Source organism: Aptenodytes patagonicus, chromosome 2, assembly GCF_965638725.1.
Source record: "Aptenodytes patagonicus chromosome 2, bAptPat1.pri.cur, whole genome shotgun sequence".
NCBI lineage: Eukaryota > Metazoa > Chordata > Aves > Sphenisciformes > Spheniscidae > Aptenodytes > Aptenodytes patagonicus.
The window spans coordinates 130,795,462-131,083,819 of NC_134950.1; the positions used below are offsets into that span (position 1 = coordinate 130,795,462).

General features: G+C 37.2%; 1 protein-coding gene across 1 annotated transcript; it reads right to left on the reverse strand.

The window, feature by feature from the left end:
• Positions 1-4,309: 4,309 nt before the first annotated feature.
• On the reverse strand, positions 4,310-208,648 carry KCNH8 (potassium voltage-gated channel subfamily H member 8). Its single transcript, XM_076332319.1, has 16 exons — positions 208,573-208,648; positions 146,742-146,975; positions 129,436-129,567; positions 114,739-114,866; positions 111,758-111,998; positions 90,823-90,980; positions 85,133-85,340; positions 53,993-54,190; positions 49,232-49,431; positions 46,969-47,218; positions 42,191-42,405; positions 26,630-26,668; positions 24,540-24,895; positions 20,437-20,543; positions 19,305-19,381; positions 4,310-5,020 (listed from the first exon to the last, which is right to left on the reverse strand). The coding sequence occupies exons 1-16, from the start codon at positions 208,646-208,648 to the stop codon at positions 4,310-4,312; spliced, it is 3,330 nt and encodes a 1,109-aa protein (XP_076188434.1).
• Between the last annotated feature and the right edge of the window lie 79,710 nt (positions 208,649-288,358).

Here is a 288,358-nt window from a genome sequence, read left to right on the forward strand (position 1 = left end):
TCTGGTTTCATCTGGGATAGAGTTAATTTTCTCCCTAGTAGCTGGTATACTGCTGTGTTTTGGATTTAGGATGAGAATAATGTTGACAAGACACTGATGTTTTAGTTGTTGCTAAGTAGAGCTTACACTAGTGAAGGACTTTTCAGCTTCTCATGCCCTGCCCGCGAGAAGCCGGGAGGGGGCACAGCCAGGACAGCTGACCCAAACTGGCCAAAGGGACATTCCATACCGTGTGATGTCATGCTCAGTACATAAATTGGGGGGAGCTGGCCTGGGGCAGGTGGCCGCTGCTCGGGGACTGGCTGGGCATCAGTGGGCGGGTGGTGAGCAATTGCATTGTGCATCACTTACTTTGTATATTCTTTTATCATTATTATTATTATTTTCCCTTCCTTTTCTGTCCTATTAAACTGTCTTTATCTCAACCCATGAATTTTACTTTTTTTCCCTGATTCTCTCCCCCATCCCACTGGGCAGGGGGGGAGTGAGCGAACGGCTGTGTGGTGTTCAGCTGCCTGCTGGGTTAAACCACAACAAATGCCTTTTTTCCCATTGTCAATGAAGGCAACTGCAGCATTGTGAGATGGTAATAGTGCATGAGATATTGGTTAGAGACTGATGGTTTACCACCTGAATCTTGACACGGATCAAATCTGCTGTCCTACTGTATGACCAAGTTCAGTAACCACTTAGTTCATTAGTGGCAGGCTAGGATGGTTCTTCATAGGGAAATAACCTGGAAATGAGGAAATAAATGGTTGACTTTGATGGTGTTATAAAGGGGATAGAAACGTGAATGGGTAAGAAAAAGAGAGGGGAAAATAAATAAATAAATAGAACAAGAGAACAGTTACTGTACAGAAGAAGAAACTAGCAGTGATGGAAAATGCAAGAAAGGAAGAAAATGCAGCAAATTTAGGAAGTAAATTGATGCAGAATTAGATGGGAAGAACAATCAGACAAAAATGAATTCTATTTTTTATTTTTGTAAAACTTTGTGCAAAAAGGAATACAGTAAATTGAGCTGGGCTGCTGGATATTAGGGTGTGGGATGCTCGCACTGATGTTCATAATGAGCACCTTTTGAGGGTAACACTTGAATATTACAGTGGTTGTTGCTTTAAAACCAGAAATCCTCCATGGCCACGCTGTGTATAGAACTTTTCTGCTCATGGTAATCCTGTTTGGAAATTATTGTTCCATTCCAAGACGCATGTGCCTTCCCTTTTGTCCCTATGAATTGTTATTTTGCCTTAAAGACGGAAATTTGTTGCATTGGCTGCCAGGTATTTTCCAACAAAAGCTGCTTGGGGGATTCTTTTCCTGAGGCTTTCATAATATAATGGTGTCAGGGAGTTTAAAATAGACCCACTCTTCAAATCGAGATTTCTGGTTTGCTGACCTTCCTCTTTCCTTACTTGGTTTTGGCCTGGAATGAACTCTTGTCCTGTCCCAAGTCCCCGGAGCTTTCCCCTGGGAGGCAGTACGCTCATCTGTGTGATGTCCATTTTACAGACTGCAATCCAGGTAATGGCTATATATGTTCTTTGAAACTACAGCCAATACAAATGGCATAGTGTTTGCCAACTTTGTGTAGGATATATTTGAGACTTGCAGAAACAAGGGACTATTAGGACAGATATCCTGGTGCTATTTGTTCTCAATTACCGCACATGCATTTTTTTATTCGAGAATTAAATGTACAACAGTAAAGCTATGGCTATTTATGCAAAGTGGCTTTTTGTTTCCACTGACCTTTGTACACTTTTGTATAAAACTAGCACAAAAACTCCAGAATAAAACATCCAGTTTTAATCTCATGACACCAGCGTTTATACTGGAAAAGAAAAAACAATGCCAAAACTTTAAAGCATATACATAATGGTTTATATATTGCTTATAAAATGAGAAAGCAGACACTGCTCCCAATTTATATATGTAATGGAAATTATTAAGTGATATTGGGAACTAAGTATGGTAAACAAATAATATGCTTGTGTAGCCCCAGTCAATGGCTGGGATACGGTGAGCTTAGATTAGCCTGTGTATTTCATTAATGCAATATTTTGAGGACAGGTTACCTTGTGTGGCATGAAGAAAGTGGCAGGGAAGAATCAAGATTTGCGGACAGCTGTGCTGCATGTGCCCGTGCATCCCAAGGAACCAGCATCTGTGCTCTATGATGACAACAGGAGAGGGGCACGTCTATACAGTGTGCTGGCCGGCTGCTGAGGCGAGGCAGTGCCGTATCGCCACCGAGCTTCTCTGCTGGGACCTCGTCCCTGCTGCCCCACGGTATGCAGCTCCTGACTTCTGGCAAGTGGGGATCTGCCAGCGTGCGTTGGGGGCAGGCAGCCTCCCCCAGCCCCATCCTCCCGCCCTGAGCTGTGGCAGGGTGGACGATGGCAGGTTGCTAAAGATGAGCCAGGATTGTTGCAGAAATACCGTAGAGCTGTATTTGCTATTCATTTTTTTAATTTCTGGGATATGCCTTATTTAATCAGCACTTCTCTGTTTAACCTTAAACTAAGTGAAAGCTGGAATAGAGGGGAAATAAGAAACCTTACACATAAACACTCATGTTGAAGTGTAGACACGCTGACAAATTTCAGGCAGCTCAAAATGAGAGATGATATTTTGTCCTTAATTTGTACCAGTGGGAAAAAGGATGTGAAAGGATGTAAGTTGGGCACAGAGTATCAGTTGGGATTTGTGTTCCCGCGCACATCCAAATGTTAACAATAAACTTAGTCTTTGAAGTTTTCAGAAAAAAAACTCTTAAGGAAGTTAAGCTCAAATCTGTGCTCTGTAAAAATTTTAATTTTGACAGTCACCAGTTTGCACTAATAATTAAATGTAAGTTAATTTACTTCTCCATTTTAGAACATTTATTTTGGGTTGTAAACATGTTTTTTTAGAAAGCTTGCTAAAGAACATGCAAATATAATGCATGCTGTGCATCTTTAAATATATAAATCAAAATTCCAATGCAAAGCAGTAGCTCTGGTTGCACTGTAGCAATATAAGTTCCTAATACATTAAATACTGAAAAAAACCTTCAAATTTTCTTTGGGCATTAAATTCTGGATAATAAACATTCTGGATTAAAAAATTTGCAAACCTATAGTCTCTTTTCTTTTTGGCCAAAGGTCAAAGCTAGTTTTTATGTATGTAAGTAAAAATCATCAAATAAATAACGATTTTAAACTTTTTCCTTTGTCTCCGATTGAACCATTGTAATTTTCTCCTTTAATATTCCTCAATTTACTCAACGGTTTTCATCCCTCTTAATTTTCTTGTCCAGATATAAAATCCCAAAACAGGGACGTGTAGTAAAATGTTGACTTGCTCTTATCAATAATACTGCAATACTAAGACACAAACCAAGCATACTTAATGTTACCAGTATGACAATTCACATTTTAAGTAGTGATAGCTGATTTAGTATAGGATACAACATTCCAGCTGTTTTATTTTTTTAAATAAAATAATACCTTAATTTATTTGTATTCCACTAGCATGAATACATTCATTGCAAATTGCATGCACATAAAAGGGAATCCATTTGTAAACTACATAATATCTTAACAATAAATAGTATTTGATCCTAATACATGATGGTAGTGCATTTCTTGTTAAAACTGCAAGCCTTTACCAAAATGAAAACAAACTCTTACTCTCCTTATAAATATTTTAAATAATTTTTAAGTACGTTTCATACCAATTATATAAAAATAGTATTTTTAGATAAATTAAGAGGTTTCATTTACATGACAAATAACGTGCAACAACTAACCACTCTCTACTGGCTCTATTTGGTTGATTGTCTAGATGACATGCAGCGATAATTGTCCCTTTGCCTTCACAGAACTGACAAACAGACCAGCAGGACCCACAATCACCTGAAGCAAACAGTGCCATAGATATTGTTTGGGAACAACAGTCAGACATTCAGGGAAAACCTTTGCTTCGATGAACAAAAGCCACTCATGACAGTTCTTTTGTCCTAGACTTCCAGCTGCTCTGACCCTCAGGGTCTTTGGACTATCACAGAAGTCTGCCAAACAGACCAGTAAGTTATATCTGTATACAAAATGCTTTTCAACATGCTTCTAGAATCTAGAAATCTTTTTTTCCTATAGTATGAACCAGCAATACCTTTCCTTATTTTCTATAAATCTGAATTTTCATGTTTGTAAGTCTCCATGATCGCCAGAGAAAAGGTCAAATGAAGCAGTCATGCAGTACTTTCTAAATTTAAAACTGGCAGCTGTGGAACATGCTTCGAGTACCACTTCACTGTTTCTCATTATACATCTATGGCTTGGTAATCTTTATCTTTAGCATCCCTTGTGCTTGTCACAATGTCTATCGGGAAATCTGGGGTCTGTGCAGAAACCGCTTTGGCTGTTCCTTCCAGGTCCCATGATCCCGGCAGGTTCTCAAGGCTTAGCGAGCTGATTGCACCTTGGCTAAAGCTACCTTCCTCAGATCTGCTGGGGAGCACGAGGTGTAACGATGTCTCCGATGAAGAGCATACTGAAGAAGAAAGAGTTGCTGAAATAGACTGAAGAGGAGTCAAGGTAGTGTCTGAATGGGGAGAGGTGCATCTTAAAAATTGCAAATTGTCTTTCTGAATTACCTGATACTGGGAGGGGGAATTGTGAAGGCCCAGTGTATAATAAAATTCACTGTCCATAGAATTTTGCAGGGTGGGTTCAGTTCTTTGGGGACTGCTGCCTACAGAGGACAGATCTGTATTCCAAATGTCACATAACGTGTTGCTGTGGCAAAGTTGTGCTTTGGTGCAAGTAAAGTTCCCAGCTTGCATGTGCGTGCAAGGTTGATGCGTAGTCCAAGCCATTCGAGACCGCATACTTTCCAGGGTAGGACTTCGAGATATGCCGTGCATAGCACGGAACCCTGGAGGCTTCTGGGATGTGAGCAGGTTCTCCAGAAGGTGCATCATGTTCTTTGTATCCTTACTTAATTGTGAGACTTCTTGAGTTAAAGTTGTCACCTGTTATGGCAGGACAAAATATCACAGCATTTATTTATGCAGTCATGCCTGAAATACACACATACATACCTTTTTTCCTTCCTTCTAACAATATCAGCTTTGATCTGTGGCACAGTGTCTTTACTTTAAAGAAATATACTCTACTAATCTATATGTGGAAAATAGTCCATCCCTCTACCTTACCACAGCTACATGTTACACTCCCTGTGGCATATTGAAATAATTAAAGAAACTCAATAAAAATGTATGATGGAAACACCTTAGGCATAACTTACCTGATTTTAAATGATACTCTGTAAATAAAGAATGGCCTTAGGATCAGAACTGAGATGATTTCCAGTGACAATATGACATCAATAGCTTCTTGATCAATCATTAAATATTTTAATGCATAAACCTTTTTTATTAACCAATTTTATACTGATGAATGATATAAAAGTGAGGTTTTGTGAAATCTTGTTCAGAAATAAACATGCGAAATATACTGCTGTCTTCGTAGTAAAATAAAAGGAACCAACACCCGAAGTTGTCGGATACAAGTAGTAGTTACATGAAAATCTGGTGGACTTACTACTAAAAACAAAACAAAGAAGAAGAAAAGAAACTGGAAACTCTAAAACCCGCTTGCTACCTCTAAACATTTAAACCATATAAAAGCCTGTGAAAGTTTGCTTCCATGTAGTTATGTTTATGCTTGAAAGGTGTTGCATATAGCACTTCAGAGAGAGAGTAATCCATAGCATAGATTATTCTGGTGTGTGTGCAAAAGGAAGTATCATATTTTGTATTAGACCTTTTTTGTTTTTTTAATGCTGAAACCACTGATAGCATCCAATGAATTACATGAAGTCTTTAATCTCCCAAAAATTGCTGGTTTGAATGGGGATCAGATTGACAGGTTCTAAATTTTTATTTTAAAGTAAATTGATGTATGAACATTAACGGGGACATTAGTTAGGACATTATAAGAACATTTTGGGAAATGAAAAGCCTAACTCAAACATAAAAGTGACCCGTTCACCATTTCAAATGTGTTTGTCTTTCCTTTTTCCTTCTTAAGGAAAAGTTTGTAGGAAGTAAAAATCAGTCAATTATTTTTAATAAAGAGAAATGAATCTATCAAGAGGTAGAAATGAACTTTGTCTCTATGGTAGCTAATCAATCTATTTTAGGTCAGACCACTATCATTACTGTTAAAATAGTGTTTCTCATACTGATGCTAGTGAAAATATTCTGTTGGAAAAAAAGACATGACTGCATTTATCTTCAGAAGGATAAACCACCTGTCAAAAAGAAAGAAGGCTAATTCAGGGGGCCTTTCTTTGCTCTGAAGTAAAGACACCGCTGATTAGGTGCCCTACACAGATTAATTTTCATGTAATCAGAAATACAAATACAATTTTCATTTTTCTGACAGGATAGTTCCAAACAAATCTGCTGAAAAGACATTTCAGGCTGAGTCTGACTGCGTTATTACTGACACAATAATTATAAAGAAATTCTGAGTTAGAAGGAAAGTAGGAAGCTCCAGTACAGCTCCTATACATCTCTTTGTTTCTCTCCGAGCTAAGAGTTGAAACCCATCATATTGTTTAATAGTCTTGTAATGATCACACTACCCCGGAGGGAAAATGCTTAAAGGGAGGAGGCTCTTGAGTGGCACATTACAGGATCTCTCTCTCCACCTCTCTTTCTGCATTTGTTACCTAATTAAGTCACGCTAGATAGAAAATAACTATGAGATCTCCTTCTGCCAGCTGAGATTAAGCTTTGAATGCCTGTGAGCTCATTTGAACTTCAGTTAAGTGAGGGATTAAAATATGTTAGGAAAGTGATTTGTGAACAGGCTTCCTGTGGGGTCAGAAGAGCCAGAGCAGGTTCTTGGTACTGTTTGACTGTAAGGAAACACACTGTGAGATTTCTGGACAAATCAACCATGCACGAACTTCTGTGCTCCACTATGAAACGGGAGATGGCGTTGCAAAACCTCCAAAAGCTTCTTTGGGAAGAAAGGGGGAAGAAGGACAACCAAACCCATGGCTACCTAGATTCAGTGGTCATCAGTTCATTTTGAGGATCATCACTGGCCTCTACTCTTAGCAGATAAAGCAACTTTATTTTCTGTGCCCAGTTTCCTAACTTGCATCCATTTTACAGGACTTTCTGCATTCGTGCAGATAGGAAGATTGATACTACCTTATGATTATGCATAATGCTGTGTGAAAATATCTGCAACTTTAAAATATCTTGTTTGGTTTGGTCCATGTTTTTCTTTTCCATTTCTGATTACTTAAAGGCTTTTCGAAAGTTTAATTTTTCTTTAACATGTTTCTTTTCCCAGTTCGTTGAGACAATACAGCAAAAATCAATCCCAGCATCAGTACTTGTGGCAGTCCTGAATTTCTGTTAATTACAACTTTCTCTAGTGCCCAGATACTATTTTTGATATATCAGCTAGCTCTTAGAGTGCTATCTTCTCACAAGCTTGCTCTTGCACAGTCATAGGAATTGACCTGATAAACTAGGCTTTGATGTATGCTTTAATAATTTCCAGTAGTATGATAGTTTAAGATCCAAAGTTTTTATGCCAAACTTCATTAGAAATTGACCACCATTTAGTGAGATCTATTTGGACCAATACTGTTCGACACATAGGGAAAGCAAGTAGGTAATTTTCTGGATCATTTAAAAGCTTTTCTGGATTTTACAAACTGTTAATCTTACCAGATTAAATCTCCAGTATCTGTATTACTGTTAATTACCATCTCTCTATATATTATTATACTTATATACTTACATAGTATACTATTACTGTTACTATCAGTACAATACTGTTTATGCTATCCTTTTTACACTCTGCAGAGATTCTTGAACAGATGCAAATAAGCAGGTGTAACAGGGAACAATTTTATCAATGATGTTAGTAATTTCACAGTGCTCCAGAAAGTGCAAAAGAACACAAATTAAAAGCAAAAGAAATTTTAAGTTTATGAAACAGAAATTGAAAGCAGTACAGTTTCCTCCTGAGTGAAAGGACTAATTCCTTGCATGGTGGTAAGGCTATTCTCTTTTCAGGAATTCAGTGATTATTGCTAGGCAATACAGCTAGTTGTACAAATGGTTCCCATTGTGCTAGGCAGACAGCTTTAAAACGATCTGTGAAATCCCAAATATACTTGAAATGCTGCCTTAACAGTTTCTACAACTTGAAAAAGATCTGCAATGTTTTCCTGATGTAGAAACTGGGATTTATACAGGTTTAGCTTGAATTAGCAAGCGGTGCTTCTCAGGCTGGTCAAAAGCAATGTGCTGGTACTTTTTTAGCAGACTCTGTTATAAAGAAAGACTATCTGTCAAAACAGAGGTTAAAAAAACAGATTTTTTTTAATATATGGACTTGAATAATAATACTTTCTGATGCCTTGACCAATATAAGTTTTAATAGTTGTATTTTGCATTTTCAAATTACTTCGACAGTTTCAGTAGAAAGAGTATTTTTTCTTTACTACTAGTATGAAACTGTTGTGCAGTTTGAATACTTTGTTCCATGTAGTTAAGTGGGAATGGAGGTGACTGTATTTAAACCTTTCCATAAAAGTGATGAAAAGCTCTATATAATGTAAGATGACAGTGGTGATTATTGCTTTGTTTAAATGGCGTTGGCTAAACAGGTTTCTTTGTTTTTCCATTATATATTCCAGCTTTTAATTTTTATTTTTTTTAATGTTTAATTTTCTACTAGATTGCCTCTCTCATATCACTGTTCCTGGAGAAATCTGGAATAAGCCTTTTTTTTCCTGATTAGAAGCCTAATAGAATACACTGCTATTTTTTTTCTCTGTGGCTTACTCCCTTTTCCAATTCAAACTTCACCTAGACGTCTTTCTACCATGATTCTTTCTGAACACCCAAAGAAGAGAAGAAGAAAATTTGCTTCTTAAGAAATGGAAGTTGCATTTTGGCAATGCAGAGAAGCTACGTGGCTTGCACTGCATATGGCAGCTTCTCTATTCCCTTGCTTGGTGTTTCATGGCTACTTCTATTCTGGTGCTTCATAAAGTCAAGGAGACTTTCAGCCAGAATGATTTGTCTTTTGAGGCTCAGGTTAATTAGCTGCTGATACTCTGTTTCCCAATAAGTGCATTGCTGAATGAATGAAATGAGAACTGAGCTGAGACAGACTTTTCACTGATCATCAGCATCTCTGTGGCCATTGGTGTTATGGTGACAGACATTTCTGATTTAATGGCGCTTTAGGAATAAAGCTAGTTGCAGAAGAAAAAAAAAATCCAGTGCAGCTAATCTGAGTTCATATTAAGTATATGGGATTTGTGCAATGATATGATGGTTCAGTTTCAGCAAAATAAATCCAGAAATCTGGATATAAGAAAGACATTGAGGTGCTGGAGCACATCCAAAGAAGAGCAACAAAGCTGGTGAAGGGTTTAGGGCACAAGTCTGATGAGAAGCGGCTGAGGGAACTGGGGTTGCTTAGCCTGGAGAAAAGGAGGCTGAGGGGAGACCTTACCGCTCTCTACAACTACCTGAAAGGAGGTTGTGGGGAGGTGGGTGTCGGTCTCTTCTCCCAAGTTACAAGTGATAGGATGAGAGGAAACAGCCCTAAGTTGTGCTAGGGGAAGTTTAGATTGGATATTAGGAAAAAATTCTTCACTGAAAGGCTTGTCAAGCATTGGACCAAGCTGCCCAGGGAAGTGGTTGAGTCACCATCCCTGGAGGTATTTAAAAGACATGTAGATGTGGTGCTTAGGGACATGGTTTAGTGGTGGACTTGGCAGTGTTAGGTTAATGGTTGGACTTGATGATCTTAAAGGACTTTTCTGACCTAAATGATTCTATGATTCTGTGCAGGAGTAGAAGAAAATTTGCTGGTTTCTCTGCTGACTCGCTAGCCAGCTCTTGGGCAACCAGTCTGTCTGGATAAATTAGAACACTAAGATTATTGCTATTGCTATTAAACAAGTAAGGACAAAACAGGAAAATATAAAGGACTAGATAATTTAAGTGTATTCAAATCAACAGGGGCCCCCATGAAATTCAGTCTAGAGAAAGGGTTCCCAAACTGCAGTTCTAATAATAATTTGTGGCTCTTCGTAGTTGGATATGGATGCTGCCTTCAGGTTGGCATAGAATCAGGACAGTGTCAATGATGGTGGCAATAAGAAAACCAGGTTTGGAAATTACTGCTTCAAGGAGTTCAGAAAGTATCAGGGACAAACTCTGACCAACTAGCTACTGACTTTGAGAGCAAATGGAGGATCATGGAAATCCCAGGTGGCTGGGAGAAGAGAAGCTGTTAATGTGTACTGTTGAATGAAAGCCTGAGGTGGTAATATATGACATTGGGCAAAAATATTAAGCAAACAATTTCTATAAGTGCCTAAAGAAATAGTTAAAAAAGAACATAAATTAATTAGTTAAAAGAGAACAACATAAATTTCTTAAGAATAAACCATGGCGAAACAATCTAATTCTCTTCTTTAACTGAATAACTGGTTTAATAGATAAGAAGAAACTGTAGGTGTAACATATATCTTGTCGGAAGACTACTCAGATGTTACTGTCCACACGACATTCTTCTAAACCAACTAAGAAAATGTGACAAGATGTAATCACCGTGAGTTGGATTCACACATGATTGGAATGGTTTATGATCAGCGGTTTGCTGTCCTCCTGGAAGGACATGTCAAGCCATTCTTTTTAGAAGCCTATCCTGATCTGTTTTTATTTAATGTTTATTTTTAGTGGCTAAATCAAATTCATGTTCACTTTTAAATATCAGTAATATGAAATTCAACAAAGATAAATGTTAAACATTACATTTGAAAAGAAAATGTCAGAGCCTATGCAGAGTATTATAGAAAAATATCTGAAGATTTTCACTGAATCACACATTAATCATGCTCCCAGGATATATCAACAGTAATTTTTTTTTATTTTTTTTTTTTAATTGGACACAGGAAGGGGGTTCTCTTCACTAGGATGACTTAGGCTTGTGCAGCTTGAGTTCGTGTACTTTGTTGGTGACTTAAAAGATCTAACCAAAGGCAATCCAGAAGAAAATGAAGAGTTTTAGAAAATGTGATGGGCAAAGAAAGATTAATTTGGTTTGTTGAGATCTGCTGGAATAGTGTGTTTCCAGTATAAATTGGTTTTAGAAAGAGAACGGCAATCAGCTTTTTCTTATATCTTCTAGGCATAAGAGAAAAAGCAGTGAACTTGCATACCAACAGAGATTTACATATAGATGTTGGGAAAATAGATCTTTTCAGTACAGGAAGGTTTTGAAATGCCTGTTAGAGAGTTAACTGGATAATCGCCATCATCTGTCATGGTAGTAATACTTTTTAGTCAAATCTGAAGTCAGCTTTTGGTGCCCAGTTGATTTTTACACTGCATTGCTTCCTCTCTTGATTCATTTCTGTGTCTCAGGTGTGTTTCCATGAAGGAAAAGTGCAAGAGAGACACGACAGCATATAGGACCTATGCCCTGTATGCACCGTATGTCCTGCTTAAAAAAGAAATTAACCTAAGCTTTAGAGCATCAGACATTTTTGTTACCTTTATCTGCCAACAGCTAGTAAGCTAACATTAAAAGAAAGGAAAAAATAGCTGGAAAGACTACTCTACAATCATCAGAGTACAAGAGCAGATAGAAACAGACAAAACAACAACAAGGTAGGAGTTCTTTGGAAATACAAATGTCAGTGCTAAAAGGAAAATATATTTTTGCAAATCTCAGTAGACAAAAAATGTATTTACTTGGTGGTTATGGTTTAGAAAGCTTTTATTTCTTAACACAAATAATACTAGGTTTTATGTCTTGACTTTTATGCTAAATTTACACAGTTAAAATCCAAAATGGGATAGATTAGTCATAATTAGTTTTCATCATCAATAAATGTTATTAGTTTGCTTTTTGCCACATTTGTCTTGATTGAAGGATATTTTCCAAAGTGAATTATTGGGATAGCCTTGCTGCAAAATAATTTCTCTCATGTGATAATATAGTTATGAACTTGTTATAAAGAACATGTTATTAATTACTGTAAGTCAGAAGAGTTCTTTTTATGAGTTCTCAAGCTGCAAATTGGACTTCAACAGTACATCCCCTATGTAAAACTGAAGGCCTGATCAACTCCGCTTTACCAAATATTCTTTGCTGGCACTGATTATAAAATGTCTGTTTCATCATGTGCATACATTTTTAGTATTAAGGAATATTTTTTACTTAAAAAAAAAGAATTCTTTTTTTTTCCTGTCCTGAGAGGGCAGAGATTGATTTTTGTCAGCTGGATGTGACATATGTTTTAAAATAGTCTATTTATAAAACTTCTTTAGGTAATCTGGAAAATAAGCATATTGATTTAAGATTGTTTCTTTTGTTAAATGAAAGTGAAATATCCTTGTGAATGCATTTTCTCTGTTCTGAATAAGTGCCAAATGCTTAGAGTATTTTAAGCACTTGCATCTAAAAAACCCTAAAATTAAAAATAGCTGAATTTCCACTAAGTGCTCCAACATGCTGCTAAACAGAAGGCAATTTTCTAGTACAAAACCTGACCCTATTCATATTTCCTCATGTTTGTTTTTTTCAGTTGAATGGGAGAAATGCGAGTACCCTGTTCATTATACTGTTTTAGTACTGTAATTGTGGGGTCTACTGATGTAGTAAAGTATGAAGTCAGCCCCCAAATTCTGAAGCTGAAGGAGGCTGCACTGGAGCTGAGTCGCACATGGCAAGAACAGGGGACGTGATAAAGAAATCTGAGTTTGTCTGCATGCACTGCGCAAGCTGTCCTGTACTTCTGAGCATGAATTCGTGTACCTGTGTATTTGAATGGACAATATGTACATGTGCACTCTGCAAATTACGGGAGAAAAATTATGACTAAAATTTGGGTATTTTCTCATTTTTAACTCGTCTATGTTTTAAATAATTCAGATTTGGGTTTTGCACGTTGAATCAAAGTAGAAGTATTTCCATGCTCTTTTCATATAGTTGCATTCAAATAATAGAGAGCCAAAAGCATAGTAGGTAGGGTACAGACGACGAGACAGTGATAGGCAGGCGCTTTAATCTAGACTTACGGCCATCTGTATATCTCAGAAAATCTGCTTGGTGGTTTCCTATTTTTACTTCTGGGCTCCTTAGTAGTTATGTATGATTGCACCAGGTAAATGGTGCCTCTGAAAAAATGCTGAATGTTTAGATACATTCATCTGATCAGTCTTTGCAGACACATGCGTTGAAAAGACCAGGTTGGGTGTACAGATCTCTGCAAAGGAAGGATGCATAACTGTAAGGCAGAAGACCTATTCCTAAATTCTCGCTCGGCCTAATTTGGAGCAGATCTTTGAATCAAGCTTTTCCCAGCTCAGAAAATGTGCCATGCTGTTGGGTATCGAGTCACTTAATCTTGAAACTATTGCTTAAATAATTGCATTTTTACAGGAGCAAGAACCTGAACCTTAACCTTAACTCTCTTGCCTGCACATACTGAACATACTGAACTATAATGAAAATCATGCCTTTTTTTTATCCAGTGATTATTTAGACTAAGTGGAATGGGAAAATAGGGTAGGAGATTAAGTAGTCCTATTTCACTCCACCTTGCAATACTGAACCAGAGGGAAATACCCTTTTATCAGCTTGGATCTCATTCAGGCTTAAAATGAGAAGTGAGGTTCGGTGAGAGAATGAAGGAGCTGGGTAACCAGCTGAGCAGCCAAACCATGGAGCTATACAATAGGAATCTGGGGTGTGTTCAAGTTTCTCTCACGTTGCCTAATAAAGTGGCAGTGCTGACTTTGGAGCCTACCCTCTTTAGAGGAAGTCTGTGCTTCCATTAATCCTAAAGTTAATACATAACAAACTCTGAGAAGAGAAATCAAGGCTCTGTCTTCTGTTAGTCCCATTCCTTAGGTAAATGAACTTTCCTTTGGATTATGTAGTAAGTGTCATATGCCTAAAATACTGCCAAGAGCTCCACTGGATATCTAAGCTGGATATAGCTGGTTTTGTGTATTTATCTCTGGGATAACCCTTTTTTGCTTTGCTTTGCTAGCAACAGACTGTATTGAATGTCTGAATGGGAAGATGCATGTCTTTGTTCCCCCAAAGAACAGCTGAAACGTTTTTAAGCAAGTAGTGAACTGTTCTAATACAATTGCCTTTCATGAAAGCAGTTATTTTTGCATTTGTTGATTGACTTCTGATCTCCACTGGAAAATGTATTAATGATAGTGTTTGCTGCTGTTGGCTACTTGTGACCTGTTTTCTCATATTTTCTTTTTCAGGAGGAGGCTGCATGTCTTAATAGAGAAGTTTGTTTCTAACTTTGACAGTATTTTAACTACTGCTAGCAGTCTGCTGCAGCGTCAGTCATAATCTTCCATTAATGGTCATCATCGAGTGATGGAATGATGAAAGCACTGGGTCTACAAGTGTTGTTCAATACTTAATGTAACAACAAAAAACCCAAGGAACAGTTAGTGTTTTCCAGCAAGGCTGCTTATAGGCTTATTTGGGTAAGTACCAAGTCAGTACTGTCTGTTCAGAAACTCCAGATGGGGCATGTTTGAATACATGTAGAATATGCAATTAAGCAGCCTTACAGTCATGCAGTTTTTTCAATGTAAATTTTGATCCATGGGAGGACTTGGAGGATACCCATCTGTCTCTGTGATTTGAGCCCAGAATGTTACCTATGAATTCTAAATCTACACCAGTTTAAAATGGCTCCTTGTGCTTTTTTTTTATGTCCCAATCCAATATTTGTCCATATTGTATGCCCATGCACTGTCACATTGAATTGAGAATTCTCACATATATAAATGTTTCTGTGTTTAAGACTCTTGCTTGATCAGAGTGCAGAATGCTGTCTTCTTTGCTAGGGGACATATTAGAAAACAAAATATGAGCTTGGAAAGTAGAGAATACTCCTTCCCAGTGCTGCAAGGCACCAACAACAATCTTCATCTTAAGCACATCTACACTAGTGTAGATGTACTCAATATAATGTACTCTATAAAGCATGGAGTAAATTAATCTTAGAGATACTGCAAAGTTGAATATAAATGTTCCCTTAGGTTCCTAGACTAAGTCTGGTGTGTTTTCCAAAGTGTAGGGTTTTCTATAATCGTTCGTGTAGCCTCATGTAGCTCTATAATCTTCTATAAGTTCTGTGAGGTTGTGTAATCAGAGAAAGGTATCTTTCTCTGCTGTGACTAAACAGTAAGTACAAGTATTTTCAGAATTTTTTCAACATTATTGTGTTATTTGTATCTTCTGGTTGTGTTATTATTAATGTCATTTTATCACTAACCAGGCTAGATGTAAATCAACTCAGGTGTTGCCAAAAGATGACTGAACCTACCAAAACCTTGTTTGGTTTCCAGTTTTAGTACTTAGCACTCTGTGTTGATGCAGGCCCCAGTCAGTTACACTACGTGAAAACAAATTCTGTCTCACACACCACGCTAGCAAGACTCCAGAAGTTGGTGGTACTCTTTTTAAATCTCCAAAGAGTCTCTTCCTTTTACTTACAGGACTCCTAATACCTGCTCAACAGACAGAGACTAAAGATGAACCCACTTCTGTCGCACTCCTGTGGAAAGAGGAGAAGGACCTGCTGGTGATGACTTCTCTTTGTCTGACAACCTAATGGTTGACTTGTTTAATCAAGAATTAGTGGTTCAAATCCGTCTATTCCAGGAGAGGTTGCAGAAGTCTTGGAAGGTAAGCACTTCTTATTTCAAGTGAAGTCTCACAGGTAGCGTACTATGTGAAAAAATGGATTGATCCCCCCTCCTCAATTTTAAAATAAAGGAGTGAACCATATTCAGAACAGTGAAATGTTTGTCTCTGGTCTTTGGATTCTGTTTCCCTGTGTGGAAATTTTAGAGTTTTACTGCATGTGATCATATTTCCTTTTTTATTTTAGGGTGAGCAAGGAAGTTGTGTAACATTTTGTTCAGATAGTGTTGGCAGGAAAAAATGAAGATTGTGCATGGAGGGAAATAACCTTCATCATGGTTTTTTTTTTCTTCTTTTGTTTAACATAGTGCCCTGTTGCAAGATTTATTTATTGCTTTCACTAGAAAAGCAATGACAAGCCCAGAACTATTGCAGTTGAAATATTTGGTTAATCTACAAGATGCCTGCCTTAGCACATCTGCCGCCATGATGTATTTTCCAATTGCCTCTTGTGGATAACCATGTAATACATCTTCGTATTTTAAAAATACCTGTCCTCTTCAAAGTCAAAAGGGATGAATCAACATGACTTGTCTGTTTCAAAAGTATTATACAAGAAATATAATTTTCTATCATAGTAGTGTTGTCAATGAAGACCTTGGAGATATTTTTGAGTTCTTTGACCAAGCCTTATAAAAATCTGTAGTCAATGGGACATGAGACTTTTGTCTGAACTCTACAGTTTGACATACAAATGAGGTGATGCATTCATAGTGACTAACTAACCATGCATGCACTCTTAGTTTAGGACGTTTAATTATCCAAACAAGTTAACATGAGCCAGGATGAAAAAGGTTTACAAGCCCAATACTTCATATATGGAAATAAAGAATAATTAGATTAAATGTACACAATATAGAAGGAAAAATAAAATAAAACTTGACATTTCTGGTAACCAAAGAGATTAGGAAAAAAAAAGTGAAACTGGTTGTGGAACTTATTTAAATATTTCCTCATGTGGAATCATAAAAAATTGTCTCTAATCTCTTCATACTGAAAGACAGAGTACGCTGGGAACAGATTTTAGTCTTGAGTATAACTGTGAAGTTAAACTCTGATGCTTTTATCTTGTTAGCCAAAGTACTGCAGTGACTGGAGGTATGAAACGGTTTAGCCAGAACGTCTCCTCTTTAGTATCGGATTGATAGTCAATTACAGGTTTAAAGTTATTAGAAGGGAAGAATAGAAGGCACCACTGAACAATATTGGCCCTGCCTTCGTCAGGTCATATTGCTTGAGCAGGAATGGATGACCTTCTGTTTCATTCTGAATAGGCACAGGTAAAGTGATTTGAAACATTTGATGTGAATTTGAACATGACTGGCTTTGCATTTCTTTCAAGGAAATTCTCCAAAAGCATAGCATTCACCAAAACAAGAAAAGTTGGAAGAAGGGGTTTGGGGAAAGAATGAGAGGAAAGAGAGAAACAGAAGCACATACAGAAGAGGATAAATCCTAAGAAAATTAGATACACTAACTATGCTAAACTCACTTTGTTTTTAGCTCTAGCACATGACAGAAACTTTTATATAGCTTTCATGTAGAAAATTAATCTGGGAAAGAGTTAAAAGCCCCAAACTGCCCTACATGTAGGAACCCCATTATTGTGGCCTGAATGAAGTTGTGCTGCCGCTGAGTGCTGCCGTGACGGACATGCTAGAACTTCAATACGAACTGGAGTCAAAGGCAGCCAAGCGGTATGCCACAACGGGTATCACTAATGCATTTTTCTCAATCCCTTTGGCAGCAGAGTGCAGGCCACAGTTTGCTTTCACTTGGAGGGGCGTCCAGTACACCTGGAACCGACTGCCCCAGGGGTGGAAACACAGCCCCACCATTCACCATGGACTGATCCAGACTGCACTGGAACAGGGTGAGGCACCAGAACACCTGCAATACATTGATGACATCATCGTGTGGGGCAACACAGCAGAAGTTTTTGGGAAAGGGAAGAAAATAGCCCAAATCCTTCTGAAGGCCGGTTTTGCCATAAAACAAAGTAAGGTCAAGGGACCTGCACAGGAGATCCAGTTTTTCAGGAATAAAATGGCAAGAGGGACGTTGTCAGATCCCAATGGATGGGACCAACAAAATAACAGCCATGTCTCCACCAACTAGCAAAAAGGAAACACAAGCTTTCTTAGGCGTTGTGGGGTTTTGGAGAATGCATATTCCAAATTACAGTCTAATTGTAAACCCTCTCTGTCAAGTGACCTGGAAGAAGAACAATTTCAAATGGGGCCCTGAGCAATGACAAGCCTTTGAACAAATCAAAGAGGAGATAGTTCATGCAGTAGCCCTGGGGCCAGTCCGGGCAGGGCAAGATGTGAAAAATGTGCTCTACACCGCAGCCGGGGAGAACGGCCCTACCTGGAGCCTCTGGCAGAAAGCACCAGGGGAGACTCGAGGTCAACCCCTAGGGTTTTGGAGTCGGGGATACAGAGGATCTGAGGCCTGCTATACTCCAAGTGAAAAAGAGATATCGACAGCATATGAAGGGGTTCGAGCTGCTTCGGAAGTGATTGGCACTGAAGCACAGCTCCTCCTGGCACCCCGACTGTCGGTGCTGGGCTGGATGTTCAAAGGGAGGATCCCCTATACACATAACGCAACTGATGCTACATGGAGTAAGTGGGTCGCACTGATCACACAACGGGCTCGAATAGGAAACCCCAGTCGCCCAGGAATCCTGGAAGTGACCATGGGCTGGCCAGAAGGCAAAGATTTCAGAATATCGCCAGAGGAGGAGGTGATGTGTGCTGAAGAGGCCCCACATTGGGTGCCAAAAAGGACTATCGTGGTTTAACCCCAGCCGGCCACTAAGCACCACACAGCCACTTGCTCACTGCCCTCTGGTGGGATGGGAGAGAGAATCGGAAGAGTAAAAGTGAGAAAACTCATGGGTTGAGATAAAGACAGGTTAATAGGGAAAGCAAAAGCTGCACACACAAACAAAGTAAAACAAGGAATTCATTCACTACTTCCCGTCAGCAGGCAGGTGTTCAGCCATCTCCAGGAAAGCAGGGCTCCATCACACATAACAGTTACTTGGGAAGGCAAAATGCCATCACACTGAATGTCCCCCCCTTCCTTCTTCTTCCCCCAGCTTTATATGCTGAGCATGATGTCATATGGTATGGAATGTCCCTTTGGTCGGTTTGGGTCAGCTGTCCCAGCTGTGTCCCCTCCCAGCTTCTTGTGCACCCCCAGCCTGCTCGCTGGTTGGGGTGGTGTGAGAAGCAGAAGAGGCCTTGACTCTGTGTAAGCACTGCTCAGCAGTAACTAAAACGTCCCTGTACTCTCAACACTGTTTCCAGCAGAAATCCAAAACATAACCCCATACTAGCTACTAGGAAGGAAATTATCTCTATCCCAGCCAAAACCAGCACACCCATCCAGTTTTGCAAACTCGTTTATCACACATTTATCATGTTGCCAAGTTATCTGAGTTTTCTCCAGCACTCGAATTATTGTTAATATCCTCCAACCCCCACAAAAGCTCATTACCTCGTTATTAAGCCTGGTGATCTGCTGTTTGGTCTCTTCTGCTTTGATAACAAGCACAGCAGCACCAATTTCGGCCTCTGAAAATAATTCAAATGCATGTAAATGTGAGAAGTATAATAACTTGGAAACAGCAATGCTATTCTTACACTTATCCAATACTTTAAATTTAAACCTAGTTTGCACTTGCATCGATGAAAATAAAATCTTGTGTTTAACGTTCAGTGTATAATGTGTAAGAAAAGTGTGACGAATAAAGTTCGCACTGCTCTCTTCAGTCTGAACCTGAAAGGACTGAAGATGACAACCCTGGTGCCAACAGTGTGACACGTCAACTGTTTTTAAAAATCAGAGATACAATTAAGCTTCTATTATTATTTTTCTGTTTGGCTTTAAGAGAAACAAAAAGTGTCTTAATAACCTCCATGCAAAAGGTACATAGCTATGTGAGGACTGTTTACTCATAAAAGAGGGGATGTTGGAAACAGTTTGAGCTGCACTAGTTGTGTCACTTCAGCATTAGTCCACTGGTCTCCCCCTCTGTCTCTTTCCTTCCCCTCCCATGTTGATGTGCTCTATTCCTCTGTGGTGCTATTTTATCAATCTTTTCAGAGTGTAGGTCATTTAAGGCTTCCTAAAACCTCTTGCTATTCAAGGTTTTCACTCTTTTACTTCTAAAAATCTTGGTACATCCATGCTCCTTCACTTCTGTAAATATCTTTAACAAAAATTGAGAGCCAATTTTGCATATGGCTCTTCATGAGTTGTTTTTTTTAATCTGGTATTAGAATGTTTTTGTGTTGAATTTTGTCCTTGTGTTTAGTACCTTCCATGCCCAAAGGTTTGGGAGCATGATCCTACAATACTGCTGGTAAAATATAGCGCATGAATATACAGAACTCTTTGCAAGCTGTTTTATCATGACTGTCCGTTAGCAGGAAAACAACAAATGGCCTTCGGGACCCTGTTGTATTTTTCTACAGTACCAGTTGTGGTACTCAAATGGTACTGAAAGTATATGGATATATGTTAAATCAATTTATGCTACTTCTGAGAATCGAAGAAACAAAGGGGAACAAAAAGCAGTTATGAAAACTGTTTTCTCTAAAGAGTGATTTTCCCAGGCAAAACTCACCTCCAATTGTAGGAGTTAACCTGGACTCCTGCCTGAGCTGATCAGAGCTGAAGTCAAAGGTTTGGCTTTCCTCATTATGGTTTCCATCTTCAATCCCATCAACAATTCTGTTGAGAAAAATCGGAGTGATGGAGCAGTTTCATAAACAGTTTCATAAACATCACATTCATAATTATGTTGTCAAAATGACTCCTAAAGGGCACATTTTTAAGCAACTGTAAATTTTGCTCAACATTAAGTTTAGAGAAAAGTAAAAACTATTATATTGGGTATAACTTCTTGTGAGTCACTAAAGATCAAACTTACTGTTAGAGGAAGGAATGTGAGGCCAAACATAATTAACTGAAGTTTCAAAATTTTCATGACTCCTACAGTACATTCTGGGTCTTAAAAAAACCTGTATTGAATATAGTTTGCTTTTCATATCTGAAGTAATCTGTTGCCATTCTTTCTTCTACACAAACTAAAGATGCTTCACTATGCTCTTGTAAAGTTTAAATCTCCCTGCACGTAACAGTCAGACTCTTTTATATTAGGCTTACTTAGGCAGAGCCTAAGCCTGAACATAATATATTTATGAAAGCATTTCTGTAAACCACACTCAAAAGTAGTGTTGCCATGCAAATAGCTATTCTCAAATTCGGTTAAAACTAACTAGCTCAGGCAGGGCAATCTTGTTTGCAAATTGGGTATAGGAAGATGTGTAGACCAACCTGCAATATCCCAGTTACATTAGTATTGGTATTGGATCTAACTACTAGAAAAGGTATTTTTGTCAGTTATTTCTACTCATGCAATGCAGTTGACCTCCAATTTGCAGTGTCAAGAAATCCAAAGGAAAAAACAAAGCATTTTATACAATAATCAAGTGCTGCATACAAAGAATAGAAAATTGGCATCAGATGGAGGAGTCAATACACATTATTAAAAATATATAATTATTAATATTTTCTGTTCTCATTTATAATAAATTGTGCTATAAAGAGAACTGTTTTAAAGTCAATGAAAGTAACTCAGAAAACTGCCAACTGACAGATGTGGAGCATCAATTTCTTGTTTTGTCCAGGCACAAGATTCAGAATTTGTCTTACAGTAGGCAGATGAGTTAAATACTAATCTGGAAGGGCTAAAGCAGACAGTTCTTGGCCTCTCAGTCAACGGTGATAACTTTGTGATGATGGAAATTAGACTTTCCATCTAATAAGGATGTTGTCAAGCAAACCTCTTGACTGGAAATGTTTGGAGAAAGGAAGAACAGACAACACAGAGGTATCTGTGATGTATTTGGCTCGAAAGACCCATGTAACTTAGATCTGTAAGCTCTAAGAATATAAATACCATATATTCTTGTCCTCAGCTCTTCATGGGGATTTAGGGCTCTGTGTCATGTCTGAGTGTTCATGATGCCAGTTGGATATTATTAGATTTCAGTCTAATCTTAACCATCCTCTGTGAGGAGATGAGACTCAATTGTGGTGCTTGAGCTGCTCTGGCCTATACTGTTATCTGCAGCTGAAAACCTGAATGATTATTTTGTTTGAAATTTGTTATAAAACCTATTTAATGTCATCTGACCTCACTGCTTCAAAAAGAAAATTTTAAATACCTATATCCCTTTTATAGAGATTTCTAATTATATAAAATGCTAACATTTTAACTGCCTTTAAAGCACACAGGGGAAAACCTGCTCAGATGTGACTTAGAATTTATAGACACTATATCCTTTAAAGTGTTTAAAGATTCAGACTAAAAAGAAACCATATTAGTAAAAATAGCTAATTCTGGAGAGCCAAAAGACAGGCTTCTATGTGGGAAATATGTAATGGGCAAGATGCTTATTCATATACAAGGAACTGGCTGTGGAGCAACATAATCTAGTGAGTTGAAAACATGAGGGGACAAAAGTAATTGGTAAGTCTCACCCCTTTCTGAATTAGCTATTGTACAGCTCTGAATTTTCTCCTGAAGACAGACACCTCCACCCCTAGAAGCCAAAAAGTCAGAAAAGATTAACATGTGACCTCTTCTATCCAGCCGATCAGGGCTAGAGTGCACTCGTCCAGGTGGGTCTGAGGAGATTCAAATGCATAAATGCCTCCTCCCAGGACTGCCTTTATTATCACTTACACTTTCTTCCTTTTTCTTCCTTTTGATGCTGTTCTACTTCATAGGCAAAATACCCAAAAAGTGATTGGGAAAACTATGACTGTATCCAAGAAGTTAGAATGCTGGCTTCTATTCCTTGTGCCAAGAACTATTTAAATAATTTACCCAGTCTCTGTGCTTTATTGCCTTCACTGTGGTGTACAAAGAAAGAACCTGAAGCACCAGTGAAGAGTTCTGGTTGGCTTACTCGAGGGAACATCCACAGTAGAACAAGTTTCTTAAGCAGACAAGGTATATTTTCTTGACAAAGTATGGTTATATACCTCACAACTGCACTGACTGGACATTTCAACCAGAGTCTTGCCTTCCACTTACGCTGCTGTCCAACAGCAAACGAAAGCAAGGATCTCAATTAAAGTCTTATTTTCTCCTTAATGGTTACTAAGAAACATTTAAGGCACTTTTTAAAGTGGTTTTAACTTGTCAGTTTAAATGTTCTGGTAATATAAACTCATTTTGGGAAATAATATGAAAGTATTTTGGCTGGAAAACAAAGTCTGAAAAACACGTGTCTTTGGCCAATTTTCCAGCCTATTAACAGGATTATTCTGCAGTTACAAAATTATGAATGGAAATAGGAAATAATAATATATGTAACAATACTTGCTTCACATTTGCTCTTGCAGCCTTGGGTGCCCACGTCTGACTGCATATGTTCAGAATGATAATCAGCAAGATTACATTTCAGCAGAAAATATGAAAGGTAGCTTTTCCCTGAATTGCCACCTGTTATGCAAATGATAATGACCTTTACTCATAGCTGACCTGAACCAAATTCATATGAGATCTACAAAAGAAATGAGAAAATATCCACTATGCATTTCAATTTTGCTAGCGTAGAAGCTGGTTTTCCACACATTATTTTCCCTTATATTGACAAAATTAAAATCAGTTTGTATCCTGCTCCTATTTGAAATGTAACTGTACTGATCAAACATATGATGAGAGGGAAAGATTTCTATATAGTCTTCCATGTCCTTTTTATGATTGCATTCTTAGGGACAGATGCCTTGACAGAGCTAAACAAATATTGGTCAAGCTGTGGCTATTTCATGTTTGCTAAGGCAAGTTGCTGAAACTACCACTCTGCCTCTAGTGAATAAAGGAAGTTCTTGAATAGGTAAAATACTTCAAATTATAAAAACCAAAACTCGAACTGGAAGATCAACTGCTGCAGCTCCTTGTATGTGAAAAAGTGACTGTATTTTCTGTAAAGAATTGATCCCAAACCTGTTGGTTAATAGTTAATTATTACGGTGCAGCAATTTAGAAGTAAGATAGATAGATCAGCTTACAAGTAAAAAAATTAAAATATTTAAAATTATACACTGATAATACCACAGTAAACTATTATGACTCTTGTTTGTGTCAAAAGTCACAACAAAACAGATTTTCTCAACTCCATATTTACTCTCTACGTAACTTGCATTATCAGATTTCCTTTCTTTAATGTAAAAAAACTCTAAATATTTTCTAAAATTTCTAAATATTGCTAGGCCATACTTTTCCATTATAGTTCTCTACTCCAGCAATTTTTGTATTTGCACAGCTATGCTGTGTTATCATCTACTTGCTTTCTAAATTGCTGTCTCTCTGATGGACTTAGAATGTTTCACAGTGCTATTGTGGGAATGCATATTATTACAGATGGATAAAATGATACTATAGAGCCAGACTATTCAAATAGTAATTTTTGTAATTGCTCGATACTTTCCCTTTTTACTGGTAGAAATATTTTATTTTGCAATAAAGTCCTAAAGTCATAACCTTCTTCATAGTGTGTAATAGTTCCTACAATAAGAGGACTTTTCCTTCTCTGTGGGATGAACAAAAGTATCAACTATTAAAGAAAAAGAAATATTTTATAGTGTTCCGATCATTATGTTTTTAATAGAATTTATGTGATAGAGAAGAAAATAACTGTTCATAACTATTACCTTGGGCTCAGGTCAGGTGGACCACTGGTGGTCAGTGCTGAAAGGTGTAACTTAAGGTTTTTCTCCTTCCTTCTGGAGTAGTAATGGAGCTCTGTCTCATGTTTGGTTCTTGAGGGGTTTGAACTGCAAGCACGGATGGGTGAATGAAAGGGCACCGTTCCTGAGGCCAACTGCTTCAAGTTTCTCCCTAGGTGTCCTTTATTGCTTCCAGCCTTCTTCTGCTGAGAACAATTTGTGCTTCTTGTATGGATTGGTGAAAGGGTGCTGCTCTCTTCTTCTCCTTCCTCATCCTCATCTTCATCTTCCACAATTGAAGGGAGTCTCTTCTTTATATTTCCATTTCCCTTGAGCTCTCTCTAAAATAGCAGATAATGCATACTAGCATAAAATTCAGAGCCTGATGTTGCAGAAACACAATTTCTGCTGGTGTTCGCCCTGGAACAAACCCAGATCTAGCACAGCTTTCAGTTCTCATTAGAGAACGCTCTTTTGGAACTCTTCCATAGCTTCCCTCTTCAACTATGGCTATATGTGCATACGTGAGAAAAATACAAACAAATTAAAAAAGGTCACTAGCAACATAGCTAGTGAACTCACTGCAATATTTTTTGTTACCAGGAAAGATTACATGACTAGTTCTTACAAGCCATGTGCTATATGTACACTTTGAGTAGATTAATCTTGCTTTACTGAGGTATTATTTCTTTTGAATGTTACACTCTCAGACTCCTGGTGGACCAAGGGAAAGAACGGAGGCTGATAATTCATACAATTCTACATTTTCATTCAGAACCATTTGTAATGTATAAATAGCATTTACACCAGTTCAGGTCAAGCCTGAATGTTCTCTGCATCCTTCTTAGTTGTAACTGAAACCACTGCTGGAATAGTAGGCAGATTTTTCAGTTTATACAAAGTCCTGTTAATGCACCAGTAGTGTGACAGTGTCAGCTTCAGAACTGAGTCATCGAAAAGCAGAGCTACATTCGTTTTTTTTTAAAAAAAGCAATTTGAATGCTCAATATTGGAACCAATGCAATTTAGAGGCAACATAGACCTGGGTTCTGTACTTTATGTACTAATTAAAGCATAGTGTAAGAGAGCAATGTATTGTTTGTTATTGTTTCATGGTAACAAAATACACTGGTTATACATGCTGAGATATGCCAACTGAGCTCATGTCAGGATCAGGCTATAACTCAAAAATAGTTCCATTTATTCCCATGGTACAACTTACTGTATTTATTGGTGGTAGGTGAATGGACTAAGGCAGAATCAGGTTCCAGGTCAAATTAACAAACTCCACACATCTCAGTGAAGAGTACAGCCAAATGCAACTTCATGGTTTCAGAAAAGGTTGCTATTCATTTTTTTTCAGGCTACTTTTCTTAAGCTTGATTAAGGGACTGTTAACTTTAGATAGAAAAGCTCAGATGAGCTTGTACAGTCAAATTTCCCGCATTCAGGCCAAGTAAGATTGGCTGGGTGAAAATGCAGATTTGGGGAATTTATCCAAACGTTCTAAACCCCTATTAGTATTTGTCTAAATGTTTTGCAGCATGGGTTTAATTTTGCTATATGTTACAACACACTTCCATTGAGTGAATGCTTTTCTCTTAGTCTACATTGACAGATTTAGTGAACTAGGTCCTTTCCATCTGAGATGTATGAAAAAGTAGGAATTTAAAACAGAGGCAAAAGACCTGTCTATATAAAATATAATAGTCTTGTTGTGGACTATAGGAGTCATCTGAAGGCTGTCATGATGATCAAATTGTACAAGACCTAGCGCTGATGCAGCCTATACTCTACAGAGAATGAGCATTACCCGTATTCAAAACTTTGGTTTGGGTAACCATGTATTTAAAATGCAGGTGCTGTAGTAGGATATCCAAATCCAGCACCTGGAAGAAAAGATCATAAGCTGTTACTCATAAAATGGACAGTGGCAGAACTGTCTGCAGGATGCTATTTAAAGTCTCATTCTGAAACCATGGAAGTTAGTTGGAGTTTTTCCAGCTTTGCTCTGGCCATAACTGTGTGCATGTTTCAAAGTCAAGCTTGGTGTATTTAAAATGTGACCAACATACCTGAGATAGCATAGACTTGTTTGATAATTTTGATATTACCTGAAAAAAACAAAACAAAAAAGTAACAAATATGTGCATCTGCACAGTATTGGCTTCCAAGAGCATACAAACATCTAAACCAAAACATTTATGTTGATACAGGAGAAGAATTTCATGATAAAACAGCTGTATTAAATTAAATGGTGACATAGCACTGAACTAAGGATGCTCCTTGGAAACAGATGGTGTGGGGAAAAAAAAAATGTTTTATTTTTATTAAAAAGATAGTTCCTGCAAAAATAACATTTTACTTCAATAAAAAGTTGGGTCAAGGTTCCAAACCTGTGAATGAATATAGATGGGTGAATGTATGCCTGGTTGGTTTCGGTGCTGGTTTGATGGAATCCCATGCAGGAACAGTGCTCTGCTTTGGCCCTATCTCTTTGTAGCTTTAGCTCGTGTGCCAGCCTAGTCCTTACATATAGATGATCTAACTAACTGTAGCATCTTTGGGCAATTTTCAAAGGCAGTGATGGGACTGAAGCAAGTAGGACCAATATAATCCTGAGGGAGATAAGTGCCTAACAGCTATTCATAGACCATGATATTTTCCCTTCTTGGATTAAACAGAAAGCAAAAGAAAAGGAAGAAGAAAAAATCATGCAAAGTTTAATGTGTAGCTACTATACTAAAATCCACTGGAACTGCTAAATAATGTGTTATAAACATTCTGTTGTTTATTTGAATGTCCACACCTCGACCACGGGCAAGTCTCTGACAGCCTACATGCTGTATTTATAGGAAAATTTTTGTCTGCCAGGTAGAATTTTCAGAAGTGATTTTCAGCTTTCCTAAACCCACATGTCAACATAAAAAGTGCTTAACACCCATCAGTTTTAAATTCATAGCATCAGTTTATTTTTCTCCAAACTCAGGTAGAAGAAGTTAAGCCTGTCTGGACGTCATTGGGACTTCCCAGTTTGTTTGATAACAGTCTTCAGAACTCCTAAATACACAAATTTTAGGCACAGATTTGGAAAAAATAGTTGTGTGGGTTTTTTTTTTTCTTTTTTTTCCTTCTTCACAAGTCTTTCAGGTTAACCTGAAAACTGCTTTGTAGTTGCTCATAAAAATGAGGGTACTAGTAGTGGTATAATATACAAATACACAATATTTAAGTTTGTGTAAGCAGAAATCCTACTCTACAACAGCCAAGCCAGTAGCAGGTGTTTCAATAAATTTAGCAATAACACTCTAATAACTGCCAAACAGAACAACTGCAATAATTAGGCTATGTAAATAAAATAACTGCTGTGTTCTTCCTGAGTGAGAAAAATTACTAGATGATGTTAGCAGAGGATGAGATCTCAGATACTGAAATCTCCCAGCTTGCACTGTAATCTATGCCAATTGAAGAAACACCATCTCCTTCAAGATTCAGGAGAACAGGAAACTGGAAATGTACTAAAATATTAAAGTCAGAATTAGGAAGTACTAATGGCCCACTTTGCACATATGTTTAAGAAGAATAATTTACAATAGTGCCCAGAATTTTGGGGCATCTGTTTGCTTGGCTTCTAGGCACAGGTTCAGTATGAATGTTAAAGATCTTAGAAAGTATGAATTTGCCTGCTGAAGGCTTTAAAAGTGACTTGTCATTTGTAGTTTGTAATGCGGATGAAGATTTCACCTCACTTTTGTTTTTTTTTCTTCTTCTGAGCACATATGTTAACCCTGACTGTGCATCTTGAAAACAGAGACAAAGAAATCATTATATGGGTGTCTCCCAGATGTCCTGGTGGTGTTTCCCACAGCTCTGCTGGAGTCTTTCAGCTGGGCTGGGCTTTCAGCTCCGTGACCAGTTGGGAGCACTGTTCCCCGGCTGCCAGGACCGCTCACTCCTCTGCTCACCAACACAGCAGCCACAGCTGCCCATCGGTCCTCCTCTGCTCTCAGGGTTAATCCTTGCTGGTCACTGCAGCAGGGAGAAACTGGCTGCAGAGGAGATGACGGTAGTGGCAGCAGTTTCTTGCCTTCTGGCCTTACCAGCAGAAAGGTAAAGGGATTTTTAAAGGCAGGTTGGTTTTTGCAGGGAGGGGAAGGAGTGTCCTCGGGAGGAAGGCTGGCAGAAAAGGCAGATAGGTATGAACAGGGAGCAGGTGATGTGAAAAACTACTCATCAGACTTCTTTCATTTCCCCAAACTGACCCCTTTAGCCCACTGGGGACAGTTTCAGTCTGGATAAATTGATACTTTTACATAAACTCTGAACCTATAAACTATTTTGTCCATAGCACAGAAACCACAGTAGAGAGTGTTGTAATTGCGTCTGTATTAATACACTGCAGTCATGTTTATTGCTTGTAACTTTGAACATCGTATCTTGCACACATAAAACAGGGGCCTGGACTTTATGGCTTGGTAGTTGAAAGTTGGTAAAAGAAACTATAATTAATCTGTGACCAGAGAGAATTCTCAAAAGTTTGGCTTTTAAACCTTCTCCAGCAACTCCCTTCTCTCTCTCTCCCTGCAAAAATACCATTCTCAAAGAGAAAAAGGAAATAAAAACACAAGAACAAGGATAAAGCCAGTCAAAGGGCAGTAAATTTAAAGATCTTGCCATGCACATAGCTTTATTTCTGTAAAAATGTAGTATCAGAGTAAATAATTATGAGGTGCTGTCCTAGTTTCTGATCTGCTAAGACCTTTTATTTAGGGCAACACACTAGCGTAACCTTCTATAACATGCTTTTTTTCCTTATGCAAAAAGAAAGAAAATACAAAATAGCTCACATTCTAGTCTTTTAAAATGGAGTACAGCTCTTAAAGGATAAAGGCTGCTGAAAGAAAAACATGGGTATTTCCCCTGCTGTGTATTAGGAAAAAACCAAAAAGACTGATGTTAGCCCGAGTTGTGTAAGATACTGTCAAGGAATCTAATTCAATTTTTAATTTCAGTCGTGGTGTCTCTTTATGTCTTGTGAAACCAGCTATGAAATTTAATTTCACAAGATAAAACAATAATAGATCATGTACCAAAAGCAGACTCATATTGAATTCTTCCATGTATGTAATCTCAAATCTATAATCTTGTAATTGTTTAATATGTTAATATATAGAGCTTAAAAATTCAGTAATCTTTATCATTGCTTATTATAAGCACAAAAAGAACGTTTCCCCATTTGAAAACACTGGTGGTTTGCTGTCGAAAGCCAGGGATCTGAAGATTTTTCCAGGGTCAAGAGACAGTAGTCTTTAATAGAAGAATCTCCACCAGGAATTGCAGCCAAACCAGGTAATTAGCTGTACAATAATTCAAGATGAATTCCAATTATAAAACTCTAAAAAGTGAAATATAGAGATGCAGCTAAATTTGGGGTTAATACATTAAATGTCCAGGTATCTAAATTTGCATGTTTGGGCTCAAAAGAATGTTATCAGCTTTTACTGGCCTGATTCCTGTTGCCTTCATGAGAAGTAGGAACAAAAATAGAAACATAATTTTGCTGATTTGCTTGTAACTCTTGGGTCCTAAAATATATGAATAATTCTTTGTATCTGAGGAGTCAAAAGGATAACGTATACTTTCAGGAAAGGATTTGAAATCAAACTAGAATTTTAATGTTCTTAGCATTTGGAAACAGGAAAAACCCATTTAGGAACATTGGCAGTGTGGGGGAAAAAAAACCAAGAATGCATGCCATATGTTCTATTCTTTGCAAATTTACTGTATGGTAATGGAAAAGATACAAATACATAACAAGGGATTATTGTACTGCTGAAAAGCTTAATGCCTCAGTTTTCCATAATCAGGAAAATTTTCAGTGAAATATCACAAATCCTTTAAATCACAAAGGAGTCAATCACTCGCAAAAAGTTTGTCAGGTTAAATATAATTGTTTTATAGCTACATTTTCTAAGCAATTTACCCCTTATTCTCTTTCTTTTCTTTTTTTTTCTTTTTTTTTTTTTTTTCTTTTTAAGACTTTCTATAGTTCATTGGCTTGTTCCTATATTTTCTCAGGTTTATTCTTATCTCTTTTCCTTGCTTAATGGAGAGATAAAGAAAACGTATTTTGTGGAAGCAGATGCTTTCAGCATTCTCTGATCCTACTTACAGTATAGAGTATATTGAATTAGCAGCAAAAGTTGAACAGCAGATCTGTCACCAGTATTTTATCCTCGGTGACCAATAACTGTGAATTGCCATGAGCTCTGCAATCTTCTGTTAAGTCATTATCCTGCATCATTCTTGTCTTTTGAATAAATGATTGTAGCCTGTGAAGTTAGGACAAGTGTTCAATAACTGGCTGGTTGTGGTTAGCTTTGGATAATGTTTTTTTGCAAATTAATACTTTCTTGGATTCAAATTTCTCACATGAGCTTTTATATTTAGTATTAAAAGTTTACTTTTCACATATTTCTTTAAAACCTGGATGTTAAGTTCACTGCATTCATTAAAAAAATTTTTTAATTATACTTTGATTGTTTTATTAACAACAGAGGATCTATTACATTTCATGTTAAAAAGATAAATCATGTCACAGAAACAAAAACTAACCTCTCTGTCACTTGCTCCAAATCAAGAATCAAATAAATGGTAAGTGTGGCTGGTATAACTTGTCATTTTTACTTCTATATTCTTACTTCCCTCTTCCCCACCCCAAAACAGGAGAAAAAAATAGTGTCTGAAAAAATAATAGAGTATATTGAATTAGCAGCAAAAGCTGAACAGCAGATCTGTCACCAGTAATTTATCCTAGGTGACCAATAACTGAGAATTGCCATGAGCTCTGCAATCGTCTGTTAAGTCATTATCCTATGTCTGATAGAGATGTAGGATGTTTTTCTCAGAACCTGAGAAAAAAAAAAAAAGTGCTCTGAACAGATATCTTTTATAGCAAACCTGTGCCAATAAAAATAAATAAAAAAAAAAAATTAAGGAAGATACTGTCAATAAGGTCAAAAGAAGGCAAAAGGAGGAATTGTTAAAATAGACAATAGACCTGGCACTGACTGTACGTTGCTCTGGCAGATAGCATTTTTGGAAAAGCTTGCAGATTACTGCAGACAAAAGATATACTTTTTAATATTCCTACAGTTTGATTGCAGTCATGTAAAGGTTTACATAATAGAAGTTACAATGAACGCTAACAGCTTTCAAAGCAATAAAACTCAAAATTCTTTCCCTTCCTGAAAATACTCAGGTATATGCTCAAGTTCATGCAACTCTGAGATTTCACACAGGCTTATAAATATTTGCAGGACTGGCCCTGTGGATTGATATCCAATTAGACTCCTCAATTCGAGGCTGTAGGCACTGTGGAAGAGTTGCTTTTAAGTTTGTATTGTCAGCTTTATCTTTAAATGAAACTTCATACTACTTTTTCTGTAAATATGTGTATCTAACTTCAGAGAGGCTCTTGAAAAGAAAAGAGGAAGACAATGAAGTGGATCTTGAAAAATATTCTCCCAGAGAATTTTATTACCTGCCAATTGCCCATTTCCAAGCATCCCCAACGTTGCCCAGCTGTTTTGCTAGCACTCAGAGGCCAAATCAGTGGGACAAGTGTGAAGTGACTCACTGAGGACAGCAACATATCTGTGGAGAATTTTAAAGGAAGTCCAGCTTTGTCTGGCTTTCAGGGTAAACCTTACAAAGAAGGCGGCTGGGACAGGCATAATCTGTTTCCTTAATTTAAAATCTAGGTTGTTTTTTGTTTGTTTGTTTGTCATCCGTGTCCCCCCACCCCACCCCACCCCCCCGAAACATTTCTTCTAAATAATGAATATTTTGCTTTTTGGGTGGCAACTTGATCAGTAGATTAACCTCTAGTCAGTTCTACCAGAAAGGAAAAAAAGTGCAAATTGAGCACACATCTGGCCCCTAGACATATTCAGAGTTAAAACTTTGGGGAAGACAGCAGACTTACAGTACCTGTGAAAACGATTCACATGATTTCACCTCAGGGCAAGAAGTCATGTCCTGGCATGTAAAGATATCAGCAGAAGTCTAAGTATATAACTTTGTTAAGTAGGAGAACCATCATAATTTCCTTCCCCTGAGATGCAATTTGTGTTTTCTATTTATGCATAATACAGAAAAGCTGAGCACGTAGCTTTTGGGAGCTCTTGGCAGCTTTGTTACTCAAAAAGTTCTGTGTAGGTTAGAAACTAAGACAACATAGACACTCAATAAGTGAATAAAATTGCTTCAGTTTTTGAAGTGCCATGATGTAAAACCAAACCCAGTGTCAGAGAAATCCAATATCAATTTTGCTGAAGGAATGAACATAGTGTGATTATCAGTGGAGCCTGTCCCTGAATACTTACTATATATGCAGTACTCTACTGTATATACAGTGTATATGTATATACTGTATATTTGTTAGTACAATCATGTTATTTATCACAGCACTGAAAAAGTGATCTCTATGTCTTCGGTAGGAACTAAACTTTCATCAGAACCCTAGTTACTCTTGGTAGGTAGCTTCTGTAGCTCTGGTTTTACTGAGTGAAGGTACAGATGATTCAAGAGAAAAATAGGCTGATATAGTTGTTTTTATATCAGTAAAGTCTTAGAGCGCATTTGTACATAAATGATTTTTTGTTTTCATTTTTATATGCTTTCATATCTTTGAACAGAGGGGTGGGTCTAGATGATCTTCAGAGGTCCCTTCCAACCTCAGATATTCTACTATTCTATGATGTTTAAAAAAATGCACTAAAAATGCTGCCAGATCAATAAAATTGAGAATGGATACTTGTATCCATGTAGAATGCCTACTTGATACACAAGTTGCACTGATCATAGACAGTTACGTTTCAGCATGTATCCTGAGGTTATAATGACCCTGCAAGTGATACAGGAACTTTACCATATAAGGCAGTCTGACATGCTCATTACATCTCACGGTAGTCTGTGCCTTCAGAACCAATGTTCTTATAGAAGAAATTGTGGTAAGTATTATCATTTCCTTCGCAAATTAGTCTTACTTTACACAGAATAATAAAAGGATAGGTTACTGTAAGAATGCTTCTAAATTTAAGGCCACTATCTGGTCGTTGTTATATCAATGCAAAATAAAAGCAATTATGGGAAAAAAAAAATCCACCCTCTAAATTCATACCATTTTGAGGTTAAGATACATTAGGATTAACTTTATTTTCCATTTTTTTCCAATGTAGAGGCAAAGATATAATACTAATATTGTAAGAGTTACATGATCATGTTTCCTAAGGCACAGTGAAGCATACTGGAAAAAGTTATCATCTAGTATCCCTGTGTAATTAAAATAGAAATATGGTTAGATTCCAAGGCAATACTCTCTGAAAGCCAGGAGCTTTTTCTGGCTAAAATTCTGTTTGACACAGTGTTTTATATCCTTCTCACACCACACTCTAAAAACATCAATAAGCTGCTTTGCTAGCCTGGATTTTTTTTCAACATGTAACCCCCTGCTTAAGCTTTATAATTCGATGCAGAATGCAATAATCCCAGGAAGTGACATGAATGAGAATGGAGAGCATTCAAAATGTCTCAAAAGCTATAATTAGAATTAAAATTTTGTTACTGATTTAAACATTTTAATTCTAGTTACAGTGAAAATTGTTTGTATTTGTCAAGAAAGTGCTAAGGTCCAATTGTGAAAATCCTAATTACATACATGCTTTGAATAGTCTCATTATAAATAATGTATAATTAATGTTCATAAGTCCTGTCTCTTAACCCATTCACAGAAGTAAAAGGGTGACCACAGGGGTGGGAATTTTGGGATGGGTCACATATGTGTAATATATTCCCAGACAAAACTAAATGTGTTATTTTCCTCTCCTCCCCTTTGGCCTCTTCCACATCTTGTGGGATTCATCCTTACGGCAAATCACCTATTTGGTTTAGGTGTAAAATGGAAGAGACTTGTAAAAACACTAGAATTAATGAAAAAAAAAAAAATGACATAATTGCATCAATAAGTTGTGGTGGGATGAATCTTCTAACTGGAAAATGACCACAAATCAGAAGAATAAACTATTAGAGAGACAAAACCAGACAGCATTGGTGGCTGTGTGTTGTTATTTTCAAAAACATTAGAATGACTGAAGGCTACAGAAATGAGACAGGAGCATACCAACAAAAATAAATTCTTCAGGTAAAGATACTAGGAAAGAAAATGAAAAGGCCACCAAGCCTGCAAGAGAAAAGGCATACCAGGCTGTCCTTTTTGAATTACATTTTTCCTTATTCCATTACTTCTCAGCAGTGTACCATATTGAAGGATATGTTAGAAACATGATAGTGAGATTATTATCTTGAGGGGTACTGGGTGAACTGATAGCTCAGAGGCACCACACATCATGCTCGCCCATGACTGCAAGTAAACAAGCTTTATGAGTTAGCAGACAACAAAAGGGAGTGAAACCTGGCTCACACTATAGTTCCAGGTCAGCCCCACTCCCATGCTGAGTGAAGCAGGTAATTGCCAGGTTGAGGGAGTGGAGGAAGGACTGACTATAACACTGCACAGGGAGGAGGGTATTGCAGCAGAATCTGTTGTCTGAAACCAGCATCCGCCTTAGCCAAAGATCAATCAAAACATGCTTAGTGTCATGAATACAGGTAGGAGACCCGTGAAATATCTTGCAGAGAGTTAGATGGCAAAGCTTATTCTCAAAATCCTTCTCATTCATTTGAAATTTGAAAGGAAGTGTAAAACAGGTGAAGGAACTGCTCTGTTTTTTTTGTCAATGGTCGTGCCCTTCTATAGCTGCACAATTCTGTTACTTGTTCCATAGAAATATAGAAGTTGAGCTGCGTAAGTGAAGTTGTATGACTACTGCCTTGTTCAGCAATAAGGTAATTTATTTTGGGAAGATGGAGAGGGGGAGAGAGAGGGAAGAAGGAAAAAAAAAAATTCCAGGTGGTCCCAGAAGCATGAACGAAAAATCTGAGTAGCTTGTAAAAAGTGAAAGGACACTGAGGAATATTTCACAGCAGCACTGATTGCAGAGTAGTCCATGCACAGAGGCAGGTAAGAGACCTACTCCAGTGAACACATCAGGAATCATGTCTCAACGTTAATTAGACATTCACAATTTTAAAATTATTTTAGTTTTTGATAGTATGAGGAGCACCTTCATTCCTATACTGTAATCACTGAGAAGATGAGAAGTTTGCAGACTCCATCTCATATCAAAAGAGGTATAAAAGAGAAATGAAAATATGGTGGCTGACAGGCAGGAAGCAGTGGATGCACAGCCATCAGTCACTTAGGATCTCTAATAGAACAACGTGAATTTGTTCTGTCTGGCTGCCAAGTGCACATGGACTAAAGAGAAAGATAATAAACAGGAATCTAAGGAATCTAAGTTGCCCCCCCCCCCCCCCAGTATTAGACTTCTGTTGCTTTAGGTGATTTATTCACTTCTGTATTCCACCTGCTCTAATAGTGCTTGTATAGAAACACAAAAATTGCCATTGACCGGTCTCCTGTTTTGCAGAATTTATACCGACTATGTGCCACAGACAATAAACACCAGTGAGTTACACCTGCAGTAATAGTACACGATCTTCTGCCAGGTGAGCTATTGACAAAGGTGGGTGCTTAACTGCATGTAAGTTTGTTTAAAAGTGACAAGTTTTCCTCAAAGTTGTTCAACCCTACTCTAAATGTCAAAGTAGGGCTTTTTAACTTTTCTAAGGTAAGCCACTTCTTTCTACGCAGCTGCTGGGTAACGTAGCAAACCCCTCTTCTCTATTAAAAACGTGGTTGGGATTATTTGGGAAATCTTCTATGGAAGTTATTTATGATGAAAAATATTTTGCAACCTGTGATTATCCTGCAGTGTACAGGATGAGCTATGATCTAAGCTAGGGTGGGGGAATTATGACTAAGTGTAGCAGTGTAGTAAGAGTTGGTTTGGAAATTAATTTTTTCAATGCATAGGTTTTATTATAAACACATAGGTAATACCCAAGAAATAGGACTTTTTTTGGCCCTGAAAGTTAAACACATCAATAAGTAATTACGTGACTGAAGTTTCTATCGGGTGTTCTTATCTTACAACACTTGCCAAAATTAAAAGCAACTATTTCCAACAAAACATGCTTATTTTTTCCTTAGTATCAATAGAATTGCAAATAGGATAACTTTGATTTTTTTCTTTAAAGCAAAATACTATTTATTATGCAGACAATAAAGAAGCATTAAAAAAATCAGAAATGTCATGCTGTTTCCATTGCTGATTCATAATAGATAATCAAATAAGTAAGAGAGAGAATTCCTTCTGAGTTATTACTATATTGGAAAGCAGCATCCATAAATTCAACAAACCTATATTAGAATATCTAGAAAAAGCATGACTAAAGAGGCAAGAATGAGTGTATGTCAAATACATAATCTACTAGCTGAAAAACAGACAGTGGCTAGGCAGACTTTCAGCTGAATTTTGTGTTTGCATTCAAAATATTTTTTGCTATCCTTTTTTCTGCCTACAGGAGCTATACTACCAGTTGGCACAAAGATAAAAGTCTAGAAATAAATCAATTAAAAAGGAATAAGATGGAATTACATATATGATCTTAAAATACTTGTTTGATGTTTAGCTGGAATGATTCAGAAAATTTAGCATGTTTTAGATTAGAATTTGTAGGTATTTTTTCTTCCCAATCTGTGCCCTCTGTTGTGTGCTCCAGAGCTTAGAGCTGTTTTCACCTTTAAGAACAATTGGTTTGGCCAGTTGTCAGGTTTCCTAGTAGAAAATGAGGAACATCCCCTGTAGTTTGTTTGGTATTGCTAATAGCAACCTGAGCTTTATTATATTAAAAATGCTCACAACTCAATCATTAAAATTTAATAAATTCTAAACATCAGCCTCTCCAAAGGGCAAGAATTAAGCCCTGTTTTGTCGGACAATGTCTTTCTGGGGGGAGAAAAAAAAAAAAATTCTTTGTTTTTATTACTTCTTGGTTGCCTTTTAAAATTTATTTGTCTATTTATTTATTTTATTACCAAGGAACCCGGCTAAGCTGCAGTAAGACTCAATGTTCCCAACTGAAGGAAGAATCTATCACTTTTTTTCGTGCCATCTTTGTCATTATGTTTCATTCACGCTGCGGATGCACTGAAGGAAACAGTCCTTCCCCTTGCTTCAGAGACTGAGTATTTTCATTTTAAAGAGAGTAGCTTCTCCTCCTTTGGGGGGAGGGGGAAGGGAAGCTCTTGTAAGAGGCAGAACACTACTTTTAAGGCTACAAAAGAAAAGTAGATTCTTATTAATTATGAGTCCTGTCTGCAAAGACAGATTTTTGAATCTTCAGGAATATCATCTTTTCTTTTTGAAAATGACACATATTGATAGTGTTCCAGTGAGTCAAACATTGTGCCTGCATGGGTCTTATCTTCCTTTGGGACTTCATTACAGCTTGAGGGATGGCATAGGTGTCAAGGAGGTCTCTTGTTCTTTCTATCAGTCTGGCTATAACCAGCATTTGGGGTTTTTTTTGATGAATAATGATGTCTACACTGTAGACACTTCCGCATAGACACAAGAAATAACCAGAAACAATAAACTGTTACCAAGCCCAGAAAGATATTGTGCAAATGTTTACCTATTCTGAGTTTCTCACAGGGTTAGTCAGAGTTATGAACATCTGCTACTGCTCTCTAAATATATAAAATAGTACATGTTTTCCAGGGCTGGTGGATAGCAAAATAATTTCCAGTTTATTTTATGTAATTGTACTATACGTTGTAAGAACCTTCTTACGAGTGTGTATCTTTATCAAATCAGATATCTGACTCACTGCCTGCTATATATGCAATCTATACTATATAATGCAAAATTATATGGGTGGGGTGAGGTGGGGTGTCAAAATCTGTGTCACTTAGCAAACTATTTCATGACTCTGACATCATAGTCACAGACCTAGAAAAATTGGTTGAAACACCTGAATGGCTGAATTGTTTTAATGTCACAACTCCAGCTACCAAACAGATTAGCTTTTCCTAACTGTCCTGAAATCATTTAGTACATTTGCAAAAACAGTTACGAGTTTCTTGAGAAAAATTCAGCAAAGAAAGGACAGAATATATATAATCAGCATAAAGACTTTTTCCTAATTCGCCTCTTGCTGTGATGAGAATATATAAAAAGATGGCATAATAGCACTGCCAGTGTGATTGCACACACATTAATGGTTATAATCATAAATCGCTTAATGATTGCCAGTTTTAGAGCTACCATGAGGAACCACTGAAACTTTATCTCCCTGTTTTTGTGTCTTCTGTTTCTCTGTCTGTTACTCATTAGAGGCTGAAATAGGTACATGATTGCCAGCTCCTGTAGTTAAAATCTCCTGAGCTTTTTTTCCAAGATTGCTTAAACAACACTTTCAATCTTTCTATAACCAGACAGCTACAGTTCTACTTGTGACTGGGAAATCTGGTTACAGCTCCTCCTTGTTTTACTGAAAAGTGACATGGCTATGGAAGTCCTGGAGCCTTTTCCACCATTACACCTTACTTGGATTTTAACGAAGATGGAGCACATTATTATATGCACTCTTAGACTTGCAAATGAACCAAGAAAACAGATTTAAAAAGTTTTCCTAGAGATTTCTGTGTGGGTAGGGTAGTTACATGATCTAGTGCTAAGTATCCAACTTTGACACTCCAGGATCAGGAAACACCGAACGAAGGGAATAATGGATCACCAGGACTGCATCTTTCTGCAGCCTCACCTTTTTAATGCTGGCTTAAAGTGTTAGGAAATCTACAGTCGAAGGCACTTTTGGTGGACTGTGGCTGAAAATGCAATAACGTTTTAGGTCAGGGCTGAAAGGCACTTGGCAAGTCATAGGGGGGAAATTAATGCTATTTCACCCTGCAGTTCACCTGACCCTAAATACTGTTACTGATCCATTTTCAAAAGTATTAAATTCACGTTCAGTTGCAAATTTGCAGTAATTTAAAACATCCAAGGAAAAAGAGAGTGAGAAACTGACTTATTCAAATGAATCAATCTACTGTTTAATTGTGGAAAAGCTCTCCAAACCCAAAATTTCCATAAAGCTGCAGAAGTCATAAACACACGCAAAAGTAAAATCTCACTTAGGGAGAGAGAGAGGGAGCAAGAGACAGTGTCACAGCTGCCAAACTCTCCCATAGCAACATTCCCAAGAAATAATGCTATATTAAAAAAAAAAAGTCATATTTTCATACCCACAAATTTTACTTCCAAAAACCTTCTTCTTACTATTCTGTGAGAGTAAACTGCCAGATAACTAATTTCTGAATGCAAGTTATATTCATGAAGACATGGTATTTTCTAGGTGAAGCAGAGCAAGCGAGTGGTTGACCAGGCACGCTTGCTACTGCCATAGGTATCGTCCCTCATTTGGTGAGCCCTCTTTTTGTGGTGGTACAATTTTTGGCCACCTTATTCTTGCTCTTTATCCTTATTGATAAGTAAAATGGTTGGATCAGAAATGAGATGCACATGACCGAGGATAGTTCTGCTGCAAAAGAAATACTAGTGGGGGGGCATAGTTAACCCGAGGATGTAGGAGAAAGTGACGCAATGATAAGCTGTCTTGGGTTCTCTATATGGGCTTGTGACACTGGATGCTACTCAGTGTCGGGATTTTTTTTTTCTTCCCTTTAATTTTAAGATAATGGTTTGTACCGTGAAAATACAGTGTGTATTCACAAATTCTGCAAATATTTTCCTTTTTAAAGCAGAAAAGGTCCTTTGATATGTCCTGCACTGCTTCAAATCCCATCTTCCACAGTGAGTGAGGAGGTTCTTTTCCTGTCTGCTCAGTCACCTTCGAGGCTGGTGTAGGCTTGGTCTCAGCAGAGTCTGTACATCACCCACCCGACTCTAACTGGGTAGAGTTGTCCCTGATTTTATAAAAGCTGAACGTGTATGCAACTGACACAGTGATCCCCAGATTTGTCAGCATACAGAAAAGCAGGAAGCAACATGCTGTGGGGGTTCACCAAGGTCCATGACAAAACTGGAGAAGAGAATGCAATCAACCAGCTTCAAACCCTATCTTCACATGGAGTTATACTCCTTTTCAGATTAAGCATTCCTCCCCAAGGAAAATGTGTTGGTTATACAAACTGAACTTCGAGCTCTCAGAACAGATGTGTACTCTCTCAGCTGCTCTCTTCAGCAGCAGGAAGTTTGGGGCTCTTTCAAGAGACAAACAAATGAAATGCCCTGATTATTTTCCTCTCTACAAGTTTGCATTTATATGTTAACACATTTCCCCTCCAATTGTTTAAAAAGCATTGCTGTGGAAACACTTGTGCCAAAGTACACCTAGTAAGAAACTTACATAGAAAAATCAACAAACATAGCGCGTTAATTGAGTGTTTGAGCTGAAAAAGGGTTTTGGCCCACTGTTCTTGCATGCATTAGAGAATGTTCTGTCAGCCTAGAGGTTCCTCAGGCCAGCAACACTCCCCCTGGGTGACAACTGCAGTGCAGAACTCACCGTGACCTTCTGCACAGAAAGATGTGTGAGTGGGCATGCGCAGGGAAGCTGTAGTGCTGGAGTGGCATGCACGTGGGGCATCCATTGACACTTTTCTTCACAAACCAGCCAAGCAACAGGCCACTCTTCATAACAGTGAGTGTCTGCCTATGCTACACGGAGGATAACAGCCACACAGGGTGTGGAACTTTAAGCTCTGCAGCTCTTTGTGGTGTCTGCCCAAACAGATAACTTTTTGTGCCCTTTACGCTTCTTGGCATTACATTCGTCCCCTGTCTTGATAGTATCCTTGTCCCCAGTCATGTGCTTTCAATGTTACTTCTTTCTGTGTATAAGGAGAAGCACAATACAAAGACAAATACCTGAACAGTTAAATACCAAACTGAAAGTTTGGCTACCACTAAGATCGTATGCTCACATGGTTAAGTCAGAAAAGGAGAGCTGTCATAAAATCTTTTCACTATTAAAGTCTGAATATAAATATTTGCTACATAATATCAGTGAAGTACTTTGGTAGGTCTATACTGAAGTCCTTCAGCAGTGCTTTATCTGGAATTCCTTGTTGTTATTTCACATTAAATTGCTCATTTAAATGGAAAAACACATTTTAGTTGCAGTGTGATGAGAAACAACTATTTCTCATTTTGAATGTGTGTGATGACATTCTTAACTAAGAAGTGATAATCAATGATCCATGAAATGAATGCTCTTTAGGCTGGCACTTGAGCTTCTAGAAAAGGTATAGTTAAATACCTTTATTTGGACACGTTTTACATAAATATGAATTATTTTTAAACATAAGTAAAAAATGACAGAATAATAAAGAAGAATGTTCTCTCATAGATGATGTTTTCAATGGAAAAATTAGAAGCAGAGAACACGTTTGCTGTTTATGATCTGATCAATTGATAAACGATTCATGTAGGTAATGACTGAATTATCAAACAAATGGAATGAGCGGTTCTTTTAATGTAATCTGTGTATTATTTCTTTACTGTGACAAAATTATGAGAACTGGCTGAAGAATGAGAAACATCTTAAAGGTAACAATAGCTGCAGAGACCTTTAAAGATACTTACATCACTTTCATGGCCTTCTCTTAGATTGTACGTGAGATCATGCTGTATGTCTTCAACAAACTTATGAGCATACTCTGGGTAAAGGTCGAGTACTTCAAAGAGACCTTTGAGGATAATGCACTGGAGGTCACAGTACGTTAGAGCTTTAACATCTGCATTTGTTTTAATAACTTGATCCCTAATGGATAGGTTTGCTCCAATTAAATCTCCTTTACCTAAAAGAAAATATTAAATTAATAATCTTCAAAGCATGAATTCTTTACTTCATTTTTGAATCATAAATCTGTTTAACATAATTGCTAAATCTTAAATCCCATTGTTACTACCACATTGTTTAATTAATAACATTCTAAAGGATCTTTGTCTAAAAGCTGTCTTTTTTTTTTTTTGCAGGTGCAATCTTATATGCAATTAATTGGAGGTACAAAGACTAATTTCCAGACATGTAACTACCTGATTTAAGGGAGCAATCAAGTAAGTATGTATAAAGTTAAGATTTATATTGGTAATTAACAGCAGGTGCGATTTTGTATTTCAAAAAGTGAACATTATGTTTCTAGCTTGGGGTTTTTTGTTAGAACAGACAGGTGTTAAGATAACATTTTAACAATGACATGATTAAACATAGCTCATCAGTTCAAATGACCCTTTTACTTAGCATTTGGATTGCAAAACATTTGCAATCTATGATCGTTATGGCTGCATAGCTACACTTCATGATGTATGTTAGTTGTATAGGCTATTAATAGATGTATAGCACGATAGCACTTCTGTCAAAAAAACTAGAATGAATTCTTAAGCCTTTATATTGTCATTTATGGGCAAGACTGCCTTAGAATAAAGGATGCATTAAAAACCACAACTGACCATATATTAAAGAGCACAAAAATTTTATAATGAAAAGCTTCCATAAACATCTGATCTGAGGTATAAAGTCCAAAGAGCAATCATTGAACCAGAGGTCTTCCTCAAAAGTTAATGCAGATTGTCCTTATTAAAGACTTGGACAGTGTGATAGAGTGCATTCTTGGCAAGTTTATGGGCAATACCAAATTGGGGGGAGTGGTTGATATGCTGAAGGGCAAAGGTGTTATTCAGGGGAAGCTCAATGAATGAGAAAAGGGCTGATAGGAACCTCATGAAGTTAAAAAAAAAAAAAAAACAACCACCAAATCCTGCACCCAGGATGGAAAACCTCTCTGCAGCAGTATGGGCTGGGGACCAGCCAGCTGGAAAGCAGCTCTGCAGGAGAGGACCCGGGGATCCTTGTGGACAACAAGTTGAACATGAGCCAACAATGTACCCTTGCAGCAAAGAAGGCCAAGAACATCCTGGGCAACATTAGCAAGAGTGCAGCCAGCAAGTCGCAGGAAGTGACTCTTCCCCCCTATATGTCACTTGTCAGACCACATCTGGAGTACTGTGTCCAGTTTTGGGCTTCCCAGACAGAATATTGAAATACTAGACTGAGTGCAGAAGAGGCTGCCAAGATGGTCAAGGACTGGAGAACATAACGTACAAGGAGAGGCTGAAAAAACTGGGTATTGTTCTGACTTAAGAAGAAAAGGCGTTATTGCCGTCTTCAACTTCCACGAACTAATGGAAAAGTGTAGAGAAGACAGAGCTAAAGTCCTCTTCAGAGTGCACAGTGCAACAAGATGTACTGGGCACAAGTTGTAACAAAAGAAATTGCGATTAGAAGTCAGGAAATGAAAGTCACCATGAGACTGGTCAAACAGTGGGACAGGCTGGCTCAGAGAGGCTGTGGAATCGCCATCTTTGGAGATGTTCAAAACTTGCCTGGACATCGCCCTGAGCAAGCTGAGCTAATTTGGCCCTGCTTTAAGTAGGCTTAGGTTGGGTGGCTTCCAGAGGTCCCTTCCAATCCTACATTATTCTGTGATTAATAAGTGAAGACTGTAAAATCTGAAAATCCACCCAGCATGTGATTCCAACTGGGTATTACACAGGAAATGGTGTACTCGAAGAGTAAGTTAAACTAAGCAGCCAACCATCCTTGAAGCTGCTTAAATAAGATAATTTTATACTTTAAAATACTACTGGTAATTTTTTCTCTTTACATGGGGCTTGTACAACTTTCTCAAAAGTGCTTATCATAAACCCAGCGTAGGGAGGGATTTTCTTTTATGCTAGGAGTATACATACATTAATGCTACTTTGGGGTCTCTTAAAAATTGCAATTAGTATAAATGAGAGCTAGTACAAGCTTAGGTCAGTCTGGGAAAGGTAAATCTGATAGATGACAATAACATTTGTCATTGCTCATCACATGATGTAGTGCTTACATAACAAAATATAGTGTAAAGCTAAGCAATAATTCACTTTTACTTTTTACTGTAAATATCAACAATTCTTTAGATTTCTTTGATTATACTAAGCAGAGGGCTGACAATGTTAATCTACTGCTGGCTGTGTAAATACGGACAAGGGAAAAAACATTTCAGATATACCAAAACTGTCTTTAAACATCTTAATTAAAAACTTTTTAGGCATACAAACAGTATTAGTATCAATAATGCGTAAAAATTGGAAAAAAAGTTAGAGTTGTATTTGATTGTAGTTACTGTGTTTGATGAAGTAATGTCAGCCTGAAAGACACTACAATTGATCTGGTAATGCTAATGTATGTTTGTTTTCAAATGAAAATCATGTAGCAAAGGTTGTAGGTAGTAGGCTGAATTTTCATGTAGAATTACTGCAGCAGTGAAATGATTGTACCTTGAATATCAACATTTGTTACATAAACAGAATCATGTAAGTTATTCTTCATAGCTCTTTATTTCTTTCTTTTTCATTGGAGAACAAACTTCTTTATAAATGTTTATGCAGACACATCTGTTTGTTAATATATCTGGAACATGCAGTCAAAGTTATAAATGTCTTCTCTTTAGGGATACCTTTTAAATCACTTATGGTTAATATTTTTTTAACAAATCCAAGTTGTATGCTTAAACAGTACATAACTGTTATATTAAAAAATATTTCCCTATAAAAAATATCCTAACCATCATTATAAGATAACAAGTAATAGTCTCAAGAGGAACCAAACAGCTGTATTTAATCAGAGCATTTCATTGCATTGTTGCTGTATTGCTTGTTAGTGAGAATGGTTCAGTAAACAAAAACTAATCCACTAGAATTAGAATCATAACAGAATTATAAAATAGTGGTCTGGGAACTGTAAGTAACCTAGCATTGCCAGGGAAAAAACTGCTCTCTTGGATTTACATCACATCAGTAATACAGTTTCTCAGAGGGACCTACAGGTTTGATGCGTTCACCTTCTGCTGGTGTTAATTAGGTTTAAATGATGAAGCTCCCATTCAATGTAACAAAACATTATTTCATTGTATTATGTTTATGTTTTTGCATTACAATTTCATTAACTTCTCTCAGAAATCCACTAATCTCTTCTTTATTTTTTTCATTGTCATCATTACACAATGACGCTTTCATTAACATTTTCAGAAGTGCCTAAAAATAGAATCATTAATGAAATCATAGTTCCAATGGGGGAAGCTCTTAACCTTTTGCTGTATTTAAGCTTATGTTTTTTCTAAGCCATATTTTATAGCTTTGATCTATGTGATCCAATAAAATGGAGGCATTCTAAAACTTCCTAATTACAAATGAGTGATGGAGTGATGTGGACTGTCAACCTAATGGAATGAAAGAGTTATGAAAAAAATAAGACACGTATCACATTTATATTCTAAAAAAGACCAATCAAATACATGTTAGTAAAATAAAGGAAATTCAATTACAGGAGACCAAAAGCTTGCATTATCAACAATCTAGTGCAATCCCACAAAACAGGAAGGAAAGCAAAAAAGGAAATGTTCTTTTTAACTGTGCTCTATAAGAATATTAAAAGTTATTAGAAAGAATACATTTAAGTCTAAAGAGGTATTAAAATCATAATAAAATAATTCTTTACATTTAGAGTAGAATTTTATATTTTATTTTATCAAAACACTTTATAAACATTCACTCAGACAAGTCTAATCATCCTTTAGCTGAAGATAAAGGGACTCTCTTTAGTAGGCATGTGATGCCAATCACTGAAATTTACAGATAGAGATGCTTAAACCTAGATAAGTCAAAGCAGTCATCTAGCAAACAACAACTAAACAAAATTTATTAGAACAGAACCTCTGGCCTTTCTCTGTTCTAATATACTCAGATGACTGCTGGCTGCATCAATTAGCTTGAAGAAGTAATTTTTTTGGGAGCATAGCCAACAATGCTTGTTTTTCATCACATAGCTGTCCTGCAAGAGGTGTTTATATGCATTCATCAAAGAATGAGAGTAGGCTCACATTGCTTTCTTTCATTTGGGTGCATTAGTGGGAGCACTGCCTGGCCACTAATTTTCATGAAAGATTTAGGAACTGATAACCAATGTCCTTTGAGGTGACAATACTATCATCAAATTTAGTTGAAAGCAGCAAATTGTATCAAAAGCTAGCAAGTACCTCCTTACATGCAAAGGAGAGAGAATAAGTACAAGAAAATCAAGATACAAGTGATATATTGCACAGCTAACACTCTAGCAATTGAAAGCTCCTTTGGGCAAAAAATAAGTAAGTTTAAACTAAAAAAAAATGTGGATGTCCATAGGTATGAATAGCAGATTAAAATCAAATGAATTCTTTCTCATCAGACTACTAGGACATGCTAAGCCATCAGTTAGTAGTGAAGGTCCTCCTACATTGGAGGACCATTCTTTCTCTTTGAAGCTATGATTATGAGCGTACCGAGAATCGCCAGCACCGTGCTGTCCTTCAGGACTTCCATGGAACCTGAGCACACAAAGTAGATCGCTTGCAGGGCATCTCCCTGCCGGAGGAGGTATTCCCCAGGAGCACAGAAGGAGGTTTTGATATGCAGAGACAGAGACCTGAGGCAACCACGGCTGGCACACTCGAAAAGGGAGAGCTGCAAAATCTCCTTGTTCAAGTGCATGGTGATGTCTGAACGCAGCTCGTCCGGGAAGTCTTTTAAAAGCTGTCAAAAAAACAGAAGAAGGGGCAAAAAAGAAGAAAAAGTGTAAAATAATTTATTTCCTCTTTTGCAGAGGTGATTTGATTTAGTAGTGCTCCACATGTTGTACTGATGCAAAGATTTCCGTTTGATTTTTCTTATCCCCTTGATAAGACGTGTGCTATGTCTTAATAAAGCTTTATGTTGATAAACACTGATAAATTCCAGAAAAAAACATGAATAAAAATATGCCTTTATAAAAAAAACAAGGAAAAAGAAAGTCAACGCCACTGTGTGTAGGAATTCCCCCTAATGCACAATTTAACCTTGTCCAAATTCTTCTCAGCTGTTAGAACACAGTAGGCTCTTCAGGTATATACCACTGTATACAGTGGCATATACACTGAAAACAGAGCAAAAATGAACTTAGTGTAGATTTTCTTTAAAATGCTTGTATAAAATTCATCAATAGGCTATATTGCTTCTTCTATGGTAAAACCACTGGAAGAGGAATAACTCAAAAAACCTCTATGTAGTAAACATCTGAGGGGTTTTTTGTTGGTGTTTTTTTTTGTTCTTTTTTTTTTAATGATGCAATTGTATGCTGAAGGAGAGTTGGGAAAGGAATGGAGACAAGCTGCATGCTCAGTGGAAGAACCTATGGAAACTAAAAGACCATAAGGTCCTCCTATTTTTCCCTGGCCTTAATTTTAGGCAAATTCCCAAAGTAGCCTGGCCAACACTTAAAGATATCTATATATGTTTTACAGAAGATCTGCTGCAGGATGGCAAAATTTGAGAGAAACATCTTTCTGCTCAGAGACAGACTTCTGAGAAAGACATATAACTGCTCAAATCATCAAAATTTCAGGTGGAGCTTTTAAAAAAGTGTCTAAGTGTCTGTCCCATTGATGCAAAGTATACTGCCTGCCTATAGGCAGAGCTCTTGACCATGCAAGCTGCAAGCCCACAAGCATAGTTTTCTCTGTAGTTTGAGGGGATCTGGCATCTGAGCAATGCAATCAGCCAACACTTGACCAAGTGGGCTTAGACAAAGCAGTTTGTGGATAGGAGGCAAATCATGAAATATTGATGATCTCTCTAGAGGCTGCTGTTGTAATACAGCAGTCACTCACTTTCAGCGTGACTAAAGGTACAGAAGCTGAAGGTGATCCTTAACCAAATCTAGGGAAGATTTGACATGTAAGTGGTTTTTGTACCTTTGTAAATCTTACTAGGCTCCTTCGGTTTCTAGGATGCTGTTGAAAATCCCATTCTTTGTGCTGTGCACACCACAAAAAAAAAAAATATCAGGAAAAGAATGTTCTCAAACCCAAATCTTTCTGCTTATTCCACATTATCTTTAGGGGCCACTGAGTTTTATAATGACATACATAACAAGAACTCTGAAGGGAATGGTTCATTCAAATAACACTCCAGCAGAGAGAAGCCATTATTCCTCCTGGAGTATAGTAATACATAACCTGGATAAGTCATGTAAAACAAGCAAACAAAGACATGACCAGAAATCTGTCTTTTGATTGCACTCTCATGTTACATTCTGCAATATTTAAAAATATATGGAAATGAATAACATAAAAATTCAGGCCAAACCACTTGTTCACAGTATTGCAAAAAATAAAAGAAGGTGAAGGAGGGAGGAAAGGGCAGTACAGAAGTCCCTCCTTTAAAAAACACCTAAAAGCCCAGTAGATTTTTTGTTCGGTGAAAGGCAAAACTGTTCACTGGGGTCTTTCTGCTGGCATCATCCAAAAGGTTTCTGATGAATCCCTCTTCAGCATTACAGAATTATGGAGGACTTTGAATTTTTAATATATGATATGATGTTCTAAACCAGATTTTTCAATAGCATACCCTCTTCCTGGGATAACCCAGCTTTATTTTTAGGCATGTTATTTTTTCATATGTAACTTCACACAAAACACAACATCACAAATGGAAAATTACCCCCCCCCCCCCCCGACTCTAAGTCCATGGTCAAAACCATCAAACACACAATATCTCTTATTTGGTTACCTCATTGGAATCAATTCCATTATTGACAGACCACGTGGTTTGGAAATATTCAAGCATCCTTTGCTTTAGCTGCTGTGGCAGGTGATGGACCCGTATAAAGTCCTTCAGATCCTTGGTTCTTGTGTGATAAAGGGACCATCTGGAGTACATCCTCTGAATTATGGCAGTCACATTGCCAAACACCAAGGCATGCATCAGAGCTAGGGAGGACAGAAATTATGTGCAATGTGGAGTGACTTGTTGATCATTAAAATGTAACACAGAAAATAAACAGGATCTTCACAGAAAACCACTTTCCTGCTTGATAGGTATAGTAAAGCTTTTGAATACAAGACTCCATGAGTAATTTACAATAGTATTCATATGATTATTCATTTCCATTTTTTGTGTCACTGGCAGTCACAGCCATGGGACAGGGTACAACCACATCTGATGCTATCTAATCAGGGTACCATCTATCTATTAAGTTTATAGTCTAAGAAAAAAGGAAATAGATGAACACATGTAGGCAGGCATGCTCAGGAAATAATGAGAAACTATTAATCAGTATGAAAAACTAGACTCAAATGATCAGTTAGCAACTACATAGAATGTAATAGATTTCAGAGACCTCATGTAAATAAAAGCAATTACTAATGTGGACCATGTGCAGTGGAATGAGATGGCAAACAACATTTAGAGATGTATCATATTCTGGGGAATAAGATGTTAAAAAAAAAAAAGACAGAAAAAACCCATTGTAAAGCAAAAATTCAGGTTAAAAAAAGAGATACATTCAAACTGACAGTCTGATTTCTTATGTTGCTTGAGAAGTTCAAATATGGTGTGAAATTGTTTATTAGGAAGTTTGAACATCCTGGAGTTTGTCTGCAATTAAAGCCTGGCTTGGGAATAAAAAGACCAGAAGCAAAATTGAAGAAATGTTTACAGATACAGGTCATCTGGGTTTGTTTGTGCAGAAATTGCTTGCTGTTTATCAGTGGGAGAAATCACTGCTAGATTGTCTGTCATGTGGTATTGATCTGAGGTATATAATATACACATTTACAAATTGTTTATTGAAAAAACTATTAAAGAGCTTGATTATTACTCTTAAGGGACATCTATCTTTATAGTGCTTGAAAGAAAGCAGACAGATTCCTCAGAGTGGCAAAGGAATTCATTTATAAACAAGACAAACAAGATGTTGACCTTGTATGGCAATTTACAGAAGTCCAGCATGAGTGAGGAGAGACAAGGGGGAACAGGAGGAGGAAAGGATGCATTTTGGTGGTTAATAACGCTTTTACATGGTAGAAACAGGCAGAAAATTCTTTAGTTTGGAGTGTTGAAAATTTTTACAGGCTGAGTAAAAAACAAAGGCGCTAGTAACAATATCTATGTCTTCATTGTGAAGGGAGTGCAGAAAAACAGATAAAGCACTGCAGTGTGATGTAGTTTCACAATACAGTATGCATTCTTGTAGAGGTGATCCAATGATATGATTAGGTCAATACAAGTCCGTTAGTAAAAGAAGATAAATGAAAAGCAGGGCAGTAAGAAAAGGATCAGATATGAATATTAGAAAGAAAAGTAAGCATAATTGGAAATTTATTTCTAAGACTAATCAGCTGGATCAACTAAGTGTTGTTCCTGATCGTGCAATGAATTGCTAAGTCACTAATGTCAGAAGCTTGGGCAACAAAATGTGAGGGACTGGTGTAATGCTAGATACAGGATATTATACTAAAAATATGGCAGCTAGGCCTGAAACAATTCAGCCAGACATAGCTAAATAGGCTAAAGAGATGGTGTAGCCTCTTTAAGGATGTGATAATCAGTTTAAAAATGGGTGGAGGGATAAAACATTAGGTGGTGTATGGATGCATACATAAAAATCACATGTGATACAAGTTTCCCAAAAGGCTCCAAGGTTAGGAGCTGGACAGTGTAGCGATCTCCATGATGTTATTATAGGCACAAATATAATCAAGAGTTTTATTATCATGGGATAATCTGTCTTTGTGTATGTACATTGGAAGACAACTGCTACTGATGATGACAAGCTATTGCTGGCTATGATAGGCATTAGATTTCTTTATCAAATAATCACAGACCCACCCTGCTTTCTGTAAGAAATCTATTAATCCATTCTTTAAAACCAAGTAGGACAAGTTAAAAACTTCTAGGAACCGTATTTCATAAAGTAGCCTTGATTTTAATGGATATTCTAAATTACATTTTTGTTGCTTAGGGAACAGAGGAACACCTCTGATCCCAGAAAGGACTGGAGCTACTAGAATGGGCCTCCAGTCTCATAAATACAAAACTGCACATTCCTTGCTCAAAGAACATAGAGAATACAAGACAGCACATGGTATGGTCATCTGCAGGGGGACACATCTGATTAATATTTTAAGATGCTGGGTATCCTAGGAATTCAGGTCAAATTTTAATAAGTAACTTCTCTTTCCAACTTTAAGAAGAAATACTGTATAGAATAAGATGTTTTATCTTCACAGTATTACTTGTCTTAAATTGTAATTTCAAATTAATGCAAACCAAAAATTAATACCAGGAGGCAGGTAAAAATCAAACAAGAATATTATAAGTTATATATCTGTTAAATTAACACTTGATTATTTTTTTTTCTGGCTTCAAGTTTCTCCAAGGTTGCAATAAATTCACTTCGTTCTTTCAATTTGCAGTGACACACATTAAAGAGGTACAGACAAACTACTGATAAACTAAATCACACTATCCATTACACCTGAAATGTCATAAACTAGTGACTTGGTCTAAAAACTGTAAAAAACTTACATCAATTTTTCTCAAGACATCACTTTCCACTAGGGAATTTTAAAATTAAATATCAGCCAAAACTATACATCAAAACATGTTTTAAGAAATAAAAACGTATTATGCCCTAAAGTATACAGACTAATACTTTATTCCTAATAGTGTTCTGAGGCGTGCTCACCAGTCTGCACTGTATGATGCCTATGCCTTTTTCAAGTTTCCTTGCTCTGTTTTTTTCTTAAATAGCGTCTAAAATAAAATTCCTCAAGAAACTACCTGCAAAACAGCCTGCTGTGCTTTCTTATCTGGATATATCTTGTTCACTGGACCCTCCCAGATGTAAAGTCATTCTTCTACCTGCTTGTCTATGAGTAGCTTTGCCTTTCAGTTTTCAGTTCCTTCTTACTACATGCAGTCAACTAGTTCTTCACAATTTTTTCAGTGCACAAGCATATTAGTTCTACCGCTTAATGATATAAGAAATGAAAAAGAAATTGCTATAACCAGACTAAATGAAAGTATAGGATACTTTTATATTCTACTCTATTAAGTTTGTGAAAGCTCTGCCGTATCAAAGTGAATTAAATATACATCATCGCCTTACACAGGATACCTCTTGATTTCTTGATAGAAATGAAAACCCTTTCCTTCATTGCAACAGATTTTGCGTAGTGAAAGACACAAAGCACAGAGACCACACTGTATTTTAAAACTATAACTTTATGCTACCAGCAAAAGCAATTAATGAGCTGCTTGTGTTTTTGTGCCATTGTCAAAATCAAAATGATATCATTCTTGGATGATTCATTATATTATTGCCACTCCTTTTCAGGACTGGGAAAAATGACAATAATTCATTGAGTACTTTTTATACCACTTGATGCTGCAAATACATAGTTTACAGGTCATTCATCGTGTCCCCTGGCTTTCAAGTGTCAAGTTGCCAATTTATTTTTGCCCAGGACAATTTATGCTGCAAAGCTGACGACCACTGCCTTACTGAGTAGCCCTGGAGAAATACCTACCAGTATTTTCAGAACAATTAGGCAAGCAGAAAAAAAAATGAGGGGGCAATACTCTAGTAGAGATTTGCTTTTACCCTTCACACCCACTGCGACATCTTTGAGTTGTATGATGTACACACTATGAAATAGCACAGCTAATTTTGGGGGGGAGGAAGATGAAGGTAAAGAGGGAGCTGCAGGTACTTTCTCCAGTGACCTTGGCTTACTGAGCTCTGCAGATGCCACCAGCTTACTGGTTGTGCCCAGGTGCCTCAGCAGAAAGAAGGTGACCATAAATGAGCACATGGCTTTCCCCAACAGTATGACCAGGTAATTAACATAAATATAATTACTACTAAGAACTCCAAATATGACAAAAACATTGCATTTTGATTCTAATCTGAAGCAGTGATGTGATAAAATTTATGTAGTGACAATTAAACCGCTTTTTGTTTATGATAGTCACCTATGGCTCACCAAACAGTCCTCCTGGCTCTGTCCTGTCTCCATTGCCTTCTCTCTGGGCTGGTCCTTCAGATGCAGATACGTACCAGCTCAGAGCCAGATATACCGGTGGGCTGCCCACCTCCCCTTGCCATCATCCCCAGGGATGCTGTGGGGACTGAATTTGAGCTGAACATGCACCTATTACTTGGCTGACTGGAAAAGTGCCTGGCACATAACCAAAATGCTCCCCTGGCACATGGCTGGGCCACACTCACTGACAATAATGTGAGTTTGCATTTTATTGGGTGACAATTGTCTTTTGTCACCATAAGTGATCAAAAGGTTAGAAATATGTCTGCTTAAGAGAGTTTATCTAGTGTAAAACCAACAAAGTTATTTCCTTCTTTTGCCGTTTTAAATTAAACTTTCTGTTGTGTTTTCTTTTTTAAAGAAACAGCAAAATTTCAGCTCTTATTTTACTTGTCCCTACCCCCCCAAAACTTTTTACATGATGCTTATCATTTGTACCTACCCCCAATCAGCATTGTGCAAATAGAGAAGATCTTTTCAGCATCGGTATTGGCTGAAACATTTCCAAACCCAACACTGGTGAGGCTGCTGAGGGTGAAATATAGGGCAGCTATATAGGCACTTCTGATTGATGGGCCTCCTAGTGTATTATTCTCATAGTAAGGAGACTCAATACGTTTTCCTAGCTCATGAAGCCAACCTGAAAAACAAAGCATAAAAAGAACTATTAAGGAATACTGATACCATGAAAACTACATATTCTGTAAAACAATATAATTCTAAAAAAAAATTATTTAGAAGACACTGCATTCTTCACACAATTCCAAGAAAAAGAAGAACATTAAACTGTGGGAATTTATACAGCATGTAAAGGATTGTGTCTCTGGAGTATTTATCTTTATGCATGATTATTTTTGATACGAACTGTATTTCTATATGGAAATCAAGTGGGTTTGAATTGCATATTACAGGTCTAATTAGATAATTCACAAAATCCATTAAGGCAGTGAAAAGAAAAAAATCATCACCTAATAACATTGCAGCAAGAATGTAACACTGATTTGATTCTTTCCATTAATTAATGCTTGGAAAGATTTTTGAGATTCTAAGACTAAATTGTTGTTATAATAATAATTACATATTTAGAGCTTTTTACATGTTTCTTTTTACAGTAGAAAAGATTTAAACAACTAAACATAACTTACAAACCAGAATTAATTTTCAAGAGATGTTTCAGTAAGTATTTTCTAAATTGTTCATTTAATCTTTCCTTCCATTTTGCTAAACAAGTCTACGTGTGTGTTGTAGTTTAACCTCAGCCCGCAACTGAGCACCACACAGCCACTCGCTCACTCCCACCACCCCTAGTGGGATGGGCGAGAGAACTGGAAGAGTAAAAGTGAGAAAACTCATGGGTTGAGATAAGAACAGTTTAATAATTGAAATGAAATAAAATAGTAATAATAATAATAATAATAATAATAATAATAATAATAATAAAAAAGAATATACAAAGCAAGTGATGCACAATGCAATTGTTCACCACCCATCCACTGATGCCCAGACAGTGTCTGAGCAGTGGCCCCCCCGGACAGCTTTCCCCCAACTTATATACTGAACATGACGTCACATGGTATGGAATGTCCCTTTGGCCAGTCTGGGTCAGCTGTCCTGGCTGTGCCCCCTCCCAGCTTCTTGTGCACCTCCAGCCTTCTCAGTCCGTAGAGCATGGGAAGCTGAAAAGTCCTTGACTAGTGTAAGCACTGCTCAGCAACAACTAAAACATCGGTGTGTTATCAACATTATTCTCATCCTAAACCCAAAACACAGCACTGTACCAGCTACTAGGAAGGAAATTAACTCTATCCCAGCCAAAACCAGGACAGTATTCAGCCTTTATTCTATACCATCTACATCATGCCCAGGTCCCACACTTTCCAACACATTCCCATTAATCACCACCCCTTTTCCTGTCTTTTGATATATACACACAGATGTCATTCCCTTAGTCTATGAGCTGTCCCTATAAAATGTTCATTGTGTTCATTTAGTCTATGACTTTGGGCTCCATTTGTCATAATAATCTTTCAGGGCAGGAAAGATGGTATGCAGTGTTGGATTCTTTCATGTTGAAGTCAGTTCTGGTTCCATCATCACTGCGCTTTGCTTGGTTTCATCAACGTTCATTCTTCATGAATCTGTGTGATTCTTATTGTAATACCATTGATATAGCATATAATATTATGTAGCAATTAACATCATACAGTTCAAATCATTGGCTATTCTCACCCAAAATCAAATCCCCCTGAGGTACACATCGGACTTCCCCATCTTCCCGCATCACCCACCAAGTGCACCCAGGTCCTTGAGCAAAAGCAATCCCACAAATGGGTTTGCCTTTGCACGAGGCAGGAATAACCCAGACTGTCTTCCCCAGCATATTTTTTATGTGCACTACAGGGACTTTATTCCTATCTACAGTACGTAAAAGTTCTGACTGGGCAGGGCCAGCTCACTTGGCAGATCCCCTAGTGTTGACTAACCAGGTGGCTTTTGCTAAATGTGTGTCCCAATGTTTGAACATCCCACCACCCATTGCTCTCAGCGTAGTCTTTAACAGTCCATTGCATTGTTCAATTTTCCTGGAGGCTGGTGCATGATAGGGGATGTGATACACCCACTCAATGCCGTGCTCTTTGGCCCAGGTGTCTATGAGGTTGTTTTGGAAATGAGTCCCGTTGTCTGACTCAATTCTTTCTGGGGTGCCATGTCACCGTAAGACTTGCTTTTCAAGGCCCAGGATAGTGTTCCAGGCGGTGGCATGGGGCACGGGATATGTTTCCAGCCATCCGGTGGTTGCCTCCACCATTGTAAGCACGTGGCGCTTGCCATGGCAGGTTTGTGGGAGTGTGATATAATCGATCTGCCAGGCCTCCCCATATTCATATTTCAGCCATCGTCCTCTATACCAGAGAGGCTTTAACCGCTTGGCTGGCTTGATTGCAGCGCATGTTTCACATTCATGGATAACCTGCGCAATAGTGTCCATGGTCAAGTCCACCCCTCGATCACAAGCCCATCTGTATGTTGCATCTCTTCCTTGGTGACCTGAGGTGTCACGGGCCCACCGAGCTAGAAATAACTCACCCTTATGTTGCCAGTCCAGATCCACCTGAGCCACTTCAGTCTTAGCAGCCTGATCCACCTGCTGGGTGTTTTGATGTTCTTCAGTGGCCCGACTCTTGGGTATGTGAGCATCTACGTGACGGACTTTTACAACCAGGTTCTCCACCCGGGCAGCAATATCTTGCCACAATGCGGCAGCCCAGATGGGTTTGCCTCTGCGCTGCCAGTTGGTCTGCTTCCATTGCTGCAACCACCCCCACAGGGCATTTGCCACCATCCATGAGTCAGTACAGAGATAGAGCACTGGCCACTTTTCTTGGTCAGCAATGTCTAAAGCCAGCCGGATGGCCTTTATTTCTGCACATTGGCTCGATTCACCTTCTCCTTCAGCAGTTTCTACAACTTGTCACATAGGACTCCATACAGCAGCTTTCCACCTTCGATGATGAAAAGTCCTTGACTAGTGTAAGCACTACTTAGCAACAACTAAAACATTGGTGTGTTATCAACATTATTCTCATCCTAAATCCAAAACACAGCACTATTCCAGCTACTAGGAAGAAAATTAACTCTACCCCAGCCAAAACCAGGACAGTGTGCTAAAGAAAGTAGAATTAGCTACTGCCTCATAGAAATTTCAGAAAGAACAACAAACCAACAAAAAAACCCCACAGCAACAAAGCTGGAAAAGAGATGCAGTTCTTCTTTTGGAAAAGGAAAACAAGCAACCTGAATGAGTTGCATAAACACAATGCTTCACAAAAATCAAGACAGGAAAAAAAAGATAAAAATCAATTTGTGTGCCCAGTTTTGCGTGTTATGCAGTTTGCTTGGGAGAGTGGGAATCTTTCCTGGATAGTCAAGGAGAACCACCAAAACAAAATATTCCTGGCAGGCAGAGTTTTATTTTAGAAAAATTGGTTGGGGGTCTGCCTGTTGTAAGCTGAGACCTGACAGACTGAATCACCTCCTGAAGCTTATTCTCTCTTCACTTCAGCCAGCATCCATTTCTTCATTTTGGATGAATCCAAGTATGAACTAGGGGAAATCCCCTTGTACAGAATATCTGCAAAAGTAAGGGGCAGATTTAAAGTATCTGTCCCAGCACTTCCAATTAAGTTGGGGGAAAAAGTCTGTAAGAATTTACCACCTACAGCAAACTTGTTGAGCCATGGCTCCTACCATCCTCAGCTCCATACTCTTACACACTCTCCTACATAGAAAACCAAGCCAGAAAAGCTGGGTAATGACAGCGTAAAGTCTAGCTATAATCCTGCTGACCCACTCTATGCAGGCCAGTGAATTTAATCAAAAGCATAAATGAAAGCGTTCTGCATTGTCATAAGATGGAAGTACCGTGTGGGCTGGTTTACCTTGCCAACAGATAAGAAAGCATATGAAAATCTCGATTTTGCCTTGATAGGAAGTATTAATCACATGAGGCTATTTTATATTTGTGGCTCTCAATTATTTAAAATGAAAGAAAACCAAAACTAAAAAAAAAAAAAAGCCTAACTGAACCAATACCAGTCCTCTCTCTGTGCACTACTGTTTTCCTGAGATTACACTACATTTCCCCAACAATAATATGGCCTTTTGTAAAGCGGATTTCATTCCTATGCTCATGTTAGGGAATGTAATCCCACACATTAAAGAATAAAGAATAAAAACCTAAGAAAATCCCTGGCAGAGAGTAGACAGAGTTAAAAAAAGTATCTAAACCTACTGTAAAGAAATACAATCATAAAGTTCAACATCAGGTTTTGAAAGCATTCTAGTCATATGAAGAACTGTAAAACTGAAACAAATTAAATAAGTTATTTTAAATAACCATAACTTATGCGTGAAGACTGAAATAATGCCTCTTAGGAGAAAAATCCCTTTCCTGGGAGTGTTCTAAAAGCCACTGATTCTTGGCCTCTGTATTCCCTTTTTTCTGCCTTTTGTTATCTGAATGAATTTCACGTTCATTGCTCCTGGTGGTCATATTGCATCTGATTGCAAGTTTCTCCACCTCAGTTTCAGCTATCAAACAAAAAAAAAAAATTGAGTTTACCTATTGTAACTTTATATGAAACACTATGGGCCTCACTTTCAGACTAATACATTTTCAATGCTATCCAGAAAAGGTGGATGACTCTATTCTTTAATTGATAGATATGTATAAACTGGTTTCTCCTTTACAGCACACTTTATGTTCAAGGTTATCAAGTAAAACACCCAACCCTGCTGAAACATCATTGTTCCTAAAGGATGCCTTACTGCTAGTAAAGGTAAGGTACAAAAATAAATGCCTACATTGTATCAAACAGTAGAAATTCCTATAATATTTCTAATATAATTCTACTACCAAAGTACCAAACACAATATTAACATTTTACAGTTGCTAACAAGCACTTCTGGCCAGGACACCAGTATTTGAAATGAGTTCAGCACTCTGTGCCGAGTTCTGTGGCAAAACTGAGGGTCAGACAAATGATCTTAATCAGCAAGATGAATGGCTTATCACTGAGCTACAATAGTAGCAGTTAGCAATTATTAGCAATTGTTAACAATTGCTAAAAAAATGCCCACTATATAAAGAAAAGCTATTAGGTAACTTTCTTTAGAGATGTACCATGAGATTTGGAACAGAAAATGTATATCTGAAAGTGAAAACCCAATAAATATATTCCTCCGATTTGTAGATAAGGACATATTTATAGCTTCTTGTTTCTATTTTGGCTGTTAGAGATGATCCTAATCAGGAACTTTTGAAGAAATTATATAGGATGAGATTTCTGCCAAAGTATATAAAATGTTGCAAGATCTTCCAGATCAACTATACTTCTTAGATTTTTGTTGATAGCACTACATTATTTTTCCATTTGGGGGTAGAGCCAAGATACTGTTGGCTGTAAATACTTTCATTGGCCAATGGAAATAGTCGTGAGATAGCATGACTGACTGATGCCTTTTACTTTTTTGGTTCCTGTAGGTAACAGCTCTCAGCAGATTCTCTGGCAAACTCGAGTAATTAATTTCTGCCCTCAGGGAAGAAGAGAAAAATAAATACACCTTGCAGTCAGAGGGAGCTTCCTAGAATTTAGCATTATGAATCTTGTCTGGTTCTGAATTAGCATTATATAGATATAGCTCTGTGACTTTGAAAACATTTTTAAGCACCAATTAGCATAATTAAGAGGAAGATTTTTCAAAGGGAAAAAGAGCACTTAAGTAATCAAGTCCCATCGGAAAAATAGTAGGACTTGGATATCTAGCTCCATTAGGCTACTTTGAAAATTGCTGGAAGAATCTGTATTGAGTTTCATTTACCTGTATCTGGGAAGTGCTCAAGTACCAGCAGGAACATAAACAAGCGTTTAAGCATCCGTAGATGACATGCTTTATAACAGGGTGTAAAACACTGTCTCATTTACTGGTGTCCTGGTTTTGGCTGGGATAGAGTTAATTTTCTTCCCAGTAGCTGGTACAGTGCTGTGTTTTGGACAGCCAGAAACTTAGTCTTCCCTCAGTTTGTAGCTTGCACTGCATTGAGCAGGTATATCACTCCCTATAATTTGCAGATTCATTTTATACTACTAAGATTTTCCTTATATGCCAGACACTTAACATAACAAAATCCTGTCTGGTGCTTAATTTCAATGATTTAGAAAATAGTTAAATTTTCTAATGCATTAATTACCTACAGCATTTATTCTATAAAACAGACATACTTTTTTTCCAGTTAAAAAGTAGACCAAAACTCTCTGGTTTATTTGGGACTACTGTGTCAGGAAGTGCAAAGAGGAATGGATAAGGAGTATCTCTTAGAGCATCCCTGAATGCCTGAAAGCAGGAACGGTTCCCCAGTAGACCAGTGATGATGATATTAGAAGAGAAAGGGGGGAACAAAGGCCCACCTTCTCTCAGCTGTGGTTCCATATCAAATTCAGGGACTTCAAGTATTCCTAGGGGAAATGCTAAGGTAGAAAAGCCTATCTGCTCCCACATCATTACAGTTTTATGTTTAAACAGTATTTGAACCTCATTTAGGGCCAGACCATACTTGGCTCTTTCACGCTAGTGAGGAGAGTAATCAATGTTATGCTGATAGTAGGGAAAGAGAATATGTAATGAGTAATGCTGGGGTAAACTAAAGGACACTGTCAAGTTTGGGTTATCTTTAAAGGCTATGTTTCAGACTGAGTTATATTTTTCTGGCTCAACTTAAAAACTCTGGAGCTCTAAATGAAAACACAAAATATGGCAATGGCTTTATTAGATGCCACATCTTCTTCATACTTCTCCAAAACCTAGAACTGTACCTTATGAAATAGCAGGTGATACAAAACAATCCAAAACCAAACAAAACCTAGAAATACTGGAGAACAAAAGATAAAAAGTATAAGTAAGTCACCAAACAGTGAAAAATAATAATAAAAAAATGTCCTGAACTGGAGCACATACAGCCTTCTGATATAAATGGATTATAATTTTTAACATAGAAGTCTGTATGTTTTATGCCTACTAATGTGTGTTGCAGTGAACAGTTTAGGGTCATTAAGGAAAAGCTAAAAGCTATACAAAAGAAATTAGATCCTTCATCACTGGAATGCATTTTAAAATGAAAATCATCATGTGCGGTAAGAGCTATGTTAGCTCCCACTGCAGCAGTCCCTGGTCACTGCTGATAGCTCCTCATTTCAGATCTAGAGCCAGGCAGAAGCTGTAGGGTTGCACGGGAAATCAGACCACCCCTTCATTACATACCTGCACACTCTGATCTCCAAATGATCATCTCAGATTTCAAGTTTAAATGGGGGAAAACTGTTGCAAAGATCCCACTGCTCTCAGTGAAGCCAGGATTTTAGCTTATATCTCTCTACTCTGTTTCCTTGAAATATTAACCTCCAAAAAAAAAATCTTAGGGCAAAACAGTTGCTAAGATAGAACAAGTAAGCAAATGCCCTTCTTTTTAGGTAAAAGCACTTGTGATTACAGTTTCTGTGAGATAGATTTTACATGTCCCAATCACTTCCATCAACTGTCCATGTTGCTTCTTCAGAATATGCCATAGTTAAAGAGCATTTGAGGAGGTGAGACCAGAGCTAATATTGTGTTTGAGATAAGACATTAACATCATTTTGTATAACAGTATAATGAATATATTCTACCTTATCAAACCCTAATTATCATTCATTAGACATTAAAACATTAGCTTTGCTTTTAAGATTGCTTCCAAAGAATTTTGCACAGTTACTCTCTAGTTGTTTTTGGCTGATACAATGCATTAAAAATTTAGAGGTATATAAGAAGGCCAAATTATTTTACTTCTAGTGTGCATGACTCTACATTATTGAATAATCATTGTCTCTATTCTAATTACTCATTTAAATGGTAAATGGTATTTAAAGGTATCCAAGTTCTTCTCAAGATCCTCAAAGCCTTTTTTATCCCTGTCCAGCCAAAATGTTTTTGACATCTGCAATTTTTTCCTGCTAAAACCTTTGCATTTTTTCCCCAGACTATTAATACACTAAACAGCACCATTCCTACTACTTAATCCTGTGGAACGTTGCTGTTACCCTTTCACTGTCACAAAACCTGATCATTTGTTTACAGGTTTGATCTATGATGGAATTTTGCCTGTCATGTTATGAGAGGCTTCCAGGTACCAGAGCAGTTGGTTTAAGGATTAAAGACCCCCAGAGATGACAGGAGCAATCATACTTTCAATCACTGCTTCTGGAGAACTCTAAATATAGCAGGTCTTATTGCATCAAGTCACAAGGAAAACATGAACCAGGCTTTTCTTTCACACAGATTAGAATACTAAAAATAGAAAAACCCACAATGCTGAAGGTGTCATACAGCTGCAGGTTCTAAGACTCTGAAAATGCAGCTCCATCATGTGTGCCCAAATGGCATAATTGTGCAATAGTAAAATACAGGGCATGAGTTTATGCTCTTTTCAAAATGAAGATAATAAATAAATGTTATATGTGTAAAAGGAAACCTGAGGTGCATCTATATGGCGTGTCAACAAATACAGGCTACAAAGGAACATCTCTAGCCTAAAGGGTGTATTTGAAGAAGAGAATTAGCTGGCATTCAAAGTAAGTAAAAGTTAAGTGGCAGTGCATGAAATTTAGACTAGCAAGACTTCAATATTAGTACAACAGACACAAGCATAATGGCTGCATGACAGTAAGGAACAGTTAGCATTAATCTACTCCTCTTGGTCTTTATTTTGCTAGCACACTTTCCTGCAAAGAGTAGACACCTAAAATGGGAAAGAAAACAGATATGATAAAGGAAAGACATTAACATTTTTCTCAAGGACTGAAACTTTGCTTAAAAATATTAAAGTAATTCCCTAAATAATTTATTCTAAAAATATGTTTTCTTATTTCTGCATTGTAAGATATCGTCCTTAATGGAGTATATTCTTTATTATGATGGATTTAATTATAAAGTTTTTCTTAAACTAGAAAGACACATAACAGGGCTATGAATGAGACTGATAGTGTGACAGAACTAGAGGAACATCTACTGCAGTCAAATCCACATATAGTCAAATTTTGTGGAGGGAAATTCTTGACATGACATAGAAAACAAATAGATTTAACTTGGACTACATGAAACAGTTTCATCTTAACTGCCTATGGCTGGAGTCCTTGTGGTAGGGGCATACAAAGCCACTCAAGGCTGCCCTCTGTGACCTTGGGACCAGAGCCCAGGCATGAGCCATGGTGCCTGGGAACTGCTACGCATGCAGCAAGTATGGGGATTAGTGCTTCAGACCAATGCATGGCAGAGGTATCTACCCTCCACTGTTCATAGCATCACCTTGCTCTTTCCTTCATACCACACTAACTGTATATTTGTAAATCTAATCTATGTCTATTTTAATATTTTCCTGCATTTTTCTTTGTCTGGATCATAATCCTTGGTACCATTCTGGTGCATTCATTGCACCAATTTATTCAGATAATTAAGAGTTAACTATGTTAACATTGTACAAGAAGATTATACTTATCCTCTGGGCTCAGTGGACTTTTAAGTGCCAACAGAAGTGAGGCACGTGGATATTACCATGATGGAAACTACAAAACATTTTCTACAGATATATACAAAAGTTTATATACTTTTGCTTCATGAACGCCCATATTATAGACAATAAAACCCACAAAAAAAAATCCTTTAATATGTAATCAAAGAGGAAAAAAATTACCACTTTTCTATCAAAAACTCTATGCCTCTTTCTATTAAGTAGATAAAATCTTTAGAGGGGAGAGTACAAATTTTATAAGAAGATTTCATGCTTCAGATCTGAGATGTTCATCTCTTTAAAGCCCAATGCCTAAACCAAAATAAAGCCTTCATTCATGTATGTGCTATACATATCATTTACAGCTCTATGTGAAATCATTAACATCATATTTTGGGGAGCTCGCAAACAATGGCAATGAGGAGAAATGTAATATTTTAAAATGAAAAGAAAAACAGTTGAGAGTTTCAAAACCATGCCCTTCTCAGAAACAAAGCTTGATGAGATGACATCTTCTCTCCAAAATTATACATGAGGATTCATGAGCAGTAAATTTTAGATCTTCCCAAATTAACAAATGAAGTAAGAGATGGGCATGATCCAAAATCCAAGACACAAACATGCTGAGATCTGGGCCCTATCTTTGCATCTAGTTAATGTCTTTATTATGGATCAAATAAAAAAAATCAGGATTTGAACATATGTCAGATGTAATTGTAATCCTCTGCCAGATTTTCAGAATTCTACCACTGATTTTTGAGCATCTGTAACATCATCCAGAGAAAGTTTGAACTTGGACATAGTGCAGTCAGAAAAGAAAAATGAAGGTAAAAATTGAAGGTCCATGTATGCCCCACTGCTCCATGATGCTTGCACACTCAAGATACACCAAATTCTGTAGTCAAAGGCATGTAAGTGAAATGGTTACCATCATATCTGGATCCTTTCTAATGCTTGCCTTAAATGATGGAGTACGCTCTGCAGATACATTGACTGTTCTTCTTGGGCACTGGTCTAGAGGAAACTATATATTTCCCTAGATCCTTAAGGAAAGTTTTTAACTATATAGAGGCATACGGTGAGGCAGATGTTTTAAAGACTTTTAAAACCCATGGAGTTTTCCAAACTAAATGCATACTCCCTTTGGTTAGAGCATTTTTAGATAGAAACTTAACCTTCGCCAGGTCTACCAAAAATAATTTAGTTTGAAAAGTGACATCCTATGTAATTCTTTTGTAAGGCTGACTAATACCCTTTGTAAATAAATTGGCTGTTGTATTTCTAATTGAATATATGCTTAGAAGCTATCATAAAAATAATTACATTTTGTAGAGCTTTAACTCATGTAACTCGACAAAGTCATAACACGATATTGACCTATTGTGTTCACTGAAAATGAAGTTTTCATAACACAATAAATATTCAATGAACTTAGTTTCAGGAAGAAGAGGTGCTCAATCAAGGGATTAAAAAAAAGAAAAACATCTAAGATCTAATTGTAATGTTGCTGATAACAACAAAAACACAGCTGAGCCCACAGAAGTGCTGAAAACCTGACAAATAAGCTTTAATCATCTGACAAAACTCAACTCTAAATTGCAAGTATCGCTGCTTAGAATAAGAAAGTAAAATTTCTGTATTCTCATGGTAAAATTGATGCCCCCTTGGAGATACTGACAAAATTGCTTTGCAGGGTATTTAATTTCTTGTCAGCAGCAAGGTGTGGCCAGTTAAATAATTTATATTTTCATTTTGGAAGGCCAGAAGTGCAAAAAGAGATACTTATCCTACGGGAAGCTTGTACTGCACCCCAATGAAGGCACTATAGGTGCATGGATTATAATGCAATTTCCAAAGTTGCTGGTTGATCACTCCTTGGCACGTTCATGGCTTGTAAGTGGTAGAGCAATAGGCCTGATATGAAATACTTGTAATGCTAGCATTTTATTAGAAAACAATGTTGGAAAGATATCTTTTAACAAATATTTAGTTGGGCACAAGTAAGAACAGGGTGTAGTTCTGCAGCTCTTCCACCTAATGCAAAATGCTACATAAGCACTCCATAAAACACAGTGTACATGAATTACCAACAGCTGCACACATTTCAAGCCCCAGTTTGTAGTCAGAACCTAACTATGCTCATGCATTAGACAACAACATTTCTAGATGAAGTCTTATCTTCTTTTGTCCGCAAAGTAAGGTTTTGCTCTTTTACTTTTTCTTCTACTGGGCTGGACAAATCTCTGAGGACCAGCCCAGACACAGTTCCACAGTCAGAGCCCCAGATATTTCTTAAGACGGTAGATAGTTCATGTGAATTAGCTACTTACATTTCTCCTCCCCCATGTGGCAAAAACCTCTCTTTCCAGAGAAGTTATTTCATGTCTACAGCTACAGTGTATTCTGGTGAGAAAGGAAAGAAGGGAGTGGTATGGAGGGAGACATGTCCCTTTGAGTGGAGCTACAAGACAGTCTCCAAAAAGCTAGCTGGCGCTCTGCATGACCGTAGAGGGTATTACTGGAGGACTTTTCCTCCGGGACCATTTGCCATGTGGAATGGGAACTGTATGGCTGAACTTGTCCTGTTTGGTGGGCCAGCTGTGCAGGCTGACTGGGCAGGCTTTGGGTGGCTTGTCCCTCTCACCCCTATGCTGCGTTACTACCTTGGTGCCACATAAGGCTGCAGATTGCATCTCTGGGACATGCAACTGGTATTCTGTAGATGTCTAAACAAATCAGAGAGCTGCACAGCTCTTTTGTTCATATTCATGAGGAAGCCTCCAATATACCTTCGCAACAGTCTCATAGTATAACACAATAAAGATTTCCCTTCCAGTAGAGTTACGTTTATTCTAAGGTAGAGACCTGACTATATGACATATAAAAGCTATGTATAAGAATTTTAAGAGCTAACTCAGCAGATCTGCAAGGAGCACATTCCTTTTGATATTTTATGATAATTCTCTATTTTGTGATATTCTCTAAACATTTATACTTACTGTTGCATAGAAGCTCCAGTGTACATGGTAAGTGCACCTGCATTCCTGCAGAACTAGGTCATAAATTCCTTCAGTCTCATTTATCAAGGAGTAGGTAAATTTAGAAAAGAAATGTACTGGAAACTCTTCTTCTCTGTGGTAAGCATGTACAGCTCTTCTCAACAGTAATTTGTCAGATGACTATATTTGGATATGTGGGAGATTTAAATCCTTCTTGCTTTTGCAAGTCAGCAGTTTTTTTTCTCTTCGCCACTTCATTGAAAGGACGAGATGGGGATATTTTCAATATCAACTTTTCATGACTGTGGCAGTCAATACATACAAAGCACTATATATAGCTAATTATTTTAGTTAAACTTTTTCTTTTTACTAGGAATAGTTTATACCAGCTCTAGTGCCATCAATATATTTGTAGTGAAGACAAATGTCTTCTATTTTTTTTTAAATTATCCTGGTTTGTCTCCCAAAAAAACCCAAGATTTTTTTCAGGGTTCTTAAACTAAAAGAAATTAGTAACATAAGTAAATTAACTGCTTTTTTGTGATATCGTATAAAGTTCATTTAATTTTTAGATTACAGGTAAAACATACAAGTTTAAACACATAGCTAATTTAAGAAATAAAATTGCAAGCATATCATTAGAAGTATATAAATCATTTGCAAATCATCTCCTTTAAGGACATGGTCACACTGTCACTTCACAGAGGGTCTCAACATTCAACGTTACTGCTCCCTAAGCAAACTGGCTGTTACTGTCCTTTTCCAGGCTATCAAATGCCTTGCAGCTAAGCTTGGAATTAGAAATGTTAGTGCTTCTAGTCCATTCAGTGCAAAGAGCATGTCTATCTATGCCCTCTTTGCTTCTCTGTGCTCCATCAGTCTGTACACATCTGTTAGAGCTTTTCTTATCTTATATTTAGAGTGTAATACCCTTTTGGGCAAGAGCAGCCTTTTTACCCTGTGTTAATTCAGCAATGCAGACAAGAGGGTCTTGACCTATAACTAGGATCCCAGGTGCTGTTGCGATAAAATTAATGGTAATGGCTTTTTTTTTTTGCTGTCAGCTAAAGTGTTAGAAACCTGATTTGCAGTTTTATGTGTTCAGAGTCCAAATCATGACAAAAAAGGTTTGAGCTACTACAGGTGATGCATTCCTGTCTTTTTTAAGAAATAAGTACCCTCCTCCATACAGCAATACATGTTACATTAAAATTAAACCTTTATTATCAAAATATGCAAAAAACCGCACAAAACAAAACCTTGAAGAATGTCAGTTATAAGGTTGCTAGCAGAATTTTGGGCCTGCATGTATGCAGCATGGCACAATCTGATTACCTAACTCCTATCATAGTTGGTAAATTAATCTCACCTCTGTCCTGATGTTCTCACCTGCTCAGGTCTCACCTTCAGAGAAACTCAGGCTAAAGTCTTTCAGTACTTTATTTACATGGCAGTTTCTCGGTCCTAACAGTGAGTGTATTAACAGTCCTGACTCAGAATCTCGAAATAGATTCTCCTGGGGGCAATGACAGTGGTAATCAATACCTTAAAATCTCTGTAAATGAACATATTACTTATTTGCAACAGCAAGATATCAAGAGGACTATATTTTTTATAAAAGCAGTGAAATATGCTGTACGTATTTTCATACTGCCTGTTTAACCACCAGCGATCTGCAAGAGTGGGGCTGTTTACTTCTGGACTCCTCTGTAAGAGTCCTCTCTGCTTCTCAAAGCTGAGTAATGCAATAGGTGGTCCCTGACAGTCGATACTTTCCCCTCGCCTGCTGTCTCCCCCACTCCAGCAGTCAAGAAAATTTTTGTCAGCTTCTACCTGTTCAAATGCAACCTCCCAACTTGTTAAAACAGGGGCAGATGCCTCAGCATAGAAGCTATTTCCTTTAGTAGGTCTAATTACAAATGAAAGGGTAATTGCAGAATTGCAACAAAAACATGCTAGTTTTCATCTGACTAGCCTGCATAATCACACAGGGGATGATATGACAGTATGGAGTTCAGTTCAGGTCAGTATAGACTGTTGCAGTCTACATGACATCCATTTCTCCTTGTCTTCTACACTAATAGCATCCATACTAGTTAGATAACAGGTAAGTATACTAACCCTCACTACAATCCTCTCCTTGCTTGCTCCACAGATTTCTCAATATCGTCTAAGTCTTTTCCTCTGCATTCTTACCTAAGAAGCCACTGTGTTGCTTTCTGGACCAGGATGCTGCCCCAACCAGGCAGCCATACGATAAACAATGTACGATGTATTAACACTTTATTTGTCCTTGCCTTGTCTTAATTTTCTAATCCTTGAATCTACAACCTAAGTAACATTTTTCAATATGATTTTTTCTATGTGTCATTTGAATCAAGGAAGTTGAGATCCAAATGTGGATCTATGTGGTTGTTTCGGAAATGAGTCCCGTTGTCTGACTCAATTCTTTCTGGGGTGCCATGTCGCCATAGGACTTGCTTTTCAAGGCCCAGGATAGTGTTCCGGGCAGTGGCATGGGGCACGGGATATGTTCCCAGCCATCCGGTGGTTGCCTCCACCATTGTAAGCATGTGGCGCTTGCCTTGGCGGGTTTGTGGGAATGTGATATAATCGATCTGCCAGGCCTCCCCACGTCTGTATTTCAGCCATTGTCCTCCATACCAAAGAGGCTTTAACCGCTTGGCTGGCTTGATTGCAGTGCATGTTTCACATTCATGGATAACCTGTGCAATAGTGTCCATGGTCAAGTCCACCCCTCGATCACAAGCCCATCTGTATGTTGCATCTCTTCCGTGGTGACCTGAGGTGTCACGGGCCCACCGAGCTATAAATAACTCACCCTTATGTTGCTAGTCCAGATCCACCTGAGCCACTTCAGTCTTAGCAGCCTGATCCACCTGCTGGGTGTTTTGATGTTCTTCAGTGGCCCGACTCTTGGGTATGTGAGCATCTACGTGACGGACTTTTACAACCAGGTTCTCCACCCGGGCAGCAATATCTTGCTACAATGCGGCAGCCCAGATGGGTTTGCCTCTGCGCTGCCAGTTGGTCTGCTTCCATTGCTGCAACCACCCCCACAGGGCATTTGCCACCATCCATGAGTCAGTATAGAGATAGAGCACTGGCCACTTTTCTCGGTCAGCAGTGTCTAAAGCCAGCTGGATGGCCTTTACTTCTGCAAATTGGCTCGATTCACCTTCTCCTTCAGCAGTTTCTACAACTTGTCGCATAGGACTCCATACAGCAGCTTTCCACCTCCGATGCTTTCCCACAAGATGACAGGACCCATCAGTGAACAGGGCATATTGCTTCTCATTTTCTGGTAGTTCATTATACATTGGGGCCTCCTCAGCACGCGTTACCTCCTCCTCTGGCGATATTCCAAAATCTTTGCCTTCTGGCCAGTCCACGATCACTTCCAAGATTCCTGGGCGACTGGGGTTTCCTATTCGAGCCTGTTGTGTGATCAGTGCGACCCACTTACTCCATGTAGCATCAGTTGCATGATGTGTACAGGAGATCCTCCCTTTGAACATCCAGCCCAGCACCGACAGTCAGGGTGCCAGGAGGAGCTGTGCTTCAGTGCCGATCACTTCTGAAGCAGCTTGAACCCCTTCATATGCTGCTAATACCTCTTTTTCAGTTGGAGTATAGCGGGCCTTGGATCCTCTGTATCCCCAACTCCAAAACCCTAGGGGTTGACCTCGAGTCTCCCCTGGTGCTTTCTGCCAGAGGCTCCAGGTAGGGCCGTTCTCCCCGGCTGCGGTGTAGAGCACATTTTTTACATCTTGCCCTGCCCGGACTGGCCCCAGGGCTACTGCATGAACTATCTCCTGTTTAATTTGTTCAAAAGCTTGTCGTTGCTCAGGGCCCCATTTGAAATCGTTCTTCTTTCGGGTCACTTGATAGAGAGGGTTTACAATCAGACTGTAATTTGGAATATGCATTCTCCAAAACCCCACAACGCCTAAGAAAGCTTGTGTTTCCTTTTTGCTAGTTGGTGGAGACATGGGTGTTATTTTGTTGATCACATCCATTGGGATCTGACGACGTCCATCTTGCCATTTTATTCCTAAAAATTGGATCTCCTGTGCAGGTCCCTTGACCTTACTTTGTTTTATGGCAAAACCGGCCTTCAGAAGGATTTGGGCTATTTCCTTCCCTTTTTCAAAAACTTTTCCTGCTGTGTTGCCCCACACAATGACATCATCAATGTATTGCAGGTGTTCTGGAGCCTCACCCTGTTCCAGTGCAGTCTGGATTAGTCCATGGCAAATGGTAGGGCTGTGTTTCCACCCCTGGGGCAGTCGGTTCCAGGTGTACTGAATGCCCCTCCAAGTGAAAGCAAACTGTGGCCTGCACTCTGCTGCCAAAGGGATTGAGAAAAACGCATTAGCAATATCAACTGTGGCATACCACTTGGCTGCCTTTGATTCCAGTTCGTACTGAAGTTCTAGCATGTCTGGCACAGCAGCACTCAGCGGTGGCGTGACTTCATTTAGGCCATGATAGTCTACTGTTAGTCTCCACTCTCCATTAGACTTCCGCACTGGCCATATGGGACTGTTAAACGGCGAACGAGTCTTGCTGATCACTCTTTGGCTCTCCAGTCGACGAATCAGCTCATGAATGGGAATCAAGGAGTCTCGGTTGGTGCGATATTGCCGCCGGTGCACCGTGGTGGTAGCGATTGGCACTTGTTGGTCTTCGACCTTCAGCAATCCCACAACAGAGGGGTCCTCCGAGAGACCAGGCAAGGTGGACAGCTGTTTAATTTCCTCCATCTCCAAGGCAGCTATACCAAAAGCCCACCGGTACCCTTTTGGGTCCTTAAAATACCCTCTCCTGAGGTAGTCTATGCCAAGGATGCACGGAGCATCTGGGCCAGTCACAATGGGGTGCTTCTGCCACCCATTCCCAGTTAGACTCACTTCGGCTTCCAATACAGTTAGCTGTTGGGATCCCCCCATCACCCCAGAAATACAGATGGGTTCTGCCCCTATATAGCTTGATGGCATTAGGGTACACTGTGCACCGGTGTCTACCAGAGCCTTATACTTCTGTGGGTCTGATGTGCCAGGCCACCAAATCCACACAGTCCAGTAAACCCGGTTGTCCCTTTCCTCCCCCTGGCTGGAGGCAGGGCCCCTCTAATCCTCATCACAGTACTCATTTCTTATTTCTTGTACGTACGAGTCAGAAGTTTCTTCATTAAGATCAGGAGTAAGATCAGCCCTTCTACTCTGTCTGGGGAACTGCCCGCTGGAAACTGGAGCAGCAATTTTCCTGGAAGAACCTCTTTCTGTGATTGTTTTCTCTTGCAATTCACGTACCCGTGCCCCTAGGGCTGCAGTAGGTTTCCCATCCCACTTCCTCATGTCCTCTCCATGGTCACGCAGATAAAACCATAGGGTGCCCCGTGGTGTGTACCCTTTATATTCTCTCTCTTGAGCAAAAGAATGCTTACTTCTAATAGCCGAGATACTGGTCCGTACAGGTGAGGAGTAGGACCTATCCTCCCTGAGTTGCTGGATCTCCCGGGACAGTTTTTCGGACAGTTTCTCCACAGCCAAGACGAGGGAGGAAGAAAGACTTTCCTCATATTGCCAGAGTTGACTAGCCAATTCATCCACTGTTTGTTTCTCTCCATCTTTCCAGGTCATTGCAAAATTTACATACTACACTAACGTCAAGGTCAATGTTCTAAAAACAAACCTCACAAGCGAGACATCACTATTCACTGCAGACCACAGCAAACTGCAAAAACCAACACCAATCTTTAACATGTACAGCAGGAAAAAGAGCATGATGCAGATTATACAAATCAATATCGAGAACAGAGAAACCAACATTGTGACCCACAACTATTAACAGATATAAGTTCCTTAATACACTCCGGTTAATCTGTTATTATCTCAAACCCTTCGAGCCCCACATTGGGCGCCAAAAAGGACTGTCGTGGTTTAATCTCAGTTGGCAACTGAGCACCACGCAGCCGCTCGCTCACTCCCTCCCACCCGGTGGGATGGGGGAGAGAATTGGAAGAGCACAAGTTAGAAAAACTCGTGGGTTGAGATACAAACAGTTTAATAATTGAAATAAAATGATAATAATAATAATAATATGATAATAATAATAATACACAAAGCAAGTGATGCACAGTACAATTGCTCACCACCCGCCGACCAATACCCAGCCAGTCCCCGAGCAGCGGCCCCCCCGGCCAGCTTTCCCCCAGTTTATGTACTGAGCATGACATCACATGGTATGGAATATCCCTTTGGCCAGTTGGCTGTGCCCCCTCCCAGCTTCTTGTGCACCTCCAGCCTTCTCAGTTGGTAGAGCATGGGAAGCTGAAAAGTCCTTGGCTAGTGTAAGCATTACCTAGCAACAACTAAAACATCGGTGTGTTATCAATGTTGTTCTCATCCTAAATCCAAAACACAGCACTGTACCAGCTACTAGGAAGGAAATTAACTCTATCCCAGCCGAAACCAGGACAATATGGATTGGCCAGAAGGCAAAGATTTTGGAATATCGCCAGAGGAGGAGGTAACGCGTGCTGAGGAGGCCCCAATGTATAATGAACTACCAGAAAATGAGAAGCAATATGCCCTGTTCACTGATGGGTCCTGTCATCTTGTGGGAAAGCATCGGAGGTGGAAAGCTGCTGTATGGAGTCCCATGTGACAAGTTGTAGAAACTGCTGAAGAAGGTGAACACATATTTGGCTTTTGTGAGGGGAAAATCAACAACAGGATATTTTACTCCAGATTATATCATAACATAATAGCAAAACAAGAATTTGCAATGTAATGAAGGCTTGATGTAAAAAAGGAATAAAAAGTAAAGAAGAAAGGTAGTGTCTTAATGGGAAAGCACACTACATGTTTAAAGTTACAGCAGTTCTGAAATAAAACATCGGTGTCTGCAGATCTGACAGGTCTTTTTGAAGTGCGTGACATAAGGAAAACCTAAAAGTTATCATTTTTATCTATAGCTATCTTAGATCTGACAATGAAAAATGATTTAGAATAATTAGGTATAAATATTTTTACAGAATCTGGCTTGTATAAAACTTTATAGACTGTAGAATACTATGAGATACTCTCAAAACTCCACATCGGTTTCTTTTGTTGAAAGTAGTTACTAGTTAACTTTAGGCAGTGTCACCTAAAAGTGCGAAGGAAGCACGAATATTTTCCAGGGTATGTGAAAATGGAAGAAAATCTGGAAAGAAGAGAGTCTTGAATAATTTCTTCATTTTTATATGGAAATTATTTTCTATTCTGGTAGCAGGAAAATCCTTCTTTTATCAAGCACCTGCTCTGTTAAAAGGCAGGAAAAAGGATAAATAAATAGAAAATAGGAATAGGCACAAAGGACATTTCTAGGTTAAAAAAAATGTGAGGCATGCTTGTGCTATAGAAGAAAAGAAAAGCAATTTTAGTCGTTATGGGATGTCTGTGGAATGCAATATAGCATTCTAACACTCTAGGATCTCTACCTATGTGATGGGGCTGAAAGAGGCAGTCCAATCAAATATTGAAGCAGCTGCTGAAAAGATTTCAAAATATATAGTAAAGGCTTTGCAGGTTTAAACTGGATTGAGACATTGTAATTTGAACAGCCAAGCCGTGAGCTTTGAAACCAGAAATAGTAAATTCTGAGAAATCCTAACAAAACATTTTATTACACCAATGTGTAATAGACACTAATGTTTTAGCAAACTGGTACAAAGCTCTCCAAGGAGAGTAGTGTAACCTTAGAACAAGCTACCCAAAGTAGATGGAGGCCTCTCCAGGACTTGGATGGCGCAAGTCGTGTCTGACCCAATTTAGTGCTGGTGAAAGCCTTGCTTCAGCTAGCTGCCTGGACTAAATAAACCCCAGAGGTTCTCTCCAGTCAATGTTTCTACCATTCAAAGTACAGCAGTTAAGAGTTAAAGAGTCTGATGTAATTTCTAATTGGCTGAGCAGGGCTTTTATGCACAATATTTGCAACTTTCAATAAATTATACTCTATGGTATTTCTGTTACAGAAGCCATGTGGAAAGATCACGGTGTTATATTACCTCTTGGGACTATTCCCTCTTACAGGGTGTACACTGAGCAGATTTTCCCCCTACATGTGGCACTGAGAATTTCTATTATGCTTGCAGAAATTGGTCCAGATACAGCTTTTCCTCTGAGATAAAAACTGCTTTGTGGAATTAATGAACAATATGTAGGCAATATGTGGTTAGACACAGCAGGACGCTTTCAACTTTGTCAAATCTCAGGGGCTTCATCCACACACCAGATTTTTACTTTTCACTTAAAAATTGTCCAAAATTTTTGTCCTAGGTATAAAACCTTGGAAATGTATTAATAACTACATAAAACCCTCACGCTCCCTATAATAAAGTTCTTTCATCCCTATTTTTTTCTGGGCTGCAAATCCAATGGGTTATCTCAGTCCTGGGGTGTTTTGTGATTGCTAAAATGGTTCAATCAGAAGGCAAAGTATGCTGCATAAAGGAAAATATAGTTTAATCAAGGAACTGAGCCTGTAGAAAAGAACAGCAGGGAAGAATGACAGAATAAAACCTACTAAGGCCCAAAGCAGCTGAGATACAAATTAATGTTAAACTAAATGGAAATGTTTCAGTTCATTTCAACAAACGACACTGGTTTGGCACAGCTCCATCACAAAAATAGTGGTTTGGGTTTTCAAATGCAAAATTGAATGATTTCCACAAAATTAATTTCTATGGATATTTTAAAATTTAAATTTATATTTTAAATCCTGACAAGGTCTGGTATACACAGGTCTGAAATGAGGGACGTTAGTAAAGAAAACTTTTCCTAGAAAGTAAGTTTTACATATAAAGCAGGCAGAAAAGTAGGGCCAGGTTTTCAGATAAGCCTTTACGAGACCTTCATTTGTAAGTGTAGGTCTTTACTGTGTGCAGATGGGTTTCCACACACACTTCCAGCACATGTCCAGGTGATTACAGCTGTGAATGTAAAACCTCCTTGTAGCAGTTAAATTTCTCTGTGTCTATTCTAACAGAATGACAAACAAGTGAAAAACTATGTGCCTCTGCTCGTATTGTACTAAAAATTGTGCATAACTATGATTATCTGCAAATAGGATTTCCTCTTCAAAAACTAGATGAACTTTCCTTCCCCAATTATACTTACTCAAAAGTGTAACTCAATCAGGTAAAAGAAAAAGTTTTCTTTCATAAATATTTCACACTATAATTTTCTCCAATTTGGGCCTCATATATAGTATTCTACACCAGAATTGTTTTAACGATTCAGGTAAGGTATCCAGCAGACTTTAAGAAATATTTCCTAGTTGTTTTGAAATAAATAAGTACATTTATTCATTACAATTTCTTCATGATTTTAATAAATTTATCTATTTTAGTTCTTATAAGACTGGAAATCAAGTACCTCAAACATTAATTCATGGAAAACGTACACATTGTGCGTACAATAAAAACATTACTTTTACTGAGAGGTAAAACTCAAGAGGATTCAAAAACACTGAAAATATTGAAAAGCATTCTAGTGTAAGGCATTCTCCTTGGATTTAAAATTTCTGTTTCAACTGCCTTAGAATACTTCATCACTGTGAAATGCTTCAGTACTGTGGTACCTCCTTGTCTTTTTCAAAGGATGTACAATGTAACAAGTGCAGTTTGTAATTATTTGTGAGATGGGTGCTTTGAGAAGTTTCATAGCTTCAAAGTAATTGTCTTGTTTTGGTCATTCAGTTTATTCCTATTTATTATTCATGTATGACAGTCCAGGGGCTATTTCTTTCATGTAAATGCTGCAAGAAATAACCCAAACTAGTTGGCTGAGTCTTTAAGATACTGATGCCCCTAAATCCTTCACAGGAGTGGTAACCATAAACCATTTCCTTCATGTATTAATTGGAAATGATTTTTCAGCCAGATTATTTCACTTCTGCCCTCCCAGATATCCGAAATAGACAGGTGAGTATATGGGTGTGTATGTTCCACACAACAATGGACCTTCAGTACAGACACCCCAGGTCAACAGAGCATTATATTTCATTTTAATAAATTGAAGGTGTCAGCACTCATGCATGATGCAACTGTATTTTTTAAATTCTTTTTCTTAAAGTTGTCTCTTAAAAATCAGAAAGGACCATAGTTCCAAAGTAACTGGTTTTGTTATTATAAATTACAAAAATTTAAGAAAAAACTGGTAATCAAAAAGATAACAAAACAGACTGAAAGAGAGATTAAAATCAAACATTCAGGTACAGAGATGACAGACTGAAGTGAACAACCGATCATGGCTAGTGAATGATGTCCTGTGCAATTTACTCAGCATGAAGTTCTTTCCTCCCCTGCAAGGATTCATAAATCTACACATGCCAATTCTAACCTGATGGATGTGTGTGTTTGGAGCAGTGAAACTAGACCAATATTTTATAGTAGAATACAGTTTTCTTGGCCAAAAGCCTTGGAAATTTACCAACACTCTTTCTGGCAGTGAAGAGGATCCACTTAGTTCTATCAGTGCAACAAAACAAACTGAACTGCTGTTCCCACCCTTGACAGAGGTGAGCAAAATGGATCAGGGAGTTCTGGGAACCTGGGCTGAACCTTGCTGCCTGCCTGGCAGTGCGAGAGTAGATGCCAGATGCAGTCTTTCCCAAGAATCCAGTTGTAGTTCATTACTATTAGCTCTTATTAAGCTGAACACTTGTTCAAATTACTAGAAGCTGTTTTGTCACAGGTCCAGGCTCAAACTCCAGAAGGTAGGTCTGGAATCCAGAAGTAGGTAAATGTACCTGCACACACTGACCACTTACATGACCTGGGTCCAAAACCTGATCGTTCCTTAGCGCTATAATTTTACCCCGTGTCTTTTGTTAGCTGATCTACCTGATGGCCCCAGTACCTGGAGATCTGTGATCACGCAAAATCTCAGCTTTCATAAGTTTTAAAAATTAAGTTCCTGGTTGCCAGTGTTGCTAAAAATATGTTGAAAATAAGAATCTCAGAGGGTTCAAAAACAGACTGACAATTACGCATTTTAAAAATTTCATTTTCTTTTTACTTCTTTTTGTTCTGTTTTCTGAATGCTTGGATTTGGTAAAAACTGCTCATGTCACATTCAAAAACAAATTTATTAATTCTCTAACAGAAGGAAACGTTGTACAGAGACAGAGCTGGAATGATCTGGGATCCTTAATAGTTAAGACAATTCATATATAAAAAAGAAAAATAAAAACTAAGCCTCTATCTCAACTTTGATACCAACCCTTTTGTCACATCTAGCCATTTAAGACATTAAACTGCTTTGCAAAAAATTCATGATACATTAATATTTACCTGCTTCTACAATACATTATGACAATTAATATAATATGAAAATACTAAGAGTCAAGAGTTAACTAATTATTGCTTTAACAAATTATATATTATATTGACCAAGAATGAGAGTAATGACACCGATTTTTCCAATATGATTTCTACTGTTACTTACTCCCTGATTATGCTGGGTCCAAGAGCACCAGAAACTTGTATTAGTTCACTAACATACATTATTTGAGGAAGAACTAGCAGATACACCTACCTAAAAATAACCATTCTTCTGAAAAGAGGACAGCCTGAGTTTTAACCTGGATAAATGTACCAATGCCACAAGTATCTATTGTCAAGGATATGCTTAAATCTGCAACTTCAGAATTCCTGGCAAAATTGCTCAGGACCTTAAGAAAACTAACGAAGACTGCCTCAGGTTTCTTAGCATAAACTTGGAAAAAGCTTCCCGGCACTGAAAACTTCCCAAGCTGTTGAAACTCAAGAGTTACAGGGCAATGGCTCTCTTAATGGATAATCCAGCTTGATGCTGACTAATGAAATTCTGACAAGACTGAAGCTACCACAGGGCCACAAAGGACTTGGACAGAATTTAAGAACCCAAGCTCAAAAGTCTAACCTAAAGCTTGCATCTAAGACATTAGACACCTACATTTTGGTTAGTCTGTATCAGCCAACTTCTGCATCAGGCCAGAAATGTCACCATCTTTGCATGATTAAGACACTCAGAGCATCTCTCCTATCTGCACCCAGTGGGGATCCTTCAGCCACCTTGCCCTGCATCTACATCCCCTGAAGGACTCAATGGGAAAGGTAGTTGTGAACTCTTGTTCTTCCTCTCTCACTCATCACTGCATAGCTCTAGCAAATTTAATTGCAGAAGAGTATGTGGATTGTCATTTCATCTAATACCTCACTGGTAAAAAGAAACATGAAAGACTTCAGATCTCTGTTCTTCTCAGCTTTGGAGAGTCCAAGCCTGCACCTCTAGCTTCACCTGGACACTGGAGACTCTGGGTAGAGACTCAAGCATTGGCCATTCCTCTGTTGAAATCACATCAGTTTGGGAAGGAAAAGAACAATCAGGACTCAAGGAAGAGAGCTGCCCAGGAAGAATGCTGAGTGAAGTAACCCATCCATCAGGATATGGTGCTTTCTTAAAGAGATTTGCCTTGTACCTGTGTCTTCCATACCTTAGACACAAGTTCCAGTGCCCGAACCTCATGCTGAAGAAAAATGAAATTCAGTAACAATGCCTCTCCCTCCTTCTGTGGTCAAAAGAAATCAGTGGCCTCTTATTTTGTTTTTCACCAGAACAACCTACTTCACATCTGTGCTCTAGATGGAGACAACCCCAAGCTACTTGTGCAGACTCAGAGGAGTGTATGAACTGCTGTAGAAAAGGGCAATCCTTACTAGCACAGCTGGAACATTGCACAAACACAGGTAAACTTTCAGAAAACTCAACACTGCTAGATTTACCAGTTTGGGGCAACACTATTTGAGGGATTTCTATGTTAAATTCCATTACATGAAACACACATGTCTTCAGAACTTGTGAAAAGAGCTTATAACTTCCCTGCAGCCCAATGTGAGGCATATAAACCTAGAGTGAAAGGGCCTGAAGACAAAACCCTATTTTCAACATTTCCTACTGGTTCCACTCAGGTGCTATGCACCTCATTCTGCACCTAAATCTGCCATCCATTGCCCTGAGACTTAATTCAGGGTATAAATCCTTCACTGGGAGTCAGGCACCCAAGTCCCTTTAAAGGCTCTGACTGCAAGTGTGTGATAAACTGTGGGGGAGAAGTTTTATATTGCAGAGTATGTGAAAGTACAGTGGTTCAGTAATGATTGAGTTCTTGTTTTCAGAAGTGCTGTAAATTACAAAACAAATAGAAAATGAGTAAAAACCTGAGATGAGAGTGGAGGTATTTTATTGAAATGAAGATTTAAATAGCTGAAGAATACCCTTTACAGACCTGACTTTAAAGCTTCTCCCAAAGTAAACACATACAATTTATTTTCTATAAAAGCACACATTCTTTATTTTATTTTTTTTTTAAATTTTGCTTTGATAACAACTCGTCCATAGTCAGAATGTTGTAAGTGTTACTCTGAGTGCACTAATAAAAAGTTGCAGCTGAATTTCTGGTGGACAGGAAGGAATTTTTTTTGAGACAATTACACAAATTATACCTGACAGCTCTGACTATCTAAGGGAACCAGCATCCTGACTCTTGGCCTTCTAATCTCCTCACTACACTCAAGACAGCTGAGTTTCAACAGCTCATATGGTTCTCACAGAATGAATGCCTTTAGCAACATGAAACATTTTCAATATTATGTTTCCCATAGAGACAGATCGAAAAGTCATTTCTCATATTTGATAAGAACTTGAAGGGGAATAGCTTGGTATATACTAATTCAAAACAGCAGACAGCAAATAAAGAACCTATGCCTAAATCTGATACCAGTTAAACCTATAGAAATGAGAGCCAATGTATTGAAGTCAACGGAATTAGAGTGGTAGGATCATCCACGAACCTCAACACAGTCTAGTCTCTACTCTGTGTCAGCTAATGGAAAGTTAATCTTATTTTTACAGGTTGCTGAAAATCATGCCATGTCTCAGGGAAACATCTGTTTCACCAATAAGAACAAAGGAAGGGAACAAGGTGGAATGTAACAGAGAGGGATCTGAAAAAGCTAGAAGGGAAAAGCATGACAAGGAGTGTACCACTGTCTCAGGCAGGTGGGAATGACTAGTCCAGGAGTAACGTTTTTATCAGATGTTAGAGTCAAGCTGCTGCACAGGGAACAACTGTTTCCTGAGATGGGAGAATTTGCTGAGGTAAAGGTTTCCAGCACCTGAAAACAGTGCCCAGATTGCATATCTTCCAAATACCTCATGTAATCAGTTAAAATAGCAATACTAGAGCTAAGCAAGAGATCCAGATTTTAACATTATACTACACTGGTATATGTCCCAATGCCACCATGTCATGACAGTTCATGAATAATATTCCCAGACACTACATCTTTCTCATTGTGCAACCACATGGCTAAATTTGTGAATGTAACCATGTTTTTAAATTATTTGCAATGAGAATGTTGCCAGAATAAGGACAAAAAAACAAAATAAAGGCTTACAATTAGGCTCAGCAAGAACAAAGCAAATACACTTTTTGGTTCTGGGTATTTTCATAGGGACAACTTTATCACTCCCATTGCCCCAATCCAAATGCAAATTAAGCACCTCATTTGTTTAAATTAGCCAGAGAAATAGAAACACAGAAGCAAATGCTACTCCTACTAAAGTCAATGTTGTGAGATCTGGGCTATGGTGCATATCTGATGGCACAGCAAGGTCCAAAGTATTGTGTTAACAGTACTGCAGCTTTAAAATGTTTGCTTTAAGTGTTAGCAAAACCTCAGTCTTGAAATCTGTGCCGCAGGCTTTCTGAGAAAGCACTAAATGGAGTAAGGAGGTTGCTAAAAGCTTTTTTCTCGCTCTGCCTCTCCCCTCAAAAATAGAAGCAAACATAAAAAGCAAAGAGATCTTTTCATTTCAGGCATGGTTTTCCTTAGAACAAACCCATCCCTATATTTCAGCTGTTGTATGCATTGCAACATCCATATCTGGGGTACCATTTTTTCAGGTGGACACAACCTGAGACACGCCAGTGAAGAATAAAAATCATACTTTCCAAGGGGGAGATGTATTCCTTTTAATAAAAAATATAGGAATTCTGTTTTTTTACATTGTATTTTTTAATGCTGCCAATTAGAAAGCCTCCTAATGCCTGGAATGAACTTTGTATAAAATCTATTGATAGAAACTTGAGTCTTCAGTTTTGGTATTAATGTAATAAAATTAAAAGGTTAAAAATTAAAACCTGTAAATACAAGATTAAGGATCATATCCTACTGCTTTCCCTGCAGTAAGAAATCTCTTTTACATACTCTCCAAAACTGCACAAAAATTTCCAGTTGAGGCCTTCATACAGGAGAACAGAATATCCTCAGTGTCTTAGAATAACACTACCTTTACTATATCCCAAGCAAGATTTCTCCTGTGTGCATTATTTGTTTGTGATTTTTTATGATCTCCAGTTCTCATTTTACTTTGTTTAATCACTCATACACTAAATCGCATCTAATGTTCTCCCCTCAATATACCGCCTACATGGATGCTGTGAGGTGTAGTGGACTGGTTATTTGAAGTTTTCTTAAGGTGAAAAGAAAGGCTAGCTACATAAAATCAGCTGTGTATCACCGGAGTAGCAAAAATTATAGCACACAGAGGGCCAAGACTTAACTTCATTGTGTTTCACCAGCAAGTAAATCTGCATGTGGAGAGCAATAGAATTTGCACTGATCGAAGAAATTACATAATCTTATTTTTCTGCTCATATATATGACACATAAGCTTAAACAGAAATTTTATCAGTGCTGAACTGGTCTTTGCAAAATAATGGCTTCATGCCAGGTATCTGGAGTTTTCTGAGCTCTTTTTTTTAAAAATAATTTCTAATAGTTTAACATTTTAAAACTGTTTCCCTTAGAAATACAAACAAACCCCCCCCAACAAATCCCCAAAGCCATAAAATATTTAACTTAGTGCTAGAGAGAACTTTAGAAATAACCATTCTGACAGATACAGAACCAATATCTGTAGGAGCTTCGCAGGAGTCATTGCAGTGTAATTTTTATTATACATTTATAGCATCTAAATATTTTAGAGACTATCCATGAAGGTGATAGAAGAGCTTTCCAGAAAAAATACAAAACCACACTTTTGGAAAAAAACTAAAATAAAATCGGGCTGTAAGCTCAACAGTGAAACCCTTTTGCCAGGTAGGAGGCTAAATCCTGAGTACACACCACTAAGAAGTGCCTTGGCCCATCCAACGGGGAGGTGTGTTGCCTGTAGCTGTCCAGGGAAGGTCACTGAGTCTCATGTTGAGACAAGCCAGCGGTGAGAGGCAGTTAAGGAGCAGTTCCTGCCTGTGAAGCTGGCTAGAAAATGATCAGTGTGTTATAACCCAGATACAACAATCTTCACTGAGATGCAAATGGGACTTCTGTGAAATGGCTCTGTTCCAGTTAAACTGGGATTGGTTCTAGTGAGGTTGTTGGGACATTTGTTTATTACTGCCACTGCCGAAGAGAGGACAAAACTGAGGGGTGAAAGTTAATGTTTTTGTAGCAATAAATGCCAAGAGCCCCAGGGGATATGAGGAGAATTTCCTGAATGTGGCCTCAGCTGAGGGAAAAGGGAGAGGGACAGGCTGCATGGGGAGCACTGCCAGCAGCCCCACCGGGAGAGCAAGGATGCAGCCCATCCTCATCATTGGGACTGCAATGAATGCTTTGAAATCAGCTATCATTTGTGGCCTATATAAGCTGACAATGTGTCTCCATAGCTACTTCCTACCAGAGAGACTCTTCTTTTTATTATTATTATTATTATTATCTGGATTTGTTTTTCTGTTAGCAGTATTTGACCAATTTGTGCACAGTGGGCTTTCTTTGTATATTCTCCCCTACAGCTGCAGCCTTTTCTTTGAGAGGTTTGCACTCTATAAGGAGTTCAGCAGCAGGTCACAGACCTGGTTTACAAAGGGAAGGAGAAATAAACAACCAACTAGAAGAATAAAAAGACTCCACAAAGCTTTCAGTAACCTATGGACAAACTGGAGAGATGTATTTATTGGACTTTCTTCTTTTCCTCTTCCTGATCCAGCATCCTCACCTCATCTGAGGTCAGGCACCTTTAACATACTTGTCATTTTTCTTTCAGACATCGTTATTAGATGATATTTAATGGGGTTAAGAGAGAAGAAAGAAATTAAAGGAGATAAAAATAGGGCATACTGCAGTTTGAATGCATGTCATTGAGCCTTTTGTCACAGGTGTTTGCATCATTTCCCCCACCAAATACTTTTCCTGTTGGGAAACTCTGTCTCACCATCAGATACTCTTTGTTTATGAAAGATACACATGTGCATTCTTTTCCTCTCACAGATAACTTACATATTCTAAATTACTCATATGCTTTTTAATCATGTCTTTAGTATCTAACAGCATAAAGAAAACTAGCAGGGCTTCCTCCTTCCAGTTAATTTTATCACTGTCCTTGTTTCCTCTTCTGATTCAATGAACACAGTAGATTTAGGCTAAAGGTAAATACAAATAGCATTAAAAAGATAGAACACAAGGAATCAGAAAGAAAAGGGAGAAAAAGGGATGCTTAGTATTGATATGGCATCTGAGAAAGACAGCAAAAGAAATGCACCTCTACAGTAAAGCCAGAATGACCCACGTGGGAAGATGTGGAGTATCAGCTGTTGCACTAGCAGATAACACACCTTCAACAGCATACAAGTACCTGATGATGCCAGGCTTCTATACAAGGTATATTGTTTCCCCACTGTACCATCACACATGGGTACAATCCTTAGAAATAATAAACAACCTTAAACAAAAAAGGAAAAGCTTAAAATCTAAAGAGTCAATCTGGAACACTCAATTAAATCAGAATGAAGGCTGGGGCAGAAACTGCATATTGGATCAAAATTGAGTGTTCCAAAACCATCTCTCCACTGATAAACACCTCGTCTGCTGTGCAAAACAGCAAAGCCTGCAAACCAGGTAAACAATATTTCCGAAGGGAGTTTTAACTTGAAGGCATTTCAGGGCCTATCTGTTACAATGCATAGTAAGGAATAATCAGCACACTTGAGGGAATGTCTCTGTTGAAGAATTTGCCTAATTTGCAAAAATGGATGAACTTTCTCATCTACTTTTCTACACAGTCTGTCTATCCCTTTCCTATCCAGATCCTCAATTTCCCAAACATTGAATCACTCTTAAAAATCTCATTGTTTTTTACTTTTCCCATTGCCTTTTCATTTTAACCCTCTTTTTTCAGACTGACCTGAAATTCAGAGCACCAACCTCTCTTCCTTTTCTCTACAAACAGCACTAAGTGATTGTATAAGATTAAACAGAAAAGGAAATACTGAGTGACTTAGACATGTGTTTTTATATATTTACATATATATATGCATATATACACACGTGTACATATATATGTATATGATGGAAAGAAGAACTTACCTATGTCCCAGGTAAGGGGGTTATTCTGTTCCATCTCCCTTTTCCCTATGACATACCAAATGCAGGCCATCCAATGAGCAAGCAAGGCAAACATGGACATGAGAAGCGTGAGAACGATTGTGCTGTGCTGGGAGTAACGATCCAACTTCTGAAGGAGACGCAAGAGGCGTAGCAACCGCACTGTCTTTAGGAGGTGGACAAGGGAAACCTAGGAGAACAGGGAGAGAAAGCAACTTGTCAGCAGTTGACTTCTATCAGACAGTTCTCTCGTTTCAATGAAAGGAAACTCTATCTTCTAAAGCTCTAGGAATTTTTGCCCACTCTTCATTCAGTTACATAGCTGCATATTATGCTTAGACTAAATCTTAAGACAGCAGAGAATAGCAAAGAAGATGGTTAAAAAAAAAGTGTTCACTTTTGCTGTGTACATACATATTTACTATTTTGATGTAAACCAAACAAACCTGAAATACTGGGAGATCTTTTGTTTTGTCTTTTTTTCATGTAAAATCATCTTTTGGATTTAACTTAAAAATTTGTGTTTGTGCAAAAATGTATCCTTCCCTGCTCTAGAAGAGAAACATAATTGTCAAACTGACCAATGTTCATTTGATTCCAATATGAAGCACAAAATAAACCTCTTCAAGGACACGATTTTCAGTTTCTGCTAACAGCCAAACAGTAAGCCTTACTCAGCTAAGTATGAGATGAAACCAGCTTAATAATTAAGCCTGGAAGAGGCAATAACATACAGCAGATATTTTGCAGAACAAGGAAGCAGAGAAGTCTGTGGGACTCAGATTTGTTCTTTGGATTTAAACTTGTTTTCAGGGGCCTGGGCACATTTTACTGCTCTGTACTAAAAAAAGCTTGTATTAAAAATTCTAATATTACTTCTTAAATTCCTTACCTAATATATTATTGCCTTTCAAGTGTATGTGGCAAAAGTAGCACCTAATCTGCTCAGCACCCTAAATGTACATCAATTTAGGAAGTATATAGGCTCTGGCCCCAGAGGAGATGCAGCAACGCATAAAGCGAGCAGTCTCTGGATGACCCCATCCCATCCAGAACATCCTTCAACCTACATCCACACCAGAGTGTGCACAGCTCCCAGTTTTGCATGGAATATACTTGGCTCATGTTTCAGCTGTTGGGTAGAGTTAGCAAACAATATGCAGATTAGGATCCCAAATACTTTTAATTTAATTTTTTGAAGATTAAATAGGCATAATTTTTATTAACAGTAAGCTTTTTTTTCCTCCTTCATTAATAAGACATTAGGATTAATGCCTACTGTGTACCTGGCTGATACAGGATACATGCATCAGTTAGAAAATTTAACATCAAACTTGACATGTCTTCCCACAGCCTTCCCAGAGCACAGTAATGAGCTCTCTGAAAAGAAAGTCTAAAAGCACAGTTTGATCAACATCCTTTTGCTTTTGCTAATCCAGAATAACCTGAAACTAAGCCTTTCTTTTACCAAAACTAGTAATCTGAAATCTTAATTTTATAGGTGTGCATTCACTAACAGCTAGGTCCAGGTTGACTGATAAATTCTGTAACTTGAGGTATTTTAGATTTATTCATGAAGACTTAACAATTCATTGATTTTATTCCAGTCTCAGGAATTAAGTTGGTTGGAAACCTGTAAAAAAGAAAATAATAAATCTACAAACATTCTTTTTTTTTTTTTTGCTACTACAGTTTTGATAGTGCATAAGTAATTCTCCCACGAGCTTCTTCATGTAGTATTTACGGCCCATTATTTAATTTTTTTTTCCTCAAGAACCTTTACATTTTTTCTCATGTACATAGCAGGGGAAAAAAGAAAATCAACAAAAACATGAGACTTATTTAAAATATTTTGAAGTTCATTGCTGTCAGGAATAAGATCTGACATTAGAGTACACAAACAATTACAGGGTCTTCTTGCATTTCTTTTAACCATCTTATGTCATCTACAATAAGTCAGTGAAATTAGTTATGTCTGTGGCCTTAAGCACAAGAGTATCTGCAAGTCTGGGGCAGGTGGCTCCAAAATATTTGAAGGAATTGTCATGTTTGTATTAATACAATCATATAACTGTTAAAATACAATTATTCTAATTGAATGCCATGCCACTATACCAACTGCCTCTTTTTCTGTGGTAATTCATTTCCCAAAGTCTCCTTTTCTTCTCTCTCATTGGCTTGTTTGAACCAATCATGGTTCTGTTGCACCCTTAACATGAAGGGGTCCCTATTCACGACTGAGTCTTCAAGGTGGTGTAGGAATATATAAACATATGATTTTATATATAATGATTGTATATGTCTTATGGCCTTCACATTGGAGCTTTCATCTTTACATGAATGCCTATGTTCTACCACATCACAACCAAATAATGATAACTTAGGTTAAATTATTTTTTTATTAGATTCTTACAAATAAGAAATTTCAAAAGGGTTGTTACAATAAGAAGTGTGCCCTGCCAGTTATCACTTGTGACTAAATTCTGACTGTTTATATTAAGTTACAGAACACTGATAGATATAAAACCAGCGAATCACATATTATATATCATAATATTCTTTTTAACGTGGAGACATGTTTCATTTTCAGGCCTAAAGACCACCTCATTTCAAAATAATTTCTGCATAAATTTGAACATAGATGTAACTAATCATACGTAATTGCACTGAATTTTCTGATTAGTCATGCTAAACACTCGTATTGTATCCAAACTGTCATTGGAAGACCTGAAATGCCATCAAGCATCTTTCTTTTCTATGTCACAAAATTAGAAAGACAAAATGGGGAGTCAGCACTCATACTTGTGCCTGCATAGATTTTGCTTTGCCCACAGGTATAAAACCGTCTAAATTTTCAATTTGGTTAATTGTTTTAGACTAGCTGGGTTAACCTTTTTCTGTCAAAATGACAGAGACAGAATTTTATCTAAAACAAACACAAACTCAATCATAGCATAGTGCTGAGAAGCATTGAGAAATAAAGTTGCTACAAACTAGTGATGAAATTCTCTGCTTGGAAGAATCACCTCCTACAGCAAAAAGGAATTAATAAGGAAACATGATACATTTTAAGAAATGACTAGTGGCAGGGATTTTTAATCCTTTTTGTCTGCTTGGTTAGTCGGTTTTCCTCAAAAAAAGATACTCTTGCTCTATAACCACCAATAGTTACTCGGAGAGGAGCAAATTCAATTATTATAACTAGTGCTTAATGGCCTGTTTTATACTTTGGCAGCATTTCACACCACATTTCCACAGATTAAGGGATCCTTTATGTCAGATGAATTCAAGGATGGAAGGAGCTGGGGTCTCAGCAGGCACTGAGGTTAGGCAGGAATGTGCCTGAGGTCTCAGGCCTCCAAAGGGTCACCCATTTAGTGGTAGGGCAGAATCCCTGTAAGGTGTAAAGGCAGTAGAGCCAACTCATACAGTTTCACTTTTTTTCTTTTGAAATAGCTCCAAGGATGGCGAGAGACTCCACAGCTTTTTCATGCACTCTAACTCCACAAACCTCCAACTGGAGGATGACATTTATGTGCCCTACATACATAGGCATGTATGGCACTATACCTATCGCTTGCAGAATTTAGAGCATCCCTAAAGGTTTGGCCTTTGTGCCAGGGCCTGAACAGCAAAGGAGTGAGATGATGCTCCCTGATGCCCCTTCTCACCGTTCTGTTGAGGCAACATCTGAGAGTCGATGGAGTGAAAATCTGAGAACAGACATGAGGAAATGGCTTATTAAATCATAAAGTCTGAAAACAGTGGAACGATATTAACACCTCCCCCCGCTCTTGAAACAGTTGATAGTCATTGTTATCTTGGGGATTATATTAACTGTTGCCAAGTGTTGCCACGATAGGAAATATGATATAGTTATGCACTGTGTTCCCATCGAGGAATCATACAGAGAACAAAATAACTGAGTTTGCTGTTGTGAACATAGGCTGCAGACTCCCAGATTCTTGACTTGCTCTCGGTTACCAGAGAGAAGAGAGGGTTGGCCCTTGACTCTCTACTATGTAGTAGTCTTTACCATATAGCAGCTAGCTACCAAAGTCGGGCCAAAGTAAATGAAGGAAGCAGATTGGACCTTGCAAAAACTTTTAACAAACCATTTAACTCTTGCAGCATGCAGGGACCTATGCCTGTCAGTCAGTGTTAATTATGAGATCAACATGGCTATATATTGTTTACTACTTGGGGCTTAGTGTTAGGACTTAATCTATCATTAACTATCTCATTAAGGATCCACTACTAACAGAGGGACATTTGAATGTCCCTGGATATTCTTAGTCACCATTTTAGTGATCTTATTAGGGAAAAAAATTTTAAAAGTACAACAGACAGGAGACGTGTGTTAATCACAATATAGTAGCATTTTTAATATTGTGACATTTTAACTGTAAAAATAATTATTGGATAACACTTTCTTTTCCAGAATTCAGTATGGAAAGCATATCAGTCTTCCCAATAAAAAAAACAGTGATTGAAGAATGTGGAACTATTAACTGTCTGGTTTTAAAAGCTACAGCACTAGCATCAGATTGACGGTTCTTAATGTAACAAATGGAGTGAAAAGGGAGATCATTGAAGGAAATGGAAATAAATGGTAAAACCAGAGAGGATACCTTACATGGGAGGCTTCCTGACTAGTGTTTTTCTATGTTTTTTTCTGATATGTGTCCATCTTATCATCTATGTACTTGTCTGTAACTCACATTTAATGAAAATGAGATTGAGTGCATCTGTTCACAAAAGATCAAAATTCTGAGAATTAGAAAGTGGACAGCTTAAAAGCCTAAGTCTCTTATGTGAAAAATCCACAAAATTGAGAAACCCCTGCAAACATTTTCTTACAAAATTAAACTTTCTGATTTGGAGGGGGTGTTTGGGGGTTTTGGGGGTTGGTTTGTTTGTTTGTTGGTTGGTTTTTTGGCTTAAATCTAATAGGGCTATCAGAAGAAAAATCTTTGTCTTAGCATAAGTAAACCAATACAAATATAACCCATCATGATTGTGACATCACTAAACATTAGACCCACACATTTTTCGAAGTGGCTTAAGCATTTTGTCATCATATTCCTGAAAAAGGTGAGTTGAAACCAAAACCAAAATTAATGATAATTGTAAGTAATAGATATTAGAACACACAAAAATTGGTGATCACGCTGTAATTTTTGCACTAGAATAAAGAGGTAAAGAGAAAGAAGATTCCCAGCTGAGTGAAGAATGCTGACCTTACTGACCATAGCAATGATTTACTTTACCACAGTAACAATTTATGAGTCTTGAAAAATTGATTGAACTTACGCAGCATAAGGGAACAAAAGCCATAGGGACACGTATTTGAGTACAGTAAGTAAAAATGAAGCTAACATAGGTGCGACTGTTTACAAAGTAAGGATAGTTGAATTTAAAAAAGATGGTACATATGTGTCTTTCATGATAATGAATGGCCACTTTGACACCCAATCTTGTAATTCTGTTAATCAGCATGTACAATTACATTGCATTCCTTCCTTCAGCATCCAGTGTGAAAATACACTACAAAGCTTAAAAAGACACCAAGTATTTTAGTTCATTCAGTTTTAGCCTCTAGATCTGGGAAAAAAAACCCAACAAACCCCTCTTGAAAAAAGAACAGTTAAAAAAGATGGGTTAGTACTTACCACAGTGACGTTGAAAGCATAAAGAAGATCAAAAGGAAGTGCAGCAATTAAATCAATGATAAACCAGGTAGTCACGTAGTGGATACAAATAGATCTTGCCTCAAATATAACTTGGCCAGACTTGCTGACATATGTTGTTCGGAAATTTAAAATAATATCTGCTTGACAAGAATGAACAGAATCAGAGACAGTGATTTCTTGATTCCTGGGGATAACACCAGGAATCCACCATAACGTTGATTGTTTTTCTTATGCATGGCAAAAAACAGATGAAGAATCTAATATAGAAACAAATAAAATATAGTGGTAAGAGATCCACATACATAGATTTAAACCAATTGATGCACAAAGTTGTTCTTTGTAAGGAGTAAAAAGAATGTTTAAAACATTTAAAACTCACTGATTTCAAAGGGAGCTTGAATTAAAAAAAAAAAACCAACCCACAGTGCTCTTTAAACAGTACCAAATATTGATACAGTATTTTTCTTAATGAAAAATGAGGGTATGATTGTTGTGCATAAAACCTATTTATGTTTCTTTTGAGATAAAACATCATTAATTACTTTATTTAAAAGGTGTAATCAAAACTTTCTTTTAGTGGTACCTGTCCAGCACAGAGAACAAATGTCATTCTCAAGGATAACCACTTGTTTATCAACAGAAAAGCACTGAACTCACTTGAAAAAAATGGCTTTTGGGCTATGGTGGGGATATGAATTGCTTGGTGGCTTGTGCATTTTGCATGTTCCTATCTAACATTCCAGGATGAGTGTCTTTCAATATGAGATATAGTTTTGACATGTATTGCCAAAACACATTAACACTGAAAGAAAAGCTCAGGTCTTGACAACAGAGTCTCAATTATTTTCATGTCCTACAAGATAAAGACTATAATCTGTCCTTGAGCTATGCACCCAGTTTCTACCAACATTAGTGAGAACTACTCGTATAACTTTTACAATGTCAGAAAAGAGTGCAGCCAACCATCAAGGCTGGTGTTTTACAGCAAGATAATTAGCCTGCTGCCTTGCAAATTCTAATGCCTCATGTTGAATACCATCTCATAAAAGAGAAGGAAGTGATCCCAAGTGTTAGGAAGACATTCAGAGTGTGATTGACTTTTTTCTCATTAAAAAACAACTGCAGGGTGATGGTCTTGGCAGCCTGAAAGCCAGTGGACTTTTTTTAATGTCCAAGTTATGAGAGGCAGCTTTCTAGATGCTAGTCCAGTGTGTAATAGACTTGCCAACTGTGTTATTTGTGATCTGGATAGCCTATTATTAAGTGTTACAAGGAGGGAACTGCATTCCCTGTGCCCTTTGCCTCTGTCTGTGGCAGCAATGGCAGCACTGGCTCCTTCCTATCTGCTAGATGATGCAGAAGAAGATACACCTTCAGCTGCCTCTTCCACACACTGCTCTTGTAGGGAGGTGTCAGCAGCAGCAGCTGGGGGCTGGCTCCGTACCATATACAGCATGGAGCGTGCAGATGCTTGGGAAGTGTTTGCTGCTCAAACAGATGTTTCTTACAGCCTCTGGGGAAGGGGAGGTAGAAATGCCAAATGGAAGCACCTACAAGTGAAATTCAGCCTCTTGCCCACCAGAAGGGTGAAGGAAGATGATGTCTGCCTTGCAAATGGAAATAAACACATAAGTATTTCATAGCTTCAATCTATTAAAGGGATTTGGTTTCTCTTTGGATGCAGATATTTCATTTCCTCACAGCTAGTTTCTTGTGTGCTATGTAAACCTGCTCCAATTCAGCATGTTCCCAGAAAAAAAAACAACCTATGATGTCCTAAAAATTAAGCGTACCTCAACTTTTGTCTCTTCATAATTAAAACATAATGAACATTACAGTACTAGTATTGTAACTTGGTTTTAATGCAAATCAAGTTAAAACTAAAAAGTGGGTAGTAGTAGGATTACTAGTAGGGGTAGTAGATTCGTCTACTCTTGGTTTTGTAGGCAGTTTCAGGGGCCTGAGAACCTTTCTTCCTGCTATACACACGTGAGAATGAATGCCTAATTTCTGATATACATTTTATCCTGCATTTTTCATTCAGTATATAAGAAATGTCTGCAAAGACTAGCATGTATGAACAAACAGACTCCCCTCAGAAAGCAAAATGGAAGGACAGATTTTCCAGAATATGACACATAAAACATTGCTACCACTACAGCCATAAAAAGAGTAGCAGGTGAGCTTTGTCCCATTTGCAGGCTTTTGCACAACCTAGACAGCAAAATGCAAAAATGAGCATTAAAACATTTTTCCCCCATGATTTATTTGAAAATCAAAAATTTTAAAATCAAAACATTATGCTGATATAGAACATGTACCCTGAAAATGGAATAAGTAAACATTTATGCAGCTCTCTTTAAATGAGCCAGATTTTATTAGGTTCTGGTTGTTAGGTATTTTTTGCCTTTCCTGAATTTTCCCATTTATCAAGGACAGTTTTTCACCTTTTCCAATGCTTTCTCTCTTTTTTATTGTAGTTTTTTCTTCTGTGCCATTACTTCTGAATTAAGACAGCTTTGGAAATGACATTTTTCAACAATGTTGTTAGTATAATGAGGACAGCCAACACATAGACTTACAGTAAAGGAGAGCACTGTAAAGCAGAGCAAGAGAAAAAGTATCTGACCCGGTTCATCTTAACTGAGTAAATCAACTTGATATAAAACAATCTGACATGTTATAAAAGCTCAATGGAAAATGCTGCCTCACTGAAAGGGCATGGATTGCCACTAGTCTATATTAAAGCAATTTTTCATTTCCAGAATTTTATTTTAGAATCTTTTGGTACTAAAAGAACATTAAAAATGGAAATCGTTTGGCTCTCACTATACCAGGATAGCATTGGAAAATGGTACCTACAGGACTCAAATGCTTAGGGTTAGCATTGCCTATGTTTGGACCAGGCAGATCTAGTATTTTATAACAACTTCTTTTTCATGCCTTATGAACGCAGATACTCAATTAGAACAGCCACACCATCCATGCAGAAATTACTGTTGAAGTCCTACAACAGAGTTCACACTATTGTTCCGGCAAAGGAGTTTGAAAATTAAATCCATCCACCTGCTAGTTTTACCCAGTTGCTTACACTTCATTTTAAATATAATGGCATAGCCGACACTCAGATGAATTACTAACTCTTATCCAGGTTTGAGCAGGAGATCTGTTGTGGTCACTCAGTATCCATGACAGCATTTCCATGTTAAGAACAGCCATAGCAAACTTTCTTTCCTTAAGTGTACTTGTGGGGATGCTTTCCTCCATGTTTGCTGTGATGTGCTGCTTGCACATTGTGATGATGGAAGCTATGAAGAATTGGAGCTAAAGTTCCCTACATTTCTGGGGCACAAGGTATAAGAATGTTTGCCTAAAGCACTGCCAAACATTGGTATAATGTTTTACAAAAGTGTCAATTTTACCATCTTGTTTAATTCTACTCAGATTTGCATTGAGATACCCATTTTGTGAATTTATATTATGTTAGATGATGCTCTGAACCACAAAAGGATCTGATGAATTTCATAGCTGCTATAAAACAGTCATGTTCCATTATATACACTTGATTTTTTTTTTTCCTCTTAATTGAAAAAAAACCAACCAGGTTTCAAAGTTTCATCTTCCTAGAGTTTTTCTCAAAATTTTTGTAACATAGTCAGAGAAGCACTTCTACGGTAAATCAGCTTCTATAAAATATGAATTAGACTTTCATTTAACATGTAGTAAGACAAATGCATATTTAATATCATTGTGATATGCATATTTTTCATATACATATTTCTCACTCTTAAAGAAAGGATAATTCTGTTGTATATTTTTACAATTTTATAACAAATATATGTTAATAGCATCCAGTTCTCCTTTGGCAGTGAAACAGGAACAAACAATGAATGTATGCTTTTTTGCAAGGAAAACTTATGTCCACAAAAAGAGAGGCAGTTACTGAAAAATATCATCTATTCATACTATGTAGGATGATAAACACAGCCTCATAGGTGCCTTCAGTTTCAGATACATACTGATTGTTCTATAAGCTTAGTAATAAAAACTCCTAACAGTTCCTAAAAAATAATAACTACCTCACATGGGATTAGACGTTCTGTGGCAATTTGGGATAAATTAGTGTTGCAATCTATTTTAATGGGGGGAAAAAATGTTATTTTTGACTAAAAATCAGTTACTGTTTGGATCTGGAAAACATGACCTTATCATACATTGACACTGTGAAAATATGACACAATCTAAGATGTGCACTTGGAAGTGTAAAAGAAACTTTTCTGAAGACCCCAAGTGCTTTATCAACATATATGTTTGGAACAAATTTTAAGCATGAATTAACATTCAGGACATTAAGGAAAAACAATAAGCCTTCCTAGTTAAAAAAAACCCCAAAACAAACAAACAAAAAACCCCACAAAATGGTAAGATACAGAATAACCCAGAAAATGTAACTGAAATGCAGAAAAGATCAGTGACCATCAAAATTACACGTTTGAAAGTGAGAACAAAAAGTAATTAATTTTAAATGACTAACACAACTGAAGACATGTATAGAAAATTAGAGTCCACTTGTCTCTTATTTTCTAAAAAGAAAAAAAATAAAACTCTGGTTTTGGAATGAAGTAGGAAGATTTATCACTCTAAATGATGCTTTAGATGGTACAGAAGCTTATCATATAACAAAGGCGGCATTAGACATTTCAAGGAGATTTCTGAAGTCAAAGTTCCACCTAATATTCTAAGTGGAACTTGCTGAGAGCCACTTTCTGAATCACCAGTATTAACTTCTAATAAAATCTCAGAAAGTTGGAGAAATGCCAAGGAAATGGAATTTGCCAAGATAATTTTAATAATTTAGGTGGGGGGGAACCACAAAAAGTGATGATCCAGGAAACAATAGATTTGCTAATCACAAGAAAAGCAGATCATTCTGGCATATATGTTAAATGTGTAGTAATAACAATACATGTTAAAGTATAACTAATGCCATAAGTTCATGGAGGGTGTGAAATTAACACACTGTCTTTTGCTAAGAAAATTATGTCTTTTTGATACAGCTATCAAACTAGTTGATTGCTGCAGGATACTTAGATGTGTTCAAGTTATTTCATCCTGTATCATCGTGATTTGAAGGTCTGCATTAACCAGAATGAGAGACACATAAACCAAAAGCTGAACATGGCATTCTGCTCAGTTTCAAAATGTTGTTACTATGGGTTTGTTTATAAATAAAACTGTTTCTGTAAGATTCATCTTGGTTGATTAAGTTCACAGTGATACGGTAGTTTTTGACAAAGAAGATGGATGACTGTGGCCAATCCAAATCCAAACACAAAATGTGTCAAATGTCTCCATATAATAGGCAAAACGCATCTAAGACCCAAGAAGGAAAAAGGTATCTGTAGAAGGGGAGATTCTGGCTTGGAAAACAATGACACCAAAAGAGATTTCTAATAGCTAAGCATGTCAGTATGGGCTTAGTACAAAGCTGTGGCAAAACCAAGAATGTCGCCTGTGAATAGAAAACTATTCGTGCCTTTGGTGAAACAACTACAGCCATACAACTCTAGCACCCACACCTCAAGACAAATTAAAAGACTAAGAGAAGAATTACAAAAAACTGCCTGGACTTCACTTTACATGATGTTATAAATTCAACTTTCTTGGTTTACTCAGCTCCAGAACACTAACAGGAGAACTGACTTTTACTTGTTTTCATCCACTGATAGGCTACTTAGGCAAAACAGGATACACTGGGCAGACATTGACTTAAGGTAAATTCATTTTGGAAATCAAATGTGGCTTAGCAAATGAGGTCATGAACTTACATCATTTGGATTCATGTTAAACACTCATGCTGTATAACACAATGTTGTACTAAAGATATCTAAGTTACGTTCAAGCACACAACACATACACGTGGACTCATGTAACTTATGTACGAGGTGAATATATATATGTAGAAGTGTTAGGGCGAAGGAAGGCAGGTTTGACTGTCATGATCATCCTTTCAGCATTGAGTTACTCTGTTTTTCCCTTCATTTCATAGCTTTAGGGGGAAAAAAGATTGATTTGTATTTCTTCCTACGTGTTCTTTATGTAGGCTACACTAAGAATGGGTAAAGTAAGATCTTATCTTCAAGCCTGTTAACCATTATGCCCAAGGAGCCAGGAAGCAATTTTTCCCCCCACTGATACACTACTGAGGGCAAAGAGAAGAGGCAGAGAGAGAGTCAGCACAGAGAGAGGATCATGTTGGATCATTCCTTTGAGGTATCGGAAAAAATTTCTTTAGGATGCGCTTTGATCAAATGCCCAGTTCTAATGCCAGATCTGGGTCTGGAAAAGAATTACTTCCCAGGTTTCACTGGCAGAAACGTTTTATGCTGTCTTCTGCAGTTTGAAGGTAGACAGTCTGCTATGATCATTTGACATATACTAGTTAACCTATACACTGCTAGTAGTGGATCTATGGTATTTCTGAGTTTGATCTCTGCCATTCCGTCCCTTTTACCAATTAGAGTTGAGTCTCCTAAATTAATGAAATCTTTGGGGGAGTTCTCATTGTTTTGGCACAGTGTTGATCCTTCAAATTTTTCAAGATTTAGTGCAAAGCCTTAAAACAAAGTGACCTAGACACATATCTGAGGCTATCTGGTTCCATGGACTGAGGTCTTGCAGGTTATAATTGGTTCATGCTTTAAGAACTACTGTTTTCATTCAACAAAATCCTCAGGCTGAACAGAACATATAAGTAAAATCGGAGATATAAAAATTTTAGATTGGATCACCATGTAGTCTCAGCTGGCCCTGCATTCTTAAAGCTACAAAAACATTCTGAAATTTTCAGTAATACAATTAAGATGTGAAATTAGCATGATTTCATAAGGTTCATAATGAGCAAGGGGGTCAGTTCAGCTCCACAGGTGCTTAGTAGAGTTAGTTGGTTACTATTCACATTTACAGATCAGTATGATAGCACCAGCTACATACATAACTACTTCATGCAGATTTGCTTGATATAGGTAAGAAAGAAAGATAAGGATATTTACTCACTAGTATTTTGAAACTTCTCATTCTCATTTGTCTCAGAAACCTCCAGTGTGTAGTTATCAAAGTTAGAAAAAGTATTTGCTCACTTACAGATGCACATTAGCATTTGTGAAACAACTAAAGCTTTAACAGAAAAGGAGATAAATGCTTGCTTTAAATTTCCCTAAGCCATCCAGTACACCAAAGGCATGTCAATGTGCATATGGAATTCACTGTTCAAGATTGAAGAGATTAGAGGTTTTTCTGCACAGCACCCCTTTCTGCCTTCTTATCAAAGCAATTTAGGACAACAGCCCCAGATAACATTTATATATATAAAATTGAATAGGAAATGATAAGTGCTTCTTTCTGCATCCAACTCATTAGATAAAAATCCAGAGGGAGGTAGGTGAGTGTGATCCATCTTTTATTTCTTGACAGCTTTCTGAGCTATACTTGGGTGTAAACAGTTTCTTCATCTGGGCAACCTTATTTACAGCTTAACTGTGCTAAAGTACTTCTTGAGAAAGCTGTAAAGGAAAAAAAAAACAAACCTAAAACAGAACTCCTGAGGCAAGAAACTTCTAAAAACACAACAAAATCTTTAATGCAAATTGAGAAATGACCATTTCTCCTGAGAGAGTTTATTATTTTTAGGAATTACATGTTCCACAGTCTTTTTGGGATCGCTGTTTAAAAAGTGGAAGATTAACTTTTTTTTCTTTTTTAAAATGTTTTCTTATCATTAAGACTTTGAGAAAATAGAATGGTAAGCAAATTGAGGCAAACATCCAAAAACTGTACAATAATCTGTTCTGAAAGTACTCATGGAATATTTATTATGTTATAAATTGCTTGTGAATCTTACTTACTGTGCACTAGCTTCTACTTACCAATGACACTAACTTACCAAAAAACCATTTGAAAATTCAACACAAGCATCAATATTGTAAATCTTTGGAGATTCCAGACAAGGGAGGGCAAAAATTTTACTGATTACAGCTGCAAAACAGGCAAGAGGGATATTTAATCTCTGAGCTGATTGTTAAAGCATACATGAAGTGACTTTAATATCTTTGGACAATCAGTAGGTCGAAAGTTTTCTGAGAGGTATGTTTGAATATATTATCTTTAAGTATGCTCTAACAACAAACTTCAGCCTGTGCAAGCTTCATACTTAAAGCTGTATTTGATATGTTTGTTTCAGTATGGGACAAGAACTACAATCTCTTTTCTGTTTCAGCAGCTCTCATAACACAAATCATTAATAATAAGCGTTATTACTACAGAAAAAAAATTCTGAAGTTACCTCACTGCAATTTTTTTCCATGTAGGCTGGAAAAGCATCATTTAAAATGATCTTGCAAGCTACATACATCACACCACGTGCTCAGAAAAGCAGAATAGGGGCTGTAAATATCTCTGACGTGAGCAATGTCATTAAAAAGTTACCTGAAACTAAAGCAGGAGTAACAGCAGATAATATCAAATTGCTTCACTCACTACATTCTGTGCTGAAACACAGCACACACATATCTAAAATATCACCTTTATACTTGATGTAGAGAGGGAGGGAAGGGTGAAGCCTCTGTATTCTTGTCTTCACTATGAAAAAAGCTGGGTTCTTATTTCAAGTTAGATAATTCAATTTCAGTTAAAATTAGACAGCAAAAAGTCAGAGTTCAAGTGAATTAAAGATCAAGATAAAGTCTAGACTACTCTGTTGACTTTAAGAAGGGCCTTTAAGTCATGTATAAACTACAAGGTGCCTTATTTTCCACAGATTTTTGCCGTGTTTTAGTGTAGATACACTTGTTTTGTTAACAAACACCCATGCATTTTGAGCCAGCCCTGACCTGTGTTGCAGACTTTTGCTCCTTCCCCACTTACTGCTGTGCAGGTGAGCTTGTGAGCTTAACAGAAGCAAAGTGCGTCAGTCCGCAAAGCAGGAAGTAATTTTGCTGCTGTCAAACACAAAGGTGAACTTGACCTGGCAGCACTCAATAGGGAGAACCCAAGATCTCCAATTTCAACAAGTTTGGAACAAGCTATTGTATCACCTATGCATCGCACCCCCTCACCTCCAAAGATTTAAATAGAGCATTTTTTTCAGTTATTTCAGCTCTGATTTCCACACCCAGGTCATGCAGAATCACTTCATATTAAGAAAAATTCAATGGCAAATCAATGGCCAATCTCCCTCAGAAAGACTGCTCTGCCTAGTCTCCCCAGGCAAATCTCTTACCTCCCTACCCCCTCACCTTCTCTTTTACATGCCTGCTGCTTTCACCCCACATCCTCCAGCACTGTTATGCTGTCGTGTCTGAACACGAGCTTCTGCTCCTCACACCCTCTGACCACGTGTGCCTGTTGATGCAGTTCCTTTCTGCTTTTCCAGTGCTGCTCCTCCTTCACTCTGGCCTGCAACTGATCACCTTCCCCTACCAACCCCACACAAGGTAAACCAGGAGCCCTGTTAGGCACTAAGTCCCTAAGATGCATGCAGAGAAAATAAACAGTGACTGACAAATCTCATAAAACCATTTGGTACAATCAACCTCAAACTTAAACCTTGACTCTGATTTGTCTTCTGGTTGGATCCCATGGCTAACTAGCTCAATCTGCATGGATTCTCTCAGCCTATTATTTCCACTACTGATAAGATATGGGCACACATCCCTTTTAAAAAAAAAATAAATTCTTGTAAGAAATGTGATATCTCTAAAACTCTTATGAAGTTACACTGAAAGATTAAAGAAAATGAATTTGTACAAAAATAAAACCCAGTTGTTTCGGCTATGAAAGAGTCTAAATTAAAAAATGTTAATCTACATGCAGTTACAGTTCCTAATTTATTTATCTATTTTGCTCCAATTAAGCTCTTACACAGTATCCACAGCAGCAAACATCAGAAGTCTGGGACCAACATTATCCTAATGTCTTCCAAGTTTGCAGTTACCATGGCTACATGTTTTTGTGATATTTTCATTCAAAATTTCTAAAGCCAATACCATGATCTAATGGAAAAGCTCTAACTTATTCCTTTCCTTATTTGAGTGATCTAATGGTTTTTACTCACCCATTGGTGACCCTTTTCCTTTTCACAAACTTCCAGCGTGAAAATCCATGCCCTAGCTATGCTCAGCTCATACGAAAAGGCAACTTATTTCATAGTTGGGCATAAATGAGCTGGGAAGCTTGAGCAAGTCTGTAGGGTTTTGGAACGGTTTGGTGACCTCTCTTGAATTAAAGCTCTGTAGGACATGTCACAACCTTTACCAAGCCATCCCTTTCTAGATATCTGCCATGCTCACATTCACACACAGACACATCCACTCAGTGAGTGGTATGAAAATACCAAGTTAAACCGGTGCTCAACAAAGGCAAAAAAAAGATTACATTAAAAAATGGAGGTTCTACTTAGTGCATAATGCAGGTTGCAATTCTAAATGATATAAAAAGAGTGAAAACCATAAACTGGTAGTCACCAAACTATCCTATTAATCTGTAAGATATTTTTCAGAATAATACTCCTTTTCCAATTTTGAAAGTACAACACGTGTTTTGTATAATCTCAATTTCTAATCACTGTTAAAAAAAAAAAAAAAAAGAAAAAGAAAAAAAAAGAGACAATCCAGAAGTAAAAATTTATCTGGTAGCCAGCTGAACCTCTTTACCCATAAACAGGATTATTTTACCTGAAGCAGTTGATTTTCCTGTGCCAACATTTTTTTTTCTCTTTAGGCTTGATTTTTTAAAAATAAATCCTGCTGGGATTAGACATATGATCAAGATACAGCAGAATAACAATTTAGGATTAGTCAGATGATTCAATAACTGCCCATGGCACACTTTTAGATTGCAGCAAATACTAGGTAATATAATTCAGTTTACCTCTCTTTTACTGTGAACCAAATGAAATTGAAAAATCCTGCACCTTAAAGGCAAGTAGTATACATATAAGCAGCAACCAGGGGATTGGGTGATGCATGATTTCTTATTAGACTACAGTAATTCAATCCTGTGCTTGAGACCTAGATGATTTAGGTATATTAACCCCATTGATTTTCAGAGCAGACGTTTCCTATGCCACTTCCCTCTTCTAGATGGTATGACTGCCTCTTCTCTGGTTTCTTTTATTTTTTTCATCTTCCTTTATGTGATTTTACATTGATTGTCTTTAGCTAGCAATACTTTCCCCAAAGTCCAAGCTCTTTGATCTATCTGATTATTTGAGCCAATGTTATTTAATTATATACGGATAATGGTATTAGAATCTGGCCAGAGAGCTTTTAGGAAAGATTCCAGGAAATATTAGTGCTATATTGCTTGAAGAACAATTTATCTGTCCCTATATAAACTCATATTTTTTCTATTCTATTGCTGCTATAAACCTAGACGTTGCTAGTAAATCTCCCAGGAACAATTTATTCAAATGGAAGTGTGATTTTTCAACTCAGCATATCCCCTCAGAATGTCTGTTACCACAATCAGCTTGATGACTTTCTTTTAGATACTGCCATGATAAGGTGAGGGATATGACCCTGGTTTTATATAGGACAGGAAAGTAATGCTAATTTTACACCTGTTGCTTAGGTATCTGGGTTACTATGAAGTCAAATAAAGTGTACAAGAAAAAAACCAACAGAGATTAAGTAACAAAATCCCTAAATGTAGGGGGTTTATATAATAAATACATAATATATAGTAAAATATATAATATAGAAATAATAATATATAACAAAATAATAAGTCTTTTTAACAGCCTGTTACAGCTGCTGAGGGAAAAGCATTTTTTTTTTCTTTTTAAGAAGGAGACAACAAATGGTGAACAGATACTAAGTAACAATCAATATAAACTACAGAAAATTTGATGTGAAAATCTAGACCTGTTTGGGAAAGAGAAAGAAATCACTGGTAGCCAGGATGAAGAAAAATTACAGTTTTAGATGTATTAGGAAAGAAACACTCATCTGCAACTTTAGTTCCTTTGTACTAGTGGCATCCCATTATGAGAGAAGCTATTAATAATCTTGTAGAAAAAACAGATATTATTCAATAAATACTTCTTATCTAATTTTGGAATGGAGCAGCAAGACATGGTTGTATCATATCAGATGCTAAATTACAATCCCGTGTATCCTAACTAAGAATCAGCAGGTAGTAACGTTTTAAAACAGTAGTACTAAACACTTAACAAGACGTCACTTCTGCAGGTTGATGAAAAAAAAACCCAGAAAAGAAAAATGTCATTTACAAGCCATAGTTGAGTAACGTTGTGGATTCTCCTTTCTCTGAGGTCTTTGAAGAAGAGCCGATGTCCTTCAGGAAAACATGCTTTAGCCAAACACAGTTTATTGGAATTAATATTAATACATGGATTAAATATAATGTCTTATATTTAGGATTGAACTAGATGGCCATAATTTTTCTTTCTTATCAGAATCTTTATGAACTGAAAGGTCATATAAAACTACATATAAATGAAATCTCAGATGTACTGTGTTGACATAGGTAACAGTGAGACGGAAGAAGCCAGCCCAAATTTTATACTGCTAGAAATTAAAGAAATGAAGTATCCCAAGATACAAAGTGGAGGTCCCAATGGACTTGAAATCTAAAAAGGAATATCAAAAGCCACCATTGTACCACCAGGATGGCATTTTGTTAAGTAGAAAAATTTGTTCTCTTCCACAGCTTAAACAGTGAAAAAAATCTTATTGAGGAGTATGATCATTAAAGAAAATTATGTAAAAGGATTAGAATTAGTCCTTAAGCAACAGTACATTTAAAATGGTAAAATTTGGCTACCAAGTATACCTCTGCCTCCTATTTTTCCTTGGGTGCAACCCCCAGTAATGTTTTCTCCTGGCCATTAGCACTCCAGAATATTGTGGAAACAACCCCGTTTGGTTTGTGTGGGCAGTCACAGAGGTTGGGAACCTCATTTCAGAGTCACGTTACACCTCCATTCAAAGAAGCTCTTTCTTAGAAGTCTTGTGGCTTTAGCTGGATGACTAGCATTCAGGTGAACAATGGAAACATAGTTTAAAGCTACAAGGATATCGCATTAACGTAATATGATGGACCTTGAAAAAAAAGCTTCTGCTAATGTGGAATGAATATAATTCATAGGCTTTGTTCTGTTAAAGTCACCATTGAATACTCTAAGCTGTTTTACTAGTCAAATTTCTCCAGTGAAAAGAGTTTATTTATGATTGGACACCAAGATGTTTGTCACTGTACAGCACATGAGGAGTGGCACGGTCCCTGTGCTAAGGCAGTGCTATGACGTATGTTCTCAGCCTTGCTCCATTACAGTTTGACAAATCGACAACATTTTTAGTGATTTTGATGGAGCAAGATCTCTTCTCAGGTATGACAGATCATAGTGGAACTGATTCCCAAAATTCATCTGTAACTGACAGACTGATTTGCTCTTCCTTACTATTTGTCCTTACAGTGGAATGTAATGGGATATTGAAGTCATACCCAAGTGGAAATACTGTTTTACTTGGGTAAATTATCCATTAATATAAAAACCTGAAAGCTAAAGGCATTATTGGTTTGAATGGCTGTTGTGATAGCAAAAGTGACTCCCTCCAGGAGTATAGTGTGGTCAGGTTTAATGCACTAGCATGGTATGCTCTACCAAACACCACACTTAGGCTGCTGTACCCATTATTGTGGGCATGCTGGGACACACAGAATGACAAGCACACCAACGTTAAAACAGGAGTTTTAACTGCAACTCTTTACTGTGCTGAGAGCCCATGAATTCAAATCCCAATATCATGAAACCGAACAAAAGACCACAAACTTAAAAAGTCACATTCTTTTATCTGCTTCCTTGATTTTCAGCCTTTTGGGTTCACCTTTTCAAGTTGCTCTCCTTAACTATGAGGGTGTTAAACAGGGGTTAGATAATCTCAATCCATGAACATATTGAGTAACTAAAATATATTATATTGACTTTTCTACAAAGGAAGATACAGACTTTGGAGTCTTGAAAGAAAAGCAAAGAACTAAAAATATTTCTGAAAAATGAACCGCTAGCTCTGCTTTTAAAAGAAGCTAGTATTTGCGACTGCAGAAGTGTGAATGTTTCTACATGGGTAATTTTCTTACTAGAACCTGCAGAAATATGGCAGAAAGAAGCAATTCTAAAGAGTGAAGAAACATCAGTCATATGACTTAACTTTTCACTAAATTCAATGTGCGTGAAGCAAATGTAGTTGTTAGGTATTTCATGAACACAGTTCACTTTACACAAATGCTGGAGACAACAATGAAAAGATCAAACAAGTAAAACATTCAGTGGGCGATGGGGCAACTGCTTCGTGCATTTAGAATTTTTTGACCAATTCCAAGGGAAAAACCTGAAATATTTTTCTCAGAAATTACCTCATGCAGCTTGACAACAAATTACATACATAGGACATTATCTATAAATCATAAAAAAACCCCGAAAAAGACAAGATGCAAGCTCACTAAAAACACGGTAAACTATTAAGCATCTAAGCATTTCCTTGGAAATTACCTAGATGGTTAATTAAAAGACTTTAATCATATTGAAAAATATCGTGTTGTTTTACCATTGTGTTATAGGATAGTAAACCTAAATCCAAACTTTGCCTGATTGTAGCTATAATGCAAGTCAGTCATACTCTGTATAGCAGGGTAGTTTTAACTTTGTATACCTTTTGAAAGGAAACATAGCAGAGTGAAAATTACATACAAAACTATTACTACAGCATTTCCCAATGTGTGGACTGATTATAGGTGAAACAAACGATTTGTCACACTGCTTTTTTTTTTTTTTTTACAGTAGCACCACAGCTTAGCCAAAAAAGATGAAGAGTCAGTTCTCAAGTGCTCTTAGCACTCTTAAGTGTTCAGAAGCCTGTCACTCCAGTGTTACAAGTCTCATTGTGAAATAGGAAGTAGGAAAGAAAAATAATCGGTCTGAAGAGATTAATTTAGGACAGCTGAGAAGTGGAACAGTGAATATATTTGCCAGAAGCACAGATGCAGAGTATCTTTACCCAGCTATAAGCTGCCTACAGAGCTCTCCCCAGAATAGCAAGGAATTACATATGGTAAATGCTGCATGTTTCAGCCTATACTCGAGGTTCCCATCATCTTACATGTGTTTTTTAAAAGGTCTTTGTCCTGCATAATCCACTTGTTTTGTTTTAGGCATTCCTTCACAAAATCAGATTTCAGAATGGAGCCTCTTTGGTACTTCTTTAACTACTTGTTTCTTGGATTTTATCTTTAACTTTGATGGTACATGGCACAATACATAAGATCCCTTCTTTTAATCAGTTCACCAGTAGTTTAAACTAATGTGGCTCATTTTGGTCTCAGAAAAAGCACGAATGCTCAGATGAGCAGTTTTCTTGTCTTAACTGTAAGGGAACTCCCAACTTCAGGAGTAGTGAACAACATTTTGGGGCAGTGATTTCTTAAAACTTTGGTTAGATCTACAAGCATACATTTTTTTCATTCCATGAGAAGCTGGCTAACGATGTATAACAATGACATCACACCTCTGCAAATGAAGAGAAGGAGTCAGCAGAGCCAATGCAAGTCAAATTTTCAGGGTGCCTCCATTATCATAACATTTATCTGCATCTACCTGAAGATACAGAAATATTTCCATGGAAATGATAACTTCTAAATTATCGTGGCTTATGCTTGTCTCCTTTATGTCCAGGTGGATGTTTTTGTGCTTGGAAACAGCATCTTGCATGCAGACTAGCATCTGTCCTCCTTACAAGGGTACGTAAGGAAGGCTATTGGAAAAATTTCTAACAATATAGTGGTCTTTCCAACTTCAGTTTGACTCTTTGAGTGAGAATCTTTAGGAAATTTATTACTGCTTTTCAACATAAACATTTTGTACCGTTTATTCACATTACTAGGTAATCCATAGTCCATGAACAATTTATTATGACCTTCCCTCCCTAATACTAGATGTATCAACAATGTCACTCTATCTGGTTTCATGTTTTGTTCATATCAATCTCATCTCACAGATGAGACCATTTGATGCTCAGAGATAAATTCCCAGAGATAAAATTCAAACCACTCCCTTGGTGTCTACCTGAATTTCAGCATATTAGGGTCTGAACACACACTTTCTAAAATATGCTTCAAAACACTGCCATTTCCTTTCAAAATGCACAAGTTCTCTTAGATGTGAGGTCCCCTAGACACAGATATTGTTTTACATGACCTTCTGTGCACTTGCAAAGATATGAGATGATAATCATTATAATAATGAAAAAGAACATGAGAGAAGAAAGAAAACAAATCTTCTAATTTAAAGCAACCTAATAAAATCTACAGCATTTAATACTATCTCATGTTATTCAAACAAATTTTGTTTAACATATATTATTTTCAATACAATAATATGCACACTTGAATGACTGTGTAAGTCATGAATGATGACATGAATTTCTACTGGGTTTGTACCATACTTTTAAACCTCTACATATTAGACATCCAAGAATCAAGGGCTTCATATGATTTAAGACAGTTTTGGAAGGATTTTGAGTCATTTACATTTGTGATAGACATTAATGGGCCAAAAAGTCTCTTTAATCTACAGTATCATGCAACACAAATCACAGCTTTAGGGCTTCTAAACATGCTGCTTTTAAAAACTGAAACTGCTGACAAAACACTTTGTTAAATAATATTTAACAAGAGAAAGAGAGATACACATACAAAGAGAAGTGATCTTAGTAACCATGATTAATTTTCTCTCTTGAAAGTGCAAGTCATAGATAAAATCTTCAGATGAGCATGTGTGTGGGGAGAGTGGGGGAAGGGATGGGTATGGGTTTTTTTTTTCCCACAGGTAGGCAAAGGAGTAAGCTGCGGAAAATCACTTAAAAGTACTGTTGCCAGTATGTTTATAAAACATATAATTTTATAGCTATAATTAGTATCCAGGATCCTCCATCTTCCATTAGAAACTGGACGACCCACAAATAGAAAACTAAAACTAAAAGTTAAAGGTCACTTATTTTTATAGCTCTTCTCTCTATAGTTGTTCCTGGCCACCTTAGGAGACAAAATACTCAGACACCTTTGATCTTATCCAGCAAATAATGTATTACCATTATGCTGAAAGCCTATATGTATTTTCTCTGAACCATTGCATTGATTTCAACTCCTGTTGAAGACATCCTATTCAAACAGACCTGTGAGTGAGTCTGAGCATTTAGCAATAAAGTGTTGATAGTTTTTTCGGTAACGTTACCTTCTTTAATGAAGATGTTTAATAATGTTTTAAAAATGCAAAAAAAAGAAAGACAATATCTGAAAACTAGAATGAAACAGTTACAAAAAGAAAAGCACTACACTGGATAGTTATGGAAGAGCAGAAGTTATGCAATCAGGAGGTTATTACTAATAAAATGGAATGAACTGCCAGCTTTTCTCTCTAAAAGAGAGAAATCTTTACTTTACAAATATTACTGAAAAGTAACCAAGATTCATTATGCTTCTTAGAAATATTGAAATTTTAGCCACCCAGACATACCTATCTACAAACGAAGGACCCAACTACTGCCTATGCAAATTAAAGGGCATAAACTTTGAAGTAAATAGTGCAATAAAGCAGGTCATCTCAGTCACCAGATGAAATGCTAAGATAACTTTTTTATGTGTTTGCATAAATACATTAATGTCAAAAAGTTTTTCTCTCCACCTCTTTATGATTTTAAGATACATATAACAGTAAAAAAATTCTGAAACTAAACTAGTTTTAAACTATCATTGGATAGAGGAAGCAAAAGTTTTTTTACAGGAGAACGTTAGAGAAAGTTTGCAGACATTATAGAGGACAAGATCTGACAGTACACTCAAACATCGCATCACACAAGTTATCAAAGCACTAGCATATACAGCAAACATCGAGTGAAAAATAATTTTAACTTAATTTGAGAAGCCTTAATTATGTTCCCTCTCCAACCTCTTCCCCAAAGACATCACAAAATGGGTTATTAATATTGTTTATCTTCTGTTTATATTTTAGAGAACTTTAAAGGCTAAAGCAGTTAAACCTCTAGCTAGATGTGCTCTTTTCTCATAAGTAATTTAATTCAGATCAACACTCCTACTTATAAGCACCCCAAGTCAGGAGAACACTTCCATATGTATTTTGATCGTGCTTAAGCATGTACTGAATCACAAATTGGATAAGCCTAACAGATTTTTTTTAGCCACTAGAATTATTCAAACTCTTCTGCTTAAAGGAAATCCTTAGCCTCTACCCTATTATTTCCCTTCAACAGATGAGCAGACTTCTCTCCCTTTTATTGTCATGTCTCTGCTCCCTTTGATAACACAGCTAAAAATGAAGACCTTGTTAAGCCCAAATAAGAGTTTATGCAAGTTATGTGCATAAAAGGAATATTATTCTATGTTCTGAGAAAACTGATTAAAATCAAAGCAGATAGACTCTTTTTCTCCAATCCATGATTAGAGACTTGTAATACCTCAATCCGTGATTACGGAGCTGTAATACAGCTGAAGCCCCCATCTCAGACAGATCTCCCCACTGACTTTCTAAGGCAGCAGCATCGTAAAAAGAATTTTACTCAACGCTTCTCATTGACTTTTCTCAAAGCATGTAGATCATCCATCAAAGATGTGCTTGTCAGAGCCACAGTGCAACAATGCCCTGAAACTTATGCTTACATTTATGTATTCTGTCAATTTTACACATGTTCTGAGACATATTCATTCGATATTTTAATGGACAAGGGACCATTGAGAGGTGACTATAAACACACTATTTTCTTTAAACTCACTGCAGAGATTTAAATGCAGTATGAGAATGTCCTGAAAATATTCCAGAAACATTTCCCCAGAGCCACAAATTTAAAAACAGATAATAACTTTAGAAATAATTATTTTGGGGGAAATGGAGCCATTATTGAAACTGGGGGAGGAATATTGGTATGCTACAGTACAGTGTTTGTGGTTACCAGTAACATAACCATGCAAAGAAGTCTTTTCTAGTACTTTATACACTTTTCTTTGAATGTTTTTAGTCACAACCATAGTTTGATTTCCTGGATGATAGACCTAAAAGTCTAACCAGAAAATATGAAATAAAATTTAAAGAAAATCTTCTTCCTTTTATTTTTCTTACCCAGCTACTCTATTGATCATAGAGGTACCATTGCTTTTGACTTACTGATATAAGAATTCTATATTTCCAGCAAACGATATAAGCAGAAAAGTAGCACTGAACAGTACACCATCTGTCTTGCTTCAAATGAATACTACAGCACATAAATCAGTTCGATACAGATTATACTCTCTTGTGCTCAGATTCTAATAAACACATCCATAACACAAACCAGTTATCTGCACCGGTGTGGGGTGAAGGATACAACCATTATAAAAATCTTAACCTTGAGTCTACTGTTTTTATAAAGATGCCCAGGTAGATCAAGTTGAATTATTTCATTTTATATTCCTTAAAATGGGATGTGGAGTCATTTATGACTGACTAGAGTTGTAGCCTTGCTCTTTTTACACAAGACAAAAGATGATCCTCCATGATCTGCATTGCAGAACGTAGGTTTCTTACTGCAGTGCTTGAGTATCATTCAATGTGGATTGCTTGCATTTACATGAAAGAGTCCACCAAGATCTAATAGTCAGCATAAAAGGGGAAAATTAGACCTTAAACCTAATGACAATGTCCAAAGGAGGAAATACAAATATTTATCCATCATGACATCTGATTCTTCCATCAGCTACATCACCTACTAGTCTCATTATCTACAGTAAAGCTGCCAGAGAAATTGAATAAACTTTTCAAAATTTTTGTAAGAAAAACTTACGAACTGTTAAACTAAAGACATTCTGAGTTGTTGCCTAGTGTTTAAGAAGTTGCAGTCGTCTTTAGTTCTCCTACAGAAGATCATAACATTGCTTTTAATGTATGAGTTAAGCTACATTCTTTTCAGGGAAAAAATAGAGAAAAGTAAAGTAGAAAAAGAAGTTTCAAATCTGAGGACGATTTTATTCTTTTGTTCATTTTCTTTCTCTCTTAGAACCCATCCTAAGCCTTTTCGTATTCAAGACAGACATACTCAGCTTTGCTTATTTCGTCAAAATAATAAAGTCTCCACCTGCATATTATCAACAGATCTGAGCTATGGTTTGTCGGTGTGACAGCACTGAGTGGTATTATAACAACAAAAACTTGGGGAAAAAGCTGTGTGACTCTAGTCAGGGATTCTTTTCTATATTCACAAAGAAATGAAAAAAAGATAATACAAAAAAGAAATTCCTTTGTTACAAGGCCACTATTAGACATGACCTTGTCTTCTTTTTAATTCTTTAAAAGTATATGAATTAAATGGATCATTGAAATAAAAAGTTTAGAGAACAGACCAGATGAGAAGCTGCAACCTCTCTCTCTTAAATTCTATCCCAGTTGTCAGTATAGCATATTGATATTGTACATTTGCATTATTGCAATATGAGTTTTAATCTTCTGTCATTAGTTTTTAAAATCTAGTGATTTTCAACTTGTGGTCCATGGGTCTTCTAAGTGTTTGTGAAAGGTAATAAAAAAAAAAAAAAGTACATTATGAACAACACTATAGTAATTTCAGGGCACACCCCTACATTGGGGTGCCCTGAATCAATTTAAAATAAAAAAGAAAAAAAAAAAAGAAAAAAAAGGTGATCTAAAGTTCAGATAAAATCTCAAACTATACAGGAAAATTGATTTTCTTCAAAATCATAAAAGTGATCATTATTTCCTCTTCTATATTATAAATTCTGTGAAAACCTTAAATGTCAAGAAAGAGATCCCAAACAAATCCCAAACATATCTTACCGATGATAAAAAGAATTTCCACTGCAATGTCACTGACAGTTGTGCTTCGAGTTGTAGACAGCTCATCATGGCCAATAAAGCAAACATTGTAAGGTACAGTCACAGCAACATAAAACGTTGCCAGTAAAATAAGCCAGTCCCAGCCAGCTTTAAAAGTGCTAAAATGCAACAATATGAATTTGGATTTTTTTGCATCTGAAACTTTGTATTCTGGAAATGCTGGTTTATCTACAAAAACATTCTGAAAAAGAGAGAAAAAAAATGAAATGAGACAAAACAATAATTTGATCATACAGACACATTTCTTCCAATGCAGCCATTTGTTTTTTTAAAAAGCATAAAGAAATATGACATACTCATATGCAGGCAAGAACTAATTCTAATTTTTTTTCTAATGTAGTCCTCACATTTATTTAGACAGATGGTTCTGTTGATGGAATAACTTTTGTGAATGTTGGGGTGGGAAGAGGATTAATAAGGAACAGATTAAGTAGAATGAGGAGGGGACTGAATCTGGCAAACTATTTCTTCCTCTGTTGGGTGAATTCTAACTGAAGAGCAACGTTTTTCTGCTGGACATATAGGCTAAAGCTTTGTATACATGAGGACGTAGTACTGCAAATAGAAATAAACATATAGAAAGGAATAGATGGTGCTGAAGACAAAACATCCTTCCTATACATATTTTATAGCTGTGAGGAGGTTGTTTCAGACTAACTCTAGCCTAGTCCTGTGGACTGAACAGCTATAAGTAGTTGGAGCACCTCTCCTGGTTTAGTTTCATCTGAGGGAATCCAGTCTGTGTACCCAAGACTGCTATGAACTAAAGCACAATTAGTATGAATAACTTTTTGATCCTCTTTAAAATTGCACTCCTGATCTAAACCAAAATACTAATGTAGACCCAGCATAATACAGCTCCAGAACCGACTGCCTTCACTGTTAGACTATACCTAGCTTTGTCATGTGTCTCGAGTCTTTGTCATCTAACCAGCAAAGGTCTTTGCAGCAAAGACTTCAGTCTCACGCACCAGTTTTATAAATTCCTGGCTTTCATCCTTCAGAGTTTTAACAAAAATACCTGCCCTCCTGAAAAGCAGCATGTGCTACATGAACTGTCTTGTATTATTTACTAACAAAATTCTTGCTCACTGTCATTGTGCCCCTGGTTAATGCTGTACCAGTAATGAAGACCCTTACAAAACAATACTGTGTATTCAGCAAGCTAAGATTACTTGTGCTCTTGAAGTTATTCACTATCAATATAAAAAGACAACAACTGTGTGACCGCAGACTTAATCACATTTGCCTTGCCTGTCACAGCCTTTCTCTTTGTCTGTTTCTTTTGAAATACTGATGTCCTTGTCTTCTCCATTCTTGTTCTCATTCATGAATGTTAGGGGCTGAATTCTTTCTGTTGTTAGGGTCAGCCCATTTTTAATCACAGAGAAGAAAATGTTCCTCTTATGACTTCCAATTCATAGCTCTAAAAATCTATGCACTAAAGGTAGTAAATTAGTCTGACAACAAATGTTTTAAACCAGTATAGTATCATCTGCACTAGGATTTTGACAGTACAAGCAAGTCATCAAAAGCTATTTAAAAGTCATGTTCCTAAAAAATATTACTGTGCTATGAAAATATCACTGAAAGACCTGGTCATATTTTGCAGATTATTTTTTTTTATTTTTACACTTTTTCAACATTTAATATTTTTTAACATTTTTAGCTTTTTACCCTTTTTTTTAACATTTAACATTTTTTAACATTTAACAATTACATTCGATAGAAGTGACTGTATGCTTTTTGAGGCATATACCAGCTGTGTATTTTCATGTTCTTAATCTATACCAAGTTTTTTCTGATTTTAATTTCTAACGTAATAATGTCTAAGAGGATGTATCTGCACTGCTGCTTAATTTTGGTAACCAATAAAAGGAACATGCCCAGTGGCAGATCATCTTTTCAGGGTGTTCATGATCTATATCCTTTGGCTACTTTTTCCATCGTCTGTCTTCCATCCTCCCCCTAATCATTAAAACAAACAAACAAAAGAGACCATTTTCTTCTTGTGGCTCCATCAAAGATTTTAGCTTTTTGATGCTAATGATATACAAACAAGAAACTAAATACCGTTCTGAGATTTTAAGAAAAACTGTTTCTTTTTACTACCCCTGCTTCTAATACCTATAGGCTCTCACTGTTGGAACAGGTTCTTAGATATTATTCTAAGATATTTTTATATGTACACACTGATTTCATATGCATCTCTAATTTTCCTCTGCATTAACTTTTCTTCTCAGACATAGTTCCATAGAGCAGGAGAGTTATTCTTTCTCCTGAACATATTTCCTTAGAATTCTTTCTGTTGCTATATTTTTGGTTTTGTCTATTGTTTGATTTGGTTTTTGCAACATTCACAGGGTAATTATGAACTTACTTATTAGTTATAGTTACTAGGGGAACACAGAAGTAATTTAAAGAAAGAAACATTACTACTTCAATTAGGAAATGAAAAGATAAATTTACTCTGTACAAAGTTGGAGACATTCAAATGAAAAGTTGCCTAAATGAAGTGTGACCTTCTAGAGTTTAGACAGCTTAGAGATTTTCAGCTAGAGCAATACCTTGAGTTTCTTCTTTTTTTTTTTGGCAAATAGTAATTATTGAAATGAAATACTTGGGATGGTAATGTAAATTGGAATCTAAAATTAAGTTCTGAGAAATTTTGATGTGGCTTTCCTGAAGGTAAATAAATGCCTATTTATAGTATGGCTAAATGCACTGTCTTGCAATATGAAGTGTAATGAATACCATAGTAAGCAGAACTGCACTTAAGTGAACTACACTTTACTCCTTTTGTTACCGTAAAATTATGATTAGGACATTTCTCAGGTACCCACTGACCTTTTACAGCACTTTTTTTAAAAAAATGACAGTACAAAGAGTACATTTTTGAAAAAGAGAAGAATTACACCTACATTATTAATTTTTAATTTGTTCTTCTCTCTTCTTTGTAGATGTCCAGAGATATGATAAAGGACAGCTCTACTCCGTCTTCGCGCTGACTCAAAGTGTGACCCCGCTCTTCCTCTTCCTTTCCATTTTTCTGCAGAACAGAAGTGAGAGTCCCTTAAACATCAGGAAACGGCATTTTAACCTTTGGGAGGTGAACTACTGACATTTTAGACTTTGGTAGAAATAGGGCTAGATGTAAAGATTATACACACCTTTTCTTAGTTTTACTTAATCTTTCACAGTTAAGAAAAAAAAAATCCCTCTCCTGAAGGGCAAATAAAAATCACTGTAAAGTTTTAATTGTCAAGTGCCTTCATGCAACTTAGAAGCAATTAATTGTAACATATGATTTCATAGATAAGAAAAATGTACTCTTTACTGTTTCAGAAATTGAAATAGTGATTACTGACCAGAGGTAAGCATGGCTAGGAGTAACCACTTAAAATGTCCTTAAGGTGTTCCTACTTTCTCTTTTATTTCATGGAAAGAAAAAAAAATATCTCTTGTGGTGTAATTTTTAAAAACAAAGAATCTGACTTGTACTAGGCTTCCATTATGTCAGAAGAGGCTAATTTGCAAGCTGGCTCATTAGGAATATCCAATTCTTATATTCACGCGTTTAGATTTCTTTTCCCACCACATAGTCACTGGCATAATCACTTGACACATTCCTTAGTGACATGAAATCCATTAAAAGTAAAGACTGAATGCTGTTTTGGAAAGGTTTGTGGTTTTTCTCTCCATTCAGATGTCTGTAATTGTCAATCATAGGATCAAATTTTGTTCTTGCTTATACAGCAGTAAATTCAAAGTAACTCCAGTAGCTTTGATGGAATTACAATGAATTGATGCCAGGGTAAATGAAAGCAGACATTTTGTGATGTGTCAGGATTAAGAAAAAAGGAATTATGGGTATAAAGGAAGAAGCTGACTGTCAAACAGGTTTAATTAAATTCAATTCAATGCATATAAATTAAGGGGGAAAAAAACCAAAAAAACCAATTAGTACAGCCAGAAATTAACAACAAGCAAAATAGCTACATCTTGAAACCTGCCTAGAAAAGCAAGAAAGATTTGAATTATAGAAGACTAATGTATTTTTGGCTCTACAACACAAAACCATACATAACAAAAAAGTGTAGGAAGCTAAACTTTCCAAACTTCTCAATGAAGAATATTTCATGTAATTAATGCAAAAGCCCTCTCCATTTGAGGATGTTTTACAGATCAGTAAGGAGGAGAATGGAAAAAAAAAAGAAACGAAAAAAAAAAGAAAAGAAGGAAAAAACATTGCACTGCAAAACCAAATAGCTACTGGAAAGCTGGGGGAGGCAGATTGAGAAGCCCCATACTTCCCCATCTCCAACTTGGGTACCGCAGGTGGTTTAAAGAGCTACAACACATATAGGTGCCAGCTGCAACAAAGAAAGGTAAAACAGAAGGGACTATTTCAGAAAATACCCAACTAAATGAACATGTGTTTTTTAAACTTTCACCTCTCAATCGTCAAACCATTTAAAACTCAAACTATATATTAAAAGTGTACTTAAATTCTGGGTGAGAGCAGAGCGTTTATCTCCTTCTCAGTAAAAACGAATTTAAGGCTATTGAATCGGGTCTCCACTGTAGTACTGGATAGCTGTAGTATTCTGTTTTTATCATATGACTTTGAAATTCTCTTTACAACTATTTGCAGGGCTCTCTTTCTTCCCTTTCTAAACCTTGACTGCCATGTTGGATGAGGCCATTCAGTTTTCTCTATTGCTTCCCAAAGTAGTCAATAAAATATGCTTCAGACCTGCTATGAAGCAGGCTGAGAAAGTGGGTAAATACCCACAAAAGTCTCTGGCCAGCAACACTTTTAAGACTCTAGCTAAAGGCTTCATCCTCAAAATGTCCAGTATCTAATACCTCTCCATGTCCTTAGCCTACAAAGCACAAGATAGCCCATCCTAGTAGGTGGTAGGTATAACAGCCTAGGTGATGTGTTGTGAGACCACACTGAACCACGTTGCAGAAGGCAGGTATGTTGCCTCATACTATTCTTTCAGTCATGAAGTCCAGGTGGTAACAAGTAAAAGATAATCACAAGTCCTTTCTGAGGCAGAGCCAGACCTGGAGGAGGGCTGTTCAACACATGGTCAAGGGAGCCCATTGCAGCCTGCCGGCTCCCAAGGACCTTCCTTCTCAGGACAGCTGAGAGGGTGACAGGAACCGGCTCATGGCCCAGGAACTCTTCCACAGGCACGAGCAGGCTGCACCCTGTTCTCGTTCTAGGTCTCCAGCCCTGTGCTTGGCTGTAATTGCACAGGTATAGGAGCTTCCTTGGAAAGTAAATCCATCACATACAAGCAGAACCACCATAATCTTCTTGTGCGGTGGACTCAAGCTGTCTACACTGAGTAACTCTGATGTGACCCAGAAGCATTATGCTCACTCCATAGCAGACAAGCTGTGGCATGAGAGAGACCATGAAATGCATCTGTTTCGAAATACTGAAATAAGCTAACCTGCTCTGGCCAGAAAGATTGTACATTATTGACAAAATATGTTTCAGCCTTGGAATTTTTCCTCATTTTTCACAGCATTAATTTGTATCCCTTCAAAAGAACTGCCTTTGCTTTTCCCTCAGGTTATGCATTATCGCAACAGAATATGCATTAATTAATACCACTACCTAGATTTCCCTCTGGTGTGATTAAATGACCAACATGCTCTTGTACAGAATCATCTCCCAGTCTGATTATGGATCATAACCACAGAAAGTTTTCTATACAAGTGTGCATGGACATGAAAGAGAAAATTAATATCTAGCATTTATATTACAAAGGAAAATCCAAGAGATTTATCTGGTTTTACCTAAGCAATCATAATGTTAGAGAATGAACAAAAGCAACCAGCACCTCTCAAATTTAACCCAGAACACGATATACTGACAATAAGTGAATGAGGTAGAGAGGGGTGAGGTAAAGTAGTCTGAGGGTGTAGTCCTGGAAACACCTGCACACCTGAGTAACTTCATTCACAGAAAGTAGTTCTACTAAAAACCAATGGGACAGAGTTATCCTAAAGGCTGTGAGGCTGCGGACTTGGAACTCTTAGCAGTATTTCTGCAATTTTTTTCACTCCTTTGAGTACAGTATCCATTGAAAAGACAGAGATCACCACTAGGGACAAGACCATAACCGTTTGCTGCTTTTTTACATCTTCACAACCACAGTAGCTCCATGCTCAAGGTTATATTCCAGCCCCAACTACTTGGTTGCCACTGATGTCCTGTTTGTTTGCCAGGTGGGGCTGTTAGGCTTAGGGTAAGATTGATTCAGACACATAGACTATCCTTTTCAAACAGTATAAATATGACCATCTCAAGTCATGACGTGCAGCAAACCTCACTGTCCATGTGGGCAAAAAAAGGAAAGATATAGATATAGCTATCTTTAAACACTTTGCAAGGAAGAGTTCTGAAGAAAAGCAGTGAGCTACAATCAGATGGCTCCAGATTTACATGGACAGTCAACCCTACAGTACCTGCTATCTGGAAAAATGATATTTTTTAGGTTTACTTAATAGTGTAGTGCATACTTTTATAAATAGGTTTGCATAAAATAATGATATTACTTCTTCTTAGCTCTTTTGAGGTCCAGGGGCAAGTATGAGGAATAAATAGATAAAATTTTTATTCTACTAACATTTTACTCAGAGGACTGGGTAAGTTGGCAGAGTAGCTAAGGACATTTTTATTTATTTGTTTACAAAGCGAAAGTCAATAATGAGATAAAACAGCAGGTAATGCCAGCTCCTACCTAAGAAAATTTGTCATAGAAATAATATCCTTCTGAAGGTATGAACTAGATTTCCTTTTGAAAAAAAAAAAAAAGGTAGAACAGGACAAATGGACTTTCTTCATTGCTAAGAAGCATCCAGATATGGACAGACTTGAAAGGATCCCTGATGCTGCTCTATGTATAAGCTGGAGCACTGTGGAAAGGGGTAGTAACCAGGCTAACACTGTGACTTCAAACTCCTGCCGGTTGGAGCCTTCCCTCCTCAAAACACAGAGGGAGTGGTACATTCATGTACCTGCATGATCTCTCTTACTGCTGTATTCTGAAATTAGGCAGGGAAATAAACCTCCCCCCTTAACTTTCCTGTTTATTTCTCTAGGGTGTCATAACCCAGCCGCTTGGCCCAATCGCACAGTGAGATGTTGTTACCTTGGATATCTTATAAGTACTGAACAGTTCCTTTTTGATCATGGGTTCAATGAACCATTTATTAAAGAATTTCTCAATCATTTATTAATCTTACAATTCTACCTATAAAAGGCTTCCTGTAAGAAGTGCAATCTAGATTTTTTTTCCTTTTAATACAAGTCTTGAGAAACCCTCATCACTTGCATCATAAGGTAAGGAAAACCACAGCAGAAAGTGTGATCTTTGCATACACACCCATGAATAGCCCACATACCATAAAATAAATACAGTGATGTCTACAGGAAACACAATGGTACTTAACCATATCCAGTATCATTAACGCAAAAGACATTTCATAGGCAGTCCTCAAAAAAACCCCCAAGTAAATTCCGAAGGAAACAATTGGGGTAAAGCAATACAAAAGGATTCTGAATGAACATAAACCCTTCAAAAACAGACTGTATGGAAGGCTGGTATGAATCTTTCTAGGCTTTTAAAAACCTTTAGCTAACTTTCAGATATTATTCTCTAGGGGACAGCACACCAGCAGTTGTCAATAAAGTGAAAACTGATAAAAGCCTGCTTTGGTATCAATGACAGAATAAAAGCACTACCATGGGCAATAGGCTGCAGGAGGTCTGTTGGTTGCATGACACATTCTTTCTATCAACAACGACCAAATATTCACAGAACTGTTAGCTGTATGGTGGATCCAGGCTAGTCTCTAACTGCTTTTTTATTCTGTTGACTGATTAACTGATTCAGTAAGAAGACGCACTTAACGCACATGCCAGCTGAAAAACTAAACATTATTACAGAACATTTTTTAAAGGGACCAATTTTACACAGAATCAATTGTATGATTTTCATCATTTTAATACTGTGCCTTCAGAGAAAATTCAGCTTTGAACAGGCAGAGAAAAGAAGCAATAGTATACATTACTACTACTGTTTCAGATCAGAAAGACCTTTAAACAGTGGTATGCTTATGAGATAAGAAATCCTTAACCACATTTTGGGCTGCTGATTCTTCCATCATTAAGAAAAAAAGGATGGGTGGAAAAGACACACAAAGACCTGAAGAAGGGATCTTTCTCCACCTCCATTTTGGTGGTTGATGGGTGTACATTCCTAAATAAATAAACAAATCTTCTTTTTTAGATGCCAGTATTTGGGCCTATCTCATAAAATTCAGAATTGAAAAAAAAAAAAATCCAAGTAGACACACCTTTCTTCAACTACTTCTAATAGACCAAGATTCAGTAGAAGAACTCTGAAGGTGAATTGACTTTAAGCTATTTTCCCATTTATTAATAGTACTGCCTTCTCCAGGTTTTACCTAAAAAGTTACAGAATCTCTTATAATGAAGTAAAATATTCCAACTTAAAAATAACTATTTCATAATCACATAAAAATAGTTTAATTACCAGCTTATTACTACACAATTAGAGAGTCGTCTCACAAGGGAGAAAATTGTCATTTTTATTATGCCACCAAATTTGAAACGTCTGTTGATTTAACTGAAGTGAGTGGTCATATGTAGTTCGTACAGAACAAAATGTAGTGTTGAATTTACAGCTGGGTCATCACTTATTCTTTCAGTTGTTTTTTGGTGTGACTTATTTCCTGGAACAGGTTGTATTTCCCACAGTGAATGATAGCTCTTGGCAAAGTGATATGCTCATTTATCATCATGAACAAAACCATAACTGTAATAATACAGAGAATATTTGAAATATTTTTTTAAAAAGCTCTAAAGCTTAAATATTTCCAATTATGTAAGTCACTGAGAAGCTTTTCATTGACTTCAGCAAGTGTTAATATCTGTCTTTCTGTGCAAGGATGTAGTATTTAAGGACATAATCTCACTGAACCTAAAGGTTTTCTTTTTTCCTTTAATTCCATTAATTCAATGACATAATATATTTATTGATATTTTGTCCTCCAGAATATTTGAGGAAGGTTCTTTGTAATCTGAGGTGATCATAATTTCACAATCATTGATCTTTGCAGAAATTAATAAAAAAAAAAAGATTTGCACAGAAGTTGACGGTAAAGTATAACCTTGCCCACTTAAGTGAAAGTAGGAATATATACACCTGGATAATTTCTATCTTGTAATGAAAGCAAGTCATTTGAAAATGAAGGCTTGTTTTCTTAATATATTTATCAACAATTCAGAACCAGATCAGTCAACTATAAAAATGTTTTGTGGTCAGTGCCACTTGTCCAGAGTTAAAACAGAGGGGAAAAATAGCTTTTCAAAAAAAAAATAGTTTAAAGAGATAAGACATATTTAAGTTCAAAAACCTATAATGTCTGTGTATATGTTTCCTGTGGTCATTGAAACACCCAGAAAGTATCTCTGATTATCTCTCAAGGAATGAGATTTTCAGACTATGAAAGTGACTGGTCATAAACCAAAACTGGTTTACAATCGTAATTATACAAGGTAGGATGGATGGTTGGCAGTTGTAAAACCGCCTTTGCTACAGCTAGGCAAAACTCACCTGTAATAGGTCTTATTTGCTGAGTCTTTATAGGACCTCAGAGTTGCTCTGCGGAGCTATAGCATGAACTACATTTGGTATAACTGCAATTACAGGTGAATTCTGCAAGTGGTCCAAGTCCCCTTATTTGTGTTTGAACACAAAGTACATTTGCAGTACGCATTCTAGTCCTCATGATCTCTTAATTAATAAAATGTAAGACACCAGGCTGTGTCTAGGCCTGTGAAAGTCTTTAAAGACATTTCTTCCTTTTCAGATTTTTTCCATAGAAATAAGACATTTATGTACAAAAGTTGGCAAACCCTCTACCTCCTCAAAAACCCCTCCCTCTGCCCCTCAGAAAAACACCTACCACACACCCAACTCTGAAGAGCTCTTCTAAATTAGCAACACCCATACTAAACATATTCTGTTTCTTCCATCCTTTCTGTTGTCAGTCTTACATGGTTGAGCTAGCAAACTCTAAAAGGAAAATCTGAAGATATTTTGCACTGTCTGCCATCAACCTAGTCCAACAAACAGAAAAGCACCAAAATTAAAAACAAAACAAAAAACCTGAAACAAACAACTCCCCCTCCCCCCCCCCCCATTTGATAACTTGGTTTCTAAAGAAAATCTAGAGGTGATTGCATGAGTTTATCTAGGAACTGATGAGTCAACGAACTATTTGGTTGCAAATGCATATATTCTCTCACCCTTCCAGGATATCCCAGAATACATTCTGCTCCTCTGCATTTGCTTAAGAATCAGAGTTTGCTTTTCTTTTTCTCATTTTCACTCCACATATACCATGAAGGACACTCTCCCCTCACCTCCAGGACACACCCTGTGCCTCTCTGAGAATCACTGGAATGAAACTGCCACTCGCATTTAACACTTGGTATAAAGCTAAAGCAATGGCCGTGAATATTGAGATGTCTCTAAAGGTTCAAGGCTCAAATACCACTTCTTTGTTTGCATAAGAAGGTGGAAAGGGGAGAGGGAGAGCATCTATGTGCTCACATGTATCTGCAGGAACAGGGAGTAGAAAGGCAGCTCTATTTTTGTCCGCTAAGTGTTTACACTCTCATGCACTGACCAGGAGGAAAACAGTTTCTCTTTACTGAGGGCAGAAGAGACGCAGACCCTTCCTACTTGATGGTCGGCCAGGAGCAAAGTCATCCTAGAGAAGATGTAACTGAGTCATTGCAGAATAAAGGCTTCGCCAATATGTTCTTCCTTTGGGCAGTGGGAAAGTTGGGGTAAAACTGTGCTTCTATCCCACCTTCTCCATCGACAGAACTGCATTGTGTCCCATGCATCCTGAAACAATTTTATCTGCTTTGAATACTGTACTTCTAGGTGACTGTTTGTCCCCCTCTCAATATCCTGCCTCCTGACAGGTGTAAGGAGCTTTAAAATGAAAAATTGTGCCCTGAATATTCACTGCTGTAGGTTGAGCAATCATGAAATAGCTGAGACAGTAATTAAGCAGAATAAATTGAAGTGCACATTGCAGAATTTCTTAGAAGAGCCCATCCCTGCCCCCAGCAGACATTTTTTACATAAAAATCTGGAATGCAAAATGTTTGGCACATGGTAATTCACTTCTGGCACAATGAAAAGAACAACTTCTCCCTCCAACAAATGATGCATAATCAAAATAAATCTGTTTTCTTAGAAATTCATATAGATCTAAGGATTAATAAGAAGCCAGAAAAAGCTAGCCAGTTAAACCATAACACTGCAGCTTAGTTTAATCCGTGGTGAGAAAGGGTGTAGTCCAGCTTTTAATTCACATTATTACTAGGGTAAAAGCATCTTTGCCAACAGGCAGACCAACCTGGCAAGGAGGCCTTCAAACTAAGAACAGAATGGGGAGAAGACAATGACCAACAACAAGTGAGGAAGTGGTGAGGTGGACTGACAAATGGCTGAACTTCTGGGCTCAGAGGGTTGTGATCTGCAGCATGAAGTCCAGCTGGAAGCCACTCAATAGCATTATGACTGGGAGATTGATACTATGGCAAGTACTGTCTAACTTCTTCATTACTGACCTAGACAATGGGAAAGAGTGCACTCTCGGCAAGTTTGCAGATGATACAATCTGGAAGCGAGGAGTTGTTACATCAGATGTTTGTGCTGTAAGAAGGTTCAGAGGGACCTTGACAGGCTGGAGAAATGAGCCAACAGGAACCTCACTGAGTTCAACAAAAGAAGGTGCAAAGTCCTGCACCTGGGAGGAATAAACACATGCACTAGGACAGGCTGGGGGCCAACCAGCTCGCAAGCAGATTGCCAGGCAAAGACCCAAAGGTCCTGGTAGACACCAAGTTTAACATGAACCAGCAATGTGCCCTTGCGGCAAAGGCGGCCAACAGCATTGTGGTCTGCATTGGGAAGAACGCTGCCAGCAGGTTGAGGGAGGTGATCCTTCTCCTCTACTACACTGGTGAGACACATCTGCAGTTCCGGGTCCAGGTCTGGGCTCCTCAGTACGAGAGAAACATGGACATACCAGAGCAAATCCAGTAAAGGGCCACAAAGATGATTAGGTGTTTGAAGCATCTGACATAGGAGGAGAGGCTGAGAGAGCTGGAACTGTTCAGCCTGGAGCAGAGAAACCTCAGGGGGGGGATCTTATCAATTCATATAAGTACGTGATGGGGAGAGGTAAAGAAGACAAAACCAGAATCTTCTCAGTGGTGCACAGTGAAAGGACAAGAGGGAATGGGCACAAAAATTAAATACATGAAATACTGCTTAAATATAAGAAGAAGCTTTTTTAATTTGTGAGCAGTCAAACACCAGAACAGGCTGCCCAGAGAAGTTGCGGAGTCTCCATCCTTCATGATATTCAGCACACATCTGGACGTGGTACTGGGCAACCTGTTCTAGCTCACCCTGCTTTAAGTAGGGGGCACTGGAGTAGACAAACTCCAGAGATGCCTTCCTACCTCAACTATCGTGTGATTCTGTGGTTACTGTCTATTGCACGCATTTTTATAATAATGCTGGGATAAAGCTGAGAAAATCTGTCTTAAGATAATTGTTTTCAAACAAAGAACTAAAAATTTTCTCAAAGAAAAAAACAACAAATAGATTAACAATGAAGGCTAAAGGAAACTTTTTGGAATTAGTCAGATTCAACAGGGGAATTTTAGCAGTGACTATAACAGTAGAACTCTATAGCTATATAACCCAAATTATTACATATTTGCATACAGAGTAGAGATCTAAAAGTAGTCACAGACTAATTTAATTTCTTATTTCCCTATCTGGATTCTTGTAATCTCACTAACTTCCAGCACGTGTCCAAGTGTATTATGGAAAGTTCATATGCAGAAATGAAAAAACACTGACCCAGCCATACCATATTGGAGTTCAGATCTGGAGTCTGGTATTTTCAGTTTAACTAGTTTTCCCCCAAAAGGACAATGGAACTCTTAACAGTTTACCAAAATGTAGCTCATCGTAAGTTAGGATGCTAAAATAAATCTCTCATAAAACTGTTTAAGAAACAGTTTCTGAAGGAATCATTATGTTTATTAAAAAAAAGACCATCAATTTCATTAAAGAGACCAAGTTTAGGAAGAAAATCTGTTAAGTTGCTTTTCACAACAGCAAAAGATTATAGGTATTATTAAGCAGATGGAAAGCAGAGTGTATTTCTACAATAAACTTACAGGGAGGGGAAATACGTATTGTTGAAAGCAAATTGCCGATATTGAAAAATTGAGGCCTCTAAGAACATTGCAATTGAAAGGGGTGTGGGGGTGGGGCAGGAGGATGGTAAATCAACTTAAAAAAACCAAACCAAACAAAAGAAGCCGTATGAGAGTTGCTGTCACAGCACTTCTTGAAGACTGCCAAACTTCTCAGGCATGTGCTTTTGCTTTTTTCTCATATGAAAGTCTTAGGACAAAGTCTGCTCTTCCCACTGGCTGATTGGGCTGATTTCACTGGAAACTTTTATACAGAAGAAGAGCAGAAAAAACTGTTAAATTTGTATTTAGAATGAGGCATTCAAAAGAAAAGGTCACAGACGACATCTGACATTTGGGCTGGGTAAAGGGAAATCAGGAAAAAAGTGGACTTTTGCAAGGCGCATTGGCACAAAGGAGCAACTGAAGTTGTGTGAACAGATGAGATAAAATAGATAAGAAAAGGTCTGCAGAAAATCGAAGAGGATATCAACTCCTGAGGTCTGCAAAAGTAAAAAGACAATCCACAAGAAAAGAGAGGCCATAAAACCAGGAAGGTGTTATTGTGGAAGTACAAGGAGAACAAGATTTTACAGAAGAAACAGATGATACCAAAAGTAGGAAAAACATGAGGAAGAATGAGTCTGGAGAAGACTTTTGGAGGCTCAACCAATGGGAGTGTATTACCATAGAGTGTTGGTGGAATGCCAAGGGGTCCAGGGCAGACTTAGGAGAAAAGGAACATGAAGGAATTTTCTTAGATAAGCTTTCTAAGGAGTTTAGAAATTAAAAAGAGCTGGAATGTGACTATTAATGTTCCATACAAATTACCAAAGTCTGTTCTGGGCAGAACAGAGAAGAGAGAGACTGAAACAGAAACATGCCTTGCATGGGCAGAAGAGTTTCACACTGAGCATGTTTGTATCTAAGATCTCCTTCCCATACTCAAACTAACTGCAAGAGGTATGCGAAAAAGGCAATAGAAAACTGCGCATAATGGCAATTATCTTATAGCAAGAGCTGGCTTTCAACTCCAAGTTTATAAGTTATCTGATTTTTGAAAGGACAAATTCAGTAATCTTTGAAAAAGTAAAATTATCTTTTTAGGAATATTCACTGTGAAAATAATATCTGGCAACGTGTATCAATCACTTTGCAATGGATGTTAATCACTGAACATTAAAAAAGATCTTTAATACTTTTAAACAAAATGCAAACTCAATTTTCTGTTAATACGAAGTGCATCCTACATGCCTGATAGTGGTGGTCTAAGTAAAAAAGAACCAATTACTTCTAGAAGTTAAACATTCTGAAATTTCAGACACTGAATCAGTTGCATTGATTGTATTGGGAATTCTTTTCTGACAATGATAAGATGATGTTCACCACTGGAGGACTAGTGAATCACTCTGATAGGACGAATTTGAATGTTACTCGAAGAGCCAACGTACCATTAAATTTATTTTTATATAGCTAGGTAGATTTACATAAAATTAAAATACTGGAATTGTTTGCAAATATTTTGAATAAATGGTTAAATCCTGTTTCTTATCTCACTATATTATATAAAACAGTGTATTTGGCAATGCCCCACACTAAATGCTACTTTCTGTTGCCATGATGCAAACAAGTACCACCATAGCATAAAATGATTGCCATGGTTTTAAAATGAGTATAAAAGGAAGGAACAACCAAGTTTCAGGATTATGCTCTAAAGAGTACATCGCACAAGGCAGCTAATTATCAATATTTATAAGCTTTCAGCAATTGCATGGACATTTGCTGGTGAAATGTATCTCTGTAATGTTCCTCTGTCAGTACACAGTAGGAGGAGTATTAATTTTTAAATGCACAACAGCAAACATGAGTTAAAATCTGCTTAGATTTACAATTTGACATGAACCCACATCAAAAGCTGAAGATCATTTAAATCCATCCTAAAATAAGCATACAGCTATAAAATGTTTATCAGCTAAACAATAGCTGTCATTTTACAAATAATCAGTGATATACTTATTTCAAGTCATCACTGGCATACTAAATGTGATTTCGTACTGAGTGTATACTGAAAATTTGCATCTCATAAGGTAAATCATTAGCCTTTAGAGCACAGATGTTCTGACAATCTCTCTTCTACGTGGTCCCACATATGATGTTTTAACAAACTACTTTCCTAAAACTTTTGTAAGTGTAAGGTTTTGTGAGGCTTAAGGAGAAACTAGATAAAATACGTTTTGTATTTTAACTATTTTACTTTGAGGTGAAGTAAAATTGGTTGAAATTGGATGTAAGGAAAAGCTGCAAAATGTACTTGTGTACTACTTCAAAACCTTTCTTCAGTCTTCCAGCTCAGAAATTCTCAAATATGTTCGGTGCAAAAAATGAAGGATGCACACACCCCCACCCCCACCCCCATTATTCAGGGCTTGAAAAATAAGACAAAGGTGAAATTATTTGTCCAAATGTACAGAAGAGGCAGACATTGTTAGCATAAATGATGATTTAAGAATATTCAGTAGCACAGGGAAGCATATTTTCTGTTTTAAAATACTAAAATGTTGTAAAAGAATGCTGAATTACACTTCTCTGTAACTGAAATATAACTATTTTATTGAAAAGCTACAATTTAAAACCAGAAAAAGTTGAATAGTAATTGTTTGTAATTGTTCCCTTACTTCAGAAACCCATAAGGAGAAAAGGAGTCCTAAGGCCATATCTACATTGTTTCTGAGATATGCAGAAATCAAATGGCTATGGTGAAAAATTTAAATAAATCCCAGAGTAGTACCAGATTGGAAAATTCAACAGCAATGAAATTTTACAGAATTCATTTATCCTTTACAGGTAAACTTTTTCTAGACAGGTCCTTTGACATTAAAAAATTGCAAACGTAAATTCTTAGTTCAGTATACCTTTACAAAATGTAAACCTGAAATAAGTTCACTGCTTTTGATACACAACACAGGTCAATGCTGACTGGGTAACCTCCATCCCTCCACACTGTCTTTGCTTTGTGTTAGCAGAATTTAGCAAAACTTGACTACACTATACAGTTAAAATTATTTTATGGCAGCTGTGAGTCATTAGCATAACACAAGCTTTTTCCAAATTCATGAGAAAATCCTTGCATTGTTTCCTTTCAGAAGCAAATAAATGTAAGAATGTATTTCTTATACTATTGGATATTCCTAAACGCGTAATAAATCTTATAATTTCATATAATGTAATGAAAATTAGATGACACAAGAATAGTCACGCTTCTGAATAGGCAAAATAATTTCTAAAGGTGTATGTTCTGCTTATAGAAAAACATGAAAAAAGGAATTCATTCATCTCAGCCATGTTGAAATCAGATTTGCATAAGGAATGCTTAAAAAGGTCTAGCTTTTCCAAAATGTACCTCTGAAAATCTAGAAAGTAAATAAATTAAATCACGGTACATTAAAACAAAATTTAATTTTGAGGACAAAGTACTCTGTCCCCTGGACTCTATTTTTACAGAATGTGGAGCAATATGTAAATAAAAAAAATTACAAATAAGAACTTCAACAGCTTATTTATCCTTCCATGTGTCCTGGTTTTGGCTGGGATAGAGTTAATTTTCTTCCTAGCAGCTGGTACAGTGCTGTGTTTTGGATTTAGTATGAGAACAATGTTGATAACACACTGATGCTTTAGTTGTTGCTGAGCGGTGCTTACACTAGTCAAGGACTTTTCAGCTTCTCATGCCCTGCCCGCGAGAAGCTGGGAGGGGGCACAGCCAGGACAGCTGACCCGAACTGGCCAAAGGGGTATTCCATATCATACGATGTCATGCTCAGTATATCAACTGGGGGGAGTCAGCCAGGGGGTGGTGACCGCTGCTTGGGAACTGGCTGGGCATCAATCGGCGGGTGGTGAGCAATTGCATTGTGCATCACTTATTTTGTATATATTATTATTATTATTATTATTATTATTATTATTATTATTATTATTATTATTATTGCTTTCCCTTCCTTTTCTGTCTTATTAAACTGTCTATCTCAACCCACGAATTTTAGTTTTTTTTCCTGATTCTCTCCCCCATCCCACTGGGGAGTTGGAGAGTGAGCAAACGGCTGTGTGGTGTTTAGCTGCCTGCTGGGTTAAACCACAACACCATGTCATATATTCATTTCTTCTTTGGAAAGCTAGGAGGTCTCTATATTGAAAAGTGTACATGAGAGTTCGACTCTCAAAAAACTTATCAATGTTGGTTCTTATCAATGTTGTTGCAATTCACACGAACCTTCCTTTTTGTCTTCTGCAGCAATCTTCACTTTTGTGTCTGTTATATCTTTGAAAGAGGCCAGAAAGAGTACTACATCTCCTTTTTCATTCTTTATAGGAACAATATCCAGTAGGCACCAGAAAGAAGACCCTGCAAGGATAAAGAAGGAATTTAATTCAAACAGCTGTCTTTTTGCAGAGAGGAAAAAAAAACAAACCTGAACTACTAAATCTACAACTAACGTAATTCTAAGAAAAAATCTCATTTAGGAGGTCAGTAGTCAGGGAATCACAGATGTTCAGCTCATGTAAATATCTTTGCATCATTGGTTGAAGCTCAGTAATACTGCTTTCTCTAGAAGCAAGGCATTAATTTAAATGCAAAATTTATCTACAGGGATCATTAATAGAGTTTAATGAAGCTGCTTACTCCTCTGAAACCATGCTTTCCTTTGAACTCTCAACTGATGTTGCTTATTTTACTGGAATAGCTTTCACTTTGTTAACTTGACATCTGAAGCTTCCATGTTTACTACAGAATCATTCTACCTTAATCATCTGACTTGGTACTCATTAAAATCTCTTGACAGAAGACCTGATAGTCAGAGCATCATTCCACTAATTCAAAGATACTTAAACTAATCAGATGTCAGACTTAGAATAGAAATAGAATTAACTCCTTGCAGCTAACAGATGGTGAGATTTATACCACACATCATCTGTAAAATTAATATCAGCTATCTTCCTTACCATTTATGATGTTCACCTTGCTAAGACTTAAGTTAGACAACGCTGTTTGGCAAAATTTTTAATTCATGTCAACTGTTCTCTGCGCACACTTGCTACATAACTGTACTGCTTAAAATAAATTGTTATTGTCACTGACTGTGTCACATGTCCTGTTTGCAAGGTATGTTGTTCAATTCCAATGACATCATTCATAAGTTTGCCATTAATGCAGACCACTCAGAACAGAAGATAATGAATGCCTGGGTGCTGGTAATGCACTGGAAGTATAACGGAGATCTCGGCAAACACCCAAGATCCCAATCTCATCCACTCTGGGATAATTCAGCGCAGTGCCAGACTTTTGTGTTTTTCAGTTTTTGGGTATCAACATTAACTACCTCCACCCACCATCAGCCTACTAATATTATTTATAAGATATATAAGTACTGTTACAGCATTACTTTTTTAGTTTTAAATTTTGGTTTTGGACATGTGTTTACACTTCCATAATCATGTTCCTTCCCAATATGCTATTTTTGGCATTCATTTACAAGCACAAGACTACTTGTATTCATAAAAGGAAACAGGAATAGTTCCCTGGACCGCTGCTGTCACAACTGACTACTGCCAAATGATCAGCTGAGCTTTGGAGCGCTCCTTAGGAAGAACAAGCAGATTAGTCACTTCCCACTCTATTCTCTGTCTTCTGAACTCCACAGTCTTGAAAATGAACTGGACACACCAAGATCACAATTCAGCTTTCTAATTTACATTTTCAACTGGAAGTTCCCTGACTGCCTGTTGAAGACTGTAGGCAAGCATGGGAGGTGAAACAGCAGCTTTCCTTTTGAAGGGCCACGACAACGGAAGGTCCAAAAGTATGCTTCAGAGGAAATTCGTCTGGCCCTCTCCATCCTGGTCAAACTTTCCAAGAGGCAGAGGCAGCTTTGAGAGTAATATTACTAGTTCAGTCATCAGGTAATGCTTCCACTTAAGATATTTAAAGAAGGGACAGGGAGAATTGGGAACAGGAGGAAAGAAGACTGGAGAAGGAGAGAAAAATCATGGGAAGAAGCAGACTGGATTTATATTGGGTTTATTCTCATTCTGAGGTTGCAGACAGAGCAAGCAAAGAAGCCCTTTTAAAAGAAGGCAGAACTGATGTCAGAAGCAAGATATTTCTACTGCTCCTTTTTCCATTTTAATTTTCTATCCTTAATTCATTTTTGTACAGATTTGACTCTTTTATCAAAACTTCTGGGAAAAACTGCTCAGCGCTGTTACTGTCAGAAATGTTGTAGAGAGCCACCACCCTATCAGTCTGAAGTGATGCATTCAAAGAGAAGAAGCCTTAAGCAATTTTACTCTCCTGCTTAAAAATAGAATCGCAGATCTCTACAGAATATCATTATAACTCTTAAATGGGCCAAATTCTTTCTTGTAAGGTTACATTCTGCCTGGATACATTCTAGTGGTAGTTTCAGCTGGACAAGAAGTCGCTCTCAACTCCTTCTTCTACACACCACCAATAGCCACAATGTTCTTTTAAACAAATGTTGTAATCTCCTGCAGAAGTAGAAGCATATCTTACTCTTTTCAATTGTTTCATGTCCTTTCTACACACACACACACACACACACACACACACACAGATTAGTCATTAAGGCTACTCCTGGAAGAAAGTTCTGGACATCAGCCATGTTCAAACAAACCTAACTCAGTTATGCTAAAAAGCATACCTGGTAATATTATCTGAAATGATAGATTTGCAGGTTTAGGGAAGTTATTGTAACATGGTTCATCATTAGAAATAGAGACTAATCCATTTAATGATTCATGTTTTAATGCATTTCCTCTTTTGTATAATCAAAGTGCATTTGAATTCTTTTCAGGTGAACACTGGTCACTGAAATCATTCCACACCCTGTCATTATTTATTGTCATTTGCTGTTTCTCTTAAATCATATTTTCTCTCATTATCTGTCCTCATTCTCGTCCTCCACTTCTGTAAATATGTCTGAAAATATTTTGACTAAGCAAAGAAAATATGGATAAAAAACGGTATGCACCACTAAAGAAAACACATATCCAATACATGCACAGGCTACTTCACTCCTGAAGAGTTCCAGGTTAGTGCCTTGCATGGTGGAGCTGTTGGTCTTGGCATTACTTATACACTCATCTTCAGAAGTCCTAAGTTGAGCTTGTTAGTTTGGGGTTTTTTTTGTTTTTCTGTCTTTAGTCTGAAAGGAACTGTGCTGATTTTGGCTGGGATAGAGTTAATTTTCTTCATAGTAGCTGGTATGGGGCTATGTTGTGGATTTGTGCTGAAAGCAGTATTGATAACACCAGGGATGTTTTAGTTACTGCTGAGCAGTGCTTACACAGAGTCAGGGCCTTTTCTGCTTCTCACACCACCCCACCAGCGAGCAGGCTGGGGGTGCACAAGAAGCTGGGAGGGGACACAGCTGGGACAGCTGACCCCAACTGACCAAAGGGATATTCCATACCATATGACGTCATGCTCAGCATATAAAGCTGGGGGAAGAAGGAGGAAGGGGGGGACATTTGGAGTGATGGCGTTTGTCTTCCCAAGTAACTGTTATGTGTGATGGAGCCCTGCTTTCCTGGAGATGGCTGAACACCTGCCTGCCGATGGGAAGTAGTGAATGAATTCCTTGTTCTGCTTTGTTTGTGTGTGCAGCTTTTGCTTTCTCTATTAAACTGTCTTTATCTCAACCCATGAGTTTTCTCACTTTTACCCTTCCGATTCTCTCCCCCATCCCACCGCTGGGGGAGGTGGGGGGGAGAGTGAGCGAGTGGCTGTGTGGTGCTTAGTTGCCCTCTGGGGTTAAACCATGACAGGAGCAAATGAATATGAAGTACACTTCAGGACTAGAGAAGATCATCCAGTTTAGGTCAGGACTAGGTCAACATGTGCTTGTTCTCTGTCAAGAATAGAAGTGTGCTATCTTTCACTATTGAGGAGCATTCTTGGAAAAATATACTGATCTAATGCAATCTGTTACATAGCTTTTACTGAAAGCCAGTATCATATAATTCTATAAGCCAAAAGAAGAACTTTCTACTCATCAAAAAAAGTAGTGCCCTCTTTTGTTACAGTTCTTTTGAGTGCACTCATCTGTGAGACAGAAATTCCTTCCCTGCTTCAGATGATGCATACAAAGGTCTTCTGTATTGTCAAGAGTCGTCTATCAAAGAAATTTCTTTTGGAGGTTTATTTATATACAGACTCTCTTTATTGCTCCAAGCCACCACTCTTGGAGAAAGAGTCTAATCTTTCTCTTGCATTATAAACTGAAGGTTCAAAATTTATTTTAATATCCTCAAGGCTTATATAAGCACATCACAGGAAAGGAGAAAAGAGACCAAATGAAGCATAATCTTATCACAAAGCAATTTGGCTATAGTCCACCTTTTATATATACATAAAAAAGAGAGTGCTTTATGGTCACTCTCTGAACCACCCTATCTACCTTTTCTCACTCCAACAGCCAGAAGTCTGTCCTCAGACTGAAATCAAAGCAAAGGTCAACAGACCAAGGAATTTAAAGGGGAGATTTTAAACAAAACCCTGCCATCAGAATGCCAATAGCCTTCAGAGACAAGCGTTCCTTTCATCAGAAAATAAGGCCTGCTTAAACCGAGGAACAGATTCAGACCATTAGCCCTACTGATGAGCTATGTGTACTCAATGTACAATAATACTCACTCAATCTTTAGTCACGCCTACCTTAGACAATGCTCAATGAAATACTTAGAATGGAAATCTTTGGCGGATATTTGGGTATTGCAGTTATCATAATATAGAAATGGAATGGGATTATTGACAAGTAGCTTATTTAATTCTTTAATAAAATAATTAAATTCTGCATCCATCTCCTCAAAATTTTAATTGAGCTTTTCTGCAATAAGTATCTTCTTAGCCACACATATTCCTATGAGTTACTTAGAACCAGTGATACTGATGCAAAGCTATGTTCTCCATTTGCTCTAGACAGCCTGGGAGTAGTTTTGTAAAGGTAGACAAGCTTAAGTCTTCCTTTTTTTGCCATGTGTCAACTGTCAGTGGTTATATCCACTTCCAGACCTTCACTTCCCCAGGACTTTGCTTGCCAGACCACCCTCCAGACAGACACTGAGCCAGCTTGTATTGCCCTTTCCATCACTCAGGGGCAGGAAATATAAATGAACAAATTCCTGTGATTCATCTCTACCTCTCTGTGGTGAGAGCAAGAGCGATTAAGATGCAGAGCTCTTTCACAAACCTCTGCATCTGCACATAACATACAAGATTAACCAAATGAAATGTTTCAAAGTCTAAGAAACCAAGTACCTGAAGAAAAAATAGAAAGTGTAAATGTTTTGCATATTAGATATACAAGTCTTGTGGCACAAAACCATCACTCTTCAAGTAATAATTATCATGATATATATGCATAAGAGGGCAGAACTAGGCTGCACAAGACATCATAAATCTGGCACATTTCTTTACATTTCAGTACTTGACTAAGTAAACTAAATGTTCTTTTAAACAGATGCAAATGAAGCCTTTAAAAAAAATTATTAAAACACACCACCCTATTTCCAGGGATTTGTAATGTAAAAGACAAAGATAAAAATATTTTCATATAGATAACTGTAATAACTTGTCAATAAGGTTGATGCTAAATCTTCAGCATTACAGCACAGTCTCATTTACAGAGTTACTAATTGTTAGCAAAATAAACCTGCTGCTGGATACATGATATTGCCAGAGAAGTTTTAGCCTGATCACTTCCACTTTTCCACTGCAGAAAGTGTGGACTCCAAGCCTGACAGATCAGGATGCCAAAGATTTTGCCTGGGGAAACCAATCTGGCTCCTTCATTAGCTTTTCCAAAGATTGCTGGTGTCACTGATAACATTTGGTTTTGAATGTTCTGTGGTTTTGACAAGGTGTCAACATTTTGTTGAGGAGATCAAAGTGCAAAGAAGAAAACAATGTTTTAAAAAAATGCAAGTGAACTAAACAGAAAGAGAATGGAGCTAGAAGAAAAAGTATAGCTACAATTAGAGTACTTTCTCTTTTGTAAATATCACATCTTTGACAATGATCGATTAACACAGCTAATGCAAGGTTTTGCTGCTTTAAACAAATAAGCACCTCATTCTTCTCCATCATCTCTGCAGAAATCACATGTATGTATTAACAAAATCTATCAATTTTTTCTGCTACTGTAGGTGACAGCCTATGTGCTACATCCTAGTGACAGTCTTTGGTCTGATGATATTGCAAGAAAACTAACAAGAAGATATATGGGCTACCAGATTACTGACTTATATGGTCACTGATGGTTGTGCTAACACTTTCATAGGAGTAGTAAATAAGGCTCAAGAACTTGTTTACCCAGGTTCTGTATGGCCAACAGGTCATGCTTGTATCCTGCAAGCAACTCTTCCTACAAGTTTTAACAGTCAATGTAAATTCATTCCAAAATGTCTTAAACCAGAATACAGTAGTATCCCAAGAACTTGGTAGAAGAAAGGTGATAGGTAAGATACCTTAATAACAAAGTAAAAATTGCATTTCAGTATGAATAAGTAGGTAAGTGTTAATCCTGTGGAGCTGATTTAGAAACTTCCATTAAAAATAACCCTGCATCCCTCTGCATAGGCTATGAAGTACCATGTGAAATTATTCAAATCTATCGCATCTCATCAGAGAATGTGCAAATCCTCCCTCCATGTGTTTCCACCCTCTTTTCCGTGCTCTGCTCCCTCTACTGCCAGGTAACTCAGTGCCTCATATGTCATGTTGCCCAGCATATCCAACTTTTTCTGCCATCACTGCCATGATGGAGAGAGGGAGAGAAAGAAAGGATGTTCTAAGAGGAGACACTTTTCAGCACAGCAATCTCCTATCCTTGCCTCTCCTGCAAACTGCCAGCGTTAAGCAGAGAGAGGCTTAACTCACTACCTCAAAGGCTCCATTTATTACTATGTGGACACAGACTGCCTCTGTTAAGGCAGCTCCTAGTTTGTGTGTGACTTTTCCAACCGTAGTGTTCTTTACATTTTTGTATGCAACAGCTAGTACAGTCTGCAGTGCACATTTTATGCAAACTAATTTATGAGCTCCAGCACATCTACATTTCAGCTTTGTTTACTCAGCTTGCCTGTCTCTCCTTTTATAACTCCACTATCTTTCCTACTTAATGAAACTTCGTTTCAAAATCCTCTAGTTACATTTCAGTTTTCATTGAGCAAAAGCAGAGAAGCTAAGCAATGCCTGTTAAAGCCATGTGACATTCATTATCCTTATGTGTACTACTTACTTTTTGTCTGCTCTAATTTTCTTTTCCTATCTCCATCCAGATTAGAAAAGAAAACTGCATTTAAGGAGATAAATACTTCCCTGATGTAATACATTTACCAGGTTACATTTATAACAATTAGCAAAATACACAGGATTATCTAAAAACTCAGTTAAGTCAATGAAATGCATTCTGCTTAAATGCAAAAAGCTTCAGGGCAGATTCATAAATATTACCAGTCTGCAACTTACTTTTCCTCCACCTCCAATGAGCATTACTCTGTAACAGTCATAATAGCACAAGGCATTCAGCATTTGTCAGCAAACTCTTAGGAAAGTACTAATTGAGACAGTCTATTTATATAAATAAATATCCAATGTCTATAGTTAAAGGGGAAAAAAAACCCAACAAAAACCAAAATAAAATACTGTTTCTTCAATACCTTTGTATGGACTGTTTCAGAAATAGGCTCAACCCTTCTTGAGCAGTCTAGTCTTTACTTTCTTCAGTTGAATGCTGCTTTTTTCATTGCTTTGAGTTGAGCAATCCCAAAATAAGCAAATTTTGCTTTCCCTTGATTACTGTATTTTTGAAATCTATTGTTAGAACTGTATTTACAAACTATGGTCCTTATTCCTTTTGGATTTTCAGAGCTCTTAATCCAACATGTAGATGTAATCACAGCAGTAAATATGATTTCTCAGTCTACTGAGGGATGTACTTTTGACCCTTGGAAAACAAAGCAAGAAATCTTCTTAAGCCAGGATGATCTCTCATATACATGTATGTATGTATGGGTGCATATATATTTACATATATACACATATATATATGAAAAACCATGTATTTATACACACATTTTTTCATTTCTCTCAGTTTCTCCCTATAAGCTACCTAATCTTTTTGAAATGGTGTCTGATATTTTGACACCAGGAGGAGGGTAGACCACATTCATCTGAACACCACCATGTTTTCAAATGATGTTACTGTGCTTTTAAGCTCATTATTTTATTCTTTTAAAAAGAAGCTTCAAAGATGACAGAAAATTTCCTGTAAGCAAAAGTACACCAATACCAAAACAGACCACTACACTTATATAGAAAATTTTCCAATTTTTCAGTTTCAAATAACAAGTGATAAGAGTATAAACGAAAATATCTTCATGCAAGATATTTTCATGACCCTGATTCTGGTGTGTCTGGCAGTGGCAGCCCCTAGAAACAGAAGGTCTGGAGTCTGCAGAATGGGAGGTCACCCAATGCTGAGGGAGCTGCTGGTCACAGCCTCATGCTTATTCATAAAGCTTTCAACAGACATTACATGGAGAAAGAAGGCATTCTGTGGTTAGTTGTCCACTTACGTTGCAAATCTCCATTTTAGAAACTGATTGTTTATTTTCCATTGCTTTTTCCACAAGGTGAGGTCGCAGAAGTTTTTTGCTTAACAAGAATATCAGTACCTCTATAGTTCCTGTCTATTATTTAGTTTTATCTGTTAATATTCATCAGAAGTTTTAAGCAAGTTTGAGGATTTTCTGTTGAGCCTATGATTCAAGAACTTTAACCCGCACTTGACATGCTGCCCACTGGCACCTTTCTGGAAGGAAGGGGCTAAAGCTGGGACCTGAGAAGGGGTTGTGTCGTGGATCTGGATTGATACCTCCGTCCTGTCAGGTTTATGTTTTTTTGTACAGGAGGGTTCTGAAGCACACACTGAGGAATTACATAACACTTTAGAGAGGATTAATCTTCCCAGTTCGCCACTTGAATCCATGTGAGCACATGCTGTAAACAGACTCAGCCTGCCCACTGAAAAGAATTATAGTAACCCCGCCAGTTGGAAAGTAGTAGGTTTTAACCTTTTAATTACTCAACTGCTCTATAAAATCAGACTGCTTTTGCAATTCCCTAGCCAAATCGGTGAGAAGGTTCAATAGACAGTGCTAACATGAGCCTCCTGCCGCTCTTCCAAAAATCTGTGGAGCTGATGCAAGAACTCATTGCAATTGTCAGCACAGGAGGTGGCAATTAGTCTGCACCATGATCCAGTATATGGATTTGGGGATCGCGAAAGAAATAAGGAAATGTCAGCAGCAGGGAGTCAGGTAGTCATCAGGAGAAATTGTACTTTGTTCTTCCTTTAACCAAAGAACAGCCTAACTCATGGTGTCACGGGGACACAAGTCAGCTTTCAGCTAAAGCCAGATTTAAAACTCATAAAAATTAAAGATAGCAGATCAGCAGCCTTAGTATGGACATAAAATTGTGAGAAAATTTGAAGAGAAGAGTGACAGGTCTGATGTAGTACAAACATCCCACTGCAGAATAAATACCTACAACTCTTCCTAAAAATGGATGTGTAAAAAGTAGCATAATGAAATATATCTTAAAAAACTTAAAAAGCGCATACAGCGTTACTAACAGCCATTCATATTAAGTGCAGCTGGAAGCCCAGGGTGCCTGTGTGGAAACACTAGTCTGTAAGCATCTGTAAGCAATGAAGGGCCCATCACTTTGTAACAATACAGTAAGCGGCAGGAAACTCTTATACAGATTTATTTGCTTATCAGTGTGCTTCTAAGAGAACAAATCTTTTCTCAGCGAATTATGCCTGTAATAAATCACGTTGCTATTGAAAGAAGCTATCAGCCAATGTCACCACGAGTGCCATCAGAACAAAGTATCAGCACTGTCAGTTAGTGAACAGCAGTCTTGTTGAAGTCACATTAAATTACAGCAAAAGATCTCAGATGTTTTAGATCACATTGCACACAGGGGATTTTACTCCCTTTTTTTTTCTTCTAATTGAAGTTCATCCCCTCGTTTTGTCTCCTCACAGACTTTGACCGCTTCACCTGAGACTCTGCAGAGTTTAAGCCAGGGCTCTCCAGAGGAGCAGAAGTCTGCCCTGTCTTCCTCTTCTGCTGCAGAAGCTGGGACTGTCTCTAAAACATCTACACACTTCAAGGCTACCTTTCATCAGAGGCCATGGGTCAATCAAATTAAGTGTTTGGAGAGAAAAGGAGCCAAAAAATTCCCTCATCTGTGAAACAGAGGAAAATAAGGACATGCCTTCTGTCTACATCCACAACTGCACTGCTTTTTAAGAGAAAGACTTCCCCAAGATCAATGAAACTTCCTAATGCCTACTGAGCTATATGGAAGAGGGGAAGAAAAAAGAAAAAAAAAAAAGAGGAAAAAAGAAAAGGGAAAAAGGAAAAAGGAAAAAAGAAAAAAAAAAGAAAAAAAGAGGATGCTTTTATAAAGATACAAATTATTGTTTATGACTCATGTAATTGCAATTAGATATTACCATCGGATTAATTTTTCAGTGTTGCTTGCTCTTTTTATTCCCCTCCTCCTGTATTTTGTATTAGAATTTAGATAACGTGAGCAAACCAACCACAAATGTTTTTTGGCTTTCTTATTTTTAGGCCACATTTTCAAGGCAGAGCAGCAGTGGAGCAGCAGTAAGCTCATGTTGCTATGAACTATCCTGCCAAGCAACTTGTCAAGGGACTTCCTCTACATTAGCAACTGGACGTCACTAGAAAATTGATGTCTCTGTACGGATTTTTTTTTTTTTCCAATTAGAAAATTGTAATAAATCTCTCTTCTCTGACTGCTGGGCTTAACATTTCCCAAAGACATGGTGGATTTTGGGAGATTGTTAAAGCAGGGAGTCAGTTCATATTAAAAAGGTAACATACAGCTCCCATGTTTCAAAATACTACAGGATATTTTTGGACAATCATTAAAAGTAGATTTTTAAACTTCTTGTTGGAAAAAAGGGATACTATTTCTGCAGCGAGCAAAATACTTTTGGTAGAGAAGAAAAGCTTTAAGAAAACCTAGGTTTTTTTCATTTTAAAGGAAATTAATTTTCCTTAATCTTCTTTATAATTAATTAAATATTCAATAATTATAAATAAGATTAAACTCATCATGTAAAAAAAGCTTGCTTTGTTTGCTTAACGCAAGTCATGCTTTAACTGCAAATAATGTAATGGAGCCTTTGTTATCCTGTAGCCACGTTATTCAACTGCAACCATGGCAGAGGCTATAGATAATGTCTCATGGCTTGAGGCTTATTTCATTTGCCTGTGGCTGCTCATGTGAGAACACTGTTACACCTAGACTTCAAATGGCCTTTTGCCTGATGGTATCCAGTAACTCAATAAGAGGCTCTGACTTTCACCTTTTCTCCACTCATATTCCACTCATCTGAAATAATACCTTGGTTCAGACCTTCCAGATAAGGATACAGAGTTATTAAAACACATATTGTCCTACACTGATGACAAGAGCCAAAATACCTCGATTTAATCATACTGACTCTTAAAATTAAAAAAATTAAGAAAATAACTATATCATGCCTTCCTGACCTTACCAAATATTTAGGGGCCAAGAACTACAAGGCACATGCCTAAGACATACCTCAGAAAGTGTTTAAATCAGTTTACACGTAGAAGATGACAAAGTGTACCTTGATTCCCCTGCAAACTCTGCTTGCAGCCAAGTCCTAAGGCAACTTGTACTGGTGGTCCCAGTAACACCCACTCACTCCAGTCCTCTTACAGCAGGGATTTTTAATTGCCCACAAAAGCCTGTGCAAACAGCCCTGTTGCTGGGGTGCAATATACAACAGACACCACAGTGAAGCCTCTCAAACGTCCATAAGTCAGAAGTGGCCATCTCTGATTACATAGTGTTTCACGCAAGTTACGCATACACAGAAAAAGGCCAATTTCCTTTCAGTGAAGGAAGGTTGTAGGACTACTGCAGGTCTTAAGAGGGTGTGTGAAAGAACAGACCTCTTTTTAAATACTACAAACTGATTTTTGAGACGTAGGAAATGAGTCTGATGAGGTCATAAGGGAACTAAGGTATGACCTTCTCAGCAGCTGGAAAGCTTAGACTGGACTAAGTCAATGATTATAGGACTTATTGTAGCATCCTCTTAGGCTGTAACAGAAAAGGAAAAAATCCATGTTACTGCTTATTTGTACTTGCCACTATCCATTGTATTTGAGAAGTCGTGGCAGTCCAGTGAAGTTCCCACTGACTGGAAAAGGGGAAACATAACCCCCATTTTTAAAAAGGGAAAAAAGGAAGACCCAGGGAACTACAGGCCAGTCTCATGTCTGTGCCTGAGAAGATCATGGAACAGATCCTCCTGGAAGCTCTGCTAAGGCACATGGAGGACAGGGAGGTGATTCGAGACAGCCAGCATGGCTTCACCAAGGGCAAGTCCTGCCTGACAAACCTCGTGGCCTTCTATGATGGAGTGACTACATCAGTGGACATGGGAAGGGCTACAGATGTCGTCTATCTGGACCTCTGTGAGGCCTTTGACATGGTCCCCCACAACATCCTTCTCTCTAAACTGGAGAGGTATGGATTTGATGGGTGGACTGTCCAGTGGGTGAGGAATTGGTTGGATGGTCGCATCCAGAGGGCAGTGGTCAACGGCTCAATGTCCAGATGGAGATTGGTGACGAGTGGCGTCCCTCAGGGGTCCGTATTGGGACCGGTACTGTTTAATATCTTCATCAATGACATACAGTGGGATCGAGGGCACCCTCAGCAAGTTTGCAGGTGACACCAAGCTGAGTGGTGCGGTCGACATGCCAGAGGGACGGGATGCCATCCAGAGGGACCTGGACAAGTTGGAGAAGTGGGCCCATGTGAACCTCATGAGGTTCAACAAGGCCAAGTGCAAGGTCCTGCACCCAGGTCAGGGCAACCCCTGGTATCGATACAGGCTGGGGGATGAAGGGATTGAGAGCAGCCCTGCTGAGAAGGACTTGGGGGTACTGGTGGATGAAAAGCTGGACATGAGCCAGCAATGTGTGCTCGCAGCCCAGAAGGCCAATCGTATCCTGGGCTGCATCAAAAGCAGTGTGGCCAGCAGGTCGAGGGAGGCGATTCTCTAGAATCATCTCCCTAGAGTAGGGAGCCCCTCTACTCCGTTCTGGTGAGAACCCACCTGGAGTACTGTGTCCAGCTCTGGAGTCCTCAGCATAAGAAAGACACGGACCTGTTGGAGCGGGTCCAGAGGAGGGTCACAAAAATGATCAGGGGAATGGAACACCCCTCCTATGAAGAAAGGCTGAGAGAGTTGGGGTTGTTCAGCCTGGAGAGGAGAAGGCTTCGGGGAGACCCTATTGCAGCCTATCAGTACTTAAAGGGGGCTTATAAAAAAGATGGAGGCAAACTTTTTAGCAGGGCCTGTTGTGACAGGACAAGGGGGAATGGCTTTAAACTAAAGGGGGGTAGATTTAGACTAGATAGAAGGAAGACTTTTTTTTACGCTGAGGATGATGAAACACTGGCACAGGTTGCCCAGAGAGGTGGTGGATGCCCCATCCCTGGAAACATTCCAGGTCAGGTTGGACGAGGCTCTGAGCAACCTGATCTAGTGGAAGATGTCCCTGTCCACAGCAGGGGGGTTGGACTAGATGACCTTTAAAGGTCCCTTCCAACCCAAACTATTCTATGATTCTATACTTCAGTTTGGGGGACTGTGAAGACCTCATTTAACTACATGTACTTGCTATTGGTAAATTTCTGCAGCGGTCTGGCAGGGAGAAAAAGAAGGGTTTGTCTAAATGTAGTTCCTCAGCATAGTGTCCATCTGCTTTTCGATTACTCTAAAAAAGAGATCTAGGGAGAGAGTTCTTTTCTCACAACTCGCTTGAATTCAAAAAGATTACTTTGCATTTCCATTATCATAACTGACAACTTAATTTGTTGCAGATGTTTTAAAGAAAGTGTAGAAATAGTAAGAGAAAAAAATCACCTAAAAATTCAGCTCCTAAGCTATATAATTTTAAAACTTTCTGAAGAAGACAACAATCATAAAATTCCTTATCTTTTAATAGTTTCCTTTTCTGTTTGCCTTAAAAAACCCCAATATAGCTCTGACAAATAAAAAGTTAGAAACTGACTGAGGAACCAAAATAAATACTGAAACTATGATGAAAAGTGTATTTTGAGTGGGATTTTCAAGAAACATCTCTGTCTGAAGCTGCTGTTGCTGCTGTCGCAGTTCTGATACTGCTCTGTGCTAACATGGCAGAAAATATCCTGGATGAGAAGGTACAGCCAGTTTATCATATTCTAAGGATTTGTTAAAATGTGAAGAGAACACACAGAGAGAAAAGTTCCTATCCACTTCTAGTCATTCCAGGAGGATTGTTTTCTAGTTTGGTCAGAGTACAACTGCTGAAGTTCATCCTGCTGTTAAGATCCAAACCCAAAGGACAAAGACAATGAAATCCTGCATTTCATCCCACAGACAGGTAATCCATCTTAGAATCCAGCTCCCTACCCAGGTCCTTGCATGCCACTCTTACTGGCTGCAGTGTCAGCTTGGAGCAGTCTGGAACTTCCATGAAATTACAAGTGGGTTGCTGGAGTTGTTTTAGTTACAACAATCATTCCTTTAACTAACAATTACTGAGCAGAAGTCCTATGTGAATTCTTAAATGATGGTTAAGTAACTGTGAAAGGCCCCATATTCAAGCTTACTAAATTCAGATCAAAACTAGTAAGAGCTTTAAGTCCCAAGCTTGAATCACTACTTGTTTAGAATAAACAATCTAATTTAATGATAAAAACTAAATCAGTTTTAAAATGAGTTTAAATCAAATTCAAAATATTGAAAAAAGTGGCAATTAAGAAATCAACACATATTCAGTTTTGGAAGCTTGAATTTCTTTCCCAAAAGATGAGAGACACATGGAAAAAAAATGATTAATTACAAATTTCTAGCTTCTACATCTCAGATTGAATCCAGAAGAAGAAACCAAGAATAAGTTATTGTGTTCATACATCCATTTCCCTCATAGTCATTTCTTATCATAATATTGTACTCATTACTAAGCTTTTAAGAAGTATGCTGAGGGACGTTTCAGTCTGTTCCATGAGCTCAGAATTATCCCTGAAGCTGAACTTCTATCCCTGAAATTATCCCTGAAAGTGTTCATTTGGTCTTGTAGCTAGGCCTACAGAACAAGGCTGTACCTCTGAATGGTGGACTAAAGCCAGATACCTAGTTTCACTCTGACACCCTAAAGTCTTAACAAGACACTGAAATGTAACCCTATGACAACTAGACATTACTAGTTACTTGTCTGCCCCTGACCTATGTTCCTGGCAGTACACTGGGCACTAGCCCAACTGACAATTATTTTCAATATCAGGTAAGCCTGAACGTATCCATACAGTAATTTTGGGGCCATTATTCCCAAAGTTCTTAAGTCTTAAAATATTTTAAAAACATTTTTCTGCAACAAAGACATCTTTTTTTTTTTTTTTCTGCTAATGTTGAATAAGCCTAACTGCTTCAGAAGTTCAATTTTTCTTCTGAAAAAAAAAACCCCAACCCCAAAACCAGAACATTTAGCTAAAATGGATGATTTACCAAATCTGGTGTCTGCACTTTGCAGCTCTGTTGAAAAAACAAGATTATTTTTAAAGATAAATTTGGCTTTTATTCAAGAACAGTCTCATGTTATTTTAATACCTATTCATTTCTGTTTCCCAGTGGTACAGAAATAAATGAAAATGAAAAATATAGTAGGCAGTCTGGGAAATTTATTCATACTCAGAAAATGTCTTGGAATGGCTTCCAGTCAAATTATACACAGGGATGCAAGTAGGATGGATTGTAGGAATTCTTTTATCCTAAAAAATTTCTCTTTACTTATTTATCTGTGGTTCAGCTACTTTACTGATAAGCAAATTGACCTGCAATCTCTTTCTGCCTGCATTAATCATATCTATTATAGGTATGAAGCACCCCTTCATAAGGCAAAGGAATCACAATTTATCATTCAGGACCAAGACAGTGAAATGAATATGTTAGCTTTACTTCTTTCATTTCCATACATTGAAATCTCTTCTCACCGTGCCCACTCATCACTATACAATACTGGAGAAAAGCAACTCTTATCCTTCCAGATTAAGATCATTTTTTCCCTACATTCAGACATGATTTACAAATTTGAAATGACTTTCTTTGAATAACCTTCCTGAAACATGTGTTCCAGGAACTATGAGAGTCTCTTCTAAATGCTAAAAACCAACAACAATAAACACCACCCTTCCCCCCAAAGCCTCCCCAAAAAGAAAGACATTTCTCTTTTTTGTATGTCAGGGAAAGTGAAGCTGCCGCCTTCTAACAGTCTAAATCACTGACTATCGTCTTGTCAATGTATAGTTATTACTTTTAGAAGGTAACTTTTAAAAGTATTTAATATAATAGTAATAATATTTGAGGGGAAAATGTTTAATTAGTAAAGACATAAGTAGGGTCTATGAGGAAAAAATATGGTCTAAACGTATGCCTAGAAATTCTAGCCATATAATAAAACAGACGGTGATACTCAATAGGCGCCCGTGGATCCATTGAGCCCATGGATCATTAAACACATGTGAAGGCTCCTATAGCACTGGGGTGGCTGCAATCCTGTCAGGATCTCACACTTAGTGTCACCTGTTTGAAGATCCCATGAATGATGGCAGTGTAAACGCTTACAGAATAGGTACACTGAAGGAGCCTGATATAAATGAAACAAGGTGATAAGCGTGCATCATGGGGTGCTTTCTTCCATGGCTCACTCATCTTGACTACAAAATTGTCCTTATAAATGTCCTGCCATAGGAGTGAAAGCTTTGGTGGTGCAACTTGAAATTTACTGAAGTCTATGGAGTTGCTTAATGCTCAGAAATTTTTTTATGTGACAATACCTACTTAAATATATATTTTACCTAGAGTACTTACCCACTTTTTGAAACTCATTATTATTGTATTTACATATAGTGGCTATGGAGAATGAGTCACTTGGATCATTCAAAGTTCTGAGCATTTTGTTGATGGGACTGAAAATTTTACATAGTCACTGTCTACCTTATGGTGAGTATTAATTTTTTTAATTACAGTTTCAACAATAAGGGGTAAGAACTTCAATATAAGAAAAAAATAGAAAATGCAGTGTCATATTGAATGTGGATAACACAGTGTCTCACAATGCAGTTTAGGACCCTGAATTTCTTCTATGAAGCGTTATAACTTGTCATATACTTACATAAAGTCAATAACACTAATATAAACATAATCTCAATGTGTATCCAACTGTCTTTATTCAAACCTACTCTTGTAGGTCTGATTATAGACATACACAATCATTAGATAGAAATGCATACCATATATTACATGCATTAATGCTAAGTTTCATTCTTTGGGACTAACAAAACAGGAAAGAAAAACTTACCGTTCTTCTTATAGAACATGATTTCTCCTTTGAATTCTACCTTTTCCTCCAATGATTTCTCAATTTGAAGAATCATCTGTTCATTTGTCTCAGCACCAAGTAAAAATTTACAGCTGCAGCTCTTCTGCATGACTTCAGTTCGTGCAAATCCAGCAAGCTCACAGAAGCCATCTGAGCAGTAAACAATAGGGAATCCCTTAGCCACCTGAGCATTTGCAAGGATGAAGTTACTATCTGTAGAAGAACACAAATGTAAAATGTGAATCACAGTCTGAATTCTACATCATTTGACATAATACTTCCTCTAGCTTCATAGGAAGGCACAACTGGACATACATTTAAAAACAAAGTCCCAACTGCCTGCAAACAAGAATGCAACTTCTGTTTTTAGACCATTAGTCTGAAATGAAATCAAGTCTAAGAGTCCGCAGAGCACCTTCATACAATGGTTCCTCATGGCTATGTACAGCCTGCCTCATTGCATCCTCAAGCAATAATTTATGATAACTGCCTCTGAGATGGATGTTAGCACATTAAAGCAACCACTTGACCAAAGACTGGTGACAAACATGGAAGCTTTGGAGAAATTTCAAAGGTGCTCTGTTATGCTGCCACTCAGACTACTCTGCAGTCTGAACAGACATAGCTATACTTTAAAAAAACCTAATCTATCTATGCTCTCAATAAGCTAAAGTTGACCTTTATCAACACTCAAACTAATTTCTTTTATATAATTTTGCAAAGGAATCCTTAAAAATAGAGTTGAGGGACATTCCGGGGCTACATGGAATTGTTTGTCCTTTGTTTTCTCTTTCTTTTTTGTGAGGGAAAAAGATTTAATCCAAAAGCACTGTCAGCTGTCTTCCAGAGCCCCACCATACTTCTCCCATATGAAACAGGCACATCAAAGATTCACCATCCTGTTACACCTTAATGTACTTTATAATTTTTCAGTGGGTGTAAGATGCAACTATCATGTATGATAAATTGAAGAACAGTATATTGACATGGACATCAATCAACAAAAAGTGATGTTCTAATTTGAGTTCAAATCTTTGGCAAATCTTGCAGCCTAATTGCTCATTTCCATCCCTTGCTGAAGTGTCTTTGAAGGTTTTGTGCCTTAGACTCTCATCTTCAGCTTACGTCAACACCTCTAGCATTTTATGGTCTTTTTAAATTAGCATGGAGACCCTTTCCAGATAATATATGAAGTTCTCATACATTTTTTTGCCTGTGTTTCCTTATCTTGAAGTGAAAAAAAAAAAAAAAAAAGGTTTTATGGGAGGAATCTGTCTACATTTCACATCGAGGGAGGAAAGACTATTTTTTGCCTATTGCTTATTAAGGAATGTTTAACTTACAGCTTGCTGGCGGGAGCTTAGGAGCAGTCTAGTCCCAAGACAGATACTTCTAATTTTTCAGAATCATGTGCATGTGGACTCATGTGTATGTATTAAGGGAAAACACTATTAACTAACCCAGAAACCCTTGATAAATATTCATAAATTTAAAGAGAAAAATGAACTATTTTAATGGAAAACTCAGGTTGATATGCCTAATCCCCATACAGGGATATATTATTCATGAATGGGGAAGGGAGGGACAGAATACATAAACTAAAATAGAGGAAAAATAGGTCTGTTTCAGCCTTAACTGTCACAAGAGTTCTGCATCCATGAAATTCCAACAACTTCAGCTACATTACTCTTTATTTACCCAAGAGAGAAAATAGTACGGCTGATACTGCTAAGATTTCAGTATTTTAAAGACAATGCTGACGTTCATTAAATGATCAGCTTGCTCTTAAGACTTTGCTTCAGTTACTCACCTTTTGCTTAAATCTAATTAGAGTCTTTCAAGAAATGATTGTTATATTAAAACAGACTTTTCTCATTTACTAAATATGTAATTTAAAAATGCATTCTGGTTCAGTGCAGTGCTTGACTTAGACTGTCATTTTTATTTGCCTAACTAGAGAATAAGTATCATTACCATTCATGCACCGACATGCTGCTCCCCCTGTCAACACAAAACTAAATCCCCACACTGCCAAAAGAATTAAAATCATACATTTGCACTGCAGTTTAATGATGGCATTACAGTGTAAGACCTGCAGATTGTACATCCCAAATGCATTTGTAGCTATCAAATAAATTTACTCCTGGGTTTCTTGTTGTTTAAGATATAACTATGTGACGCAAAGACTTTTTTTTTTTTTTTTTTTAAATTCTAATTGTTCTGAATTGCATGAAGCAGAATACGGAACACCGAAAGGACAGAAAGGGTAGGGAGGATGTTTTCGGAGTGCAGTAGTGTTTGAATATCATTATGAACAGGAATATACTGGAGCTTACCAAGCATATAATGATTTTATGAAAAAATTAAGATGGCCAAAGTCTGCTGTCATTTACATCAAAATAAACCCAAAATACTTTTGGTTACTTTAACATTCACAGCAGAAAACAATTTACTTCTAAAAGCCCAATCCGGTGCCAGCTAGAATAAGAGGCAATTTTTCTGTTAACATCAGCGGATGTCTGATAAGGCTGTAAGCCTAATTTTGCTGAAATTTTTGAGTACAACAGTAAAGCCTAAGCTTCAGTAAAATACAATCAGAATTATATTTTATGTTTTTCTTGAGCTTGATGTTCAAATCAAATGATGAAAGATGCACTTGTAATCCGAAATTAGTAGACTAAGGGAAATATTTAAACAATTTATTGAAAAAATCCTTGTAATATTTAAGGATCAAGCAACACAGTTTTGTCTAATAATTATCTGTGTTTCATCAAATTGTTCAGTAATATTTATTAAGTGATAATTAACATTTACCTATTACACAAACCAAAATTTTTCTTCAAACATATCTTGAAATATTCTGGTTCAAAGTTTATTTACTTCTGTAATTTATTTTCATAGCTTGGAATCTTTAATATCACTTGCTATTCCTAGTGAACATAAAGCACCATAAAATATTTCAAAAAAACCAAAGAATTGAGGGTGAAATTCATATCATTTAGGCTTCAGTGTGACACAAATAACAAACCCAGCATTTAATTCTATCATCTTCAGTGATAGCTAGCTAGATCTTAAAATCCAGAGTAGGAAGAATGACATTTTATTTAGAATAATTCATGAGAAATCTATGGACTGGAAGACAGCATTTTTGCTTGTCTTTGAACTTACAGTAGGAAATTTGCAACGAGTGATACAAACCTACTGGTCTGTATATTTTGGTATATGTTTATATGTAGATTGCAACACTTCCATAATAATAAAGACAACGTTGAATTCTATATTGTTCTTTCCGCACATCAGCATGAATATTAAGTTATTTTATTCAGATTGGTTGGACTTGATCAGGAGACAGTACTGGATTACTGGTAGGATTTATATCGTTATTTTGTTTAGACAAGAAAATACATCCAAGCTAAATTCAAGATCTATTGAGAACGATGCAACCTTGAGCCTTTTGGATTGTTTAGGAGTACAGGGCATGTGCAACAACAGAGTAAAACTGCTGCAAATCTGCATACAACTTGAAAGAACAGATTTTGACAAAACCATGAGTAGCACTCTTCAGCTCAGAAATTGTTAAGCACTGTAAGTCTGTGCAAAATAAATAAAAATATTCAAAATGTGTATTTTTATATTAGCTTTGGATAAAAATACTTGGTTGTATGTTCAAGCCTGCGTGTGATGTGTAAAGGATGATTTAAAGGTACTTCTGTTAAAGATGGAACAAGAAGCCTAGACACAAAAAAATCCAACAACGTTCACTAAGTTTTCCTTTAGCAGCAAGTCAGCAAAGATGGATAAATATGACAGAGGTATTCCACAACTATTCAGCACAATTTAAAAGCAGATTTGTTTCAGCTATGCTTCTTTTCTTTTGTGTTCATTTTCTATGAAGAGCAAATGACTTTTTCACATGGAAGTTCGAAGGATGAATATTAGGAGCTTGCATGCCTGCATTTTCTTTGGAAGCAGGACATACTGGAGTGGATAGGACATTAGAAACGTGCAAGTCTTCTGTTGATCAGAAACCTCTGCCAGACACATAGCATAAACTTGGAGACAAGTAAACAAGCTGAACCAGAACCACGCTAACTACACCTTCAATCACAGGCTTACACAACGTTGCCCTGTTTCAATGACCTGATACCCAAAAATTATAACCTAAGAAACAGAACAAATTTATATGACATGACATCTGATACAGAGAGACAGGTTCGTTAAACATTCCATGACAGAGTTTTAGAATTGAGGTAATTAAAGACAAAGGCTATTATGCAATTCTCCGCTTCATAATTAATGCACACAATTTATCTGACTGTTTGTAATGAGACCATGTTACAATTAAACTCAGCACTCCCTTGATAAATCTTAGTCATCTTATTTAGCGAAAAATGACAAAAGGGTTTTTGCTTTAATACTGTAGCTGTCTGCTATAAATCTCATCGTTGTGCTTCCCCAGTTCTTGTAACAGTTCTTTTCAATCAAAGTCCAGATGGTTTCTGCAAGTATTCATCTTTATCAGTGAAGAGAACATCTATCTGACTTCTTGTGCAACTGAGCACAGCCAACCACCATTCTAATTTTAAATATTAAATTGTTTATGAATTAAAAAGGAAGGAAAAAAAAAACTACAAAAGAAAAAAAATCCCTAGCAATCAAAGAAGCTACATTAATTAAGCAAGTGACTCACATAGTTATTATATTGAATGGAGAACAGTCCATAATTCTTCTGGATGAAAGGATTTACTACATTTGGGTTTGATTCCACAGTTCCTACATGGGCAACTTAACAAGAGAAATCTCATTCCAGGTTCACGCAAATTACTGTTACAGAGAATATAACTACATTAACAGTTAAGATTACCCAACTGAATGATTAAAATAGCATATGAAAACATTTAGCTTTATGTCAGCACATTTAGATGCAAGTGAGTTTAATTAGAGTTTAACCTCATTTACCAAATACTATCCTTTGAATCTGATCGAGACCAAAATTATTTTATAATGCATACACTACAAATATTAAAGTTCCTCTTGAAAATCTCAGTACAGTTAACTGGGTCACTAATGTGAGGTTAAAATTTATCCAGATCTAGGTGAGTCAGAAAGAAAGAAAGTTGATTATACTGGTACGTATTCCCATTCTTCACTAAAAAAATATTGTGTATGCCAGTGATTTTACAGTAGTGCAGTAAAAGGTAGAACTATTGCATAATAAACTAAAAGTATGGCCTGATGAACAAAGGACCCATCACTGTAAGCTGTATAATTGATCTAATTGGCCAAGTCATTCCAAATAAAGGCTGACATTACAAAGAAATGTATTCATAAAATTGGGTAACTGTTACAAATTCAGAGTACAAAACAGTACTGGAAGTACCTAGCTCTATGGACTCAGCTAAAGGGTGAGCCGCAATAGCTCCCACTTAACCTGCATCGCCAAAACGAATTCCCATTATGTAGAAAAGTTCTGAATTCAGCAGCTAGGAAATCAACCTTTAACTTTACATTTACAATAAAATTTAGTCTGACAGTGAAAATGCTTTACTGTGTACAATATTTATAGCTGCAAAAAGAGTTAATCTGTAATGCAGTTCAGCATAAAGACATCCAAGCAAAACTTGGGCATCTGGGTGCTATATCATCTCCTAGTCTTATTGATAAACACAAATCATAAGCCATTTAAGAGACTTAGTGTTTAACGATCTCGACCCCAGCCTTCAGTGCCATTAGTGCATCAGGTCAATACTAAAATAATGACTGCAGCTTTCTTCATGACCAGTCAAAGTACCTGTTCCTAGAACAAAGCAGACCAAAAAACCAGACAGTATCAGAGGGAAATAAAATCAAAAACAAAACCAAAAATAACCCTTATGGTGAAATGGGGTCCTGGGATCCTAGAGAGGGGAAAAAAAAAAAAAAAAAAAAAATTAAGTTGCTTCTCCATTAGAAATCTCTGTATATGTTCCTGTCCTTTTCTAATCCCAATCTCATTTGCATCTACCTGAATTCCAAATTATAAGGACTGAAAAGGACTTTGTTCAAACAGTAGCAACACTGTTACTGCTCAGTTATCATCACAGAGCACCTTTCAAATAAACAATCAGCGCAATTATAATGGGTGAACTACAGTAAAGGACAGGAACTTTTAGCAGAGATGGCTTTGAAGTTCTTAAAAATTAAACTCCGCTAGCAGAAGCAGACATCTACAACTTTTCCTCAGAAAGGAATATTAACTAGTCTAAGATATGTCTTTTTACTTTTTTTCTTGATATTTACCTGGAATTACAAATTCACATTACACATATATTATGTGCAACAACAATTTAAATCCAATAGATGAAGTTGAATCAAGGTTGCAATTAAATATTTCTTTTCCCACCCTTAAGCTGTGTTGATATTGACAAAATTTAATTTTTCAGTAAAAAACTATTACATTCTATTTGACCGGCTTTATTTTTGTTATTGATTGTGCAGTGACTGCCAGCACACAGTGCTGAAGTAACTAAAAAAGCTATATTGCAGTTGTCAAATATTTACAGGCTAGTGTGCAGTTTTACATGCATTGAAATGCTACGAATGAAACAGCACTTGCCGATGGAAAAGACAAACAAAAGAAGACATTAGCAGTGAAGAGACACTGCAACTCGTGAGTCGCCAGCACGTTGTAACAATGCGCGGTGTCATCCGGGAGTTTCTCAATGGGAATTGAAGGTGCTTGTTTATCTGGCAGAACTGAACCCTCTATCCCTGACAAGGGAGTTCAGCTGCTGTTTGGTGTTTTCTGCGGGTGCCCACTGGAGAGCAGAGTGCACAGATTCCTGCCTCCAAAGGAAACATGTTTTGCAATTTCTCCAATAAAATACATGGAAATTTTAAATTCCTCCACCAGGCAGAAGGGCCATAGTGTAATCCAGCTATATTTAATTTGCTGTTTTTTTCAGACTGTTCTGTTGATTAAAAATTCACCTGGAATGGTAGAAATGGAATTGCTATAAGTCAAACTAATACATTGAGTTCTCATACGTTCAAATCATATAGCTTAATGATTTAAGAGCCTGGGATCATGACTTGGTTTCAAGTGTTCAACTGAGAGAAAGGTTTGCAGATGAACAGTCCTCCTGAATAGAAATATTTTCAAAGACAAGAGCTACATCCTTGTCGAACATTTACCAATGTGATCCTGTCCATACCTTCTTTTATCAATTGTCTGAAATAGGAATGAAACAAGGGGCTGAAAGCTGGTTTGTTTACAGCTGTTTTAAGCACTATGTCACCTACTCACAATTGGTGCTCAGTTTACAGACATACCAGATTTTCACCATTGCATAATATTTTGTGGTTTTAGTGTCCTACACATGCCTTTAATAAATATCATGCCCAATGAACCTGTTTATAATACTACTGCAGTAGATAGCCCTTCGGATATTTGTCCTCAATGTATGTACTGCTACTGGTGTTGTAATACATCTGAGCAGCCAGATGTTACGGATGCTGCTAACAGAGCTAGTGGAAGAATACAGGAAACACGTTAATGAGCTGTTATTCCTGCACACCTGAGGGGAAGAACTTAAGCTAGGTATTTTGAACCCAGTGTGAAATGCCTTTAAAAGATCATGTTCCTGCCTCTCTGAATTCTGATGCTCCTTTCTTCTTATGCGACTATGTTGATTATGGAGTGGTAGCTCTGGGGCTTGGAAAACGTCCTGATGTCAACTATACTGGAAATAAGGAACTGGATTTCTTTACAATGTGATGATTTAGGGTTGAAGAACTATTTACCTACTATTGAGAAAGTTTCATCTTATCACTTGAAATGAATAGATTCTGTGGAAATTTGTTTCCCCTTTGGAAGTGACCATGAAAAAAACCTACTGTGGTATAGCAGATTCTATGTGCAAAAGAAAGTTATCAGTAAGTACATAAAGAAAATATTTTCAACACAGAAATATAGAGGGATCTGTGCAGAAAGACAGTGGAAATGCTTCATGGTCTTTTCCCTTGCTTCTACTGTGCAAGGCCAGTTGAAGCTATCTACTGTCCACATGCTGAGCACAGGGAACTTTTAGCCACTATTCGCAAAATGGATGAAGTAGCCATGGAAGAAACTGAGAACAGGCTATGCCCTCTGGATGCTAGAGACTCCAGTGAGGCAGGAGTCATAAACATACTAATTCTCTTCTGGCTACAGTGGGGCATCTCACACCACTGTTCCTCACCTGAACAAAATGACCTATCCTCAAAACAGACCCAGACCCAGACCAGGTCTGGGTTTAATGTGAAGGCAAAAGGGACGGTAATCATCCTTTCTCAGCACCATCTGCCTAGTGCAGCACTTGCACTCCACAGAAGGTGATGCAGCATCCTCAGCTTTTCACCCATCACTATCACAGATGCATCTGATCCTGTACATAGTAACAGCACACAGCTTTTGCATATGATTTTCATTTCCACATGCGAGATACCCAAATACAAATATCCATACCTTTCTCATGTCAAAACCACCGGCTGTTCAAATATCACATTACTATTATATTCTCTGAATAAGAAACATTCATCATTTCATGCAAGTGCTATACTACCCCGCATCATAGAATCATAGAGTCATTAAGGTTGGAAAAGACCTCTAAGATCATCGAGTCCAACCATTGACCCAACACCATCATGCCCACTAAACCATGTCCCTAAATGCTGCATCTACAAGTCTTTTAAATACTTCCAGGGATGGTGACTCAACCACTTCCCTGGGCAGCCTGTTCCAATGTTTAACCACTCTTTCAGTAAAGAAATTTTTCCTCATGTCCAATCTAAACCTCCCCTGGCACAACTTGAGGCCATTTCCTCTCATCAAAGTTGCTACTCAAAGCAGCTCAAAGCTGTTTTTCATGTATCCTAGCTCATACACATTGTTTCTGGGCTGTTCATTGTCACTTTAACAGTCCACTATGACCCCCATGACAATTTCATGCCAGCTTGTGGTGACTTCTACTGTATTGATTTCTCTCTATAATTATTATACTTCAATATTAAGGTGCCAGGACTCTATGGCGAAAAGTAACCATTTTGAGCCTTTGCAATTTATATGTTCCTCTCTCAGTCCCTGAAATTAAAGGGTAATCTTGAGTTAATTTTAATGGGGAGAAGAAGCAGACTCCCATGTGCCTATTCCAGTGAAATGAGTTCTCTGTAAACTGAAAGCATTTCTCCATGCAGTTTTCTCAGAGAAGCAAAACTACTCTAAAATGATGCTGTGGAAAAGAAAGTCTGTTCAAAGAACGTTCTTCTGACAAATTGACAGAAATTATGTCAAAAATGGTTCAGAAAATGATGAACAGTGTCCAGGAAATGTCATTTCCAGAAAAGGTAGACTTCTATACAGCACTATTTACCATAATAAAGAATCACACTGTGTATCCCAAACTCACCCTTTCCAAATCAAAATAATTCTAAGAATCTCAACATAGGGCTTGCTGGCATTGTATTCTTGAGGAAGATCTGTAAAAAACCTGTATTTTTGGGATGGTAGAGGATGAGAGAGAGGTTACAGGTGAGAATGTAATGAAGTTATCATATTCAAAAGAAAATGAACCATCTTGTAGTGAGTTTGCCAGCTGAGAATGATCCCGTGAAAAATTCAGAGGAAAAATGCCGAAAACTGTGGAAAGGCTAGTGGTGGTGTTGAACAAACAAGCGGAATAATCTTAATGGAAAAGTAAAGTAGGTGCCTGAAACAGACATAGGCTATTATTTCTTATAATGAAACTACTATGGGCCTCCTGAATGATTGGTATAGCTTAGAGCAGGAGAACCTGAGCTTAGGTCTACTGATTTATGTAAGATATCCAAGTAATCAAGGAAGAAGGTGCTTGGGGAACCTGAAAGTCTTGCCGTGAACATTGCCATAAGATGGTCTTCTGGAGAAAAATCCAGATTTTGGCTGAAGTGGATATGATCTGGGAAATTCAAAGCATCTGGAACTTCCTTGCAGTAAGGAGTACAGATATAAATACACAGTAAAATTGTCAGGGTTTTGATTACCTTAGAAGAAGAAAAAAAATAATTTGGACTAAGTATTGTCTCAGTGAAAGAAAATCAGGCATACAAAAAGGTTGCTATCAAAAAAATCCCTGAACTGAACCTCAAAGAACTTAAACAGTGAAGATAAGAGAAGAAACATGCCAAAATCATGAAGGGACTGAAGATACTTAGTTACTCAAAACCTAGGCCTTTTTATGTATGCTTGTTTTATTTTATTTCTAGTTCTTTTTAAAGGAAATAAAGAGGCTAACTAACACAGAAGAACCTTTGGCATTTCTATAGCAAATGTTTCCATTCTGCTGTGGAACAAAACCAATTTCCCTTCTCCGCCCCCTTGCCCCCAAAACACTGCCTGAATAAAACAAAACTTACATCAGAGAGAGACTCACATCAGAACAATAGGCCAGTGTTCAGTAATTAATGCAAGACCCAAACTTTCAACATCCCAGGAAACTATTATCTATTAACTGTACTGCAGTGAATCAGTGTCCTTAGGGAACCAAATAAATTTTCTGAATTTTTTTTTGGTCAAAACATACAAATTACATTTCAGGTTTTGACTAAATTCCTCTTACTGGTCCAAAATAGTTTCATGTGAAAAAAAATGTTGCCACTATACTTGCAAGACAATGTCAACACTACTTGTGTTCCACAGGAATGAAGTATAAAGATGTTGCAATCAAATTCCAGTGTTGTTATGGGGGGTTGAAGTCTTGCCTTGTTTCTCCAAAGCCCAGTCTAAAGAAAGTGATGAAGAATGTCTTGACCAAATGGCAGCAGATGCTTGTATCTGGTTGCAAAGTTTTCATATGAGAGACAATAATCTTACTCATTCGGAGAGTTTTGAAATAAGTTGTAGAAAGCCAGGTATTTACACCATGGATTGGTCCCCTATCTCACCAAGTAGAAGTGGCGCTGAGCAAACGTAGAGAAAAATATTAAAAATACACAAAAAAAAAAAGTTTTTAGCACAAACTGTACCAGGTTCTATAAATTACACTTAGTGAAAACACCAAAAGTGGAAGAAAGCTATAAATTACAATGTGATTATAGTGCCACATTTCCTATATGACCTGATGTTATAATTTTGGAAATTCATTGCAGTTCTAGATACTGTTTTGAATGTAAAAAATAATTCAGAGAGACTGTAAGTCAGTTGGAGAATTTAACCAGCAGCATTGTGTACACCAGCAGAAATGCCTTTGTCCATTTCTAACCTTTTGCAATTCAGGTGGCCACAATACCGAAGCAGTGTAAACCTCTCCTTTAGCCTACTGAACCTCAGCATCAGGGTCAGGAGCCTCATCTCCACAGGAATGGTGGGAAGTGACTTCTTCTAAGGGGTTACTCAGAATAAAGACCTATATTTAACATATGGAGAGCGTATGGGGATTCCTTCATGTCTAAGCTAGACTGAACACTCTCTTAAAGCACAGGAACTGGGTAATATCAGCACACAAGCCATGAAAGAATCCGGAAGAACCCTTCTGTACTACATATACATAGGTAGGCTCTAAATGTAGAGTAGATGCACCTGACCTTGCCCATGTCTTTCCTTCTTGCAAATAAAGGGCAAAGAACATCTGTAGGTGAGATACTGTAGAACTAATTCCTTAACTGGAAATTATTCTAAGGAAAGAGAAAAAAGGTACAGCTTTTTGTTGCTGCTTCTGTTGCTTTTCTTTTTATTCTAACAAAATAAGGTGCATGAAGTAGGAGTCTGACCTCATGGATTGTACTGTGATGTAGGAAAATCACTCCATTTCAGACATCCCCGTAGGTGTAAATGTGAGTAAAAAGGCTCATTACACATATTGTGCACAACAGCATAAATTAATGGTAGCAATAATGATGATAACTCTGAAAGACTTGGGTGAAAACTTCACAAAATCTACAATTGCTGGTTAAAAATAACAAACAAAAAGTGTGAAACCTGGCCTGTTAAAATAAATATTCTCACACAAGCAGAGAAAACATGGAATAGTGGATTTACACTGGATATAGTAAAAAATGTTGTGCGGTGCCTTAGGTACCATGGTGCCTTAGTCTTAGTAATGTTATGGGACTGCTACTTGCAGTCCTGTAACCTTTACCTGCACTGTTGAGGCAGTGTTTTCAGAGCCTCTGTAGTATTTTTTTCCTTTATTCTTCTCATACTTTTGTTCTTATATTGTTGTTCTCACAGCCTTCCACCTGCAAACCCAAATAGTGGTGGGCTCTCACAGGAGGCACCTATCGCTGGTCTAAGAATGACCCCTTCATTCCCCTTGTTTCCTTATCTCACTTTGTAGATTTTAGTTTTTTAGAGAGAACCAAAACACAGTGCACAACCAAGTAGATAATAGTAATTTAAGTATTCAATAAATATTAACCTGTAATAGGTGTACACACAAACTTAACAAGCAATAAATACCCATCACTGCCAGATAATTCACATATCCCAATCAGCGCTAATGCCATCGTTTAATGGGAACAACTGGGGGAGGGGGCGGTGTAGGGTCCTGATAAAAGTGTATAGCACTAGCGGAAAAGAAGGTGAAAAATCATCTTTCTCACTGCTACCCGCTGCACTGGAGAAGTGCCCAGAGCTCTTGTAGGGATACTGTCACTGCTTCTCCCAACTGGCCACTGGGGAGAATTTTCCTTTTCCCTTTGCACTCTCTCTCTCTCAGTTGTTGTTTTACCTTTCTCCTAAATCAGCTTTTCAGTCAATGTATGCCATTAGCTGTGGACTCCACTACAAAACCTCTATGTATGTAAGCCTGTCTCAATATCTTTTGTGCAACACAAACTTCCTACTCATTCCTTACTCTCATCCTCTGCTCTTGCCTGTGCAGGCTTTCTCAGTCTCTTGTGCTTTTTGTGTCACCCAGCTGATCTCATCAACTAATTCAGTAAAGAAATGCTCTCTTTTTTTTTTTTTTAAACTTGGGTTAAAGTCCTGCTGGATTAGCAGGCTGAATCCTGTGGTCTGATGAAAGCAGAACTTCAGTGCAAGGGACAGGGGGAGAGCAACATGGAGGAGGAGGAGGCGGCATGGGATCTCTCCCTTTAGGGGTCAGCAGGTGGTAGGTCAGCTGGGTTAATTCTTTGTATGGTAACAAATATAACCCACTTTGGGTCAAAGCAGCCTGTGGTAGGGAGCAATTTGGGGAGCAGCTCAAGGACACAATATTCCAGAAAAGGGGCTTCTTTTAACAAACATGTCAGAACCTGAATGCTACTGCACCGTTTTCTATATTAATATGGACTCCTGTGTGGGAGTCACATCAGTGGAAAACTGAGCAGCCACAGCAGGAGTCAAAAAGAAAATATGTTTCAGGGAAAAATGAAATGTCCCATCAAGGCAATCATCCAAGCACTAAATAACAAGCCAGCATCTGACGCAGTAATAAATTGGGATTCATTCAGAAGAGAGATAAAAGTCTCCCAACCCTTTCAGAACACTTCCAGGCTTTACTTTTTTTATTTTTCTCTTTCATAAGACTTTCAAATAGTTTTTAGCCTCAGCTTAGATGGAAAGATCCTTCAGAGGGCTGCCCAAGAACTTCTCTTGCTTCAGGAAAAGTTGATCAGCCTTCTCTCTCTCAGGAAAGACAGATAGTCCATTGCCTTAATTTCCCATTCTCTTAACAAAGCCTTAAATATTAAAGTAAGCAAGACTCACTTCTTTTCACTCCAGGAGACAGAAGAAATTGAGAGAGAGAACTCTGAAACTTGGTCCATTCCCCTTTTTAATTGCTATTTATTTCATTCCTCGCTAGTTGGTGGTGCTGGCATACTTCTGTCAGTATTATTAACTACTTGCACTTTGTTAGACTCTTACGTTCTAGGACATTTTATGAGCATATCTATTAAAAAAAAAATAGCTCTGAAGTGCCTAAATCATGAACCAAAATGTAACTTAAGAGACAATAAAGAGGTGGAGAGAGGAAAAAAAAAAAGAAAAAAAGAGGAATTCAGGAAAGACAGTTGCTATCAATATAATTAGCTTGCCATTTCAAGAGGATGCTGTGGGATACAGCTGTCTGCACAGGTCAGATCGTTAACCTCTTTGCTTTGCTTCCTTACTCTACTTCATTAAAGAATTCCAAAGGGAAAATTACATAAACAGTGTTTGATAAATATTATTGAAATACTTTTAGTATCAATACCATAAGAGGTAATTTTTTTCAAGAATGTCTTGAACTTTATTTTTCAATATATAGAAATGTTCAATTGATTATAATCCTTTAAAATTAATTGGAATACTGTCATAAGACTAAGTTTTGCATTTTTCAAACTTGTCCAAGAGCAGCGATTCCCCATCTTTCTAAGCCACCAACTAATCCACTATATCATAGAATAGTTTGGGTTGGAAGGGACCTTTAAAGGTCATCTAGTCCAACCCCCCTGCTGTGGACAGGGACATCTTCCACTAGATCAGGTTGCTCAGAGCCTCGTCCAACCTGACCTTGAATGTTTCCAGGGATGGGGCATCCACCACCTCTCTGGGCAACCTGTGCCAGTGTTTCACCACCCTCAGCGTAAAAAATGTCTTCCTTCTATCTAGTCTAAATCTACCCCCCTTTAGTTTAAAGCCATTCCCCCCTGTCCTGTCACAACAGGCCCTGCTAAAAAATTTGTCCCCATCTTTCTTATAAGTCCCCTTTAAGTATTGAAAGGCTGCAATAAGGTCTCCCCTCTATATGTCAAAGGGTTCCCTCTCTATATGTCAAAGGGTTCTTCAGAAGCAGGAAATGTATTAGTTATTTCTCTGGAGGTACTATTAACCAGCTTTTAATTAACATTTAAATTTGCTTTTAAAAATACCTTGTTCATATAACCTCTGCTTCTTAAGGGCATGTCTTCAAAAAAATTAGTCAAATAATAAAACATGCGTGAAATGCAACAATTTAAACTGATATATCAAAATTTCAAATAAAAGGATTTTCATTAATTATTTTTGTGGCTTTATAAAAAAAAAGAAACCAAAAGTAATAATGATGAGCTATTTCTTTTTACCATTTCATATGACAAAGTAATGAAAATGTGAAACAGCACACAGGGGAAAAAATCAATTAAGAAAAGACGTAAAGAAAACCATTTCCCAAAGCTTTTGTTCTTCTCAGGATATAGCCTCAATAATGGATTAACCAACATTTTTGCAGCATGCAAGAAAAGTAAATATGATTGGACCTCTGGAAAGTAATACACTGGTGATATTTCAGGAAAGGATTTTCAATTTGGCTTCCCCCCCCCCCCAGTTTTCATAAATGAGTAGATTGGTAAAGTATGAATGGCATTTAGAGGACCAAAATGCCATAGGCCCTACATTTCCTTCTTCAGAAGCACTCTCGGCAATTTCTTTCAGTTAGAGGGGTCATCCAGGTCCTCTGCTTTAAACAACCGAGAAGCTTATTTCTCATCCATTTACCCACCTGTTGTGGACTCCACTGCAGTTGTCATCCCCAGACCTATCACTATTTCTTTGGGCAGTCTGAATCCCCAGGAAAGGAGTTTTGTATTGATTTTTATGATAGCTGTCTCTAACTGGATTTAGGAAATAGGAACTAATCAGAGTGGAATAGAAATAGCATTTGCCTCAAACTTGAATTAAGCAAGGATCTGAGATCCACATGTTCTTGATCTTCAGTCTACTGTACTAAAAGGTTATAAGACACACATTAGTCACATCGACCCCTGCCTTCGCAGCATTTAACAACTAATGTTCTCCCTGAAGAATTTTCTCTTCCATTTAGGCTTTCCTAGAAAAGAATGAGTAGCCTTTTTCAGAGTTTGGGCTCCTTGATCTTATCCCAGTCTTCAAGAGATATGACAAAAATATAATCTGCTATCAGCTATATGCCCACAGTAGAAAACAGAATAACCTAGCAATCATCTGTACAAATTTCAGCTTCCACAAGAGGTGAAGGAAACTATACAGCATACGTTTAATATCTTCTTTTGCAAAGAGAGGCAACCTTAAGGATTTCACTTACAAATATATTCCTATACCGTGTCACCATGTTTTTGATTAAAATCCAGCAACGTTCACATTTTTCAATATATTTTGTGTGCAATAATTTGAATGTTTAACTTCTGTTAATTAGTTATTGTTCTGTTTCTTACTAACATGCCAGACATTTTCAGGCAACACTCTCAGTTGTGTTTCACATTTGAAGAAGTGGGAGCTGATGTTAATTGAGCCAGTCCTATTCAGCTGGTAAAACTAATGACTAAGTCTTACTTCTCTTTCTGTAACTGAAACCAAATTAGAAGAGGCAAATGCCCCTTTTTTTTTTTTTCATTTCCAAACCCAATATGATTTGTTTCTAAAAAAAAAAAAAAAATCTTAAAAAAAAAAATCAGTATCTGGCCAAACGCTTCTGTTGTTACATGGGCATGTACGCGAGATTTGTATTGATCACGACAAGATATTTCTGTAACTGAGATGTTTCATTTCCTAAAGGATTTGCTCTGTGCAAAATGACAAGTAAATAGAGAACACATTCATAACAAGATTAATATGCAATCTATAAAACATTTCAAGAATATTATAATTCACGAGAAGCTTGTTTCTCAGCCGTGAGACAGATGTGTCTCATTGATGTCCTGCTGCGTTCAGCACCCCATCTCTCAGAACACAGAATTACTGATGGTTAACTGACACCATTAGCGATGTACCACCTGGTGCTTTCACCCAAACAACGTCCAGGCCAGCTTTGTTTTGAAAGCAGGATGAGATGCATGCATGCTTGCTGCTTTGGATTTGCATTTTCTATATTTGATTTCAAACTTCAGGAATATTTGCAAGGAAAAAAAAATCCTAAATAGGCCTTTCACAAAGGAGTTATAGCAAGTCTACTATAGAAGCTCCTTAACTATTAGCTGTGAGACAACTAAAATTTGGGGTTTTTTAATGGGATTTGCAGGTCCTAGCCACTGACTTCTTAACTGCAGTCCACTATGACAAGAGCATCTTCATAACTCCTTTCCTTATGCCACAGTACTTAAATCCTCTTCCTTCTCTGCTGCAGTACTCCTTACATGCACCCCTCACAATTCCCCCAGCTCCTCTCTTTCTTCTTCAGGTCTTTATCTATTTTAGTTTGCTTTCAGTTCTCACATGAAGAGGCAGAGTACATTTTTCTGGCCTGCCGAGGTGTGCATGTCGGTTGGTTTGCTGGGGGGACAGGAGCTGGACACCTTCTACCCAAGAGACACAGGTAAGCCAAGTGGAACTCCTTCTCAGGTGCTGAGAGCCAAACAAATGGCTTGAAATATTTTATATAGCTTCTGGTTGTTTCTTCTGTAGGCCTATTGCACAAACTTACTGTTTCTTAAATCATCCAGCAAGTTCCCAAGTTTATTTTCTGGGGAAGGGGGAGGGGAACTGACAGAGTATAATATAGCACACATCTTGTTTTCTTGGAACCAGGACAAAAAGAAGTGCTTGCCATGATTATATTAGTTTTAATCCTCCTCTCAGAATTTTAGGATGATGCAATGGTATTACATAATGAAAATAGTGAAAGTGAAAATCTCTGAGCAAACTTACTTTTCTTGATATATGTTTAGGTCTGTACAAAATCAGTAAAAATAGCATTCTGATCCAGAGTATGCATGAATACTTTTTGCTGAAATTGTTGAAATACGCTCAGTCTTTGCTAATCTGAAGGTTTTTGTCTCAGTTCACCAGTGCACAGTATTTTTGCACAGTGTAAGTGTCCAGTGTATATACTTTTGTAATTTTACTGGCCAGAAGAGCCCAGATCAGATGTGACTCTCCTCAGAGTATTTGTCCACAAGCAGATACTTATTTTTCATATTGTTCATGTAAACTATTTCAATTACTGGGCCTTTTAAGGGGATGTTCTTTTTTAGTTAAAAAGATGTGATTTATGAACATAATTCTTCCTTTGGGATGTTAATCTGCTCAGAATTAAATTCCACTGTTAATGGTTCAAAGATAGCACATCCATAACTAGAAAGTAATAGCTAAAATAGAAACTCTCAAGCTTTCTGTTGACTGGAGATGTAAATCCTGGTTACATTCCTTCATAGTATTCATGCAGGACCAGTGAGAGCACTGGTGCTGAAGTACCCTTTTGTTCCCATTATTACTATTTCCCCCTCCTTTTTTTTTTTTTTTTACTTTGATTTCAAACTGCTGCAAAAGTTTTCTCTAAACTTATCTTATATTGCCTGTCACAATATACATTAAAAAAGGTTATTCTTGTGTGTGTGATATTTGCAACCTAGGATTAAACTTTACACTTTCACTTACCACAATTATTTTCCATATAACAGATGCTGAGTCTGCCTGAAAATCTTTAGTAGAATGGATCCTAATAAAATCTTGTTCAAGTGCAACCTGTTTGGCCTTTCATGATGTTTCTTTGGAGTCACAAGCATGCACACCAAAATCATGATATAAAAAAGAGAATAAAGCTCTGCTATTACTACCCAAATGTACTTTACTACTTAATGTAAAGGTAAGCAAGGCCGGGGGGGACGAAGGAGGGGGGCACAGAACCAAACCAAAAACCTTTCCTGATATGCATCATTTCCTCTCCTTGATTCCCTAAAGAAACGAGTTCATAATGAGAGAGAATGAATGCCATTTTAATCAATATATGTTTTTACCACTTTCAAAAATGGGATTATCATCTTCATCCTTAGATATACGTATTTATAATCTCGTTTTCCATGCTCTCAGTTACTCTGGTACATCTCCAGGGCAACTCACTTGACAGTAATAAATTTATCTTACTCTAGAAGAGATGGAAATCTGGAAACTTAGATTAAGCTTCAGTACTTTTCAAAAGTATTTCAGTTGAATCCAGCACGTTTTTTTCCCCTGGTAGCTGGCAAATTAGATTCTGATTTCAATAATATTCTTTTGTGACTCATAGAAAATATTTTCTGTGCAGATTCAAGGAGAGACAATAATTTTAGGATCACAATCTAGCAATTAACCGATTTTATTAGGTTATAATATTGTTATCAAAGAGAAAGAGTGAAACAGTAAGTAAGGCAATAATCATTTTACGTTGCTGTTAACTTTAGTGTCAATAAATAGAATTTGTTTCTGAAGTTCCACATTCGCTCTTTTATAAACTGTTTTATTCCATTTTAGAACAGATGTTACACTATTTATTCTCTTACTATTTTTGGTTTGTTGTTGTTTCATTTTTTAAATTCCTTCTCCCTGCAAAACAATGGTGCCAAACAACATTCAGCTGTCAATCTGAAAATATATGACAAGCTTAAAACATGCGTTCATAGGTTTGTCATCTGTGTCTGTTTAGAGAAGAAAGTACAACAGCATCAAACCAACAAACTGCTTGGTAAATTAATACACTTTGAACATTTATGAACTCTAAAAGAAAAGCAACATCAGTGGCATCTCTAAAAGTGCATTAATAGACTGTTCAAAAGATTTTTCATTGAAAAGACATTTCAAACAGATAAAAGACTTTTGCAACTGTTGCAATTTCATTTATAATACAATTTTTCCAATCACTAAGATGTCAAACATTAAATAAAGTTTAGATTGGAGTGTTTGAGTCTTTTGAGATCTTCCCTGCAATTGCGTGCTGAATATCAACTCTCTTCATTCAATTTCTTAAAAATTCCATTTTTTTTCTCTCCAACAACTGTAACTAAATCAACATTTTCCCTGGCACCAGACCAGAAGTTAATTCAACTTCTTCACTCTCACGGATGTCAAACCTCTGCAATATTGCATCTATCTGTAAATCACTAACAGCAGAAAAAATAAAAAAATAAAAAAAATAAAGCAAGGCCATATCCTTCATTACTACTAATGCAACCTTTTTACAAGAAAAGAGGTAGCAGAACTTTTGATGGGTTTTGTTAAGTGACCCGTGTCTGGATGAAACTGTGCTCTCTGAGCTGACTGTGCTCCAGCATACAAGGTCTGTTGGATGAGACTGGTTGTTTAATATTCAGTCCACAGGCCTGATTATTAAAGATTATTTTGCAATTTTAGCAGCTGCTCTTTCACAGGAAGTTAAGTAAAATAGAATTGAAGTAAACAGAAAATTCAAAACTAATCAAAACACAGAAAAAATTATAGTAGATTTGTGCTTGAGAATCAGTGCTTAGACTGAATTACATCAAAATGGGTTTCAGTGTTCCCAAATAAATCATTGGATTCCTCTGGATTATTATATTGGCGGTGGGGGGAGTGGGGGTGCCATTTGGATTTTTTTTTGCTTTGGGGGTTGGGATTTTTTTGTTCCACATGGGATAGACTGATTCTTCTTTCCCTCTTATGTTTATTTTACTTTTCTGCCTTCTAGTATCTCCCCTTTGTTCCTCACTTCCTCCCTACTTTTTCTCATTTATTTTTTGTGATTACTTTCTCCAGCTCCATACTGCTAACTCAAGCCATCTTCCATTCCCACTTTGCCTCCCAGTCAGAAGATTACTGAACAAGGATGCAAAGGCACTGCCTGCAACTGAGCTGAAAACCAGAAGATAAAGACTGAAGTTAGTGTTTGTGGACTATATTTGAACTTGGAAATGAATTGTTTGTGACCTACTCCTGCAGTCAGTTATATTGTGAACTACAACAGTTTCAGAGAGCAAAGGGTAGATAACCTTCCTGACAGCCAACTGTTTTATCCACTAATAAAACAACAGTTCTGTGCTACCCGTACAGGACATGAGGCAGCTTTCCTTACCAATATTTACCCACTCCTCTGCCGTACAAGTAGATTGTCATCTTGAAGAGATTCATCAAGCTGAACAAAGTTAATAGCTTGCTTTAAGCTGCAGGAAATGAGACATTGTGCTCAACCTCAAAATTAAAAAGAATAAGTAGAATACCTTTAAATGAAGTTGGGTCAAACAGAAAATATGTTCTTACGTTTCTTCAAGCATATAGACAGAAATAAGTGCTAATTAAGCAGTCATTATGTCACTTGCAATAACTACTTACCAATTATTTAAAAATATTTGCCAAGTCAGCTAACAAAAACTTGTAGGAATGCAACAATTATCTGCATTAAAATGAGTGATATAAGCAGAGATATCATTAAACTGGCTAAGTCTGATACGGCAGCCCATTTCTGAATGATCAGACTGCCTGTTATGTATGAAGAGAGGTAGCAGATAGGCAGGACATCCCTACTCTAAAACTGACATCTATTTGTTCTGGATTTAATTCTATGAATGAAGGAAATTAGAGTTGTTCGGCCAATTAAGTATGCATTTATTACATATCCTACCTTGTCAGTTCCTATTTAAAAGCAATGCTTATGAAGGGGATGCATTTATAACTATTAAGTGTGGTTTGAAAGCAGTCTCTAGATACAGTGTATAATTCAAGTTTATTACACCATAGAAGCATAAATCTGAGTTGCAACATGAGGCATACGTAAAAAGAGTCACAGCAGCAATTGTCAATTATAACTCCAACAGTGAGCTTGAGACAAGATTTAGACTGGAAACTCACAGCCAAACCCTGTAACTCCATGGGATGGAGCACCCTGAGAACAGAGAGCCAATTTTGTAAGAAATGCTGGAGTCTGGAAATACAGATTTTGTTCCACATGAGAAGCCTCCCCCTCCCGGCCCCCCAAAGCAGGCAGGAAGACTTGCATATGTCTTTGCCCTGATTGTCTTCCTCCTTTTTCCTGATAATCAGAAGCTGAGAAGATAGGACACTCATCTGGCATGCAGGATTTGATCCCAAACAGGTTGTATCTGTAAGTACCTGAATTATCGGAATATGTATTCAATTTCTGTCTCTCAGTCTTGTCTGTTCCACATGAAAGATAATATTCACTGAGTCAGAGAGAGACTGAGATGATCACAGCCATCAATATCCCAGGCTGTTGTGCATTCTGGGTCTGAGTCACCCCTAACTCTTCTGATTTCTCCAGAAATTTTATGTAGAGGCTAATGGACTGACTAAATTGTCTCTGGGAGTTTTCAAAGCCCACTGTTCTTTAAGTTGTTCCATACAAACCTCCCTCTTTCAACTGGATTTTATCGTGAGTATTGTCCCAATAGTAACACAGTAATTCAGGATGGTAGACATGGGCATTTTTCTTTGCTGAGGTCTCAAAACAGAAATTATTCCCCCCCCAGCTTCAACCTCTTCCTGATATTCAGACTTGCTGTAAAATGCTAGCTACATTTAAAAGTAAAACACCCCATACTCTTACATTTGTAGCCTAACATCACTCACCTTTTCCTCATTATTTTTGGCTGAATACTTTAACTGGAATGAAACAGGTATCATTTATGCCACTGTTAATATATTTTTTTCAAAGACTACACAAGAAGAAGCTGCCTTGTGCATATAATATTATTATTTTTAATAACAATGACACCACCATAGTTTCAAGTGTTCTAATAATAGGAAAAAAAGGACAATTTTGGCCATCTGCCTTGTAAATGATGTCTTTCTGTGGCATGGCTGTCACAGTAGGCTCCTCTTTGTCCTGCACAAGTCTGACTCTCCAGACTTCTGGAACACTTCTGGAATATTTATTAGTAGATTCCAAAATCAATTAGCTTGTATTTATACAGTGTTTTAAAAGAGAAAAGCATATCACACATATTGATGTTACAAGTAATTATGAATAAAAACCATCTTTGTTAAGATCTGATGTTAATTCCCTGATGCCTGGCATGCAGCATAATTATTACTACAAAGCGCGAGCTTTTTGTAGTGTGGAGAATAGAAAATGTTACCAAAACCAGACTTGTATAATACTGTATTGTTTACATCTTCTAGACCTATTCTTCTAGACAGAGTCACAGATGAGCATCTCCTCAGACTTAATAAACACAGAATTTTAGAAAAAATGAAGGCAATATTTAATTATAGACCAAGCTTTCTAGCTTGGCTTAACAATGAAGCAGATCTCAAAGGTTGCGTCTATTTTTTAAAAAAAAATGCAAATCAGGGACCATTCTCTGGCCCTGAGGTCAATGGCAGAGCACATTTCTTATTTGTATAGCTACCACCTATTCATTTAGCTTCCACCCAAAAAAAAGAGCAAATCCACAACCAAACCAAACAAAAACCCTAAGCAACAAACATCAGGGTAGCCTCATTCTTACCACCTATTGAGAACAAGCCTTTTCCCTGAATCTTTCTTTGGCACTACACATGAAAACAGAGGTTGGTTTGGGCAAAAAACATATCATAAAGCATATTAATTATCATACAGTATAGGATAAAAGTTTGCAACTTGGCCCTGTTTAAGGAACTTTGACTAAGTCTATACTGATAAATAAAGTGGGCCAATTAAAAGGTACCAATGCCAAGTACTAGGCAGTCAACAGTAGTCACAAAATCATCACCAGCACTATCAGTTGTTTGAATCAACAACCATTGATTGCAGCTAGCTAGATGTCTCTACTTGATATAAAGATTAGCTCTAAACAGACAATATTTATTCTATAGTATACATTCTATAAACACTTAATGAGTAAGGTGAATCTTTTACCACACTGCCTTGACCTTGCCTCATTCTGTCACAAAGTTCTAGAAGTCCTGAATAATGCTAGAGCCACACTGCAAGATTTTAACAGGGTGAGTAAGGAAAGATGGGAACCACAAAAACATTTTGTCTTTATTTTTTTAGTTATGCATTGGAAATTTTATTCTGATTTCCATCAAAAGTCAGGCTCTGGAAGAGCCTCAGTGTGTGTAAAGGGACAACACCCTCTCTGAAACAGAACACCACCTCCCTCACAAATCCAGTTTGGAGATTAAGCTGAAAAAAATTTAAAGAAATTACATGATGTGCTATCTGCAATAGTAAGATACTTCGTCCAGTGACTCAGGAAATCCCTTCTAATTCTAAATTCCTATTCTTTTTTGAAACTGCTAAATACAAGATGTTATGAGCTAAAATCCTGGTCCTACTGAACTAAATGTAATACAAGACAGAGGTGCCGGGAACATCGGCTCTGGGATTGGAAAATTGGGATATTTCTAGCTGTCTTACTGGGGTGAACATTGATGTCTTGTTCCCAGTTGCCATCAAAACTATCAAACTTCAAAATATTTTCTTGGTAGTATTTTACATTAGTATCTGCTAATATTTGTTCCATTAGCACCTGCTCTAACATCACTAATTTTAGGAGAAGAATGAAGGAGAACTACATCATGTATTAGAAGCTTTGGATATATATAATCTGTAAAAATACATACAGTAACAACTTTTATCTGTTTCACTGCTGAGTTATCAACAACCTTAGCTTTTAAGACCGTGAATATTTAATTTCCATCATGTCCACTGTTCCATTTTCATTAATTGCTAAATTCCCATATCTGTAAAGTTACAGCAAGTGTACATTTTCATTTACAATGGCATTTGGAGATGATCTATAGGGAGTGAAATAGTTTCGTGCTACTTTAAGTCACATGCTAAGTAAACCAATAATAGTCATCATTTCCATTCTTCTAGATGCAAAAATAATTTTGCCTCAAATACTTTAACACCTAAGGCCATTCATGAGACACACCATGTGTGTGAGAATTTCTAAAATTCACTCATTAATGAGGAGACTAAAAATACTGGTTAAATAATTTAAAACTAGCACATAGAATGTACAGTTTTTATGTTATTACTACCCAGTGTATGTTTTCAATATTTCTTATGAAATAGTCAAAATACCATGCAGTTTGAAACATTTCATAAGCTTCTTTTAAATTACCACCTTTACATTCCAAGTTCTGCTACCTAACCCTGGATCTCACATTGCAGTCTCCAACGTACTAATAGTCCCTGGAGACTGACATGACCACTTTGATATGTATTTGCAATTCTCCTTAATATAGTCACAACAATATTTTCCAGTTGCTTCTCAGCTGCCTGTTTTCTCATTTACAGTAACAGAATTTATGGCCACAATTATGTCATGCACTGAAGTAACTTTATATCACTACAGCTTTGTAGAGATGTAGCTAATATGCTTAGGCAGCCATTAGAGGCACTCCCATGTCTCTAAAAGATGACTTAGAGGTAAAAGACAAAATAAACTCTCCTTCTTGTAGTTGGTGCAGGGACCACTTCAGAAAAAGAGAAAAAACATTGACAACTCCCTTCTGTCAGGCCTAACTCAGCTTCATAGGAACATGTGTACAATTTATTATCTGTTGATACAAACTGGAATAACTTAAAAACTATTTGGATCTATATAAGTGGAAAAACCAGCATCCTAAAAGTCATTGCGTGAGTATGAGAAATGTACCTTTTATTTTTCCAGTCCTTTAATGTTTCTGAATGGCAGTTGGATATCTAGAAATCTTTTAACCTTATAACTATACAATTAAGACAGAAATTAAACATCTATGTGCATATTTGGTATAACAACAACAATGTATTATTTTCACATCTATTCACAAATAATCTCTACTGATCAGTTTTGCCTTTTAGTCCCTTTCATTTTTCCTCCCCCTCCAAATGCTTACTAACTCCTTCCTGCCACCAAAAAAAACCCAAATAAAAACCAGAAGTCATGCTCAGAAACCCTATGCAATTAAAAAAACCTAGTAAGTGTGAGACTCATCTTCTCTAGCACAACCTGTCTACACCTACAAGCCAAAGAGGAGGGAGAGCTTCGGTGAATCACGCTGTGGAAACACCTAACTCAGGACAGTATGTACCATCCTCTGGAAGTACCTCTCACTTTTCACTAATGACTGAGCTTTATATCTTTTAGATATTTGGGTCAAATAAATTATATCCTCAAATCCTAATGATCAATAAAGCTTGCAGTTTGTCTAAAATACGGGCGTGTTGTTTTTTTTTTTTAATCTGGAATAAAAAATTAAAATAAATTGTGAATGAAAAACTGGAGAATTCATGATTCACACACAATTTCATGGAGATAATACTTCAAATCCATGAAATACACATCGGTAAATTTCAATGCCGTTCCAGTAGGCTATGCTACTATAGTGTAAGACTGCAATGAAAAAAAAAATCTCAAATCTTGCTTATTGTATGTTAGTCTTGTTTTAATGTCACCATGAGTCTAGATTTATAGGGAGGAAATTAATTCACTGCAAGTCCACACTAGCTGACAATTCTTGTTGTAATGTAAGAGTACAATAGCAATAATAATTTCAGTGGATGCCTATAAAGAAACCTCTATAATGAAATGGAATGCCAGTATGAGGTATATTACTGTTAAAAAATGCAAAGGAAATTAAAGCAAATAAAATCCATGTAAAACTTATTATTAGGATTCACAGGTAAATCTGCATATATAATCCATCCCTATTCTTCTGGTTATATATCACAAAGCACAGATTTACCATAATCTTAAGGAATACACATATACAAACTGAACAGGAACTTTCTACCTCACCCCTTTGATTGGGGGCTGCACCCTTGTATATCGTGTGTTTGATATAGCCTGTATATCGTTTAACTGTGAAATTTGTTAGATCAACACAATGGGAAAGACTTCAATGTTAACTGGAAATCATTGAGAAGACATTTTCTAGTTTATGATTAAATATAAATGCAAGCAGCTTTCAAAAATTAATTTCTCAACAAAAACATTTATAGAAGATCATCACCTGTTCCTGTTTGAATGAAATTCCCTTCCTATTTACTTAACATACAGCCTACAACTAGATGCCAGATTTTGGCTGCTGCTGCCCAGGTGAGTTTTCCCCTCTTGGCTCTCAAGTTCAGCAAATATTAACTGGGTCAATAATGACAGCCCACAGACTCCATCCCAGATGGAAAAGGTGCTTGAAGGGAGCATAAAGAAATGGAAGATTACAGCTATGTGTTGTTAATTTTCAGCAGGTGTTGAACAGCTAACATAAACATCCTTTAAACTGCTCCGATTTACATCAAGGCCACAACAACAGCACTTTAAGAATCAGAAGGTTACATATGGTTTTTAAATTGTGATCTCTCCATCTCCAGAACTAAATGACTCCCTATGAAACACAAGAATGTGATAATTTCTCTTCCTAATTCACTGCAAAAGGTTCTGTACCTGAATATGTCTGATACTTTTGACTGTTTCTGGTGTATGTTTACTTTGAATATGTACTTACACCAATGTAGTTATTTTATATGATTTCTGCTGACATGAAAGGCCAATGTATTACTTTTAGAAAAAAGCAAATCTGTACGACTCATTGCTATCTCTTTTTCCCACAAGCATATCACAAATAGGCATATTCTAGGAAACAGCCTGAAGTGTTCGATAAAATGTATTGTTCATTCTACAACCAAAAAAAGACCCAATCCAAGAATCTATAGGGTCTAATCTGCCCCTGATAGACTTGGTCAAGAGTCGCCCAATGGAAGTTGAAGTGGACCACAGCAGCAACAAAGGAAAATATAGCAAGCACACCAGCATCCTGATGTAACGTCCTGACTCATCAACAGATCATACCCCCCTTGAGCTCCTGCCCTCTCCACTTAGACGTTTTGGAACGTCTCTGCTAGCCTGTGTCGGAGTTTATGCTGTATTCCTTTAACGGTCTGTGATAGCTCTGCATATGCAGACTTGTATAATTTCCTTAGCATATACTGTTTGAAGTTAAGGTAAACCACTATAAATAATACACTTACATTTCTACAATTCATTTTCAGTGATCTTGGAAATACAGTAGCATTCTGTAAAATTTTCCAGTCTATGACAATTGTGACATGTATGTGGAGAACAAGCATTTCACATCAGAAAACAAATATCACCAGCAAAATACAGGAAAATTTAAAGTGAATGTTTTAATAACACTTGAATCCTTTTCAGTTCTTTGCCTGGTGCATAAACTCAAAGCGTATTTGAAATGATGGTATATTGAGAGGTGTCTAGTACAAGTTAGGCCATGAGCTTCACTGGGAACAATATCATGCACTATCCTTTTAAATTAGGACATATATAATGAGATTGATTAGGAGAAAAGTCTTCATGTAGCTTTCTTTAAACAGTTTTCTTGTTCTTACTAAACTGGTTATTTAGAACTCAGGTAGTAGTCACAAGACCTAAAGAAACAGTTCAGAAAGTGACAGCACCTATGAGGCACCACAAAGCAATCCATAATGGCATGGTAACTTGATCTTAAAGAGAAGAATGTCAAAAAAAGATAATGAAAGAGCAACATAGAAAAAAAACCACTAATGCATTCAAATGGATATGCTCAGACATATTACATCTTATCCTTTTATTTCAGTAAGTTTTAAAAAGTGAAAGGTTTCATTCAATATTATATTTTCCTATAATACACTGTGTGATAATCAGGAAAGCAGTAAGTGCACATAAGGAGAAAAATAAAAAATAAAATAATCCTATTTCCTTCAACTCAGTGGAATCATGGAATAATTCATGCAAAAGCAGATGTAAACAAGATCCTGTAAGCAAGCACCTACAGACCTGTGTTCCCATTCCTTAGCACAAAATGGTCTGAAAACCAAGAGCAGCTTTGTTAGAATCAGATGCTGAAAACTGAATGTGGAACTTGGCAGGTGTTGGGAACTCAGCAGCATCCTGCAGAATTTCCCATTCTACGGCAAATGAGGTATGAACCAGGAGGATAAATAAATATATAAAATTTCATATAAATAAAATTCAGGAGTCTTAACAGTGAATGTTATAATACTAACATGGAATACTGAATACATAATAAAGTTGAAGTGGACGTCTATCTATTTTTAAAAGGTTGTTTATTCTGTTCCAGAAGATAAACTTATTTTTTAGAGACAGTGTTGCTGAATGCAGCCAAACTGGCAAAGCAAGACAAGAAGGACACCCACTGTCCCATTCTGATTATTATGACCAATTAATTTTTGTGTTGCCACATGCAGGTAATTTCATCTTTTTATAATACTGTTTCTTTTCCTTCCAATTTTTTAAACTACAAGTTTCTCAGGGCCCTGCCAGTCCCTTAAGACACACTTGGATTATATTTACCATAGTGGGTCTTCTTTCCCATTTTATTGTGCGACACCACTGCAATATGTTGCTGGTATTTCTGTCCTGGAAACTCATTTGAAGACATAGCAGTGTCATAGCTTCTTAAGTCTCCTATTTCAGAATACCAATGTAGTCTTGTTTCCCTTGACAGTTGGGAAAAACACTCACAATAATTATCCTTTTGGAAATGCCTCTCTAGTCACAAATGATCTACTAATAAGCATAGTTATTTAAAACCACAAATAAATGAAACCATTCATTGAAACGTATTTTCATATTTATGTATTGTTCATGAATGACTTGCTGTGACTGCATAGCTGCCACTTATATTAACATATCTCAATTCTATGTAATGTTCTTCACCTACGACATATCCTAACTTGCTACTAATGACACACGAGCATGAAAATGCACTGCACTTATGATACTTGGAAAAAATTAAACAGTTTGAAAAGAAGTTTGAATTAGGGATGAAAGAAAATTCCAAACTCAAATGCTAAGTTTTCTGATTAAATAAATTATTTTTTTTTAAAAAGAAATGGACAAATTTTAACTATTTAGAAACAGTACAGAAAGTAATTTAACAATTGTATAAATCACAACAGATAGGCAGCAAGGGTGACAGGCAGTATTGTAACTTAGTGATGCCAACTCAATACTTTTTCAAAACTACTCTTTAGCTTACAGTAGGACACATTAATAACTTATATCTATAGACAGAAGTGATTTTGTGATCTATTTTAAACATAAAAGTTTACTTCTAATATTTGTATTCTTGAAATCTGACGTTGACCTTCATGCTCACAGTTTCATTTTCACTCTCTTGACATAAGGACAGACATATTCACATACTGGACTTGCAAAAAACCTACTCACTCCTCTTTCTTACAAAATGGAGTGTTTTTCTCTCTCCCTTTGGCTCCCAAATTGCTATTATTCAACATGACACAGAGGCTTGTCTTCTCAAGTGCATGCACGGTCAAGTAAATATGCAGCAGTTACACAGGAGTCCCTTACCTTTCACTTTGTTACCTGATCATTGCCATCAAGAGCCAAAGTGATAAGGTGATATGAGAAGCCTGGCTTAGAGAGATTTGTGGTATGAAATGAAGCAAGGAAAAACAATCAGAAGAGGGAAAAAAAAATATCCTTCTTCTGCTGTGTAGTTTATTAGTGTTATTTCATTTGCAAGTTATTTTCCTTAAAATAATCACAAAAGATGCCTTAAACTTAAGCTATTTCATCATGCACACTTCTACAAAGAAGCTGCTAGTAACATGTACAGAGGAAGAAATGTGGGAGTTTGATAGACACCAGAATGATCTCCAGTAGATTAAACTGAATGCTTTCATTAAAAGGGTCACATTTTATTGAATTTTTTATATGAGAGAGATGTGGATTCAGAAGAAATCTCTTTTTATACCTTTATAGGAAAGTACCTCAAAGACATTACTTGAAATTTCTGCCGCAAAGCTTATGCCTAAACCCAGATCAAATTCTATTGTATATGGCATGGAAAAATCCATTACTGGTAGGTGAAACACAGTGAGGGAGTTTGCCTTGAATTAATAAATTAACTAAAGATCTAATTATGCAGCAATTTCCTGCAGTGTTCTTCCCTCCTGAGCTGGGATGTTTTTTCTGACTGGGACAGGACTGCAACATTCAGTTAGCCTGGTCCAATCCTGTTCTCCGTGTTTGTTAAACAAATATATCAGGACTGTGCTCACACATTTATCTCCCACATATTTCCTCAAAGACACAGAGGAATAAAAATAAAATCCTCATAGCAAGCTGCATATGCAATTGGCTGAGCTGGTGGAGGATCGCTTTTGGTTCACAGCCCAACCCAGGCAGTGATGAAGGGGTATTTGCCACAAGCTGGACCAATCTGTTTCACCAGCCACAGGAGTTATTAGAAATGGTCTTGGACAAATCAAGCTAATCCCTTTTCTTTTAGAAAGTCAGCACCTATTTTCCAACAAGGTCTGTTATCTTAACAGAAAGACATTAGGGAAAGGCTTGACACTTACAATCTGATCTAGATCAGTTACTGTAGGGCTTTGAGTCCTTCTACTCAACCCTCTCTAAGATCACTTGCAATTGTTTAACCACAGTCATCCATAGCGTTTCATCCAGTTCCCATGCCTATGTGTTAAATGTATCCTCTTCCGATCAACAGCTAAAATTGATCAGGCTGTCAGTATTTAAAATTTCTTAAAGAATGTCTTTGGACCAAAGCCTCCACCTAAATATTTCATTATACAGCTGTTTCGCTAAACGTGGCATCAAATGTTTTACAGATAGGTAAGAGGCAGATACTCTTGTTTTCTAAACATTTCTTCTTACAATGAGGCAAATCATCTATCATCTGTAATCCATGCAATATTATTTCTTTATCCTGCATGACATAGTCCCTTAAAGACACTCCTGATCTTTTTTCAAAGAAAAACATACTCTCAAAGTAAAATTTTTATATAAAGTGAAAATTTTTGAAGGGAGTTTTCCTCCTTTTCACTATAATAAGTCTTTCAAGAGATCATTTAATAATAAATGTGGTAATTATGGAGTTTCTCAAAGAGTTCACTGTCCTTCAACTACAAAGTTGTTTAAAAAACCAAATACATGAAGATGGAACGTTAAGGATAGCACTTCATAAATACACCTTTTAAAGACTGGTAGCAAACCTTACCTCTGCAAGACCCTGTTTATATTATTTATAAAACTTAAGGCTATATAGTTATTTCTTTGTCTCCTGTTCATATAACATTTGTTACACTAACTAATCAGTGCCAAAAAATAAAAAAACTTCATACCAAAAAGGCATTGTATAAGAGCCGTAATGGAGTGATTATGAACATTTGCAGAATTGGAAAGGCAATGCTTGAGCCCACTGAACTTCTGAAAGGACCTGTATAAACAAAACCCAGCACAGCCTTGCCTGTTGCTCTGTTTGGAACACAAGAAGTCGTAGTGACACCATCACAAATATATATTATCTGATATTATGATGCAAGCTTCACCAAAAATAATGTTTAGCATGTCTATTCACTGTCTCTCATATCTCAGCTGCTAGGATGGAAGAATATCTCTTCTACCCTGGAGTTCAGCATTTCCTAAATTCCTGACTGCTCAGAGGAAATATTAATCTCTTTTACTTCCACCCCCTCCCCTGTTTCTTTCTACCTGGTTCTAATAGCATGGTAGAAGAAGGTGTAGAAACTCAAGTCTTTCTATTCAGTATTCCTTGTACCAGCACAACCCATTTTTCATATCAAACTGTATAAGCAATATTTTTGTGCCTCAGAAGCAGCTCCACAAGAATTGGCTGATGATGTTGTTGATTAAAGGATGAGGTTTACGGATTTATATTTATCTTCCTTATTTAATCTTGCATGCTTCAGGAAGATAACAGAAATATATGTATTTAGCAATTTCTACTAAATAAAATCCAAAAACCCCCCTAAATACTAATGCAGCTGCCTATAAAACCCTCTAAAATCTAGCTAGAAATGTAAACCTAGTAATTTTTACAAACCTCAAAATATGAGACCTTTTAAACATCTTTTAGGAAGTCAATGAACCCAGTGATTATGCCCTAATCTTAAACCTCAAGTATTGCTTTAGGCTCCGCATGGTGCTGTTCTCTGTATTTTACCAAGGCAGTTTCCAGCAGCTGTTTCCTCTCCATGCCAACCAGTGTAAGACCATTCCAGTTGCTGCTCATTTCCTCTGCTTATGCCAGGATGCAGGAGCGCAGAGCTTAACATTTGAAGAGAAGCAAAGACTGATTCCACTGCCAACAAGAAATTAAATGAAATCTGAACAGGCTAAATCCTGTTACTAGCAGCAGACATATTTCCCATTTTCTTCAATGGTACTGTGAATATCTGTGCTTTGTCTAGTACTTGCATTCATTATATTTGCAATCACAACTGTATATGCTGTAAATCTAAGAATATGTGGAGAGATGTTTATTGGGAACTCAGAGCCACAAAATCTTGTTTGTGTGAGTATACATGACTATCTTACATTTAAGTTTGCAGATTTAAGTTTTTTACTCAGTACTCACAGGGAATTTGAAAATAAATTTTATTCTAAACCTGTGTAAACAAGTTCCACTGAAAAATAATTAAGTTGCACCAACAGAAAACTGACATGAAAGATTAATCAAAAGCGAGTAATTTCTAATATATTTTTCCAGTGTTCCTACTTCATCTTTTGCACCTACATCATTGCTGACAGTTTGCTATTCAGTGTAATAGATATGTCAGTGTCCTTATTTCCACCTTTTTTAAACTAGTAATTTGAGAATAGGCAGGTCTAGAAGAATCTGTGCCTTAAATCTACATTGTGTACATCTCTGGAAAAAATCCATTTGGGATGAAATGGAGAAGCAATGAAAGGAGGTAATGAAGGCAATGGAAAAAATCATAGTTGCTTTCTGCATCAAAATGACTACTTTTAGAACATATGCAAAATACTTTTTTCTTTTAAAACAGATGTTTACTCAGCTGAAAATGACATAACTAGCTTTGTTTTGTCCAATAAAATAATTTCCACCAATATTATTTTAATTCTGAACATATCTTTAAGTCTAAAAGAAAAGTGTTAAGGTTTTCAAATACCAGGTAGAATCTAAGTAGGAAAAGTTCAGATGGATGTCGTTCATTTATGACTTTCTGCAGCCAGATTCTTCACTGTGACCACATGCCCAAACCACTGAAGTGAAAATTAGTTATTCCCTTACTTATCCATTTAAAATGAATGTGTTCTTTACTATGTCTTTCATTTCACATTTTCAGCTTCCTTTAAAAGATCTTACAACTTTAGCTCGGTATACTGGGACTATACTTTGCTCAGAAACTTGATTTCTTAACTACACTCTTCAGTTATTAGTGATCATAGTGATAGGTCGCAGATTTATAGCCTTTCTGCTCAAAACCAATGAAGCCAGAATGAAACTTTTTATGTACCTTCCTGTGACTTATAAGCATGATGTGAAAAAGTAATATCAAGTTCATAGATTAATATTTAGCCGTATATCACTCCTGGGACCATAACACTTCAGTTTTAGGCAACATATTATAGTAAGAAAAGGAATACTGCATTCCATCTATTTTATGATCACTTTACATATATCTTGACAGATAATCAGGATGATTATTTTAATTTACACTGAATATGCAAATAGATCTGGCAATAACTACATTTGAAGTATTCTGTGTTGTAATTAGAGCAGGGTGAAAACCACAACAAATTTGCTTTAATTATTTCCTCAAACTTAAAAATAAATGGGCCATATTCTGCATTCCTCCTTCACGCTGAATTGGATTTACATCTTGCAATTCGCAGTTCCCCTTGGGTAACAGGCAGCAATAACTACACCAAGCAGGTCAGAGCACTTAATACGTGTTCCCTCCAAGATATAAAATCTTGTTTCCACTGTCTTTGGGATCTAGGGAAGGAAACAGAGGATAAGAAAGAAAGATGTGCCAGCCCCTTTCCTTTTTTTTCCTTACAGTCGGTGATATATGATAGAGAATGGAGCTGTCAAGGCCTCAATTGCTCCTTACTATTTTCCTTCAACTACCTGCCTGCCTCTAAAGAAGAAAAGCAGCGCCACAGAAGCAGCTGCTTTTCTTCTTCCAGGATTCTACTGGGAGTAATGGAAAAGACCACGATGGGAAGAAACAGATCTCCACATAGATTATTTACTACTATCACCCATCCTCATCATTTCTGGCTTAGCATATGTCTGCTCTGCAAATGGCTCCACTTTAATGAACAGAATTATTAATGGTATAAGGTACTAAGCAGAGTCATTATAAGATGATCAGTACTAAGTTGTTGCCTTCCTCCCCAAATCTATCTTCACCCAGTGAAACCATGACCTCTTGTCTCAATCAGCAGAAAGAGCACCTGAGCACTCCTCACCACTTCACTACAAAGCTCACAGAAGGTAGATTAAGCTCTGCTGGCTGATTTTGCACAGAAACATATCAAGAACACTAATAAGATCCATCATGCTGGCTGCACTCTGAAAATACTAATCACCCCCGAGAGAGTACAAGCACTGTAAATCTCCATGGCTGTTTGTGCAGTAATTATTAGACCATGGCTTAAGGGAATGGTTGCAGACACTGGCCCTGTTGTTGTTATTTGTGAAATTGAAATTAATTTAAAAATCATTCTCCAGCAGAGTTAGCTTGCTGGAATTATACATGAAATACAGACTCTCTTGACCTGAAAAAAGATTCTGTCCCCTTCTACAGAAATGTCATGAATGTGTCAAGGAAACATAGCTTATCTCACCCTAGACAGCTGGAGCCACGAACATAATGACTGAGAGGTTGTGAGTTCCTTAATCACACTGATGAGCAGGTACTTGGGCTCTGCACTGGGACACAGATCAAAATTGCAGATAAATTAGGCCCGATCTTGCTAATTGCTATCCCTGTAAGACACTTTCCCAAAGTTGCAATCAACCTGAGGAAGTTAAAAAAATAGGCCCAAGTGTGGAATTTCTCAGATACTGAATGTATGTACAGTGTGATCTGATCACAGATGTTTCATGTGCAGTTAAAACCAAAAAGAAAATAAAAACTTGTATTTGCTGAACACTGTTTTTGTTGTGAATTGTTCATCCAGACAGTTGTCTATGTTGTTCTCACAGTAATCCAGAGAAATAGAATGTCCATTCACTAAACCGTAGTTGAACTGGCAACCAGCAATACCCTGAGATAGCTCCTGTCTCTGCATACTGCCTGGGAAGGTTTTATGAAGAAGCTTTCAAGAGCTATCTTGAATGCTGAGGTAATTAACTATTGCACCAGCTAGTGTGTGACTCAAAACCTCGACCATATGGAAAGAAAATGAAAAAAACCAAAACAAAATAATTGAAAACAAACTCCCATAAACTCTTTTTCAAAAACAAAAAAAAGCATCTTGCTCTGAAAAGGGAGAGAGAATTTCACTGAATTTTGAGTATTCGAAAATAGAGACTCACAGCAACATATAGACAGATTAGAAAAGAAAAGCATGTTAATCTCCATTAGCATTTAGAACCTACCCAAACCTATGGATTTATGATCACTATTAATAATTATATTCCTTAAAGTTTGTTTTCACAGACTTTTTACTTCCTTCTTCTAAAGATTATATACCAAAGCAGAATCCTTCTGTGATAAATTACTTATTAAATTTGTTTTTAAAGTATATTCATAAAAATATAATCTCATCCAAGTTACATATTCATAAGTACACATATTCACTTTCTAAACAAATCTTGGTATCCACATCTAAATGAAACAAAAATGAAACTATGTAATATGGACTAAAAAAAACACAATATTTTTTCTTATTTGGGGACTCTTTTGCTATTTAGGACTCTAGTTCTGAATCTATTTGATGACTCTGAAGCAGAAAGTGACCATTGTATTATCTATTTATCTTCACTTTGACACAGATTCTTAAACTTCATATAACTACTTGTATTTATTATGATCTATCTACTACCTGTGTAGCTCTCACAGAAATGCTAACACACCACAGAGGGCCACTCTGTTGATGGCAGGTTGTCTCCGATTTCCACCTGCTATACTGTATTAAAATAGATAAGAGAGCATTAAGTAAATCAGCAACACTACTTAGTGTAATTACCGTGGTGATGTTACTTCATTATCACTGAGAGACACCACAGTGCAGAAGATAATCCTAGAATACGGTGTATGCCAGGAAACTGTTTTTGACATATTCTGTAAGTGAAGCTAAACCTAGCAAAAAGCAAGCTACGAACAAGAAGCATGGTAAGTAACAAGTGTCCCTGAGCCACTTTGCATAAACTTGAGCTAATTGCATATACTGGTTGAATTCTGTGGTTGGTTTCATCCCAGAGACTGTGATTTTTTGATCTGTAAAAGTGAAATATTCTTCAAAAATAGTTTTCTTTTTGAAAGTGAAAGGATTTAAAAATAGACACAGTTTTTAAAAACTTTTTCATAAAAGCCCTAAACAATGTTTTTTAGATCTCCAAAATGTTTTTGTTTGTTTTGTTTTTTTTTAAAATTCTGTTAGGCTCCCCAAATTAAAGAATCCATTATTTACACAGCCTCATTTCAAATGTTTCATACAAATTCCTTTATAAAAAGTGAAATTATGAAATGCACATACATAATCATACATACATACACAATAAAGATCCAATCATGAAATTTTGATCTTGGTCAAAGCAATACAAACCCTGAGTAACTTGCAAACAGGAAAGATTATTGAGTTAAATAATATGGGAAAATAATAAAAGAAAAAAATCAGGCAGCTGTATTAGGAGGACCATCTTTTTTGTGGGATAAAAAAAATAGAGACTTAACTTCCACAGAAGTAATATCTACCATTTTCTCATTGAAATAACAGGAAGGAATACCTATATTACAACGGTTCACTCTTCAAAAAACAAAAGTAAATAAGTTCAGTAGACATAATCTAGTAAACCAAAATCTTGGGCCACAATCAGAAGAGGAAAAAAAAAAAATCTCATCCCTTAATGCAATGTCCTTCCTCTTCCACTGAAGTAATAATTAAAGGAAAAAAAAAAAAAAAAAACAAAACACACAGGATTTTGACATACTCTTCCTGTCAAGTTTGTGCTTAAGTCCTTTCCTAAATCTTGCTTAAGATGCTTAAATTGGTAAGCAATTTAAGATAATTCACACAAGAAATGTGATTTATCATCCCTAAGGTGTCCTCTTTCCCTTGGGATCTGAAATACATACAGAAATCCATTCTAAATCTCCCTACAGACAGATGAGTGGGAAGATGTTTGGTGTGACGATAAAGCAGAACAAAAAGAAAAACAACTTTGTGAGAGAAGTCAGTGCTGATAATAAGGCCACTTATCAAAGGAACCAAATCGCTGAACAGAACTTGAAAACCAGCAATTGGGACACAGAGTATAGGCAAAGGATGTGTGCTTTGACAAAATAATCAGAGCCCCTCTTTGTTTTCTAAAAATGCAGGATTTTACTATGCTTTTCAATGCAATCAATCCCAGATGACTTTTTTCCCCCCATTTACCATGCATAGCACTGTCTGATAGAGAAATATTGCTATATTCAAGAATTACATGTACATCTGGATTTTTTTTACTGCAATTTTTGGAAAGACTTAGAAGGGTAATTTCACTTTATTGTTGGTTCTTGTTACTCCTTTCAACATTGAAAAACTCTTAGTAAATAGAATATCTTTGTAATGATTTTTCTATACTATAATTAAGCAAAATGGATAATCTGACTGTACAGGAAAGTAGAAGGTGCATGGTGTTGCTTTAATTTCCAAAAGCATGTCTTACCTACCACATGTAAAGACACACATGACAATAAACAGGAATGATCGTGTAGTGATAAACAATTGGAGCATTTGGAGCCCTGCATACCATTAAAGTGAAAGGTATGTCAGGATCCTGGTTTTCTGCAGTAGTATACCATAAATTAGACATGGCATCAATTTAGTGGTAACTGCAGTTGATTGAATTAAAGCATAATACATGCCTCCTTAATGACATGCATGCTGCAAGATATTTAAACATTTTTTGTTCTCTACTAAAATAAATTTTCTCCATGTCATTTAACAGGGCTGAAAGACTCCAAGGCATAATCATATGTGATATTTAGGAAAATTTGACTCACAGCTTTGTACGAGACTTTCAGCTATATTTTCTGGGATCTTTTTTTGACTATAGCATAATACACCTTTCCAACTCCATTATTCCTATTTAAAAACTAAAAAATGAAATTAAGGCATGAAATGGCTGGTCAGCAAGGGGAAAATGGCTTTATAAATATGTGACAGTACACATAGATTTAATCATAGTAAATGTTAGACACAAATAGCAATACACACTAAAAATAGGCATGTGGTCACGGCAGTTCACATAATTCATTATCTCTGCCTTTTCTTCTATCCATTATCTTTTTTCTGTAATTCTACTGTATCTATTCTAGACACCTTGCCTTATTTTCCCCTGCCTGTGTTCTTTATAATAATTTGTCACACACATTTTTGTCCCTGCCTCTAGTTTGCATTGTTTTAAATTATGTATTGTTTAAAACAAAAATGCAGACATGAAGATAAACTATTGAAACTATCAACATGTTTTCAAGGAGAACACGTTACAGTCTACAGAATTTCAGAAGTGAATGGAATATAATCTCACTTGAAGAGATAACAGGCAAAGGGATTTTCTTCATTAAGAAGTTCTCAATATAAAATATACTTAGGAAATCTAAATAGTGACAAAGAAATACTCAGGATTCATATTCACAAAACAAACTGAAAATGATCTTCTATGATAAATCAGTAACAGTAAGAAACAATTAAGTTGCATTTTTAATCAATATTTGAGCAGAATGATTATTTTTAAATGCTACTTTTTGCATTTTGATATGTGTATCATCTGGCAATAACACACTCAAAAGAGTTTGCATAGAATATTGTACAAAGCACTGCTAGTCAACAGTATGATCTTCAGAAGCAGGATATATATCAGTTTTTTCCTTAAGTTGATTTACTAATAGCGTAGTTATATTCTCACCTAGCACCCCAACAGATTGAAAGAAAAAATTATAGTTGTGGCCTGCATTTACAACTAACAATGCCTGAGAATACTCTTTTGTTTGTGTGTATTAAACTTCCATTTTGTCTCTTTACTACATCAGTGCGTAGGTGTTGCAAAGGTGGGAATAATTTTTAGAGATTTTTGTTGCATATATTTATCAATGTTTCAAAAGGTTACCTTGCAAGTTATGCATGCTCATTCATGTCACAGCCATGCATTATTTATGAAATGTCTGTATAATGATAGATTGTTTATACTCTGATATTTTGGCACATCCTGATCTGAAAATCTGTATGAAATTGTCCAAGAAACAGCAGAAATAGCAAAACTTAACATGAAAGCCTATTATTAAAAATGGATGGCAAACAAGGGTTATAGTATTAAGTGTTAAAAAAAAAATAAACAGGTATTTTGCCCTACTGCTTTGCAAATAGAAATCTGACTTTAAGGTTCACCATTCAGGGTTTAATACATATTCTTCTGGCTGCACATGAGCATAGGAGTTTTTGAAATATTTCTGTCTGAACAATAAGCTATTGCTGAGCTGTAGTGTCCTGTGGATACTTATGCTTCCTCAGAGGGTTTAAAGGTTAAGATTTAAATAAATGTGAACTTCTCAAATTTATCCCCATGAAATAATTATTTCCTTTACAATTCAAAAGATATTTTTCTTGGCAAGATTACATAAAAGCTTATTTTTATGTGTTTTAAAGACCTTTTTGGTGAAATCTTAAAGAACGTATTAAGACAAAGTCTTCCAGAGCCACCATTCACATGAGTTATACACAAACACTTAAAGAGTGGGCTTGGACAAACTCATATATCTCAAAAGGGAAGAGCCTAAGCCCCAGCCCACAATGGTTGGGAGTCAGCAGGGTTGAGTATGCTTCTTTATCAGCAGGTAACAAATTAAGTTCTTCCTAAGCAAGAATAATAGATGTGGTAACTGAACAACAGCTGGACTGACAGCCAGCTGTGTGGGTGGAAAGCATGTGGGTCACAGAAGAAGGCATTTGTAATCCTGCTCTTCAATGCCTATGTACACCCAGCCCCCATGCAAAAGTGAAAAACGCTTCATACATATGGAAAGATACATTGAATAGTATGAAATAGATATAAAAAAAGAGAATACTTTCAGAAGGCAAGGAAAGAAAGAAAACGGAAAATTACTATTCCAGGGACAGGCCTTCTAATAGGTCCATCATAGTAGGATTTCTCTACACTGAGTTTCTAGAGGAGTAGCATGTATGCATTTTGAGCTTAAGCCTTGACAGTCTTTAGCAAATAAAAGGCTCTGGTCTTCCACCTATTTATTTCACTGATCTATCCCATTTATCCATCACTCTGAATCCTACAAAGGGATTGTGGAGCATTCACACAAAGAAAGATTGTAGCTGGTTATATGAGGTAGAAAGAAAGAAAACATAAGTCCTGCAACTTCATAAGTTCAATGAGGTAGCTAGAAGAAAAAAAGAAGAAAAAAAAAAGAAGAATCCCTCACAGTGACAGGATAGTTTGTTTCTTTTTGTGATGTTTTAAAAAATTACTTTACATTCAGAAAGAATAGATAAATCCAATTAGGAAAAATGTACAAGCAGACAATAAAAGAGTATTTGAGGCACAAAATGGTAAGAAGTAACAGTAACAGCATGAATAAAATTTGAAAAGAACATGGAAATAAACCCTTTTCTACAACCTGGTTCTGTTTCAACTAATTTGGCAACGATAACTCGAGAATGTGTAGCTACAGTAGAAACCATAAAGCTTCTCAAAACACAACTGACATCATAACTGAGAAACCCAAAATTTCTGTTTAGCTGAAGTTGCATAAACAATATTATATCTTCTTTATTGCTCTGTGGATTACATATAACAACAGCTGTAATTGCACAGCTTCGCAAACAGTCAGTACTATTTCAGAAGTCACTGGAACATAGCACAACTTTACTGCTCTGCTAAACAGGGATGGGACTTGAGGCCTATCGACAATTTTCTAATATTGTGTTGGTGACATTGGCCACTCACTCCAAGAGAGAGCTTGGAAAGTTTAGGTTTAACCAGGGTAAAAAGAATTATTATTTTTTTTTTTAACATTTTGACAGTTTAATTGAAATCTCTGTTTGAAAAAAATATTCATTCACAGCAGTAACCAAAAGCAAAAAAATTTGTCTCACTTCTGTTTAAATAATAGCCATGCTAATGGATTTGGGAAAGAAAGAATTTCTTAGTAATAAGGAATAATAGCTAACATTTTGCAGGGCATTGTACATCTTCAAAATGTTTTACATGCATTAAATATTCTTCAGAGCCCCCTTGCAAGTTAGTTGTACATGATGCCTCACTTCAAGAATGGAAGAAAATTGAATTAGGGAATTTTGTTAATTACTCAGCCTTATAACAATAACTGCCCCAAGAGCCAGAATGAAGGTATAACTTAGATCGTCCAACCTGCTGGCCTTTTATGCAAACCTAGAACTACTAGATATCTGAATTTCCCCTCAGATTTGGTTTTTATCCTACCCAGGCTTCTTACCTGGGAAGAATTTCAGCATTTCCCACATATGTCTGGAATACATGTCCCATGGACTTACTTCTGAAGGAGCAGATGGCTAGCAGGACCATGGGACATCCAGAAATCATGGACAAAGCCTTTACTGATGGACAGTCAATCAATGCAACATGTGGATTACCATCTTCAGGAAACATGAAGTCTCCTGTGCATATTACTCTGATCTCCCTGGACTTAACTTGATACGCTGCTACAGGACACAGGCAGTCTTGCCGATGCTTCATGCCATTTGAGGCTTGGTGAGCACCTGCTGTACCAGTTATCTCCATACCCACTCTATCTACCTTGCAGATCATATGGACATGGCAGGTCACCTTGGTTAGTGCAATGAATCCAGGGCATGTGAAACACACCACAGATACCATACAGTGCTCACACATACAGGTTTTGTCTAAATTAAAAGATGTCTAGGAGACCTATTCAGACCACACCTCAGTCTTTAATGCAAACCCATTAACAAGAGACATGATATAAGTTAGCGAATTAAAGTAATAATAAAGTTACAAAGCATAGACATCAAATACTGGCCATGCATTTTTACAACATAAAATGAAACACCTGCGCAGCTGCAAGCAACATCAAGAGAGATGAGGACGACATTCCTATGGAAAATATTCTAGCTGGGAAAGATGTTATCTATGGAGCTACATTTTCAGCTCTCTTACCTTTTTGAAGGCTGGACTTGCAAGTTCCTGAGGAACAGTGATGGAGAGCGTGCAGTGACAAGCAGGTGGTATTTCAAACCTGACAGGGCTCACCCTGAAGAGGCATATGCTTTGGTGGGTGCTCAGTACTCCTTCTGTTTTTCAGGGAAAAAAGGTTCCTTTCCTGATTAATACTATGTGGAGCATTGTTACAGGACTGCTCTGTTCCACCGTAATCTCCCAACGGCCTGTGGGATTACGAACTAACATGACGTAAATGGTAAACAACAACCCAATCACTCCTGACCCACTTATGTTTCCTTGTAACCTCCAGTGTGCAGCTTCCTATGTTCATCTGTCTCTACATCTATTCTATTTAACTGTCTCTGCATTGAAAGACAAGGGTAATACTGGGGTTTTAATTTTCAATTTAGCTTCATTAAGAACTGAATCAAGTTCAGACATAGTGTAAAATCAGTGCAACCCTGTGAAATACTGTCCCCAGTTTTAATTCGGCCAACATTTTTCAATACATTGTTCTGCAGATGTAAATTTCTGGTGATAAGTATAACCAGTAGATTTAAGTTCAAATATCAATACTAACTTGGTTTCTCTGAAACAGCATGTTATCTTCGAACTGTTTTCAAATTGCATCACTGCAGTGGTTAGAACTTGCTGTAACATTTATATATATATATAGATGGATAGATTTTTTTTTATTTTAAATAGATCAATATTCTTCAATGACTTAACTTCACAACTACCCTCTTGTATGACTATTTAGTCACAGGGAGAAAGGACCACTTATGTTCCCTTTTGTCCATCAAACTTCAGGCATTTATTCCTTGCTTCCCTGCTCTAATCACTGGAGAGAAGGACACTTTTCAGATGGCAAAAACACCATCTGGAGCTGCCTGTCCCTTTCCCATGTCTAGAAATCCATTTAGGAAGTGCATTCATAATAAAGACACTGAAACATTTGGTCCTCCAGAAGTTTCAAATTTTAATTTAAAATTGACTTTACTCCTTAGACTTATCTGAAAATTACTGGTGAATATTCACAAGAATGAAGTCACTTATAAAAAAATAATGCACTACAAATTATAAATTGCATGCTGACTCAGAGATGGATGATTATGTATAAACTAATTTTGTATCTGTGTTTTGAGACCTGTCAGGAGGGCTTCTTCCTTATTACCCAATTTCCACACGTGGAAGTATAAATACAGGCCAAACCAACTAAACTTTCCTATTTTTACTCCCTATTAGTAAAGCTCTGACATTCTACAGTCATCAATTCTGAAGGAAAAACTGGAACCCACATCCTTTTAATGTTAGCAAGTATTTTTTTGATGCTGATTTTTATAAGTGCATGATATAACTTCATAGCTTTTCCTATCAGTGGATAAAACTATTTTAAAATACTTAATGGTATACAAGGTGGTTCAGTTTATGTGGAAACTACTTTGATAGCATTTTTAACATTGCATAGAACAACAGATACTGTAGTACAAGATGTTCTGACACTGCATGCCAGATAATGCTACTATTTTAGGAAGAAATGGTTTTCATGGCGATAACTCACCAAAGACTGCATGATTGATTAGAAGTATCTCACAATGTGCAATTCATTGGTCATTGGATTAGTTGTTATTTTAGTATTTAAAAAAAAAAAAAAATACAAGAAGGAACCAGACTATGATCCCCATCACTAAACCAGTTAAGTTCATACCCCTCAACTATATTTTTAGGTAAAAACACTATTCAGCAATAGTAAAGGCATTAAATAACTGAATATTGTTTAATTATCAGAAAATACATTATGTGCATATTAAGAGTGCTACCTATATCACACATACCTAAAAAAGCCCTCCCCATACCCAGATGGGTTAAATTTATGGATACAGATTTGTCGTCTTTCTCAAGCGTCACAGCTACCCCCAGCTGCTTCATTTTGTGTGCTAATATATGGTTTAGCTGAAACTGTGTAAAAACTGCTAGATAACTGCTTTAAGTGTCATTTATTTCTAAACAGTTTCAAACAAATAAATTATTCCAGTTAACTTAGGCAGTAATTTCTATTGATGAAATTAGCTTAAGTTCCATCTGCTTCAGGCAGATGCATGGAAAAAATGCAAGACAAAAAACAAAGTGGTCTTGTTTTTGACCACTCTATTTCGCTCTCTGCATCAGTCCTCTTAAGAGAAAGAGGTATAATTCTGATGGTGTTTTACGAGATCCTTCCATAAAACCAGAAAAAAGGTAGCTCTCAAACATAATTGGTTCCACTGTTTCCAGACGTGAGATATTTGAGAGGAGCTATTAAGAGATTCTTATCACAAGTTTTATGCAGTTATGAAGGGTAGTCATATGGTCTATTTTAGACCTCTAATTAAAGTGTATCCAAGTAGCACTAAAGATTAGGAATGCAACATTCCCTCTGTAGTCAAAAGAGAGAAAAGCACTTTCCCCTACTCCATTCTGTAAATAACTTAAACCAGTTAAGGAAAAAAAAATAGTGCCAAATTCGCTATAACTTTCAGAGCTTCTTTCATCAGGAAAGTGAATCAAGTGAATCACTCAAAGCCCACTCCCAAATATCCAACTGATGTAAAGCCCATCTTCAGTCCTTCTACTCACACTTGTGAGAGGGACATTGACTGATAAATTTGTTAGCTAAAAAGGGAGGAAGGCAGTTCTGAGAAAAGGCTCATATCTAAAATAGCAAGGACAACTAGCATATATGACTGTTATACATCCTCTCATCATTTCAATTGATTCATTTCTTCTCTCATAGCAATAGATTCAGAGTTACTGTAGCAAGCATTTATTTTAGGATACTGAAGCCAAATACATCTGAACTTGGAAAGCATCAATGCAGAGTCAGTTAAGCATCTATTTCTGAGTGTAATAAAGGGTGGTACTTAAACTGCTGCGGATTGCCCATGCTTGCTGAATCTCTCAAGAAAGTTTTAATCTGTTGCTGCTTTCTGTAATAAAGCAAACAGAACATAAGTGACTGTGTTACCCATGCACATCTGATTCCCCCCCCATCTTATCCCTTCTCGACACTAAATCCCCTGCCTGTTTTCAGCAATATTTAACAGGGGAGAAGAGGTCTGAAGGGTGATGAGATGCTATAAGCTTCACAAAACAATCAGGAGAGAAATTATTCATGGCCCATTTTCACAAAGCTTCAGTGTCAGCTTGACTTTATTGGATTTCAGAAAATTCATATAGGAACTCAACTGCAAGACGAAGCAAGGCTTCATTGGTTCTTTGGCACACAAAATCACTTTCACATATTTGCAAGAGCTGAAGAGAGATTTTTGTATCTGATACTTTAACAAATTTTAGATGTTAGAATTTCAGCACTTTGTGAAATCAAGCAACAACAAAAAAAATAATTTAAAAAAAAGGATTATACAAAGAAACTTTCTAGACGTCCCTTTGATTTAATCCCATGGTCACTGCTTATTAAAAGTGGCAAGTTCAGGACTAGGTATAAAGGTTCGCATTTCTCATCACTAAGTTTATATTCCAGTTATGGAGAAGAACTCGGGCTAGCATTGTAGTTCCCATGAGAAACCCATGAAACCTGTGTATTATTCATGGAATTAAAAAGTCTCAGTACTTAAACAGTTAGCCTGGTGAACAAGTAAGCAACTGAACATCCCTACACTTTGAGGACAGCTCTGTCATACTTAGTAAAAGGAATTTTCCAACTGACCTGAGCCGAGTCAAGAACTGTCTTGGGAGAAATGCGGGTTGGGCTGCTGATGCCTAGTCTGAGTGGAAGGAACTGCAAAAGATACTACCTTGGAGAAACAAATTAAGTAAGTGCATATGGGTAATGTGCTAGAAGGTTCTGGTCTTGATTTTGACAACAGGAAGACAGACCATGACACCTTAGAGTATTCACAGTAGTTATATTTTTGTTTTCAGTAGACTGAAAACAAATTCAGCTGTGCCTCAAAAAATGGAGTCAATACCAGTAAAAACCATTGTTGACTCCTTATGTGCTCCTGATGCTTCACAAAGTGTGCTAGAACACAACATAGCAATCCTGAAGTTATGAAATAACAAACACATCAATGTGATGAAATATAAAAATTAATTACTGCCACATTTTTGTTTATGTTAAGCTTGTTTGTTTAACAGTCACTTCCCTGGGTTCTCTTTTAGTTTTGGTTTTCCTTTTCTTTTTAAACATTTATGTAATTTTCTTTTTACTTTTGGTCTGAAAGCTGCATTATTAGAAGAACTTTTTGGAAAGTAGAAAGTACATTCTTATAGGAACATTTTTTTATCCTGGACATTTAAAACAACATTTATATGACGAGTTTTTGTCTTGCTGACTGAGCATTAATGTTGTGAAAGATATGCGCTGCAAGTAAAGATAGAATGCCTCTTTATAGACATGCTGTTTCATCCTAGCGTAGGTTGTTACAAATCCCTTGTCATGAAAAATCCTCTTCATTTCTTCAAAGTCTGTGATTGAGAACATTCCAAGATTAGAAGAGGAGAGATATTATCTGTTTCTAATGCAGGATGAGTTTCTGTGACCTAGACTACCTAGTTCTGTGCTTTGTTCCTTCAGGTTTGTCACCAGTGTAGTTTAAGTGAAGTTTAACATTTTCTGCTAGCCTGGTCTTGTTAGGATATCTTTTTATGAGTAATTTTGGAAATACAGGCTAAGGATAGAAACATGCTTCTCATGTACAATAAGCCATTCACATAAAGTAACTATTCTACAGAAAGAATTAAGGGTGTGAAATACATCCCTTTCATGGCAAGAATGGAATAGTTATGGTGCAAGGGTGACTTTTGGTTGTGAAAGTCTCATAACTATAACTCTGGTAGTAGTTTGCACTTGTGGAAATAAGATACGTCCCTCATTCTTCTAACTTCTCTATTTGTCTTCTGTTACAATTATCAAGTCCTTTATCACTACACTTGAGCAACTGAACTATTTAAATGGTACTAGAGATCCTGAAACTATTTTGATCATCATGACCTTTCTTGAGTAACAAAATACAAAAAGCTTCTGAAAATTACCTTTTAAGCTTAAAACCTGATAAAATTGCAGAATTGATCCAAAATTTCAGATAATTAAAAACTGAAGATAAATGTTTTGTTTCAGAACAACAGGAGGTTTTTTGGTTTTGTTTTTCATAATAATGCCATATGCTTGATTATAAGTGCAAGTACAAATTCATTCAGGAAGCACTGGGAATTTAATGACCATAATAAACATATCCCTTAGTGTGGAGTAGCAGTACTGGCAGAAATAAATAGAATTTCTATGGATACAATTTGTTTTATTTCTGGATATTATTTACCTTCTTGATAATACAGAGAACAGCTCTTGGCTCTTGTCTCATAATCCCTGAATATCACACAGTGCAGTACTTCAGACCCTTTCCTGTCAGGTGCCCATATTTTATATGTAGCTGCCAGCCCTGATATTTGATCTGCTAATCACATACTGATCTGGCACATGGGTTCCTGGAACAAGAGAGGCATTGGTGCTTCCCTGCAGCAGAACGGCATGCCATGGAGTTGGACTGAGTCTGGCTGGAGAGCATTTCCCACTTTGTATTCTCAGCCCGAGAGATATTCCATGTCATATGGCCCAAGATAGCATTGTCTTATGTACCAAAGATGATACTGGTGAGGTCCGTCAAAAAGCAAAGATTCATTTTTTTTTCCCCCACAGCCAAGCTATCAGAATGCTCACTGCAGAGGTTTACTGACACAAACTTTGCTTGCCAAGCCTGAAAAGCTGTCAGGAAGCACCTGCTTTCAAGAGCAAACTATTCTATTATTATATTTAGTTTATTGTGCCATTCACAAACTCTCCCTGGAAGACACGAATTAACCATGATAAATGAACACCAAAACATTCAAGCGTTATGCAAACTGCTACAATACTCTGAGCATTAAAACAGATGAAATAAAATCACTGTGCTCTGCACAGCAATATGTTAAAGTTTAATAGCTGGAAAAACAGCAACTATCAAACTAAAACACTATTACAAAGATTCTTTTTCATTAACTTCACTTTAGAAAAATATTTTCATTAGAATAATTACTATGTACATTTTAATTAAACATGAGCAATCAATTTGATGTACTTCTGACCATCAAAAAGGTTAGGAGACAATACCTTCATGCTATAAATATAAAAACCTGTTTCTCTCCATTCTCGCTCATCTTAGAAAGTCAGTCCAACATAGAACAGAATGTGTAAAGGTGGCAGAAAATGTCTCATAACATTTAATTGTACCCTTGGAAGTATTTTTTTCGATGACAGTTCATATAAAATATCAACCACATCAGGCTGGGGAAAAAAACCTAGTGTAATTCCCCCAATTAATTCTAACCTCTTAGCTTTACTTGTAATTATTTCACTCATCTCCCAGTACTAGGCTTATTAAGATCTATCCATCACGGTGTGGGTCGTACAGTATTTCTGTTGTTGGGCTTTCTGGCCTTTGTCTGCCTTCCTTTCAGTGGGAAGACACTGCCTACAGAGAATTCATAAAAGGGAAATGTGTTTTTAAAAGCAGAACAAAGGTAAAAGGTGAATGAATTACTATAGTTCCAGATTATTTATTTATTTAGGTGGCTAATAATTCCCTGAATTTGGTCTCCTGCTTCCCTGGAAGAGACACTCCTGGTACTATTCACTTGTGAAACTGTCAGCTGGACAATTTACCTATACTTTACACCTTACTTAATGATGCATATAGTGGCTGTTTTTCTTTTCCCCCCTCTGACTGTTGTTTGCATTGGAAGAAATCTTTTCCTTGTTTCATGATTTCTGTGAGTGATCATACCTATTCATATGAAGTTCTTACTTCAGCAATTTGTTATATTTCAGGGGAGACTGATGCCACATCAGGTTATGATTATTTATGTTTAAAAAACAAACCCACAAAAAAGACAGCAGAAATTAGTAATGTTAAAATTATTCACCACAAAAGACACAAACAGAAGGCCTGCAGCTGCCCTGGCAGTTCAAGCAATCATTCCCAGAAGACTCTCTTCAGCAGAAAGATGAATACATGAACTTCTCCAACTGAAGCATGCTTTCTTCTGTAATTAAAGCATGTTATCACCTGTATATATGTTTCTGTATTTAAAAACATACCCGAAATACAAAGTGTTGGAAGGTCCAGATAGAAAATTACTTTTCTGAAGATACTGTTGGGGTCAAAAGGAAGTGCATCTCTAATACATAATTGTTTTGTTTATCTAGGACAAAAGCGGGGGAAAAAGAGCAATTCAGATAGCTCCAACTGGAGGGAGGTAACAAAGTCTGTGCATTTTTCCAAGAGTTACTGCTTCCACTATCTGCTTCGGTTATTAGCACTGAGTTGCAATTGGAACCAAAACCCCAGGTCCCCATCTGGATCCTGCTCATAGCAGTATGAAAACAGCTCAACAGCTGCCTGCTTTATTTGTGTAAGAATTATGACTAATGAGATTAAATGTCTGCAGTAATTTCCACCTGTCCATCCTGACTCTTGCTGATCGCTGTCTCTGCTGCAGGGATCAATCAGCTGCCTGGGGAAGCAGCACTGAATTGCTGTAATTCACAGCCCCACGCATGGAGTTAAGCTGGGACTGTTCACTGCCAGGATGCAATCTGTAGCTGCTCAGCAGCTGTTCGGTCAGATCCGATCCACCCCAACAGTAGGAGTGGAAACTTCTGGGAGAGGGGCAGGACAGACGGCAAACATGAGAACGACAGCAGACTTTCAAACATACTATATGCAAGTTTATGAAGAAATAAGGTCATGTGCTATCCAGTCATCCACACAAAAAAACTAAAATCAGTTAAAACAAACAAAAAAACTGGTTCCTCAAAAGTAATCATTTATAAAGGTGGTCCTTTATAAAAAAAATAAAAAAAACCCAAAACAAAACACAAAACAAGCTGTCATAGTCAATCCTTACCGTGCTTTTTCACCAAGCCAACTACCTAACTTACTTTTAATTGCTTCCTTCCCCCATATCAACCAGCTAGAAGTTACAATATGATGAAATGAAGACTTTAATTCATTAGTTTTAGTGGCTAAACATTCACCAAGAAGATAATGAAGACACATTGGCCTGTGACACCTAAGACTGCCAGATGGCTTTCCACCAAGCACTAGGTAGGACCACAGGTAATTTGTTCTCTGAGAAGAGAGAAGACAGTGCTTTTAATCCTCTTGCGACTACACTCATTCATAGTAACGTTTCCCTGACTGTATTCTGCACCAAAGTAAACTTCCCACAGTGCTACTGCCATTTAGTTCATTCCAAAGCACTACCTGCTGCTAACTCAGCAATCCCATCAGTCAATCACTGCTTCTTTGCAGCTGCTCCCTCCTTTTCTTTTTCTTGGCTAAAGATGACTTGTACACTTTACCACATAAGACTACCTCTTCCCTCTGAAAACCATTCACCACTCCAGTTCATACTGTAAATAAGACTTTAAAAAATCAATTTTGTATTTAAGGTCATTTATAATCTCTTTTTTCTTAAGGCTTTTAATACATCTTAAAGGAGAATATCCTGCTTTTTCAAAATGCACATATCACTTATGGCTACTGGCTACAGATACGAAAATGAGTTAACAAATAATTATCTGTAATTGCTAATGAATTTGAAGACAAAAATCACAGATTCAAAGAGGGGAAAAATGACAAGCTTTTATAGGGTTGTCAAAGCTATTGGAAATAGTTGGGTGCAAACCTGCACCCTACTAGAAGATGATCTGGGAGTAGGCTTTAACCAGCACAACCCTTAGCACACCTGTAAGTATGGAAAGGATGAATCCTCCATCTTCTGTCTCATACTGCACGGCAGTGAGTTCACATAACTGATGTGAAGTAGCCAAGCCTACCACCCTTTTCCTTAGAGAAGGACTCAATGTAGTATGATGCAAGAGCCAGCTTCTGCCTAGTTCCAGGCAAGAATTTGTTGGTAACCGATACATGGAGCATGTTGTGCTTTAACCACTCTCAGATGCATACTCTGCAAAGCAGTATCAGCAGAGCCACTCTCCTGATGAATTCTAAAAATCTCATATAAGTCTACTTGAAAAAAAAAATTAGGTAAATATTTCTGTAAAAATATAAAAAGATAAAGAGATTCAGGATGTCTAATGCATCCTGCTTTCTGTTTCCAATGCAGAAGCAGTACTTCTAAATAGTAACTTGGCCATATCATATTGTATGACAGCTCTGTTTAAAACAGGGCCATTAAAGCCACAATATATTTTAAAATCACAAACGCTAATTTACAGTAAGATTTTGAATAGCCCCCAAAATATAGTGTGTAACTATTCTCTCACCTTTTTCCTTCCGTGCTGCCATATTACTACATCACTGAAACAGTCACAACCTATAGCTACATATTTTCCTCTGAAAATCAGTGATTCTGTTAACTTCCCTTATTCTTGGCAAATGTGTAGCTCAACCTCTTCCATTAGTATTTATTAACTATACTTTTCTACATTGACATTTTAATTATTGAAATGCCTATTGGTTCTATAATGGCAGGTTTCACTAGGTGCATGCTTCTTCCCACTGTTCTTGAAGTGGAAAAGTCCAAACTCCTAGCCTCAAGATCTTTCAACTAAATAAAGCGTCCAGTTTTGTAAATACAATGACTATCTTATCTTACAAACTTAATCCACGTATTCAAAAGAAAGACATAGATTAAAACATTGTGTATTTTCATTTAGATCATTAAAAAAAATCAACTTATTGCTGATATACTGTGATTATTATTAATTTATTGAAATTCTTTTACCCACCAAAGGTGTTTGATCTACCACAAAGAATTTGTTTTTCCTACAAAAATATTTTCCTCTAAAACAATATAATATTCATATTATGTTTCTTATCGTCGATAATTCCAAAATGTAAGAAAAGGCACAATTTATGCAAAAACATACTCTTCTCATCACAGGAGATATCTGACATTTAGGAAAAAAAAACCATCATGCTATTTGTCTTAGGACAATTTTGTCGTCGTAAAAATCAAATAAATGACAAAATGACCAGCTTAGAGTTCTCCTTCATACATTTGGAATAAGATGTCTAGTCACGTATCATAACAAGCTGTTGAGGGAGATGGAAGGCAAAAAGAAAAGGGCACCAAAAAAAGCTGTAGTAATGAGTTTCAGGTCCATGCTGTCCAGATGAATCTTTCTTTATTTCTATAGGTTCAAATTGAAGGAAAATCAAAATAACCCTGGCAACTTTCAACCCTTAAAAGTCTTAAAAGCTGGAACCTGGACTCCTAGCTGTCATAAGTAATGCCTAGAGAAAAAGTGGATTCAATGCTGGCACACTGGAAGCTGTTTTCTCTTCAAAAGGGAACAATTACAGCTTTGTATAATAATACCTCAAAACTCCCTACATCCCCCTAGAGGTAAAACATTTAAATACTGACATTTAATTCCTTTATTGTAAACAAGACCTCTTGCATTAAATTATTAAAAAGTAATGATAGATTAAGTGTCTTTATTAAAGAAAACTCAAGTTGGATTGTGTCACAGTTGTTTTTCTTCTATTTCTTCTTTTGACACAAGAAAGGTTTAACCCAGACTCAATGCATGGATGTATTTACATTTTTATTACTGATCTATTAAAAAAAAAAAATTTGTGACAACAAATTTGCTTTTTTTTTCCCTCCCCTATTTGTTGGATCTATGAATAATTTTCTCCATTATAACTTGTGTTAACTTCTTTTAACTATTTGTCAAATACTGTGAATTCTAAAGGAGATAATTTCCTGATATTTCATGTTTCGTTCTTAAGAGTGCATAAATTCATATTTCCTGAAACACAGACATAAGATTTTTGCATTTCTATTTTGTGTTTGGTACTAAGGAAGATTTTTTTGTACTTAGTGCATGAATATTTTTTTAATACTTTTACTAGAAAGAATAAGAAAAGCTAAGGTACTATATGGAAAAGTCATTTAAGGTCTTGGGCCAGACTCCTCACTCATTTACCTAAATAAGATACTGATACAGTTTCAGTGAGCTCAGCAAGATACATCTACAGTCACTCCAAGAAAGAGACAGACTTTAGTTGCAAAACTGCTAAAACCTATCTCAGGGATTTGCAAAATTCTAACACACCATGGTAAAAGTTGTACCTGAACACTTCTGCGCTCACTGAAGTAAAAAATTTTATTATAACAGGAATAAATTTTGTATCGGCTTCACTGATAGTAGAGTTAGGCCAGAAATTTTTAAAACTGGGCTTTATTTTCTTTCATTTTTACCAAAAAATTGACTTTGCATGTTACCAGTTTGCCATTACAAAATTCTGTGAAAAACCTAGATGGTAACGGCAGTTGTTTTACTTGTATTTTCAATACTTTTCCTAATATCTCAAGGATGGACAAACTCAGCTATAGAACCAGTTACCTTCTTCATTCCACTTGAGAGGGAACACTTTGGAAGTCTTTAGGACAGTTGCCTTGGCTATCCTTGTTACTGCTTATTTACTTTCTTCCTTACGCAAAATAAGTGTGTCCCTATTGGAGTTCACTAATCTTCATAAAGAAGCATTGCTGCTTTAAGGATAAAATACAACAGAATTCTGAATGCTTTTTATGTAATCTGATGACAAACATTAATGGAAAATAATTAAATTGGCCATGAATTCTCAAAAATATGTTCTGAAAAGTGTCTCTTGAAGACCCAGGGACAACTGACTCAACCTAGGTTTCTCTCAGGGGATGAGAAAGCTCTACACCTAGTCTTAAGCAACCACTGAAAATAGAAGAGATGACTTGTGAGGAGGGAAAAAAAACCCTACCCAAACAAACAAACAACCCCCCCCCAACAACAACAAACAAATCACCCTTCCTTGAAAAGGGGCAAATCATTGCAGCATCATAAGATAGTGGACCACTTTTCTTAAGTCCTGCATCTAAGATCAACAGGGAACAGGGAAGACAAGATGTTTCTCCATAACATAAGACAGCTGTCTTCAGCTGTCCTTGAAATGATAGACAGCCCAGCATTAAGCTTTAGGGATGCTCAGAAGGTATGTAATGTCAAGCTCAATGTTGAATATGTTAGTATTTTAAGAACAACACCTGTTCAAAAGCCTTTGAATACTATTATCGGTCCCAGAAAACAGAAGGAGCCAGAAGCGTTTGGCAAGAGAAACTCCAAAAGACGACTTTTCTTACTGTTGAGGAAGTCTCTCTCCTGTCTGCAGTTTGAGAATGCTTCATTTGTTTCTTTCTCTCTCCCCCACTTGCTTTTTTCTCTCTTTCATGTTTGTTTATTTTTAGATTGAGTGGGCAGGAAACAGCATTACTTTAGGAGCAGGTTGTTCCTTAATTGCTCTTTACTTCTAGTCACTTTAACAGGAGGTAAGGTAGGCTAGCTTGCGAAAATGCAGAACTACTGTAGCAATTGCCTGTGTTCACCTTTTCCAGGCTACAGCTGATGTAATACATGCAACTTCTCTTTCAAAAATACATTACATCAGAATAGTACTAACAGTAGTTAATGCTCTGTAAACCCATACCTTTCCTGATTTATTGTAATATATTAATGCATATATTTGCTTACACTTTTACATGTGCTCGAGGCAGTGTTTTTGTTGTAATTCTATTGTTCTGTTGCTCTGAACAATACTCTGAGCACGTTTTCTTTGCACCCAAAAAGACTGCGAATGTATATAAAATTGCTTCCTGCATAAACAAAATAAAAACAGAATAAAACAGAAGTTGAATGTATAAATGCAATGATAACAATAAGATAAATCTATTTTCAGAGCAAACATTTACTCATTGAAATTTATCAGAGAAGAAAATAGTATCATACATTTGGAGAAGAAAGAGAGTAGATTTACAGAACATCTCTAGTGGGAATTCTGATAATCATCTAAGATTTAGAAACCCTCTAAAGAGTTTCTTCTGTAATCCATTGACAAAGTATAAATTCATTCAAATATATGTAAATTCAAATATACACATTTGTTTTGATCACTGCACTGAGTATCAGGTTTCTTAGGCTCACATATAAAATTCTACCCAGAAACAATAGTGAGATAATATTTTTGTATTATTCAGAAAAAAAAAAAAAAATCCCTTACTTAATGACTCTTTTCCACTCTTAAATTTCAAATGCTCATCTTGAATTCAAATAGAGAGTTTACTTCTGAAATAACAGTGTGGGCAACTAGTCTAACTTTACATTTACAAGCATTAACCTGGAACCATAGACTTAAAAGTGGTGTGCTTAATGAGTTACATAGCCCTCTGAATGGGTGCGCTGCAGGATTGTGATTCTAAGTTCTTTCTGTCTAGTGAAAAACAAGAGAACACCATCTGACAATTCGAATACATCAGTATTTTCTCTAGCAATAATATGTTCTCTGAATAAAACATACAGTAATAACAAATTTTCATGATTTTAAAGAATAATCCAGTGACTAGGTATTAAAAATGGCACCTGCACACTTTTTTTTCCTTGAACCAGATCCTTAGGACCAGAACTCAAGAATTAGTTAAGAAGTGTCACCCTAAGATGCCTCTGAACCCCTCCAATTGTGTCTTTCAGGTCCAACTTCAGCTCAAGTTAGAATCAGAAATTACTATAGCTGCTGAAAGCAAAGATCATCCAAATAAAACCACCTTAAATTATGAGGTTCTACACCCCCAACACTTGTGCCGAAAGAAGAGGAAAGGATTTTTCAAGTGGCTGCTTAATCTAGCCTCTTGGTTACTTCCAGCGAAGAGCAACAGCACAACACAGATTCCAACATCTGACCCCTGATTTATATTCAAAATCACATTTGCCTTTTTTTTAGTAACAGAGCTACATCGAGCTGCAACACAGGCCATGTCTTACAGAGACAAGTACAGAAAGGAAAGCATTTGCTTTCTTTGTGCTCTGAGCAAGCAAGATTTTTTCTTGTGTTGACAGTACACTCTTGCAGTGACAAATACAGGATTCACTCAAAACAACACATTATTTACTTATCCAAGGATATAAGCAAAAGGGCAAAATTACTCTGCATAACAGAAGACCAACTATATATGTATCTTTGGAAGTTTTCCTCTAGCTGACTAACTTGATCTGTAGCAGAAAGAACTAGACCACCTTCATTGCACTTCCACTTCTTCAGAGGGAGGGTTTGACAGGCCACCAGCTTTTCCACTGTCACTGCTTGGAAGCCTCTTTAATGTTGATCAGTGCTTATCATAGGTTGAGCCTTTCACCCTTCTTTGGTCACAAGCTTTTGTCTTTGGGAGGTTGACCATTCCGATCCTGGAGTCTAATCAATACCATCCTCCACCTGGAAAGCTCAGCCGTTGTTTTCCTACACCCGACACTGTTGAAATTCCTTGAGCCCATTTGGGGGTGAACTGCTGAGTAGCATCAGTAGCCAAGAAGTGCTTTGCTGCCTTTGAAGTTTTTGTGACAACCACGTTATGATTAAGCAGCACATTGACTAGTCTAGAGAGGGTAGGATTCAATCTGAATGAGACACAGAATTTGATGACAAAGCTGCACAAAGTGTTAGTGCATTGGCTCAACCTGGCAGACCTTACCAGAGGTAAGCATAAAAAGCAAATCATGGGGGTGGCCGGGGAGGAGCAGGGGAGGAACGCAAGCTATCTGCCCCTGCAATGTGGGAAGGTCAATGTATACAAAGGCTTTCAGTTCTGTACCAACTGCTGATTATTTGAAAGAGACAACCTGGTGCTACCCACGACGCCAGTGGAAGCACGCTGCCACTAAATTTGATATGCTTAAACCTGTATGTTCTCATCAGGTACCTTTTGATCACCCCTCAGGGGTAACTAAAGCAACTGGAAAACTGAACCCATGTGATTGGTAAGGACAAAAAAAAAAAAAAAAAAAAGCTATGAAAATTGCTGCTTAGGTACAAAGTTCTGTTTGTTAATACTTGAGCAAGTTTTTAATTGGAAAACAAATCTGAATGTAGAAGTTGTTCTACAAATATGGAATTATCAAATTATCACCATTGACAGTGAGCAAGAAGGAATTAACTCAGCTTGATCTTCAGATTAGACTGATCATACAAGATTGTTAATAAGGATGTGGAAGTACACACTTAATTTGGAAACTGATCATATTTGATAGACACAAGAGATAATTATAGAACTTCAGCTGCCATTTTATAGTATAACTGTACACAAAATTTTGTACTTTTTAAAATATGAATTAATGAGGCCATTTGTTGAATCTCTTTTAGCTTTCCTGTCTGAGAAAGTATCACAAATTTCTAGAAACAACCACCTCTGGTGTGGATTTATCTATTTGAATAAATAAATAGTACATACAGAGTATGTATTTTTATATATACGTATGTGAGAAAGCAATAGAACATAATTTTCTACCATGCAACCGTTTCTGAATGCTTCTCCTAATCTAAATAGGGATAAGAAGCAAAAATGTACAAATTTTCCATTCAAAAACCTGAAGTGAAGTAAATAACTTCAGACATTTAGTTTCATAATATTTGGGGGGGTTAATTATAGGCTTATATTTGAAATATTTTCACACTTGAAAGTAATATTGTCTTGAAAATCTGAAAAAAAAAAAAAAGAAAAAAAAACACCGAAAACCCAAACCACAACTTACTACTTTGAAAATGTGTATGTTTGTTTTCTGAGTGAGCAATAGCCACATAAACACATCGCTAACAGAGGGGAGGGAAAGTATTTGTATAACCTGGTGCTTAGTTATCGGCAGGGGCAGGGGGGAAGCCCTTTGAGAAAGCATTGACTTAAACTACAATGTCAGGAACACAAAAGCCAGTTCAGAGTTGTAAGAAGGCGAAGATATAATTGCACATAGGCAGATCCAAGAGCTCTGTCATGGAAATCCAGATAGGCAAACCCTTAATGCTGTCTTCCACATATGCAACACAGGTAATGGCAACTTTGCAGAAGGAGATCTTTGGGATCTCCTGCACAGCTAAGAGTCACCCCAACATTAATCTAGACTATCTACTGTGAGAATTCTGAGCAGCTGACGTATCTGTCAAGCGGTTGTTATCTATGCTTTTTTGAGATGTGTAATTTTTTCATAATGTGATTTATAATTGCTAATTAGACATAAATTGTTGCAGTAGTAAAATTAAAAGACTTATGTAAATGAATTTTTGAAGAGTTCTGTGCAAAGCAAAGCATATTTTCTAATATTATCTGGAATCCTTTCTTGCACTGCTGCCCAGAATTAGAATTATCCCTCTTCTGGATTAAAGATGCATTGGTGGATTAGTCTATCACTGATGACAACATAATATATCCTTCCCAGAGGCTTAAAATGAAAGGAGGTCTGTTAACTACAGACTACGTTAAAACAACAAACTAAAAAAAAAGCCCTATGACACAAAACCATATTTTAACATTTGAATATCATCATGTATGAGGTCAAAGTTAGGAAACACAGCCTCAGGTGCAGTGCCATGCATCAGTTCTATTCCTTTCACAGACTGCATCGCCTATAAAACTAGTAAGACACGGGACCGACTCCTCCAAGGATTAGCCATCAGTATTACTTCTAGCTTCAGCCACTTGAACAACCTCAGTAATACCACCTGGACAATTTAAATGAAAACAAAATTTGCTTTAATGTTTGTACTTGATGCTCAGATATGTATACACATTTTGCAAAATTGCATTTCTTTATTTGAAAAAAAATTGTCAGTTAAAGAATCAATATTTTTATATTTAAATCTATCATTTTAAAGGAAAAAAATACGTTGTATCAAAGCAACAAAGGAGATGAGCTATTTGTGAAGATTTTAAATTGAGCTATGATATTGATTGGTATACATAACTGTTTCAGAAAAACATTAAGTTGATTCATCACTTTACTCTAGCACTCTAAAAGAGATGTTATGTTATTCTTTAAATTAAGAGACATGCTACCAGTTTTCCATAGAAAAGTACCATCCTCCAAAGTTTTATTAGATGTAAGACTACATAGTTCATAAAAAGTCTTCCCTTGTGAACTTCTGGGAATATTTTACATGCTGATAATCATACAATGATGACTTCTAGATTAGGCCTGTTTAATATTTAAGCCAAATTCTGAAATGCTAACCAAAAAGAAAAAATTCACTGCCTGTAATAAAATATAATGCGCTGCATTTTCTTGAGGTACTTAAATACTTAATTACATTCTTTTTCAATTACATCCCAGGAAAAAATAGATGAGTTGTTAGCATTAGGGATTTCAAAGTAAGACACTGGGGCCTGTTTTGTCTTGTTTAAGAACATATTGGCCCAATTGACTTCACGAAGGTTAGTAGAATTATTGCTTTAAAAAAGTACCTACATTTGGCTATAGAATTCAGATAAGCAATAAACTTACTACCGCACTTGTCTGTCAGTGTCACTGAGAACACAGGGATTAGACATTTTTCTAGTGTTTGTTTAATAAAAGACCTGCATTTCATCACTAATGTTGCTTGCTAAATTGGATCTTTGAAGAACAATATAGAATTGATGAAATGTTTGTGTGTACAGCTCACAGGCTGTGTGCTTCATCCTTTGAAAGGAAGCCATTGTAAAGGGGGAGGGTCCTGAGCACAAGGCAGGGAAGAACTGCTTTTCTGGCAAACGACAGTATCGGCAACAAAACTGCTATTAGAGCTGCATGCTTCAATATGCAGTAAATAGTACCCATATGCTTTATAGAAAATAAAAGGGTGGAGGATGGGGGAAAAGGACTTTGAGTTCCGTAGTCAAAGGAATATCTAAGTAGCCTTAAGAGGGATTGCTTTATAACGAAGTATCAATTAAATACAGCACTGAATCATAATTAGCTATGTATCCTCAGACTAGCAGAGCAGTTATAGTGCAGCTCTGTGCTTCTCTGCAATTGATCTCAGCGACTGTATAATTTTCTTGACATTTTACAACTTATTGATACAGTAATCACAGTTCAGTTGTCTTAATCACACACTAACTGAACCATTGAGAAAATGCTGATAGATACATAATCAAGAAGATATCAAACCCATTAGATTGCAACATTTTCAGTCAAGAAACAGCTGACAGTAACTCAAATCAGAGTTTGTTTTTCCTCTGCTTTGGATGTCTGGATGGTTTTTAAAGGAAAGGGAGTTCATTTTGGCCCAAATCTGCGCTCTCCCCCCCCCCCCCCCCCCAAAGAAGAAACAAAACTCGAGATACGGGCAACTCCTAACCCACAGTCGCAGGGGAGCAAGCCAACTTCCCGCACGGGAGCCAGCCTCGCACGTTAAGGCAGCGCCTGGCCAGGGGAGCTGCCGAGCGGGGCCGAGGCGGGCGCCGCGGGAGGAGCCGTGGGCGGCGGGGAGCGGAGCGGAGCCCCGCGCCGCCCCGCCGGGACCCGCGTGGGGCCGGGCCCCGTCCATGGTGCTGCAGCCGGACGCCGCTGCCAGCGCCGAGCTGCCGCTGAAGGGCCCTTCCTTCCTCCCTCCCTCCCTCCCTCCGCTAACACCCTGCAACAGCTGCTGCCACTGCTGAGCCCGACTTACAGGAATTCAGCTTTTAGGGAGATTTAATAGCCGGGCTGGGGGTAATAAAGGAAAAAAAAAATCCCCAAACCTCCTGCCAAAGCCCTGCCCAGGCTCTGAAGCCTGCCTTTCCCTCGCAGTCTCTCGGCTGCCAGGGGCACGGGGCGAAGCCCCAGCCCAGCGCACAACTTTCCTGCAGAGATCCTGGCTCCAGCGGCAGACCGGCTCGCCCTGGCCCCGGCCCTCCCGGAGCCCCCGCGCAGGGGGTCGGGAGGAGGGGGGACCCAGCACCCTCCTCACCTGCAAAGCTGTGGAGCAGCCAGGCAGGAGAGCGGGAGAGGCTGGGAGCTCCCTCGCTTCCCCCACCTCGTTGCCGGCTTCTGATACCAGGGGAACCCCCGGAGGGCGGAGGGGAGGGAAGAGGAGGCTCCCATCGTATGCACAGTGCCCCCCGTGCATCCCCTTCTCTGGGCGCCCGGAGCCGACGCCCGCTGCCCCAGCCCGGACTCACGTGTGCCGTCAAACCGGGTGGCGATGGTGTCGAGGAAGGTGTTCTGGGGTGCCAGTAATCCCTTCATAACCGGCATTTTTCCAGCGCGGTGCGAGGTTCCCCATCAAAGTTTGCCTACGAGGGTGGTTCGAGAAGAAAGTGCGGAGGGCGCCCAGGGGAAGGGAGGGAGGAGGCGGAGGGAGAGAGGGAAGGATGGGGAGGAGGACGGGGATGCCGCCGCGCCGCCTCCGGGAGCCCCCCGCTCGTCAGCCCCGGCACCGCAGAGCGCTCCCGCCCCCGCCGCTGGCTGCCGGGCGGGGCGGCCGCGGAGCGCCGCGCACAGGTGCGGAGCCACCGCCCAGGTGCGGAGCCACCGCCCAGGAGCGCCGCGCCCCCCGGCCAGCAGCGCCCGCGCCCCCTCCCCTCGCCTCCCGCAAAGGGGGAGGGGGGCGCCGGCAGAGAGCGGCCGTGAGGGAGGACGGGCTGCGGAGAGGGCAGGGAGAGGGGGAAGAGCAACCTTTATCTACCTGCGGCCGGAGCGGGGCGGGAGCAGCACGGGCACCAGCGGCCGCCCTGGGGCTGCCGGGCCCTCCTCCGCCCCCCATCCCGGCCTGAGCCGTCCAGCTCTCAGCTCTGGCACATAAAAAGTTTCCTAGGCTTGAGGCATATTAGCTCACATGCACCCTGTTTCGTGAGTAACGATATTGCAGGGTAAAGCACGGGATCTTACTCTGTTGAAAGGAGAAACGCTGTATTGACGTGTACAGCAAGTCCCCCTCTAGATGTTAATCGGGAGAGCGAGACTAGAACATGGAGACTGCTCCATCAGGTGCGTGCTCTCATGTGTTATTTGCATGTTGAGGCTATTTTGTTTATTTATTTAAGGGATAGGCATTTTCAACTTCATTGTGAATATTTCATAGATCATTTCTTGGAAATTCCTCCCTGAAAAATTCCTGGAAGAAATAAATTATTCTTTTGCCAACCAAAGAGAGAATCGAGACTTAGATCCTAGCCCAGGAGGTCTAATGTGTAAATTAAAAAAAAAAAAAAAAAAGCAGCAGGCACACCAGCTGCTCCCACATTGGGATAAGTAACTTGCTCAGGCTGGTACCATGGCTCTTTAAATGCTGCCAGATAATGCCCCATGGTATAGTCATTTCACTTACTGTGGCAAAACTTCTCCGTGCTCTTTCAGGACTAAAAGACACTGGAGAAAAGAAGTGTGAGTACACACCCTAATCTACAAAGCCACTGTGCATTATGGAGGAGAAGCCTGTCGGTCTTTTGCTATTTTACAGTATTGCTATTTTTATTTCTTGCTATTTGCATTTATTTGCGCTTCTCCCTTTCTCCAGATGGATAAAGGACTTTGATTCCCACTTTTTAGGATAAGCAGCACAGAGAGAGGCTCCAGGAGGGACAAAAAGGGTCTTTCGTTATGATGGATAATTAAAAGGGAAAAAAACCAAACCCCAAACCTCAGAAAATGCTGATGCATAGGTTCTGTAGCATAATATAAAGTCTACCCACGGTAACCCCACCTTGGCTCTGAAGAACACAGCAGTATTTTACTGAGATCATGAATCTGTCCAATTCTCCTTGTACTGGAAGCCTGTACAAAATAGCTGATATAGAGCTGCCAGCTCAGTTTTCAGAAGTGGCATGTGAAAAGGGAGACTCTTTACAGTCACTATTACTTTGGAAATCTCCAAGACCTCACAGCGCTATCAGTTTCACAGTTAGCTGATAAACTTCCAATTCATGGCAGGCTTTTACCTTCATTAGGAATCACTAATCTTGTCCTTAAAATGTACAATTTTTAATACTGGATGCCAGCAATTGTTAATTTTCTTTTTCAAAATTATTCTCACATCTTCCAGTTCAATATAAGCAGAGCCTCAAAATTAACTTCTCTTGATAGCTTTCCATTTAGTCTCACTGGCAGGTATTACACTTGTAGTTAGGTTTGATGCTACGGCATGTCCCTACTGATGAAATAAAGAAAATCCTGTTCCAATACTTGCAAAATCCAGAAGAGCACAATCAGATTTTCACTTCTGTCAAAGTGCTCAGCAACAGAGGCTCTTAAGGTAAATCTGAACCTTTGAAATCTGCCAAGGGAATCGCATATGTTGTAGCCTGTGCACTGTGGTCGTGTTTCAGCTTCCATTCTTCTCCATGACCTGCCCCAAACGCCATCTAAGTAGGGATACAGTGAAGGAGAAAGGAATATATTCTCAATCCTACTACAGGCGGTCAGGAGACAGTAACCTCTGTATACGTTTAAAGATAGAAATGTATTTCTCAATTTTGACTCACCCAAAATCACCACAAAAGAGGAAAAAAAAGGATACAATTTTCCAGAGAAGTCAAATCACCATCTAATAATTCTGCCAGCCCATAAGTGGCTAATACTGTACTTCCTCACACACAACACAAAGTCTGAGCTCTAAACATCATGCTGTTTTGAGGGCTCTATGACGTAACAGCTTCGGTAAGTTTAGAGCTTTATTAAGAGTCCATGGAAATTTCTTAACAACCATGAGACAGGAAATGTTTAAATAAAGCCTTAGGGCTTAACTTGAGGAAAAAACCCAAACAAACCCCAAACAATTACACAAATACACATGCCAAAAAGGATGGATAGCTGCCAGATGATGATGTTCCATGTTGATAATGGTGAGCACAAATTAGTTATTGAAATGTATGCACCACTGGCGAGGGGAAGGTGATAGCAATGGCAGTGAAAGCTCTACCGACAATGAAAACCTGGTGATGCACAAGACGGAGGGACAATACCAAATTCTCTATAAGGAGAACGTGCTGGAGGCCTCTTCAACTGTGAGAACTTCAGGAAAGAGGAAGTTTGTTGTGTTTTACAAATACTCGCTATCATGGCATACTGTTACAGATTGGTTATGACAATAGGTATGTACTATGAAGAATTGGTAACAATTAAGCTTTTGAAAAATTATGTTTGTGTTGTACACACCACAAAATAATTTACTTCAGAAAAGTTTGGGTAGTTAATGAAACATTTTACAAAAATGAGATACACAACAAAAAGCCTCAAACTACATAAGAAGAGAAACTGAAGTGTAGCATCCTATTTTGCACTTGAATTTGGCATATTCTACAATCTTTTACTCACAAAGGTAATCCTCCTTAATACAGACTGGTACTTAACTTCAGAGACTTAGTTGCAAAACATGGAAATATTAAGTCTGGAGTAGTTCAAAGCAGACAAGTTTAGCAGGTTGAAATTTCAGTGAGCTGAGAACAAAAAGTTCAGGAAAGCAGAGACAGAACAGCTGAGAGTATTTAAGAGGGAGGTGAAGGAGCAGCTGAAACTTTGTAGTCAAGTTCTGGAAAATTATTTCTTAACATTTTAGCAAAATGTAAACTAGGGACTCTGAATAGTCTGAAATAGTTTTGTCTTTTCTTTTTCCTTTTTTTTTTTTTAAACTTTTAAGAAAAGGTAAAATACAAAACCAGATTATTTTTATCTTCTTTCAGGAAATCAGCTTTTAATTCTGCTATATTAATTTTGAATTTGAGTATCTAGGATACCTAGGCACTGTCTTTAAAAGATTACATATTTTTACTGGCAAGGAGAGATAAACAAGAGTTGAAATCTAACTTTGATTTTTGTGTATAAATCTATATCCACTCCAGGTAAATAGCCCACTCTCTGTATTCCTCTGTTTACTGGAGAGCATTTTGCTGAATTCAAAATATAAAAAATTTATAGCAAGATAGTACCAGAGCTGAGAGACGAGGGACTAATAGCACTGCTGCTACACTTCAGGTTGCCATTAGCATCTATGTTGCAAATGAAATTTAGTCAGGGGCTTACAATTTAGACCAGAAGTATGATCTAAGAAAGTTTGTTGCTTCAAATTACTCAACAGTGTGTAAAATATGATCTCAGCCATACATTTCCTCCCACTTACCCACAGCTACTTGGGCATTTAACATAGCACATTACATTTTGAGGCACTGTATAATCTTTTTAGATGTTGCTAGTTACCCAGAAATGAGCGCATGGGCAGAGTTTTGCACAGAACATATGCAAGGAGCAACATGTTGTAGCATTTTTGGTCATAATTGCACACCTCTTTTTCTTCATCTATAATTTAACCTAAAGCACATTTTCCAAGTCGCTTGATTAATACACCGCAGTACCACAAATTACCTCATAATACAAGTTAGGAGCTGCTTATTGCTTCCCTGGCATAAGCACTTGACCTCAACTTACCTGCTACAATTATGTAAATGAAAACAGTTAGTGAAAATCAAATTAACAATCTGTAAGGACTGCCTGCAGCTTACTTTTGTGCTTGAAATTGCCACCCACTTATTTGTTTGTTAACCTGGGCACCCAATGGAAAAAAGGGAATCATAAAAGAGTCTGAACGTACTAGGAAAGGGCAAAGAATGGCATCCTGCTGTTCATCTGCCATGAACAGGCTAATTTAGTCTCAAGTAGTGGGTGTTAAGAGTATTATCCTAATAAATGACCATTGTGCTGAAAGAAATGCTGGCCTCTTTCTTTCATTGTCCATAGGCCAACAATAGAACTTTTCAACAATAAAGCTGCATAATTGAAGCTCTGCCAAGCGAGGGACAGTCTGGGTCGAAGTTTAAATACAAAGATAGCACCTCTGTCCCAGGAGGCGACTAAGCTGCTATAAACTGGGAAAGCTTGCAAGAAAAAGGGTTACAATACTCGTCTCGTCAGCACGCTCTTCCCCCACTATCTGCTGCTAGTCACAGTGGAGAAATGATATTGGGCAAGGCAGACCCTTGGTCTGACCCAGTAAGTGCTGCTCATACATTATGTGGGTTATGGAGACCTACATGTAATTACACATCTGCCAGCAATTCCTACTATAAGACCATGTTTTCTATTGTGTAAGGTTTTGTGAAATGTGACAATCTACTTCAGACAGAACATATCTCTGGAATATTTCATCTAAAAATAAATTTCATCCATTTTCAAGATTGAAGGGAGGAGGAAAAGTACACGTTGAGAAATCTCAGCAAATGAAAAAGAAACTCCCTGGAACATAATGTGAAGGAGGAGCCATACTAGGGAATGGGCCTGGGACATGATAAGTAGTTGGGATGAAATGCATGAGGGCAAACGGGAAGTAGATGTCAGAGTAAGGAAAAGCCGGAGCTCTGCGGGGAACCTGGAAACCCTTGAGGCCTTAGACAAAAAGTAGAAGTCAGGAGAAGCAAAAACCAAAAAGGTCATTAGGAAATATATCCCAGCTGAATTAGAGTCAACGGGAATGAGATAGAAGATGAGCAGCAGGAGATGAAGCAGAGCAGCTCTGAAACAATGGGGCAAAACACCAGGAACAGGGTGAAAAGTGAGAGAGGAAACTGGAGCTAGCTAGCTAAACAAAATGACATGGGGAAAATACAGGATTGGATCATGGACAATTTGGGGAGGAAATGGTCAAACAAGTGAAGTACAGGGGAAGAAAGCAGAAGAATCCATACATGATGGTATCTGGAATGAAGTTAAAGATTCAGACCTCACTTTTCCTCTGCTGCTGGCAAATACCTATGAAACGTTTTGGCAAAAGCCTCATTTCCTTTTTGTGCTGGTGTAAATAAAGGCTGCAAACTTACCAACGTTCACAGACATGCCATTCACTAATGTACTGAAAAATCAGCGTGGTAGATTCAAAAGGTTCTAGTTGTACTGATATCACCTGTATATTAGGCTGCAATTTATGGTTTTGTATTTCCTTTTAAAATATAGAGGAAATTACACACACCAGGTTTAATTTCATTATTCATATTGTTCAACTACATAGAATGATAACGGTCTATACAATATTGATTTAGTCCTTGTATAGTTAGAAAGCTCATCATACATTCACAGACCCAGGTTTCAAGTGTGCATCAGATTTGTATAAAGAGGAGATGCTGCCTCATGTCTTCTGGAAAGTAGAAGGTGAATTAAGACCTGAAGATAATCTTCTTGTCAAACTGAAAAGGAGTCAATGGTAAATAGACTATATCAGATCTCAAAATTAATAAGGTTATAAAATTTCTATTTCTGTTCCCACTTTCCTGTCAATAAAGATCATAGTTCTCATCTCTAAGGATTGTGTGGATATTGTTAATATTTGTGTAACAACCAAATTTTACAAAAACATCTGATAAAGCTAGAAACAAATTAACTGCTGTCATTCAAGAGATGTTTGGATAGTGTTCAGAAAGTTATGGAACCACATTTCAAGCAATGAGGAATTAACAAGACACTGAATTATTCTATCATTAATTGAGCACCATCATGTGAGAAAAAATAATCGTTGTTTATAGGAAAAATATTGCTTAAAAGGAGAAACATACCTCTATGCACAGAATTAGCATCCAAAGCTGAATAAGCATTATCTAGTTTGAATCAAGTTTGGTTTCCATCAGAAAACAAAACAAAAAAACCCCCCAAACTAAGCCTAAACCCTCAAAAAAAAAAAAAAAAAATCACACCACACTTCTGGAGATGAAGCTGAAGCTTATGGTTAACTAAATGGGAACAGAAGTTTTCTTCTCAAAATCTATGCAAGAAAATAAAGATAGAAAGTTGGATTTAGAAGAGACTGGAGCACTGTAATGTCTTATTTGTGTATTTCCTGGATATGAAAGATATCACATGCCTGTTTACCTCACTGTGGCATTGAAGGTAATGTTGTTGTTAAAGGATCTTGTAGATTATTCTACAGCTCAAAACAATGTTGCTGTTTCAGTTGACCTGTTAATGATGAGTGTTATTTTTGTTCCCAATTCTTTCCTTTGAATACTCAGTGAATACAAATGTAGCTGTTGAGAATATTCTTTATAGTAATATCGCAACTTCACTTATTTATGATTTGGAGTTTAAAACTATTTCATTATAAAAAATAATCTTATGTGCTTCAGTTCAGAGTACAAAACCAGAATTATTTGCAAGGTAACATCGTGCTCAGTGAAAGCAAAGGAGAATTCAGCCTAAAAGTTTAAGAAGTGATACTGTTTGTATAGGAGCCATAGTAGGATGCTTTGAATAAAGACAGTAATCACAAGCATAGCTCTAGATATGGGATTCGCTTTTAAGCCTTGAGCATGATCTTCCTACATGCAGAAGTAAAAAGTGGCTCCTCCCACAGATCCACAGAAGTTAATTAGAAATTATGCTACCATGTTTCCACACAGATATCCCCTGAATGCTAGGAAATAAGCATCTAAATTTTCTGCCAGTGGAATTTCAGTTTAGCATGATCACTTTCCAAACACCGTTATTAAAATACAACTCAGAAGACAGCACAAATTCCTTCACAAGTACACCTGTTTTTTAAATGATTAAACTGGCTAAGTGGAAAATAGTTTCCTCTGTTACCTACCTGATATTTTTGGAACACAATTTATATAGGGCTTAAGCTTCCTCAATATCATTAATGGAACCCAAATGATTCAGTGGTATTCTTCATGACTTACACCAGTGCAATAAAGAGCAGGATGAGACCCACCAGCTGTTTTTACTTTAATAGTATTTCTGACTTGCAAAACAACACAGGTAATGCTGAAAGTAATAAACAGTACAGCTATGCTGGTCCCTAGCAGTGTTGTGATGCTAATTCGAATTAAGATTTTGGTGGCCATTCATGAAGTGACAAGAGAGCAGTAAATGACAGCAACATTGTTTTTTGATAAATCACTGCAAGTCACAAAAGACTACCAAGACACAGAAAACTCAAAAGGCAAAAAGGCAACAGAGACTAGTATTTCATTAGATGTCATCTTCAATTCTGTTTTCAGTGCAATTGCTTTGACAGAGGATTCATTAATAAAAAGCCTGGGTGGCATTACTGTTTTTTATTCCTTCTTCTCTCTTGGATTTTACTGCATTTTAAAAAGTGAAAAATCTCATATTAAAATGTAAGATTAATAGCTAAAACATGTTAGCATTCAGGAGTTCCATATTTGTAACGTACAAGTATTTCTATCACTTCATATCATAAAGACATAGAAATTAGTGCTATGATGATGAATGTATTTTTAAGAGACATTTAAAATGAATACATAAATTAGACCTGACATGCAGTTTTTCCACAAAAATATCCTACTAGAGAGACATGGGTCCAAGTTCTTAGACATTTAGGTTTTTTATGGCAAATATGGATACCACTCAATTATATAGCTTGTTTTGGGTGTGAAGTGAACAGTAAAAAGTTGTTTTCTCAAAGCTGCAGCTAGCAAGCTTCACAGAAGTCAACAAGCGATATTTTAAGCCAGGTAGTAAGTTTTACTTTAGGAAGCTCCCAATAAGGAAAATTGAGGGTTTCCCCATTATATAGTTATAATCAATGTATTTTGTAGTATCTTTCATAAAGCATAAGCAATAACTGGACTATGTTTGTGAACTTCAGTTCTTTTAGCATTGTTTTACACAGTAAGAATTCAGGTTTAATAGTCATGGCAGGTCAAATGTACCTTCTCCCTCAATACACATTGTATGTGACCTTAATGGACATATACTTTAAAAGTATCCTGAGGTCTTTAATCTTTGCCATAGAAGAATGTAAATGCAATAATCAGAGAGATCAAAAAGTGTTTGATGTATCATTAAAATGTCATAAGCAGTGGCTTAAAAACTTCCATAAAGTGTTATAGAAAGATGTGTTTATCTTTTTAAAATATATGACCATAATTCCAAAATACCTGTCCATAAAGTGTAAACGCACTTAAAAAAAAAAGAGACTATTACTAAAAATACAGTCTCACCAAGACCAAATATTTTACCAAGAGTTAGTTGTGAGTTATTTGCCATCCCTACTGAAAACAGAGGGGGGGTGGTTGTTCCCCCTCCCCCCTCTTTTCAGTTTTCAAACACAGTCTGGAGTTTATTTTCCATCTTTTTATCAGATATTATTGTTGTCATTCTTTATTCAGAAGCCTGAGTATGGGTACAGTGGTATGGTTACCAAAAAGAGAAATCCATAAAAAACTAGTGATCTATCTCAATGGCTAGATACCTAAAATTGAGTAACACAAGTATTTCAAGACACAGCACAAAGGATTAACTACAGTGTGTTAGAGCTATACAAACCAGAGCCAACTATGTCCCATACATACAAAAGTGTTCTTTAGTCTTCCAAATTTACAAGCAATGCTATGCATTTTTGTTTTACGTCTCAGCTCCTTTCTTACTCCCAAAACACAAGTATTTACATACATACAACTCTCCACACACCACAGGTATATGTGTGGTATTAAAAAAAAAAAAATTAATATATAGAGTTTACAAATATATAGGGGGGTGGAGAGAGAGAGAGAGAGTGTGTGTATAGTCATGTATAAACCGACTTGCAACCAGAATAGTGCAGATAACTTATTATTGGTTAACTGGTCAAGCTGAAAAGTTTGAAGGCAAAGTAGGGAGGGTATCCCATGATAATCTTTCATGTATTTCATTTAACTTATTGAGGCAATAGTAAATTTGTCAGCACACTGAGTGTAATAATACCTTGTTTCCTAATTGGAGAAGGAAGAGAGTGAAGCGAAGAGGATGAGGAAAAGAAAAGTGCTGATTTTAAAATAACTGAAGTGGGTTAGACTTATTTTAAGAATCCTTGCATCAGCTAGAATATGTAAAATTGGTAAAGATACTGCAATATATATGTCCTTTCTGAAAGATGGGAAAAGCAATAGGAACCATTTTCCACAGCTTTTAGGTAAAACTTTTGTTAACTACAGTTCAGGTTATATGACTTTTCTGTTATACCAATGATCACCATATTTTTCTTCCCATTTAAGTCAATTACATGATAGTTTAAAAATAAAAAAAAAAACAAAAACAAAACCAAAAGGATTTACTGCACATCAAAAATTTTATTTCTACATTAGAAGTTCTTCAGAAGACAACAAATAAACTGTAAGCAATTAAGGAACAAGAGGGTAACTTGATCCACCAAGAGTATAACAGATCAGCCTTAATACTGATTGATCTGCTTTTTAATCTTCTCCAACTCATCAACTTCTTTCCTGTCTTAATAAGAGTTTCATTAGTTTTTCTTCTCATGAGGCCATTTAAACATGAGAACTAGTAAAGATACTTCAGTAGTCATATGTCATGTTTTTCTACCTAGAAGATACTCTACATCTTTACAAATAAATAAATAAACTACCTCTGTTTTCATCCTTATTAGAAAAACATACACCTTACACTCTTATTTTGGAAAGATTTTCTTAAACATGTGTCTTCACATGTTTAAGAAAATGTACACTTTGACTTACACATTTGTGAAGAGACACACTGCAAAGGGATAGAGATAGAAAAGGAACACTGCAGAAAAAAGCACCATTGTTAGTTTGGAGGAAAAAAAAACACCATACAGTCAAAGAATAAGGCATTATTGGCAAAGAAATCCTAAGCAGGAAGATAGAAAAGGAAAATTAGAAGGAAACATCTAATATGTGAATGTTACCGTGTTTAGCATAGGAATAAGCCTTAGACTAAATCTGTGGTGCAACATATGCGACATCAGGCTAAAGGGGTCTAAGTAGGAGGAGATGATAACTAGGGAGAGAAGAGTGGGCAGCACACCAGGTCTAAGAGAGTGAACAGCAGGAGATGCAGGCAGTGCTTAGTTGTGCAGAGGCCCAAAAAAAAAAAAAGTACAGTATTTTTGTCTGTAACTGAAACAATTGCGAGAATATGGAATTCAGGAGTAAGATGAGTTTTATACTGGAATCACGTCCCTCTTGTTTTTGTGTGCTCTTCTCCCAGGTAACCCCCAACAGGACTGAAGCAAAAGGTTATTTTTGGACTTTGGCTGAAGAAGTCAATCTTGAACTCCTGTCAGCTCCAAAATAGGTTGCACTAGTACACGTGACACTTTGAACTTAGAGAACCCTTGTTTTTATTCAGATTTTGACCTCTCAATTATTTTCAATATTTCCAAGAATTTGGGATTTCAGGTGTGTCAATCCTCTGTTAGCTTACCTTCTGTACAAAATCCTTTATATACTTCTATATGTTCCATCTATAAGCAGTGCCTTTGCTCTGATCCTGCAATGGATCCAAGCAAGTAAAGCTTTATGTATGCGCAGCTCTCTGTGCATAGCAAAATTTGTATAGTATAATAGCTAGGTGTAAGGATTAGACTGGGGATCACATTACAGGATTAGGGCAAATATACATGCAATGGATTTTGTAGGAAATGCCTTGCAGTAGATGCAGTCTGAGAGTCCTATTTATAGTATAATCTACTCCCTAGTCAGGTTAAATTAATATCCTGATCCTTTTTGCATATATTAAGTACAATTTTCGAGACTAATCCTTTACCTAGGATGGCATTTGTTGTTACAGTGCAGTTTAAAACTCTGTACAGAATATGTCACCACTTTTTGTCCCATGAAGAACTGAAATTAAAGTATTAAAACATAGATAATGCAGACATTGTCCTAAGAAGACTCACAGCTTCTTCCAGCCTCATAATAAATGAGCGCACTAAAACCTATGGGCACTTTATAAGCATTTTTTTGGAGGTTTTCTAGCCATGGAAAAGATTTTCTATGTTCTTCTGCAACACATTTATTTTCCAGGAACTAACATGTTATTATTCTGCTTGGACTAAAAACTTGTTCAGATTATTTCAGCCCAAACCTTAATTTGTTTCACATTAATTGACAGAAATCTATGATCACCTTCACATATTTGATCATGTCAAACAGCAGACGTGAGAATCATTCTATCTTTAGCAATACAGTGGGATCAAATAATGTGGAATCAAATCCAGGGCAAGCCGAAATATGCAGCTTGAAATTCAAAATCTGAACAGAATTCATTTTCCCACCTTTCAGTACCATTTTTCTAGTGAAGCTGGTCTACCACGTTACCCATAGGAAACAACAATCAAAAGCCTTACAAAAATAAGGATCACGACTTTACTCAAGTGAACTAACAAATATATTAATATTATGAGCAGGTCTTTATATATATATCCTCAATATCTGATCATCTGTCAGAAGAGGAGGAACATTCACAATTAAGGGCTAGGTATTGTGAATTTCTATCACCTGCTTTGTTTGAAGCCGAATATACATGTAAACATGTAGGTGCAGTTTATGGTGTGTATTTTATCTAAATGGTGTTAGCTTACAATTTCTCTAAGTAAATTCAATATTACTAAAATGTATTTTCCAAATAAACTTTTAGGTTCCTGTAATCCAAACAGCTGTTTTCTCATTAGAAATTGTGGTCAGATATTTACTAGACAGGTTAACAAACAGGTATTATCTATGCTCTGTAGATGGTTGGAAAGAGATTTTTATAGCTAGAACATTATGGAACTTACTGCACTGGGCAGAGAAGAATCACTCTCAGTAGTTTTGTTCTGACATTAAAAAAGTTTTAATTTGTTATATTCTTTTAGCAGTTGAAAGAAGCGCTTTGCTATTTTCTCTCATATTCAAACTGTATAGTTTGTAGTTTACATTTTATGATAAACTGTATGGAGGATGAACACTTGGACAATTTGTAAAGAACTGACATGTGATCATAACCGTTGCAGAAACTAGGGTCTTGGAGGTTTATTTCAGTTACAAGAAAAAGAATTATTATAACAAACAGTGAGTGATTAGTCCATGAAAATGCCTGCTGAAAAAGTCCAAGGATTGTATCAATATAACATCTGGTAAACAACAAAAGCAAGCATTTGGGAGTCAACACGCCAAAGTAGGTTATTAGATAAGTAAAATGAGAGTCTAAATGGCTTATTCTGTCGTCTTCTTTTAAGCCTTATTGTGACAGCTGAGGCTCATTTCCTCAGTGTTGGGATAAAAGAAAAGAGCTCACCTATCTCTGGCATGGCCTAAGAGTGGAAGACACTTTCTTTACCCAATAAGGTCTCCAAGATAGAGGCAGAGCCACAGTTGTTGGAGCCAACATCACCCCAGAGTACCTGCTTGTGACCAACTAGTTACTTGTCTGAAGAAATTCAGCAAGAAGTCATGTTTCCTCCTCCCCTCATTCCAGCTACACTTTTCCTTTCCTTCTCTATGCCTCCATATTTTCCTCAAAGTCTAGATTGTCATTCACAACTTCCTGTCTACAGAACCAATTCTGTCATCTCTGGCAAGACAACTTGGCAAAGTTAATGAATTGATACGGTGGTTCTTAGAGAGATTTATTTTGATAAATTTTAACTAATCCTGTTGTTCTTCACAAACATTTAATTTAGAAACACTGAATGCATCTTCCAGGTATGGGATATTTGCATATTTGAGTACATTTCCAGACTCTGGTATGAATATTCTACATTTCTCATAGCTGCTAAATATTGATGTCCTTACCTTGAAAGTCCAACTGCATTCAACTTCACATAGTAACAAGGTTATTCTAACATGCCTGATTTCTGGGCCTCTTATCCCACCTAAAATAGCATGAAACATTAGATTGCACTTGAACTTTAACATCCTTTAAACCAGAACAGAGACAACCATGACATTTCAGATTAAGTATTACGTTCTTATTTTCTTACTATGAAGAAGAAATGGAATAATTTTTGCAATTTCTTTTTGCTAACCTTTGGACTATTTGTACCTTTATTAAAGCATTTTGTGACTAATAGGAGAGAATTATTAGATGGATTTTGATTCCTCCCTCTCCCTTTATCACTGTTTATTGACTGAAATAAAGTAAAGTGCAAGGATCAGCTTCAGCCTGTTCAAACTTCAATTAAGTTCAGGTAAAACATTGAGTTTGAGAGAACAGCTTGAACAGCTAAAGATCAAATTCACAAAGGTTTTCAGGTGCTTAAAGAGGAAGGTAGGAAACATACAGGATTTTCAGAAACGTTTAATTACCTTGTGCAATTTTGCCTCCTGGGGATCACCTCATTTTTTTCTGTAATTCCCATGGGATGCGTGAGAAGGTGTTCTCACTTTCTCCTCCCCTGTGCACGAGGGAATTTATTTACAGCCATCAGGCCCCTCATTCTCCTTCTCCTGGATTTTAATATCTCCTCCATTCCCCCACATAATCACTCCCTAATCTTTACTTATCCAGCCCATTTTGACAAAGGTGAGTGAGGCGGGCTGCTCCCCGGAGCGCCTTTCAGGGCAAGCCTGAAGAAGTCGGCAGACAGCAGGGATGGGTGGTTAGGGGCAGTAACCTCTTCACCCAGCCAGCAGCAACAGCTGAAGGAGGATGCAGTCAGACCCTAAACACTTTGGAAGTCTGGCCCCTGAGTCATATGTGATCCAGGCCCTTATTCTCCAATATAATAATGTCACTAAAAGAGCAGCCTTACCATAAGTAGCACATGAAGCATTTTCAATGAGAATAAAAGCAGCATGTGAAAGATTCTGGAAAGAATTAACTTAAAAAAATAACATTCTGAAATATTAATTGGGTCAAAGTGTTTCCTCAAGTGAAAATACAAGCTAATGACCTGCTGATTGATATCAATTGCATCTTTCATATACTTTTAGATTACAGAATTGTGGTACAAAAGGTTGGAAATTAATTTCACAGCTAGCTGTGCCTCCATTTCCATAGCTTAATTGGGCAATATGGTACTATGAATCTTATAACGAGCAGAAATGTATTCAATTTTTCGCGGACTACAGTTTGAACTGCAGGAAAACAGCTTGTGTCTGCATATTTTGGCCCAAACACTTCAATACAGTGATATATACATGGCTGTTGCATGTATTCTGAGTACAACTTGTGCTAAGGTAAGTACATGGGTTTCTTTTTTAACTTACTTTTTTAAAAATTAACTTGGAATCAGTGCTCTAGTCCTATAAGCACAAGCTTATGTTCTCCAGCGTTGATCTAACAAAACACTTAAAACATATACTAATATAGGACTGGTAATATGCTTAACATTAAGCTCTGATTTAGTGAAATGCTTTTAGCACTTGCTCAAGTGTATTTTGTAAGATAAGCACACTGAAGTATTAAACTCAACACACATTTTTCCAGGACTGCGGTCAATGTTTGCCTCCAGCCATAGCATGACCTGGTTACTTACGTGTTTGAAAGCTCCTGAATAGACAAAAAGTCCAGCTCTCCGCTGGTGTAATTGCAATGATGGCACTGGAGTTACAACATAGCTTCCAGCCCACGGCTTCAAACATTGCACAACGTACACATTTTGTAAGTTCACACTGGATCTATATACTATTGCTGTCACTGCAGGTGTCGTGGGCTCAGATCAGACGAACATGTAAAAGTTTAGGGTATGGATTTAGGTGGGCTTTCAGAGCCAGAACCAAAACCTAAAAAACCCAAACAAACAAAAAAAAGGACAATAAAAAAAGAAAAATAAAAAAAAAAGAGAACATAGCTGCCCAGACTCCCTTGGTGTATTCAGTTTCTACCTAGAATAATTATCTATCTATCAACTTATCTGTAGTTTATCTGGCTTTGAAAACTAATAACTTTTAGATGTACATGGAATTACTTTTTTAGAGAAGAAGGATACCTTTTTCTTAGTAGTTTTATTTCTATGCTGTTAACCCAACAATCCATTCTTTTTCCTTAAAACCTTAAGGAAGTTGTTGCAGCAACTGTTACGTAGCTGTTGAATTTGGTAAAAGATAAAGGCAATACTTCCAACTATAGTCTGAACATAAAATTGACACTAATATTGGTTTTTTTCTCCCTTATATGCTTTGTAATTTGTCCCATGACAATTCATTCCGTATTTCCTTCATTATTCTTCTCACCTTTTATACAGCCTAGGTATATTGAAATTCCCATGTCCCATTTCTAACTATATTTTCTCTTATTTCTTAATTATATTATGTATGGTAAATTAGTAAGGACTAAACATAAACAGGAAGGTATTATTTCATTTGAGGAGTGCTGTTCTGATTCACCAAACACTGTTTATAACATTAGCAAGGCTTCATCTGCAATACAGAACAGTATGTAACTCAGTGTTTTTGTTTATTATTGAGTGTGTAAGTGTTATATTTCAGAATGGTAACAGTAATGAAGCAGACTGGAGAAACAATACCCAAGGTGCTTTGGCCCAAGACCTATCATCTTACAGTAGCACTTTCCTTTTAGAAATATAAATACTGCGATAAAACCATGTGCCATACAAATTCTTTCATAAAGCTGTCTCTCCATAGCCTGAATTCAGGTGGTTACATAAGTATGTGAATCACGTTAAGCACGTGAGTTATTATAATGAAGTTAAACACACATTTTATATCAAACTAGTGTTTAAACACTCTTTATGTCTTTGTGTGTTTTCATGTAACATTTAACAAGGCCTGAATCTTTAACCACCTATTAAAACAGAGCTGCTCTCATGTGCAGAATCTAAGCAATCAACTTAAAGAGAAAAGATTAGACAATAAACGAAATACTTTTGTGTTGAACACCCATGTGATTTTGAATATTACAAAAGCTGCTTATTTGCATCACAAGGGCCAGATACACAAAAACATTCAAGCACTGAGTATTCTTCCTTTTCAGCATGATACAATTATCATATTAGAAAGAGAATGAGAGGTTGTTAGGTAAATCTGTCCTGGCACAAATCCATACACATAAATAGATACTAAAATAAATAAAAGAAGTACCTCACCCAGTTCATGTCACTGAGTTTCAAATGTCACCTACTCCTCATAGTCCCCATTCAAACCTGAGCGAGCACTGGTATTTCCAAGAATACTCTTCGGGGTCCCTGTGCAATCTATACTTAAATTCTACTGAAAGTGTATTTCTACACACACACACACACACACACACACAATTTAAAAAAAAATAATAAAAAGAAAGTTTAGCAACCTCTTTGGGGGCTGCTAAAGGAGCCCTGAGGACCTTTGTTGAGTCTGAAATAAGGACCTCTAATCAAAGTCAGAGGGATACTGGTGAAGTATATTAAGATCTTGCAACACCAGCTTCAGTTACTGACCTGATTCCTCTGTCATCCACTCCCCAAGACTTGTACCATTCACAATTTCCTTCTGCATTATCACTTAGGTCCATCAGTAACTCTTCGCCTTCCAGCAGTTTATTTTAGATTCTTTCCATTAAACACGTCTGAGTGTTTTTTGACTTGTTTCTACCTAAACACGTAATCTTACACTTTGTGATATTGAATCAGATGACTTAAGGATAGTGTATCAATATTGATAATGAATTTCCTTCCTTTTACTGCTTTGAATCATAACTTGAGCAGTTTTTCAATCTAATTTTCAGGATTAATTTTTTTTGCTTCCCACTGGCACTGTAGACAGAACACAATGAGTATCTGAGAGATCTGGAACCAATCCAGCTCCTAAGAAAAGTTTTTAATAATTTGATTTTGCTCATCTCTCCTGGTTTATAAAGGTCTGCTTCTAGTCTTGCAAGACAAGTTCCAAACTCAAATTTCAACTAGGACTTTCAGTATATAGTACTCACAGGCTTTCAGTACATAGTACTCACATCAGAACTTGCACACATTCTTGTTTACTTTAAGCAAAAAATGTCTTTCCTTGATAATACTGCACAAGTACAAGTAGAAAAGAAATTCTAAGAACTTTCTGGGCCAAGTGATAACACATGCTAGCAAGCCTACAGTTCACTATAATGTTAAAGTAGGATGCCACCTACTGCTTAATACCCTGAATTAAAAATAAGAGAAACCAATTTCCTAATGGCATAAAACAACCTGAGAGCATTCATGACTAATGTTTTGTAATGTTGTTGCACTAGTCCAGTTCCCAGTAAAGATCCTCACATCTAGCTTATAAGGTAAAAATTAGTACTCTATGACTTCTACTGCTGGAGAAGTGGTGTTCTTCATAGTTAATTGAAAAAAACACACGCACACAAAAGGTAAGGTTTTCCTTATGGAAAGCAGCATTACTTTGTGACATAAAATTACTTTTTAACTGCAAGTTTGCTCCCCAGTTCACTGAAGTTAGCAGAGGCAGTCGCTGGCTTTGGATCAAATCCCTATAAACCGTGGGCAACTCGGTGGTGTTTGCTTTGATAGCTAAAAGTTTGATACAGTTTAAAAAAAAAAAAAAAGAAAGAAAGAAAAAGATAGATGCAGTCTATCAGTTCAGCCTAGGGAGTTTACTTTAAGCTTCAAAAGCCAGCTAGCAATATATCTGGAGATGTACATAAATGTTTGCAGTGTTCCTAACTGCACAGTATTCTGTAAGTCTTTACTTTGACTTCACTCATATAACCTAAGAAAAAAAAAATTCCATTACTACTACAGCTAACGAACAAAAAGAAAACTAGCCTAAAGCAAACAAAACCACCTTACGAAGTTCCTGGCTTGGTGCTCCTTCCCACCTCCCTGGAAGTGTTTCAGCCTCCTCAGTTTTCCCAGTAGAATTTTTTGAGTAGATGCTTGGTAAATCAGGTCAGCAAGCTCATCTAGATTCAGAGCAATCTTCCAAAACCAAGTTTCTTTTCCCACATGTATAGCTCCTCTGATCCATGTTGTATTGTAACCCTGCCAACATCTGTGCCAGCACAACGTGGGGGGCAAGGATCCCTAGCACAGGATCTGGTGGTGCAGGCATTTCTGAAGCCACATGTGCTGCCAGAGGCAGTGCACAGTGTAATTTCTCAAAGTTCTCCTCTGCTTACAAATTGAAATAAAACGGACATTTCTATCATATTTTAATTACATACTACCTCTTCTACTCAGGAAAGAGACACAGTAATTGGACAAATGCTTTATATCCTTTACATGAGAAGGAAGAGTTGAGCAGAGCGCATGAATAGTGCAGACCCCCTGCTTCCATTTGTGATTCTGAGTGCAATTCCTCAGCACAGCATTTGCATATTTGCCAGAGATGATCATTTATAAAGGAAAATAATTACAAATTTAGAGGATGGAGAATTAAATTAAGGATTTTCCTAGGGTGTTCAGACCATTCTGAAGCTTTCCTCTTGCTGGCCTTAAAGTATGTGTGTGTGTGCAGGGAAGTACTTTGCCGCTGTCTTCAACTGGTTTTAAACCAGGTTCATGCTACCTCTGTAACAGGGTCAGCTAACTTCTCTTATTTGAATCAAAAATTTTTAAAAAAACCAAACAAACCAACAATAAATAATGCATACTGAATAAAAGTTCTGTCACTCACTGCATGAACTGACTTAAGAGATACAACAGGCTGAAATTTTATTAAACTTCACAATGCGAAAACATAGCCAGTTTAGTTTGGGTTATTAATCAAGACCTTAAGAAAAGGGTGCAAAGCCTCATTTGGGGGAAGACAGACATTAAATTACAACCGTGCTGTAATGCCAAGTACATCCTAGCCATTCAGCAGCTTGGTCCAAAGAATCCAAGCAATGGCTGTTCTTGCTACATAATACATAATCAGTTTCTTAAGCATATTGTGATGACCTTCCATCTATCATATGCTTTAATTACCAAGCATGCACATAAGTTCCAAACGTGCAACCAAATGCGTGAGGATCAAGCTGTACTGCAATATCTAAACATACCGCAGCTTGTAAATTCTCCAACAATGAACACCATGTCTTTCACTTTGAATTTATTAGCTCTCTAATGAACCCAGATATCATCACCATTAGTCTAGCATCTAATCACCTACCACACTGAATCCTCAATCTCCCAGGTCATTCAGAGACCTTTTTGTTTCAGTTGCATAATTGCAATAATTAAACTTTGCATTTCTGGTCCTTTATAGCATTGCTTTAGCCTGCAGTGGTTTCCTTCAGGGATAAAGTGAGAACACTTGCATAGTTGCATTGCTTACTCAGGACCAGCCTGCTCACTGTTGTGTTGGATGGGGTTGTCCATACATGTTTCCTCAAAAACTTCCCAAAATGGGACTTCTGATGATTATTATCAAGAGAATCCTAGAATCATAGAATAGTTTGGGTTGGAAGGGACCTTTAAAGGCCATCTAGTCCAACCCCCCTGCCATGGGCAGGGGCATCTTCAACTAGATCAGGTTGCTCAGAGCCCCATCCAACCTGAACTTGAATGTTTCCAGGGATGGGGCATCCACCACCTCTCTGGGCAACCTGTGCCAGTGTTTCATCATCCTCAGCGTAAAAAAATTTCTTCCTTCTATCTAGTCTAAATCTACCCCCCTTTAGTTTAAAGCCATTCCCCCTTGTCCTGTCGCAACAGGCCCTGCTAAAAAGTTTGTCCCCATCTTTCTTGTAAGCCCTCTTTAAGTACTGATAGGCTGCAATAGGGTCTCCCCGAAGCCGCCTCCTCTCCAGGCTGAACAACCCCAACTCTCTCAGCCTTTCTTCATAGGAGGGGTGTTCCATTCCCCTGATCATTTTTGTGACCCTCCTCTGGACCCGCTCCAACAGGTCCGTGTCTTTCTTATGCTGAGGGCTCCAGAGCTGGACGCAGTACTCCAGGTGGAGTCTCACCAGGGCAGAGTAGAGGGGCAGAATCACCTCCCTCGACCTGCTGGCCACGCTGCTTTTGATGCAGCTCAGGATACGATTGGCCTTCTGGGCTGCGAGCACACATTGCTGGCTCATGTCCAGCTTTTCATCCACCGGTACCCCCAAGTCCTTCTCCACAGGGCTGCTCTCAATCCCTTCATCCCCCAGCCTGTATCGATACCGGGGGTTGCCCCGACCCGGGTGCAGGACCTTGCACTTGGCCTTGTTAAACTTCATGAGGTTCACACGGGCCCACTTCTCGAGCTTGTCCAGGTCCCTCTGGATGGTATCCCGTCACTCTGGCGTGTCGACCGCACCACTCAGCTTGGTGTCATCTGCAAACTTGCTGAGGGTGCCCTCGATCCCACTGTCTATGTCATTGATGAAGATACTAAACAGTACCGGTCCCAATACGGACCCCTGCAGGACGCCACTCGTCACCAATCTCCATCTGGAGATTGAGCCGTTGACCACTACCCTCTGGATGTGACCATCTAACCAATTCCTCACCCACCGGACAGTCCACCCATCAAATCCATACCTCTCCAGTTTAGAGAGAAGGATGTTGTGGGGGACCATGTCAAAGGCCTCACAGAGGTCCAGATAGACGACATCTGTAACCCTTCCCGTGTCCACTGATGTAGTCACCCCATCATAGAAGGCCACGAGGTTTGTCAGGCAGGACTTGCCCTTGGTGAAACCATGCTGGCTGTCTCGAATCACCTCCCTGTCCTCCATGTGCCTTAGCAGAGCTTACAGGAGGATCTGTTCCATGATCTTCCCAGGCACAGAGGTGAGACTGACTGGCCTGTAGTTCCCTGGGTCTTCCTTTTTTCCCTTTTTAAAAATGGGGGTTATGTTTCCCCTTTTCCAGTCAGTGGGAACTTCACTGGACTGCCACGACTTCTCAAATACGATGGATAGTGGCTTAGCAACTTCATCCGCCAGTTCCTTCAGGACCCGTGGATGGATCTCGTCGGGTCCCATGGACTTGTGCACCTTCAGGTTCCTTAAGTGGTCTCAAACCTGATGTTCTCCCACAGTGGGTGGCTCTTCATTCTCCCAGTCCCTGCCTTTGCCTTCTGCGGCTTGGGTGGTGAGGCTCGAGCACTTGCCAGTGAAGACCGAGGCAAAAAAGTCATGGAGTACCTCTGCCCTCTCTATGTCCCGGGTAACCAGGTCTCCTGTTGCCTTCCAGAGAGGGCCCACATTTTCCCTAGTCTTCCTTTTATCCCCAACGTACCTACAGAAGCTTTTCTTGTTGCCCTTGACATCCCTGGCCAGATTTAATTCTATCAAGGCTTTAGCTTTCCTAACCTGATGCCTGGCTGCTCGGACAATTTCTCTCTATTCCTCCCAGGCTACCTGCCCTTGCTTCCACTCTCTGCAGGCTTGCTTTTTGTGTTTGAGTTTGTCCAGGAGCTCCTTGTTCATCCATGCAGGCCTCATGGTGTTTTTGCCTGACTTCCTCTTTGTTGGGATGCATCACTCCTGAGCTTGGACGAGGTGATCCTTGAATATTACCCAGCTTTCTTGGGCCCCTCTTCCCTCCAGGGCTTTGTCCCATGGCACTTTACCAAGCAGATCCCTGAAGAGGCCAAAGAATACCGTTATAAGCACGTGCATAGAGGGACCAGAAGTGATATACAGGAAAACACTGTGTGAAACTGTTCAGTGAAACAACCTTACCACTCAGCTCTGTGACAGCAAGAGTTGGCTGAAAAGACAGAATTCTGTGAATATGGGAGTTCAAAAACTCAGGGTAGGCCTCCTGTACTTCACCCAATTTTATGGGTAGTTATGTTAACCCAAGGAGTGAGCTTTATGAGATTACTAGTGGAGGAATTCCAAATATTGACTGTCAGATTGAAAAGTATGAGGAAGAAATCTAGTAAGCAGCTTAATCACCCAATCCTAATTACTGAAATTAATAGAAATTATGCACAATGAACTGATGTATTTACTTCCAGTGGGCATGAATTACAAAAACATTTCCAGCAAAGCCTTTTTTTCCTCTGGTCTGGAATCTGATTTTCCGGGGAAAAACCCCAAACATTTGATATTTTGCCTCATTACCTCAAAAATAATTTTGTTTGCTCCCTAACACCCATTATGTTTCAGAAGTGAGCAGTTTAGCTATATCTATTGCTGGATGGTTTCCCTTGTCAAAATTAGGACTTTTGAACACTGAAAATATTCAATTAAAACTTGTCTAAGGCTTAAAAGGAGATTTTCAACATTATTGCTTTTTAGAGACAGGATATTTCACTGGCATTTGTACTTTGAAGGCTTCATTCATAATCTCTTTTGAGGGAGAGCTCAAAAGAATGTTTTTTTCAGATGGCTATTTATTAATTCACTCATTGTTTTATTCTCTCCCACATCCACCTTAGCCTTTATTTAGCATGGCCTTTCATGTGTCCTACAAACAGAAAGGATGACCCCAAAACAGAAATCCACATCTGAACTTAACTTACAGAAACAGCATCCAAACAGTCTAAAACATGCGTTGACCCACTCCAGGCGTAAGGTAGCGCTGAGTTAACCCTCCCCAAAGGTACAGCAGTGTTTGATTTTAGATCAAAGGGACAGACATTTTAATTGGTTTTGTCGCATCATATTCTTTGTATGAGTCATTTGGTGAAGTGCAAGCCTTATTTATTAATCAAGGATTAATAAGTTTTATTTTGCACTGTAAGTGCAAAAACAAGCCAGTAACAGAAACAGGCTGTTCAACAGAGAATCAGCAAGTCTAACACATACTCAAGCGTTACACTTGGAAAACTTGGGTTATATATTGCAACTCCAAAGTATTAACTTGTATCGCACATGCCTAAAAGCTTTTCTTCGATAACCACAAAGATAAGGAAGAATAAATTGTTGCAGTGCTTATGGTTTTAGTAGGAGTAACGAGGTTTAGGAAAAAACAACTACCCACATATTTTTATTATAACACTGCTATGCGCGTTCTTCAGCCAGAATGAAGACTTCCAGCATCTTTTTCCTGCTGCTCATGCCTCCTTCGTGAAGAACATTAAAGACGGATCAAACCAAGACTTCGCCTAACACGTCAGGGAAAGCATTTTTCCACGTCCCGGTGGCCGATGTGGCACGACCCCCACCTAGCGCACCCCGCGCCGCACTGCAGCCGCCGGCAGCGCCTCTCCCCACCCGGACGCGGCCCGGGCGGCAAAACGTGTTCGCCTCCATCAGGCCGGGTTTCTTACCTCCATAGACGTACAGATGTATATATACACTAGATGCATACACACACACACGTGGTATATTCGCTGCAGCTGCTCTGTGACAACGCAAAAGAAGCAGTTGAAAATTCAGTCTAATTTGGCCTTTTAAACACCATTTCTAGTAACTTTGTCTAGCACCTGACGTGTAAGCATCAGATTATCTTTCTCCTTCTCTTTACTATGAGAGGGATGAGGGAGTTGTACAAAAGGAAAAGGATTGATGTTAAGGTAGGAGTAATGGGAAGAGTGACAAGAGAACAACAACAAAAACTCACTCTATGTGTTGCTGTTACACAGATCAACAGTTAGACATGACAGAGGAAGAACAATACAAATGTATTAAATTCGTGAAGTCTGATAGTTCACAACAGCAAGGCTATAATCTACCCGTGCAATGCAACAGCAGCCCAAGGGTTTGCATGAAGCAGTATTGAGCAGGGCTTGCTTTTAATCTCTACAGGATACCGTGTAAAATTGGTGGTTCGTGTTTCAGATGAGAATGAGAAGATGCTGAAATAGGCAGACAAGTGAAGTTCTTACCTTTTTAGAGGTGGCTTAGAAACTTAAAGGGAAAAAAAGCTTAAACTGTGAATGCTGACGTCTGTCAGATAATTGTGTGCAGTTTCTGATACTTACACAGATGTAAAGTTTTGAACTCTGAGGATCAAGCCTACCCCTTAGGGTTGCAATCAACAGCAAAGTCCAGCTGGAGATCAGTCACTAGTAGCGTACCCCAGGGTACTGTGGCCAATACTCCTTAACCGCTTCATTAATAACATGGATGATGGGATAGAGTGCACCATCAGAAAGTTTGCAAATGATACAAAATTGGGAAGAGCGGCTGATACACCAGATAGTTGTGCTACAATTCAGAGGGACCTCAACACGCTGGAGAAAAGGGCTGACAGGAACATCACGAAGTTCAACAAGAGGAGACGCCAAGTCCTGCATGCAGGGAGGAATAACCCCATGCACCATTACACGCTTGGAGGTGGCGGGTGATGCGCACCAGCACCAATCAGCTGGAAAGCAGCTATGCAGAGAACAACCTTAGGGTACTGGTGGACAACAAGTTGACCATGAGCCAGCAATGTGCCTTGGTATCCTGGGCCAACAGTATCCTGGGCTGCATTAGAAAGACCGTTGCCAGCAGGTTGAGGGAGGCAATTCTTTCCTTCTGCTCAGTACTGGTGAGGCCACACCTGCACTGCTGGGTCCAGATATGGACTCCCCAGTACAATAAAGATGAACTTACTGGAGCAAGTCCAGCAAAGGACTACAAACACAATAGATCTTGGAGCATATGACATGTGAGTAGAGGCCGAGAGAGATGATACTGTTCATCCTGGATAAAAGAAGGCTTGGGAGGTAGGGAATGGAGGAATGGGGAGAGGAAATCTTGTCAGTGTGTATAAAAACCCGATGGGAGGGAATGAAGAAGAGGGAGCCAGGCTTTTCTCATCAGTACTCAATGACAAGTCAAGAGGCAATGGGCACAAATTAAAACACATGGGATTCTAACTGAATACAAGAAAAAACTTTTTTTTATTTTAAGGGTGGCCAAACGCTGGAACAGGTTTCCCAAAGAGGTTGTGGAGTCTCCATCCTTGGAGATATTAAAAATCCAACTTCACACAGTCCTAGGGTAATCTGGGGTTTTTTGACCTTGCTTGAGCAGGGAAGTTGAACTAGATGGTCTCAGGAGATCACTTCTAATCTAAATGATTCTGGGATACTTCCTATCTGCAAGCGGTACTGCTGCTTCTAAATTTTGATAACACCTGAACTAACAAAAAAAAAAGGCACTTCCCAATCCTCCAATTAATAAAAAAAGATAAGGGACAGAACCACCCATTAGGAGGCTGACCATGCCTTGTATTTCTGCACATAGATTATTTAGATTGGGAAAACAGGTGCACTTGGGACCTGACTGGAGGAAAGATCCTGGAAGCGGGGGAAGATCCTGGAGATCAAGGAATGGATGGAGACAAGTGCCAAGGGAATGGCCTCTGGGACCTTGGCTGGTAACGTCCAAGACTGGTAGTTGTAAACTGCTGCACAGCACAAACCAACAAACCTTTCTACCTGACCTACCTGGACCTGCAGCCAACCCCCTGATGGGAAGTGGAAGTCAAGACCTAGTGAACGTAACCTGGGGGGCAGGCAGGTGGGCAGTGAGTGAGTGTCTGAGATATTGAGTAGGGTAAAAGCGCTAATCTCATTGGTTCTTAAATAAACCCCAGATCCATTATGGGTTGTCATTTATCCTGTGTAACCTGCAACAGAGACCTAGTAAAATGAACATTGTGAAAGCATTTAACTTACACAATTGAAAAATTATTCTCTTTCATGATATACATATAAAGTTATAATAAAGGGAACAAAGACCACATGGGACATCTAAACTGTTATCCTCTCTCTGCTCCACTTAAGCAAGTTGAAGACTTATAAGAAGGCAGTATTATTCTGAAACAGTGATAACACATCTCCTAATAAAAAAGGCAGTATAAAGATTTTAATATGTCCCCTCCTGATTTGTCTGGATGGCAGAGAGTTCCGCATTTCAGCCCTTCTCTGACATCTCCTGATAATTCTGATTTGGTGTGACCAAAGTAGAAAAATACAACCCATTCTCTCCATCCCATGTGAGCTGAAGTAAAGCGTGACAAATTGTTTGGCATATCAGCTGTCTTGGTACTGGACCTGACCAATCTCTTTGCATCCACAGCATGGGGTATAGTGTTCTGCATGGGTGAAGAGTAGCTCACGACTACATATCTCAGTCACTACCATATGGCAAGAAATATCTGCCTGTGACCTAGGAAGGTCTCCAGTACCTTGTGGTCATCTTTCCAATTTGATGCCTTTACTAAAGTAGCAAACGGAGGCCTAGCACCTCCACACTACAGGTAAAAGCATTTGAGGGGAACTCCCTGTGGAAGCAGAGTACCTAAACTTTCACCCTCAGAATAACATGCAATTAACACAGAGTTGGCCTCAGCCAGTCTCCCGCAGGCAGACTGTATCTGTTTAGCTGTGAGTCTACCTTAGAGTTATTGTGCACAGAACGGGAAACAAAGCATCTGCCATAATTTTCTCTCATTTCCTACTGCCAAAGGAGGCCCAATAAACTATGCAAACCTTAAGTTACTGCTTCTACTTCCATTTTGTCCTTACCTAAAATGCTCCTTTACAAGTCCCTCTCTCCTCTGCAACCCACTTTTTTCTGTCACGTAATACCTCTTGTATTATGCAGACACGCTTGCACATATTTGCTGTTCCACTAATGATGTCTGTCTTGAATGCTCCATTGCCAGCTCCTCCAACATTTCCAAAATTTTCTTCTGTATTTTGTCATGATTTTAAAATACTTTCTAAATTGGCCACAAAACTATTCCCTTGGAAATTGACCCCTTTAAAGCATCATGACAAAGGTAGGTCCAGAAGCCAAGCCCAGTCAACTACAATTGTCATGTTTGTGCAGCAGTCAGAAATAACAGATTTTATTTAGCAATTAGTATCTGACAACTTCAGAATGAAGCAAAAATATCATAGGAACACAGATAGCAGCAGGATCACATTTCTGTTGTCTACAGTTTCCTTTGTTCTCTTTTTATTCCTCTTAATTACTTGTGCTTTGTTCCAAATTAGACTATGTTTTCCTTGGAGCAAGAGCCTTATTTATCTAAGTACTTATGAAACACTTGGACGTTCAGATTAGAATCTTTATGTGTGCACATAAAACAAACAGCAGATGATAATGAAAACAAGAGTTAACAGGTTCCTGACCTGTTGGGAACTGAAATTTGTGGCCCGTATTTTCAATTTAAGATTAATGAATGCTGTAAGGAATTATATAAGCTTCATAATTCAGGGGCTTTTTTGGCACACTGGTATATTTTAATTTAAAAAAAAAAGTGCTGATTCTTATTATTTCACTCATTGTGGACTTTTGCCTCCTGTAAAATGCATTAGTCTTTTGATGTAAAGACCATTCTCAGAAAAAGCTACCTCAGGACATGTACGTACCAGTCTCACCGACTAAGAAAAGGTACTATAAATGGTGCTTACATTTTAGGGGCACAAAGTAGTTCTTGCAAACTTAGCCCTGCTAGTTGAGTGGTTACTATGGCTACTTCAGGATTCATTATAAGCATGAGTCCAACCTTATGCTTGAGCTCACACTCATCTCATACAAGTTATTTGGACATAAGCCCAGACTGTGGTGAGGAACAAATCCCGTTTCCATGGTACCCTTTAGCACAGGTCCAAGCATGCATTTGTCTACAGTGAAGAGCAGTAGCACAGGAACAGTAGTATTTTCTCAGTCCACGTCTCCCGTGCCATCTCCAAATGTGCCCCATGCATGATTGAGGTAGTGGAAACAAGCCCAAAACCAGTACATGATTGAGGTAGTAGAAACAAGCTTGCCTTCTCTTCTCACTAGAAGCACGTGCCATCAGGTCCTTCCAAAATGGCACTCCACAATACATATACCACCAAGATCTGGACATCTGTGGGTGCAGGTCCCAGAGCAAGCCATACTTTCCCTCATTCTTGTGCCTGTGCCTTAGAAAATGGGCATACTGCTTTACCAAAATGGAGTTGCTCAACAGCTGCCTGAAAAGACTTTGTGGAGAAATTACCAAAGAAGGATTTCTGGAAGGTGTACAAGATAAAGGCAAGAGGGAGTGAAGTATTAAAATATATTTAAATCCAAGGAAAGTTTATGGAATATATATGGTACTAGTACTTATCCTGACACTATCCTGGCAATTAGGCACAATAGGAATTAGTGGGGGGAGGAGCAAGGAGAAAACCACACTTGTGCTGGAGCACATTGGAAACTGTAAAATGAGACTTCGCAGGTCTAAAGAACAATGAAAAGCTTTGCTGTTGTTTCTTTCTATTAAAGGCTTACCAGCCTTCAACCTTCCCTTTGCTGTTAAAGACATGCAGGGTAGTTTTGGTACACTTAAAAATACATACATGTATGTGGAAAAAGTCTATGTGTAATTTTATTCTAGGGAGGAAAAAAAAAACCCCACCATTACTGACATGTGGTCTGATAGGAATCATATTGTTCATGACTGGAAGGCACTCAGAAACAGGTGCAGTATGAAAATAAATATCTTGTTTCCTCATTTCATAGCTAAGATGAATAGGTAAATTTCAATGTTATTTTGAAAATATTGGATTTTTTTTTTTAAACTTCAGCAACCATGAAAAGTTGTTTTTTTCCCCTCCTGTCTCTGCCAAGCTTAGAGTTTGATTCACGTGAGAGAAATCCAAAACAAAAAATAACATTCTACCTGAAATATCTCTTTGAATGGCACCCTGTAAAGCTACAAGAAGAAATTAATTTCTTTAGCTACTTCAGTAAAACACGTATCTTCCTAAATGCTAATCCTTCTGTACCTTGATGGTAGAGTGTTTTTTTCAGTGACCGTTTTCATCCCAACGAACTCTTAATACATGGCATATACATGCCTAAATATTTAGTTCCTACTATGATCACGTCTACACAGGTGTTTTTAAAAGAAATCTTACAGCATTATTAAACTGAAGTGTTAGTTTCCAGGACAAGTATACCAAATATTCATCCTATAATAAGAGTCCCTGTGAAAGTTGTGTACGAATTAGAGAGTTAAGCCATGCCATTTTGCTATATCACTGGTTTTCCCCAGTATCTAGCTGAAGGAATTTGGAAGAACTGGTTTGACAACACTGGCACAAAGCAGGAGTAAGAGCACCAGAGGAATCAATATGAATTGCACTAACAACGATTAGTTTACTATCTGAATCCAATAGTTTCTGCAAAATGTTTCAAGCCAGCTTCTATTAGCACAAAAAAAAAAAAAAAGAGTCATCCTTTGGCTTCACTGTAACAATCAAATCAACCGTTTATCACAACAGCCTGCTAACCTGACAAAAAGTTATTCTCACCTTTATTCGCCTTCATGATATTAAAATATTTAAGGCTGCTGTCTGGCTGGCTCAGTAATGCTCTCTCTGCACATGCCCAGCCAGATCACAGCTGGTGGAAATCAATCCAGCTGCACTGAGGCAAATGGAGCCTTATTGATCTGCAGCAGGTGAGGACCATTATCGCCAGTGGAGCCACACTGACAAACTCTGCTGAGAAGCCATCTCTGCTGTCACACTGTGACCACAAGCAAGAAACTTGTGCAAGCACACTCTCAGTCCTATGTCTGACTCAAAAGACTTCAGTTACTAAAGGATAATCAGATACTAAGAATGATGCTTTTGCTTTGTCTGAAATGAAGTCTTCCGAAAAATAGATTTTTGGTACTTCATACTCTCTCAAAATTGAGTTTTGCTTCATTCTTAAGACCTTTCTAAAGACTGACATAACAACGGTACGTAGAGGGAAGAAGCATAAAACACACCAAAAAAAAAGGTCATTAACAAGCATAATTCCTGAGTAAACTTCCATCTAGGAGTACATTGAGGTTTTAATATTACTTAACACATGTTTAAACATCTCAACACAAACTGTAATGCAGTCTAAAAATCTTAAAAAACCCACAACTGAATGTTTTCCATACAGAAGAGACTTGCTATTGCATGACAGTCAATTTAAATGTCTGTCTGTATTTTTTTCTTTCATTAAGTGGTAATTCAGATCTTCATCTTTTCCGATTTTCTTTACTCACTCTCAGGCAATTACTGTTGGGGGCTCTGATGTTAATGAGTTATACACAGCATATTTAGAAATGTAATATGCTTTTAGAATATGAAGTTAAGTTAATGGAAGCATCAACCTGAATAGATGCAAAAGCCAGACATCTTTGATATCAGTGCTTGATTGATTTTATAAGTCAGGTGTTCATATGAATAAGTAACCCTTATTTAGCTCAAGAAGCATTTTGACAAAAAATTTGCACTGATGAGCTATAAAGGTAGCCTTTTTATAAGGCTCTGCTTTGCATTGTCCCTCATGTTTTTGATCTTGTTTGCTTTCGCTCTTAAGTAATCTAAATCCTTAATATCATAGCAGATCTATATATTACCATAAAAGCTTTTGCATAGCTACTTATAAAATCCTTACAAATTAAGAAACATGTGAAACTATTGATGTGAAAAGCATGACCCTACTTCTGAAAAACTTATACTTTATGTATAAAGGGTTCTTTACTGTCTTCTTTTAATTGTTACAATGAAACACAGCTAATAAGTGTTGACCAAGTATTTTCCAGTAAGTTCAAGAGTTTACATTTCAAGTCATCTCATTTTTAAATACTCTTCTTTCCATTCTTTATTTAAATTGACTAAAGACATTAGAAAATACTATTTCAATAATAAAGTACAAGAGCTATTGTAAGTAACATAATACATAAAAGCTTTATCTGTCTTACTAAACACATAAGCTGTCAGACTTTTAACCACATCAAAAAGGAGTTAACTAGATTTTGCAAATTACTCCCTTGTTTTTTAGCTTCATTTTCTTCTTCTGATTAAGCTAAATCCCTAATCTGAGATGAAATTAGTATATTAGACTAAAGACGCAAAGTCAACTGAAAATTGTTACTCTGTCCCAAATGAAAATCTACCTATTTATCACATGGAAGAGACACATAAGGGTGTGCTTTGGGTGTACAGCCACAGAGACTGAATGTGAACAGGGAAAAAAGCCAAAATTGCATTTTGTTATAAAATCTTTGCTCCTACTGTGAGCAGGAGGAATTCTAGTCTTCACTGAAAATGCCTAGCAAGTTTTCCTTCTTCCTCCCCCCCTCCCTCCGCAGGGTCCTTTTCAGGAAGCAATATTATTCAGAAAACTCACACAATCATGTCTATGTTCAGAATTATTAGCCAAAATTAGAAAATTGTGGAAGGAGAAAATAAACAGATGAGATACATATATTTGTTAACCACAAGGGTATATAAATACCAGAACAACTTACCCATGGAAGTTGTAGACTTTCTACCCCTTGAGGTCTTTAATCCAAAATTATCTGTAAAAAATAAGGCCACATTAATTCAGTTTATATCCTTTTACAGAAACACTTTAACCTGTTGAAGACTCCACTGTCTTCCCAGGCAATCAGTGGCGCTGTTTCACTAAGGGTGTGTTAGACAAAAATCACCTGATGAAATGATAAGGTCTGTGCTAATGAGCAGGTGGCTCACATTAATAGAAGAATCCCTCTGGTTTGCAAATCTGTTAATCTATTACAATGTGTATTATCAAGACAATCTTCTATGCAGCCATCAGGTGTCACTCTATGTAATCAAACACAAGAAATGAAAATTAAATCTGTCTCCCAGCTTTCAGCTCAAAATTGTTGTCTTCTAAAAAAATATTTTAAGGAATTTCCCTGAGCCCAGCTTTTGTGAAGTGAAAATGAAGGTTTTTATATAACACCAAGAATGCTTGAATTCAGCCTGACTTCTGGCAATGCCGGGTTACACAGCCAAGACTGGTTCATTGCCAGAAGCAGGGAAGGGAGGCTGACTTTCTAGATTATGGCTTTGCCTTTGAGCGTATTTATTTTATTTTAGCTTATGTGATACAGTAAATCAGGTTTCAGAGCATGTCAAAGTAGAGTAGAAACACCACAGCCACAACATAAAGTCCTAAACTAGAATATGCTTTTTCTGATTATTCATGTTTGTTCAAAAAACTGTGGAAGTAAGTCTGCCATGCAGACTTCATCCCTAGACTAGGTATCACCAATCTACAGTGCTCCAATGTTATGCTAAATGTGATTTTATCTGTTCCTTCACAACCAATATTAACATTGATTTATGTACTCTAAGCAATTTAACCCTAACTTCGGTTAAGTGTATACTGTGAAGTAATCCCACACTTCACAGACCCAAACCTGTGACCATGCAACTACAGCTGTAAAGCATGTATAGAAACTGGGTAAGGCAAAGTGAAAAACAATGTTTGATCTAATTCAATGGCAGATCATCCAAGATTTTGCAGATAATCACCTAGGATTTCAGCTCAGTCTGCAGCTGTATCATAAAGAGCAGAAAATGGCTTTAAGTGCTCATGCCATTTCAATCCATCCAAGCTCCATCTCATGGAACAAAGAGAGGTTCATCTGCGTGATGCAAGTTGAAAGTACTTTGAATATTACTTTGGTAATAATACTAACTAGTTCATTAAGTTCTAATGCTCAATTCCAAGGTGTTTCTTTCTCTGTTTATGCATCAACCAACAAATCCTACCCCAAAGTTTCAGATAAGCAGTGTTCATGGAGTGGTCCTGGTATGGAAACTAGCACACTCAGCAGCCTAGCTGTTACGCATTTGTAACAGTTCAGGACCAAAAAGCACGGTTAGTGGCAGCCACTACCAACTCTTTACCTGGTAACAGCCTCATTACACCTCTGTCTTTTTTCTAGTGCAACTTCAGATGATTAATAATCTGGAAGACTTTTCTTGGCAGAAAAGAAATCTCCAGAAAGGGGCAAATTTTCAGAGTCCAGGCATAGGGAAGCCTGAATTCATATATATCCTCTGATACAGGAAAGTCTATGCAATATCTGTTCTGCAACCCCAACATGGGAGAACAAAAGGGTAGCTGAGCATTACAAAGAGAGATTGCTTTTCCATCTGCACTGCCTAGCAGCAGCACCTGATGTAGTCTCCGGAGAAGCAACATTGCCACAATTCACCACTACAAACCAGGGTGAGATGCTGGCACATCTGAGTCTAGTGGAGCTCTGACTTCAGCAAGGCCAGAATTCAGCCCAGGTTCTTGTTGCCTCAAGAGACATGAAAGTGTGCTCACAGTTATGAAGTAGAGACATTTATACTACCACAAGCTGTAGTCTGTATTTTTATTTTGAAGGCAGAGTCTTATGGAAACCTATTGGATGCTCATGCATTATTAATTTTCTTCAGCTATAAAAATATAAAATGGAATGTACAATAACATGTTGTTTATTGCTTATGCCTGTGTGATGCTCAGAAACTCGGATCTCCTGCCAGACACTTACAAGCAGAACTGTTCCACTTCATGCTGATGACACTGCTCCATCAAACAGCACTAATCAAATTGCCCAGGGCCTTCCAAACAAACTGTTAAACTGCATCATCAAAAAATAGTCAAATGGTACTGCCCATCTTAGTCTTATACTGACAGTGTGAATTGGAAAGTCTCCAAATATATTATAAAAATATAATAGGTTCTGCAGATTTGCTTCTGAAATTCCAGCCATGTTACATCACTGTCCTTAAATGAACGGCAGCTGATAGCTATCACAATATTTAGAGGTTTACGAAGAAAAATGTTCCACTTCAAAGGTAGCAATGTGTTAGCATCAGATTTTAACATGCTTAATGACAAAGATTCCTGCTTATCTAGAAAAGTTGCTAATACCGGTTGCTGGTTACTCTAAACATTTCACAGTAATTAAAAAAATGACTTCATTCCAAAGAACAAATGCATTCTGGTTTTCTCAGTTCTGTACCACAGAAATATTAGGTTTTGTGCTAACAGAAGATCACCTTTGTACTGTTAAGTTCTGGGTTTGTTTAGTTTTCTTTTAACCAAGCATTTCAGTCAATACCACTGATGTAGAGGAGTAAAGCTGCCCTTATGCACCTGTTTCTTTCACTGATGAAAAAAGGCAGGCGGGTTTTTTTAGTTAGTTGATCATCTCCCTCTTGGTAGTTGTCAGTCTTACCTGTGTCTTCTGTTTTGCCTCACAGCTTTAGCAGTGTTTTCAAGAAGATGAAGAAGGAGCAGCTGGTAGGACGATGCCGTCAGAGGCAGGCAGCTTTCAGACTGGAGAAAGGCTCCGGCATCACAAGCTGTACTCCAGGAAACTGGGAAGTGTTCAAACACAGGGGAGATATCGTACATGTCATCTTCTCAAGGATCACTAATCGCCTTGAATAACAGGAGAAGATTAAGAGCCTTTCTGTAATATAGATATTGCATTTGGAGCGAGTAGCAAGGTTTTGTGGGGATGGTATTCTTATTTCATGCAATGTGTGTATCCAGTTGTTAGCAGATCCTCTGAGTTATACTGTTGGCCAAGTCTATATTAGCAAATAGTGTTGTACATTAGGAACAGATCTGTGGAACAAAACAGTTGATGCTAAACATCTGACATCAACACCATATGTGTGTCCTGTGCCTGAACACCTGTTGAGAGTGCATGAGATGTGCATTAGGGAGCACATCTTCCACTTTAGTTCCATCTGAAAGGATAAACCACTCCAAAATGCAAACAAAAGCATGGTAAGTGGGGAATATTGGGCGATTCACTGCAAAAGCATGCTCCTGATCTAAACAAAAATGCTAGCGTAGTTGTACCCTTTGAAAGCCTCTTCATGCTTCAGCCTCGCAAACTCTATAAGCACTCAAGAGCCAAACTGATGTCAAAAAATGAAACAAACTTATTCTATCTTTCAGATTCACCAGCTGAAAGTTGTCGCCATATTCATTGCCAGAGAGGACTTCCCAAGCCTGAACTTACTTGGCCCTATCTAACACTCAATTCAGAGTTTTGTTTGAATGTGGTTAGTAAAACAAACATACATACCAATATTTAGATGGTAGATATTTATATGCTGTAAAAAAGTTGCAGGTGCCTCTATATTTTTTGCCATTTTCTTTTTCACCTATTTTCCCAGGTGAAGTTGATGAATGCAATATAAGAAGCAGCAACAGAGAGGTCTAGATAGGTCCTGACATACTGTGGGCAGGTGTTGCGTATGCTTTTGCAGGTAGCTTTGCCAATGCACCTTGATCCCTGTTTGCAGAACTTCAGTTATTCTAGGGTTGGACATCTCTGAGCAGAGGCTGCCATCTAATCTACTGTGTTATCATGGTGTGGATACATGAGGAGTGCTGGGAATCATGTCCTGGTAACAGACAGTGATATATGGATCATCAGTTTTAACACATGCAAATTAGTCTTTTTTAAATTTTTTTTTAATTATTATTTAGGCATGCAGGAAATAGATGCAATTATTAAAAAGCCATGGGTAGCAGAATGATAGCCCATCGATAGTATTTGCCTTCTGAGTCATGAAATATTACACTTGGGCTAAACTCTAATCTGGAAACTCCCCTAACATGTCTTTAGTACCTCAGACGTTTTTAATGAAGCACACATAGTAATTATCTTTGCTATGCTTACTGACAGTTTTTTAAAAATAAACTATGCCTTTAGACAGCCTTTTATTTGAAAATAAGAACATCAAGCTCGGTATACTAAGAGGTTAAATAGAAAACTTGACTTTTCCTTCAGTGCCAATATATCTACAGTTCAGCAGAATCATTGGGAAGTGGGGAACAAAAAAAAAATTAATTAATTGCAATGTATTTTAAAACACAGCTCACTTTGAATTGACTCACCAGGTCCCTCCCGGATTTGTTTTGAGTATATCTACAAATGTCACATGTTTTCCATGTACAGGCTGGTATGACCAAAATCCCACAGGATGCAATGAGGTTCCACAAGTTTTAGGTATCCAGCAAGACAGGGGCTAGTATTAGTGTCTGCAGATGTTCTTTCTCTATCTCTGTCCTTAGATATGAAATATGAAAACAAATAAGAAATACAATCTGCTTTCCCATTGTGGCAAAGATAATAATTTCCTGTTTGAAGGAAATTATGCCAAAAGCTTTGAAAAATGAAACTGTTTCCTCTTCTCGCTTGATAGACATGGGCAAAGGCTAAGTAAGAATGTCCCACAGTACTATTACGTGAAGCTTCTCTGTTTCCCGCATATATATGTTGTCTTATAGACTAGGTGCAAAGATCTGTCACTGGACTTACACATTTCTCTGGACAGCCACAATTCAGCAATACTGTAGAATTACAATATTGTTCCAAAGGTAAAGATATATTGTGCAATTTTATTTTCCTAATGATTATTATTTTTCCTCATTCCTCAATCTTGATTTAAGAGAAATCACAGCCATTCTCTTCAACAACTGTACCACTATACAATGTGATTTAGCTGATATTGAAAAAGCCAAATAATCAGAAATAAATGCACCAAGAAAATCCAAAACACTCTCAAATTTGTTTGCTATCTGTACATGCTATTTAGTAAATACTTATACACAGATACGTATGTATATCAGGACATATTTGTAAACAATTAGGAAGCAGAAGAAAAGTTGAATTTGCAATTGATATCATTTTCAGTAAATAATTAAACACCCAGTTTAATAGCATAAGTAACAATATGTAACAGGCATTATTTCAGAACAGTCAAACAAAAATAATCCAAAAAAGCCCCCTGTATTCATAGTGACAATTCTCTTATGACAACATCACAGGAAAAGGTTGTAATTAATGCAAAAATAAAGCGGACAATCTATTAACATAATCTGAATAAAATCCTTCCACAGTTAAATGCAGACACTAAGTGCTAGTATAATACTTTATTAATTAACAAAGTATTTATCCACTGGGAAATGAGGATAAAAGACTGTACACTTTGTCAGACTGCAGAAAAATGTGTTAGCTCTTCATAAGAAATGCATAAAACTCAAACAAAAGAATGATTATCTCTTTAAACCAATTACATTTAATCTCAGAAGAAAGAATGAATAAATCTGTTCCTTCATGTTACTGTAATACACCACCAAAGTTATGGAGATCACAGTCCTTTATAGATTTCAAGGCTAGTATCAAGCTATTCTCTTGAACTGCTAAAAGTGTTAGTATAACACATGGAATTTTAAGTTACAGGATTTTTTTTAAGAGGAGGAATAGTTTTGTAAATGCATTACACTGAATGGAGCTGTTTTCTAGGCAAATGATAGACATGGTGCTTTCGAAACAGTCTTTGTCACATGGCATAGCCATCCTGGCCAGACACCTTTATACAGTATATCCTTATCCTAATTATACTGTCAGAATGGCTTACACTTGCCATGCGCTCTGGAAATCTTGTTTTTCCTTCACTTAAACTTTGCAAAATGTTACCTGTTTAGATAATCATATTTTAACTAATTGTAAATAATTTCTTACCCATTTTCTGTAAAAAAACCCCAGACCTTCCAAACTACAAAGGATTTACAAATTAAAACAAACACAAGTGAACAATCCACTCAAAAAGTCTTAAGAGAAAATATTTTACAGAAAACAAGAGAAATTAGAATAGTAAGGATAGAAAAGTATTGCTCAGTGGGAGACTACAGTCATTAAAACCTGGTGAGTATGTGGACTAAGCTATTCTAAAATTACTAGTAAATGATTAACGAGTTTCTGACATGGCTACTTTCCAATGCAACTGATTTTCAAAAATGAAATGTTTTGAGTCCCATAAGAGATCACTCAACCATTAGATCTTCTGCTATTGATTCTGAACCTGATCATCAACACTCTGCCTAGCGACTTTAAGAAGTCCCATATCAATTTCCATCCCCTAATCCAAGTGAGAACATTGGAGCCTTGCAAATAAAGAATCCTCTGCAACGCTGAAAGTCACTTCCTATACACCCTCGCTCAAGGTCCTGCATTGTCCCAGGAATAAGGAAAGGAACAGACTGAAATTTATTCCTGTGCAGGTAGTCGCTGCATCATTTCAATCTTCCTAAAGCCTTTCATTCATATTATGTTATCTTGCATTTACATACATCACATTCTTTTAATAAGAAATGTATGACAATTACCACTCAATCATCCTTTGGAAAAGGAAAAAAAAAAGGGTTTTTTGTAAAACTAATCCAAAAGTTTCCAGTCTTGTCTAAAAACTGACAAATATTTATTTGGTAAAGACATTAATATTTTCTGTTAGGAGTTCTAGTTTTGATCCTTCACTCTTCCAGACTATTTGCGGACTCATGTCTCAGCTAGACTGCATCTCCATTAATGTAATGTGCATCTCCATTAATGTAATGAAATATCACAGGATTGCATTGTAAAATGCAAAATCTGCTCACAGCATAAATACTTCAAGGCATAACTTCATAACCAATTTATGAACTTTAAAGTGTAAAAATAGTCTTTGTGCGGAGATCATTCCATCGTAAATGTATACTATGAGAAGCCTTATTCCTTCCTCCAAGGCAGTTCTTTCCACCCAGTGGTGTTCTTTGAATACCACCTACTGTGACAAGATGCAAAGCGTTCACAATCACTAAGAGATTAATCATTTGTTTACTATTTATAAGTGCGTATTGACTTCATATTATCATTTCCCCTTTATGGGATAAAAATCTAGAAACGAAAGGATGAAAACAAAAGACTTTCAGACAGGAAAGATAAAACTTTCATTACAATGCATCAATGCTGATTTTCCCATTAACATTCCAGTAAACTAATCAAAACTTGTTTTTACAAGGGCTCATTGAAAAATTAACGTATAATGCAGTGAATAACTCAAGTAACCTCAAGTTTCTCAAACTGAATGAATTTCTATGAAACTCTAGGTTGTTTGAATTTTTTTCTCGCTTGTATTCATAAAAAATGCATATATTTGAAATGACCAATCTAGTACATTATTTGAATTTTTCTGCTTTTTGTTCATCTCATTATTACTATTGTTCCATTTCACAGAATAAGAAATAGAAACTTTCCCAAAGTTGCAGAATATCTCTTGCTCAGAACCAGAGCTAGAAATCAGAGGGTCTTAACTGGTCTCAGTACTTCACATGTAAATCTTTCTGTAGCAGCATCAATAAATTACAAAAGAGATTCTTGGAAGTTTAGCTTCTTATGGAAGGGATGAGAAGGGATGACTTCCTTTGCCTGAAGCCTTAATACAGAATGAAAAGCTCTACCTATCAATACCTGTTTTGTGTAGTGCCCAGTTACAGGCATGTACTACTCTCTTTCCTCTAATGTCTTTGCATTTTCAGTCTCCTTCTGATGCACTTTTGTTACATACTTAATGTTGTTACAGGTGCAAAACTGTAATTTCAATCTTGAATGCTGTTGCACATGTGCCTCAAAAACACTGAAGGCCAAAACTCTATGCTGCTAACACAGATTGTGGGTCAAGAACATTTTTCTTTGCTTGCTAATGCTTTATTGTCTCTTAGTATACATTGAAATAATAATGGTAATTTATGCAGATATTTTGTATGCATAGCAAATAATGAGAAACACCTGCAGAAATTTCCCTCCTTCTCTGAGTTCAGCAACTAATTATATTTTTAAATAATGGCTACCATTGAACACAATTATCCTAATCACTTTAAGTAATGGAATCTTTTAAAGGTGTTTTTGAAAATTTTCACACAGTTTTTAAACAGTCTTTTTATATACCGGATAGGAGACAAAGAACGTGGTAAGCAGCTTAGTAACCCAAAAATGTTTTGGCAGATATAAATCAGACTGTGATTTTTTTTCAGTCTTCTGCAGCTAATATTTTGTTGATTTAAAAAAAAGGATAGGATTTCCCCAATACCTTCCCTTCCTGATTAACATTCATGGGTGCTAAATATTAAAAATAAACTACAGGAGAAAGTAAAATACTACGCCACTCCAGTGAAAGTGACTGACTCAGCAAATCTCACCTTTCCAAAGGAGGGATTTGAAAGCAGAAGCGGGGATGGAAAATAGCAATGTTATGAATAAGGAATGAGGGGCTAATTTAAGGAGAAGAGTAGACCAAAGGTCTCTGAAGACTAAAGTAACATCCATTTATCTGAGAGATGCCTATATCTTTGTACCTCGCACGTTGAACATTCTCTCCAACTCTCTAACTAAACGGGACAGAAGTGTTGTTTCTTGCTATACTGTCCATTGCAAGTAAATAAGTGAAAAAGAGTAAAAGAAAATCACATGACAAATTCTGCAATTGGCTCACCTCCTGGATTTGATTCTTCATATCTGCTTGTAAACTAAAGCAATGGGTCAGTTTTAATTCAGCACCCCTTTCTCCTGTTTTTACTTCCAAGCTTTCCAGAATGATATAACAAAGAACAAAACTGTTTTAAATACATCTGAAAACAACCTCCTCCAACAATAAATGAAACCAAAGGATTACCCAAAATCTCTATAGCATTTTCTGCCTCATATTCAGATGTCTAACCAGAAGTTTCCTATATTTCCCAGCACGTGGATAAGCATGTAACTGTAATTGCCTTGTTATTCACACCAGACCCACCACCAGGCTTCTCAGCAGTGAGTTAATACTGAGTTTTGCAACCCCAAAGGTGACTGATCAAGATTAACTCAAAGCCAGGATGCCCTGCTCTGGAAAAATAAACATAAGGGTAAAGACAGAGGTGGTCCAAACAGTATGGGGAGACCCTTGTGTAGTCAAAGCTGTAGATTTGCTGTTGCTATGGGGTAGAGGTGATTACTACAGAAAAGTCTACCCTACAGACACCATCTCACAGGTCCTAATCTAATTCAAAGTAGCTTCAGAAAGCCAGCTGTTTTCTAGGGTGCTGACATTGATGATAGGATCATGCTACTGCTGCTGCTGGGGGTCTGTGCCCTAGGTCTACTTTGCTTCAAGGAGTAGCAGCCAGTCCCTGATTGTATAGCTCACACTTTACTGTTCTAGTTTTGTGACTCCAGAGTAGATGGATTTATGTTTTGTGTTGTAAATACAGCTTATCCTTTAACAACGTTGTAATGCACATGACAGATCTCACAAAACACCCAAATTTCTGGCATCTAACATCAAAAAGTTGAGAAAAACACAGCAACACCCTAAAATTGAAACATATCAGACAAGTTCTGAATTTTAGAACCCGTTAGGGTCACTCCAGCTTGGTCACTTGGGCAAGATCATGCCTACGTAAGGCATGGCTGCCCCAGGTTTGTGATTAATCTTTTTCATCTCCTGTTTCTAGGGGGAACAGACATGATGCTCCTGGAGGTGGACAGGGATGACAAAAATTACCATTACAGCCTCAAAGAGGCCTATTTATCTCTAGTATTACAGGTGCATAGCACGGTGAAATGGGACAATTAGAGTTAAAAAGCAGGGAAATTAGGATTCAGTTATATCTATGATACTCCTGTGTGAAATGAGTTGTTATTCTAACTCATTTCGCTGAAGCTAGACATCCACATCATATAAACATGGGAACTGATACTTATAGTTCACCTTCTGAAAAGAAGCCAAGAATTAACTACTAATTTTGAGTTAATCAGAACAAGGATAAAGCAGTTTGGAGAAGCATTGACACACCTTCTTTCACACTTTATAGACAAATGGTAGAAATTATTTGTTAAACCTTTGAATCAGTATCTCATACCTGCAAACAGCTGCACAGAGTGACTTGCAGAATCATGGCTTTTGCACTATTATTTTCTTATTTTATATACGCAATAATTTTTTACAAACATTACATGAATTTGATAATGACATTATATTAAAAATGTCAAAAACATTAGTGACTGATTTTAAAATTATATCCATTACCTGAATTTTGAAATTTACATTAAAAATCACACCTTAATTTTTTTGTGCAAATTTATTACAGTTTTGAAAATTAACAAAATAGTCCATGATATGTCAGAGTGGAATCCCCCCTCACAAACACTGTTGAATTCATTTTAATAACTGCATTGGATCTTTAGTAGTTTAAACCTTTTTTGATAAATGCGGAGGATTTAATTTCTTGAATTTTACTCATTTTTCTAAAAAAATCTGATCATTGTGCTCCAGACTGAAAGAACATTTAGCACAGGATCTTGTCTCTAACAGCAGTCAGTAACAGAAGCCCAGGAAACCTGTAAGGATAGGGCGAGCATGCAATAGCACTTCACAGGATGCTCCCTCAACTTCAGGAATCTTTGTTTTCTATTTCTTAACCCTGAAACAGGTTTTTTTTAGGTAGCAGCCTAAACATTTCATTAACATTTCCAAAGCCTTCCATCTGCAGAATCTTCACAAGACATTTAAAGATACTAAAATATACTATAAATATTTTAGATTTCAAACCTAATTCTAAAATTTCATTATGATCTTTGCAATCCTGAAACCAAGACTGATTTTTGTTGACATATGTACAAGAATGTCTTGTACCATGATAAATTTGAGTGTAAGGAATAGCATATCCTAGTTGTCTTCATGTAAGGTCAAATACTGAAAATTATATCCAGGAAAAATGCCATTTGTCATCTGTCCTCAGTCTTTTGCATATGCATTTGCTAACTGGTCAACTTGATCTATGCTTTCTAAAAGAGAGATAATGCAGGTCTTTTGAAACACTTCTTTCCAAGAGTGCTGTTCCAACCTAGTCTTGATTTCCAAAACAAAGCCAGAGAATGTTAACACTCAGATCTCAAACAGATTTGTAGAAGATTAAAAGGAATTTATTTAAGGCAAGCAGGTACAGAAAATATACTGATAAGTTCACTTCTACTTTATGTAGAGTCCTGTATGGTACTGTACTGACTGGAGAGGGAGGAATCAACATGATTTTACAGAGGTAGTCAGCATAAGAACTAAATAACACCACTTTAAGGAAGATAAAAGTAGCTAAGCTTTTCCCAAAATACAGCAGTGGGCATTTGAGGCAGAAGGAAGGTGCTGTGGGAATAGAATTCCCACACCCAGTGCAGAGAATAGGAATTACTTTCCATTTCCAAATCCCAAAAGGGAAGCCAGGCTTTTCAGCTTTGCAGGGTCAAACACAACCTCAAAATGCCAAAGGCCGATTGTAAGTATAACTACAAAAGACGTGATCCATCATAATCTCATTGACCAAGTTACTTATGTTAACTTGTACTTTACCAAAATGAAATGTTAGGTTTTTCAGTTAGGATCAGGACTGAATAAAATATTTCAAACAATACATAATATTATTATAAACTTCCTGGTAAGTATCTATTCTCACAGTTTAAATACCTTAAAGAAAAACAGAAAAGAAAAAGTGCATCTCCTTGCAAAGTGGTGTCGAAAAGACCTTGCATTCCCAGCTGCATTTGCAACAGATTTTGATAACAGTGAGTTTTATAGGGACCATTGCTTCTCCCCTCTGTAAGCAAATATTTCGTGGCTGGTACATGGAAGAAGTAACGTATTTTTTTTTAAAATGCTGTGACTCTCCAGACGCATTTCACAAACTGCGGTAGCCCACATCGTCCATGAGAGGGAACTATTGTTTAACAGTTGAAGATTCATAGCCCCACTTCAGTTCATTCAGTGCAATTTCCCTCTGCTTACCTGAACCCTGCCAATGGGATGTTCAGAAAGTAAAAGGACAATCTCGATCCTTATTAGAATGCTATTTTTGAAAGCTAAACTGTTTTGACTTTTAACAAGAAGGGTACTAAAGATGGTGCTACTAATGGGATTTGGTGTGCTGTGCAGATGGAACCAAGTGACAGGCGCCTGATACCAAACCGGAGACACGATAGCAACAGACATCATAACAAGAACACATTTGCTGCATTCGGTGCTTTCTAAGGAAAAAGAAAACTTTTCCCAGGGATATATTAATTTTAAAATATGTCACTGTAAAATAAAGAAAGAAATAAAAAGAATAGCTTGGTATTCATCAGATCAGGTTCCTGCCTGACAAGTAAAAATAATGATCTGTAACTGGTACAATGTAAACATACACTGTGAAGTCTTCTTTTTTACATTCTCCCAGAGCATTGCAACTGGCAAAATCCAGACTACTGCGGCAGAAGATACATAGAGTGGACTCTTGGAGATTACACGGTCTCCTGCTAGATTCTGCCCAGCCCCTACAGTGGCAGAACTACAAAACAAGTTGGAAAAATACATGCTTCTTCAGGGTTTTTTTCTTTGGAGCAAAGGAGAAGATGAATATGTTCATTCATCTTGACAGTCTCCTGATTTATTAGAGCATTGACGTCCATTCCTTTTGCACAGTTTGGCAAATGATCAATAGAATTATCCTTCGTGCAGGCAGACTCAGATGGACCGTGGCAGCAGGTACAAAAGGCATAATACCAGGTTAGGGTCTGGGATGAATTGACAGCATAAAGGGACTTCAGTTTTACAGACCAGATTGAAAAGCAGTAAGTAGGTTGATAATGTGGCTGAAATTCATGGAAACAAAGTCTTTTTGTGAAATTTGTACTGTTAATTTTTTTCATTAAATAAGCTATACGGACACATATAAAATACAAATATAAATTTTTTTACTAACATCGACAGGAAACTTGGTAGGCAAAAAAGAGGAAAGAAGGTTATAGACTATGTTCTTTCCTGCCTGCCTAACTTTATATATGTGAGTAGTCCAGCTGTATATAATGGGGGTAACTCGTATTATCTTGCCTCTAGAGTTAAGAAAAGCTTTGCAGGTTCAAGTTACAGTTTTTGTGCATTTTGATTATGCAGCTATTTTTCTGGTATATAAAATGACTCTGAAATAAACACAATACCTCCAGAATTATTTAAATATATGTTGATTTAAAATTCCACACATTTCCTGGCCTTAATTTTGCCCTTTGTCTGAAACTAATAGTCATCAAAATTGCAGTTGCTTAACCGCTGCCTTTAAACAAGAAAACATTCCGCATTTGATTAACAGAGAAACCTCCTCATCAAGAATTTTTTCTTTTAATATTCTATTTTTTATTCCTTCATTAAAAAAATGCAACGAAATAAGATGTCTTATAAGTAAAAAAACTATCACAATTAAGCCCATTCTTAAATTAATTAAATAGCACTGTCCTCCAAACATTTTGTTCAAAAATGTAAAATCCCTCAACTTAAAATGCTGTGAATTAACATTTATTTTTTGTATTAAAAAGGCTCAGCTTCTCTCTGTGCTTCAAAACTGACATATTGTGCAATAAACAGCAATCAGCCTAAAGATGCTATATTAAACAAACCAAGTTTTGTTTTGCTAAACTAAGCAAAATTAGTTGAATGCCCTAAGTAATAGTTGCTGGTATTTTTTTGTAAATTATTTCTCCACTTGTTTTTGTGTCTATGCATAAATTAAAAATCTGCTGAAATTTATTATTCATCTGAGATGTAATTAATATGCAAAATTATGCAAATTAAGATGCAATTAGGCTTCAATTCTCTAGTGGAATTTTCCATTATAATTTAATACAAAGTAATAGAGTAATTGGTGTCACGTGTAATTACGGTTACTCACGTGTACTTGCAGACGTGAAAATGGTGTGGTATATGTTAGTTATCCTATGCAAATGTACCGTACAGGCTCTTAACACTTGGGAACTAGGTAAACAAAGATTGTCTTAAAAAAGAAGTGAGCAGTAGTGACCCTTCTTTCTTGTCATGTACTGTAATTTTCAAGAACATGAATAATTGTAATTAATTTTTGCTGTGTTTATTCCTTAGAATTTATAAATAGGTAGCATGAGGCAATACTAGGCTTTCTGCTTTTAACGTCTTCTTTAGGAAATTGTCTTTGGTAAAAAAAAAATGATTATCAAAACAACAAAGATTTAGAGGATCAGTGATATACGTAACACCAATTTGTCAAGTTTTTAACACAAAATATATTTCCTGTCTTAATGTGATATACAATGGCTTTCAATTGCTTTATAATTTGCTACTTCTTAGTATACAGCTTTGCACTACAGTCTATAATGCAAAATCAGATTCATATGGTTTGGCCGGAGCTAGAACCTACAAACAGTTGTGGACATGAGTACATGTACTGGGTGAGCAAATCACACTGAACTCAAGTTTTCTGAAGTGTTAACATCTGCAGGATCAGCCTCTGAGTTCATATGAACTGTCAATATAAATGGCTATCTATGATACTGCAAGATAATTCACAATGCTTTTTAAGTCATTTTCCTGTCCTGAAGTTTAATTCTTGCTTTGTACTTAGAGAATCTTGGATATAGCAATAAACTGCTCACATCACCCAAGTAATCCAAATTTAATAATTTGCCTGATAACTACATATCCAGCTGTATCAAAGGGACAGATTACCATGCACTTGAATTCACAAAAATGATAAAGAAATAAGGACGGGGGAAAAAAAAAACCCACAAAAACCCAGAACAATGCTTTCCAAATTTTATGGTAACAAAAGAAGAAAACTGAACAAATACAACATGAATTGGTTCTTAGCTCTGACTCCTAACTCATCACTCCCTCACAGCAGCATACACCTCTCATTTTGTAACACCCTAACAGCAACACACATAAGCCAGTAACATGTGCACAAAAGAAAAAGAATGAGTCCGTTCCAGGGTTGGTTTTTTTTCTGAGTGCTATGGCATTTTGTACAACCACATTTTTGTTTTAATGCTATCATATTCTCAAAACCTTTTTTTTCCCCCCCGCAGGTTGGAACTATTTCCGTTGTTCATGTTATAAGTTTAACATGGATGGATGAATAGGTAGGTAGGTGGGGTGAAGAGAGGGAAATTGGAATGATTTAATATAATGAGTATAGAGTTTCAGCGTGCCAAACTGGTCTCCTTCTCTTTCTTTTCATTTGCTTCTACTGCCGCTGGCTAATTATTTAAAGGAAAAGGCATCTATGTGAGAAAATAAAATCTACCATTAGTCTCTTGTGCTGCACCCTTCCCTAGCCCCACCCATTCATCCATATGTAGCTTTTCCATTCACTCCCATAATACCACCAATTACTATGCAGTCAGGACCATTCATATTCATATTCACATCTCACTGTGGACATTTAAGCTACACTCTGAGCAACACTCATACCTTAAACTACACCTATTATACAGCTGTTGTACAATTACTGTAAATGAAGTATACAATATGGGGCTCAGCTTGTATAATAATTTGTAATCAGTGATAGGGGAAGAGGGTTTTGTGTACTTCTGCTCTGCGTACCTTTTGGTCTCCTTCTTTGCATCATTCTTCTCTGCCTTCCTCCCCTTGGGCTTGCTTCAATAAAGGCTTATTCTGAGAGACACAATAAAGAGATTCTCATCTGGGGTAAAATAACTTATCCCTCCTGCAACTACACCAGTTTATGCCAGCTGAGACAGTCAGCCTGTCTGTCTCAGCACATAGCACTGATCTCTTTTGTATCGTTCTTTACTGAAATGGACTTACGCTTGATTTACACCAGAGATCAGAATAAAATATGTAACCTACGTATGATAAGATGATCAGAAGGAAGGTCAGAACAGAATCACTACAGGATGCACTACTGACTAAATTAATGGCCTTTTGTTTGGCTAGTTTTAACTGTTTATCAGGTATTAGCTGCTCCCACAGTTAAATGATTATAGACTTGATGGATCAACGCTCTGATCCAGTGGCAAATCTCGGGTTGATAACAAAGGAGAGGAAACTTGGTAGTATGTACATATGATGTATGGAGGTCAGCTATCTCATTGGTGGGCTAGAGTTTTCACCACCTTTTCTTTGCAATATTTTCATACTTGAAATTTTGTCACTTGAACTTAGGATGGATTTATCATTTACGAGAGCAAAGCCACGTGCAAAATATCTTGAAACAGTTTCCCGTTGCTACCTGGACTATGGTCAACATCAACTGTATTTTGCAGAGAACGTAAAAAAGAATTGTTACGGCTGCTTTAACATAATTTATTCAGACTCTTTCCTGTGCCTGTTTACAAATATACTTTCATAAGAACAAGTTTGACATTTGTGAAGTCTTGACCAGTTCTAGAAATGTTCTTCAATAACATGGAAAATCATTTCAGTACCAGTAGATATTTTAAAACCATAGAAACAATTTAAGACTTCCTACTTTACTGCCTTACACATACTGTAACCCTCAGGCTCCATCCAATATTTTCACAAATACCATATTTTTTGTGTGTGCTCCTTCTTCTACACTTACCATTACATTGTTGTGTCCTCCTGCTTTGTTTTTTTCTGACCTACTAATCCTATGAATGTGGGTAACTTACTCTTCTGACTGTCTTCACAAGGCTGTGAATTGACTCTATGGGGACTAGTCACATATACTGTCCTTAGGAACTGTTTGCAACAGTATAGCCTTAAGATAGGTAGTCTGTCTTAGTAGTGTTGTAAAAGTCCTGTCATCTGGCATGCTATGTTATTAAGTATAATAGCAATGCTAACAAAATTTTAATAACATTTTAATAGACATTACTGTTCCAATTAGAGCAGGCTTTCTTCCTTTCTCTCTTAAAGCAGAAGGTCACAGTCAATATTTCTGGTGCCATCCCATTGGGTAACCATTAACTGAGTTCTTGTTATGAGTTTTCAGCTGAATAATTGTTGCTTTCCATGCTACTGCTTCTCTCATAAGTGGATTTACTGATAGAGAGGTACTGTAGGTCTTTCCTCCCTCTCGTGTACCACGTTACAGGGAAGAAGCTGTATCACTGCCCCTTCATCAGCATTTTGTTTATGTACAACTTTATCTCCCCTCCCCTCCTCTCTCTTTCAAGACTCCTGCTGTTCTCTGTAATAGGAGGGAACAATGGTTTTCCATCAGAGGTCAGTCTTTCCATTTGTTCCTGTCACTCAAGATGTTTATTGATTTCCTTAGGAAGGTGGTTTCTACCACAAGACAAAGGACCAAATAGAGGCCATTTCCTCTCGTCCTATCGCTAGTTACTTGGGAACAGTATATCAAAAGATACAGTAGGAAAAAGGAAAAAAAACTCATTCTTAGATGACCTTGTAGAAGGCAGCTGTTCCAAACATGGTACATACCACTGCATCTGCTGCAGTTCAGCCATCTCAGATAATTAGAACCTCCAATGCAGGCAGACACCAAACTACCTCGTCTATGCCTGTAGTAGGGTCTCTCTAGCCCAGGTTCAAGATACAGTTATAAAAAAGCTTTGCTCATTCGGCAGATTAAGAAAGGGTTTCAGATAAAGAAAATCACTGCTGCTTAAGGTAACTCCTTCCACAAGTACCAAGAGAAACATTAACATATCATTTGTATTAAGAGCTTTTGATGAGCTTCCAAAGACCTACAGCTAATGAGTAAAATAAATGTTTTTAACTGGAGAGATATTTTGGACCCAGAGTTCTCATCAAGTGACTTATCCACTCCAAACTGATCCTCTGTCTCCCTGTGTAGGTACAGGGAAGGAATAGTTTTTAGCTGTTTGATCATGGAAAGGAATGTGGACTGCATCATGGCGCTTAGAAAAGTCATAGTCTGATTAGCAGTGATCTTGGTAGCAGCACCATTTTAAACAGCCTGACTCTTCCTTCTCGTCCTTCTGGTCCCTGGCTTAATGTTCCCACACCATTTCTACCCTCCAGCTGTGCACCCAGTAGCAGGGGAATGTGATGAACTGACAAGGATTAAAAATAACCTGTTAAAAAGAATTTGTTTTAACCTGACTCTGTTAGTCATACTGCTGCTAAAAAGAATGTCTCAGATTACATTCCTGCTTCCCCAGGCTTTGCCCCTTTTCTACTATGTCCTCTAGAGAAACCTAGAGAGTGGACTTAATTTGTAGTCATTTCCATGGAATCCAGAAGATGATCCAGATCACAGCTGCCTCTTACTGCCTTCCTCGACAGCCCTCCATCTTACTGCTCTTCTCTTCTATTCACATTAATAAATATCAGGTGTCAAAATGTGTTATCTGCAATATTCCATTTTTAATTTAATGATCTCCTACTCTTATTTTCTGTCTAGGAAGCACTGTCTGTCTGATTAGTAATTTGTTGCCATAAAATCCCTCCCTTCATCTTTCCCAGCTTCTGCAATAGTCTACAATAGAGTCGTAATCTCTGCTTCCAAAGACTATGCAGTTTTGTGTTATTGCCTCACTGACTTGCTTTATATTGCCTATCTTTTAACTTGATCTTCCTATTTTGGCATCCCATGACCTGTCCACAGGACTAGAGTTATGTTGGACTCTAGTGCTGTAAGATCTTAAGTTAAAATTTCCTGGAAGTTTCTGTGCATTTTTATTATGGGAAAAACAGAGAAAAAGAGAGAGACACAAAGAGAGAAGAGACCTCAGCTACCAACAGAACAGCCAGTGACCCATGTTTGCAATGCTGAAACAGGGTGAGAGACTGAGCTTCAAGTTGAACTCCAATCAATATTTAATTACTGATATGGAGTGGAACAAGTTTCAACAGGAAATACAACAAAAATCTGCCCTTTAGATCCACTGACTTGGTGGAGCTCCCTTGAAGACAGAAGTTCAAGCTATGTCTGGTGTCAGTCCATAGGAGATTTAACTTTGATTGATTGGGTGACTACCCGCTTTGTTTTGTTACTTTCAGTTGCAGAGCAGGACTGTTGAGCAACACCTCTTCTTAGAAGAGAAGTCCATCCTTACCAAAACTGAAATTTGCATTTCAAATGAAGAAGGGAGTTTTAGAAAGCAAAAAGCAAACAAACATAAAACTAAAACCAAAAAGCTCCAAAAATCTTTCTCAATTCATTGAGAAATTTCTAGTCCGCTTTACATAAGACTTCTCTTCCCTTCTCCACCCATAACTAAATAGCATGTAACTTCTATCTGAGGCCATTTTACTCATTTATGCTGCTGAGAATCTTTATTTTACCACATGCTCAAGACTATTTCCTCCTCCCCAACTGCTGATCACCACTACTACTCTAACAAAGATGCCGTATAACAATTAATTGCTTTGCTTTGTATTATAGCTCATCAACTTGTTGGGAGCTAGGAAAAATGAAATAATGGGGGTCACTTCTGGAAAAATGAGTTTATTTTCATGCCAGCTGCAGAAAATGAGCGAGGCTGGCTTCATGCCAGTTAAAGGGATGCTGTAAGAGGTTTCCTTCGGTTTGCCTGAAGCAAAAATGCCTGTCTAAAGAGTTACACATGCACATACACACATGCATATACATGCATGCAATCTAAAAAATTTATTATTTTGTAAAATAGGCTAGATTTCACATCTCTTGCTATCTTTTGCCCTCACTTTCCCTCCCTTATTTTTTTAACTTGCATTAAAAACTCCTTTTCTCATGTATTTATCCTTTTGAAAATGGTTTACTAATTTAACATAAATACTGTTGCCTTACCAGCCAGCAAGGGTTTTACAGCTACATGACCTGGAAACTAAATATTACTGAACTAGTTCAGAGTTTGCTTAGAGTTTTTAGTCTTTTAAAAGCAAGTCTGATCACCTGCTCCATCTATTTGTGAAACATTAAATGATTAGAAGTTTGATACAAATGGAAGGAACCACATAGATATTTTCAAGCACTCAGCACCTGTGTACTGATATTTTGACTAATGTGTCTTAAATCCCCAAGAAAGCTGAGCTCTATAGACTTAGCAGATTACCTAATGGCAGTATATGTTAAGGTACTGCCATAAGTCAGTTTGGAAGTAACTGGTGACTGGACTCATCATTGAGGAGAGAGGATACAGCCTCTTTCTAGTAACAATACATCCTTGAGAATAATTTCTTCACCGAGACACAAATATCTGTGTAGCACTTAACTTGGACACTGCACATGGCAGTGGCCTTAACTTCCAGATTTCTGCCAAGTATGAAATGCCTGTTTCCCGTTGTAATTTCAGGAAATTTGAATCAAGATGAGAAACTATGAAAAAAGAAGGAAACCCTTTTTAATATTGAAATGTGTGAGCCTTAATAGCAAAGAAAAAAAATAGAGTGTAACTGATAAATAAATGAAACAAGGTGTAAAGAAGTATTAATGTTTTCATTATTTCATACTATTTCTATTCTGTTGCAACTGATTTCCATAGTAATATAGTTAGCTCAAAATCTGTCTTTGCATATAAGGTCTCCATAGAAAAAGCAAATGTGAAAATGGCAATATTTTCAACACTTCTTTTCTTTAATAAAACTAACATTTTCAAATCTGCCTTTATTAAAACACAATAAATACCATCAATTTTTGACATGAAATCTCATTATACACTGTAAATATTTATCACTTTGCAGAAAGAAGATTATACATTAGTTCTATTCATTCAATTCAAATCTGAGTAAGAATGAATTCATGTTTTATTTTTCTTCATCTATTTAAAAAGGCCCAGGTGCTGGAAGAAAATGAAAGAAATACTTTTTGTTGCTGCTAACAGATAGGCACAGAGAAATATCTCAGAGGTAAGTGCTCTGACACACTGTTCCTTGACCCTGCAATTACTCCCTGCAAATGTCATTTATGATTCTCACAAACTCCCATTGATTTCAAAGGGAGTCAGTCCATGAAGACCTCTTTGGAAGAAGAAGATACTAACCTTTCCATTTCTGGAATTTGGTTTAAAACATGGACTGAGGTTACAAGGGAAAAAAGAAAATTTGATTATTTTATTCTCCTTTTACCTTTGTGACAGAATCACTATTATATTAACCGTAGAGTTCAGAACACAGAAAAGCCTCTGTTCACAAAGCTCAAAATTGGAATAGCAGTGGTATAACACAGCAGGACAAGGTGAATAGACATAAAAATTGTGGAAGCCTATGTTATGCCTGTCTGTACTAACCAACACTAGGACTCTTTATTATTCTTTTCATTAAATCTAACCCTGAGTATTTAAAATCAATGTTTAAGCTTCAAATTTCTAACTTGTGCAAGTGACATGTTTTCTGAGAAAACCATTCTTGCAGATCTGTTGCTCTTTGAGTTTATGGTTTTACATAGATAACAATATAGACCATATCCTGTTGCACAATCTTAGAAAGATTCTGCAAGTTTCATAATTTAGTTGCACACGTCCTATCAGTCTCACTCAAATCCTTTGAAGAACTCTTTTGCTAACCTACATACATTTAAGAACAGAGAAAGTGGGCTTCCTCCCCTTTTTTGGGGCACAGCCTTTGCAGAATAAAACAATTTCATTGCAGGCAACGAGCATTTGACATATCGCTCAAGCAATTTGAAATTCTGCAAAGCCATTCAACCACTCTGATAATCAACAAAAAGCAAACAAATAAATAAAATTGAGGAGCTTTCAACCACAAGTAAGTCTGATAATAAGATGTCTATAGTCAAAAGATGAATATCAAAAAAGAATATAATTCTGCATGAAGGCTTGAAGTAACACAAAACAGTACTAAGTGGAATTTATTTACTTGATAGTCATGTAAGAATCAAAAAGAACTATGGACTAATTCAGTCAGAAAGATACTAAAATTTTGAGCCCATGACTTCATGAGGATTATGGAACTTCTCCAATGAAATGAGGCAGTCCTTTTATAGGGATAGAGGAGAGTAAAGGACTTTTTTCTGTCACTAACTTCAGTCCTCTGCCTGGCTATTGAGTCCATAAATTTGTCAAGATCTGTCTCCTATTTGTTTAGGTCCTCTTTTTCTGTTGCCAGAAGTTGCTCTTTGGAAGACATACAAACACCAGAGCTATTCCTGCCTTTTAAGAATAAGTTGCAATGAGAAAAGGAAAAGCAAAGGATAATTTAAAGCTTAATAGAGTGAGGATTGCGATACTCCCAAACTCCACTTTCAGGCTAATGAGAAAGTGAAAAAATTTCATCACAGTTTCACCTCTATTGTCCTTTATCCTAGCAGTCTTAGTGTCAACTACATTTAAACATGGCTATACTTTCCGAGACCCAAAAAAGCTTAAGAATTTGTTTTTTGCCAAATCAGGAAGAAGTGCTAAAAATTATACAGGAGCAATCTTAAGACATGGCTTCTCTACACTAAAGTTTCCCTGAAGAATTTTCCTCTTACAGTTCTGGTCCATCTAAACATGCAGAGTCATGCTATTTCTACGACTCCTGCTGTCATCAATAAAGCACTGAATACTATGTACGAAATGCAGACTTTTGCAATTCACCTATCAAACAATAAGAACACTGAAAAAACATCTTTGAAAGATACTGAAAAATATGTAAACTCAAGAATTTTTTTATGTTCTGATGGATGTTCCAAAGGCAGAAGATAATTTTACTGAATAAATAACCTACAGTTACATGTTGTGGGTTATTTAAAACCCAGTACCCAATGTTTCACTATATTTAAAAACTATACTTAACTTATGCAGGTAGTCAAGTCTGCCATTAGCATTTGAGTATTTCTTTGAAATGGTGACTTTTTTCATGGAATCATGGCTTTCATTTCCAAGCAAGCCTTAGCAATGCAGAAATAAACAAAACCTAATTAAAAATAATAATTAAAAAAAAAAGCAACCAGAAATGAGAATATTAGAAGCTTCCAATTTAAGTCTGAGTTTTAAAAAATGGATGATTATTTATGTGTAGATGGGTGAGTTTGAATTTTGTCTGAAGAAGTCTGTCCATCCCTAGTTCTTACAGGCTTGGAGAAAACCCACCTTCATTATTCATATACCTAAACAACTATGTTAACAAGTACTTCTAATTGCCATATGGAACTAGAGCTCTGAGAGAGATATTTATATGAAACAGAAACTGTAGAAAAGGATATTCTCTTCTTTATTAATCTGATGCCAACATTTTGCTAATTAAACCACCACATGTCTCATGTCACTTCCTACGTAGGTCACTGGAAGAGGAGATACATTTGGGCAACCTTAAGGATGAATCCCAGGGGAGCATCCCACAAACGCATGGTATTTAAGCTTGCAAGTTTATTAAACAAATCACAGAATATATTCCAGTCTAAATCACAGACGTGGCATGACACAATTAGAAGATTTATTGATTCTTTGGGCTAGAGATCTCACAGCTTGCACTGGGGGCTCTACACCCACCAGAACCAACAGATTTGCTTCATCACAAGTAATCTTTCTAAACTAGTGCAGGGAAGTTTATAAAGTTGAAACTGCCTGACTTCAACTTTGCTTGTTTTCAACTTTGCTTCTATTTTAACCTAACTATAAACTGAACACATTTTGTATTAGTCCCATGTGTCACCACCCTGAATTATTGGCACCCAGCCTGCAATAGCAGAATCACTGTATGAAGCAAAGAAAAAAAAAATGAATAAATATTTTCTTCAGACTAGCTACCATCTGCCTGTATTAGAAGTTCTTATCTCTTTATGTAGTCCTTCTTTGCTTATTGAGCAGCAGTGACCAGAATAATGGTCAGGATCTGTCCACAAATACAAGGTTCTAAAAAAGGTTGGCTATGTCCTCTACATAGTATTTCCAATAAAAGATGGTTGATTATGACTGAACTGTATGTTTCCCAAAACTCAAATCAGGTATGAAATGGTTCTTTCCAATAATTTCTTGGAGTTGACTACTTTACAGCAAAGTATATGGACAATTCTTTTGAAAATCTACTTTTTCTTTTCTTTGTAGCATGTAAAGGTACCAGTGTTTCTGTCAACAGAACGTTTATCTTTATTCAATGTTCTATGAAGTTCAATGAAGGGCCACAAGGATGATTAAGGGACTGGAGCACTTCACATATAAGGAAAGGCTGAGAGAACTGGGACTGTTTAGCCTAGTGAAAAGAAGGCTCAGGGGGGATCTTATTAAAGTATATAAATACCTGAAGGGAAGGGGAAACAGGATGAAGCCAGGCTCTTTTCAGTGGTGCCTGGTGACAGGACAAGAGGCAATGGGCACAGAAGGCTCCATCTAAACATAAGGAAACACTTTTTTACTGTGAGGGTGAACTGAACTCTGGAACAGGTTGTCCAGAGAGGTTGTGGAGTCTCCATCCTCGGAGATATTGAAAAACCATCTAGACATGTTCCTGGGCAGCCGGCTGTAGGTGGCCCTGCTTGAGCAGGGGGGCTTGGAACAGATGACCTCCAGAGGTACCTGCCAACCTCAACCACTCTGTGATTCTGTGGTTGCATGCTAAAATCTGTCTGTAGGAGAACAGATTGGCTTCCTTAAGCCCCTCTTTGGATCGAGAGATCCCTGTCAGTTCTTCACAGGCAAACAAGTAACATTATCATCAACTTGTCAGCTGAACTATAAATGTTAAAGGCTTACACTAAATCTGTGGACTGGTGCAGACTTACCTGCCATGGTCTCATCCATACCAGTGGTCCATGAATCACTCTTTAGCTCTGAGAATAGTCCCTGTCACGGCTATAATTTAACTGAAAGAAACCATTCTTGTCCGTCTTGTTTCTCTGATGCAAAGAATGAAAGTCATAATCATTTAGGTACTCCAGACTGATAAGCTAGGTGAACCAAGGTCACTTAGATGATAAAACTTTGTGGCTTAAAGCTGATACCCGTCAAATACCTTTGTGATGGCAACTGACATCACATATGGCTGAAGTGTTTGTGCTGAGGTCTTATTCTCTTTCTATAGAGTTGTGCATTGTGAAAAAAGGTCACTAGTAAAGACAAATCAGAAGTGCCAAGGACAATAAGAAAAGAGCTAAGGAAAAAAGCATCCTTACTTTTACTTTCAATTGCTGTTTAAAAGTGAGGCACCCTAGAATCAGGGGTAGCTCTAGGCAATTTGGAATGCCTGGCTGCCTGATGCATTTACATCTATTTTTTAACCTCAGTCTCCACAGGATACTAATACAAGGAATAGCATCTTATTTTTAGGCATAAGAGACTCTTTTGACTTCATCAGGCATGAAGGGATGCTGCTCTGGATGGAGCAAGTACTTGTGAGTGTGTTTAACTTTAAGCACGCAAGTAGTTCCATTGCTTTCATTGGTGTTCAATGCTTGAGTGCTTTACTAAAATGGATTTCAACATAGAATTTCTGATGGTTTCCCAAAGTCATAATAATGGAAATTCTGAAAGGGGGGAGAAGGATAGAAGATTTATCAGCTTTATCATACTTTAACTTGATATTTACTTTGTTTAAACTGTTCTCTGAAATAATTGTTAAGCCAGTGTTCTTTTGTTTTCTTTTTTTTTTTTAAAAAAATATAGCACATCTGCAGCGGAGCATATTTTGTAACTACATCAAAACAAAATTCGGTACATGTGTTTGGAAGGAGTGCCCTAACAGATTTTTTTTTTTTAAATTAGTGGGGTTTTTTCATTACATTTCTTTTTTTGACAGTGCCAATCTTCTGAAAATATGAAGTGGCCATCTTCTCAAAATTCATTTGAGCCTTTTCCTTTCAAAGTGTTCAATCTATGCAACAAATATCTTGCTTTCTCCTGGGAAGCTTTTCCTTTTAAGATGTCAAATTACATGTGAAGGGCTAATTTCCATCTGGAGACCTTATCAGTGAGGATCTTTCTTCTTCACAACCTTGTGAGGGAAATGTTTTCCTCTTGAATAAATTTTTTTTTTCTTTTTTTTTTTTTTTTTAAATAGGGGCCAACCTCTAGAGCTATAAGGAACTGTCTGATCCAGGCTGCAAAAGCATTTGCACTCATCCTAAGTTCCACTTTAAAGCAAATCTGCAAAAGTGGTATGTTCATGTTCTCTGAATATTTGAGAATTCCCTCAGGGCATTTCTGAGTTTTCACAACACATTTTTATGTGGGAAAATTATCAGCCAGTTTTTTATGGTATATGGTATATACGGTTAAGCTACTTTTGTCACAAAACATTAGTTAAGCCATATGGCAGAAGTCCTGTCGTATTTCTTCTCTGCCCTCAAATACTTAAGACAACATGATATATCAGCCCAAATCAGAAAAAAAATGTGTTTTGTCAGAGGCAGAATCTGCATTTTAGTGTAATTCTCTAATCTGAGCTTGTATAAATAATGAAACATACCTTCTTTTAGCCCCTATGTCTAGTTGATTACACTGTGTTACAAAAGTATCTTAACAAGTGATTTTGCTTATTGGATTGACAGCTAAGTTGTGTTACCTTCTAGAAGTCACCTATTCACCAAAATTTTTGAAATCAGCACCTCTGTCATTCCATTTGCAGTATAGCCTATTCAGCCTCACCATCTTCCTTCTCTCATATCTTTTTATATTCCTGGAAAAATAACCCCCAACTTGGTTCCCTGCTCTACAAACTAAGCCAAATTAATTCACAGCAAACTCTCTTTCTAGCTCCCCAGTAAAATGAATTCACTATATTCAGGAACAAACATAACACATAATATCACTGAGAGTTTAAGTACTGGTCAGAATATTAATTTCTACAATGCTTTCAAAGTACATCTAAAAATACAGTTTGAAAAATCATAGTTTTTGACAACTAAACTACCTTTGTACAAATGTTATGTTGAGTGAGAGAGAAAAAACCAAGGAATTGATATTCAGCTGGTTGTTTTCTCTCCCAGTATAATGTTCCAGTTTGAATTTTTTACTTTTGGTCCACGTTTATATTTCCTATTAATGTTCTACAACGTATGCCTTTCAATTTCCAGCTACTACCTCTGGTATTTCAAATAAACATGTGACAGAAGAAACTCTAAGGTGACTTTTCTTAGCTTCTTTCAGTACAGGATTAACATACACATGCCAAAAATGACAAAAATATATACTTTTTTTTTTCATATTGGTAGCATGAAGCCAGAAAGTTTTGAGGCAATTTTATGACAGCCATATTTTGTGATATTACTTTATTTTTATCTATTTAAGTCTTTACAAAATATCTTAAATGAGGAAATAAACAATCAAAAGATTTTCTGTAACACAGTTTCCAGCTTTGAGTTTCTAAAACTAGCTAATCGAAAAATGACCTTATTTTTTAATAGAGGGGGCAATTGAAAATCATTGAACAGACCTACCCCCTAATGATTTTTTTCTCAGACATAATTATAATAATTAGCATTATAAAGTGCTAATTATCTTTGGACACGGAGGACTTACACACCAGAGACAGAGGTCCACATTAAGTAAAGAGGATTTTGCTTTCTTCTGTCACCATTTTTTTTCCTTTTGCAAAGAGGTAGAGGACACTTAGCCTATCAGGCCTCCATTCTGAATGTTCACATTTTGTCATTGCTAAATGACTGCACCCAGTAAAGTAACAGATCTGTTCTTAAAAACAATGTGGATTGGTCCAGCAGTCCACATGTCTAGTCTGTCCGTCTGAACTGACCCAAGCTTTTCCCCTCATTTTATTGGACCTCACATTGTCCAGAAGCATTGCAAAGACCTTGGATACATGTCGTTATTGTAAAGGGTTACTTCAGTCCTACTCAGTCCTGAAGGGATTGGATTAATTTTGTCAGCAGGCAGTATCATTTTCTTGTAAGTTCTTCCTTATTGATACAGCAGAAGGAAGGTTTCAGTCCCCTCAAGAAATACCAGACTGACGCTTTTAAGAAGGACTGTATTGCCAACTGCATATGTTTGAAAATCAGGAGTGAGAACATCATAAGCATGACATAAAAAATAAAAGATTGGGAGTTATTTTTCTTTACTTCCTGTACTGAACCTTACATCTGTCCCTGGCTAAATAATCCTTCTCCTATCTCTCGCACTGTAAATCATTGCCTAAAGTGTGAACCATTTATCTCTTGCCAAAATTCTCACTCTCCTTTGCTCCAACAGGCTATAAATACTGTTTTATCTGGATTTTCTCCTGCATGTTGGCAATCCTTCTGCAGCGAGCACTGCTATTTCATTCAGGTGTTATGCCCAGTCCTTCATCTATCTTCCCCAAACTTCTTTCCAGTGCCTGAAGGGAGACTTTGAGACATACTTGGTCTCCCTCATTCTCCCTCAGAATCTGAGCCTCACAGGTATCACACTAAAAGGTGATATTCATATAAGCGTATTTCCTACAGATATCTTGGTGTCTCACTTAATCATCACAGACATATTTAAAAGGTTATTCCTGCTATACATACTCCTGAGCTGTCTTTACTGATGACTTTCCGCATGCCATATATATAGAATATCTTCTCTTTAAACATAAGCAGGTTATGTGTTCCAAAGAAATTGGCAACTGCCCATAGCATGTGCGGTACAGGTAGATTGTTTTGGATATTCAAGGTAGTAAATAGAATGACTGTAAGAGTTTGCTCTTGAGAAATATGTTCTGTTTCTGCTAGAGAACGTTTACTATCCACCTCTCATAATATTATCTGGGCTATCAGCAAGGAGTCAACCTTCTTCTAGCCAGGATGATATGAAACCACTCTCTAAACACTAGCTGAAACATTCTCCAACAGCCTTCCTCAGGCAACTTTGGCTAAATTCCTTCAGAAAAGACTACTTATTCTTCAGATTGTTATGTTGTTTCCCTGGGTCTGAACCACTGAAGTCAAATTTTGTTTGAATATTAAAAGTCATATCTGGACTTAGATGAGGACATCTTTCTCTCTGGGGCTCTGGCTTTTCTTCCATCTCATTTTTTTTTTATTACAAGTCATTGGTCAACAGTGATCACTTTTAAAGGCAAAGCTGATGAGGAGTATAATTAGGAATTCCTGTGAAATTGGTATAAAAAATATTCTCATACTCTCCCGCAATAGTACTGGCAGAGTAGTTTTGCATGCTGTCATATAGCTCTTCTGGTTGTATTGCCTTTGAAGTTTATCATCCAATTAGCTGCACTGGTCATTTAAAATCACTGATACTATTATAGCTTTTGATTGAATGACTATCTAAGTATTTTTTGGTATATATACTTGTATCTTGAAATCTAAAATTCTGTGTTGTTAATAGCTAGATTTTCTCTAATACACAGTCGTTCCCTGACTCTTCTGTGTGAGAAGCAGCTTTGGGGAAAATAAATGGAACAGTGAATGGAGTATAGCCAAATGAAATTTGCTAGAAAGGTCTACAAAATCTCTGCTTAAAATGTATTGCAGTATGCTCAGATTCTTTTTAGCATATGCATCCACTTTTAAGTTCCTTATTCTGGATGTCTGCTAAGTTTGCAAAGGAACTTCATAGCATTTATTAGGAACTTTGAGTACTGACTGCATGTTGGATCAAGGCTTAATATCACCCAGTAGAACAGAAAAGGCATCTTCTAATAGATAAAACTCCCTTTCTTCATATCTGTGTCGAATTTTTGTTTTCCTAATGCCTTATTTTTTGTCTTGTTGGGAAGGTTTCTTCCTTTTAATACAATGTATAAGTACAAACTGAGAGGAAAGAGGGAATTAAAGTAATATGATATGAATAGAATACATCACACCAAGCTTCTCAAACTGTATACACTCACAGGAGTAATGAAAATTAAATATAACGTCATCATCTACTTCCCATATGAACAATCAAGGGAGTCAAAATCTAGCTAAACCAGCAAGAGTAAATAGTTTAGTGATGAAAAATTGATATAAAAAGTTCACTGAAAATATAAATATCCTCTGGGCTGTCAAAAGCAATTGGTTCAGCTCAATCTGGTAAATCTACTTTTAATGATAATGGCAACAACTTTTCCTTTTTATTACACTTTACATAAATTTATGAGCTTTATCACTTCAAACCAAATAGAATATATTTGTCTCTGCATCAGGGCTTAAAGTTACCATGTGTTTTGGAAACCTACCTAGAAATACAAGAATACAATGGTGGTTGTAACCCATTTCTGCTAGACTGGAATTAGACTTCTTGTATCATACAACTGCTGCTAATTAAAAGGAAGGAAATGAACATATAAAGACTGCAGCACTTTAAGTGGTATTTTATTTTTCTTAAATAGCTAAAAATACTTATTCATCATGGTTTATAATTATGGAAAAAATATAGTTCAGAATTGTGATTTATTTTAATTAATGCCTTTTATACTACATTATATATTTACAAATGACGCCTGGTGAATTTGCTGAGACTGTGTCAGTTCAATTCTATAAGTAGTCAGACTTTTGAGACCTCTGCAGAAGATGCTGAAAGGTTATTTGTGGTTATTACTTTCCAAATATCTGATATTTTTTCTCCATGAAAACTACAGAAGTCAACGGTATGTATCCTAAAAGTGGGAACCTATTAATCCATAACCATATATAATACTACTGGGAACACTACTAAAGATACTTGGTTTTACTAAAACACAAATAAAAATGTTGCTAAATATTATATACCAATAACAAGCCAATGCTATTTAATAACTAAGTGTAGTACTAAATTCAAGTCAGTTCACATCATTTTTGTGGTTATTTATCTTTTAACAGTGACATTTTGTCAGGACTTGAATTAAAAGCTTATCTCTCTATGAGCTCATTGATTATCACACCAATATATTATAAGAAGCATCAGCTACGTGTAAGGCTGCAGACATTTCAGTAAACATTGCATTACGTCCAGCCTGAAAATTTACCCTAATTTCTTTTTTGTGTCACCTTTGACCTGCCAAGCTTTACAGGCTGACGTTTCAAAAATGTTACTGTTTTGCTCTTCATAATGTTTCTACTCGCAAAGCGAGATTACTCTGGTTTACTTATCATCTGGAAGAATGAGAGCATGCATTCCTATTACATCTCTGTCACTATTTCTGGAAATTACAGGTATATCATACAGCCATTATATTTCATACAGTCCTAGTTTATGAGAACCAGCTTAATGTTTTTTCTGCTTCTGTCTTGTTTCCAACCATTAAGTCAAATCCAAATGTACTTAATCAGAAACCTACCTTGCAGTACTGTGCAAAATCTGTTATCTCCATTAATTTCTCACAATTTCTTAATTTTACCAGCCAGTAGGTTTTCCTTTGCTTGTTCTACTTTTATCCAGAAATCTATTTTGTAATAAAAAACCCCTTCTATTCAGCTACATATATTGCACCTTTTCTCTGAATAGACTTCTGACTTTCTTTTGTATCCAGAATATTTACAGTTAATTTCCACTCTTGAAATGGGAACCTCTTTTTCTTGCTTGCCAATTGTAAAAATCTTTGCTCTGTTTATAGATCTCTGAAATTAATTATTATTGCCTAAGGTCTTTTGTATTTCTTGGCTTGCATTGCTATGGCTTATGAAATTCTTCAGTTTCGAAATGTTTTAAACAAAAATCGTTATTCAGTGAACAGCAAATCTCACAAATTTTCAGTTCTAATACAACCTGTAAGGACAGATGCATTGCAAGAGTAGAAAAAAGGTGTGGTTGTGGTCACACCAAGAATAATGAAGCCGGTAAATTTATGTTCCACGTAGTCATATGAGTGAGAATCCTCATTCAGGATGGAGTGGGATGAAGATTTCTCCCTGTTTTCACGCTTTGAAGCTTATCTAAAGCTTGTGCCTGAGTGCAGGCTTGCATCAACACAGTTTAACTCACAGTCAGTGTGTTTAGATTCGTGTTCAGATTCAGTCACCTCAACAGTAGTCCAGGAGAACAGGAGCATTTATTATATGACAAGAGGCTTGCTGTCATAAGCAACTTAGAGTTTGACACCTTGAATTATTTACCAGTGATACTCATAACTTTGTAGAAGGCAAAAAAAATGAAAATACAGTGTGGAAAAACTTTCTAAAAACACAGTCAGGGCACAGTCACTGCCTGGGAAAAAAACTTGAGTAAGAACCCTGGTGTAAGAGGAGGTCAAAGTGTGCATTCAAACATCTTAGCTTTAGGTAATAATTCCGCTTCCACATCCTGTAATGCTGACACTGCAGGGGGTTTTTTTTAAGTTTATCCATTAACAAATTTTAAATATTCTACTCTAGGTTAATTTTAAATTAAGAAAAAAGATAAATAAAGCCTCCAAGACACTATAGCCTTCTCAGGCCAAAGTCTGATAATAAATAAACACACTCCTGTTTTCTGTGCAGAGTCCTATTTAGAAAATACAAAATACACTACATAAAATTTGCCAGTTTCAGTATAATATATAACAGAACACAGATTCAGAATCTGTAGGACTTTCACTGTGGCCAATCAATACTATGCCTTTCCCCACTTTCTTTAACTTCTTTATAGCGGGATTACAAAAATTGCTCTAAAAATACCGAGGATAAGTCATTTTGATAATTCCCTTTTCAGTGTTTGTGGAAGAGTGGAGGAGTAGGCAACTGGAAATTAACATTTCTATTTTTCTGGAATTGGTATTATTTGACCTCAACTATTTTCCTGGTGGACTGAAAATAAATTTTCTTATTATAAATCTCGTATGTACAAAGACAGCCAGAATAGTTATTTCAACGCAGCATGGCAAAATGCCTCAAACACCCATAGAACTTAAGGATTATATTTGCCAATTAAGGATTTAGGAAGCAAAACGTAAGTAGAAAGTACCAAATGGAATTATTTTACATCGTATAGAAACCATCATGCAATATGGTTAGCCTAGCATTGCTCATGGTTTTTTGTGAGAGAAGAAAGTTGTTCTCTAAATATAGATAAAAATGTGCTGCACTTACCCAATAAGTCATGACAGAGAGGTAACATATGCTATCATAATACAGTGGGAGTTGCATGACACAAAGAAAAGATGAGCAATACCACCTTCTAGAGTTACAGGCCCTTATTGCCATTATAAAACATCTTTATTGGAAGGGAAAATGAAATATTTTGGTAGAGGGAAGAGATGAAGTACTAGGGCAAGTGAAATTTTTCATGGAGAACGTTCAAATTTACAACTGAGCAATACCTTTCTATATGTATCCTGCTGTGCTCATGGTCCATGAAAAGACAACTGTCTGAGAGTATCCTGCTTGATATACAAGGCAATGATGGAGTGACATTGTTAACCTCAAAACTGAGCAAGGGTTTTAAATAAGAAAATACTTCAGTGTACAACAAGCACTGAAATTCCTGTTCTCATCTCATCTCTTCCTTCCTTCAAAACAATTTTGTTTTACAAGTATTTAGTCAGGGAGGATAATTTTACTGTCTGTCACATTTCATTTCAAATAATATAAACTGCTAAAATAGACTCTAGGGCCCAAACTCCCATCGACTTTAAAGGGAAGGGGATTAGGCCCAAGCTGTTATTCTTTTGTTTGTTGAGCAGGAAGCTGAAAATTCATGCCTGGCAATGTTCTTTTGAAATAACGTATGCTTTCACTTTTAAGCTCTTTAGTTATTATCTGACTCAAGGCAACTGTACTCTTGCTCCCAACTCCACTAAAGCCCATGATAAAAATCAGTTTTATAATGTGAATCTGAGTACAGTGCATGAATTCATTGGTATTCAAGATCAGCCTCAGGGAACAGCACTGAAGTATGCTGGATTCTTACTTTTAAGTACCGCACCTGAAAGAACGCTAGCTGAAATATTTTCAACTCTGCCAATGGGTGGTGGGTTATTTTTCCTATGTATAAGGCTCTGCACAACTTTAAATGAAGTTTCTATTGAACAATTATTTTTTATTCTTTTGCATTTAGCCTCTGAGACAAGTTCAAATGACAGAACACACAGATTGCCTGAGAGCGAGTGTGGTGAGACTGGTTTAAAAAAAAAAGTTTGCGTGCTATTAGGAAGGTGTTTCTTATATTTACAGTGCACTTTCACACCGTATTGCCCAGTGTCCAAGGCTAATTCCTCTTTCTGAGTTCTTCTGTAGCCCAATCGGGCTATGCAAGTCAAAGACAGACCTAGTGTCAACACATGCACAGGCACTTCTGAATACAGAGAGGTTTTTAAAAGTTTAAAATAACCAATGCAATGCCTATCTAAAAAGAAAATCTTTTTTAAAAAAACCAAGATTCAAAGAACGCATTGAGCTGTGATCTAGAATTATTGTCACAAAAACCCCAGCACTGAGCTTCTCAGCTCTGTACTTTAAATTGTTAAGAGAAGCAGCATTAGCGAATCAGTTTTAGCAGCAACAACCTGCCCTCAGTTTTGCTTAGAAGTAATTAAGGCATGCCATTACAACATCAGGAACCGGCACATTCTCAACTTCCATAAAAAACAGTGGAACACAAGACCTTTATTTCTGCAAAATCATAGAGACTTTTTTTTCATCAAGCTTTCTAAACTGAAAGAATCAGGAAAACAACAAGCTTTGTTGAAAAAACAACCTTTATTGACTAGTGCAGAAACACCTGCAGCTTCACACATATAATTTAAAACAACTTATGTGAGGATTTATGTAGGTCATTGCTGGTTATGTAGGTGTGTGGGGGAGGCACTGGCCCTGATACAGACGATAAGCACATCTCACAGTTTTATGCATACATTGGTCAGCCAACCCATAGAATGGCAAAAAAAAAGTATAGGAGCAGAGTTAAAAGGGCCTGAGAAAACGTGCAAAACCCCAGGTGCTACATATTTAGGTTACTGTGCCATCTACTTAGGTTTCTATGATCTCTCTAAGTATGGCTAAGTTGTAGGTGTGCGTAGGCTGCAGTCTTCGTAAATCACGGGTATGACTCTAAGCCTCCTCACAGACTTGGTGTGAACTAGCATTCAGCACTCTGAGATATATAATCTCAGAAAGCAAGTACTGAATTCTCTACAGAACTCTTCTTACCACATATGAACGGTAGGATAAATGCATGTTCTACCGCAGATGTGAGATAATACCCATAGCGTGCAGTCAATAGAGACAATATATATAGAAAGCAATGTGGGATGAGTGGTGGGGCGGAGATGCGTTAATTCAGTGTAACGTTCAAGACAAGGTGGTGTGCCATCTTCCCCTTTACCACTAAACAAACTCAAATAACACTTTGTATTATCCTTTCTATCTGCAACATGAAGCAAATGCTTGGTGAAGGCTCTTTTTTTAGAAACATCTCGTGCTACATATTAAACATAGGCATCTTCTTCTCACAGAGACATGATCTATCTTGCATTAATCAGATCCGTGCATTTGTACTCACTTTCACCAGCTGACCTTGCGGTAGATTTCTTTTTCCCAGCCATGGTATTCTCGCATTCAGAACTTACCTGCAGAATTGTGCTCTTAGTTCCCAGATAGTTCAGCTGGAACTCCAGATACTCATCGAGGGCAATCAGCTTAAACAGTCATTCTTGGATAAACTGGCTAACATAGATTTTGCTTCTTTAATAAATATTGTTACTACTGTTACATACTATGAGCCAAATACAGCAGACTCTATTTGCTTTTTAGTTCTTATTCCTGGAAGATGATAGAGGAAGAGAGTTGATACTTCCACTGCAGTTCAGAGTAGACAGCTTTTTACTAAAGGCAGTTTGGGACATAATACTGTTATATGCAGATATGTATTACAAATTACTTTATTTGTATTTTTATGTGTGATTTATAAAAGGACAGCCTTTTATTATATTGGATTTGATTTTGCTTTATTTAAAACATCTCTGTGTAATCTGTATGAAAATGTTGACTATACTAAGTCCAAAAGTCCTTATCTCCTATTTATTATTTAGGAATATACATATATTGTGTATGCCAGTCAACAGATTCAAAACAAATCCAGTATCTTATAACAAGATACAGATGAGGGGTCATTTTTTTTTTCTGTAGGGAAAGAGAAGCCCTAGAAAGAAAAGCAGATTCATCATCCAAAAAAAAAAATTTTTTTCTCCTCAACCCTTACAACAATGAAATAATGAACCTGAAGGTTTTTTTTAACAAGTGGGAAGGACAAAAAAATAATAAATATAGTGGCTACAGAACTTTCTCATAGGACTCATCATAATGGCATAATGGTTATCATCTGAAAATGTCAGATGGGATCTTTAAATGGCAATTGGTTCATGAACACAGATGTCAGCAAAGAACTAACAGATCAGTTCTTAAATGTTGTTAGACTGACCTTATTAATGGCCTTAAACTGCAGTGATTTCATAGTCAGCGCTCCAATATAAAAATAGTCTGCAGAAATAAGATTGCAGTAGCTCAGACTAATATGAAAAAGTACTGAGCAAGAGAAAAAGCACAATAATACTTCATGCATGGAGCATTCCAGTAAGTAAACTTAGGAATCATGATGGCATTTATTGCTCTTTCAGGTTTAGCCTGGATAAGTAATGATGTAGCTTCAGCTTACTGCATCATGTAACAGGAGGCTATCCATGCAGAAAGCATAGCCAAGAATGATATTAAAATGGACATCAGTACAGAGGTGGTCAAACTCTCGCTGGATAAACCAGATCATGTGTATCTGCAGTATGTTGTCAACGATGTTAAGACTACACCATTCTCAGTGTTGACTCTCATAGTCCGTGCACAATTCCAGTTCCAAAGTTAGTTAGTTCATGTGGATCCAGCTAGAGACTGGCACTGCACAGAGCAGGCACATGCTAGCCCAACACACATTTTGCGAACAAATTTTCTGCTGGGGATAGATTTGAACTGTAAGAGCCAAGTCGGCGGCTCCAAATTTAAGCTGTTTTTAAAACTGTTGCCTTTAAGCATCTTGCTCAGATAATTTTCTTAATGTTTACAATATTTTACATTAATTTTATATTCACAATTTTCAAGCTTTGATTAAAAGCCAGGAGGAATAAGAAAGTGGAGTCGTTCTCCAAGTCAGGCCATTTTTCCTGAGATGTATGAATATGAATTTATTCTGGATAATAGTGGCAGCTAAAACAGAAAACAGATATGGACAGACACTGCTAAAAGGAAAGTACTTGTAAGAGATTCTACTGTCATCCTGTCAAGTATATATTGTTCATATATTTATTAATAATAAAAACAAATAAGCAACATCCCAAATAGAAACACACAAAAATATATTTGTTGGCACTCTAAATTCTAATACCAGAGAAAGAATTATTCTAGTATTTGAGTTTATTCCATGAGTTTGTTTTTTTCAGGCCAGATTAAAGATACAATAAAGAAGCAACATTTGAAAGTTTCCCACTAGTTCCTGGTTTGGTCACATAATGTAAGACAGATTTCCAAGTCTTTCATGCACATTGCAAGAACAGTTTTAATCGCCATTGCTTCTGCTTCTAATATCCAAAAAGATTATGTATAATGGAGATGATACTGGTGTGTCCAAAAGCTCCTCTCTTTTAGCTGACTATAGCAAATAGCCTAATAAAAGGTTAGATCTCTCCCAATTGGTCTTGCCACTCTCAAACAGTTTCTGTCATTTTGGGCTTCTCAGAAAATCAGTAAGCCTTAAACAAGGATTAGTATTAGATATAGAAAAAAAAATTCCTGTTTTTAACAAAATCAACACTGTGAAGAATGTGAGGAATCCCAACTATAATAAATAATATGCTTCTACAATTATCTGCAATCCAAAATCCCCAAGGTATTTCAGAAGCAACAGTGAAATAGTCCACAAGGAGTCCAACATCACAGAGAATTAGGGAGTAATATCTCTCCCATTTTACAAACGATCAGTTAGCTCTTACCAGAAAAAAAATACAAAATTGACTCAAAATATCCTGGCACATATTGATAATGCAGTGCTAAGACCTACTACTAAAGAAATATTTGTACAGTTATTATGGGAAAAATACACAATGTAGGTGCCTGATAGAAAACAGAAAGGGATATATTTGCCAGACCCAGGCAGAGAACTCATGGAGTCCCACCTCCAAAGGTAATGTTTTGACATACAGACATCTTTTCTTCTGCCAGACATCTTGGGCCATGTTCTGTTCTCATGCACACTTTCCTTGGTCTGTGTGAAGCCAACGAGACAGGTGCTCTTGGATGTGAACGCAGTCCTTCGTTCTCAAATAAAGCTCTCAGTTCATATATAAATGACTAAATAAACGACATCTTTGCTAAAGATTCAGGAAAATAGCTGTCATTTTCTTTTGCTATTTAAGCAAGTGACAATTTATATGTATATTAAGAAGGAAAGGATTGTCTTATGTCAAAGGTGTAAGCAGTCTTGCTTAAATGTTTATGGTGTCTCAAGACTTAGTAACATATTTCTGTGTTTTCTGCACAGTGATAAGTCGAAGATAAAAGAGACTTTAAGCACTGTTTTGAAAATTCTCATGTGCCTATTTGCTCTTCTATCACTGTAAGGAAACAAGAAAGAGAGTAAAGGGTGACATTGGACAAATGTGATCATCTTCAGTTCTTTACTCCTTAACATATTTTTCTAGAGTATAACAAGGTTTTCAATAGCAGACTTTTCCATATTCACATACATTTCAAAATATATAATATTAATGAAAAATAAGGGTGAACACAAAGAGCACAGAGCTCATCCATTTTTAAATCAAAATTTACTGACAGTCCCACTGAAATAGATAAGATGATCCTTTTTAACTGGGGCTAATTTGGTAGGAAAAAATTATAATGAAACAGTTAAACACCAAATGAAAGGGTCAGCTGCTTGCAAGATTAAACGCTAACTGATTTTTATTTTTCTCCTGGGCCTCCACAATGGAAATTTACAGCAATGCTTTAGAATTTGGTGCCTTTAAAACTCTGGGCCAAATTCATTTCACATGTAACTCCACTGACTTAATAAGGCTGTATCAGGAATAAATTTGGTCCAAAGGGTTTTTAGTATGACCCGAACAGCCAACTACAAATAATACAGTGCCACTCAGTGGCAAGGAAAAAAGTTTTCAGTATGTGAGGTACAAAGACATTCAGGCATACAGATGATTTTTCTGGTGCTGTTTGTATTTGAAATTTTGATACAGTCTTATCTGATAGCATCCAGTTACATTAAGCTCATTATTGCCACAATATTATATGCATCTTTTCATATAAAAATAGAAAAATATCTCCAAAGAGGGAATGAAAGCGAGCCCTTGTAATTAATATAGCATTAAGAACACTCCCTTCACATTATATCTTCAAATTATAGCCATTTTCTAAAAAGGTTAGAATGCCTGTAAAAGGCATAAATATCTTACAGCTATTTGTATTTCTTATGCTTGAGTAATGTATGTGTCATCTTCCTGAAAAATCATCCCTCAGAAAGGTCTACAGTATTTCTTTTGTTTAAGTACCTATAGAATTACAGTTATGGGGAGAGACACCTATACTTAATAGCATTTTAAATGGTGGTATGTAGCTCATTATCCAGTGTAATAATATTCTATTTCCAGGAAAGAATGAGATAAAGACAAGATGGTATTTCAATAGAAATAATAAAAAATACGTCCAAAAGGATCCACTATAGATCATGTGGTCCATCAACCAGTTGTAAAGAGGATGTTCCCTATATTTCTACAGGAAGAACCACTGCAAAGGACTGTACATTTTGACAATTTATCTAAAGCCAAAGATGAAATGCATTGACACCAACAATGAAAAAAAAACCAACCTATGTAGACAATGGGAGCAAAATTGGTCTCTGTCTTCAGAATACGATGAAGAGCCAAGTATGAATTTTTGTGACTAATACTTGGTTGTTTATAAGCACTTTTAAATCCACTAAGGCTCATTATCTCTGATTAGGTTAAACAATCCTTTGGCAATCATTTAGCTGCCATTCATGCTTTAATCCTTTCTTTTATACTACAACTGAAACTTGCTATAAGAGGACTTCAGTAATAATTCTGCAATTATATTGTTGATGAGATTTGTACTTTGAATGGGTACACAATTCATACATACATCTTTGAACATTTAAAGTGAAGAGATAAGTGACCATTGCCTATCAGATATGGAAAAATAAATAAATATTATCCTGTAAAAAGAGTTTTGTAGAATTAAGTAAGTTTACATCTAGTAACTTTCATATTCATATATATCCAGTATTGCTAAATCCAAAGCATATTACAGAACGCATAGTACTGAATCACTTGACCTGTAGTAACACCAACCAAGCAGTAGTTAACCAGAATCTGTCTTTAAAAAACAAAAAAAATCTCCTATGTCACCTACAGCAAAGCTTGTGTTTCTATTTACTTAATGAGTGAAAAAGTGTTTTAGAAATACTGAGCTACAGTTAGTAATAATCAATAAATCACAAAATAATCTTACATAAAGTAATTTTCAATGTTTTCCTGACCTGATTTATCTACAAAGTATTTAGGGAATTCATTATAGTATTATAACACTATAATGTTAGAGTAAATCAAAGATGATTCACTAGAAAAATATTACATAAGTCAGGAGGCAGCTACATTATTATTCTACTTCAAGCCAGGAACAGACTTTTGAAGCAGGTGTCCTGACTGTCCCCCACTTACCAAAAATCACAGAACTATAGAATAATTAAGATTTGAAGGGTTCTTTGGAGGTCCCCTAGTCCAGTGCCCTGCTCGGAGCAGGTACATTTAGATCAGGTTGGTAATGGTTTTGTCCAGTCAAGTTTTAAAAAATCTCAAAAAATGGAAATCCCACATCCTTTCTGGGAAACCTGACCCAGTGACTGGCCACTTTCATGGTCAGAAAAAGTTTTTATTTTTACCGAGTTAGAAATTCCAGCTTTCCAACTCCGGTCTGTTGTCTTTTGTCCCAACAAATCACTGTAAAAGAGACTGGTTCTGTCTTCTCTACAAACTCCCAGTAGCTAGTCAGACAGCAATAAGATTCCCTTTGAGCCTTCTCTTCTCAAGGCTGAACAAACCTGTTTTTTTCAGCCTCTCCTCATACATTGTGTGCTCCAGCTGCCTCCATCACACTCACTCCAGCAAGTCAACGTCTGTCTTGTACTGAAGAGACCAAAATGCACATGGTAATTCAGAAGTGATGTCAGAAGTGCCAAACAGAGAAGAATCACTTGTCTTGACCTATTGACTACACTCTTGCTAATACAGCTCAGCCTTCTTTGCTGCCAAGGTGCACAGCTGACTTGTTCAACCTGTTGTCCACTAGGACCCCCAAGCCCTTCTCTGCAAAGCTGCTTTCTAGCCAGTTGACCCCCAGCGTACACTGCCTGGGGGGAGGGAAGGACACTTGCATTTGCCTTTGTTGAGCTTCATAAAGTTCCTGTCAGCCCATTTCTCCAGCCTGTTGAAGTTCCTCTGAACAGTAGCCCTACCCTCCAGCATATCAACTGCTCCCCTCAATTTGATATCATCCATAAACTTGCTGAGAGTGCATTCTGTCCCATTGCCCAGGTAATTTTAAAAGACATTAAACAGCATTGGCCCTAGCATTGATCCTTAAGGGACATCATTAGTTTGACCAGTTGGACTTTCTTCCTCTGATCAACATTCTTTGGGCTAATCAGTCCAGATAATTTTCTAGTCGTATAATTGTTCACATATCCAGCCCTTATCTCATCAGTCTGTCTAAAAGGATACTGTGGGAGACCATACCAAAGACCTGGCTAAAGTGAGAACATATCCTACCTACCACTCTTCTCTTGACCACAAAGCCAGTCATCTCATCATAGAAGGCAGTCATGTTGGTTAGGCATGATTTGTCCTTGGCAATTCCATGCTGGCTGTTCCCAATCACATTCTTGACTTTGATATGCTTGGAAATGGCTTCCAGGAGGATTTGTTCCGTAAACTTCCAGAGGACTGAAGTTTGGCTGGCTGGCCCGTAGATCTTTGGTTTCTCTTTCTTATCCTCTTTTCAGATGGGTACAACATTTGTCTTTTTCCAGTCTGTACTTTGTTTGCATTATGAAATAGCCTGAGAACATATGATATGGATTATTTCTGGATGAAACCAGAAGTTGTGCTTCAGGAGCGCACCTAATGTACTCCAGCTGCCAATAGGTCTTCAGTTCACAGGAGCACGATAGAGCTATTTCAGATTAAAACCTCCAAAATGCACAGTGTTGCATCTCCAGGCCCCAGCATCAAATATTCCCTAAGAAGCTTGTGACTTATTATTTGCTGACATTAATCTGCTAGACACAAATTTGATTTATCTTCTATTTCACAAAAATTTTAGTCAGGAAATTCTGAATGAAATAAATTGAATGAATTTTGTGAAAAAAGAAATAAGCATAACATCTTAAATGAATAATTTATTCCACACATTTAACATGCTATATGTGGGTGAGTGCATTTATTAATAAAGTTTCAGCTGTGTAAGTTAGAAACATATAACCTCAAGGAGATGGTCCATTGTGAGTATCACTTGTTTGAGGATAATCAAGTATATTCATTGTACCATACAAGGTCACTGTAATTTCTTTATAACTGTGATCTTTTTTTATTTAAATTATTACTGTCAATACCATCAATTCTTCTTATTTCAGCACTGAATTTTCAATTCAGGAAAACAACGGCTATTTTTCCTCACAATCAGTCTTAATGAAAATTAATTTTTTTTGTTCTTTATTTATTGGGAACAAGCTTTTTGCTGTTTATTTCTTCTCCAGTTTATTTTTATTGATAAATAAATGAAAAAGCAAGTAAAACTTCCAAATGCTGAGGCACCCATGAATGGTTTTGTTACACTGTATGTCTGGATCTGCAGGGGGGCAAGAATGTTTCTGCACTCAATAATAATTTCTTATTTTCAGTTAATAGTCTGAGCTGTGTAAACTTTAATAGCAAACCTCAAATACTGTCTAATTAAAATGGTTCTAAAATTCTCTTTCTATGTTCAGATACCATGTCTGCATCCAAAGTGAATGACCCATTTGTTCTTATAGCCTAAGTTTTCCTGGTTATAGGTTAATCATACAGGATTGAGTAAATCTCCCTCATCTACAATCATCTCATAGAACTCAATATTATTTAGTCCTATGCCAATCTGCCAAAAAGATTAGTTCTTCTTAATTATGTAGATATCTTCTGTTATCCTTAAAAAAGAATCATGACAATTTACTATGCATTCAATCAGAGCCAGGGGAGTTATACTAATTGATTTGCTGTTTTAGGTCATAAAACATGAAATCCTGGGGTTTACTAGGACATGAAAATTCTTTTAGAATTCTTTTCACTTAGAAAATTCTTGAGGATTTAGGCCTTTTTATGTGTATTCTATAAACATTAGACTTGAGCAGTTTTCCAGTGTTAACCAGTCTTCTGACCTAGCTTTATGTTACAAGGCATACTGATTGATGTAAATTGATTTCAAATTATTTAACTCTATGCAATACATCCATATCACCTTAAGACAAGTGTCTTTCAATTTAAAGAAAGCCTATTCTTGATGATTTATATGAAACAACATTATGAAAACAAAATAAGTAAGCTTTAGAAGTCTGCATTAGTCTGACTAAACTTATGTACATCTGTGCCATTTGAAACATGTTATGTCTTAGGGGAAGGTAAAATTTGGAGACCTGTTGGCTGTGATAGGGAGAAAAGATTTCCTTCCATTGGTGTTAAGTATATGTGTGTTTAAAGGCAGTCTTAATCCCCGCATATCCCAGTGTTTCTTTCAAATGAATAGGAAATAAGACTACGTGAAAACTGTCCAAAGTGGTTTGAGGAGTACATATGCAGGATTAGTAGTTAAAATGTTCCCTTGGATTTTGAGTTCACATAACCTAGACCTTCAAACTCTACCTCCCCACTAAACTGAACCATTTCCAATCTTCAATCATTTTCAACCTTACAGACTGTACAGCTCTAAGCACTTAAGTTTTGTCCTCTACACCTCCCCAACACACTGGAAAATTCTGAAAACTGTTGCAGAACAATATCCATTATTTAATTCTTTAATTGATATCTTTGAATGACACTTTCCGACTCAGAAAAGATTACAAGGCTTAAAAACACCTCAGAAACATTTGATGCCATAAGCTAATAAGCTGTTTTACAGCGGTACACTCAAAATGCAGGCTAAAATCAGAAGTAGAGTGTGTACCCACTAGAAATGTATTCAGAACAGCCACCTCTGGGGAAAAAAAAAGGCACACCAGTGATAGTGGGATGTCAGAAAATCCTTAGAACTGGTTTAACTCAGCTGCAACTAAAGCCATTGATTATGATGTAAACGAAGCAGAGCCAACACTAAGTATTTTCAAAGTCTTACCCTCGTGTCTAAATGTATCATTACTCTTTCAAATCTTGAGATAGTGAACACGTAGTACCGATAAACAGAGATGTTCTGCCACACCTCAGTCAGAAGACCTGACTCATGCATACTTTTTAATTTGAAGGGTCTCTTTGTCTGGAGACACTGGTAAATTAGATAGAAAAAATGTAAGATTTTTAGCCCTCCTATCAGTAAACAGAACGTGTAATTTTAGCAGCATAATTATAGAGAAGCTAAACAGGTGTCATGGTACCAGGCCAGGTCATCTGAAATATCTTTAAATACTAACCAAAGCAAAGCAGAGAGAAGATCAAGGCTTAGCTTTCAAGTTACAATTATAAACACAAAATGAGTTCTTCTTAATTTTGTAGATACCAGGTCTGCATACAGCATTAGCCATTTTCCAGTACATTTCCATTAGTAATGTCTTTGCTGATTAGTTTTTTTCTAAATTAGCATGTTTATCCATTAGCATATCAATATTGCTGCCAACCATCCTCTTAATTTTTAGTTTTCTTGTTGCAACAAAAAAATTGCCAATAAAAGCAAGCTTTACTTGAAGCCTTAATTAAGTCTAGTACAATTCTTTTTTCTTTCTTTTTTTAAGCTTTTTTAATAATACTGTGTAATATTTACTCAGATTATAGATTTGCTTTGCTCAATAACACTACTCACTTCAATAATCAAAAACTTCATATTTGGGTTTGGCACCAACACAAACTATAGTATTTTGCATAGTTTGGAGACGTTCTAATGAAAGCCTTCCTTAAAAATCAGAAAGTCAATGTCATCACAGTCAAAATTCTTTTACATCATTTCTGAAGCTGATCTTAAGAGGCAGTAACAGGTAAAGAAGAGACTGTTACATGTAAACACAGCAAGACGTATTCTGATCTCCTTTACACTGTCTTACAATACTGCTCCCGCACTAACCTGCAGAGGTATTTCTGTCCAATGTCCTGCATGTGAGAGAAGGGCCAAGCCCAATTCTTCAAAAAGATTCTTTTTGTTCACATTCCTCTCTTTTTGTATCATACATAATTCTTTTCATTGCTTTGATGTGTTCAATGATATTAATTTAAAGTCAGTCACAGCAGAATAGCAACACTATGTTTAACAGTAGTACAGAGAGCGGGCTTGAACATACAGCAATGTCAGCTTCTACTGTCGACACTTATTCAGGACAGATACTCTTGTCTGACATAATTAAATCTTGACGGTAATTATTTCTGCTGATTCCTGGTAGACTGCTGTTAACGATACGCTTATCCACTTTCAAACACACTATCTTATTAAACTAAATGCATGCCAGTAATTACAAAGCTGTACTTTTTAAATTTGGAGTTTTCTAAGTCTTTTAAAAATGAGAAGATAAAGCTTTCCCTAAAAGGATCCCCTGTGTTTCAAAACCAGGAGAATCCAGACAGTGCCTGAAACTCCAACACCTGACGAGAGAGAAAGAGAGAAGGCATGTTTGTGTGTGCACATACAGGCTGTTGAGAAGTTTTTGTTTTATAACTCAGTATTTGTATTAAATTTATATGAAAATGTTAATTCTCACTGTTGCCATCTTCTTCAAATAACAAGTTCCCCTGAGCCATCTTGTTAATATATTTCATACTAAATGGGTGTTTCCTATTTTATTTTGCTGTTTGACAGTGGGAGATGGGGACACTTCAGATAATAGTCATGCTGAATCGTTAATATTTCTTTTTACATCATAAGGATATCAAAACATGAAAAAAAAAAAGAGTAAAGAATAAAGTTCGGAACAAACGTAGAAACCAAATATATTCGGAGTTATTTCTGAGACTCCTAAGTTGGATGAGAAAAGTAAGATCAGATCTGCCTCAAATGTCTGAATATTATTATTAAAGATTACCTTTAAACTTTTCCAGTATTCATATCTAAGAACATAAAATATTTTCACAATACAAGTACATTTACCATGAGCAAATGTTTAAACAAAAGAACTAGGAATCTTAATGAAGCACCCTCAGGAAAATGTTTAAACTTTGCCCTTAAGTTTACTTTGTTCACTAATAGGCTTCTATTTCTAGTACTGAGTAGGAAGGATAGGTTCAATGTGTTAATAAGAAAAAAGTAATAATATTTAATTAATTCTGGCTGAACACACATGGTTTAATATACTTGGCAATATCATTCTATCACATGATATGATAATTTAATGGAACTTTTTTATTTAAATTGCTGGCAAGTTTATGAAATTATAAAGCAAATAGGCCATGCACTTGGGTGTAATTGACTGTATAAATGTGTTTTATACTATACTGTTGGCAAATTAGCCAATCCCTGTCACAGAATCAATTATTATCTAGCTGTATTCTGCGAACACAATAGCAGAAATACAGCATTTTTAGAAAAAAAACCCACTACAATTGTTAATCTTATATTGTGCATCTTAAAGTCAGGCAATAAACATTCATACCCTGTATAATCATCTTACAATAATGTTGCTGCCAAATGAGTGCACATTTAAAGATTCCTTGTTGTTGAAGGAATTCCTTAACTGGAGGTGGTGTTTTTGTTTTTATTTGTCTTTTCCTCTTCAGATCAGTGAAGTGAGTAATATGTATCTTAGTGACTCAAAAGATATAAGGCTTGACTGCATGACTGAAATTTCCAAAGCTACTTAAGGAACTTGGACGCTCAGTTTCTCTTGGTAATGCATCCACTCTAACCCCCACCTAGTGACAACTTTGATAATCTGAGTACTGTAGCAAAAATAAATTACAAGATGTATTCTCCATGTTTTTAATGCATGCTGTTGTTAAAAGAGATTAGTGAGGAATTCTGAATGAACTGGACATTTAAAATATTCCTGTCTAGTTCTCATAATAAAATGATTGAAGTTATTTGACTCTTTTATATGTGTCCCTACAAATAGGCCATATCTAAATTATAAGCAGTGTTTAACATAACAACTTCTTGATGGTGTAAAAATAGAAACGAAGATAAACTCACTACACTAGGGAACTCAAAAACTGCTGTTCTTGAAGACTATATCAAAAGCATAGTGGTTCTGAGCAAATAGGGGTCAAGAAGTCTGGACTGCCATGTCACCATCATTGCTCCCTGTTTCCACATCCCAGCTGTGCAAGGACTGGGATCAGCAGTTGCGTGGACTGTATGAACTGAGCAGCTACAAGCAGTTTCACAAGGCAGATGTAACGGTACTTCTGTTCACTGGAAAGAAACTGAGTGCAAACTTGCAGGCAGATGGTATAGTTCTACTTATGAATGTTTCCATGTACCCATATGTGGGTTTTTATACTATGATCTGCAATGTAGCTACAAAGTGAAGGATGTTCACTGTCACCCAGGTGCACAGAACTGCAGCTCACGTAAACATCCTTCAACGCGCTCATGCACCAAAACAGTTCAGGTATTACAGCAGACTGCACAAGCCCACCAGAACACTGACAGGTTCTTGGCAGCTGAAGCCCACACTGCTATGACTTCAAGACTACACAGTCCCAGGCTATACGATTTAAAGCTTTCTCAGGGATGCCTGTGCGTACCTGTGAACAGATGCAATGTAGATATCCCCAGCACTCTTAATGACATGCAGAAAGCAAGTTATTTAGAGCTTTGAAAGGCTCTGCAATTCTTTAACGTATCTTTACAGCACTTATGTGGGAAAATACCACCATCCAGCTGAGAGTCATCAGAAATATTCTGTTGTTCTAGGGCTCCAAACTCAGCACTCTCAGTCTCAGCTCCATTATTTACCTAGACATTATTCTTTCCATGGAACCAAATTACCGATACCAATTTGAAAACAAATCTGCCAAAAGGGAAGGTATCAACCATGTGCTTCTGTCTTAGAATCCACCCCACTGAGGACACTCATGAATATATTGTATATATTTCTTATGAAAATGAACCATGATCCAGCTAGTAGTCATCTTAGAA

Coding starts and splice junctions, on each gene's coding strand:
- KCNH8 (XM_076332319.1), bottom strand. CDS start 208,648: ATGCCGGTTATGAAGGGATTACTGGCACCCCAGAACACCTTCCTCGAC. Junction 90,981..111,757: donor GGAAATTCTTTTTATCATCG/GTAAGATATGTT, acceptor CTTGTCAAGCAG/ATATTATTTTAAATTTCCGA. Junction 42,406..46,968: donor CACGGTGCTGGCGATTCTCG/GTACGCTCATAA, acceptor ATTTTCTTTTAG/GTAAAGGAGATTTAATTGGA.